Source organism: Felis catus, chromosome B1 (assembly GCF_018350175.1).
Source record: "Felis catus isolate Fca126 chromosome B1, F.catus_Fca126_mat1.0, whole genome shotgun sequence".
Lineage (NCBI taxonomy): Eukaryota > Metazoa > Chordata > Mammalia > Carnivora > Felidae > Felis > Felis catus.
In genome coordinates, this window is record NC_058371.1 from 97,888,456 (window position 1) to 98,176,813 (window position 288,358).

At 34.9% G+C, this 288,358-nt stretch overlaps 1 pseudogene; it reads left to right on the plus strand.

Moving 5' to 3' along the window:
- Nucleotides 1-12,757: 12,757 nt before the first annotated feature.
- On the plus strand, nt 12,758-13,205 carry LOC101084536 (annotated as a pseudogene).
- Nucleotides 13,206-288,358: the final 275,153 nt, after the last annotated feature.

Genomic DNA, 288,358 nt, shown 5'->3' on the forward strand with positions numbered 1-288,358 from the left:
AATTAAAAATTAATAATAACTGATGGTTCATTTGAAGGAGTAACTAAATTTTCATTTGTTAAGTTTATTTTTTTAATTTTTTTAACGTTTATATATTTTTGAGACAGAGAGAGACAGAGCGTGAACAGGGGAGGGTCAGAGAGAGGGAGACACAGAATCTGAAACAGGCTCCACACTCCGAGCTGTCAGCACAGAGCCTGACGCGGGGCTCGAACTCACAGACCATGAGATCATGACCTGAGCCGAAATCGGCCGCTTAACCGACTGAGCCACCCAGGCGCCCCTCATTTGTTAAGTTTAAATAAAAGTAGTTATTTGATCTATAAACAACATCCTAAAAATTCAGTTTTAGAATAACAATTAACATCAGTGGGACAATAGCTAGCCATCATATAATTACTTTGCCAGATTATTCCTGCCCCATCACTATGTGGCAGGGCTTGATTTTCTATTCTTAATCTCCTTAGACTTTCTTCTTTTTTGAATGAACAAGGACTTTTAATATAGTATAGAGAAGTATTTGTCCTTTGCCCTCCCTTCTGAATATCTAAATATGTGTTCCTTAATCCATTGTAATTTTCTACTACGGCCTTCCCAGAATAAACCCTGTTTCAAGTCTGTCTGGACTTGAACTCTGCACAAGAAGAAGAATACAGACCAAAGGGAGAAGATATTTCTGTGTATCAACATGAGGCTTCCATTTATGTATGAATGACAAGCCACTGTATACAGAAAAGGTTGGACCCTCTTCTGACTCTATGTGTAGTTGTGATGCACTCATGTTAAGTTTGCTTATTTTTTTCCCCTCCTGGGTAGGAACTGTACCTGTATATCCTTTCAGAATTTATACCACATAATGTATTTGAGGGTTACCTTTCAGGATTTTGACATTAGTATGATTGTCTGGCATGCCTAAATCAACATACACTGTAGAAACAAGCTAGATACCCTACATCATATCACCAAACTGTCATTGGAATGATTTCTAAGACTAGGAGTAAGTCCAAGATAAACAGGTATGGTAATAGTAATAACCGCTCATAAGGAGAAAAATACCATGGAGATGGATATGCTAAAAGGACTGGAGCCCTTGAAGTGGTAGGATAAGGGAATATGAGCTAAATTTAAAAATGCATGTTTCAGTCAGAGAGTTTGGACTATGCTTCACTATTTGAATTTATGATAAACCCCACAGTAAATATCTAGCTCATTTTATCCTGGGACTAGTCCTATGAAGAAAGGTTTTTCTGTACTGAATAACCTGGAATTTTAACATAAAGTTGGTTTGCTTCAGTTTTTGGAAAGTCTATGAGTAATATTGCAAATTGATGGGACAATCTTTGCCAACATGAAAATCAAATGTACCATAACAAGTTGTGATGATTTAATTGGACAAGATGTCAACCTGTGCTGGTTGTTAACATACTATAGGGAAGGAAAACTTATCCTTTCTTTTCTTTCAGGTTTTTTTTGAAGAACACATAATTAAATTGACATAAGAGATTAACAAGAGAAAATTAAAACTTTAATTTTGTATGTACAAGAGTTCATAGAAATATGAGACTCAAAGAAATGATTGAAGCAGGTAGCTTTTATAGCTTTCAGACAGTTTGTGAAAAAATGGCAAAATAAGTTTGAAGAAGTAACAATGTTTGTTTATACCATCTTCTTGGTCCTGAATTTCCTATCTCTGGTGATAAAGATGCCTTCTACCATCCAGGCACAGGAAGGGTCCCCTTCACATGGGGAATTTATTTCTTGCTTTCAGGGGGCAAAGGAGTGGGTCAGAGTGTCCTTCCTGCACTGACTGTTTCTTAAGTAACTCAAAATAATCAATGTACCAAATTGGCATGTTTTAGGGAAGCCTGCCCTGAACCCTATCAATACCAAGGACTCAAATCTTATTCAAGCACATGGAACCTGTGAGAGAGAAGAAAAAACTTCAAACAGTAAATTAAACACAGAAAACAAGTTTTTAAAGATAATTGTCAGGATCAGAAAGGTAATAGTTGTTGTTGAAAGAGTGTGCTAGATCTAAGATATTTTGTCCAGAGTTGTTTCACTAATTGAAATCAGTTTTGTCTGTGTTTATGCTTCCCGTGGGATGGAATCCAACAAGCCCAGGAAGTCAGTCACAGACTTTGCTCACTAATTAGGGACATAAAGGGGAGGATACAGCACACTAAGGTAAGATAAATTAAAAGAGAAGTGACAGGCAAGGAGAAAAGATTGAGTGGGATGTGGATTTTGAGAATGAGTAGATTGAGTTAATGAAGCCCATGAATCGTTGGATATAATTCTATAGAGTATAATTCTCTATACTCTATAGCCAATAATAAAAGGAGACATATTAAGAAACTCTTAATGACATTTTATCTTGATATTGGATCCATTAACATTTCTACTTATGTTGGTATATAAGAAATTTGAAAAAAAATTAAATGTTGGGGTGCCTGGGAATCTCAGTTGGTGAAACATCTGACTCTTGTTTTTGGCTCAGGTCATGATGTCATGGTTCATGAGATCAAGTCCTGCTTCAGGCTCCACACTGACAGAGCAGAGCTTGTTTGGGATTCTCTCTCTTCTTCTCTCTCTGCCCCTTCCTCCCTCCCTCCCTCTCTCTCTCTCTCTTTCTCTCTCTCTTTTCAAATAAATAAAATTAAAAAAAATAAATGTAGGCTAGATGACTTTATTAGTCAGGATCCTGACAGGAAAGAGAAGGCACATTTAGTCTTATTTAAAGAGGTTTGGGAAGGGCTAAGGAAACCAATAAGGAATGTTGAGGCATCAAGGAAATAGTAACAGTGGAAAGCCATTACTACAACTAAGATTAAAATAATAATACAAAGAAACAGGGTTACTATAGCCTATGAAACTTCAAGCCATTGAAGGGAACCCTTATGGTATCTCTGACCTCTTGTTCTATTATCTTCTGCCAAAACTTTCATTGGCTAAACCCAACTTGAAGTCAGAAAGCAGTGAAACTGGGAAGAAGTATTCTTTGAGTTCACACCTCCTCGTCTTCTTAAGTCACAGAGCAGCAATTCCCCTCCTTGTTAAAAAAAGCAAAAAACAAACAAACAAAAAAAAAACAGGAGTGGAGGTGGAGAATGAATCAGAGGAGAAAATGAAGAACAAGTATTATAGTAAGATAGAACAAAAGAAATCAAGATTGGCAGAAACATTGCTCCAAATTCTAGGATCCTCAAATGTTTCCTATTTCCTAACATTAAGAGTCACAGTGGAGTCTATGGTAAAAGTATTACCAAATACAGCTGGCTAGAAAATAATATTTTTCTCTCCAGGTTTGACCTGTTGGAGAGAAAGAGTGCCTTAGGGCATATATTGGATCTCCACTTTCTTCTAAGGACTAATGGAGACAGTGGTTTGGAAATCTGATGTATTTTGAAATCTTGGTATATTGGTATATTTAGAAAATAGTCTACAGAACTTAGAGGAAAAAAAACACAAAAAATGTCTCATTTTGTTAGCAATTTGCCTTGAGGGACTGGAATTGAAGTTAACAACCAATGGACACTGATTTAATCGGTCATGTCCATATAAAATGAAACCTCCAGAAAAGCACTAAAGGAGTTTCTGAGTTGGTGAACATATCAAGGGTGACATGCTCTGATAAGACATAAAAGTTATGCACTGCTTCCTGTACACACCTTGCCCAACACATCTGGTTGTTCCTGTGTTGTATCCTTTATAATCAATGAGTACGTATAAGTGAAGTGTTCTGAGTTCAGTAAGTCACTCTAGTGAAATATGGAACTTGAAGAGATTGTGGAAACTCCTGGTTTATAGCTAGTTGGTCAGAAGTACAGGTGCCTCTCCCCTTTCCCTTATCACTTTTGACCAGTGCCTGACATAGGGGCAATCTTACAGGATGGATCCTTTAACCTGTGAGGTCTGTGCTCACTCTGGGAATTTATGTCAGAATTGAAATGAATTGTTGGATACCCAGTTGATGTCAGAAAATCACACAATTTGCTGTTAGAAGTGGTGTCAGGAAAAAAAAGAGACATTTGTATATGTATAAATACAATAAATAATAAATAATAAACAATTATTGAGATGTACATTTAAAATCAATGTACTTTATGTATTTAATGTGTGTATATTGTAATTCAGCTAAATTTTTTTAATTTTTTAAAATATTTGTTTATTTTTGAGAGAGAGAGAGACAGAGTATGAGTGGGCAAGGGGCAGAGAGAGAGAGAGAGACATAGAATCCGAATTAGGCTCCACGCTCTGAGCTGTCAGCTCAGAACCCCATGCGGCGCTTGAACTCATGAACCACTAGATCATGACTTGAGCTGAAGTCAGATGCCTAACTGACAAAGCCACCCAGGTGCCCCAAGCTAAACATTTTTTTAGAAGCTTAGAGCCCAGCTGGTGATTACCCTTGTGGTAATCTTTGCAAATTTGTATGAACTTTTAAATTATTCATGGACACCAATAGGGAAACTTTGGATCCATGTCATTCTGCTAGAACTCTTGGAAATATAGCCTTTGTTATCAGAAATCTGAGAAATAAGCCATAGACACCTTTTAAAAGAAAAACTGAATTGTCTCTTGAAAGTAGGCTTTTGATAGGTAAGTTTATTGGTTGTACCTTCCCTGTCGTCATCTCTGGTATTTTTCCTTCTTCACCTCTAAATGTTAAAGTGTTTCAGGGTTTTGATACTGGCCTTTTATTCTCTATTTACACATGTGATTTTAATATGGTTAAGGCTTTACATCAGATCTATATGTTTGTTAATGATTCTCAAATTCATCTTATAGTCTTGACCACTACACTGGGCTACATACTTACATTTTCCTTATTCTGCATCTCTATTTAGATGTCTAATAAATATTTAGTACGTCCAAAACAGAGTCCTGTATGACCTATCGATAGGCCCATTACTCCCTTTCTATATTTTAGCAAATTGTGGTACCACCTGTTGCTCTGGAAAAAAATCCTGGGAGCCATCCTTTTTTTTCCTCTCATTTTATTGTAACCATATAAAATGAAAGTTCTATAACTATCTTCAAAATATGTTGATCTTCAAAGGATGACCACATTGATTATCTTCAAGTCTTCAATGTCTGATGGCACTAGTCCAAGTCATTATCATTTCTCTATTGAATTTCTAAGAAAATGTATGACTTTTCTGCCTCCAATCCTGCCCTCCACAGACAATTTTTCTCAAAGCAATTAAAATAGATTTTTAAAATCATACACTAAATATCACACTACCTTGGTTTGCACACTTCCAATTAGCTTAGCATCTCAGAATAATATGCAGACTGACCAATGAGATATTCATGCCCTTCTCACTACAATTATCTTATGACTTTTCAACTCAATCACTATATTGTAGCTACAATTACCTTTCTACTCATCTTACACATTTGTTCTCACTTCAGGATTTTGTTCTTCCTGTTCTTGTTTATCATGCTTTTTTTTTTCAACATTTATTTATTTTTGGGACAGAGAGAGACAGAGCATGAACAGGGGAGGGGCAGAGAGAGAGGGAGACACAGAATCGGAAACAGGCTCCAGGCTCTGAGCCATCAGCCCAGAGCCCGACGCGGGGCTTGAACTCACAGACCGCGAGATCGTGACCTGGCTGAAGTCGGACGCTTAACCGACTGCGCCACCCAGGCGCCCCATTTGTTTATCATGCTTTATCATCATATCTTAACACTGTTCACATTCCATTTCACCCAGGATTTGCTTAAATGTTCCTTTTTTACTGATCAACCATTGTGATAACTTCTCCCATCATTCTCTATCCTGTGCTGCACTTTTCGTTTTTTTTATAACATATAACATTACTAGATACTTTTTGTTTTGGTATTGTTTTCAATTTTCTGTTTGTATGGGAAGCCTCTAAGCCTGAAAGTGCACGGATCTATCTGATTTTCAACTGGATCCCTAGAAACTAAAAAAAAATGCTTACATGTAGAAGCTCAGTACATATTTGAGGAGGTATTAATGAAGTTCAAGGAGAATGCATAAAATGATAAACCTCCTCACTATATCTCTACAGAAACCAAAGGGAAGACTTACAAGTCTCTTTAGTCACTAAAGTTTTAGTATTAATTACAGTTAAGAATCTAAAATGGTCTCTTGGAAATTCCAGCTTCCCAGATGCGGGCATTTCTAGTGAGCTGGTGTTAGACATGTTGGATAAAATATATACACACATACTGTCTGGAAGAAAGGAGATAATAGGACTGAGAGATTGAAGCTATCTCCAAAGCTGTACCCGTAGCAGCCAAGAATTATATAACCCTGTATTTATCTTTGCTCAACAAGGTACAGTGGAAAAGTATCTGATAGCCCAGAGTATCTGAATCTAATTCTACTATGAGAGAGAGAACAAAAACATTCTTGATGATAGTGAAGATGAAGCTTTCTTCCAAAGCATAAGAGTTTACTACAAGAATGAAAGAAACTAGCTCTAATTCATGAGTTAGAATAAAATATTAAATAGCTAATGACTAAAAATAGGCTCTGAGAGAAATTGCAACTAGGATTTTTAAATCTTAGGCAAGGGAAAAAATACTTGAGCAAAATGGGCTCAATTTTCCTTAATGGGCAGTAATAACCAGAGATGTCAATATAGAATGTGAGAATAGCAGTATAGAATGTGATGTATTAAGAAAATCTGCATGGCCTAACTAAGTGATCCATTGGGAAATGAAGTAGAATAACACATGCTCATAATGCATATGCACTGATGTTTTTTTAGAGTGTTCAATGGGAAGTGGTGGTCTCTTATACCAAATGGTCTGAAGCCAGGCAGCATACTAATAGAGATCATTTCCCTTTGTACATCCAAGACTATTCTATCTGGATTCAGAGAGCTGAAATTATGGCAAATGCATATACAATGATACAATGCACTTCATTGAGTCACCTCTCAGACACATTCCAACCATGTGAAAGGGGATTGAAAGTCTTAGGCTTTGGGAAAGTTTTTTTTTTTTTTTTTAATTTGGCAGCTATGAAAATATCTAGAGTTGTAAAACCCATAACAATCAAAATACCAGAGATTTTAGATACTGTCTGATGAAAAGAAACCTGGATACATGAGTGTTGATTGGTGGAGCAGAACAGGTGAGTCCACAGCTGAGGGATGGCTCAGCCATGATGCAGCAGTCTTGGAGGAAAGTAACATGTCCTGAAGAACACAGGAGCCTTTAAAATGTCAGAACAGTCAGGATGAAGAATGGAAATGATGCCTGACACTGAAGAGACAGGCATTAAGTATTTGGAAAATCTATATGAAGAACAGTTGACATAAATCTCTGCAGTCTGCCTCTCAAACAAAAAATTAAATGAAAAATAAACTAGAGTCTGTTTCTCTTTGTTTTTTGTTTTATTTTTTTAGATTCCACATGTAAGTGATATTATGATATTTGTCTTTGTCTGTTTTATTTCCCCTCATATAACATCCTCCGCATCCATCCATGCTGTTGTGAATGGCAAGATTTCATTGTTTTTATGGATAATATTCCATTGTGTATATATACCACATCTTTCTTATTCATTCATCTATTGACACTTAGATGCATCCATATCTTGGCCACTGTAAATAATGCTGCTATAAATGATAGGCGTACATATAGATTTCTGAGTTAGTGTTGTTGTTTTCTGCAGGTAAATACCCAGAATTGTAATTACTGGATTACATAGTACCTCTAGTTTTAGTTTCTTGAGGAATCTCATACTGTTTTTCATAGTGGCTACACCAGTATACATTCTCACCAACAGTGCATGAGCTTTCCCTTTTCTTCGCTTCCTTGCCAACAGTTATTATTTCTTTTTTTTTTTTTTTTTTACTTTGTGCCTTATTTTAGCCATTCTGACAGATGTAAGGCAATATCTCATTGTGGTTTTGATTTGCATTTCTCTAATTAATGATATTGAACTTCCTTTCATGTGTTTCTTGGCCATCTGTAGGTCTTCTCTGGAAAAAAAAGTCTATTCAAGGCTTTTGCCCATTTTGTAATTGGATTATTTGTGGTTTTTTGGTGCTAAGTTGTAAATATAAAGAACAAATTAGGGGGCACCTGGGTGGCTCAGTTGGTTAAGCATCCGACTTCAGCTCAGGTCATGATCTCACAGTTCATGAGTTTGAGCCCCGTGTTGGTCTCTGTGCTCACAGCTCAGAGCCTGGAGCCTGCTTCAGATTCTGTGTCTCCTTCTCTCTCTGCCCCATCCCCACTCATGATCTGTATCTCTCTGTCTTAAAAATAAATAAAACATTAAAAAAATTAAAAAAAAGAACAAATTGGTAATTGCCAAGGGGAGGAGAGAGTGGAATGGGTGAAATGAGTGAAGGGGATTAAGAAGTACAAACTTCCAGCTATAAAATAAATAAGTCAAGGGGATGAAATGTATACAGCATAGGGGATATATTCAATAATATTGCAATACACTTATGTGGTGAGCATTTTGTAATGTATATAATTGTTGAGTCCCTATATTATACACCCAAAATGAATTTAATATTACATGTCAACTATACTTCACTTAAAAATTTGGGGCACTTGGGTGGCTTAGTTGAGAAAGCATCTGACTTTGGCTCAGGTCATGATCTCAAGGTTTGTGAGTTCGAGCCCAAGGTTGGGCTCTGTGCTGACAACTCAGAGTCTGGAACTTGCTTTGGATTCTGTGTCTCCCTCTCTTTGCCCCTACCCCACCCATGTTCTGTCTCAAAAATAAACACTAAAGAGCATATATATATATTATATATACTATACATATATATATATATAATATATATATATTTTTTATTCCCCTCCAAAAAAGGTGAAGCTAATCTAAGCTAAGTCCAAACAGAAATGCTTCTTAATTTAAATCTAATAAATACTTTGGTGAAATCTAGGTGACTGTTTGATAGTCAAAGTAAAAGTTCAGTATTCTCTTATTTAGGAGTTGGCAAAATTGAGGCAAGATTTTTAACACTCACAGGAGTAATAATGTCCACCAGCAAACAAAGCACACCTATATATACATTTATTTTTATTGCTTTATTATTAAATAAGAATGAACAATCTAGGATAACCATTCATTTTAAGAAATCAGGAACATAAGAGAGAATGATAAAAGATTAATAATAGAAAAACATGACATGGAGGAAGTAAATATTTTAGGGAGAGAAGAGACTAGTAAGATAACAGTAAAAACAACAAAGACAAAAATTCTTACAAATAAAACCTTCCCTAATTAGTCTCATTAATCTGAGAAATTCTTCCTTTAAAAATAACAGAACGCTATAAAAAAAGATCAGAGAATAAGGAAAGTTTCCTGGAAATTAAATGCATGAATGTTTTATTATAAACAAAAATAAGCCACAACAATTAAAAAATAATAATAATTTGATCAAGTGAGTCTACAAAACGTAGGGCAAAAGACAAATGTAGTAAATACAAGAGAAAGTATAAAACATGGATATGATTAATTCAAGAGGTCTGTTGGTTCACAAGCCTCCAGGAATGTCCCTGATGGAATCTTAAATTGGCCTCTCTAGAGGGCAGGAAGAGACCAAAGAAAATGGCAGGCTACTCCAGGTTGGTAGGTGGCAGTTTTAATGAGCAAAGGGAACCTACATATGAGGTGTATCTTGGGCGACAGCAAGACAAATGGATCACTGTAATCACCCACCAAATCTTAAAAGTTAACTTTAAAATCTTATAAAGAAGCCTTAACCAGGTTCAGTCTCCTCTACCATTCAGGTGTTAACACCACATCACTATCTCAAGGCTCTCCCAGACTTCCCCTGGGAGTGGGAAAAGCAAGCAGAAACCACATCCTAACGACAAGAGAGGGAGTGAAGAGCTTCCGAACACCTGGGTCCAGTTCACAGGTCAATTGGTGGTCACGTTTTTTGGAGGACTTTCCCCAGTAAGTCCAACATTAGAATAGCAGGAGTTCCAAAAAAAGAATAAATAAAACAGAGAAGGGTGCACCATTTTACATTCCCACCACCAGTGTGAAAGGGTTCCAAATTCTCCACAATGTCATCTAAAGCAATATGTATATTTTTAAATGTTTATTTAGTTTTGAGAGAGAGCGAGTGAGCATGAGAGGGGAGGGGCAGAGTGAGAGGGAGACAGAGGATCTGAAGCAGGCTCACACTGTCAGTGCAGAGCCTGATGCAGGGCTCAAACTCACACACTGTGAGACCATGACCTGGGTTGAAGTTGGGCGCTCAACTGCCTGAGTCACCAGGTGTCCCTAAAGTTATGTATATGTATATAGTGAAGTGATTACCACATTGTTTGTTTGACATATCTGACTAAATGTTGGATTTTCTTCCTTCCTCTCTTTCTCCCTCTTTCTTTCTTTCTCTCTCTCTTTCTTTCTTTCTTTTTCTCTCTCTTCTCTCTTCTTTCTTTCTTTCTTCTTTCTCTCTCTCTTTCTTTTTCTCTCTCCTTTCTTTCTTTTTCTTTCTTTCTTTCTTTCTTTCTTTCTTTCTTTCTTTCTCTCTCTCTCTCTCTTACTTTCTCTCTCCCTTTCTTTCTTCTTTCTTTCTTTCTTTCTTTCTTTCTTTCTAATCATGAGAGATGGCCAGAGGGCCTGAAAAGGGACTGGTCCAGGTAGGCAGAGTATGGAGTTTTCCAACAAAATAAATAGGGTGCAACTGGAGTCTGCAGAGTGAACTATATGACTTCAGGTGTATGGCAGGGGTGTGTATAAGTGCAGATCCCCCTGGAAAGGAGGAAGAGGATGATCTGGGATATGCTAAGCATGAGGCAGAATAAAACCTGAAGCACTGCAGCTGTCATAGACCATCCCAGAGGAAACTCAATATCACAGGATGTGTGGAGTCTAAATAAATATCAAAGGTTTTCATGGGTCACAATTAAGTTTAAAATAATACCTAAGGTTGTTTAGCCAATAAATTACAGATGAGATGCTGAGTAATACAATCCATGTTAATAAATTAATCACAATGCTGTGCATGTGAAGACTACCCAGCATCATTGACAGATAAAGGAAAATCATGTCCTCTAGAATCTTTAGAGTGATTGGATTTTTTTTTTCACTTCTTCTAGAGTGTTTGGAATTCAAAGTCTGGCTATGAACATAGAATAGCTCTCAATTTTCAGTATATTTTTTGTAACAATTAAAAACAAAATTTTTCAATGTTATTTCGATCCATGTAAGAATCACTTGAGGGCACATGAAAAGATTCAGAACAGACATGTGTTAGTTCTATGATCAGGTAATTTTGTTCATGATCATTTACTCAGTCTGAATACTTCTAGCCACCCTGTTAGTTGTTATCATCATTCATTTGTATAATTCTCATGTATGTAGCATACAATTTCATTCCATTGTAATATATTGTTTAAGTGTTTATAAATGGAAAATATAAGAAACATTAATAGTTGATTGCTAACTAATAAAGACAACAAAAAGTATCTTGCAAATTCATTTCCAGATACTCATTTCAAACCATATTCATTTGACCAAAAATTTTATATAACACATTATGCATCAATTTACATGATGGAAATGGTAAACCTATATTTTCATAATATTGGTTTTTTAATTCCTTCCCCCCAAATCAAAGTGCATTGTCATTTGATATAGCTTCTTTTTAAAAATCTTCTAGAGTAAAATTTTATATAACACATAAATATGTTTTTAGTATTTCAAAGGAACAAATGTAAGTCTGAAATAAAATAATGAGGTAAGACAAAGAAATATAATGCATCCAAACTGGAAAGGAAGAAGTAAAATTAACTGTTTATAGGTAACGTAATCATATTTATAGAGAATTCTAAATACTCAACGGAAAATCTGTTAGAACAAATAAATTCAATAAAGTTGCAGAACATAAACTCATGTATGAAAATCACTTGTGTTTCTATACACAATGAACTATTAAAAAAGGAAAGAAAACAATACTATCTAGAATAACATCAAAAAGAATAGAATACTTAAGAATGAATATAAGCAAGGAGTAAAAGACTTGTATGCTGAAAACTACTTTGATGAAATAAATTAAAGACACAAATAGAAAGATATTCTGTGTTCATGCACTGGAAAGCTTAATATTGCTAAGACAGCCATAATCCCCAAAGCAATCTATAGATTTGATGCTATTCCCATCAATATTCCAATGGGATTTTCACCAGAAGAATTAGATGGCTACAGCAATCTTGGTAGGGGGTCGGGGGGGGGGGCGGAGAAAAAAGAACAAAGATGGTGGAATCACACTTCCTAATTTCAATATATGTTAAAAAGCCACAGTATGGTATCATGGACATAAAGACCAAAAGGAACAGAACTGACAGTTCAGAAATAAACCTATGCACATATGGTCAAGTGATCTTCAACAAGGGCACCAAGAATATACAATGAGGAAAGAAGTCTTCAACAAATGGTGCTGGGAAAATTGGATATCCACATGTAAAAGAATGAAATAGGACCGTTATCTCATACCATAAACAAAAATTGACTCAAAATGGATAATGATTTAAATTTAAGACCTGAAATGTAAATAGAAGAAAACATAGAGGGAAAGGTTTATGACATTGGTCTTGGCAATGATTTCATGGATATATTACCAAAGCTCAAGCAACAAAAGAAAAATAAACAAATGAAAAAGCTTCTGCACAGCAGAGGAAACAACACTGACAAGACAACCTAGAGAATGGAAGAAATATTTTCAAACTATGTACTCAATAAAGAGTTAATATCCAAATTACAAAAAGAGCTTTTCTCAAGAGGCTGCTGAGGATGGCAGAGGGGAAGGTGTTGATCCCTATGGCCAAGGCCATCTCCTGGGTCACCCAGCAGCCATCATGGCCAAACAAGTGCTGCTGGGCCAGGAGGTCATAGTCATGGGCTATGAGGGCATCAACATTTATGGCAATTTCTACAGAAACAAGTTGAAGTACTTGACCTTCCTCCACAAATGGATGAACATCAATCCATTCTGTAGCCCCTACCACTTTAGAATGCCCAGGTGAACATTTGTCAGACAGCGGAGGAACATGCTGCCCCACGAGACCAAGGGAGGCCAGGCTATGTTGCACCACCTCAAGGTATTTGATGGTATCCTGCCATCCTATGACAAGAAAAGATGGTGGGTCCTGCTGCCCTCAAAGTTGTGCGTCCAAAACCTACACCAAACTTTGCTTACCTGGGGCACCTGGCTCATGAGGTTGGCTGGAAGTACCAGTAAATAAGTTGTTTTTTTTTTCAACGTTTATTTATTTTTGGGACAGAGAGAGACAGAGCATGAACGGGGGAGGGGCAGAGAGAGAGGGAGACACAGAATCGGAAGCAGGCTCCAGGCTCTGAGCCATCAGCCCAGAGCCTGGCGCAGGGCTCGAACTCACGGACCGCGAGATTGTGACCTAGCTGAAGTCTGACGCTTAACGACTGCGCCACCCAGGCACCCCTGTAAATAAGTTTTAAAATTTTAGAATAGTTTTAGATTTACAGAATTCCTGCAAAGATAGTAAAGAGAGTTATCCGGTTGTCCCTAAAATTAACATCTCATATTAATATGTTGTATTATTATAATTAATGAACCAATACTGATGCATTATCAATAACTAAAATGCATCCAAACTCTCCACAGTGAAGTGATTACCACAATAAGTTTATATTATACATATATATGTGTATAATATATACATAGTGAAGTGATTATTACAATCAGTATATATTACATATATATGTATATATATATACTTGTATATATATATATGTATGTATGTGTATATATAGATGTGTGTATATATATATATATATATATATATATATATACTTACTATATCGTTATTTTTAAAGTCCAGAGTTCATAATATGAGGGTCAGAGCTTTTCCCAGACTCAACTTTATAAATTCTCAATTGGCTTGTGAGGCCAAATATAGATACTTCTTGTCCAGTTTGATTTCTGTGAAATCATTCAAGTCCTCACTGGTCATCTGATCAAATGGAATTATGTTCTTTCTCTTCTACCGCTCTTTTTGATACTCTCCTGTCCTGGCCTTTCAGGGAGAAAAAACCTCAGCACAACTTTTATCTTCTTTTTTGTTAGCGTCCCCCTGGACAGTATATTTATTCTCTGACACAGGAACTTCCAGAACATTAAACTAAAAGACATACTTTTTTTAAAGAAAAAAGAAAAACAAAGATAGGTCTCTGCCTCTAGATTTCTTTGGCCTTTCTTCAAACTAAAGGAGAAAAAAAAAGGAAGAAGGAATTATGTAGGCTGTATTTTTACTGAAACTACAAAGTCATTGATGATGTTTTTGTCAAATTAAAAGAGATCATTTTTATCTTAACTCTTGAAAATGTTAGAAATAACTTTTATTTCTTTAAATTCCTCTTGGCACATTTCAATATTTGTTTTTTGTTTGGTGTTTTTGTTATTTTTCACAAATAATACATAATTAAAGAATTGGTTTTCAATTAAGTTCTAGTGAAAGCCACCTACAACTCTTAAAAACTGTCAACAAAGAGAGAACTTAAGTTTGACTTTATAATATTAAAAAAATGACTAGTGCATGTTTATGCTGGTGGGAAGTGTAGTATAACAGTCAAGTCAAATATAATTGATGAATATTACAATGAGATCTGGAAAGTGAACTTCTGGTGACTTTGGTCATAGTAATGAACTGTATTTGCCCAGTATTTTTGCTCAGAAACTTCAAGTACTTTGCAGAGAAGATTTCATTCTTTATAATATCCCTTTCATAAGAGGATATTTGAGTGGAGACATGAAGTGAGAATTCAGCTTGCTTAATAAATCAGAAGAGAAGTGAGGAGAGTTACATGTATTCCAAGTGACCCATCATTACAGTACAGCTGTGTCCCTGGCTGTAACATGTGCATGGGAACAGTTTGCCACATGCTTTAGAATTCTTCAAAAGATTGTACCAAACATTAATATTGACAAAGGCCCCAGGCATTGGCAAAAGCTTTCTCCATTTGTTATCCCATATGTGATATTGTTTTTGTCTTAGTATGTTTAAAACTAGAAAATATTGTTTACGTGATTTTTAATGTGTGTGCATGATTTTAAGCAAGTATTTTGTATTCTGGTACTTAGAACAGCCTGTAAATATCCAAATAGATATAAAATGTTTGAAGTTTACAAAAAATAATCCCAAATATTATAGCTACCTTTAAAAAAGAATGAAATTTACAACCTTTAGGATGAAGAGCAGAAACCCCTCCCCTAATGGTTGTTTGCTTGTTAAAGGACCTAGAAATTTTTAGGTGTGACACAAGGAAAGAAACATAAAAAATTGACTTTAAATACAGACTCCTTAAGAAGTACTAAACAACAGCTTATTCATTCATCCATTCAACAGTTTTCAACTCCTACAATGTATAAAATACTGTGAAAATCAGTAATTCAATTTTTGGATCTTATGTGCTCCAAGAAATAGAGCTAGTAAAATATCATTGTTTTTCAACAGTAAGATTAAGAAACATTAAAAATATTTGATACTGGGGCGCCTGGGTGGCTTCGGTCAAGCGGCCGACTTCGGCTCAGGTCATGATCTCACGGTCCGTGAGTTCAAGTCCCGCGTCAGGCTCTGTGCCGACAGCTCAGAACCTGGAGCCTGTTTCAGATTCTGTGTCTCCCTCTCTCTGACCCTCCCCCATTCATGCTCTGTCTCTCTCTGTCTCAAAAATAAATAAACATTAAAAAAATTAAAAAAAAATATTTGATAGGTTGAAGAATGCTGGTTAGGTCTTTGGTAGGATGTCCTTCAGGTGGGATTTGTCTCATGTTTTTCTCATTATTAGACTGGGGTATTGGCTTTGGGGGGAGACTACAGAGGTGTAGTGCCATTTTCAACTCATCATATCAAGAATATACACTTAATATGATTTATCATTGTCTATGTTAACTTTGATCACCTACCTTGAGGTAGTGTTTGTCAAGTTGGCATCATAAAGTTGGTCTTTTTCTCTCCTCTTTTCATAGTCCTTTTTGGAAAAAGCACTTTTAGGAGGGATCAGGAGTTATGCTCCTCCTACTTGAGGCAGAATATCTACATAAATTATTAGGGAATTATGTATAGGAGATTTATTTATTCTCTCTTATTTATTAAATAACTTATTTATATCATTATGGATTAATGACAAGGAAAGTCTGAGAAATTCTGTGTATAGAACCCTAAGGAGACATGACAACTAAATGTAATGTGGTATCCTGGATGTGATCCTGGAAAAGAAAAAGCACATTACAGAAAAACAGTGGAGAGTTTCGGTGGATTTTAATTATTGATAAGGTGTCAGTACTGGTTCATTAATTATAACAAATATACCATATTTATTTATTTATTCATTTATTTTTATTTTTTTAATTTTATTTTTTATTTTTTAAATTTTACATCCAAATTAGTTAGCATATAGTGCAACAATGATTTCAGGAGTAGATTCCTTAGTGCCCCTTACCCATTTAGCCCATCCCCCCTCCCACAACCCCTCCAGTAACCCTCAGTTTGTTCTCTACATTTATGAGTCTCTTCTGTTTTGTCCCCCTCCCTGTTTGTATATTATTTTTATTTCCCTTCCCTTATGCTCATCTGTTTTGTCTCTTAAGGTCCTCAAATGAGTGAAGTCCTATGATTTTTGTCTTTCTCTGAGTGACTAATTTCACTTAGCATAATACCTTTCAGTTCCATCCATGTAGTTGCAAATGGCAAGATTTCATTCTTTTTGATTGCTGAGTAATACTCCATTGTATATATACACCACATCTTCTTTATCCATTCATCCATCGATGGACATTTAGGCTCTCTCCATACTCCAGCTATTGTTGATAGTGCTGCTATAAACATGGGGGTGCAGGTGTCCCTTTGAAACAGCACACCTGTATCCCTTGGATAAATGCCTAGCAGTACAATTGCTGGGTCATCCCTTGGATAAATGCCTAGCAGTACAATTGCTGGGTCATAGGGTAGTTCTATTTTTAGTGTTTTGAAGAACCTCCATACTGTTTCCCAGAGTGGCTGCACCAGTTTGCATTCCCAGCAACAATGCAAAAGAGATCCTCTTTGCACGCATCCTCACCAACATCTGTTGTTGCCTGAGTTGTTAATGTTAGCCATTCTGACAGGTGTAAGGTGGTATCTCATTTTGGTTTTGATTTGTATTTCCCTGATGATGAGTGAAGTTGAGCATTTTTTCATGTGTTGGTTGGCCATCTGGATGTCTTCTTTGGAGAAGTGTCTATTCATGTCTTTTGCCCATTTCTTCACTGTATTATTTGTTTTTTGATAAGTTCTTTATAGATTTTGGATACTAACCCTTTCTCTGATATGTCATTTGCAAATATCTTCTCCCCTTCTGTCAGTTGCCTTTTAGTTTTGCTGATTGTTTCCTTCACTGTGCAGAAGCTTTTTATTTTGATGAGGTCCTAGGAGTTCATTTTTGCTTCAGTTTCCCTTGCCTCTGGAGACATGTTGAGTAAGAAGTTGCTGCAGCCAAGATCAAAGAGGATTTTGCCTGCTTTCTCCTTGAGGATTTTGATGGCTTTCTGTCCTCCATTGAGGTCTTTCATCCATTTTGAGTTTATTTTTGTGTATGGTGTAAGAAAGTGGTCCAGGTTCATTCTTCTGCATGTCACTGTCCAGTTTTCCCAGCACCACTTGCTGAAGAGACTGTCTTTATTCCATTGGATATTCTTTCCTGCTTTGTCAAAGATTAGTTGGCCATAAGTTTTTGGGTCCATTTCTGGGTTCTCTATTCTATTGCATTTATCTGAGTGTCTGTTCTTGTGTCCCTACAGTACTGTCTTGATGATTACAGCTTTGTAGTACAGCTTGAAGTCTGGGATTGTGATGCCTCCTGCTTTGGTTTTCTTTTTCAAGATTGCTTTGGCTATTTGGGGTCTTTTCTGGTTCCACACAAATTTTAGGATTGTTTGTTCTAGCTCTGTGAAGAATGCTGGTGCTATTTTGATAGGGATTGCATTGAAAACATAGATTGCTTTGGGTAGTATTGACATTTTAACAATATTTGTTCTTCCTATCCGGGATCATGAAATCTTTTTCCATTTTTATGTGTCTTCTTCAATTTCTCTCATAAGCTTTCTATAGTTTTCAGTGTATAGATTTTTCACCTCTTTGGTTAGATTTATTCCTTGGTATTTATGTTTTTTTGTGCAACTGTAAATGGGATCGATTCCTTGATTTCTTTCTGTCTCTTCATTGTTGGTGTATAGGAATGCAACTGATTTCTGTGCATTGATTTTATATCTTGCAAATTTGCTGAATTCATGAATCAATTCTCGCAGTTCTTTGGTGGAATCTTTTGGGCTTTCCATATAGAGTATCATGTCATCTGTGAAGACTGAAAGTTTGACCTCCTCCTGGCTGATTTGGATGCCTTTTATTTCTTTGTGCTGTCTGATTTCAGAGGCTAAGACTTCCAATACTATGTTGAATAACAGTGGTGAGAATGGACATCCCTGTCTTGTTCCTGACCTTAGGGGGAAAGCTCTCAGTTTTTCCCCACTGAGGATGATATTAGCGTTGGGTCATTCATATATGGCTTTTATGATCTCAAGGTATGCTCCTTCTAACCCGACTTTCTTGAAGGTTTTTACCAAGAAAGGATGCTGTATTTTGTCAAATGCTTTGTTTGCATCTATTGAGAGAATCATATGGTTCTTGTCCTTTCTTTTATTGATGAGATGAATCATGCTAATTGTTTTGCGGATATTGAATCAGCCCTACATCCCAGGTATAAATCCTGCTTGGTCACAGTGAATAATTTTTTTAATGTATTGTTGGATCCGGTTGGCTAATATCTTTTTGAGGATTTTTGCATCCATCTTCATTAGGGAAATTGGACTATAGTTCTCCTTTTTAGTGGGGTCTCTGTCTGGTTTTGGAATCAAGGTCATGCTGGCTTCAGAGAAAGAGTTTGGAAGTTTTCCTTCCGTTTCTATTTTTCGGAACAGCTTCAAGAGAATAGGTGTTAACTTCCTTAAGTGGCCTTGAACTCTTGTTTTTTGGCAGATGTTTGATTACTAATTCGATTTCCTTACTGGTTATGGGTCTATTCAAATTTTACTCTCTATTTTACTCTCTTTTTCAGTTTTCATAGTATACATGTTTCTAGGAATTTGTCCATTTCTTCCAGATTACCCATTTTATTGGCATATAATTTCTCATATTATTCTATTATTGTTTTTATTTCTGCTGTGTTGTTTGTGATCTCTCCTCTTTCCTGCTTGATTTTATTTATTTGGGTCCTTCCCTTTTTCTTTTTGATCCAACTGGCTAGTGGTTTATCAATTTTTTTAATTCTTTCAAAGAACCAGCTTCTGGTTTCATTGATCTGTTCTACTGTTTTTTTGGTTTCGATAGCATTAATTTCTGCTCTAATCTTTATCATTTCCTGTCTTCTTCTGGTTTTGTGTTTTATTTGCTGTTCATTTTCCAGCTCCTTAAGGAATAAGGTTTTGTTGTGTATCTGAGATCTTTCTTCCTTCTTTAGGAGGCCTGGATTGCTATATACTTTCCTCTTATGACTGCCTTTGCTGCCTCCCAGAGGTTTTGGGTTGTGGTATTATCATTTTCATTATCTTCCATATACTTTTTAATTTCCTCTTTAACTTCTTGGTTAGCCCATTCATTCTTTAGTAGGATGTTCTTAAGTCTCCCACTATTTGTTACCTGTCCAAATTTTTTCTTGTGGTTGATTTCAAGTTTCATAGCATTGTGGTCTGAAAATATGCACAGTATGATCCTGATTTTTTGGTACTTACTAAGGGCTGATTTGTGTCCCAGTATATGCTCTATTCTGAAGAACGTTCCATGTGCACTGGAGAAGAATGTATATTCTGCTGCTTTAGGATGAAATGTTCTGAATATATCTGTTAAGTCCATCCGGTCCAGTGTGTCATTCAAAGCCATTGTTTCCTTGTTGATTTTTTGAATAGATGATCTGTCCATTTCTATGAGTGGGATGTTGAAGTCTCCTGGTATTATGGTTTTACTATTGATGAGTTTCTTTATGTTTGTGATTAATTGATGTATATGTTTGGGTGCTTCCATATTTGGCGCATAAATGTTTACAATTTTTAGGTCTTCTTGGTGGATAGACCCCTTGATCATGATATAATGCCTTCTTCATCTCTTGATACAATCTTTACTTTAAAGTCTAGATTGTCTGATATAAGTATGGCTACTCCGGCTTTCTTTTGTTGACCATTAGCATGATAGATGGTTCTCCATCCCCTTATTTTCAATCTGAAGGTGTCTTTAGGTCTAAAGTGGGTCTCTTGTAAACAATATATAGATAGATCTTGCTTTCTTATCCATTCTGTTACCCTATGTCTTTTGATTGGAGCACTGAGTCTATTGACTTTTAGAGTGAGTACTGAAAGATATGAATTTATGCCATTATGATGCTTGTAGAGTTGGAGTTTCTGGTGGTGTTTTCTGGTCCTTTCTAATCTTTGTTGCTTTTGTATATATATATATATACATATACATATATATATATGTATATGTATATATATATATATATATATGTATATATATTCATCTTTTCTCCCCTCAGAGAGTTCCCCTTAAAATTTCTTGCAAGGCTGGTTTAGTGGTCACAAACTCCTTTAATTTTTGTTTTTCTGGGAAACATTTTATCTCTCCTTCTATTTTGAATGACAACCTCGCTGGATAAAGAATTCTTGGCTGCATATTTTTCTGATTCCGCACACTGAATATATCCTGCCACTCCTTTCTGGCCTGCCAAGTTTCTGTGGATAAGTCTGTTGTAAACCTGATCTGTCTTCCCTTGTAGGTTAGGGACTTTTTTTTTCCCTTGCTGCTTTCATGATTCTTTCCTTGCCTGAGTATTTTGTGAATTTGACTATGATATGCCTTGTTGATTGCCGGTTTTTGTTGAATCTAATGGGGGTCCTCTGTGCTTCCTGGATATTGATGTCTGTGTCTTTCCCCAGGTTAGGAAAGCTTTTCGCTGTGATTTGCTCACATAACCCTTCTACCCTTATTTTTCTCTCTTCCTCTTCTGGGACTCCTATGATTATGATGTTGTTCCTTTATTAATGAGTCACTGATTTCTCTATATCTTAATTCGTGCTCTTTTGCTTTAATCTCCCTCTTTTTTTCTGCTTCATTATTCTCTATGTTTGTCCTCTATATTGCTGATTCTCTGGTCTGCCTCATCCATCCTTATCACCACGTGATCCATCATGATTGCAGCTCAATTATAGCATTTTTAATTTCATTCTGGCTATTTTTTTTACTTCTTTTATCTCTACAGAAAGGGATTCTAATCTATTTTCGACTCCAGCTAGTATTCTTATTATCGTGATTTAAAATTCTGGTTTAAACATCTTGCTTGTATCTGCATTGGTTAAATCCCTGGCTGTCGTTTCTTTGTGCACTCTCTTTTTGGGTGCATTCCTTAATTTTGTCATTTTGAAGGAAGAAAAGGAATGAAGAGGTAGAAAAATTGAAATTAAAAAAATTAAAATTAAAAAAATATTAAAATTAAAAATTAAACACACACACAAAACACACACACACACACACAAATCGAATAGATGATGCTAGATCCCAGGTGTGTTTTGGTGTTGGTGTTGAAAGTGGTATGACAGATTAGAGAAAAAAAGGGTTGGGGAAAGGACATCATTTGAGAATTTGAAAAAAGAATACACTGAAGTAACTAAAATGAGATGATGGAGGTAAAATAGAATTTGGAAAAATATACACAAAAGTAAAGAATATAGTAGAAAACTATTAATGAAAAATATTTTTAATAAAAATTAAAAATAAATATGAATTTTTTCTGTATTTAAGAAAAAGAAAAGAAATGAAAAAGAGAAAAATATAGAAAAAAAGGAAAAGAAAAAAGATATCGTTTGAAAATTTGAAAAAGTGAATACAATGTAGTACACTAAAATAAAATGATGGAAGTAATTGATTTTGAAAAAATTTACATAACACCAAAAAATATAGTAAAAAAATAAATGAAAAAATTTTAAATAAAAATTGAAAGTAAAAATGAAGTTTTTCTCTTTCTGCTTTCAAGAAAAAGAAAAGAAATGGAAAAGAGTAAAAAATAAAAAGAAAGAAAAAAAGAAATTGTTTGAAAATTTGAAAAGGTGAATACACTGAAGTATACTAAAATAAAATGCTGGAAGTAAAATAGAATTTTAAAAAATGTACACAAAAGTAAAAAATATTAAGAAAAATTAAAGAAAATGTTTTTAATAAAAATTTAAAATGAAAATGAATTTTTTGTCTTTCTGTATTCAAGAAAAAGGAAAGAAGTGTAAAAGAGAAAAAGAAAAAATAGAAAGAAAATTGAATAGATGAACACGCTAACAGACTGAAGTAGGACTAAAATTGCTTTGTTTTCCCCTAGAATCAGTTATGTAGCACTTTATAGTCCATAAACTAAGCTGGCGGTGAGGCTTGTGTTGTTGAAGAGTGAAGTTGGCTCAGTTGGGCGGGGTTTGGTGTAACAGCTCTGCTCTCCACTAGATGGCGCTGCTAGCCTACTGGGGTGGATTGTTGAGTTGCTCATAGGTGTGTATGCGCTTGCGCGGGGGCGGTGGAAATGGCGTCAAGCAGCCACCCAGTCTGTTCTCCCAGATCAGCAATCGCGCACGGGTCCTCTGTCATCAGCTGTCATCCACTCCCTGCTTTTTCACTCTCTGTGCCCAGGCCCCAGGGAGTACCTCTCTCCGAGTTTTGTCTCACATGCGGCTGTTTTCCCCGTCCTCTTACTTCTGAAGGACTGCGGCTTTGGCCCGTTCCGCCCTTCTGCAGGAGGGTCTCACTGAGTAATGGCCAAATGAGCAATGGCCAAATGTCGGCTGCACCCAGGAATGCCCGCTGGACCCTGCTGTTGCAGGTGCCCTGAGACTGCGGCCAGGTGCCAGACGCCCCAGAAAAATTTCGCGAGATAGTGTAGCAGCAGCGTTTCAGAGATTATGGAAAATCACAACACACATCCAGCACCAGGCTTCACCTTTAACTAGCTTGCCCCAGCAGCAGCAAATGTAGCTGCCTTCCGGGGTCTGCTGGAACTAGGTGGCTTCAACAGTCTCTACCAAATGTCCTTCCAGCAGTGGAACCGCTTTTCCCCATGTGGCCTGAGGACCTCCCAGACCCCACTCTGTTTCTGGGGATTCACTCTTCCCACCAGAGCACCGCCAGGTATGTAGCTGCGGAGTTGCAGCCTTTGCGCTCCCCTTGTTTACAGTCTTAATGGAATTTAAACCCTCTCCTTTCTCCTTTCTCCCTTTTTAGTTCAGTCCCTGCGGCTGTTTCCAATTTTCCTCTTTCTCTCCAACTGCTTTTGGGGAGGGGTGCTTTTCCCGTATTCTCCCCCCTCCCCAGTATACCTCCTCTCTCACCCACAAAAGCAGTTCCCTACGTTCCACAGCTTCTTGCTCCCCAAATTCACCTCTCTGCGCCACGTACCTGCTGAATTCTGTGTTTCAGGTTGTGCAGATTGTTGTGTTAATCCCCAGTTTTCTAGGTGTATAGGATGGTTTAGTGTTGGTCTGGCTGTATTTCATGGATGTGAGACACACAAAAAACTTCCATGCTATTCTGCCATCTTGGCTCCTCCTCCACAAATATACCATATTAATATGAAATGTTAATATTAGGAACAACTGGATAAATGTCTTTACTCTCTTTCCAGTAATTCTGTGAATACAAAACTATTCTAACATTTAAAAAGCTTATTCAATAGAAAAAAAATCTTCCTCACATAAAATATTAATGCATTCAGGAATTATCAAGTTCTGGGAATCAAAGTCATACAGGTTTAGTGGCCATGTTAATTGCCACAATCTGTCAGTAACTGTTGAATTGTTAATGTGCACATATTCTTTGGTACATCAGACTCATTTCTAGAAATCTATTTAGTAGAAACAAAAGCAAAATGCAAGTGAGCCATTGTAATATTTTTTGGTAGTTGTCATAACAAAATATAAAAAACAAAATAACTTAAAACAGCTTACTTAATTATTCAACAAAGAGGAATGGTTGAAGGAGTTGTGATACTTGTTCAGTAACCACTCTCTACGTGAATTATTCTCTGGAAAATATAACTACAGTATAATGAAATATACTATATGTATATATCCTATTGTACAATAACCAAATAAAGAAGAAGCTATTATATATGTATGGAATCATACATACTCAACTATTAACAATAGTTTCCTTAGAAAAGTATAATTGGAGTGTGTATTATTAACATTTACTTTAGCATCTCATTTTTGTTAGAATTTCTACAACCCTCACTGATTACTTTTGTGAGAAATAGATAGCTTTTCTTTTTAGAAAACAAGGATACATTCATTTGTAGATACATTATTGCTTTCATAGCTGTTATAGTATAATTTGTTAATATGCCCTTAATTAGTCAAACTCAAGTCAATTTCTCATAAGTTCATTAATAGGAAATTATAAAATAATTCTAGAGCCCCTACAGAAATTTAAGAGAATTAGATATCGTTTAGTTAACTTTTTCACTCCTTTAATAGTTCTCTAATATGTGACTCCTGTGTTCCTATTGTTACTACTTGCCAGGGATTGAAAGTTGAATAGAGTATCATCCATACTTTCAAGGCTTATTGTGTAGTTGGGGAGATAGATAACTAATCAGTAGAGCAATGTAGTATATTGTCAACTTTACTCTTAAACGGTTTTATAAGCAATATGCCATTTTAAATGTCACATGATGATTTACTGGAGACATTATCAAATCTTCATGAATAAAACCAGGAGAATAGAAATTGTATTTTGTATACTCAGTCTGTCTCTTTCAAGTGTTAAATGACATGAGCTAATGATTTGAATAACATCCCAAAATAAAAAGTAATTTTTCATTCTTGAGCTTTTTCCCCATGAATTTGTTGATTTTCTCACAAAAACAGATGCATTAGTGATCACTTTAGAGACAGATAATAGATTAATAGGTAGATAGGTAGGTAGCTAGATTAGATAGATAGATAGATAGATAGATAGATAGTCTTGGGTATAGAATTGTTTTATTCCCAGACTTTATATAAAGTTGTCCTTCATTTCTGAGTATTATAAAATTTCTATGCATTTAGGTTTCTCCAATTACAATATTGGAGATCAGACTAGAATATTAATTTATCTTTTTAGAGAAATCCTAGAAACCTGTTCAAACCCATCTACCTTTATTCTCAAAGAGGCTTAAGACAATAGTCATTCAGGATTGTTTTTCACCAGGAGGAAGAGGAGTCAACAGCAATTGAGATTTAGAGACCTACCTGACTAAATCTCAAGGTTATTCCCATATGGCTGCTTTTATGCTTTGGTTTCCTATCATAAGCAGTCTATGGTTTTTCCTTGTTGATGAAAGTTTCATTACCTTATTATGTCATATCTTGCCTTGCACATTGGTGTTTGCCTTCTTTTATTTTTTTAAGTTTACTTTATTTATTTTGAGACAGAGAGAGAATGAGCAGGGGAGTGTCAGAGAGGGAAAAAGAGAATCCCAAGCAGGCTCTTCATTGTCAGCACAGAGCCCAGTGTGGGGCTTGAACCATGAGATCATGACCTGAGCCAAAACCAAGAGTAGGACACTTAACCGACTGAACCACCCAGGCACCCCAATGCCTTCTTATATTTTAATCATTAGTATTCTGCCCAGACTTCTATGCTTCATTGTTGCCTTGGGACTATGTAGCCCAGCGCTACTCTGTTGAGTGTGTAGGCAATGATAAGAACGTACTGGTAGGCAACATAACATAACCTTAAGGCATTTCTTGGACAAACTAGCTAAACCATTTTTGTTTTGTTCTGTTTCCTTTTTTAATCCTATAGCATATGGAATAATTCTGCCTAGGCCTATTTCTAAATTGTAATTTATAAAGCCTGCCATTAAGTTATTCAGAGCAGTCCCTGAATATCTTTGGATATTTTCCATTTTTTGAAAAAAAGTCAATGAATTTTTTAAGAAAGAATAGTGTGTTATGGTTCATAATGCATATTTTTTAATATTTAGTCACAGTAAAAGTGCATACCATTGGAAGAAGAGTAAGATATCCTAAAAAGTAGAAGATCTAGAAAATTGAGGTGTTTTCTTTTTTTATGTTGGCAGACATGAAAGCAGGATTGTCAGGAAAACGAAGCGAAGTTAGAATTTAGGACAACAATGCAATGCTAATTAGTGAGTTTTATATGCATAGATAGAAAGAAATGGGAAAGAGGACAGGATACCCATAATTGTGCTTTGTTTAACTTAGCCATTTGGTTAGCCACAGCTTTTACAACTAGATCTTTTATAGCTATGAAATCTTTATGCAGCTGTCCTTTTCTTTTTCTAACTTTTGTTGCTTTTGTGCACATTTCAAATGTTTTTGATCAAATGTATATACAGCCCAATGTGTTCTCCCTGAAAGCACTATCCTTTGACTAAGGAGAGCTGTAAAGTAGCTTTTACCAAGAATAAAGGTAAGGGAAGAAGGCTGAGAGGTTGATAGGAGGCAGGATGCTGCCTATTTCTTTAACAGTTTAAAAGAGATTTGAAGGGAAATGACATAACCATTGAAAGCCTGTTGGCTGGTCATAGAAAATGCCTCTGCGCAGTGGAAAGATTAGTAAAATACCAAAGATTCATGTGTAGCATTGGTTATAATCGCTATTCCTTTTTTCCCCACTTGGATGAAGTAAAAAGTGAAGTTCCTGCACGAATTCAGTGCCCTTGTCTCCTTCAATGCTGGCAGTGACCTGTACAGATAGGATTTTACATTCACACGTACAGAAGGGCTGATCTCCCCTGTTATCCTAGTGCTTCATGGTTATGATCTAAGACCTTCTACTTCTCCCACAACATAAACCTTTCTTCTTGGAAACAAATAAAAGGGGCTGAGCTAGTGAGGATAGAATATATTACTTCATTCTATTTGAGGTCTTCTGATGACTCAAGATTAACTAGACCACTGAATAATCTCATTTAGCTAAACAAGCATGCAGCTCAAATTGGATCATTCTGTTTTGTTCAGCACAGGAAGAGATAGGAACAAAACACACTGAAATAAAGTGCAAGTAGCTTTAATTGAAACAGTCATTGTGAAAACAATCTCAACAGAATAATCCAACATTTTTAGTTAAATTTGGGACTGGTTTTAAGAAGAAAGGAATTTTATTTGTGAATTTGAACTTTCTACATCATCTCTATGGATGAAATTACATTCATATATGAAACTTTATAAGGTATTCATAATGTTTATATTTGATAATTGCATATTTGTACAACATGGCAAAGAGAAAGAATAATATGGTCAATTAATCTTGGACAAAGTAGGCAAGGATATGCAATGGGAAAAAGTCTCTTCAACAAATGGTGCTGGGAAAACTGGTCAGCTACATGCAAAAGAATGAATCTGAACCATTTTCTTACCCCATACACAAAAATAACCTCAGAATGGATTAAAGACTTAAATGTGAGGCCTGGAACTATGAAAATCCTAGAAGAGATCACAGGCAGAAATGTCTCTGACATTGGCTGTAGCAACACTTTTGTAGATATGGCTCCTGAGGCAAGGGAAATAGAAGCAAAAATAAACTATTGGGACTACATCAAAATAAAAACCTTATGCACACAAAGGAAACAATCAACAAAACTAAAAGGCATTCTTCATAATGGGAGAATATATTTATAAATTAGTTATCCAATAAAAGGTCAGTATCCAAAATATATAAAGAACTTATGCAACTCCACACCCCAAAGCCAGATAATCCAATTTAAAAATGGGCAGAGGACATTAATAGACATTTCTCCAAAGAAGAAATCCAGATGGCCAACACACATATGAAAACATGCTCATCACTCATCATCAGGAAAATGCAAATCAAAACCACAATGAGATGTCACCTCATACCTGTAATAATGGCTAAAATCAAAAACACAAGAAACAACAACAAAAATTGTTGGCGAGGGTGTAGAGAAAAAAGAAAGCCTGTAGCTGTCGGAGGGAATGCAAAGTGGTACAGCCACTGTGGAAAACAGTATGGGGTTCCACAAAGGTTAAAAATAGAACTACCCTGTATGGTCCAGTAATTAAATCACTGGGTATTTACCCCCTCCCCAAAATACAAAAACACTAATTCAAAGGATAAATATATTCCTATGTTTATAGCAGTATTATTTACAATAGCCAAATTTTGGATTCAGCCCATTTCCATTGGTAGATAAATGTCTAAAGAAGATGTTATATATAATGTGTACACACAACTATACAAACACACTGGAATATTATTCAGCCATAAAAAGAGTGAAATATCCCATTCACAGCAACATGAATGTAGCTAGAGTATATTGCTAAGTGAAACAAGTCAGAGAAACTCAAACACCATTTGATTTCATTCATGTGGCATTTAAGAAAACAAACAAGCAAAGGGAAAAAAAGAGAGAAAATCAAGAAGCAGACTCTTAACTATAGAGAGCATACTGATAGTTACCAAAAGGTAGGTGGGTGGGAGATGGGTGAAATAGGTGATGGGGATTAAAAGTGCACTTGTGATGAGCACTGTGTGTGATGTATGGAAGTGTGGAATCACTGTATTTTATACCTGAAACTAATATAACATTGTATGCTAACTATACTAGAATTTTAAAGAAAATAATAAAAGCAGTATAAGAGAGTAGTCATTTTTTTATGTTTACAAAAGGTACATTTTCAGGCTATTTTTTGAAAATATTGATATCTGTCCCAGGAGGAGTTTATGCTAACAACTTGTAGATAAAATCTTTAGCCAGTTGTTCAAGAGCTAGTTTATGGATATAGGATGAAATACAAGAATGTTATAAAAGGAAAAAAGAATTCACATTCTTATTGGAAAAAACACATCCATGGGCCTTTGGAAGAGGAATTAACCCCTGAATGGATATATATATTTAAAGTAAATTTTACATTTTATCATTAAGAAGTATTATAATTCATTGTTTTACTATTCTACCTCTAACTTGAACAATTAATTTCAAAAAAAAGTCTTGTTTTCTATCTACCTGTATTTACCTGTCTCTATAATGTAGCTATTGATCTATCATCTATATCATCTATCTACCCTTCTATCCATCCACCCCTCCCTCATCTACCTACCTACTTACCTGCCAATACATGTATTAATCTACCTCTCATTTATCTATAGACCTGATTAAACAAATACCTATTATTCCATCTATTAATTTATTTTGGACTTGTGATAGAGTGTTTGATTAATCACAGTCCCAAGTTCTTAGGACACTGTCATTAGAAATTTATGCGAGTCCCCTCCTTTGTTTTTCCCCTTCTTTCAGCTCATTTTTTTCTTCCTTTCCTTCTTTCTCTTTTAATGCTCTATTTCCATTCCTCTCCTGCCGTAGTAATCATTCTTATAATTTGATATGAATTATTTATTTGCATATGCTTTTGTTTATGTGCATATATATTTAATTTACATAAATGCTATTATGTTATAAACGCATTCTATTTCTTTTCCATTCAGTACCATGTTTTAAAGATCTATTTATGTCTCTGTATTTGGATCTAGTCTTTTTTCCTAACTGCTGCAGTGTTATGGAGTGTTCATGCAGCACATTTTATTGCCCCAGTCCTCCCAATAATGAACACCTGGATTGCATTCAAGTTACTTGTGTTAAAAACAATACTGGAATAAACATTTATATATATTTTCTCATATTCACGCAAGAATTTCTTTGGGACATATATTCAGGATATGACCTTATCTAGGTCATAGCATATCCCTACATTGAACTTAAAATTGTCACCTTACTCTTAAGAAATGGCTGGGCCGGGGTGCCTGGGTGGCGCAGTCGGTTAAGCATCCGACTTCAGCCAGGTCACGATCTCGCGGTCCGTGAGTTCGAGCCCCGCGTCGGGCTCTGGGCTGATGGCTCAGAGCCTGGAGCCTGTTTCTGATTCTGTGTCTCCCTCTCTCTCTGCCCCTCCCCCGTTCATGTTCTGTCTCTCTCTGTCCCAAAAATAAATAAACGTTGAAAAAAAAAAAAATTTAAAAAAAAAAAAAAAAAAAAAAAAAAGAAATGGCTGGGCCAATTTAAACTCCCACAAGCAGTTAATGAGATTTTTCATATCTCCACTTCCTCAGCAGCACTTGCATTATCTAGTTTTCTAATATTTTCACACTATAATAAGTATAAATTATTATGTCTTTGTTTTAGTGGCCTTCTTTTCAGTCTTCTGTGAAATGCTGGTTTATATCTTTTGCCAATTTCTCTCTTTTTTTTAAATTTTATTTATTTATTTTGAGAGAGAAAGAGAAAGAAAACACAAGCAGGGGAGGGACAGAGAGAGAGAGGGAGAGAGAAAACCCTAAGCAGGATCCATGCTGTCAGTGTGTCCCAACCCGGGGCTTAATCCCATGAATCATGAGATCATGACCTGAGCTGAAATCAAGTCAGTCACTTAACCCTAACTGACTGAGCCACCCAGGTGCCCTGTCCATTTTTTTTTTAATTTTGACTTGCTGTATTTTTATTATGATTTGCAAAAGTTCTTTGTGTATTATAAATATTAGACCTTTGTTGGTTTTAGATATTGCAGATATCTTCTGTTAATACTAAATAATTGGTTTATTAACTTTGTTCATCATATATTTTTGTTGACACAGAGCCTTCGTTAGATGCTGTAGAATTCATGACCTTTTCACCTCTGTTACCTTTTGTTAACTTCTATTAACTTTATTGATTTCTCACCATTATATATTTCACTTTGGAGGAGTGTACCTTTTTTGCATGCAATGGAATAGAAATCCAGTTATGTTTTCTTCATATGGTGGGCCAGTTTTCATACATCATCAATTAGATACCCAGCCATTAGGCCATTGATCCATGTCTTACTCAACACCCATGAATTTTTTTATTCTAGAAAACATGAAAGCTAGTAGACAATGAAGTGACATTTCTTAAGTGGTGAAAGAAAAAAAAATGTATATCATCAACACAGAATTCTATGTCCAGAGAAAACACCTTTTAGAAATGGGTAAGTGTGGAGTAAAGACATTTTCAGACAGATGTTGAGGGAATTTACTGCAAGAGGCAAACTGTGTAAGAAAGATATAAAATTTCTTGCACTATTTGTAAAGCAGTGTAAATATTATTTGCAGGTTGACTTTATTTAAATATATACATATATGCATGTATATATTCAATGGTTATATATATATATATAAATAACATATAATAATACAATATATATAACATATAATAATGCAATAATACAATAAATACAATAAATATATATTATAAAACCCAAGACAACCACTAAATTTTCTTAAAGGAATGATAAGTCCATAGAGGTGATAAAATAGAATAAGTAACAGATGGAACAAGTAGGAAACAACTATCAAAATGATCAATTTTAAGGGCGCCTGGATGGCTCAGTTAAGTGTCCAATTTTGGCTCAGGTCATGATCTCAGTTTGTGAGTTCAAGCCCTGATTTGGGCTCAGTGCTGACAGCTCAGAGCCTGGAGCCTGCTTTGGATTCTATGTCTCCCTCTCTCTGCTCTTCCCATGCTCACTCTTTCTCTCAAAAACAAATAAACACTTAAAAATTTTTTTAAATGATCAATTTTAGCTGAGTATATCAAAATGATATTAAATGTTAATGGCCTAAACATATTAATTAAAGGAAGAGATTGCCAGATTGTATTAAAATAAGAAGATATCAGACTATATGATGTCCATATGAAACTATCTTCAAATATGAAGATATAGGTAGGATAAAAGTTAACAGGATAGCAAAAAATATATATACCATACAAACCCCAGACAAAATAAAACTGGGATACCTACATTAATATCAGATAAAATAGACTTCAAAATAAGGAATATTATCAGGGGTGAATAGGGTCACTGTATAATAATAAAGGAATCAATTTTTCCAAGAGGACATGATAATTGTGATTTACATCTAACAGTAGAACTTCAAAATAATCAAAAGAAAAGATAGAATTGAAATATGGACAGTTCTAATTAGAGACTTTGGCACTCCAACATCATTAGCTGATAGGACAAACATGTAGAAAATTAGTAAGTGTATAGAAGACTTGAAGTACACTACTAATCAATTAATCTAATTAACATTTATAGAACACTGCACACACCCCCAAAAACAGAAAACACATTATTCTCAAATGCATGTTGAATTTTCACCAAGAGAGATTGTATTCTGGTCCATAAAACAAATCTTAAATTTAAAAAAGTGAAGGATACAAAGTATGTTTATAGCAGAAAACTGAATTCAATTAGAATTCAGTAAAAAAAATAAGAGAATTTTCTAATTTTTTGTTCTTGTTTCCTAATTGCATTTCAGAGTTGTTATCATATTCTCTGTTATTTAAGTATAATAATTTTTTTAAGAATTACATTGTGGGTCAGCATATATTCAATTATGCATATATTACATACATTTGAAAGAAACATATACTTTTCATTCATGTGATTGTTAGCTAGGTTGCGTATATTTATCATGCTATTTATTCTGTAAACTTACTGCATTGTTGCCTGCTTATTCTGCCATTTAATAAGTGGCTTATTAAATGTCCATGATTACATATTTACTTATTTCTTCTTTGACACTATTTTGGGGCAATGCATTTATTCCACTCAAGTTCAAAATTAGACTTTTGTTTTAAGGTGAATTCTCACAGGTTTTTTTTTTATTCCTGAAATTAATGCTTCTTCATGCTCTTTTAAAATTGCATTTGATATTTTTTATTATTAAAAATATGAGACTCTTAAATAGAACAAACTGAGGGTTGATGGGGGTGGGAGTTAGGGGGTGAGTTAAATGGCACTAGGGAGGGCACTTTTCAGGATGAGCACTGGGTGTCATATGTAAGAGATAAATCACTGGGTTCTATTCCTGAAGCCAAGACTACAGTGTATGTTAACTAACTTGAGAATAAAAAAAATTCGTCATGCATTTGAGTTACTGGTATTTCTCTATGATAGCTTTGTGAGGAGGGACGCAGCAACTCAAGCTAGTTCTTGTCAGGGACTAGAAGTCAGGTCCATGGGTTTAGTTTTACACATCTCACAAGAACTCATAATTAGTTATAATTATATCTGTGTGTGTGTGTGTGTGTGTATGCACATGTATTAGAAATATGACATTTATTTTATGTGTATAACATACTATCCTGGCTTATGTTATTTTGCATACAACAGTGTGACTATTTAACCTTTATTTGGTGTCCTGCTGAATGTTTTTATAGGAAAACTAATGAAATATAGGACTGAATTTTCAAAGACTATTACTTGAACTTGTGATTGGCTCAATGCCTTTCCATAAGTAGATGTTTCCTTGAATTGTGAAGCAATAATTGGACACTGGAGAGCTATTATTTGTGGGGCCTCTAAGTAAATTTTGTTTTAATGCAAAGCCAAAGTAGAGTGCTGGTAAAGGGTATCTGGAAATATGGCTCAGTGTATGTAGTGGTTTTGTATGGAAAACACATTTCCTTTGCACTAGGGCATAACATCTAAAAATTTGGCAATCTGTATAATCCTTGATACTTCTGGATAATGTCATAATCAGAGATAAAGGAACATAAGTGTATTAACATCTCCAAAGCTGTGCACTATTTCTTCCCCTTTTTAGTTTATTTTTGTGACATTTTATTGTATAAGATTCCATTTCAATTTAAAATCCATGTTTAGGAGGAGTAATTTAGGGAAACTATTACCAATTGTGGACATTTTGAGAAACTTTTTGAAACAAACTAAGTTAGTTACTAACTAACTGGTTTAGAATTGAGAGTTTTATGTGTTGTGACTACTTTCCCCTAGCAAAATAGATTAGAAATACACCAGGATGATATCTGAAGAATGAGGCTGAGGTCAGTTCACTGTAGTGTGTCCATTTCTGGATGCCTGATGGTAAATTTTAGGGATCTGAAGAAGTCTGGTAAAAATTCAAAAATTGAAGGTGATAAGAGAGAAAATTAGTCCCTTAGACGGGTTTCAACAAGAACTTGTCAAGATGAGGTCTGCAGATGGAACACAGGGGAAAAAAATACACAAAACTTACACAAGGTATTTTTTTTATGTAAACATGTATGCATTCAGTGTTTTCTTACTATGATTTCATGTTGATTTTAATTTACAGAGGCATTTAAAAAATTACAGAGGCATTTTATAAGCATAATTTAGACACATGTAATTAACACATAATTAACAATATCAATCGACTTCTTACAAACATCCTTGATTTAAAAGCTGAATTAAGAATTGGAGCGCCTGGGTGGCTCAGTCGGTTAAGCATCTGACTTCGGCTCAGGTAGTGATCTCATGGTTCTTGGGTTTGAGCCCCACATCAGGCCTTGTGCTGACAGCTCAGAGCCTGGAGCCTGCTTCAGATTTTGTGTCTTCTTCTCTCTCTGACTCCTCATCTGCTCATGCTCTGGCTCTCTCTCTCAAAAAAAAAGAAAAAAAAAGCGTTAAAAATCCCCACCACTTTGGGTGTATGCATGTGCATATTTAGCAATTAGTTGAGGCACACATACAAGGAAATAAGATATAGAATTGTTAATCCTTAATCCCTTAATATTAATAGGCTCAACACTTGACAGCTTTATTGGGTATGTGTTTGGTTGTGTGTTCTTTTTCTGAGATGTTGTTTCATGCTCATCTTCCAAATGGCTCTTTTAAAGACCTGAATTGATTCCATTCCTGACTGTACAATGTGTGTTTTCAAACCAACTTTGAATTTTCTTAGTGTTCCATAATTGAGTAGAGATTAATTTATTCATACCAAAAAGATAGTTTTGTTCCTTATCTTTTCCTTACTCTGCTGTATTTCCTTGGCCTCTTGATTTTAGTACATTACAATATTCAATGCTGGGATTAAAGTACTTTTAGCTATGTTCACATGTGTTCTCAGTGCAATACTTCCCTTTTGTTCAGGTCCCTCTACAATAAATTTCATATTTCCAGACACCACATTGAAGTTTGTCTTTGAATCAATGATTGCATTAGAAAATCTGGTTTTGCTGTTGATTCAGCTAGACTAACATTGGTAACAAATTGTTTAGTATAGTCTCCTACCTATTAATAGTGTAGTCTTCTACCTACTAATGTGCCAATCCTGATTATTCTAATTATACTTTTCTACTTGGTTCTATTCCCACGTCTATTTTGATACGACAGTGAATTCCAGAACATTTTGAAAGGATTATAATTTATCTTGTTTTTATGTGTTACATATATATGTGTGTGTGTGTGTGTGTGTGTGTGTGTGTGTGTGTGTGTATATATATTTCCCAGAAACATATTAAAATTTCCCTTGCAAAAAAATAATTGGTAGTTTTTAATGTGCCTTATGTGTTTTACTTGAAAAACTTTACTGCATTGAATTTAGGGCCCATAGGGATTAAAATCCAGGTCCTACATGCCTTAAAGCCTATCTGAGGTTGGAAAAAGCATCTGGATAGTAACAGCACTTTATTTTCTCTTCTCTTTCCTATTTGTCTTACCTCCAGGATGTTCAAGTTAAATGCATGTTGCCGAATTTTTTTATGTTCAGTTTTTATAAAACATTAATTTGTTTTTCTCCTTTAGACTTGTGAGTCAGTAGCAGATAATAACCTAGATCCATTTGTAACCTTATTATTTCCATATAGACCTTTAAAATAAGTGGATGCAATCATTAATTGGGCAAGCTTTGGGGAATTAGTGGAAACTCTCTTTTATTCATTGAGGTTGGCCAGTGAGATATATGTTTTTCACTGATTACCTGGAGCTTTTTTGTTTAAATCCACACTCTCCAAAAGAGGCAGGGGGTTATATATCTTAATAAATGTGACAAATATGGGTATTTCATATCCTAAAACAAGTGGTTTTGTATAAACTTGACCACCAGAGATATCTGACAGAAATGTCTTCAATTTCTGCTACATTTGAAATAAGAAAGGGGCCTTAAAATTATGATAAACTGCCCAGTACCTGGGGCCATGTTATGCGAAGGGTGGTTCTTTAGTAATTAGTGTAAAGCCTCCTTCTCTTTTATATATGTTGGGAGTGAGAGAAAAATTGGTATTTTTTCCCGTATAAGCTTTTAAAATATAATTTTAATCATCATGTTTGAAGAGGGAAGACAGAGACATTTTACTATATTATCTCTTAGTTATAAACATGTAGTTCTGCCCTCCCTCATGTACCTTATGTCTAGTAACACCAACATTCCAATTTAGCAATGTGTGTGTATGAGTGTGTGTGTGATTGAAAGGATACATGTATTTCTTATTTTTTTAAATTTTTGTTAATTATTTACATTAGGTATATAATGTAATTCAGCAATTTCTCAGTGCTCATCAAGATAAGTGTACTTTTAATCCCCTTCATCTATTTCACTCACCATCCCACCTATATCTCCTCTGGCAAACTCCAGTTTGTTCTCTATATTTAAGAGTCTGTTTTTTTGTTTGTCTCTTTTTTGTTTTTCTTTTTTTGATTGTTTTGTTCCTTTGCTCATGTGTTTTGTTTCAAATAATATGGTTTTTGTCTGTATGACACTAGCATTATATCTTTTAGGTCCAACATGTTGTTGCAAATGACCAGATTTCATTCCTTTTTATAGCATATATATATATATATATATATATATATATATATATATATATATATATTGGTTACACACACACACACACACACACACACCATATCTTCTTTATCTTCTTTATTGATGGACATTTGGGTCACTTCCATATCTTGGCTATTGTAAATAATGTGCAATAAACACAGGGTACATATGTGTTTTCAAATTAATGTTTTAATTTTCTGTAGGAAAATACCCAGTAGTGGAATTATAGGATCGTAGGGTAATTCTATTTTTGAGGAACCTCTATACGGTTTTCCATAGTGGTTGTACCAGCTTGCATTCCCACCAACAATGCATAAGAGTTCATTTTTTTTCAACATCTTTGCCAGTACTTTTTATTTCTTGTGTTTTTTATTTTAGCCATTCTGACAGGAGTAAGGTGATATCTCACTTATCACCTGATGATTAGTGACATTGAATCTCTTTTCATGTGTCTGTTGGCAATGTGTGTATCTATATGTCTTCTTTGGAAAAATGTCTATTCATGTCTTCTGCCCATTTTTAAATCAAATTACTATTATTATTTTTGTGTGTGTGTTTATGTGTTTGCTTGATGTTGGTTTTGAGTGTATAAGTTCTTTATGTATTTTGCACACTAATCTTTTATAGGGTATATCATTTGCAAATATCTTCTCGCATTCAGTACATTATTTTTTTTGTATTGTTGATTGTTTCCTTTGCTGTGCAGAAGTTTTTATTTTGATGTAAGTCCCAATAGTTTAATTTTGCTTTTATTTTCCTTGCCAGAGGAGAAAAATCTAGAAAGATTATCTCTATGATGGATGTCAAAGAAATTACTGCTTATGTTTTTATTCTAGGAATTTTATGTTTTCCGGTCTTGCATTTAGGTCTTTAAGGCATTTTGAATTTATTTTTATGTGTGATGTAAGGTATTGGTCCAGTTTCATTCTTTTGCATGTTGCTGTCCAGTTTCCCCACCACCATTTTTTGAAGAGACTATTTCCCGATGTATATTCTTGCCTGCTTTGTCAAAGATTAATTGACCATAAAAGCATGGGTTTGGGGCACCTGGGTGGCTCTGTTGGTTGGGTGACCGACTTCGGCTCAGGTCATGATCTCATGGTTTGTGAATTTGAGCCCCACATCGGGCTCTGTGCTGACAAATTGGAGCCTGGAGCCTCCTTCAGATTCTGTGTCTCCCCCCTCTCTCTGCCCATCCCCTTCTCACACTGTGTTTCTCTGTCTCTCAATAACAAATAAACATTAAAAAAAAAAGCATGGGCTTATTTCTGGAATCTCTATTCCATTCTACTGGTCTATGTATCTATTTTTGGGTCAGTACCATACTATTTTGACTACTACAGGTTTGCAGTATATTTTGAAATCTGAGATTGTGATACCTCCAGCTTTGTTATTCTTTTTCAAGACTGCTTTGGCTATTTGGGTTCTTTTGTGGTTCCATACAAATCTTAGTATTGTTTTTGTTCTAGTTCTGTGCAAACTGCTCTTGGTATTTTGATAGGGATTACGTTAAATCTGTAGATGGCTTTGCGTAGTATAGACGTCTTAACAATATTTGTTCTTCCTCCATGAGAATGGAATATCTTTCCATTTGTATTTAAATTCATTTATCAGTTCTACTAGTTTTTTTGATTCAGTCTTTAGGATTTTTTAGATATAGAATTATGCCACCTGAAAATAGTGAGTTTTACTTCTTTCTTACTAATTTGGATGCCTTTTATTTCCTTTTGTTGTCTAATTGCTGTGGCTAGGACCTCCATTACTCTGTTGAATAAAAGTGGTGAGGGTGGACATCCTATCTTGTCCTGATCTTAGAGGAAAATCTCTCATTTTCCCCATTGAAGATGATGTTAACTGTGGGTTTTCCTATATGGCCTTTATTATGTTGAGGTATATTCCCTGTAACCCTACTTTGTTGAGAATTTTTATCATGAATGGATGTTGTACTTTGTCAGATATTCTTTTTTTTGTATCTATGGACGTGATCACATGGTTTTTAACCTTTCTCTTGTTAATGTGATGTATCACATTGATTGACTTGTGAATAGTGAACCACCGTTGAATACCTGGAATAAATACCATTTGATTGCAATGAATAATTTTCCTAATGTATTATTGGATTCAGATTGATAATATTTCATTGAGGGTTTTTGTATCTATATTCTTTAGAGATATTGGCCTATAGTTTGTTCTCTCTCTCTCTCATAGCATCTTTTTATGGTTTTGGTATCAGGGTAATAATGCTGGCTTTGTAGAATGAATTTGAAAGTTTTCCTTCCCCTTATATTTTTTGGAATTGTTTGAGAATAATAGGTATTAGATCTTCTTTACATTTTTTTAAAGTAGGCTCCATGCATGTGCTTTAAATCAAAACCCTGAGAAGCCATGTGCTCCTGAAATTTTTGTTCATTGGGAGTTTTTTGTTTTGTTTTGTTTTTTTGTTTTTTTGTTTTTTGTTTTTGCTGATTTAATTTCTTTGCTGGTAATTCGTCAAATATTCTATTTATTCCTGATTCAGTCGTGGGAGGTTATATATTTCTAGGAATGTATCCATTTCTTCTAGGTTGTCCAATTTGTTGGTATGTAGTTTTTCATAATATTCCCTTACAATCCTTTGTGTTTCTGTGGTGTTAGTTGTTGTTTCTCTTCCTTCACTTCTGATTTTATATTGTAAGCCATCTCTCTTCTTTTTTTGATGAGTTTGGCTAAAGTTTGATCAATTTTGTTTGTCTTTTCAAAGAACCAGTTCTAGTTTCATTGACCTGTTCTATTGATTTTAGTCTCCATTTCACTTATTTTTGGTCTAATCTTTATTATTTCCTTTCCTCTGCTGGCTTTGGGCTTGATTGTTCTTTTTTTCCAACTCCTTTTATTGTGAGGAGAGATTTTTTATTTGAAATTTTTCTTCTCGAGGTAGGCCTTGATTGCTATAATCTTTCCTCTTAGAATAGCTTTTGCTGTATCCCAAAGATTTTGGACCCATTGGGAAAGATGCATGGAATGATTTCAGTTTTTTTGAAAATGTTAATACTTATTCTGTGGCCTAACAGTTTATCTCTTCTGGAGCATCATCCATGTGCACATGAAAAGAATATGTATTTTGCTGTTTTTCGATGGAATATTCTGAGTATATCTGTTAAATACATTAGGTCCAATGTGCCATTCAAAGCCACTGTTTCCTTGTTGATTTTCTGTCTGGATGATCTGTCCATTGATGTAATAGATGTTAAAGTCTTCTACTAGTATTGTATTACCATCAATTTTTTGTTTGTTTGTTTGTTATTTGTTGCTTTATGTGTTTGGGTATTTCCATGTGAGGAACATAAATGCTTATAATTGTTATGCCTTCTTGTTGGATTATTCTCTTTATCATTATGAAATGTCCTTTTTCCTTTGTTATAGCTCTTATTTTAAAGTCTATTTTTTTTTCTGATATGAATATTGCTACCCTAGTTTGCTTTTCACTTCTATTTGCACAGTAAATATTTTTTTCATTCTTTTACTTTTAATCTGCATGTGTTCTTAGGTCTGATGTGGGTCTCGGGTAGGCAGGGTATTGATAGATCTAGTTTTTTTTTTTAATCTATTCAGTCACCCTGTGTCTTTCATTGGAGATTTTTGGCCAGTTTTCATTCAAAGTAATTATTTATAGGTATGTACTTACTGCCATTTTGTTACTAGTTTTACAGTTGTTTTTGTTGTTCTCCATTCTTTCCTTCCCTTGGTCTCTTCCTGTGCGGTTTAATGGCATTCTTTAGTGGTATGATTGATTGCTTTCTCTTTAGTTTTTGTATGTCTAATACAGGTTTTTGATTTGTTATCAATAGGCTCATATATAACATTTTATGCATTTGGCAGTCCATATGTTTATGGTCACTTAAGCTTGAACCCATTCTCAAAGCACTAAGTTTTTACTACCCCCACCATATTTTATGTTTATAATGTCATACTTTACATCCTTTCATTTTTTGAATCCCTTGACTGATTTTTATAGATGCGTTTGATTCTATTGCTTTTGGGCTTTAACTTCCATACTGGTTTTATACTTCTATTATGATTAATCTACTTCTTCTATTATGTTTGTATTTACCTGTGAATTTTTTTTCCTTTTGCAATTTTCTCACTCCTATTATGACCTTTCCTTTCCTCAAAAAATTCACTTTAACATTTCCTGTAAGGCTAGTTAGTGGTGACAAACTCCTTTAACTTTCGTTTTTCTGGGACACTCTTAATCTCTCCTTCTATTCGGAATGACAGTCTCACTGGACAGAGTCCTCTTGGTTGCAGGTTTTTTTTTTTCTTCCTTTTGGCCCTTTGAATATATCATGCCACTCCCTACTAGCCTGCAAAGTTTCTGCCAAAAAATCAGCTGCTAGCCTTATGGTGTTTCTTTGTATGTAACGATTTTCTTTCCTCTTGCTGCTTTAAAATTATCATTTTATCATTACATTTTTCCATTTGAGTTATTATGTATCTTCGAGTGAACTTCCTTGGGTTGATTTTGTTCAAGGCTCTCTGTGCATCCTGGATCTGGATATTGTTTTTTTTCCCCCAGATAAGGGAAGTTTTAAGCTATTATTTATTCAAATATATTTTCTGCCTCCTTCTTTCTCTTTTTTTCTTCTTTGATTCCTGTAATGCATAATGCATTATGCTTCATGATGTTGCTGAATTCCTTTAACCTATTCTCATTTTTTACTATTCTTGTTTTCTTTTTTTCTTTTCAGCTTGGTTGCTATTATATTGTCTTCCAGTTTGCTGATTCATTCTTCTACATCCTCAAATCTACAATTGATTTCCTCTAGTATGTTTTAATTTCAGTTATGGTTCTTTGTCTCTTATTTATCCTTTTTAAAAACAGTATATTCTTCCCCTCATCGAAGGTCTTACTGAAATTCTTCACTCTTTTATTCAAATCCAATAAGCACCTTCATGACTATTACTTTGGATTCTTTATATGGAATATTGCTTATCTCCATTTCATTTAGCTCTTAAGCTGTAGTTTTGCCAGAAACTTTATTTGGGACATATTCCTTTGACTCCTTATTTTGTCTAACTCACTGTATTTGTTTCTATGTATTAGGAAAGTCAACTATATCTCCTGATCTTGAAAGTAGTGGCCTTATGAAGAACAGGTCCTGTGGTGCCCTGTAGAACAATGTCCTCTGTTCACCAGAACTAGGTGCTTCAGAAGTGTCACCAATGTGGTTTGTGTGTGGCCTACTATTGTGGTTGAGCTACATTTGCCTTCAGTCCAGTCGGACCTGTTCACTCCGGTTCAATCCAATTTGTTGTGGGCACACTGGCAGGATTGGGACCCATCTGGATCCACACTGGACTTGTAGCTAGGCAGTGTCAGTAGTCAGATCAGATGCCTTCCTTTAGTCCATTTGTTCGGGATGTAGTGCCCATCTGCAGTGTACTCTCCCTGCCTTCTCTGAGAGGTTTTCATTGGTGGACAGGCCAGCAGTCAGACTAGAGGCCCTCCCCCAATCCATCTGTTGGGGTTCGGTGACTCTGAACTGCAGGGCTCTCTCCCTGTGCAGTCTCCTGGGTGCTTTTTGTTGGTGGGTGGTGCCAAGCATTCAGATCAGATGCCTGATCCCAGTACATCTCCTGGGGCTGCAAATACATTGATCAACAGGGCACTCTCTCTGTACTGCCGGTTATAAGGTTCAGTTATTGGTGCTGCAGTCAGACTGGTGTATATGGCTATCTTATCCTCTTACTAGGCAGAAATCACTTTGGAGTGGTGCTGGTCCCTGCTGGGGCTGCATGAAGGAGGAAGTATGGCAAGAGCTCCCTTGGAAGGACTCCTTCTGAGTGGGGCAGTTTCAATGGGACGGATCTGCAGGAGAACACATAGGCAGGATATGTGATGTTAGCAAGGTAGGCAGAGAGTGTTTTTGCTGGTTCCTGCAAGTGTCAGAGTGTCTAGGCTGGGGAGATGAGGGAGAGAGAAATGGCACCCATAAGCTCTCTTGTTCTTGGAGAAGTCTCCTAAAGACCCTGTCCCTTCAGCACAAGTTCTGAGATTAATAAATAAATCACCTTCAGGTATATCCCAGATACTGTTCAAACTGCTACTTCTATACTGTATCTCGGTGGGGTTGTTTGTTATACTGTATCTGTAAGGGTGGGAGCTCAGATTCCTTTTGCCCTCTAGCACTTGCAGAGATGAGTCTGCTGATTTTTAAAGTACTTGGTGTTAAGCTCCACTGGTATTCAAAGCCAAATATTATGGAGACACATCTTCCTAGTCCAGGTCCCTGTGCCTGAGTTATGTGGTGTGGGGTCTGTTCCTATCTCTTCTCTGTACTTGTGGTGCCCTTTCCATTTGTGCTTGGTTTTTCCAGGAGTTTGGTCCCCTGCTGCATCTCCTCCTTCTACCCCTTTCCAATGAGGCCTCCTCTCGAGGTTTAACTGTAGAAAGTCTGTTCTATGTGTTTGGGCCATTTTCTGGGTTGACTGCTATCTATGTGTGTCTGTGCAATGAGGTGAGGCTAGGATTCTCCTCTGCTTTCTTCCCAGAAGTCTCTGAAAGGATATGTGTCAAAATATGTACAGTGGCTATTTCAAGACTGTGGACATATGGGTGACAAATAGTTTTGTTTTTATACACATTTTCATTATTCAATCTATTTATAATGTATATGTATTACTTTTGTAATCAGAAAAATAACATAATTTAAAATTAGATTAATACTTGATGGAATAAGAAACATAGGGTAATTAAAAGTAATGTATTTTTTCTTGCTACCTTTTCTTTTTAAAAAAAATTTTATGTTTGTTTTTTATTTTTTGATAGAAAGAGAGAGAGATGGAGACAGAGCACAAGAGTAGGGAGGGAGAGAGAGAAGGAGACATAGAATCTGAAGCAGGCTTGGGGCTCTGAGCTGTCAGCACAGAGCTCGACATGGGGCTCAAACTCACAAAGCACAAGATCATGACTGGAGCCAAAGTTGGATGCTTAACTGACTGGGTCACCCAGGTGCCCCCTTGCTACTTCTATATATGGGCAGAGTGTGAAGGAGCACTGCAGCTTAACATAAACTTCAACTAGAAATTAGATAAATAAATTTGGAAAAATGTAAAACTATGATTAAAATAGGGATGGTAAAATACATTGGAATTGGAAGAGCCCTTGAAGGTCCAATTTTTACCTAAATGACTACTCCCTTTAAAATGCCTCTTCTTGCTATATTGCATTTCTTACATTACCTGCTGGTTTACCTTTGCCACTGCATGTTCTCAAGGAAAGGACAGACCTTTCTCATTTTTATTTTTTAAGTGCCTGATATATGAAATATCCTCAAGAAACATTTTATGAACAAACAATTCAATAAATGAATGCATGAAAGGCTACCTTTTCTAGCTTTGTATGGATTTTTCTATTAAAATACTGTAAATTTCTCTAGTGAATGATAGTACAGCTTGTACAAATTCAGGTCAGTGTTCTGTTTATATTAAATCCTCAATAAATGCCCATCAACTGGACTTCCCAGATGGTTTAACAGAATAGTCTATAGAGTAAGACAAGGCCACCCAGAACCCTTGAATCACAATTACATTGCCTCCCAAGTAGCAGAAAACTAAACTCCATCTATTATACTTGACTTAAGTTGTATACTTATACATTATTCATAGTCTGAAAAATTTTAGAACATGAACTTTTGGTGAATTTCTAGCTTTTGGTGATTCACTAAAAATAATTTATAAGATAGTTTGCTGTCTCTGAAATTATTGTCTCAGAAAATAGTACCAGACTTCAGTAATCAAACCAATATAATATGTGACTAGTAGGCTCTATTAAAAATATGCTTTTATATAAATGCTAATAATTATGTTTTTACATAAATGCATAAATTTCCCACAATAGTAGATAAGGATTAAGGAGGCTAAGTGATTTCCTTACACAATTAATCAGTGGTAGAAACAACACTCCAATACATCTCTATAGTCTTTAAATCAAGCCCCTTCACTAATTTACAGAAAGACTCTTACTACTGTAGTAATTCTGAGAATGCAGGAAAGCAGCAGCCATGTCCCTTCCTTAGCCCTCTCACATTTATTAATGTTTTTATTTATTTTTGAGACAGAGAGAGACAGAGCATGAGCAGGGGAGGGGCAGAGAGAGAGGAAGACACAGAATCTGAAGCAGGCTCCAGGCTCCCAGCTGTCAGCACGGAGCCGGATGTCGTGCTCAAACTCACAAACTGTGAGATCATGACCTGAGCCGAAGTCGGAAGCTCAACCGACTGAGCCACCCAGGCCCCCCAACCCTCCCACATTTCTATATCCATGGATACTGCACTGGATATTATCAATCCTCAGTGATAGGAGGTGAACAAATTTTGTAAAACAAAAAAGTAGAGTCTCAGAAAAACAAACTTAAGAATTTATAAGTATTGTAAATCTCTGTGTGATATCTATACATAGTTGCTCTCATATATATGTATATATGAGTATGATATATATGTATATATATGATATATGGGTTTATCTGTATGTGATATATATGACATGTACACACACATATGTATTAATTAATACACACATATGTATTAATATATGCAAATATTGAAGTCTCACTTCAACTCTGATGGGGCCACAATTCCTACAGCATGTTAGCATTAGTTATCAAAATCAAGTAATTGTATTTTAATTATTTTTGAGAGAGAGAGAGTGAGCATGAGTGGGGAAGGGGAGGAGGAGAAGTAAGTTCTACACTCAGAGTGGAGCCCAACATGGGGCTTGATCTCACAACTGTGAGATCATGATCTGAGCTGAAACCAAGAGTCAGACAGAGCCACCCAGGTGCCTGGAGTAATTGTATTTTAATATCTGAAGGTTTCTCAAAAAGATTACTCTAAGTTTTCATCATACTAATAGAAGAGGAATAGTAATCTGAGAAACAACCAAAGAATTATACATTTCACAAGGGTGGCTTATAGTGTTTTGTGTTTGAATATATCTCATAAGTCACAAGTCATCCATCACTGTGAACGTCTAAAAGGAAAGCACAAAAACTTTGAGTTTTATTTGCCTTGAATTTTTCAGTTTCTGTTTAAATATTAATTGTAAAACTCTAGTTAATTCAAAATAAGCAAAGCCCATTAGGTAATTGTACACTATATTTGTAAAGAATAAGCACAACATGTGAGCTTCAGGATATATGTAAGACCAGATACCATACGAAACGAAATATACATGTCAATATCAAAAATTGCATGCCATAATTAGGGTGCTTTATAAGATCTCTCATAAAAAAGCTGTTAATTTTTTGTCTCTAGCTATCTTATTGAAATAAGTACACATATGAATGTCTGAGTTATTGACATATTGGAAAGGATTCTGAGGCCAAGGACCTAGGCCCTGTGCCATGAAGCCAAAGAGATATTGCCACTTAAGGAATTGGGACTGGCTCAATACTCTTATTAATATCATGCCAGATTCATACAGTTGCCCCCATGTTTCTCAGAATTCAGTCTCCCTTCCCAGACATAAAGGGAAAAAAAACTTAATATAAAGCTATGAAAGAGTAATGCAATACATGTAAAGACATTTTACAAGACTCTAGCCAGATTTAGCCCCAAAAGATTTGGAAAAATTTAAAGTAGCAGGGATGAATTGATCAGGGATCTGGCAATAGTTAAAATGTAAAAATCCAAGATTCTGTATCATTGCAGCTAAGTAAGAAGCTTTCAGGAGGGATTAAAAACTTTTGTAGCTTTTCCAAGATCCTTATTTCCATCCCCAAAACTCAAGAATTGAATTATAAAATCTAAAGAAAATAGTTTTAGAACATTTTACTTCTCTAGAAAGAATTGTCTATTTTTTCTACATGCTTTTAACTATTAACATTGAAATATTAAACGTCAGTGGCAGTTATGCTTCTTTAAAAAAAAGGATCTAATTATTTGATGTTTTAGAGAAGGCAGAAGCCCAGTAATGATTTTCAGAGTGATATTTTTAGAGTGATATTAAGACATTTCTCCTGACTAAAAAGCACAGAAAGGGTGTGATGCTATCCCATCCAATCTAGAATCGATTTTGGATAATGTCTGGAGGGAAAGAACGGAGGAGATACTGGGAAATTAGCATCAACCTATCTCTGAACTTTATAGATCACTGAAACATTGAATTAATGTTGAAGAAAAGACAATTGACTGGTTATAAATGATGTGTCCCTTAGCTTCTTTATATAGATCTCATTAGCATAGCATGTAAGGTTCTCTCTTATCTGACTCCACCCTGTGTTTGCAGCCTTATTCACTGGTATTCCACCTACTTCGGCCACACACAGACACTTTGTTACCTAAATTTCCTACAGATCTTATATTTCCATTTTTCTTGGAATTGTGTTCCATATACATTGACTTGTTTCTAATAGCTCTCTACTTGAAGCTCCTATTTATTTGGAACTTTACCATTCAACACCCATTTCAAATGTCAATGGCTATGCATTTTGTAATAAAATAAGTTCAATGAAACTGTTAGTTAAAAAAAAATCAACAGCGTTTTTTTTCTCATCATTATTACCATGCAGGAATTCCCAGATATTCTAATTCATTGTGGATTTCCAAGACAGTTGATATAATATGAAGCATATTTGCTCACAAAATTTTTTTGAGGAACATTTTAAGTAACCAATATTATAAATGGATCTTGTTTCTTTAAATACATTTTAGGAAAGTTAATATAAGTCACTGTCCTACTCTAGGGTTTTTTTTTTTTTTTTGATCTTCTACTTATTATTTAAGGAGATTAATTTACCAATCAAATTAGGAGAGAATCAAATTCCATTCTTGAAATTGCAGTGTGTGTGTGTGTGTGTGTGTGTGTGTGTGTGTGTGTGTGTGTGTTTAATTTAACTCACTTAAGTTTGTGTATATGTCTGTGTATTGTATGGCTTGACATTCCTAAAATGTCATCTATCATGGAAACTCTAGAAGTGCTGCTGATTCTCAGAAAAAAAATATGCTGAGTCTAGAAAGGGTAACAAAATGGGAGAGAAGACATGGTATAATAAGCTTGAAGGGTCAGATGTCTGAAACTATTTAATTTTCTTCAGTTAAAAATTGATTTAGGTTTGATTAAATTCCACTTGAATAGTTATATTCAGTTTTATTCTTATGTTTTCTCTATGGCAGTGGAGAGATGGGAAATAACATCACTTCATGGAAGAATTTACATTGAATTAAAGTCCAAGGGCTCTACATTATATGAATACTTTATAAAGATTATTTGTCAAGCATAATGTAGCTAATAAGTATATGACTCAAGTCCTCAGATTTTTTCATACGTGCAATGACAGTTCCATGGAACCTATTTTTTCCAATCCCATGCTTTGATGCTAGAATATAAATTTTAGAATGCTTTTGGTCACTGAAAGAAACACCATTTGTTCAATAGTTTTAGAGGTTATGCTCTTCTATTCATGGAAATGAAATCTTCTGAAGGTATAATTATTCCTGTAACTCTGCAAAATATTGTACTTTGCTGCCAATCTGGCAGCAAACATATGCCTAAAAGAATGGCTTCTATGTCTTAGGTAGATGGTGTAATGAATGAGAAATTGTTCAGATTGGCTAGGGTATAGATAGGGGTGTGTGTGTGTGTGTGTGTGTGTGTGTGTGTGTGTGTGTGTGTATTTTCTTCTGAATATTTAGTGATACAATGCAGCTACCTGGTATAGTGAAGAGATGAAACTAGGAAGCTGGACACCTGAGTTCTAAGACTGTCCCTGCTTGTTTGCTCTGTGACTTGGAACAAACCATTTCAATTCTTAACAACCAATTTTTTCACGTGTAGAAGAGAACACTGACTATATACATGACACATTTCACATCCCTTCCAGCACTATAATTCTGTACATATTTGAGAAACATGCTCTGCTCCCTTCCCTAAAACTGATATGACAATACCTATTTCATAAGTCATCTTTGGTAAAACTCTTTAAAATTCTCAAAGGACTGACACCCTATATAATGGGATAAAAGAAATAATATTTATGAAGTATTATTTCTTCTGTTCCAGATTTATCTTCTGAAAGATTACTGAGCAAATAACTCCTTTTATCAGCATACTTTGTGGTTTCTGCAGCTGCACTGCTTACTATACTAGTTCCACGGACTTGTCACAGCAACTGAGCGTCATGATTTTTGACGTGACTGTTTGGAGAAACTTGCCAAGTGACTGTAAGTGAACTCAGCTAGGGAAGGTTTACTAAGCCAACATGTGAAAGGACACTTCAGTGTCTTTCCCAGAGACCACATTTAACTATGATCATAATAAGTTTTTATTTCATTTTTCTTATTATAAAATAAACCCAAACTAATCTAAGCCTCTAGAAAGTGTAGTAAAATTAATTTGAGAATAGGACTTTTACCCCAGGTTGTTCTATGTTACAAAGACTAAAGTTCATAAATTGAATATGTGGGAGGAGGCTCCAGTGGCCATATTTCTCTGTGTGCCTTGGACTTCAAAGGGGGATTTGGACAAGGACCTGGAATGCTTCGGTTCCTTTGCAGTGTCAAGCAGGTAGAGCCTATCAATGGCAATCTAAGGAATAAAAGTTACACGTGAAAATTAGCCCTGTTACCCACTTGTAATGAATTAAAGGCACTGTATACAAATGATCTCTTTATGCTATCACAGTCACAGAGAAATCAAGGAATATGGAAACTTTTCAAACATACTGGTTTCTTCTTTCACTGTTTTCAGGAATGGATGCTATTCCCCTTATGGCTGGTTCGAAATTCCCTCCTTGGATCATGCCATCAAAGAGAGTTGTTGTTTCTGTTGTGTCCCAGTTTTTTTCTAGTGTAGACTCTATCTAGAGAAATATGGTGTATTTTTGTTTTGTTTTGTTTCATATAAAAGCAGGATGGATATGAATCATTCATGAAATTTTTTTTTATTTAAATTTGAATGCTTATGTCAGGTAAGATTCTCCTTCATATCTCCCATCCAATATGCTATACTCATGTTTACTCTAACCCAACTATCCTGATGTCAAGATTCTGACTATTTTTCTTGTTGCTGTTGCCATGCATTCGCACCTGCTGTTCTATCCTCAGCTGTAATGCCTTCTGTTCTGGTAGTTTAATCACAAGATCTCAAGAATCCCTGTTTTCTGACCTCTTGTTTCCTCTTACCAGACAGGAAAATATATGCATGTGTGTATATGATTATTATAGTTCTCATCAAACATTATTTATCACTTATTATTAATAATTATAGTTAATAATCACTGATTTCCTCATCTGTTTTTTCCTAATTCAATTGTGAGCTCCATGAAGGTCAGGATTCTGTCTTGCATGTTGGCATTTTTTGTAGCTCACATAGTCCCCAAGTGTGAGTGAGGTACACGCATACTCAATAATGGAATAAGTTAAATAAATGACACTTGGAATTTTATCCAGGGTACAGATATATATTTGGTAAAAAGATAAAGGAAATTCACTTCTGGTCCTGGGGTTTGCTTTTTCAATTGTTATTAACCTTGGTTTCAGAATTGGGGGAAAAACATATTGAGGTAATGGGATGTCATTAAAAATTGCATTACTCAGAGATTTTGAAGTAGAATTACCCAGGATTATTTTTCCTGTGTACTTAGAATAGTTCCAACATGTTCAGCTGTGAGAAAAAGACCTTAAATGGAATGGAAATACTTATAACACTAGGAGAGATCCGTTTAAATGAGGAAGTTAGTGATTACCTGAACATCACTACAATATTCTGTTACTGGTTTGGATACTTCCATGCAAAAGAATAAAAACACAGGAGGACTGGAAGGTTTCTCATGCACCCTTGCTTTTGGAAAGAATATAGAAACTTGGACATGTGAATGTCAGGATCATGGATGCGGGGGGCGGGCGGGCAATTTCCATTAAAGCTTCTGTGAGTCTCATGTTAACATACACCAAGTGGTTAGTGAGTGAGTAAGAGAAGTCTATAGTTATGGCTCTGGTTAAAAAATACCTGTAACAGCGGTCAGTGAATGTGCTAAATCTATATGAGGTTTCTGCAGGAAAAACAAAATAAAAAAATAAAACCAAATAAAACTTCAGGTTAAGTTTTCTTAAGGAAAACAAATTCAGTGCAATCTGCTTCACATAATCCTCTGCAATGAACAATAAAATGGCTGTGATGTAGATAATTTCTTCCCATATGGAAAAAATATATTTTTGTAGCCCTGTTCTAGTTGAGAGTTTCTGCTCAAGCTGTTTATTTAAAATTTATATGGTGCTTTGGAAGATGTTGGATGATTTCAAGTGAGTAATTATTTTTATTCTTAAATATCTAGTGCTCTACCATGATATATATTCTTTAAATATGACACAAACAAGCACATTTTGTACTGTTTTGATATATTTTCATATATATCTAACTTATACCTGCATGCCATACATTTTTAGTGCTTCTAAAAATATATGGAAACCACATTCTTTTCTACCTGGAGAGAGTGAAAAATAGGTGAGTGAATTGGTAACAATGTCTGGAAGAAATGTGGAGCCTGGAGTGCTACTGATTTAAGATAATCCATACAATAATTAATATGGCACACAGCTTAGAATCAAATGCCTAGAGGCAATACAATTATTTATCTAACAATAATAACTTGTAAGCTTGCCTTTCTAAATGTCGTTGGAACCTTGTTTTAATAAATACAGTTTGCTATTGATATCAGAGGTTAACACAGAGCATATTTTCCATGTTTGGTTTCAAGGTCCAATTTTGTTTCCAGAACTAAGAAATCTTATTTTGGTTATTTAGAGCATCATTTCCTATTCAGCATATTTTCTGACATTTGGCTTCTTGGAAGTCCAGCAATATTTTAAATGCTAGCAGTTATTGAACACTTACTATGTGCTAGCTAGCTACTGCTTTAAGTGCTGTGATACTCCTTAGGGAAATTATGGCTAACACTGTAAAAAGCAACTGCCAAGTCTTGGTGGCAAAGACAATAAAGGTGTATTTATCATTCATGTCACAGTTTAATTGGGTTTCAGGAGGCAGCTTTCCACATTGTGATCAAAGATGCCTGCTCTTTCCAGCTCTGCTTGAAATGGCCAACAAGGAAAGTAAGAGAACAAAGAACATGCCAAGCATTTTATGGCAAGTCCTGGAAGAGGCGTACATCACACTGAATCACACTCCTCTGGCAGGAACACGGTGGTGTTACCCTAACCTAAATGAAAGGGAGGCTGGGAGATACATTCTTCTTCAGAGCCTAGGAAGTTAAGCATATGCTTGGTGAACATCTAGCTAGTCTGTGCCACTTTACTATTTGTTTAATTCTCACAATAAGGCACTATTATTCCCCCATTTCACAGATGAGAAAACTGAGGCACAAAGAATTACATACATATCCTAAGTTTTACACAAATAAATGACATAGCTGAGAATTAAAGCCATAACAATTGTCTCCAGAATTTGAATTTCTAATTATTATGAACATGAAGTTCAAATTAAATGTCATTTAAATCATAAAATACTTTTATTTACTAGACATTGTTATCTATGCTTTTCAAACCCAAGAGGGAAATTATTGTTTCTTTTCATTAAAAGTTTTTTTTAACGGTTATTTATTTTTGAGAGAGAGAGAGAGTCAGAGTGCGAGCAGGGAGGGACAGAAAGAGAGGGAGACACAGAATCCAAAGCAGGCTCCAGGCTTTGAGGTGTCAGCACAGAGTGCAACGTGGGGCTCAAACTCACAAACTGAGAGATCATGACCTGGGCTGAAGTCAGATGCTTAACTGACTGAGCCACCCAGGGGCCCCTGAAATTATTGCTTCTTTAACAGATTATTTTATTGTTACTTACCACTTTTACTGCTACCCCCAATCTCGTGCATCTGATATGTATGTACGTGGGGGTGTGTGAATGTGCATTTTGAAATCTGTTCCTTCTATTTGCTGAGTTTTATCTGAGAGCTATCATTATCAATCACCATCATCACTGAAATGTTTATTAAGCACTATTGTCAGGAGTTGAGATAGATTATTTCAGACTGAAAAAGCCTTGGGAGGTGGTAAACACTAGTATTATTATAGTTTTAGAAATAAACCGAGACTTAGGTTAAGTAATTTGCCCAAGTGACGTGCCTAAGAGGGTAGGGATGTTAATCTCTGGATCTGCAGTCTGTGCTTTATTGCACTGCGATGATCTTCTATAACCATTTATTGTGAAGGAATTGTGAAAAATCTCTTAAATTTTGTCATTTGCGTTGTACATCAAGCTCTCCTGTGTTCTTGCTATCATTATTGTTTTTAACCTCATTTTATGGTCTCTTTTTGGATACTAGGCTGACACACTTGAATTTAAAGTTTGGAAATTTAAGCATAAGAGACTGTTAAAAACTGAGAACAAACTGAGGGTTGATGGGGGGTGGGAGGGAGGAGAGGGTGGGTGATGGGTATTGAGGAGGGCACCTTTTGGGATGAGCACTGGGTGTTGTATGGAAACCAATTTGTCAATAAATTTCATATATAAAAAAAAATAAAGTTTGTAAATTTACTGTAAACAGGAACGTAGTTGAGTAATAAGTATTATATAATCATCACATGATCAAATCCAATTGGCTAACACCCTTACTAACCTGGGAACATCCATTGTCCGTTCTTCACCATTTCTCCTGCACCTTCAACTCTTAATGTTCTAGGTATTGGTTCTATCAGCTTTTAAACATGGTGAGAAGAGCCCATGTTTTAAATGAATACACAAATACACACAAATATACACGGTACTAGAAATTTAGAATATCTAAAATCAGTCAGAGTATAGTCGACTGCCTTAAGGCCCTTGCCCACCTTCAACTAGTTCAGTTCCTGCCTTTAATGGATAGACTCTTGCAATGAATGCCTGTATATGGCTGCTCCCTGGTGCCTTCAAATTTAAAAAATATATTGTCAATAATTGCTACTTGTCATCTTACAGGAAGGTGAGTTTCAGCCAGGTACCCCATCATCATTCTTCTTTCTTTTGTGAAACCCTGTATTCCCCTGGCTTTTGTGGCACCACATTCTTCTTTCCTCCCTGGAAGCTCCTGATTCTTTGTTTCTTGCTCTTGGGTCCTCTTTAGGTCTCACTTTCCCTTTTCTAATTATACTCTCTTCTACTTTTCTACTCTCGTGGTTTTAAATACCAATACTATATCAATGACCTCCAAATTTATATTGCTAAGCCATAATCCCCTTATCACTTCCAGGCCAATATATTCAAGTGACATCATCGACATGTTGAATATTCAATTCTTAGTCTTTTCCCTAAGTTTTCTTTACCTCCAATTTTCTGTGTCTTGAAAATCAGTACTACTAGTGTTCAGGCCAGAAACCTGGGTGTCAATCTTTATATTCTACTAACTGCCACCTCACTTCCAATTATAGAATTTGGTTTTTCTTTATTCACCTCTACTCTCAGACAGTATTTCTTCCATATTATAGCCAGAAATTTTATTTTTTTTAAAATGAAATATTATCATGCCATTATATTGCTTAAATTGCACATCTTTTAAAGTGTTTAGAATACAGTAAGAATAATAAGTAACCTGACAAGCAAGACTCCAAATTATTTGTCCTCTGCTTAACACTAGAACATTTTCACATGCCACTCACTCCCTCTCTGTCCCTATTGTGCCTCAGCTATATTGGGGTTCTTTGTGTCTCAAAATATGCCAAGCTTTCCCAGTATTGGACATTCACACATGCTTTTCTTCTCTTTGAAAGAAACATTCTTATTTTACTCTCCTCCTAACTCCTACAATCCCCCATGTATCAACATAAATGCTTCTTCAGAGACATTTTTGTAGTGAATATAAATCCCAGGCCAAGACAGTGTTGATTTTTTGTTTTAGCAGGCAGCTAAACTTGGCTAAACATAAATTCCAAGTTGTGCTCTCCCGCAGTGGGCAGCAGCTGAAATATATGCTCCCTTCTTTCACCTTAGCTAGGCTGTTTCGAATCTCCAGGGCATGCTTGGTTCAGAGACCAGCCAGAAATGTGGGCTCAGCCTCTGTTGCTCTCTCCTGGGATTTTCCCATTCACCCTGCAGCTTCTGAGGAATCCCAGAAGTCTTTCTTCTGATTCTTCAAGCCAGTAAGAGATCAAGACTTTATCAAAGATTTGGCCTTCACTGTGGTGACTGAAACTTCCCTCAAGGGAAAAGCTATAAACATGGAAAACTTGATGAGTGCTGTTCTCTTCTGCCAATGTGCTTACTAATCACCAGTTTCTGCCCACTTCTCATTTGCCTCCAGGGGTGTGTGTGTGTGTGTGTCTATAAATTTATACTTTGTTCACTATTGATCATTGTTTTCTGTGGGAAGGTTTGTCTGTTAGGAGCTACTCCACCATTAGGAAACACAACTTGTATTCAAACAAACTGATCTAACAGGATACATGTACTGTGGGAGAGAGACATTAAAGAAATACCCAAATATTAGTTGAAATTGTCAAAAGGGATATGAAAGTGAATTACAAGGGTACATGAGACTTTATATTCCAGGGAAACCTTATCTCCTGAGTTAAATTAGAATAGGCTTCCAGAGGGAAAACAGATTAATATTTGAGAGTTATTACAAGTTAACTGCCCAAGTAAGTCAGGGTCAGCTAGAGTGGAAAAAGTATTCCATGCAGAGGGAAGATTGGGATAGAATTCTTAAAGCAAGAATGAATATTAGAAAGAATGTCAATGTGATCAGTTTAGAGAATGAGGCAAGAAGAGCTAGTGATAAAGGTTTGTTCAATTGTTAATTGAAGGGTTTTAAGTAGGGGAATTAGTTTGCCGGTATTGTAGTTCTGCCACAAAAAAACATTTGAATGCATCACTTCTAAATTTTTAATGCAAAAATTTATCATAAGTAGCGTGCTTTGGAAATTGTTTTCAGTTGTTATTATAGAATCAGTATTTTCCTGTCTAATTAATTTGTATAAACATTTTATCAGATACATAGTATGCCAATGAATGTATGCGCTGTAGCCTTTTCCAACTATTTACTAAACTACTACTTGATTCTTTTTTATTAGCCAATTCACATAATGCTACTATAAATATCTTTGTACAAAAGTTTTTCTTACATTTAGAAAGCTACACTGTTAAAGCTGTCTTATCATAGACCTTGAGAATTTAAAGATAAAGTTGCTTATAAAATGACATTAATGGAGAATACATTTAAACAAAGAGCAATTAAGGTAAATTTTTAAACTGAGTTTCTTTCAATAAAGGATCATTTATATAGCTTTATGTCAAATATATTTGCGAATGGCCAAGAGAAGGATAATATTGAAATAAGAAGGATTCCATCATTGGAACTCCATATTTGTTTTTAAGGAAGAATCTTTCAGGATGTCACAAGCTGCTTTTGAGCATTAACATGATGACATTTGTGATTATATTCACACAAATTGCTTGAGCAACTCCAAATACCTTAATTACTTCACAGCTGCAATATTTCCAAATTTATTTGAAGATTTTCCAAGGAAAGTGCACTTTATGTCTGATTAAGAGAACTATCCCAAGTGAAAACCATGGTTTGGCTTTCTTTGTATTAAATCTGTTCGTGAATGAAAACTACAGCTGAAGATGATTAGAAAGAGAATATTAGGAACTTAAAAGAGACAGTAAGTGTTCAAGCAGTCAAGAAACTAATGAAAGCACCAACGTCATGTTCCTTTATCTTCCACTGCATTAAATAAATTAATGTATTTTTTCCCATTCTGTAGTTCAGTATAATACTTTGTCCACTTTCCCACCAGACTGTCACCTTCATCTTTGTAAGCATAAAACTGGTTTAGCAGAGTTTCTGGGCAAATATATGATGTATCCAATTCTTAGAGCTTCCTGTCTGTAGGTAATGCTGCAGTCATTTTGAATTAGTGATAAACGGTCATGAAATTGGAAACAGGTTCCTCCAGCTTTTCACAGAATCTGAAAAAAAAACACAAATACGTGCACCCAGAAAGTGTGAGTCCAACTCAAACATCATAAAATAATACACAGTGCATGCTTAACGGCATGCAGGACCATATGAACATATTAAATGACATTGCCTTATGCCAAAGTCAAGTATGGTTTCAACATTGTAGAAATTTGGAGCAGTCTTAGCTTAAACTTGAACTAATGACATAGCATTACGTTTGCCCTTGTGATAACAGAAAAAAAAATGTTTTACTTTCTCTTCATCTCCTTTAAAAGATGCTTTGCTAATTTGTTAGCTTTGGAGAGAGGGATTTCAAAATGACAACAACAATAATAATAATGTCAAACATTTAAAATGTGTCAGAAAGTTTCCAAATGTTAATCCATTTAATTTTTACCACCATCCTGTAAGGTGGGTAAAATCACATTTATCACCATTTTATAGTAGAGAAAAGCTAAGTCTCTACACCATAACATAACTAACTCATGGTCACAGAGCCAGTAAATAGTGATGACAGATTTTAACATAGCTCATTTGGGAATAAGGTGTTATTGATTCAAAAGTCCCTGAACTGGACATCGTCCCTATATTGAGAATACTTGGCTTTTCCTAATTAGACAAGTCAGTTTCTTCTATAGAAATCAGATCCCACTTCCACCTTTGGAATGGCAAGAATGGGCTTGTGTCAGATCTCCAGGGTTCTTCCTAGGATATGAGGCCCTGTTTCGTTGTTGTTTGTTTTGTTTGCCACAGACCACTCTAAGATGGTCTAGGATGTCCAATCTATAGAAGCACCATCAGTCTGAGAAGATTTCTAAAGAGGGTTGTGGCAGTCTTTACCTAGTGGTGCAGCCCCCATGATCTCTTTATTCAGATATCTCAAAGACTGACACATTGGAAGACCAACAAATTAATACTTAGACTCTGTAACTCTCCTAACATCCAATTTAAAGAGAACCCCTTCTGTGTTATTCTACTTAGTCATTCAAGCAGAAAACAGATCCAGCAGGAGACTTCCCTGGGAATGGATATCAAGACATTCACCTTTAGCATTATGTCTTTCTATTTCTTGTTATTGGCAAAATTGGCAAATAAGACGTAGACATCTAGGGTTTCTTTTTGGGGTAAAGTATGTGAACTTTAAAACTCCAAGACATTAAGCACATATTCAAATTTGAGAGTTAGCTCTTCCATTCACTCTGATTTGACCATTATATAAAATAGTCAATGAAATCCTAGGCAAAGATTTCTATATGTTCATAACAGAGATTGGAAATATGTCAATGATTTGATGTATAAATGGCAATTATCACAATTATTACAGAGTTGGAATAAGCATTTATTAATATATGGTTTCAGGGGTAAAAAGAAATCCCTGAACTGCTTACATTCATCTCTCACCTGCTCACAGAGACCATAAATTATTAAAGTTAATTACAGAGTCATGCCTTTGATTTAAAGCTCCTTGTCTAGGGTTAAAATTCAAATGCACCTGGGAATGACAACACACCAAGATTTATAAATCACAGGGTGATGAGATAACCAGATCTTTTCATGAATATGTGTTTTGATAGGGCAGAAAGCTAAACAGAGATAGGAGCATGAGCACAAGAAAAGAAAGTGGGAAGGGATTAGCTCAGAAGGCTTAGAAAAGGCTTCACAAATTCATGACAGTCTCAGCTTCAAGTGCTTACTCTGAGTGATAAGGTCACTGTTCATAGTGACAGAGACACTGAGGTGAGCCTAACCAGGATAGGAGCCATTCACTGCTGCCAGTCTGGGAAAACATGGCAGAGAGGAGGACAGTTTAGCATCATGTACAACAAACAGCATTGAAAATAGGAAGTGTTGAAATAGACTCTCATACAGGATACAAACCCCCAAATAATCAACTGACTTGAGGAGGAAGGAAGGAATCTGAGAAATCATTTATTCTGTGTATCTCATCAAAAATTGTTAAGAGGCAGACACTTTGTGAGGCTATAAATCCAAGACCGGAACATAAGTTAACAATTCTTTATAAGCAAGGCCCTCATGCTCTCTGTTTTTGAGATTTGTTCAGGCAATGACAGATCTGGGTTAGCATACTAATCACCACCCCAGATGAAATGACCTAATACCAATAAATAGCTTTTTTTTTTCATCATAATAGACCTTGACCTTGAATCTGAAATGGATCACACTCCAAATATTTTAGAGAGTTAATAATATTTTGTTGATGATGATGATTAAAACAAACAAAAAATGTGTCTACCATTTCAGCACAAGGGTTTATTCTGGTATTTTCCAAAGTATAAAACAGTGTCTGTGAAGCCTCTTTATACAGAAACTGTTTTGGTACATATGAATTGTCCAAATAGAGCCAGTTTGTGCTAACTGAAGGAATCATAAATTTGAATTTCCTCACTTGTGGTCTCATAAAAAATCAAAATAATATCACAATAATGTAAGAATCTTAACATTTAATATGTTGTTATGCAACAGAAAGAAATGATACCAAAGAGACATGTGATTGATTGCATATTGTGAAACTAAATTGAGTCATTGACTTGGGGGAAAACTTGAGGAAAGGTAAACAAATTAATCAGTGTGATTCTCATTTTTATGCTCAGGCATAATATAGCAGTACTTAGCAGTACTTACTGAAAGAGGAAATGATGAAAACATGGACTGGCCTGAAGAATATTGGAGAAAAATGTAAAGAAAGCTGACTCCTGGTTTACTGCTACCAGCAGCAGAGGAGTTTCATTCCTATTAGTTCACATAGCATAACAAAAGTGTAGCTTGATTTTATACCCCAAACTCCTGTACTAACATAAATGAATTATGCAACAATTCTACCTTCCAGACTGGCCATGCCTGTCTTCTGCTATGTGACTTTTGGGGAAACTGAGACCAATAGTCTGAAGAGAGGTTTTGTCTAAGAAACACCTCTCTGTTCAGTGAAAAAGCTCATCAAGGGGTGCCTGCCTGCGTGACTCAGTCAGTTAAGCATCTGACTTTGGCTCAGGTCATGATCTCATAGTTCGTGAATTCGAGCCCCACAGTGGGCTCTGTGCTTGTAGCTCAGAGCCTAGAGCCTGCTTTGGATTCTGTGTCTGCCTCTCTCTCTCTCTCTGCCCCGCCCCTGCTTGCACTAAGTCTCTCTCAAAAATAAACAAACATTAAAAAAAAAAAAAAAAAAAAAAGCTCATGAGGACCCTGAAGCATTCTCTTCCACAGGGTTCAGTTAAAATAATTTACTTGAGTTAAATAGATCAATAAACTTTATCATTTTGTTTCATTTTCCTTCAAGAGCTTCAAAACATGTACATTTTAGTTACTGGTATTAAGAGATGAATTTTATTTCTTTGTATAAAACATGTTTGGGTAACATTTTAGCTATAAAAATATGGATAAAAGTGCTGCTTTACAAATTTTCAGTGCTTTAGAAATTGATATCATGGGAAAACGACTCAAGGAATAATGAAAAATATAAGTACATATCATTTTTAAGTTAAACATGTTTGCTAAATATTCTATATGACTAATGAAATTACTTAAGGCCATTTTGAGCGTGATGGTTTACTAATTTCTTTCCAAAGTAGTATCTAATTTGGGGACTTCAGCAAACATGTAGGGAAGGGACATTTTTTATCTCAAAGAGAGTAATAGTGACAACATTTCAAAATGCAGCACTAGTAAATGAGGCTCAGGAGTGCCAAGGGAAAGTTGATAATTTGCAGCATGAGGACCTGAATCTAGGCCATCTAACTTTAAATATTAAATAAAAATACTTCAAACAGAGGCTTGTGTTGGTGAAATATAGGATGAAAAAACATTTTTATATTTAAGATAATATTTAGCATAAATGCATCTAACGGTATAAACATTTTTTGGGAAGAACTAATTAGCTTCATTAAATGATTCATGAATTGGGCAGCATCTCATCTAGCAAGTAGAATGGAGCTCTCAATATAAACATTTTTTTTTCAACGTTTATTTATTTTTGGGACAGAGAGAGACAGAGCATGAACGGCGGAGGGGCAGAGTGAGAGGGAGACACAGAATCGGAAACAGGCTCCAGGCTCTGAGCCATCAGCCCAGAGCCCGACACGGGGCTCGAACTCAAGGACCGCGAGATCGTGACCTGGCTGAAGTCGGACGCTCAACCGACTGCGCCACCCAGGCGCCCCATAAACATTTTTAAAGTACAAATTAAAGTTATAGAGATGTGTGCTTTAATTGTACATAGATACGTGCATGTGGATATAATTATATACACATGTGCATCTATACATTCTATGCACATATGTGTGTATCTGTGTATGATGTGTGTGTGTGTGTGTGTGTGTGTGTGTGTGTGTGTGTGTGTGTAACGGGAAATGAGGGATTTAGGACTTCCAGTCCTTATATTAATATTTTTTAGGAATAGAGCAGATCTAGGAATATACTCTCATCAATTAACAGTTTTCTGAATGCATCTTTAGGATCCATTCATCTTGGCATGGGGACAAATATATCTAAAAGGAAAATTGGCTCGTTAGAAGTACAGAGCCACTTTTCTCAAAAGGACTCATGACACTGTCTTAGAATTTTGCATGTAAAAGAAATCAAAGAAGGAAGCACATGGGGCATACTGCTAGATGCACTAATATTTACTTAACCTTAAAATTGACTTTGGAAAGAACAACTTCCCAGGGAATATGGAACCCTTGAAATAAATGAGGCAACATGTTCAGGAAGAAGCTGTGTGACAGGCTTTCCATAGCTTTGACCTTAAAGGTAAACATAAGGCCAAAGAGCCCCCTGGTGTTCTTGGAACCAAACCTACCCAAATGAACAAATTTGCTAGATTCACATTTAGAGAGGGCAGTGGATATTAAATAGAGACCCTGAAGAGTAAATGATGGAGAAATGATACTTGAACTTTGTTACATGAGTATGTTTCTAAGAAAGAATGTTCTTCCCAGTAGTAAAAATTTCATCCATCTGTGGGAATAAGAACCATAAAGGAAAGAGCTTACGCATGAAAGAGCTTCAATTTATATTTCTACTCATCTCCTAGGTCTGCTTGGGTTTCGAAGACTTGGCAGAAGGTACGGTGTCATCTTGGTGGGCTGAAGCGGAGATTTACACTCTCTGTCTCAGACAGCTTTACAAGTTATATTTGTACAGTCCGGGTTCTTAGCAAGGCTGCTCCTTAGCTTGGCAAGTCAGAGCCTACAGTAAGGCATTCAGTGTACCAGTCAACAACAAGAGAGTGGGTTATAATCATGGAGATGGGGTTCGTTCTGGGCAAATGCTTTCTCTGTTTTCTGCACACTTCAGTAAACTGAACATTTAACTTCCTTTGTTTTGAATTATGTAATCCCTCTGGAGATTCAGCTGAAGGAATTTTAACCCTTTCTACCAAAGCAAATTCTCAGCTGACCTCTGATTTTCTGAGAGGAAAAAAAAAATAGAGATTTCTAAGGTTCTTTGGGAAAGGTTAGTTGTGGACTACTGACGATGGCAAAGTAACACTGTGCCAGTGAATGACACATCATGAGTGATTATGAAAGAGCTAAAAAATAACCTAAGTTATGGTCCAATCAATATGTATCAAAAAAATCATCTGTTTCTAATAATTGCTACATATATTTTTGTAACTCAAATTCTATTTCAAAGAGAGAAACACTGAAGCATATTTGTATTACCACCTTTTTTAGGGCCCACACTAAAAATGTACAGTAGCTCCCTCTTATCTGTGGAGGATATGTTCCAAGACCCCTGTGAATGCCTGAAACTGTAGCTGGTATGGAGCCCTATACAGGCATATCTTGGTTTAGTGTGTTTCACTTTATTGAACTTTGCAGACATTGCATTTTTTACAAATTTAAGGTTTATGGCAGCCCTGAGTCCACTAAGGCTATTGGCACCATTTGCTTAGTTGATGTCTCTGTGTCACATTTTAATTTTTACAATATTTCAAACTTTTTATTATTATATTTGTTGTGGTGATCTCTGATTACTGGTTATGACTGGCTGAAAGCTCAGGTAATGATTAGCATTGTTAAGCTATTTTTTAAATTTCAAAAAAAATAATGTTAATTTATTTTGAGAGAGAGAAAAAAAATATGATCAGGGGAAGAGCAGAGAGAGAAGGAGAGAGGGAATCCTACGCAGGCTCCACACTCAGTTCAGAGCCCAACGTGGGGCTCAATCTCACAATTGTGAGATAATGACCTGAGCCGAAATCAAGATTTGAATGCTTAAATGTCATAAACCACCCATTCACCTCACTGTTTTCTAATTTTTAATTAAGGTATATGCATTGTTTTTGATACATGCTATTGCACACTTAATTGACTACAGGATAATGTAAACATAACTTTTGTATGAACTGAGGTAACAAAAATTTCATTTGACTCACTTTATTGCATTTTTCACTTTATTATGGTGATCTGGAACCAAACTCTAAGTATCTCTGAGGTAAGTATATACCATATGTTTTTCTAAACATACATACCTATGATAAAGTTTAATTTATAAATCAGGCACAGTAAGGGATTGACAACGGCAACGACAATAACAAAAAAGAACAATTATAACAGCATACTTTAATACAAGTTATGTGAATATGGTATCTCAACCTGTCTTATTGCACGGCACTCAGCCATCTTGTGATGATCTGATATGATAAAATGCCTGCGTGATGAGATGACGTGAGGTGAGTGACATAGGAATTGTGACAGTGTTAGGCTGCTATTGGCCTCCTGATGACATGTCAGAAGGAGGATTATCTGTTTCCGATCCCAGTTGACCGTGGGTAATTGAAACCATGGACAGGGAAACCTTGAATAAAGATGACAACTGTATCATTAATGAAAACTATGGGGACTCACATTGTTTGGGAAATTGCACGGACATTTCCACTTCAATGTGAGTGGCATTGATGAAGTGATTATTTGTAAAGTGCTAGAAGTACTACAATATTACAACTAAAATTGCAAAACTCTCAGTACAGGAATTTCTTTTTAATGCTTCCCAAGCAATGTTACTTAAGCTGCAGGACCAGAAACTCCATGTTCTTATCCTAAGTAATTGTGGCCCCTAATTGAGTTATTATATACAGAGAATACCTTACTTAGAGATGGTTTTGGAGAGCCAAATAAATCAATACCACATTGAGGTCTCTTTACTGTTATTGTTTACAACAGAATTTAATGGAGAGAAAGGTTAAGAACTCAACAACTCTGTGACAGTCTTAGTGTTACAAGAGGAACATTGCTTAGTTCGGGCATTGACTGAGGTCAGCAAACAGCCTAGATTGTTCATCTGCTGTCTGTGTCTCTGGGCTGCCTTTCATTTATGCTGTGTTGAATGGAATCCCAGTTGCTTCTTTCTAGGATCATGATGTGTCTCACAGTTAGAAAATGTTAGCCAGATGTGCATGTGAAGCTCTCATGAGTTTTGTCTTTTTTTTTTCCTTATAAGCTCACTAAACTGTCACTTTTGTGTGGTGTAAGTAAGACTGTGTATAATTTACCATATATCAGTTTGCTTCACCATATTTTACCATATTATAGGTAATACGCTGTTCCTTATCTGCATCCTAGTTTAATATCTACATCTAGAAGTAGATTGGACTCTAGATTCTGTGCAATGAGGAATAGTCTATCTTTTCCCATGATTTTATTTGTGGCACCTATTTTAGTGTTTAGCAAATGTAGGCACTCAAAAAATATTTCTTGAATGAAGGAATAAACCAAGATCCACAAGTTCTACAATTTTGTATTTTTATTCCAATGCTAATTTAATAAATATCTTGTCAGATAAAAGTACAATGCCTTTCTTTCGCTGTGACTTTGCTGTGTCCTTCCAGTTAAAGACCTCATAGAGGTCAGATTTCTGTATTTTAATCATGAACTCAACAAGCTGAATAATCTGAGACAAATTATTTACTTATTCTTCATCTCAAAATATGATAATGCTAAAATATATTAAGGCTATTGTGAAGATTAAAAATTCTCACGTATAAACCCTTTTGCACAGTAGCACAGAGTAAATGGCAAATATGAGCTCTTGCTGGTGTTACTTTCACAGTATTAGAATTAGTAACGGAATTAATGTGAGGATTACTGTTATTTTCACGGAATAAATTTTTGCTTCTTATACCAACCTTTTCCAAAGTGTGTTCTGAGGATTCCATGTATTAGGAGTCTGCCAAAATGATTTTCTTTTAATAAATATCCACAAAACAGCCAAAATCAAAACTTTCATAAGAGATACAGCAGTTTTTACAATGAGTTATTTTTAGGAATTTATCCCAGTTTCCTGTTTAGGCAAAGCTACCTGCTATAGCAAGATGAAAGTAATTTTGGTTAGCAGGGCCATGTTTCCATAATGTTGTGGAAGAAACTGATTTTCCTTTTATTATGGAAATTGGAAGTATTATCTGAGCTCATATACTGGCAAAGCCTTTTATTCCTCTGTTATTTTATTTTACTTTTCTATAATCAGTTCACTCTTCTATTTGAGTATAAACATTATCACTAAAAGTCCATTTAAGCAGGGGAACAAGGGGTACTTTATAACTTTCAAAATATACTTTGACGGTATTTCCCCAGCTGTAAAAATAAGAATAAAATTATTTCCTCGGGTGATAGAAATAATTTAGGAGAGAGGAATAAGTGAATCATAGGCTGTTAGAGCTGGAAGCAACCTTGCACATTATCTTGAGCAGTGATGGCAACTGTATGTTGCTATTGCCACAGCTCTCACAAGCCTATGCCCATGACATCCATCCATAGAGAGTCTTGAGACTCTGCTCCTGGGCCCAATACATTTGTTAGACCAGCACCCAGACATCCACAGCCATTGACTGAAGTTGCTACTCCAAATGAAAACTGTTTTTCATCCCAGAGTTCCTGTCGATCTCTTCCTGTTTGCAAAAGGCAATACTGAAAACCTAAGACTCTAATTTGACTTTTTCCATGTCACAAAAATTTTAGAGTCATGTATTATTTATAATTAATTTACTTATTATTAATAGTCTACAGGTTTTCTGGCTCTGAATTCAGTATTCTTTCTATTCCAATACCTGGAAAAAATGATCATGTGTGAATGAAATATTGGATACTAGCAACAGGCAAAAAAAATGTTCTTAATCCACTTTGATTCTTTTAAATTTATTTCCAGGGAACTCAAAGTATTTTACAATAGGCAGATGGGTATATTGGGGTGGGAATGCATTTAGCAGTCGGAGGTGATGGAGTAGCCACAAGTGTGCAAGGAAGCCATTGGTAAATATGGGAAGGGACTATGTACAGTTAATGATTCAAATGGAACACTGACAGGTCTTATTATTTTTGAAATCTACTTGAAAACCTGCCCTGGTATCAGGTTTTACTACCAATCCCACATGTAAGGAAGACTGTAAAAAGTTTCACAAATGTTTGGAAAGCTTTCGTCAAACTTGATCCAAACTTAGTTAAGCATTTCATCAATGTAGCTTTATTTTCATAGTTTTAATACGAAGCTAGTAGTTTTCAATTGTTTTTTTAATGACTTGAAATGTGTGTAAAGCGAGTCAATTCAACTAAATTTTGCCTATGGAATGTTAGAAATGTTAAATTAAAATCTAAATATTTGCACATTTCTGAAACTCTTTGAAATCATATTTCCTCTCTTAGTACCATGTAAACTTACTGCACAGAACAATTCTTTTCCACACACAATTTAAAACACGCCTATAGGTTTTCCTAGCCGGTGGAAAATAAGCCATCACAAATGCTTTGTTCCATCCCCTTGTCAGTCCTAACTTCCTGAATTTAATTCTTCTTCTGAGAGGGGAGTCACTATATCAGTTCACATGTGGTGATCAGGCTGTGGATAGCAAGCAAACCAAGTGCTGAAGTGTAGGAGAAATTTTAAGAAAAAAAGGAAACCAGCTTCTTAGTAGCTAGTGATGTGTATGGTGAAATTCCAGAAATTGCACTTGAGACCACAAAATAGGGGGGGGGCTGGGGTGTTTAAGTGTCTGATATTACTGGAAAAATATAAATATTCCAGGCCTTTGCCGGATTTCAACAAATAATCTATTGGGTCCAGGACATTTTCTAACTTCAAAGGTAAATTCAGGCATCATTTTTTTAGTGAACCCAGACATAAAACATAACTGTAGAATGATGTAATAGTCAAAAATGTGCAGGTTGCCATTTGTAGATGAGGTTGTGAGGATGTGTGTTTAAAATGATTGGATAGTGGTTACAGTCAATGCAAATTCTATCTTTCATTGGATTTCAAAACGTATTATAAGCTTTGCCTGTTTGTATTTCTGAATTTTTTTTTTTTGGTTGTTGCCATAAAACTTGGAACTATTTCTAAAGTTTAGCTCTTCACGCACATTGAAGGTAGTTACCTAGAGATATGCTAGGTAAGTTCTCAAGCAAGACACTTGTCAATTTGTATCTTGGAAACAACAAATAAAAATCTGTGCAATTGCTTCACTGCATAATGTTACTGTTGTAAGGTTTTCTAAGGGTTCTTTTGAGAAAGTCCAGAAACATTGCAAAGCAGATTGTCAGTAGAACAAAATTCCTCATGATTTACTTATGGAAAATACACACTAGATTTAATATATATCATTTCTTATGTTGCCTATGATACTCTCTTAAAAGTCTATATTTTATCAAGATACATATATATGTTTGCACATATATATGGGTACATATGCATGCACATAAATAACATGTATTATATCCCTTTTAATGATGGTTATGAAACTATTTAATAATTTTATAACAGGCAAATTTTGAATTTTATTTTTGTCAATTTAAAATAACTTGGATCAAATCTAGAAAGTTTGAACCTACTGGTAATCTAGTTATCTCCTGTATTATATAATTTCATACTTAATGCTACATAAAGGACTTAATGTTACTCCAGTTCTGGAATTATGCTAAAGGAATTTTAGATGATTGTATTGTTTGTTCTTTTTTTTAAAATTTGCTCAAATTATCATTTTAAGATGTTCCTTTAATATCTTAGTTCCAGAAGGTAGCAGAACTTCTTGGACCACTATTTTAGCATCATGGAATCAGCTATTCTATTTAGTATGGACTAGTCTGAAAGATTGCACTTTATGTTAATAAAACTGGCTGTGAGAAATTCTGAAATCATATTGACTATGAACATCTATATGTTCACTAAGGTTTAAAGTTACATAGAAAGATCTTTGGGGGAAACTACCTTGACCTGAACTCTAATTCCTTGGAAAGCAGGGATCCTGCTTTATTCAACGCTATATCCTTAGCACCTATCACGCCTGACACATGGTGAATGAGTGTTTGGGTTAGATGGATGGATGGATGTAGGGAGGGACAGACCCTGACATCACAGCTACAACTAAGTGCAGACATTATTTTTGGGAAGGTGTACATCTACTGAACTTTTATGAGCTAGGCTTTGTATTCTGTTGAATTGAAATAATCCAAATGCCATAAAGGCATTCTTGAGTAGCAATTATTTCTATCAGGTTTTGATGATAAGACTACCAGACTGTAAAATATGATATGATTTTTTTATGATGACTTACCAAAGAATTAAAGATCAAACAAAAGAGATTATTTTTTTTAAATAAAAGTAGGTTTGATTCTTAATATCATACTCACAATATTTCAGGGAAATTGACCATAAAAACAGAAAAAAAATAAGCTAAAATATCTTAACATCCTTAGCTGGATGTTTTTCCCCAGCTTTGTTGAGATATATGTTGATAAACAGCATGGTCATAAGTTTAAGGTATATAACAGGTTAATTTGATACATTTATATATTGCAAGATATATAGCATTAGCCAATACTTCCATCCTGTCACATAATACCGTTTCTTTTATGTGGCGATAATATTTAAGATCTATTCTCTTAGCAACTTTCAAATATATAATACAATTTTATTAGCTATAGTCACTATGCTCTATACTAGATCCCCAGAACTTGTTAAGCTTATAACTGGAAGTTGTACCCTCTGACCAATATCTCCCCATTTTCCCAACCCCAGCTCCTGATAACCACCAGTCTACTTTCTGTTTCTCTAAGTTTGTTTGATTTTAGCTCTACATATAAGTGATATCATACAGTATTTCTGTTTTTCTGACTAATTTCACTTAGAAAATGTTCTCAAATTTCATCCAAGTTGTTGCAAATGACAGGATTTCCTTATTTCTCATGGCTGAATAATATTTCTATCATCTATGTATCATTTTTAAAAATTTTATATATACCATGTATATATAAAGTAACAATTATATATATATATATAATTGTCATATATATATATATATATATATGTCATATATATATATGTCAAATCTTCTTTATCCATTTATCCACTGATGGACACATATGCTGTTTTCATCTTGGCTCTTGTGAACAATGCTGCAATGAATATAAGTGGTGGTTATGTCTATGAGATCCTGATGTCAATTCCTTGAATATATACCCAGGGTAGGACCCTTGTATCATATGGTAGTTCTACTTTTAATTTTTTGAGGAATTTCCATACTGTTTTCTGTAGTGGTTGTACCAACTTACATTCTTACCAACAGTGCACAAGAGTTCCTTTTTTTCCCCCACACTTGCCAACAATCTCTTGTCTTTTGATGATAGCCATTCTAATGTGTGAAATAATATCCCCTTGTGGTTGTGATTTGATTTCTCTGATGATTAGTGATGTTGAAAACCTTTTAATGTACCTGATGTCCATTTGTGTGTCTTCTTTGGAGAACTGTCTAATCAGTTCCTCTGTCCATTTTAATTGGATTTTTTTCCCTGATAGGTAGTATGAATTCTTTATATATTTTGGATACTAACCCCTTATCAGATATATGATTTGCAAATATTTACTTTCATCCTCTAGGTTTCCTTTCATTTTGTTGATTGTTTCCTTTGTTGTGTTTGTTTTTTAGTTTGATGTAATCCTGCCACTTATTTATTTTTGCTTTTGTTTTTTGTGCTTTTAGTGTTATATCCAGGAAATCCTTGCAAAGACCAATGTTGAAGATATTTCTCTTTACATTTTATTCTAGTTTTATGGTTTCAGGTCTTTAAGTCTTTCAATTATTTCAAGTTAATTTTGTCAGTGGTATAAGATAGGGGTTCAATTTTATTGTTCTGTTTGTGGTTACCCAGTTTTCCCATACCATTTATTGGAGAAACTATCTTTCCCACTGAGTTTTCTTGGCTCCCTTGTCAAATATTAGATGACAATATGAGCAGGATTTATTTCTGGACTCTTAGTTCTGTTGCACTGGTCTTTGTGTCTCTTTTTACTGCCTACTGTACCATAATGTTTTGATTTTTATAGCCTTGTAATATAGTTTGGAATCAGAAAGTGTGATGCCTCTAGCTTTGTTCTTCTTTCTCAGGATTGTTTTGGCTACTTAGGGTCTTTTATAACTCCATACAAATTTTAGAATTCTTTTTTCCATCTCTGTGAAAAATGCCGTTGGAATTTTGATAGGGATTGTATCTAGATGGTTTCAGGTAATATGGGCATTTAACAATATTAATTTTTTGGATCCATGATCATGGTATACCTTTTCATTTGTGTCTTTTTCCATTTCTTTCATGAATGTCTTATAGTTTTTCAGTGTACAGATATTTCAACTCCTTTGTTAAATTTATTTATAAGTATTTTATTGTTTTTGATGTTATTGTGAATGGGATAGTTTTCTTTATTTCTTTTTCAGATGTTTTGTTGTTAGTATATAGAAATGCAATTGTGTTATATATGTTGATTTTGTATCCCGAAATTTACCGACTTTTTTTATTAGTTGTAGCATGTTTTTGGTGTTTTTATTATTATTATTATTATTATTATTATTATTTTCCATATATTATTTTCCATATATTATTTTCCATATATCACTTACAAGCAAGGACAATTTTACTTCTTTTCCTATTTGGGTGCCTTTTATTTTTTTCTTGCCTGTTTGCTCTTGCTGGGACTTTCAATATAATGTTGTGTAGGAATGGTGAGAGCACTCTTCTCTTGTTCCTGATCTTTTGGAATTGAGTAGGATGTTGGCTGTGAGTTTGTCCTATGTGGCCTTTATTGTGTTAAGGTATGTACTTTATATATCCAATTTGTTGAGTATTTTTGTCATGAAAAGATACTGGATTTTCTCAATTTTTAAAAAATTATTGAGATGAACATATGATTTGTATTTGTCATTCCATTAATGTGGTATATCACATTTATTGATTTGTGTATGTTGAGCCATCTTTGCATCCCAGGAACAAATCCCAATTGATGATAGTAAATTATCCTTGTAATGTGCTATTGAATTTGGCTTGCTAATTTTTTACTGAGAATTTTTGTACATATATTTATCAGGGATATTTTTCTGCAATTTTCTTTTCTTGTAGCATCCTTATCTGAGTTTTGGTATTATGGTAATTCTGGCCTCATAAGTGAGTTTGGGAGTATTTGCTCCTCTTCCATTTTGTGGAAGAGTTTGAGAAGTATTGGCATTAATTCTGATTTAGAAGTGTTGTAGCATTCACTAGTGAAATCTTCTGGTCCTTGGCTTTTCTGTGTTGGAAGCGTTTTGATTACTGATTCAATCTCCTTACTTTTTATTGGTCTGTTCAGATTTTCTATTTATTTATGACTCAGTCTTTTTTTTTAACCTTTTTAAATGTTTATTTATTTTTGAAAGAGAGAGACAGAATTCGAACAGGGGAGAGGCAGAGAGAGAGGGAGACACAGAATCTGAAGCAGGCTCCAGGCTCTGAGCTGTCAGCACAGAGCCCAATGCAGGCCATGAACCCATAAAGGGTGAGATCATGACTTGAAGTGATGTCAGACATTTAGCTGACTGAACCACCCAGGTGCCCTTATGATTCAGTCTTGGTGGGTTTTATATTTCTATGAATTTATTCAATTTTCTAAATTATCTAGTTTATTGGCAGATAATTGTTCACAGTAGTTCCTCATGATCCTTCGTATTTCTGTGGTGTCAGTTGTAATGTCTCCTCTTTAATTTCTGATTTTATTTTTTGTTCTTTTTTTCCCTTAGTCTAGTTGTTTGTCAATTTTGTTTATTTTTTTTGTTTATTTCTTTAAAAAAACAGCTCTTTCATTTTTTTTGTTTTTTTAAATTGTATTTCTATTCTCTATGTCATTTCTATTTCTCTCTCTCTGATCTTAATTAAGTCCTTACTTATAATAACTTTGGGCTTATTTTACTTTTCTTTTTCTGTTTCTTGAGTTACAAGGTGAAGTTGTCTATTTGAGATCTTTCTTGTTTCTTAGGCTTTTATCATTATAAACTTTGCTGTTAGAAATGCTTTTACAGCTTCCCAAAGGCTTTGATATATTGTGCTTCCATTTTTATTTGTTTCAAGATATTTTTTTAATTTCCTTTGGTTTCTTCTTTGACCCATTCATTGTTTAGGAGAATGTCATTTAATCTCTAATATTCTTTTTCAATTTTCCAGATTTCATTTTGTTATTGATCTCTAGTTTTCATACCATTGTGATCAGAAAAAAAAAATACTTGGTATGATTTCAGTTTTCTCAAATTTGACAAGACTTATTTTGTGACCTGTCATGTAATCTATCCTGGAGAATGTTCCATGTGAACTTGAGAAGAATGTGTATTCTGCTGCTGTTGAATGGAATGTTCTGTATATGTATTTTAATTCCATTTATTCTAAAGTATGGTTCAAATTCCACATTTCTTTGTTGATTTTCTATCTAAACGATCTATCCATTGTTGAAAGTGGGGCATTGAAGTTGTTGTCTATTTCTCTTGTCATATCTTTTAGTATTTGCTTAACATATTTAAGTGCTCCAATGTTGGATGCATATATATTTATGATTATTACGTCTTCTTGATGAAATGATCACCTTATCATTATATAATGACCACCTTTTACTCACGTTACTTTTTTTGGCTTAAAGTCTATTTGGTCAAATATAAATATAGCTACTTCTGTCTTTTTTAGTGTCTACTTGCATACTTGAAATATTTCATCATCCCTTCACTTTGAGTCTTAAGTGTGTAACTTAAAGCTAAATTGGATCCATTATAGGCAACATACAGTTGGGTCTTATTTTTTTTATTCACCCATTCACTCTCTAACTTTTGATTAAAGAATTCAATCCATTAGCATTTAGAGTAATTATTGGTAGGTAAAGATTTACTAATGTTATCTTAATTGTTTTCTAGCTGTTTTATAGTTCCATTTTCTTTCCTTCCTCTTTTTATGGCTTCCTTTGTAAATTAATTTTTTCTCTAGTGTTATGCTTTGATTCTCTTCCTTTATCTTTCGTGCATCTTGTAGCTTTTTGCTTTATGGTTCTCATGGGGCTTACATAAAACATTATATAAATATATGTATGTCTGTTTTATGTTGATAACAATTTAATGATGATCACATACCAAAACTCTATTCTTTTAATCCACCCCTTTTATATTTCTGATGTCACCATTTTACATCTTTCTATAATATGTATCCATTAACAAATTATTAAAACTATGTCTATTTAAAAAATTTTGTTTTTTAGCCTTTATACTAGAGTGAAGTATTTAACACATAACCATATTAAGATGTTAGGACATTTAGAATCTGGCTTTATGTTTTCCTTACCAGTGTGTTGCATGTTTTCATATGTTTTCATTACTAATTAGTATCTTTTTGTTTCATCTTGAAGAATTCCTTTCAATATTTCTCGAAAGGCAGATTTAGTGGTGATAAATTCCCTCAGCTTTTGTTTATTAGGAAAAGTCTTTATTTCATCTTCAATTGTGAAGGACAACTTTGCTGTGTAAAGTATTCTTGGTTGAGAGTTTCTTTTAACCCTTTGAATATATAATCCCATTCTTTTTTGGGCTACAAAGTCTCTGCAGAGAAATCCACTGATAGCCTTCTAACGGGATTCCCTTGTATGAGAGATGTTTTTTTTTTTTTCTCTTGCTGCTTTTAAAATGATCTCTTTGTCTTTGTTTTTAGACAGTTTATTATTATGTGTATTGGAGAAGATCATTTTGAATGAAATTTTGAGGTGACCTATTAGCTTCATGAACTTGGATATCAAAATCTCACCCCAGGTTTGGGAAGTTCTCAGCCATTATTTATCTTAATAAGCATTCTATCCCTTTCTCTTTCTCTTTGGGACTCCACTGATACATATATTATATTTTTTGATGGTGTACTATAGGCTTTCTTTATTCGTTTTCATTATTTATTTATTTATTTATTTATTTATTTATTTTTTGCTTTTTCTCTTTGATTATATCAGGAGCCAGTTTTAGATACACTCACAGTGATGGAGTTAAGACAGGTAGTAAGGGCCAGGGCCAACTATGGACTCCCTAGCAGTTGCAGAGCCCTTGGCCATCAGTGCGCTCCCTATGGCTGGAATGCAATGGGTTGGATTGGGGGCATGCAGGTGCACTGGTGGTGGATAGGCTAGCTGCAGTTTGGTGCAAAGGTGCTGGCCAATGGTAGAAGGCAGAGTCTGACCTGGCCTGCAGGCAGTTGTGGAGGCCCTTGCTATTAATGTGTTCACCCACAGTTGCACTCTCTACCCCTGTGCCTGTGTGCTGCAGTAAAGGCTGATAACACATGTCAAGCCAATCGCATACAGTTGCATGACTGGTGGGACCAGCTCAAGCATGGGCACAGTGGTCAGTCAGGGTCAGCCAGGGTGGCCCAGGCTGGTGTCTTGCATTTCCACAGGGGCAGAAAGCTGACCTGGCTGCAAGTGTAGCTCTTTGGCTCTGGTGTGGTTGGGGGAGACTCAGGCAGCTAATGTAAGTGATGGCATATATTTGTGAGGGAAAAGGTGGCAAGATTTATAGGGGCTCATAGTGGCAGTGCTGTAAGCATTATGAGTGGAAAAATCTGCTGAATTTGTCTGCAGAACAAGTCTCTGTGAACTGTGATCAAACCCACTGTATGTCTGCTAATAATAGCCTCTGCTTTTTTTCCCTTGTGCTAAGATGCCTCAATATGTCTTAGCTTTGTTGGTCAGTGTAGGGTGAAACCAAAACAGGACATTTGTGCAGTGCCCCATGAGGGTAGAGGAGCTAGCCACTCACCCTGCTCCTCCTTTCCTTTTTCTAACTGGGAAGTTCCTTGTTGGTGCTGAACAGTGTCAGTTTAGGGGATGGGATGATGCGGGCAAAATGAAGTTGTATTCCTTCTCTTCTTGTAGAATTATTCTCAGGTGTTTTAATTTTTAATTTTTTTGTTTTTTATTTGCTTTTTTTTTTACTTTTGTTTTGTTCCACAGTGTTGTTAAGTGTTTTTGTTTGTAGATGTCCCTTGGAGCTGTTTTTTTTCATGGTTATCTGTCACTGATCTTCATGAGGGGATATGGAAGCTGGGTTTTACTACACTGCCTTTTTTTCTGCTCTCCAAAGTAATCCAAGAGATTACGTTTTGGAACAATTTCATAATTGCTTTGAAATTTTATGTCTCTTAAATTTCTTATACCACTCAAGGTTTTAAGTAAAAGCTTTAATAAAAATGATGAAGAAGAAAACAGTTTCATAAGTATGAATCCTTAGGTTTTATTTTGGGAAGACACTTGATTCATGATCTCTGTTAGGGAAATGTGTCCTAGGAAAGGTGGGAGGATACACACTTAGTTGTGTGTACATGATTTAAATACCCCTGACTGCCTATGGAACTTATGATGTATTTTTTAATATTTACTAATGGCATTTATCCTTAAGATTTTAAGTTTATTTGTTTATTTTAAGAGAGACAGAGTGTGAGCAGGGGAGGGGCAGAGAGGGGGAAAATCCCAAGCAGGCTCTGCATTGTCAGAGCACAACTCAACGCAGGGCTCCATCCCACGAACCATGAGATCATGACCTGAGCTGAAATCAAGAGTCATATATTTAACTGACTGAGCCACCCAGGCACCCTCAGGACCCACTATGAGTTAAAACCAGAATATCAGGCATAACTTGACTATTCCCCTCAACCACTTATCTAGACCAACGTATCTTTTACTCTCCATGTGTATCTTGAATCTTTCTGCCTACATCTTATTTATTTTGCTTTTTCTGCTTTTAGCATATCTTTCCTCATCTCTGGTTTGTCTGTACCTCCTTGTCCTTTCCTTTCCAATAATGTTTTTGATCTTATTTTTAATTTGTTATAGTTATTTGCATATATATATTTTCTCTTCTACTGGAATTAAATTTTGGGGAGCAATGATTATGATTTTTTAGAATTTATAAATATTTCTCCATAATTGCAATACAGAGTAGAATACTTTATTAATATTTGATAATTGGAATATAATTAGAGGAGAAGAGAGCAATGCAAAGTCCAATGGCATGTGCTGCAGTGCTATGGAGGCAAATAGGGAAGGCTTAGCATCTGAGGGAAAGAACAAGTCCTAGACAACAAAGAGTCCATCATATCTGAGAGAGACATGACGTCCAAAAAGAGTGGGGTAGGGACATAACAAGCATTCATTACCTACTTCACAATTTTATTTAGACAAAAATAAATAGACATTCAATTACCAATATGCGTTAATGCATTCTATAGTTTTCCCTAGATGATTTAGGTCTATAGTGGCAAATAATGTCAGCCTGTATTTCTGTTTATATTTTGTGAATCCAGTGGCTCTTCAATAAATATTTGTATGGTGGCAATTATGCAAATATATATTTTATGATCAAGACACTTCTCTTTTGTTGATTAGGGCAGATTTGGTGATAAAACCCAGCAGTTATCTCTTCCACTTGAACAAATTAGACTCTAAACTTCCATCCTGCTAAAAGTTTTTCAGCATTTAAAAACTCACTTTAACTTACTGGAATGCATCATACACAACCCACAAACACACACTTTTTTCTTTCTTTTTTTTTTTTTAAATGTTTAATGTTTTCATTTATTTTGAGGCAGAGAGAGACAGCGCATGAGCAGGGGAGGGGCAGAAAGAGAGGGAGACACAGAACCCGAAGCAGGCTCCAGGCTCTGAGCTGTCAGCACAGAGTCTGATGCTAGGCTCGAGCTCATGGACTGTGAGATCATGACCTGAGCCAAAGTCGGACACTTAACTGACTGAGCCACCCAGGAGCCTCTCTTTTTGTTTAATTAAAAATTCTATACATATTCTACCCATATTAAATTCAAGAAATAGGCTAGAGGAAAAGTAAAAGAACAAAAGTGTTTTATTTCATTTATGTATTTGTGTATTTATCTTAAGGTTTACTTATATGGGGGGGGGGGAAATGAGTCAGGGAGGGGCAGAGAGAGATAGAGAAAACCCCAAACAGGCTCCACACTATCATCACAAAGCCTAACGCAGGGCTCACTCTCATGAATGTGACATTATGACCTGAGACAAAATCAAGAGTCAGATGCTTAACTGACTGAGCCACCCAGGTGCCCTGAAAAAAAAAAGTATTTTAAATATTAAAAACTATGAAAAAATTTTAAGACTATTTCCCATCATATCAACAACTTTGGTTTACTGAATCCTAATGCACATGTTCCTTGCTTTGAGATGCATATTCAACTTTCCCACATCATTTGAATGATGATTGAGAGAGAGAGAGATGGAAATTACATGTATATATTGAACATACAGGACTGGAGAGAAAAAGGAATAGTGTCTAGTAAAAAAGGAGTTGGCCAAGTGAGAGTCAGGGAACCTCCACTGACATTATCAAACTGTATAATTGGTGTCATTCTCATCTCCATCTATTCTAGGATTCCTCCGAGGTCCTGATTAGGGTGGAGGTAAACTCTTATGAGCTGCAGTTTTAAAAAATTTAATGTTTCCAATTAATCAGCACCGTTTCCAAACATGAGGTTCTCTTACGACAAACCATAATGATTTAGTCTTTCTACCACTTTCCTGGTTTAAACACTTAGGCAGAAAACAAGCAAAGAATGTATATATACGAGAGCACCTCCACATGTTTTTATGCCAAATCCTTCATGAGGTAGGCACACTGTATTCCAAAAGTTTCCCTGAGTACCAGTCAGCACCATACCTCACTTGGCATTTATCTTTATGTGCATATCAATTATCCCAAATGGTGCTTTTGCTTTATTTTGTTTGTTAGTTTATTAATAAAAAGTTTTATATTTTTATCTCAGATATTGATTTTTAGGCTGGACATTTGGACTCCCCCCCCCACTCTGAAGTTTTTCACACATTTTGCATATATAATCATTAATTTTCTGTCATTTCTCCACCTTCTGTCACTACTGTGGGTGTTTATTCCTTTTCACTTTCTCATCCAACTATTAATAAAGAGATCTGTGACTTATCAACAGAACAGATTCTCACTGTTTCTGCTATTTTGCTTCTTCTTTCTCAAATCTTTTTTTTTAAGGTTAAATGTTATATTATAGAAACATCTTGAGTGGATAGAAGTATCTATGATGTGTAGCCATTCATATCTGCTACTGTAATGTTAACATTGAGAAATTAAGCATGCAAGAGTCAGGAAATTCCAAAGTTAAAATTCCTGTAGTAAGATTAATTTATCTACATTAGAAAAATGTAGAGTCAAAAGTCCTTAATACATATCTTAACAGAGAGTTATTTATACAGTGTATGTACATTTGTATAGTTAAATGTATATTGTATAATCAACATTTTATATACTTCACAATTTCACAATGATTATGCTTTATAAAGAATAGTGGAAATACTGAGACATATTGTATTCACTGGTCTTATACCAGTCTTGTTCTCATATTATTATGTTCCTGATTCTTGTTGCCTTCCAGTGTGGACTTCTCACAATTCGTGTAATCATTACATAAAAGTTCACTTGCACATAGAATTTAACTTAGACTTAGCTTTGGCTAGCTTTATCAAACTATCTTTTCATGATTATCCCAGCAGTGTATCTCAAAGAAGACTTTGCCATAGCTGTTTTTCTGTTAAAAAGGTTTTAAAATTTCAAAAATGGTTAATAATTATTTAAAAGAAGAATACTTTTTTATTTTAATATGTATTTTTTTAATTTTAATATTATTTTAACTTTTTATTTTAATATTTAATATTTACTTGTTTTTGAAAATCATGCAATAAGGCATTTATTGTTACTTTCTTCTTCCTGAATGGTTTACTAATATATAATACAACATATATTAGTATATATGCCTCACATATATACATATATATCCTCCCAAGGCTATGGTCTAGTTAACATTCTTTTTTGTTTTAAGGAAGTTCAAAAACACATCGGATATTCTTCAATCAATTGTTGTTACTGTTTTACTTGGATTCATAAAATAAGACAAATTTTGTTTCTTCTGCAAGGTAAGAAATATTATAACTTCTTTTCTATGTTTTGTCATTTGAGTTTTTAACTTTAAAAAAAATTTTCCCCTCTAAAGAAATACATAAATAAAAATAAATAAATAAAATTTTTGCCCTTTTTACAAGTCTTTATAGTTCAATATGTATATTTTACCCCTCATATCACTACCATGATTTTTTATTGAATTTATTAATTTTGACTCTTTTCTAAATTTACTTATTCTTTTTTTTCTCAAAATTTACATATCCCTTGGTAAACATCAAAAAGTTGTGTCTGTTTATAATCTCACAACCTTTCTCCATTGATCATTATTTGTCTATTGATATAGTATAACATGGTTTTAAATATTTGAAGTAGATCATGATATGAGTTAAGTCTTGCTTCTTCTCATTTTCTCCAACAGTTTTACTCATCTTCAGAATCAAATGTAATATTTTTGCTTATTTACACCCTTTATAAACTTCAGAATTTTTTTTTATAAATTGAAAATTCCATTCAGACTTTAGTTTGAAATATGATAAATGTATAAAGTAACTTGGTGAGAATAAATATTTCTATAGCACTTAATATTCTTGGCTAAGAATACGTCTAATATTTTAAATTTCCCCTTAGAATTTGTAACTTTCTTCACTTGTCATATGTAAGCTTCATAAAATTTGTCTAAATAGAAGTTTACTGCCTGCTATTGGTAATGAAAACTTGTTTTTTCCTCCAATATTTTTATGTGACAATTGCTAGTAAATAGGGATGATATTAGTTTTATTAATAAAATATCCACGTACCTTTTAAATCTATTTAATTCATTTAACTTTTTGTTTGAACTTGTCTTGTTAATCTTTTGTTATAGATGATACTTCTAAAATCATTATTATCAGCATTCCATGGTACTAATATGCTGGGTTTAAAATAAAGCTGTTGCACTGAGGGAATCAACTTCAGGGTTGCTCAATACTTAGTCAAAGTGATCAAATAGCAAAGTGGTCTTAGTATTAGGATGCTATTATTAATATACTTTCCATTATGAATACGTATGGCATGTTATTTTATAGCATAGAGTGGAAACAGGAAAATAATGGAACTCATGATTTTTTTGCATGCCCCTAAACATATTGCACATGTTTGTGGAAATTAGAGTAAACCATTTTCAAGACTGTAGATGGTTTTTGGAATGTATCTAATCTATTTAATATTGTAACATAAGTAACACTTACATATTTGTGGAAAACATGCAGTGTAGACAACTTAGAATTCTAATGAAAGATCTTCTGTTGCTTTCCCTAGAGACTGTATAGAACATATGTGAAGTTTCCTTAAAATTTTCTCTAAAATTTAAACTCTCTTAAAGTTTTTGTTTTGTTTGTTTGTTTGTTTGTTTGTTTGTTTTCCCTGTCAGGGAGGTAATGATTTATACCTATCCTCAGATTACCTAACACAGCCCATTATAATGATCCTTTGTTGTAATTTGTTGTTGTATACTTACACAGTCATTTTAAACACCTGAGCTACTGATTGGTCTATAGGTCTACTTATATTATCTATTTTTTATTCTTGATTATGAGTCACACTGTTTTGCTCCTTGACATGCATATTTTTATTTTTATGTACTAGGCTTATAGAGGATGCATTATAGAGACTCAGAATTTTGTTATTTTTTCCCCCAAATAGTATTTAGTTTTGTTCCAGCACAGAATGATATAACTGGATCACTATGATCTTATGGAGGTTTGGTTTTCAACTATTTTTGGCTAGATGTGTCCTTAATCCTAGATCATGTCCCTTAGCTATGTAGCTCTTTCTCCTGAGGCATATTCTTTCTAGGGTTTCAGTGGAAAATGTGATGTGCTTATTAAGCCACTGTAACTCAGTAGGACTCCAAATTATTTCTCCCCAGTAGCTGGTGATTATTAAATTCTCTATTCAGGTTAGTTAACCTTCCAAATATTACTTTTTGTGAAGTATCCTGGAGGCTTGTCTTGTATATGGGCATTTTAGAAATCACCCAAAGATGTGAATGAAATTTACATAAGGATTTGGTGGCTTGTCCCAGTGTGACTCTCTTCAGCCTCTCAGGCAGTTCAGAATTCTGAAAGGTGAGAAGTCTTTAGTCTTTTCTATGATTGTTCCTCTTTGTGTTAAGAAGTAATGATTTTTGTTTCTTTGGATATCTATGATGTGACTTGGTGTGGTTTTTTTCTTCTTCTTTCTTTTTAAAAAAAATATTTTTTTAGTGGTCATCAGGCATCTTGAATCTGCAAATTTACATCTTTCTCCCAGTTTGGAAAGTTTTCACCCCTTATTTTATATATATGGCATAAATGAGATTAGGCTTGAGCAGAACTGAAAGCCATAAATAAATTATGTGAGCAAGTGTTTTTCCTACCATGTTCCCTGCTATCTCTCCTCCTGCTTCACCGTCTCCTCTCTTTCAATGTATAGCTAGAGCTTCATGGCAGCTATGACTAGTTGGCTGAGAAAGAAAAAAAAATCAGGTATGGTTTAATGATGGTTCTGCATGGTTATGCTGGCTCCACCCTAAATTGGGTAAATTCAGCACCATTCCATCAAGGGTGGCCCTGAAAGAATTAGTTAAAAACAGTTGTCAAAATGGCAGAGCTTTGAGCAATGCATTTGTTGTTTATTTTATCTGGAATGAGAGATAGCCAGAAATACAGATTTCAGTGGTTTATTGGCAGTATATAATGATTTGGCTGGATGGTTACTGACATAGAAAGAACACAATTGGAAAATTTGTGACAAGGTAGTCTTAGGAAGATAACTGTGGGATGGTCTTTTTAAAATGGGTAGAGTTTAAGAGTATTTTATTTCACTTAACAAAATACTCTCCAAAGAACAAACAGCTGAAGAGATTCTTATCGATCAGGTAGTTAAGGTGACCTGTTCAGTGGATATCAGTCTGACTCTTACCTCAGCTACCTTTGTTCTTACTTCATAGTCTTATTAAATAAGCTTATTACTTGAGCTTATTATAGTGGCTCAGGATCATGAATTTTACTAACAAGGCCAAAAAAAACTAGATATAGCTGAGTGTACATGTGCCATCAAGAGAGCCCAACATTGATTCCAATATTTGTAGCAGGTTGATTACATTGGAACATCTCTATGATGAAAGGGACAGTACTTTGTTCTCAATGAAATACATAGTTACTGTGGATATGGACATAGCTTTCCCTCTCACAATACCTCTGCCAAAATTACCAATCATGGACTTACAGACTATCTTGTTTATAATCCTGACAATCCACAGACCACTGTTTATGACCAGGGAATTTAATTCAAAGTAAATGAATTTTAGAATTCATGAGCTCATGTAATTCTCTGTGATGATGTTCCTCATCGTCTGAAACAACCTGCTACAACAGTTTAATTGCCATTTGAAGACACATGTATGACTTCAGGTGAAAAGCTATACATGGTTTGGGATAATGTCTTTAAAAATGCAGTCTATTCTCTGAATGAGCAACCAAACATGACATTGTTTTTTTTTTTTTATTTTTTTTTTTAACGTTCATTTATTTTTGAGACAAAGAGAGACAGAGCATGAATGGGGGAGGGTCAGAGAGAGGGAGACACAGAATCTGAAACAGGCTCCAGGCTCCGAGCTGTCAGCACAGAGCCTGACGCGGGACTTGAACTCAGGGACTGCGAGATCATGACCTGAGCCGTAGTCAGCCGCTTAACGGACTGAGCCACCCAGGCGCCCGACATTGTTTTTTTTAAAAACCGGCCTTCATGGGTTCAGGGATCCTGGTATGGGAAAGGGAGTGTTTCTCTCAAAATTATCCCTAAGATTCTTTAACAAAAATTTGGCTTCCTGGGTTTGTATCTTTGGGCTCTGATAGTTTACAGGTGTTAGTTTTCAAGGGAGGACTGCATTCACAAAGGGGCAAAGCAATAGTTCCACTAAATTAGAAGCTGAAACTGCCACCCAGCTACTTTTGGTTTATCATGTCGCGAACCAATGAACAAAAAAGGATGTTACTTTGTAGAAGAGGTGATCCTAACTATCAAGGTCAAAATGGATTGTTAATACACCCAGTTTCATTTATGGTGAAGGAAAGAGTGAGTTTGGAATGCAAGGGACTTTGGGGGAACCTCCTAGTGAATCCATATTTTTATCATGTGATATTTATCATTGATAAATTTCAATAGAAAAATTAAAACAATTAGATAGGGACAAGACTGTTATTGGTAGACCCTTCATTTAGATAAATGCACCAAGCAGTGAACCATGAGCCCATGATGTGCTTGCTGAGGACAAAGAGAAGAATATTTAAATAGTAGCTATGACCATGTGACCAGTTATAAGGAAAAAAACTTCAACAGTTATGTTTATTATTTGATGTGAATGCATGTGTGTGGGTGTGTGTTACCTGGTTCTTTTCCTTTTTTTCATCTCTCATTCTTTTACTATCTACAGACAATGTATTAAGAGCAGTTAACCTTATAGCTGAATATTTGAGTTGTAGACTATCAAAGAACTAGGTGATTCAGTTAGAAGAATGGCCTGACTCAAAGGTGGATAAAGTGAACCTCTATGTAGTTAGTCTCTCTTACCTAAGTTTTAGCATATTAGTGTTTGTAAGATGGAGAATCACATAAACATAGGTGGAAATATAATTTTGGATATATGATGTTGGTGTTATCTACTTTTCAGATTTACATATATACTTTGTTAAATATCCTACTTGCTGGGTAGAAAAGATGATTATAATTACCAATTGTTGACATCTAAGTCTACTCCAATAACTTTTCCATCAATTCTAGATTAAAACTTCAAAACTTCATTTAAGACCAAAGTGTCCTCTCAAAGATGATTATGAGAATGTTTCAAAACTGGCCTAGCTAGATTGTGTGGTATGAATTTGAACTGGCCAAAAGAGGAACATGTGTGAACATTGGAAAGGTGAAAGTTAAGCAGTGGCCGTTGTTCTCAGAAGGTTACACGGTCAATTAAGTCTCAGACACATAGATTGTCAGTGGGTCCCACTTTGTTTACTCTTTATCATTCAGTTTGTTTTCCCAAACACTGGTCCTGCTAACTGACTCAAAGCCAACCACCAGATGCTGACTGGGGACTCACAAGAGGCAGGAGTTTGCCAGATTGCTCTGTGATCTCTCACTTTGTATCTTCAATCTAGTGCCTGGATATACTTAGCGTTTGGGTTTGCCTGTGAACTCCTGCTTTTCCACCTGTGCTAGTGCTGCAGGCAGATGGATCAGTAATTCTTTGTTTCGTTACACATCAAATTTCAGACTTTCATTTCCCCACTGCTTTCCATATTTGTGTAAGATGCACTTCCTAGAATAAATTTCTACACCAGTAGTCATACCAGTAGTCATAGTCACTCTCCATTTCTTATTAAACCTTAACTAATATATTCATTTAAAAAATTTCTAGTTAATTTTGCTTCATTTATAAAAATAAACCTGGTCTTCTTAAAATTTTATCTTATTCCCTTATAACCTTTATTTTCTTAGTTTATAATTTTGAATGCATATATATATATATATATATATATATATATATATATATATATATAATTGTTTAGAGAGAGAGAGAGCACTCATGTGAGCAGGAGAGGGGCAGAGAGAGAGAGAGAGAGAGAGAGAGAGAGAGAGAATATATCTTAAGCAGGCTCCATGATCAGCACAGAGCCCAATGTGGGTCTCTCTGCAGGTAACAGCTAATTGTATTTGCAGGCAATTTGATATGGGCTCTTTGAGAGGACACTTTGGTCTTAAATGAAGTTTTGAAGTTTTAAGCTAGAATTGATGGAAAGTTATTGGAGTAGACTTAGATGTCAACAATTGATAATTATAATCATGCTTTCTACCCAGTAAGTAGGATATTTAACAAAACTTTGGTAGCAATTATTGAAAAAAATAATTTCATGCATGTACCATGCTGTGTTGAACCCCTCAAACCTGCAAAGGCAAACTTAAGTCAAGCTCAGATCTCATTCTTTTAATCTCCATGGCCTTTATATTGGGTTCTCTTTGCCTACATTTCCCCAATGTACCAGAAGCTATCTCTTTCTAGTGCTTATCTTTCTACAAAGGCAAATCTAATTTTGTCCTGTTACCTTCATGCTCCTACTAGTCAGAGAATAAAGTACACATTTATCTGTATGATTTGTCCCCCACCACTTTAAACTTTAGTTTGCTGTCATACTATCACCTCCATAACACAATGAATTAAAAAGCCCTAAGAAATTACCTGCCCTATTGTGTCTGGCATTTTTTCACCTGCATGTGTATCTACCTGTTTTTTCTGTTTTGGTATTGCTAAATAATCCTATTCAGTTTTTGGGTAACACATCATTGCTTCCAAGAGGCTCTCTTTAATCTCCCTTATTATGATTTAGAAATATCTTCTTGTGACCTTCTAGGATTATGATAAATACTTTAATAAAAATTATAAATATTTGTGTATAAGCCTGTCTTCTTCACTAGTTTTAATCTCTTTGAGGTAAGGAACATAGTTATAGAAACTTCTGTGTCTCCAGTGGCCATCACAGTGTTGCTGCTTGGTATTTGGTAAATGTTCAGTCAGCACGTGGGCTAAATTTTGTAATGAATCATTGGGAGACTCTGAGTATTATTTCATAAAATCCTTATAAATACATCTTTCCTTTTAGTTGTCTAGCATGGCAGTGGTAATTAGAGAAGTGTTAAAATTGGCCTAGATATTTCATGGTGTTAGGAACTGGCATGGGACTGATATTAATCTAGTAAAATTACCTGTATGATAATTAGATACTCTCTTGAGTTTTTCTTAATTCTTTCTTTTTTTTTTCAATAAAATTGAAAATGTGTGTCAGGATATAAGGGAGATATAACTAAAGACCCACATTTTCTAAAATATGATACATTTCAATAATTACTAAAGTTAAGGACAGTAGGAAAGCAGGGATGTTTTTTCCAGAGAAAAAATATTTTACTAATGGTACAAGCATAACAGCTTCTAAAGTTAGAAACGAGCTTGAAACTTATGAATTCGTTATCTTAAAATTGCCTTTAGCTCTGGAATAATATAACTTTGGAAGAGCCATTTTTAGGGTAAATATAGAAGCAGAGTAAGAAATTCAAATAAATATTTTTGTTCGTTTGCACAGCTCAAAATTCTACTTCAGTGGAAGAGATTCTAAAATGACTTCAGCGATTGTTTATCAGCCATTGTAACAACTCAGTGGTTTGGATCTTGATCTTTAAAATTCCAAATTCCAGTAATTTGATAAATTTAGAATCCACATGTTTCTATCAACACTAAAACTTTCTGTTTGAGAACACTCCTCACAATGTATGATATAAATTTCCTTAATATTCATTTGAGTACATATGGATAATACTGTAAATCATGCCTAAAGTTTGTCCAAATGCAGTCATGTAGCTTTTATAATTGAAAAGACCTCCCCAAATCACCATTAAATAAAAGTGCAAAACAATATCTTGGCTTCATCTTTAATTAGAATCAAGCCTTTTTCCCATAGGACAAGCGCCTCATTAAAACACATTTCCAAATGACTTATATGATTTGGTGACAATGTGGATCTCCCAGGTGCTTTTTAGGTTGATGGGGAATCTGCTGATTGGTGCTTGCTTTGAAGACAGTTCAGACCTGATTGATTTCAAAGCCTCAACTGAAATATTGTAAGTAGCTGGCAGGGCAGGCAGGAAAAATGCATTCCCACGCAGATGTGCAACTGATCAATTGTGTGACCTTAGTTCTCCCAAGCTCTATCTGCCTTATTTACTTTATTTGAAAAAACTAAGTATGCGTGAAAATGGTGATGTGGAAAAGATGGCAAGATTATCTCTTAATGTCTAAGAAACCCTTAACACATAATTCTGATATTGTGTGTTTATGAATTTATCCATTCCCAGAATTACATCAAATAAAATACCTGAATTACCATGGGTTTCCATGCCTCTCCTACATTTATACATTCTCTTTTGAAATTCGAGCCTCATACCTTCCACCTCCTTCCCTACCTCATACTTCCAAGAAATATAATACCTAGGAAAGGTTTTGCAATTCTGTCCCACCTTGAATGTAGTTGAAACCTCAGATCATCTGGAACTAAAAATAATAAATAATGTTATAAACTCATATCAATGTGTATTTTTGTTTCCTCAATTTTCTTTTTTTCTTTCTAAGTTGTTTTGTTTCTTTGATTGTTTGGGAGGGAAGGTCACATTCTCTCTTCAGTATTATTGTTAACATTTACTTTGCTATTTTTAAAATTGTTAACATAGCCTGGTTTTATCTCAGGCTATGTCTTGATTTCTTGCTTGAAGAAAACTGGCACTCATCTGGTTTCGAGTTTATACACATTTTCAAAGAAGTATTTCATAAATTCTCTCTTACTGTTCCCTTTTTAAATTTTTTTAATGTTTATTTTTGAGAGAGACAGAGAGCCAGAGAGAGAGAGAGAGAGAGCGCGCGCACAAGTGGGAGAGGGGCAGAGAAAGAGGGAGACAAAGAATTCAAAGCAGTCTCCAGGCTCCTTTCCGAGCTGTCAGCACAGAGCCTGATGCGAGTCTCGAACCCACGAACCATGAGATCATGACCTGAGCCGAAGTCAGAGGTTTAACTGACTGAGCCACCCAGGTGCCACACTGTTCCTTTTAGTTCAGGATTGCTCTCATCTTTCTGTAATACCAACAATAAATAAGCAAAGATATAGAGAATATTTGTAAGAGTCTATCAGGGAAAATATGTATGTACCATCTGGGACTCTGAGACAAATATTAAACAAAAGACAGTTGGCAAATGTATTATTCCTTCCTTTCTTCCATATCCCTCAGTTCTTTTTTAAGAACCCATAATTTTATTTTTATTATCCTGAACTATCCTTAATTACTAGAACATTCCAAGTCTCTCTTTCCAGGAAGTACCTAGAGCTACATGTGTACATTTTTAATCATCCCTACCTAAGTTCAAATACATGCGCTTATATATTATTAATTTAGGATATCTGGACTTTTTTCTACAGAAGTCATACACACACAGAATCTTATAAACTATTTTTTATGCTTCCTGATTACTAAAAAATTTACACTATAATTTGAACACATTTTTCACAATAGCAACAATATCATTCTAACTCTACCCAGCAGGAAGATCACTCAGGTAGGTGAAAGCATGTCAAAATCTTAGCTCTTTGTAGTTCTTTATTTTAGGGTGATGTTTGAACACTAGCATTAATAAAGTAAACATCAAATTAGTCAGAAACTCCTGATAATCAAGAGAGCTGTATGGAGAAGTGAAAAGAACAGGATTTGGCCAGGTTTTAAGGATTTGTATGTAGATCCAATATTCACTAGCTGTATATCCTTGAGAAGATTATCTATCTTTTCTGTGTAGTGCAGTTTACCCATCTTTAAAATGGGATACTAACATTACCTGTGTTTAAGATTTGTTTTGAGAGTAAAATATGCAAATATATATGATTTACTTAAGTCTAACATTTTGCATGTTCTCAGTAAACACTAATTGTTACTATTGTATTTTTTAAAAATCAATGTGATAAAAATAGTTGAAAGCATTTGGAGTATTTGGAAATAATTAGAAATTAATAAATTGGAAAATCTCTAGCAGCTCTTTGGTTGATCATGTGTTTTGAAGGATTTAAAAAATTTAATCTCTTCAAACTGCATTATATACACCAAGTAATATGCAGGGGTTCTTTTTTTGCCTTGGTTCTGTTTCTATGTTTTAAAATTTGTATTGTGTCATCTAATTTACATTTACTCAAGCCATTTAAAAGACTTTCTCACATATATGTATATGTGTACATATGTGTATGTATATATACATATATATATGTATATATACATGTATATATCCTTTCATATATATGTGTATGTGTTTTCAATATAAATCATAAAAGAATAAACATACTGAAAACAATTGCAGTAGTCATACATGGATACTCTTTGTTATTGTAGCAATGTTGTATTGAATAACAAATAATCAAATTCTTTTTTTCTATTCTTTTTTTACTGTCTATTTGTTTTTGAGAGAGACAGACAGACAGGCAGAGTGCGAGCAGGGGAGGGGCAGAGAGAGAGGGAGACACAGAATCTGAAGCAGGCTCCAGGGTCTGAGCTGTCAGCACAGAGCCCCAAGTGGTGCTAGGACTCAAAAACCGCAAGATCATAACCTGAGCTGAAGTCAGATGCTTAACACACTGAGCCACCCATGCACCCCACAAATAATCAAATTCTTATAACCATTTTATGTAAAAATCTCTATATTCAAGTAACTGGTTTTCAAAATGTGTTAAAATCAGGATTTTAATGACAAGATATCTGTGCTCCCATATATTCCCAAACAGAGCTCAGGTCTGGCCACTATAAATTATGTTTCTTCCAAATCTCCTCCTTTCCATTCCTGAAAACTGACCAAAGCGGCGGGGGGGGGGGGGGGGGGGGGGGGGAGATTTTTTTAAATACTCAAGCAACAGACTCCTTAAAACCTTGAGCTATATTTGAACTCAGGGAAATCACTGTTAAGTCCCAATTAATCCAATTGTGATCAGACACATCACAGACTATGCAGTATTTTGCTTCAAAGAATGCTATTCATTATGTCATTTTCTTCCTTCAAACTTCTTGACTCAAGTGAATATTATTATGAATAGATATTCTTCTTTCAATTAACCTCTTCACAAAAGGTTAATAGAAATTTTGTGAATTTAAAAATGTATCTGAAAAATTGCTACTACCAAAGAAGAAATACTGAAATACCGATTACAAAGCATAAAGTAAAATACTAAGTAAAATATGTGAATAGTTTATTTAAAAATACAGTTACCCAATATTTTCTGTGCAAAGAGAGTTTTATTTTCTGATAGGGAGCTAACTAGCTTTTTTTTCACTCATAGAAGAAAAAATGAAAATTTATGTACTAGTGGAAATAAGAGCATAAACTTTCTCTAGATGCAAAGGGACTGTTTCAGTGTTTGAACACTTTTGTATATTTCTATGCAAAATGTCAAGTGACAATGAAAATGTCATGTTTTAAATAAAACCTCTAAGTTGGTGGATATAGCATTTGGATAGTCATTTTGAGACTATATGATGGTAATAAAGTAAATTTCGAAGTTGCTTTATAAATTATAATTGGCTAATTTTGTTTTCGTTCAAAAGAGGAAAGGATAAGTAACTTTTGAATTGTGATTACAAAACCCTAAATAAAGAATTTAATAAAAACTGTACATCAAAGAAGACTTAATGCCGACCTAGGAATCCCTTACTTGTGCTCTGCCATTTCCTGGCAGTGAGACCTTGAACTGAGCACTTACCTTTTCTGTTCTCCCTCTTAATCTAGGATAGTGCTATTATCTCTAAACTTAGCTTCCTTGTTAATGAAGCAAGAACTAAAAACTCCTGTGAAGACACGACAATCAGGTACCTGATTACTTTATTGTTAATGCAGTCAATCAAAGCAGCATCATTTTCACACAGCCTCCACATGAAATAAAAAGATAATAAATAAATGCACACTCCCCCAGGTTTTTTTTTTTTAATTTGCTCACAGGTTTGTTTTTTGTTTGTTTTTGTTTGTTTGTGTTTGTTTTGTGCTTTTTCTGCCATACTTCCAAATGAGTTTGTGGAAACTTCAAAATAAATCCCAACAGTGACCAATGTATCACAATAAAACACATAATCAAAATGTGAATAAATGTGGAAAAATAGATAAAAATAAAAAGGCAGTATGTTGATGGTAATTGTCAATAGATTCACTGTGAATAAGAGTTGAGGGGCACCTGAGTGGCTCAGTCAGTTAAGAGTCTGACTTCAGCTCAGGGCATGATGTTGCAATTTATGAGTTCAAGCCCCACATCAGGTTCTGTGTGGACAGCTTAGAGCCTGGAGCCTGCTTCAGATTCTGCGCCTCCCTCTCTCTGCCCCTCCCCTGCTCATGCTTGGTCTCTGTCTTTCAAAAATAAATAAACATTTAAAAAAAATTTAAGAAAAAGGGGCACCTGGGTGGCTAGTCAGTTGGGGGTCTGACTTTGGCTCAGGTCACGATCGCACAGTTGTGAGTTCGAGCCCCGCGTCAGGTTCTGTGCTGACAGCTCAGAGTCTGGAGCCTGCTTTGGATTGTGTCTCCCTCTCTCTGCCCCTTCCCCGCTCATGCTCTGTCTCTATCTTTCAATAATGAATAAACGTTAAAAAAATTGAAAAAATTAAAAAAAAAAGATTTGAGATATCTGGCAGTCAATGTAAAGTGGGAAATATGATGCTACACTCTCTCATTATAAAGGAGGAAGCACACTGATTTCTCAGGAAAGAAGAAACTTCTTCATATTCCAATAGAAGCTTCCACAGGGATGCTTTAGAGGGAGTGCCAAGAGACACAACTGGACAGTTTCTCCAGTTTTATAACCATTATAGAACTGTGTATCGAATAGCTAAAATCACAGCATTTTCAATGATTTTTTTAAATTTTTTTTCAACGTTTTTATTTATTTTTGAGACAGAGAGAGACAGAGCATGAACAGGGGAGGGGCAGAGAGAGAGGGAGGCACAGAATCTGAAACAGGCTACAGGCTCTGAGTGGTCAGCACAGAGTCCAATGCGGGGCTCGAACTCACGGGCAGTGAGATCATGACCTGAGCCGAAGTCGGACGCTTAACCGACCGAGCCACCCACGCTCCCCTCAATGATTTTTCTAAAGTTTATTGATTTATTTTGAGAGAGAGAGAGCAGGGGAGGGGCAGATAGAAATGGACAGAGAGAATCCCAAGCAGGCTCTGTGTTCCCAGCACAGAGCCTGAAGTAGGGCTCAAACTCAAAAACCCTGAGATCACAACCTGAGCCAAAACCAAGAGTCCGACACTTAACCAACTGAGCCACCCAGGAGCACCTCACTTAAAGTTATATTTTAAGGTAATATTATAGAATAAGTTTTAGTGAAAATGATTCTATATGAAATTCAGGTAATATGGCCTGAGAATATAGCACAATTCCTACTGCCACAAATCATTCCATGAAAAAAAGTAGAGTAGTTAAAGGAATAAAAACAAAGACTATCCCTTTTGTTCTTTCCCTGAATAATTCTGTCAGCCAGATTTCTGATAACTATATAGCAGGGTTTAGTTATGGTAGAGAGCTGGTGTCTGTATTGATGATGTAAGACTATTTCCTAAGCTTGGAAAACCAAGCTTCAACGCCATCTTGGAAAATTGAGAACTATGACTTGATTGTGGCTGGAGTAGAAGATTATTCCATCTTAATTTATAAGAAGACCTTAGAAAAACTGCAACCAAAGTTGTCGTTTTGTTAAAGAAATATATTCTAAATATTCTAGCACTTCAAAAATATTCAACAGAAATTTCCAAAGCTCCCATCATGAAACTTGCAAAGGCTATTTTTTTTCCAAAAAACAAACAAACAAACCAAAACAGGACAACAACAACAACAACAACAAAACAACTCAAAGACTACAGGGAAGATACATTGAATAATTTACTGTAGCTATAGGAAAGCAGTAATTCCGCTGGGAGTATCCTTCATGTTATCTTCTTCCTTTCTTCTCAGCAAAGGGCAATAGTTGACTAATTAGGCCTAGGACTTGATGTAAAATTTTATACACCAGGATCCAATATTATGGAAAAAAAATCACATGAAATTCTAGGGAATATTCTAGAAGGGAAGACAAAAAGGTTATGTTTTTCTTTCAGGAGACATGCCCATCATTTCTACCATGAGAAACCAGTAAGTAAACCTGCAGTAGTTTCTCATCTCACTTAGGTTCTAATACACTTTAGTCAGTGTGAGTCAGTTTTTTTTTTAATCCTGTTTTAAATGTTTACTACTGAACCATGTGAATATATTATACATCAATTTATAATCGACAGTTGAGGAATGGGAGCAAGTGTGGCTAGAGGTTCAAAGAGACAGGAGATGAGGCCCAGTGTCTTGAGTATGGGATTGTCTAACAATGTTGAGTGCCCTTTGAAGAAGGTTCAATTTCTCTAGCCATGTTCAGTACTCAGGTGCCCACCCAGTTCCAGAGCTGGATTTAACTGAGAGCAAGGCTTTGGTTAGGGGTCTCACCAGGGGATGAGCAGAGCTGTGGTGTGAGCAGGGCTCACCAGGTTAGGTCATAGCCCATGGACCTGAGGACAGAGCTGGCAAGAGGGTAGAAGAGGTGTGAAAACATGAGGGTTTGTGAAATCTGGCTGAGTCAAAGGATGGGACTTGAGTAGGGAGTTGGGGGGGGGTACTGCTGGGGTATAATCTCAGGAGGGATGGAGTATGGGGAGGGAGCTCCAGTCACAGAGGAGGACCCTTAGATTTGAGGTCATAGAAGTGTTGCAGTTACTGGTGAGGACACGTGGGGCATGTTATTAAGAGAGCATGGTTGAGTGTAGGTCAAATTTTTAAGCATTGTTTAGACATTATTTGAATCAAAATGAAGAAAAGTTGGATTATAAATTATGAACTTCAGGGTAATTGGAGTTCTGTTGCTATTTACTCTGCTAAATTTTCTTTTTCCCACTGACTGATCAAGTGAAAAGTTCCAAATCCTTCCTATCCTATACTAAGATATTTAGAAAAAAAATATGAGGTATTAAGAACTGAGTGTATGGGTTATAAAGATATGACAATTCAAGTAAAAATATATATCTTACTGATTATAAACTTTTTCAAGTATTGTAGCAAGAATTGGCAAGCTTTTTCTGTAAAGGGATAAAATGCAAATATTTAGGCTTTGTGCTCCATGAAGTCTCTGCCCTACTCACTTATGAAATTATAGTGCAAAAGTAGCCAGGTAACACATTTATAAATGGCTATGGCTGTGTCCCAGTAAAACTTTATTTGCACAAACAGATGGCAGTCTGGAATTAGGCCATGATTTATTGATACCTGAGAAACAGCGTCAGCATATGGCTTCGTTCTTATAGGCTTGCTTTTGGCTTTGCCTTTGGCCTTCTTCATTTTTAAATTCTCACTTGTAGGCCATACCCCTTGTATCTAGAAAGACCTACTGATATCAGATAGTAACTAGCCAACCCAATGAAATCCTTCTTTATGGATTAAATATGACAAAGGCGGGGAAAGACACTGTAGTGGTGAAATACTATTAATTGGACACTAGCCATGTTATGTCTCATCATATGAAATTAACCAGAAACTGGGTATGCTGCTGGTAGTGATTCTTCTTTTTCTTCTTATTTTCCTTCTCCTTCTTTCTTCTTCTGGATATGAACTTTATTGAGATATAATTCACCTACCATATCCATTCCTTTTAAATAAATATATAGTTTCATGGGTTTTAGTCTATTCACAGAGTTATGCAGCCATGAGCTCTTTCAGTTATAGAAAGCCCCTTCCTCCAAGAAAACCATATTGTATTTATCTTCTTTTTACTTTGCAAGTTATACATAGATGATGCTTTAATTTTGCTAGCATTTATTTTTCTTAACCTCCTATCCACAACTGTTCAGAAACTTGGGGGTTAATAAAGGTCTGAGAAAGTTAATGTGAGAACTTACATGATTGCAATTTTTAAATGCATAGACTTAGAATGAACTAATAACAGGTATTTTAAGTCCTAACCATATACTACCGTGTAATCCAATAACTATTTGCAATCTCGTTCCTGATTTTCACTGATTATGACAAATTTTTGAAGCATAGCATTAGAATTGACTGTTCAGACTGAAAGTCAGCCTGACAATTGACTAGTTTTTATGAATTATTTTTCTTCCATGAGTACTTGCATCCTGCATTACAATATTGTATAACCACATGACTTTTATTATCATTTTTATGTTCATTAAGCTTATTAAAAGCCCTGAGGGGAAGTAGATGGGGACAGCTTATTGTATAATGACAATGAAAGGGAGGGGTAGCATCAGAAAATAAGATACCAAACAGCCAGTTGTGTTTTGTTTTTTAAAGAACAAACTCCATTTAACATCTCGCTCTTAATCTAAATGGTTAAATGTTTTTTTTTAATTTTTACTTCCCCCAAATTCAGTGGATTTTCAGAATTTAAAATAACAGAAACAATTTAAATTTTTGTTAAATTTCTGCTTCGGTAAAGCAGATAACTCAGCAATGCATATCAGAGTAGACACTGATCTAATGAAATAAGACCCACCTGGGAAAACCTGAGATGGTCAACTCATACTTTAAAAATATATATTCAAGGAGAGCCTGGGTTGCAAAGTCAGTTAAGCTTCAGACGTTTGACTTTGGCTCAGGTCATGATCTCACAGTTCATGTGATTGAGCGCCGCATTGTGCTCTGTGCTGACAGCCTGGAGACTGCTTGGGATTTTCTCTTCCCCTCCATCTCTACCCCTCTACCTTGCATGCACACACACTCTCTTACTCTCTCTCTGTCTCTCTCAAAATAAATAAACATTCAAAAAAAGTGTGTGTATGTAAACTAGTTAACAGGGAGAGCTCAATTCATAAATAAGTGATGTTCAATTCTGTTTTGATTAGCATCTCAAAGATTAGCTATTATACAGATTAGTTTCCACTACTTAAAATTCTCCCTATAGATAAATTGTTCCTTCAAAATTCACATCAAAATCTAACTGAGGCCTTTGTTTCCTGCCCAAATGAACCTGTACAATGCTTGTTTGAGGAACATCTCTATTATTTGTTTTTAGAAATCATCATCAACATGATCAATGGTCCTCTCGGTGGTTTTACTTGTTTAAAAAATGTATGTTCTACTTTCCAAATTAGAGTATAAGCTTACTTATAATTTAGAACATTTCTTTATGTTTTAGCATCCCCAGTCTACATAAAAAGATCAGTGTATCCTTATTGATGGCTATAACTTAACTGTAAATAAAATTTGGTAACATTTAGAAATATTATTATTTTGTTATTATTATTATTTTGAGAGAGTGAGCAGGGGAGGGGCAGAAGAAAAGGGAGAGAGAGCATCTTAAGCAGGCTCCGTGTGCAGCACAGAGTCCAACTCAAGGTTCAATCTCATGACCCTGAGATCATGACCTGAGCTGAAATCAAGAGTTGGACACTTAACTGACTGAGCCACCCAGGCACCCATAGAAATAGTTTAAAAGACTGTAAATGTTAATTAATATTGAGCTAGAGTCATAACATTGTAATTAATTATTTAAATAGATAATCTTCCCTATGATTTGACTAATTATTTTGAAGTTTTTCCTTCAGTTGCATAAATGGATCATAGATAACATTATATGGGTCCATTGCCTCTATCAACATTTTTAATGTCCACATTTATGTCAAAAATATCTGTTATTTAAAAAATACAGACTTCATGAAAGGTCTACCTTGAATGAAGAAGTTAATAAGAATTTGATAATTCTCACTTACACTTTTTTAATTACTTAATTGAAAGAAGCATGTTGAGTAAATTAAGAACACAAAGATTCCCCTATGAAGAATAAAATGAATCATTTTAATATACGGTAAAGGAGGTCATAGAGAGGACATGACCATAGGTTGGCCTTCAAGTTGGACCCAGAGGCTCCTTACCCACCCCTCTTTCCCATTCTTGGAATATACAATTTACCCACCATTCTCATAGTGGGAATCATTTTTAAAGACACAGCCTTTAGAGAGCAATATGGTATTGAGATCATCTGGATGGCATACATAACTGAACCCAGATAAGACCTCTATATAAACTTTTAAGATTCTGGCAGGCACATATGGAGATCAACTTGTCTGTGGGCACCCTAGACAAGAGTCATTTGTAAGTTCCATTGCTTATCAAACCTGCCACCTACCAATGTGGAGTGATCTTTCTTCAGGTTCTACTTGCCCTCTTTGTACAGGGGACTGCTTCAGGTTTTACCCAGGAGGCTTTCATGGTTTCAAACCAGCTGGAGCTCATCAATTGTGTGAGTCTCTTGCCCTCTTGGGAGCAAAAGCAGGGTGAGATTCTGATTGTGTTTAACTCAGAAGACAGAGGTAGAATTAATTTCACTGATGCCAAGAAACAGAGAAAAGTAAAAGTAAAATCTATTTGATAAACTGAAATTTTAAAATTTCAAATTAGTCCACAAATTAAGTGTTGAGAGAAAATATGTGGACAGGAGCCACAGAACCTGAAATGGATAGCCAAGAGTAGATGGGATCAGAATGGAAGCAATTTGAGTTTAAAATTGTGGAAGGGTTACATATAGTTGAGATAAGTACTATGAGTATTTGGTTTTATTCTAATTCCAAATGGGAATGGGATAGGGAAGAATATCTCCCAAACAAGTTAGTTGAATAAATATGATATCATTATCTATAATAAATTTAGAAATCCAAATGTTATTAATGTTGACATAGATCCAAATTCTTGTATTTTTTTTTGTTGTTTTGTTTTGTGCCAATCTAGAGCAGTTTGCATTTAAGTCTCTGAATTCATTTACATCTTTCTGTTGTGGATTTTAGGTCATGTAACTAATGACCATACATTCAAGATAGTCATTGCACATTGCACATTAATTTTATGACAATTTTATAAAGATTGGTGCACTGGAATGAAAAATTTAAAAGTAACATGTACTGGTGAGGAAGTGTAAATGCTTGTGATTTCAACATAAGGAATTGAGGTAAAGTGACAGCTGAAGATTTTTCATGATAAAATACTGATCTTGGTAAATTAAATGTACATGGTCAGTAAAAAGGATGAAGTGAACCAAAAATACTGTCCTTTGACAAAATTTCTTTTTGGAATCAAGAAAAAAATATATATATATGAAATCAACAAACCATTTGGAGGCTTAGTCTGTGACATGAGGACTCATAGCAACAGGAAGCTATGATAACTTGGCATGTCTTCTTTACCTTTATATTTCTAGTGATTAGAATAGTACCTGACACAGAGTAAGAAATTAATAAATACTTTAAAATTTTTGTATTTTGAATGCATAGCACCAACTAAATGATGATTAAAATTACTTTATGCTTTTTACTCAAGATCGTCACTACCCCAGCTAGTATTTGATAAACAGGAATTAAAATTTCCAAAAAGGACCCTAATCTGGAGGCACCTGGCTGGCTCAGTTGGTACAGTGTGAGACTTTTGATCTCAGAGTTATGAGTTTAAGCCCATCATTGGGCATAGAGCTTACTTAAAAATAAAATCTTAAAAAAATGGACTGTAGTTAATTTATATTTTTCTTTAAGTGACGGAGTGCTGGGAAAGAGGCTAAGAGCCATATTTCCTGATCTCTAGGAGCTTAAAAATAATAAAGAAGTGAGATCTCCTCTTTGGGTGTAACTCCACATTGATTTCTTTGGTAAATAAGATTGAATGTGAGGCGCTGGCTCGTGGTGAGTTCTGATAATCTCAGTGAGTTTTAACTCAGTCCAGAGGTGAGAGAAAGGGAGATATTAATATTCTTGAAGAGAATAATGCTATGAAAATAACATGAATTTTAGATTCTGCTAACGATATACTTCATCCACATTAGAAAATTGGAAATCTAGGGGCGCCTGGGTGGCGCAGTCGGTTGGGCGTCCGACTTCAGCCAGGTCGCGATCTCGCGGTCCGTGAGTTCGAGCCCCGCGTCGGGCTCTGGGCTGATGGCTCGGAGCCTGGAGCCTGCTTCTGATTCTGTGTCTCCCTCTCTCTCTGCCCCTCCCCCATTCATGCTCTGTCTCTCTCTGTCCCAAAAATAAATAAACGTTGAAAAAAAAAAAAAGAAAATTGGAAATCTGAAGTTAATTCTGTAGATCAGATAGTCACTGATGAGGTCCTCCCCTGTGGATGGGAGTGGAAAAAAAGATAAATGCATGAAATAGTGAGCTAAGCAAAGGCAAAGAATAAAGAATCCACTGATGACAATAAAGCTTAAGGCTGGGAACACAGGAGTCAAAGAGTAACTCCTTTTTGAATTTATATCTATGATAATGATAGAGTGAACAGAGGAATCAGCAAAAGGATGTATTTAGAGAGAAAGAGAAGATTGAATTCAGTTGTATACATGCCAAGTTGATGTTAATAGTTGAAAATTCATATAAAATATCTCAAATCAGGAGGAGGTAAATATTTGGGAGTTATCTGGATAAGTACTTACGTGATAAATGCCTCTTTCAAAAGCACATTTAGAATCACTGCAATTAAACCAGTGATTCAGATTACGTTTAGAGTGATAATAAAATATAATCAGCAGTTATCTCCATCGTTGTGTAATTATTCTCTTGCATAGTGTAAGTTGTAGAATTCTAAAAATAGAGTAAATAAAGAGTTAGTCTGGTAAATATTTGGCTTGAAAGATAACTTGCTTTTCTTTATTGTATCTCTCTCTGCTTCAGTTATACTTTCTAGGCAAAGAACATTAGCATTATAATCACCACTTTAAGCTTTAAGTTGAAAATATTTTATTGGTTCACTGAACTTATCATCCATTAGGAATGTCCACATCTGGTCAGATGGAGAGTTCAGTGTTTGCATTCCCCAGTCCACACTGCTGAGTTCAGATACTTTACTGGCTAGTTTACAAAGCTTCACTTTTTTATAGCTACTCAATGTACGGGCTTATATAGCATATACCTCCCTGAAGCAGTTTCTTTCTCATACCATCTGGTAATGAGAGGATCATTTACACTACATAAAACCATGGCATCTGGAAAGGAAAACTAATGTGATAAAATCAGTTGACTACCAGGAATGACCATATTTCTATTTTATTTTTGGGAAATTATTTAATATTAAAATAAGATTAAAAAAATATTAGCAAAAATGTGGATAAGTAACACCAGCATATTTTTAATGGTTTCAACTATATAATTTTTTCTAGGGGAAAAAATCCAGATAATTAAAAAAGCTGTATATTTTAGGGAGATATAAGGCAAGCATTTGGAAGGCAAAGAAACTGAATTTGGGATGAATGTCAATATAATTCTTTAAACTAAATTTGTAGGTTGTGACAAGACCCCTATCCCCACATATGTGGCTGTTTGTCAGATCTATATGAAAGTCAAGCAGCCATTCTAGACATTGGAGACAACTGGAGATCAGCTGGAAAGGTATTTGCAGGTTATGTATTCTTCAGAGGAGTAAGAGATGCTCACATTCACTTTGCTTCCTATTGCTGGGCTTTCTATGTGCCAGGCACATAGGCCTGGCATTGAGGACACAGTTTCAACAACACAGGAATGCTCATTGCCTCCCTTACATTCTAGTGAGAGAGGAACAAAATGATGTAGATGCTGCAACAGAAATAAAACGGAGTGATGAGGTAAGGAATGCATGTTGGATGGTGGGGGGTGTGCCATGGAGGAGATGAGATGACTGCCAAAGACAGGTTGGTCCAAAACAGGCGTCTCTTAGGGAGAGAATGTAGGATGACATCTGAATGAATACTGGGAGATAATCAGGCAAATAGTCTGGGTTTGGGGAAAGAAGACATTGAGCCCTAAGAGAAGGAGTAGAAAGTATCAAGGAAAACAAATTGGGTAAAGGGAGACTGGTGTGAAATCAGACACTGGACAAAGAGAAGGAAAAATTTAATACTAGGACAGAGTGACAGTCTTTGGAGAAAATTTCTGTCGCTCTGACATACCCTGTTTATGTGATATGGAATTTTTATACCTTATTTCATATATATATACATATATATATACATATATATGTATATATATATGTGTGTGTGTGTGTGTGTGTGTGTGTGGAAATTATATAATTAGCACAATTATATAATTAGTATATAAAGTTTAAAAATTCAAAAGTTTCCTGTTACTCCTAAATCATCCCAAGTTAGGTGTTGTCCTATATTCAACAGCTTCTTCAGTTCCCAGTGTCATATGGAACAGTGATTCTCAATGGGCAGCACACCTATGGGAGAGGGAAATATAGAAAATATTGTTGATGGGGCATACCTGGGTGGCTCAGTCGGTTAAGCTTCCAACTCCTGGTTTCAGCTCAGGTCATGATTTTGCAGTTTGTGAGTTCAAGCCCCACATAGGGCTCTGTGATGGCAGTACAGAGCCTAATTGGATTTTTCTCTCTCTCTGCTCCTCCCCAGATTGTGCTTTCTCTCTCTCTCTTTCTCTCTCACTCTCTCTCAAAATAAAAAAAAAAATAATAAACTTTAATAAACAAACAGGGGTGTTTGGGTGGTTCAGTCGGTTGGACATCCGACTTTGGCTCAGGTCATGATCTTACAGTTCGCAGGTTCGAGTCCCCCATCAGGCTCTTTGCTGACAGCTCAGAGCCTGAAGCCTACTTCAGATTCTGTGTCTCCCTCTTTCTCTGCCCTCCCTTGCTCACACTCTGTGTCTTTCTCTCTGAAAAATAAAAAATAAACATTAAAAAAGTAAATAAACAAATAAATAAATAAAAGAAAAATACCAGTGAGATTTTTGGTAATAATGATTGAGGAAATACTTCTTCAGTGAGCAAATGCCAGAGATGTAGTGCATAGAACAGTCCTGCATAACAACAAATTTTCTCATAGACCACACAAATTACAAATATTCTGTGGCCAAAACACATCTCAAATGTAAGTGTCTATACATCTGGAGACAATAATACTGAAAGCAAAAATTACAGGGAATTTCAGAGTCTAGTGCTTTAGGAAAAAGTCAGTATATAGATGATTAATTAGAATAAAGGTATTTTACTGATGCTATTAGGCATTTGAATTCACTAAGGATATCATGTCTAGTTGGTAGTGCATAACTTTGATCCCATAATATATTATTACTAAATAAACTATATAGTGAGATATTCTTAATGATTAGGTAAGAACTTGGTAAATATTTCATATATATTTATTTTTATTAGCTTGTTAATACTTTTATTGACACATGGGATGGATATTTCACTTCTAAATTGTTTTACTTTTACAGTCAGTAACATGGAGATTTGACTTGACATTTTTTTTAATTTTTCCCTTTCTTTTGTCATGTACAAGTAAGATTAGATTATCAATAGTTTAATAAAAATTTATATTTATGCCCACTTAAATTTGTATTTTATTTTCTTTTATTTCATATGCCAACTAACTTGTAGGCTTATCACTTAACTAAAAACACATTCATTATAAATTGGTGAAAACATTTGATTATTTCATTACATACCCTACAGTAGGCATTCCATAGGATTTGTAAAGTCTTATTTTATCTTTGAATTTAATTTCAGGATAGCAAAAGGGAAAATGTGAAAATATTTATTAGTCAAAAGGAGCTTGTATCTGATGGAACTGAAAAATTAGAGAGCAGGAACATGCATTTTGGAAAAGGCACACTTGAAACATATATTTTAGAAGTTGCATTTTGGACTGGGTTTTATGCAGCTGCACTCAAACTACAAATTAATTGGAACTTTAGCCTTTGTTAATAAAAATTCTTTAAAGAGTTCTTGATTCTGGCTGGAAAAAAATTTACCTTAGATAAAACACTCTCAAGATTTTATAAATGATGCTAGGAACTTTAATACCCATATGATAAATTTTATTTTACTTGTGTAAATATTGACAGTAGAAAATACAGAAGTGTTTCTCTTTCTTTATGCTTGTAAATCTTAATTACACATGGAGCTTTAAAATAAATATCTTCAAATTATCCACGTATCTCTAGGTATAGATTAGAGATGAAGTTTTATGATTTATTTGCACAAACTGTTAAATAACGGTTTTCAAAAATAAGCCATTACTAATTTTGATTTCCTTCATGCTTGTGTGTGAGTTATATTTCTGGAATACTGTATGAAAAATTCTGTCTATTCGGGCAGGTATAAGTATAGCCACACAGTAGGAATGAAAATCTAAAAACTACAAGTCATTCAATATAGAATATTTCATAGAGTCATCTCAACAGTATGGGGAATTTGCCAGATAATATTCAGCCTAGAAATTGTATTCCCCTCTGTCCCAAGCATGGTAAATTTGTAAAACCCCTTCTGTGGCAGCATAACACAGAATGAACAGCTTATGTAGATAAAATTTTCACAGTCATCAAGCATTTTGAAGAACACAGTTTTCTTTCTTTTTGCATAAATCTGGAGAGCTCCTACTAAGAATAGCAGCAGCTAAATGTACATATACATACATTTGATAAGCACTGTATTTCTTCTCTGTTATGCAAAATAATATGGGAGTTGGCACAGCATGGCTGCAGAGGAGAGTAAAGAAAGATTGCGCCATCAGAAAATGAACAATGAGAAAATGATGAGTGCTAGAACACAGAACAGGTGTAAACAAATATGTTGAAAATTGCACACTGAGATTGGATTGGCATTGTAATTGGAGGTATAGGATGTATCCATACTTTCTGACATGTGTCCTTAAAAAAGGATTGCATGTAACTTTTATTGCCGAATCAGAGTAAATTAAATTCTTACTACATACATATAATTTTCTAACAATATCATGGTACAGATACTAATTTCTCTAGTTTACATTAAATGAACTTGATAACTTACTCAAGATCACATAACTGAAAGACTAATGCCAGGATTTGAAACTACCTAATCTGGTTCCAAAATCCATAAGCTTAACTACTATAGTATATTGTCTCCAGAAATCCCAATCAAATTTCCATTCCATCCATTTGGGGAGGTTTTGGTTTGTTAAGTTAATGTCTTTATGTGATAGTTTCCTTTTTTTTTAATAAGGATTAAGTGCTAATTGCAGTGATTTTGCTTGATATGTAATGTTCAACAAGAGTTAGCTATCGCTATTTCTATTCATCAAGAATTTTCAGAAATTTCTTGAATATTCTCAAGTGTTTTGGTCATATATTCTCAGAAAGGCATGGCCACAGATACCATCCAGGTTATTCCTGTTTATTCACTTACATGAAAGAATACTAACAATGGTTTCTGTAGTGACTGCACACAATTCTAATGTGGTTCTAACTATGGTTCTTACTATCTGATTAGGATGGTAAACAAGTTTTGATAGCTGAGAATCACTTTGATAATTATATTTATTAATAATCATGAGATCTTAAACTGCTCATTAGTACAAAGATACATGATAAACAAAAATTTATGCTGAAAATACTGTTACATATTGAAATGAATTTATTCTGTTTGGCTAGTCTACCCTCTCCCCCGCCACACAGAGTATTCTCACAGCATAACTGATATCTTCATTACTTATATTTTGCAATGCACTTAATTTATTTCATACTTTCTTTTTGAAATTCACACATATTTGCAATGAGTTTAGTTTAAAGAGATAGACATCAAGTTTAACATTATTTGAATATGGCATTTTGTAAAATATACCATAAAACAACTTGGAGTCTGTTAGACCCATTCCCTGTTTTTTTGGCCTTTACTGAATCACTAAGACTCATATGCTGAAGTACTCTGTTAGTGGAAACAGCATTCTCATTTAAGATTTAAAAGTATTTAAACAGAGTGAACGATGTATATTGAAGAGGCTTTACATCTTTAACTCCTAGTTTTTGTTTGGAAATGTATGTAAATCAAAATGCATGTTACTTTAGGGCAATGGAAGGCTGGATCTCCAAAAGTTGTCAGAAAGAAATAAAACTCGGAATAAGAAAAGCTTAGAATTTAAGAAATTCTCTTACTGTAGGATTAGCCACAAGTCGTCGAACGGGATTTGAGGTGGTAGGTATCTCCAAGGATATCTGAGCGGGTTAGAGAGCATCAGAGTGGAAGTCTGGGCAAGTGTGAAATAATTAATAAGGTGGTTAACAGCACAGTTGTTAGTAATCTCATTGGAGAAAGATCTCAGCTAGATTATACAGGGGAAGGATCCAAGTCTTGAATCCAAGGGAATGCATAGCATCTGGGAAAGGGCTCATACAGAGAAGCTGGATATGATTCAGAGAAGGGATCCAGACCTAGTGGGTGGATGGAGTTTGGGCCTGGGGCCTGAAATGTATTCCTAGGGAACCAGGTGGAGGAGCAATCATAAAACTACAAAAGGAGGTGGAATCCAAAGGGAAGCTTTGTAAAGTTGTGGACTCATTATTGATTCTGGCTCTAGTCTGACCATCAGAAACACAATGAGGTCCAAGTCCCAGCTGCTCTAGAGAACAAGTTTCTTGATGTATTTCCTTACTGGGTCAGTTACAGAGTGGGGCAGAAATTCTTGCCCTTGAGTGGGGATGAAAATGGGTCTCACAGGAATCGATATTCATTAGTGTAATAATTATTGGCAGAATCTTTTATAGTATTGTATGCATTAGAAGTTTAAGTTGGTTTTATATTATAAATTAATGAAATGTATAACAAGATGAACTTAAAAATATGTTGTATCTAAGCTGGGGTTCCTAGAAAATAAAGCTTGAAAAAAAAGAAAAAGAAAGCTTGAGAGATAATTACTGGTCAAACTTCACTTCAATCTTAGAGAAGGAGGAGTGAGGAGAAAATAGTCAGACTTCTTAGTGGAACTCTCTATCCTCTTATCTTAAACCCTTGGAGTCAGATATATTGACTTTCTGAAATTCAGGAGTTTATAAAGATAATAAGGTATAATTATATTTATTGTAGCATCTACAGTGGATTTGGGGGCAGCATTACTTAATCAAACAAAAAGAAAGTATGAATAATTACATTAATGAATATAAAGAATTGGGCCCTCATGAAGAACTGTGTACCTGTACCTAGATTCCAGAAAATCCTCAAGCAAATATTCAGTTAATAGTGTCTGATACAATTCTCAGAGGCAACACAGAGAATGTCCTAAAGATTGTACTACAAACAGGCTTCAAAGGAACATCGGTTATGTTTTAACCTCAGCCCAGCAATTCCAGTTCCTTCTGAAATCACCTCCTATTACTCTTGCCCCCTAGCTCTTTCTCTCCAGCTACTGTGGTCTTCTGACAGGTTACTGTAGACTCTAGATGCATCTAATCATCTAGCATTAACTGTTCCCTCTAGTGTGAAATACTCTTTGTTCACACAACTTTATAGCTGTTTCCTTCAGCAGCCTCCAGTTGTTTGCTTAAATGTCACCTGTTTAATGAAATCTATCTTACCCATTCTACTTAAAAATGTAACCCAGAAGTGGTGGGACTGCTAGATCACAAAGTACTTTTATTTTTAATTTGTTGAGGCATCTCCATACTGTTTTCCATGTAGATTGCAACATTTTATAATCCCAGCAACAGTGCCAAGTGTTCCAGTTTCTCCCTAGCCTCATTAACACATAATTTTCTGGTTTTGTTTGTTTTTTATGATGGCCCTGCTAATGAGTGTGAGATGGTATCTGATTATGGTTTTGATTTGCATTTCACTAATAATCAGTGCTGTTGAACATCTTTTCATATGCTTATTGACCATTTGTAACCTTTTTTTTAGAGAAATGTCTATTCAAGGACTTTATTGTTTTTAACTGAGTAATTGTTTTTTTAAATCTTTGTTGAGTGGTGCAGGTTCTTAATATATTCTGTATTTTAACTCCTTATTAGACATTTGCAAATGTTTTCCCCAATTACGTAGTTTTCCTTTATTGCTGTTGATTGTTTCCTTCATATACACAAATTTTTAAGTTTAATGTAGTCCCAAAAGAATAGAAAGCAGGGTCTCAAAGAGATTTTACACACCTTGTTCAGTGCAGCATTTTTCACAATTGCCATGAGATGGGTAACGCAAATGCCCATCAACACATGAATGGATAAACAAAATGTATATACACGCAATGAAATATTATTCAGCCTTAAAAAATAAAGAAATCTTGTCATACACTGTAATAGTAATGAAACTTTAGCCAATTATGCTATTTTATTTTGTTTTGTCTTTTGTTTCATGTTTTTATTTAAATTCCAGTTAGTTAACATGCAGTGCTATATTAGTTTCAGGTACAGATTTAGTGAATCGTCACTTACATATAACACCCAATGCTCATCACAACAAATACCCTCCCTAATACCCATTACCCATTGAACGCATCTCCCACCCACCACCCCTCCAGCAACCCTCAGTTTGTTGTCTATAGTTAAGATTCTATTTCCTGGTTTTCCTCTCTCTCTCTCTCTCTCTCTCTCTCTCTCTCTCTCTCTCTTTCTCCCTATGTTCATTGTTTTATTAAATTCCACATAGAAGTGAAATTACGTGGTATTTGTTTTTCTCTGATTTATTTTGCTTAGCATAATACTTTTTAGCTACATCTACATTGTTGCAAATGGCAAGATTTCATTCTTTTTTATGGCTGAATGATATTCCATAATCAATTGTGTGTGTGTGTGTGTGTGTGTGTGTGTGTGTGTATACACATATTTCTTCTTTATCCATTCATCCATCAGTCATTGAACATTTGAGTTCTTTATATCCTTTTTACCTTTGGGTAAATACCTAGTAGTGTAATTGCTGGGTCATAGGGTAATTCTGTTTTTAACTTTTTAGGGAAACTCCATACTGTTTTCCAGAGTGGCTGCACCAGTTTGCATTCCCATCAACAGTGTAAGAGAATTCCCCTTGCTCTACATTCTCACCAACACTTTCTGTTTCCTGAGTTGTCAATCTTTAACCATTCTGACAGTTGTGAAGTGATATCTCATTGTAGTTTTGATTCGTATTTCTCTGATAATGAATGATGTTGAGCATCTTTTCATGTGTCTGTGAGCCATCTGTATGTCTTCTTTGGAAAAGCGTCTGTTCATGTCTTCTGCCCATTTTTAACTGGATTATTTGTTTTTTTCGGTGTTGAGTTTCATAAGTTCTTTCTAGATTGTGTATACTAACCCTTTATCAGATGTCATTTGCAAATATATTCTCCCGTTCCGTTGGTTACTTTTTAGTTTGTTTTATTGTTTCCTTCACTGTGTAGAAGCTTTTCATTTTGATGAGGTCCCAGTAGTTAATTTTTGCTTTTGTTTCCCTTGACTCTGGAGATGTGTCTAGTAAGATGCTGCTATTGCTGATGTCAAAGCTGTGTTCTCCTCTAAGATTTTTATGGTTTCCTGCCTAACATAGAGGTCTTTCATCAGTTTTGAATTTGTTTTTGTGTATGGTGTAAGAAAGTGGTCTAGATTCGTTCTTCTCCATGTTGCTGTCCAGTTTTCAACACTATTTGTTAAGGAGACTTTTTTTCCATTGGATATTCTTTTCTACTTTGTTGAAGATTAGTTAACCATATAGTTGTGGGTCCATTGCTGGGTTTTTTATTCTGTTCCATTGATCTTTCTTTTTTTATTCCAGTACCATACTGTCTTGATAACTACAGCTTTGTAATATAGCTTGAAATCTGGAATTGTGATGACTCTGGCTTTGCTTGTCTTTTTCAAGATTACCTTGGTTATTCGGGGTTTGTTGTGGTTCCATACAAATTTTAGGATTGTTTGTTGTAGCTCTTTGAAGAATGCTGGTGGTATTTTGATATGGATTGCATTAAATGTTGTAGATTGTTTTGGGTAGTATAGACATTTTAACAATATTTGTTCTTTCAGTCTATGAGCATGGGGCATTTTTCCATCTCTTTGTGTCATCTTCAATTTCCTTCAAAAGTGTTTTTTAATTTTCAGATCTTTACCTCCCTGGTTAAGTTTATTCCTAGGTATCTTCTGGTGTTTGGCGCAATTGTAAATGGGATCAATTCCTTTATTTCTCTTTCTGCTGCCTTATTATTGGTGTACAAAATAAGCCAGCTACAAAAAAGACAAATAGTGTGTGATTCCACTTATATGAGATAGTAAGAATACTCAAATTAATAGAAATAAAGTAGAATGATGGTTACCAGAGGCTGGAGGGAGAATAAAAGGGGGAGTCATTCAATGGGTATGAAATTTTAATTTTGTAGAATAAAAAAAATCTATTAGAGATCTGTTGCATAACAGTATGAATGAGTATACTTCATACTGATGAACTGAACATTTAAACAAATTAAGATAGTAAATTTTATGTGTTTTTACCACAAAAGATATATGCACTCCTGTGTTTATTTTAACATGATTTACCATGGTCGAGATATGGAAGCAGTTTCCATTAGTAGATGAATGGATAAAGAAGATATTTTTAGTAATTTTACTGCAATTTTGGGTTCCATTATTACAGTAAACAACTGTTCATTAAATATCCATTTGAGACAGATACTGTTGAAGAATCCCTCAGTAAATAAAACAAAAATCCATGTCTGTTTGTATCTTTAATTATATTGGGTGGAGGGAGTGGAAAGCCAGATAATAAAATGTGAGAAAAATTGTATTATATATTAAAGGATAATGCATTCTGTAGAAACAACAAAGAACAGGGTAAAGATACTTTGGATTGCCAAATTTGGAAGGCTCCACTCTGTTAGCATAGAGCTAAACCAAATCCCCATTGAGCCCATAGAGCCTGATGTGAGGCTCAAATTCATGAAGCCGTGGGATCGTGACCTGAGCTGAAACCAAGAGTTGGACACTTAACCAACTGAGCCACCCAGGTGCCCCTCTAACAGCTTTTAGGTGTCCGATCCCTACTCATTAAAGGCTTTGGCTGCCCAGGTTCCCCTTAGCAATATTCTATAATTTCCTCTGAAAAAGATTTTATAGTGGTGGACACCCTATTGGCTTTTCATAGTCTCCCTTGTGCCTACTTAGATTTTGATTTTGATGGTCAAAACAATCTGTATTAATTGTCTTTTTCTTTGTTGACATTTTCCAGGGGTTCATTCTGTGGACTTAGCTTGATGATTTGCAAGTCCCCTAACGGCTGTCACATATTGTGGAGTCCCAATATAACTATTGCAGAACCTTTCCAGGACCCCAGAACCTTTCTGGGAAATATAAATATATAATATTAAATTTTATATATACATAAATATTATATATGTATATGTAAGTAAACTGTGTTTTGATCAGATTGCTGCACACAAGGAAGTAGGACTCAAATCTGAGACTGACTTACCCACAGCCTCAGGGAATGGTAAGAGGAGCAGTGAGCTCAAAGGGATCAGCAGGTGCCTTCCCTGTGCAACTTGCCCCGTAAATCCTCAGCAGTCAGCCTCAGATCTCATTGGTCACTGCTAAAAACGGTTAAAAGAATGATTAAATAAGATGATTTAGATGATACAGAAAAACAACATTTCATGGAGCAGACTTGTGTCCTTTTAGAGAATTGCCAAATGCGGCTGAATACGGAAAGCTTTTATTGATTAAAGAATAAAGAACAAGGAAGAGAAAAATAGAAAATATCTGATTGGCTGAGACCACATTGTCATACTTGTTGCGGGTGAGAAGCCCCAGAGTTAGCTTGGAATTTGGGGATTGTCTGACTGGATATACTGCCTTTCTGGTCTAGCAGAGCATTTATAGGGACATAAAAGTTTAAGTTTCAGTTTGCTGATGTGGCACCCTCAGCAGGAGTGGCTCTATCTTGGGCATAGAAACTTTTTCAAAGACAGGTATTAATTTTTGTATTAATACAGTAATTCAAATATAATTTCTTTATTCCCTTAGACTCACATGTTCATTAAGCATTTAGGGTACAAACTATGGTGACATGCTTTGTGGGATTTACTGTCTTTTTAATTATCAATACACGAACATATTTACAAATGTTCATTAGTAAAATATAGAACTCGCCCACACAATTAGATCACTGGTTTCTTTAGTGTAATTACATCTAAGAGAAGTGGAGTTATTAAGAGTGTGGGAATGTGACTAGAATTTTTTATGGCTTATTTATTGTTGCTATTGAGACCGTAGCTATGAAAAACCCATCTTAATGCTTCCTTATATATTCTTTTATCTGTTTTGTATTTTGAAACCTGATTATTTTTTCCCAAGCTACTGAAGCTTATAATGACTACCTTCTTGATCTTTTATTCAGAAATAGTTAAACTGAGAAAAATTAAAGATAAATCTCTATAAAAAAACAATATGAATGAATGAAGATACTCCTACATATATGATGTTTTCACTTATAAATTTTAGTGCTATTTAATATTATATCATAGATATACAGTAGTCTTGCTTACACCTTTACATGTTTAGGGAAATTATCTAGAGTTGAATACTTGTATTTGTGAGATCATCTTACTATATTCTTCCTTACCTGTTGTACATCTTTATAACACTTCCAGTATTTAAAATTAATAATTATTTCTGATGTTTATCTCTCTTAGATGGTACTGTTAATACTATTACTACTACTAAGAGCTAATAGCTAACATTCTCAGCCCAGCACTCATCTAAAACACTTTATATTTATTGCCATTTAATTGTGTCCATTACCAAATGATATAGATACCATTATGATTCACATGTAAGACAGAAAGGTTAAGTAATGTGAAGTATTACAAAAATTAGTTCACCCATGGTGTGGCCAGGATTATAAAGTCCAAGAGAGTAGGAAATAAAGCCTACATATCCCAAGGGTCTTGTTCAGTGTCTGCTACTTTTATGATGTTCAATTAATATTTGGCAAATGAACAAATGAATTAGTATAAGTTTGAGAAAGACAATTAAGGGGTTTGAACAACATGTTTTCCTGCTTAGCAAAATCTAAGTAATGAGGCAAGATCTGAAAAAGATAATTTGACAAGTTTTCTGATTAGTCTGATTTTTCAATCAAGTCTTAGGTCACGTCCATATGGACACAATAAATGTGCTAGACCATATTAAGTCTTCCTGTTATACTCTCTTCAGATAAATGTAATACTGTCATATAATTGATTTGACTTTAGTGATAAGAGTAAAATTAGATTCACTGGCTATCAAATTTATTCCGAACTTAACTATGAGGATGCCTGTACCCAATTAATAGATAAAATCACTCAGTACACTGAAGTAAATATAGTTCACTTACATTTGAAAGTTGAACATCAAGTTTTGTATAAGCAATTAAAAGAAGTAATATGGGTATTATGAGGTCATATGGAAACATTTGCACTTGAAAGAAACCAGAGATTAAAGAGACAAAACCAAACATATTTTTTGGTAATAAAGTAGAGAAAACTCAATGAAAATGAAAGTTAGAGGGGCACCTGGGTGGCTTAGTTGGTTAAGCCTCCTGCTTCAGCTCAGGTCATGATCTCAATGGTTGGTGTGTTTGAGCCCCCATCAGGTTCTGTGCTGACAGCTCGGAGCCTGGAGCCTGCTTTGGATTCTGTGTCTCCCTCTCTCTCTGTCCCTCCTCTGCGCTCTCTCTCTCTCTCTCTCTCTCTCTCTCAAAAATAAACATTAAAAAAGTTAAAAAAAAAAAAGAAAATGGAGGTTAGAGGTTAGAAAAGGAAATATGGGAGTCTTTCAAACATTTAAAATGCCCACTAAGTTTTGAACTTTTCTGGGAAACTTACAAAACAAATTGAAACCAACTAATTATATATCTCTTATTTTTCTTACATCAAGACAAAACAATATTCTATAATAGGAATATATACTTTTATCTCATTACCTAGCTAAACATTTGGCACTGAATAAGATAAAAACTCTCTATATGAGTATCATATATTTCTAGGTTACCAGGAAAGTTAGGTTGATATCAACATCAAAACTAACAAAGGAGTGAAATACATCAATTTACTTTTATTTCTAATTCTGTAGTAAAGAAACTCATATTAATTCTAAAAAACTTAAGAAAAAAACTAAGGGATAATATACAACTCATAATTATATACTTCACTCATAACAAAAAGAATGCTCAATATTATTAGCCAAAAGAGAAACGAGAGAAGATAAAGATGTGGGAAATGGGTAGCTACAATTTGTTTTTAATTAAACATTCTAAAAATGCATTCTTCTTTTAAAATGTGAAGCAGTGTTACAGAGTAACACTATTTTAAAGTATTTACTCTGGGGTATTGCACATAACATGTGTCATTGTTGATAAAGTTTTATATAAGTAAATAACCAATGTAAATAATCAGATGTGAGATAAGTCACGTAGACTTTGACAGATTTTCTTCATTAACATGTATCAGTGCAGGCTGAGGACTGTATTCATCCTATCCTCAAAAGATCTTCAAAATGGAACACTTTGAAAAGGGGGCTCTTAAATCCAGTCACACAACTTATTCAAATTCCATCATTTCAAATTTGTGAAGATGAAAGACCCATCTCACAGGAAAGATCCCCTTAGGTGAATTAAGTACAGTTTGACAGTCTGCACAAATGCAGAGACATTAGGCTGTGAAGTGGCCACATGTGTATACACATGTTTAGCGTTAAGGCCATAAAGCAAACATTAGCAATCAAGAACATCAAATTGATTTTGGAACGTATGTCTTCCAAGACCCCACAAAATCTGGAGAACAGCTTGGGAAAGATTCACAGGAGTTCTTATACAGCATGCCTCATTCTCAATTGCAAGAGAATGTGCTCATATGCTAAACTTGCTCAGAGACTACCTAAAAATTCATCCCTACCTTTGATAGAACCGAGAAGTGAAAATTACAAAATCTGTTTGTCATCATTGATCTCCATCATACTTCACCAGAAGACAGCAACCAGTAAGCTCCATCAAAACCTACTGGCTCTGCTGACACATTTAGAAATGTTAGTGCATAATTTGCTATTATACATTACTTTATGTGCAGACTCTCATTATCATAGTAGTATAGTACAAGGCATTCGCACATATGCATGCAGCATGTTCCCACCAGGCATAGCTGGTCATCTTTGGTAATGTAGGGACAACAACACTGTTTTGTTTTGTTGTTATGGTTTCAGACAAACCTTTACAAACTTATTGTTTAGGCATAAAATGAGCTCTGCACAATTGTGATTATCCAAATAATTTGTAACAAAATTATCATTTTAGTTGATTAAATAGAACAGTGTTTTTCACTTTTTTCTTTCTTCTTCTTCCTCTTCTTTTTTTTTTTTTGTAATCAATGAAATCTTTTATTCAAATAAATCTTGCACAGATGAAGCAGACAGGAAAAAAAGACTTTGTGATTGAGGTGTGTGGGATGGAGAAGGAGGGGGCTTCACCTTCTTTGATGGTTTTATTTTCACAGCAGCCCCTAAGCATTTTTAATTGCTTTAGGGCTGTGTACAACGTTCTGAAAACTACTGATGTGTCCAGATGGAAGCAAAAGCAGACTTTCTCACTTCCTGAGTTAGACTAAATTTCAAACAGTAAATTAGGTTATTACTGTAAAGACACAATGCTTAATGAAGCTTTCTTGATCACATTTAGGTATAGGAAATTTCTCCCCAAGGATTAACTAACACTCATCTTCTGCATGAGACCTGTTGATGCAGCTGTAGGCATTTTTAAATAAGTAGATACCGAGCTAGCCATTCATTATTAAGTCATGACCATGAGGCAGTACTTACCCTCATTATTAAGTCATGACCATGAGGCAGTGAGAATGGGCTAAATTTCAGATAGAGAACAACTGGTTTATGAATCAAAATCAGGAAGTGATTTCACCAGGAAAGTGACACAGGATATTGTTTATTAACAGAAAAAAGGCTGACAGACAAAAGGCACTTAGCCTTTTGTCACTAAATAAGGGCACCAAGGCTAGCTGCAGACACTGAGAATTTAAATCCTAGTTCTGGAGCACCTGGGTGGCTCAGTTGGTTGTGTCTGACTGTTCATTTTCACTCATGTCATGATCCCAGGGTGGTGGAGTTGAGCCCATGTCAGACTCTGTGTTGAGTGTGGATCCTGCTTGAAATTCTCTTTCTTCCTCTGCACCTCTCCCCAGCTTGCATGCTCTCCCTCTCTCTCAAAAAAAAAAGTAAATAAAAATTAAAAAAAATAAAATAAATCCTAGTTCTGGTCCTTGAATTATCATAGAAGCATGCCATCCTTAGAAGCAAATACATACCCAATCCCAGAATTTTGAAAGAGCAATCCTATCTACCACAGAACCCTCCTATCCCTGGTGTTTGAGTTGCCTTCTCTTTTAGAGCCACAAGGACCAAGATTCACAAAATAAAGGCAATCTTTTCAGCCTCACTTAGCAAATGAAAATAAGTTTATTAAATGCATTCCTAATGGAACAATACACTTATACCATATATATGACCTAGAGCAAAGCTATTTTTCTTCTAAGGTTTAGGGAGCTGCTCTCTTTTTCTGATGGGAACTACATCACTGGGAGAATCAAGGACATTCTGACTTATTACATATTGTCCAGCATACCAGTGCTTTAATTTGGGAGCATCGTTGGATAATGAACACTGGAATTTCTTGCTAAGGAGAATCATATTGCAATGTAGCTCAGTTAGTGCAATGACATGGAAAGTGCCTGCTGGTAAATCTAGCTGATGTAAAACCTAAGCTGTAATTTTAAAAGATTACTTAAGATGTTTTCATTGCAAGAATGCTGGATAAGGAGTTTGTCATTTGTCAGGCTAAAGTGCAATGCCAATGGTAGGCTATAGCTGCTGTTGGTTAATACCTTGGTTAGCAACCAGATCTGGGCAAGAGATGAAGAAAACCAGAAACTACCAAGGTTGAGCATGAGATACTCATCTAATTGGTCCAGTGGTGTCATACTAAAGAAGAAATACTAGAATAGAAGGTGGAGACTGGCATGGATAGTATTGCCTTTCAAAATATTCTAAAGAACTGGAATTCTATTGTCTTTATTTATAGGGAGAGATGTAAGCAGGATGGACCTCATCAATTTTCTATACAGAGTCTCTATCCAATGGTTCTAGGATAGCTATAAGTTAACGTAATGTCAGTAGTCATAGAAAATAATTTTTTGTTTACATTTTTTAATTGTAAATCATCCATATTTGTTATTTAAAATACTCAATTTACTTGCATTTTAATGTGTACATTTTTCTTCCCAACAACATGATAGCTCTGTGGGGATAGAATTGTCAACAAAATACCTATAAATCAGTATCACTATATGCTCAGGACCAAGTACAGTTAGTGCCCTGAAGGTGGTATGTAGCCAAAAATGTTTTGCAACTGCTAACATGTGTAATCCAGATCTAAGGATCCAAAGAAGCTATTGTTAAGGTCAACTATGAGGATGACCATTATATAAATGAGATATATTTATATCTCATTTTGTAAATGAGTAAATAATTTTTTATTTACATTTTCAAAATTCAGCCATGCTATTTCTTTTATTATTTTCTTTAATTTAAATCCAAGTTAGTTAACATACAGTGTAACAATGGTTTTAGGAGTAGAATTTAGTGATTCATCACTTACATATGACACCCAGTGCTAATCCCAAAAGTGCCCTCTTCAATGCCCATCACCCATTTAGCCCTCCTCCCCTCCATCAACCCTCAGTTCTGTGTATTTAAGAGTCTCTTATGGTTTGCCTCCCTCTCTGTTTTTCTTATTTTTCTTTTCCTACCCCTATGCTCATCTGTTTTATTTCTTAAATTCTACATATGAGTGAAACCATATGATATTTGTCTTTTTCTGACTGACTTATTAGCATAATACATTCTAGTTCCATCCAGGTTTTGCAAATGGCAAGATTTCATTCTTTTTGATTGCCAAGTAATATTACATTGCATACACATACCACATCTTCTTTATTTATCTGTTGATGGACCTCTGGGCTCTCTCCATAATTTGGCTATTGTTGATAGTGCTGCTGTAAAATTGGGATGCATGTGCCCCTTTGAATCAGTATTTTTGTATCCTTTGCACAAATTACCTACTAGTGTAATTTCTGGGTCATAGGGTAGCTCTAATTTCAATTTTTGAAGAACCTCCATATTGTTTTCCAGAGTGACTGCATAGGTTTGCATTCCTGCCAACAGTGCAAAAGGGTTAACCTTTCTCTACATCCTCAGCAACATCTGTTATTTCCTGAGTTCATTTTGACCATTCTGACAGGTGTGGGTAGTATCTCATTGTAGTTTTGATTTGTATTTCCTTGATGATGAGTGATGTTGAGCATCTTTTCATGCGTCTGTGAGCCATCTGGATGTCTTCTTTGGAGAAGTGTCTATTCATATCTTCTGACCATTTTTTCATTGGATTATTTGTTTTTTGGATGTTGAGTTTGATAAATTCTTTATAGATTTTTGATAGCCAAAGTAATATTGAAAAAGAAAACCAAAGCTGGAGGCATCACAATTCCAGACTCCAAGCTATATTATAAAGCTATAATAATCAAGACAGTATGGTACTAGCATAAAAACAGACACATAGATAAATGGAACAGAATTGAAATATCAGAAATAAACCTACAAATGTATGGCCAACTCATCTTTGACAAAGCAGGAAAGAATATCCAGTGGAAAAAAGATAGTCTCTTCAACAAATGGTGTTGGGAAAACTGGACAGCAATATGCAGAAGAACAAAACTGGACCACTTTCTTACACTGTGCACAAAAATAAATTCAAAATGGAAGAAAGACCTCCATGTGAGACAGGAAACAATCAAAATCCTATAGAAGAAAACATAACCTCTTTGACCTCAGCCACAGCAACTTCTTACTAGACATGTCTCTGGAGACAAGGGAAACAAAAGCAAAAATGAACTATTGGGACTTGATCAAAATAAAGTTTGATTTAATATAAAAATATTTTATTAATTGATAAAAATTTTAAGATATCACATAACAATTAGCCAAAAGGTAGAATGTATTAATAAAAATTCATTTAGTTTAAAAGAGAATCTTTTCTCTTGACATTTTACCTCACTACTTGGATAAACATAATTAGTTATTGCACAGACAAAAGATGAGAGCCATTCCCTGATCTGTGTCAAAGAGTCCTAAGACTCTGTCCTAAGGATCTGTGTCCACTTTTATGTTACATCATGTCTACCATTCTGTGATGCTTGGAGTGTGTCTATTTTTGAGGAAGTGTTCATGGAAGAAGAGAGAAGATATTGGTAAATCCCAGGGGGGCTTACTTCCACAAAAAGAGTCTTGTCTTTCAGATATTAGCAGTGGAACATTACTAAAGAGACTGAAGCCTTTTTGAGCACTGTTCTTTTTCTTCTGATGTCCAGTTTTGTTTTGCTAGCCAATCTGGCCTGACTCACACATGATCAACATGGGTCAGTGCTTCTCAGAAGAGAAAGCCAAAGACTTCCTTGGTGGTCTCTAGCAGATCTGTGGTGTTTGGTATGCTGACCTGTAGCATGATCTATAATCCCAGCTGTATCTGCTAAGTAAAGTTTAAGTAAACCATCTCCCCAGGTAATGAACCTTATTCTTCACTATGAACTCTGAATCCTGCTCTCCTGATTAATTTTAGTAAATACTCTTACTTGATTCTGACAAAGATTGTTGTTATTTCCAGTTTCATCTTTTCCTCCAATATTCTATTATAGTTATTTAGCTAATACCTTAAGTCTTTGAACAGAATGCTACACTCACAGACCTTCTTTTGGGGTGCTACCTTTTACATTCTGACAGGGCAGGATAACATTAGAATCTGGGTCTTTAGGTTCTAGCTGTTTACTAATGAACATAACAGAAATGGGAATTTCCCAGCTTTACGCTTCTTAATTAATGTCTGCTGATAGAATCAGACTCTAATCAGCTTACCTTAAATAGCAATGTGTAAATATATGTCAAAAGTAAAATATAAAAACAAAAACAAAAATAGATGCTCTGACTTTAGCAATGCCTGTATGCATTGATCCTTTCCCTACTTTTAATTCATCAGCACTATCTATTCTTAACTTCCCTCTTTAACCAGCATAGTTTACAAGGAATTTCAGCAATAACACACTCTTGTTTGTCTGTTATTTTTATGTTTTATCTCCCCACACAAAACTAATCTTTCATGATCCCAACCATACATTTTCTCTGGGCTTGCAACAGAGCACATGGGGAGAGGCACACCAGCAAAGAGAAGTTCTGTTACAAATTGACGACCACTCACTCAATATACTGCTCATAATTTTTGCCAAGTTTCTTAAGTTCAATCAATGCACTGAGCCTCTGAAAAGTTATGTCAACACTCTAACCACCCTTGCTCTCCTCCCTCCAGTTGTTTGATGACCATTTCTAATTAATAAAATTATAGCCAGATGCTGAGAACTCCTCATTTCTCAGTATTGAACAGAAACACAGCCTTGCTACTCCAGAGGTGCTCTGCTTACTGGCACCATCAGCATCACCTGGAATGTGTTAGAAATGTAGACCTACTGAATTGAAATCTGCATTTAACAAGTTCCCTAGCTGTTTTTGTGTGTAATAAAATTAGGAAAGAATTGAAATCAAGAAGACACAGATCATTTCTTTCTCTCCTTTGAACAGCAGTTTCTTTGCCTGTATAAAGCGATTTCTTTTCTTTATGCTAACTTTTCAGAAATTTACACTGAGATTGTTCCTTCTCTTCCCAGTGTATTTGGTTTCTCTCTTGCAACTACAATTCCCTGCACTCACTTTTTAAGTCTCTGATTTCCCCGCTAAATGCTTGCACTTATCCAGTTAAAGTAAAATAAACACCAGTTACTGCCCTAGTTTTTTCTTGCCTTCAGAGCGAAACTTCTCAAATGAGATGTTCATAATTTGTGTGTCCATATCTTCATCTAACACTTTCTTTTCAACCCACTGCAAAGTGGCCTCTGGGCCATCACCCCACTAAGTACTGTTCTCAGTAATTCATGTTTCATTCATCTCCTTACTCTCTAAGCAACATTTGACACTATGGGAAGCCCAATGATGAATGAAGAACAAAATAAATATTGACATTTCAGGACCCTTACCTTTCTACTTTCTTCTCCCAAGTATCAGCTTTCAAGTCATTTCACCTTATGCCTCTGATTTCCAAGCAAAATAAGCAGATATTAAGGCACATGCAAAAACTGCTTTAGTTCTCAAAACTGCTCTATATCTAGCACCTAGAATAATGCTAGGCATTCAAATTTTATCAAAGAATGAATAGGTGATATAGATTACATGTCCTTCCCCCAATCTTCCACTAAAAATTTTATTTTACTTCATATAGTAATTACACATTACTGAAATAAAACATCCAGCCTTTTTTTTTTTCCTTCCCTCCCCCTGCCCTGGGATAGACTTGTGCTTATATCAAAAGATGTTCTTTTATGGTGAATAAACAGAATGGAGATAAGGAGCTTTTCGACCCTTTTATCCTTGGGATTTTATCCTTTATTCAATTCTGAAGTCTCTTCTGGCTTATGAGTAAGAAATTGGGCTTTTACCACTTCCATTATTTGAATATCTATTAGAAGTGGATATATGAATTAATGGAAAGGAAGGGAGAAATTTCTAAGCCTTTGCTTTATTATAGAGTTCAGAAGTTTGAAAACTTAACCCAATTTTATTCTCAAAGATGAATAGGGGTCTTCTAGATCAATTTAAGCTGTGCCTGTATAATTCCCTCATTTCTGCCAGTGTGTACTGAAATGTCTATTCAATTTATTATTATTCTGCTGGTTATTGAAGAAAGACACCTGGGAAAAAGTAATATATGCTCATTACAATGATGTTTTGTTAGGATTCAATCAATACCGTATAGGAAAAATAAAAAGATGCCCATGATGAACACAATTTTTGGAAATGTTTATATATCCTCATGCTTGTACACTCCTGTTTTAGGAAATTCATCATTAAATTATTATATAATCTTTATTTTCAAGGATCCTTATTTTATCTTACAAATCTAACATTTTGAGAAATAAGTCTGAGGAAGCACTGCTAAAAGGGAGAACCAAAGTAACCATTAAAAATAGCTATATAAAGTTAAGGCTTCAGTTACCTTAATAATAATTGGAGCTCCCAATTGTTGAGCTCCCACACACTCAAGCATTATGTATAACAATTTTTAATACTGTGTATACTTCTTTTATAGATAAGGACACAAAAGTTCAGACAGATTAAATAATATCCTGCCTAAGATCTCATATTTAGTCATTACTGAAAGAGCCACAAACCAGGGAATTCTAAAGTTTATGTTCCTTCTACCTTGTTTTCATTTCTTCTCTTCCATTGTCAAGTTAGCTATTAGAGTACAAACACCATCTGCCTGATGGGAATTTTTGCACTGTTTCACCCAGTATTGAGCTTTGGATAGGAACATATGCTTAAATTGATATAATCCCTGTATACTCATTCTCTTGGCTTTCCTAAAGATATAGCAATAACATGATGGCTTGATTGAGTGTCCTGACAGATGTACCTTCCAAGAGTGTAAGATAAACCCTACAATTTTCTCAAGATTCAAAGTTATTTTCTACTTACTCTGGTCAAAATTCATCCCTGTACAGAGAGAAAATTTCCATATAAGTCCTTAACCAGCATCATGGTAAGCCTTTCCAACTTCTATTGTTTCCTCTGTCCTCTGTAACCTCTACCACTGGTAAAACAATCCCCTACTCACTCCTACAGCATTTTTGAAATGAATTGGCTTAGGAGTTGCTGAATATAAATGAATCCTTATTTTAAAAAGCTACTGAAGATGCCTTCTAATAGTTTAAGCTGTGTGACAATGGATTTGTCTCAACAAGGTTATTTTATATACCATTAGAGGAAATTAAATCCTACTGGTATTCTTTTTTATAAAAACTAATAATATAAAAAGTCTCTCAGAAATGCTCTGAAGTTTATTATTAATAAACTATAAATTATCAACATTTAGGTATGTTTTTAAATGTCACCCCTAGATAACAATTTTTGAGCCCTTCACACCCTGGCTCAATCACTTAGTAGGTTGGACTTGGACTTCCAAGATTCCATTTCTTGAACAACTAAGATGCCATTAGTCATTCCTATAGCTTAAGGTTATTCTAGAAATAAGTGAAATAATGTTTATAATGTGCATTGCATAAAGCCTGGTACATAATATGTGCATATTAAATATTAGGATTTGGTGTTTCATCTTTTCTCCCCAGCATAAGGGCTAAAAATAGATAAGTAGCTTATTTTCAGCATTAAAAAATGCTGATTTGTTTTAGGTTACTGCTTTTTGTCTTTGAGAGTAATCTTATATTTTGTTACTGTTGTTGTTTTAATCTTTTATTGGAGGGTAGAATCCTCCATCACTCTTCCCATAATCTTTTCCATCACTCTTCCCATAATCTTTTCTGGAGTTTTTTTCCTACCTTCATAGTACTACCACTACTTCCAGCACTATAGGATCCAAGTAGCAGTCTTAGTTCCAGCAGGAGATGGAAACTTCACTGGAAGTCTTTTTTTTTTTTTTTTTTTAACATTTATTCATTTTTGAGAGACGGAGACAGAACACAAGTGGGGGAGGGCAGAGAGAGAGAGAGGGAGACACAGAATCTGAAGCAGGCTCCAGGCTCTGAGCTGTCAGCACAGAGCCTGACACGGGGCTTGAACCCACAAGCCAAGAGATCATGACCTGAGCCAAAGATGGACCCAGGCGTCCCTTCACTAGAAGTCTGTTTAAGTCCTATATCTGTTATGCTTTATGATATACTATACTTTTTAACCTAAGCTGAAAATCTCCATAGTTAGAAATTATAGCTTCTTTTTTATATTATTAAGGACATTCTGAAATCAATAACCTGAACTTTCAGAACTCCAACTAATGAATAGGGGATATGTTTTGAAAGTTGAAATCCTGCTTTGCCTCTAGGCACCATATTATTAGTGTTTATGATGTTTGTGCCTTAAGTTAGAGATATTAATGATGCTATTAGAGATATTAATTTTTTGTGTAGTAGCTATGGGCTGCTAACACCTTAGGATTTCTCTTTAGAAGTTTGGTCTAATGCAAAAATCATAAAATTTGTCTACAAAAAAGTGTGGACAGACATTTAAGTTGGAGCAAGAATTTTATTTTTAAAATAAGAAATCAACTTTCATCTATTCATTTTATTCCTCTATTATCCCTGAATATCTACAGTATTTATAGACAGCAATGTCATACAAGGAACAGCTCTATGCTCTGGGAGAATTAGAGAGCTATACTAAATGTACTGAATTCTACCTTAGCTCAAGCAAATCTTGAAATTCAGTATCTGTATACCAGATGGTTCCGCATCCCTAAAAGCACTTGTTTCTTAGTGATATAGCTTAGAAATAAACTCTATTTAATTTTGTATATAATCAATGGTACATGTGCTTAGCTATATTATGACATGTAGCCCAGCAGATAGCATACCTTTAGCTAGCTTTTGGCTGCATCTGCTAAATTCCCCCAACTAGTGCAATCAAGGAGAATTACCATACCATTTGCTTGTGTTTATGCCATATGAGAAAGCTTTGGACATAAGCTGTGCAATTCATTCTGATTGCTACCAAGTAATTCTTTGCAGACCGGTAAATCAAAACTGTGGCTGATTTTCAGCAGTATGATTGTCATGTTTTAGAAATTTGGCTAATTAAAACTTTATGAGTGGACAATTAAAAGGAAAGGTCTTGTATTTAAGAATTAAGTTAAAACAGTGGCTAGACAAGAATACAGATTTTTACCGTAGTGTGTGTGTGTGTGTGTGTGTGTGTGTGTGTGTGTGTGTGTGTGTGTGTGTATACTTAAAACAAGGTTTTCTTTTTATTTGGGAGAGGGGATAGGTTGGTAAGGTACTTAAGTAATAATTGTATTTGACCTTTAAAATCCATAAAGTCTCATTTGGCCTTGCATCCTATAACCAAATCTGCTTTGTTCTTTTAGTTATGTTATGCTATGGTATGCCACACTTTCCTGGGCTGATTCTTTAAGTTTAAATAAAATGAACAGGGAAATAGTAGGCAGAAGAGTTTCCATAGGATATTTGTAGCTATAAACTTTTACAAAGAGTTTAGGGGGAAAGTTTTTTGTTTTTGTTTTGTTTTTGTTTTTAAATGTTCTGTAACTAAAAGGGCATATAACAAACAGTTTAAAAAAGAAGAGAAAGGTCAGAAACTTGGGGAGATTTTTTGGTTCTAATAAGGCTTGTGCTTTAAAATCAAGACAACCTAAAACATTTGCTTGGTGGTTAACTAATGATAAGGCTAGTATTATTGCCTGCATATTTATTTGAGGATGCTGGTTTGCATTTGGTTTTGATTCTCATTTACAAAGGAGTTCCAAACATCACAAGGAAGATTTATAAAATAAACAGAGCAACAAGGCAATATTTGTATTATGCTTTACACTGTGTTCACTATTCCCTTAATTGTGATTTTTGGAAACACAGAGTGGAGCAGTCTAACTCCCAAGCGGTGAGGAGCTTCTGCATGAACCTCCTACATAACATTTATTTAATATACCTATTTGATGAGGTCTGCAAATATGTGCTCTGTCCTGGGATGATAACATCTTAATATGTCAGACATTTAAGCATTAAAGTAAAAGCACTTAAGAGTAGATGTTGAAGTACAAAAAGCAAAGGAGAGTGTATTACTTATGTATTTGTAGTCTTACCTTTGATGCCTGGGCCTTCTGGGCCCTGAAGAAACTACCCCCCCCCCCCCCCCAGGGCTAGCTGATTCCTAGAGATAATAAAGGACTGGACTATGAGTATACCATTTATATGCAAAGTAACCATTTGGAGTCCCCACCCCACACTCCTTTAAGGCTCCTAGAGTCTGGGCCAATATTACCTTGTAATCATCACAGGATCAGGTCCTAGGTAACTAAAGACAGCTCCTATGCCCCAGAGCCTGCTGAGACTATTAAAACCACCCAATCTTAAACCTTTTACCTTGCCTATCTCCTTCCTTCCTTCTAAAACCACAACACATTTTCCTCTGCCTCCCTCTGCCTCCTAACAATCTTGGTGCTTCTCCAGGGAAGAAGGGAAGAGAAGACAGGGTTATTAATACATTAAAGTGATAATTTTTATTTTTCTTTTAAATCTTCTTAAAGCCTCATTTGACCTCACTTTTCTACTTGGCAAACTTCAATGTCTCTGTCTTCTTGGGAACTATGAGTAACAATGATCTGATCTCACCAAACCAGAATAATAATCAAACCTATATTTTAAAATGAAGGAATACCTTGGAGACTGACAACTAGGAAAAAAAGGACACGATACTGAAAGTAACTCAGAAGTTTTTAGTCTCTGAAATTCTACATTTTAGGATGTAAGATGAAAACAATTATTATAATATATGCTTTGCAACAAGTAAAATCCATTGAGGTTGGGAATTCATGAGAAAAAAACCAAAAAACAACAACCTTATTTCTGCCAATCCCATATGTCTGATGAAAATAACATTACACTTGGAGACCACAGTCAGTCCTGCGCCTCGCCCCAGAACAAAAGCATGGACATAGATAGATGACCCATGATGCGCCTTAAGGCAGAGACCAGAGGGTAGAACAAGAGAGGTACATTCTGATGCTGATAAATGTATTGTGAAGAGTATAAAGTACTAAACAAACCAGAGATATTTATATATTTGCTAGTATTCTAAGTCTTTAAGTTAGATAGCAACTATCCCTTATAGTATCTCTTATTGTTCCTATCTCTCTCCCCCCTTTCTCTGCATATATATCTTTATATATCTATATCTACATCTATCTAAATTGTTTAGTAGCAAGGGAATAGAAAAATGAAAAGTGAATATTGTTTAATGTGACTGGGAAAATATGTAGCAAGTTATGGGCAAAGGACAGTTTGTTCCATGGGCAAAGAGTTGGTAACACTGAGACAATAGCCTTTACTGTGTTGCCAACGTCATCGGCAGTGTGCTTGTGATGGAGGACTACTAACTGTCGTGGTCCCTCAAATTAAAGCCCTTTGACCTAATCCTATCACTTTCTATTCCTTATTCTTTTCTTACGTTCTTATTTTCACAAAGGTGAATGGACACATCAGAAAAATGGGGTTGGCTGCAGCAAGCAACAAAGCACATCCCATACATCTTACTGATCTCCTCAGCTTGTGTAGAAAGAGCTGTTACTAGGCTGCATGATAAGGAATTTTGAGGTGGAATTGGAAGTGAGCAAGAGAGGAGAAAAATTATAGAATATGATATCTCATCAAAGCCAAAATGTGCAAATAAGAGCCATTAATGACTATACCTAAGTGATTACTCTGCAAAACTGAAAATATCAAACATGACTAAATTTATCTTTGTTATATATCTAAATTAATTTACAAACATATCCAACAAATATCAAATTGGACATCATGAAATCATGCAACATCATGACATGCCTTTTACCCTAATGTTCACACAAATAGAAACTACTTACCTAGTTAGCAGTCATTCCTCTTCTCCTCTCCCCACCCTAGCACCTGCGAACCACTTTCTGTTGATATGGATGGGTCTATTCTGGGTATTTCATATAAAGAGAATCATACAATATGAGCCTTTGTGTCTGCATTATTTAGCTTAGCTTAATGTTTTTAGGATTCATCCTTGTTGTAGCATGTATCTTTTGTTGTCCCTTTTTATTACTGAATATATTCTATTATATGGATATATTTCATTTTAATTATCCATTCCTGAAGGATGGGCCTTTGGTTTTTCTGCCTTTTTTGACTGTTACAAATAATGCTGCTATGAACATTCACGTACACATTTTGTGCAGACAAATGTTTTCATTTCACTTTGGTATATACCTAAAAGTGGGATTGTTGAGTTGTATGGTAATTTCATGTTTAACTTTTTAGGAACTATCAAGCTATTTTCCAAAGCAGATCCATCGTTTTATATTCCCATCAAGAGTTTCAAATTTCTCTATACTCTCATCTATGCTTGTAATTATCTTTTTTTTTTTTGACAGTTATGTATCTTTCTAATTTATAAAGTATATGGAGTGGTATCCCAGGTGATTTTGATGTGCATTTCCCTAATAACTAATGCTGTTGAACATTTTTTCATGTGCTTATTGACTACTTGTACACCTTCTTTGGAGAAACATCTATTCAATTCCTTGGTCCATTTGTTAATTGTATTATCTTTTTACTGTTGAGTTATAAGTTATTTTAATATGCTAGTACTATTCTGTCAGATATGTGCTTGGCAAATACTTTTATTCATCCAATGAGTTGTCTTTCACTTTTTTGATAATGTCTTTTGAAGCATTTAAAAAAAAAAACTTGATGAATTCCAATTTATATTTTCATGGGTTTATGCTTTGGTATCATATCTAACAAACCATTCCTTAGCCTAAGGACATGAAAATTTACACAAATGTACTCTTTCAAGAATTTTAGAGTTGTAGATCTTAAATTTACACCATTTTCAGTTAATTTTTTTATGTAGTATGGGGTTGGGTTCAAGTTCATGTGCATGTGGATATCCTGTTATACAAGCAACCTTTGTTAAAAATACTATTCTTTCTTCATTGAATTGTCTTGGCACCATTATTAAAAACCAGTTGACCATAGATACAAGGGTTTATTTCGGACTCTGAACTCTGTTCCACTGAACTATGTGTCTGTACTTATATTAGTGCCACAATGTATTTTCAAAAATTTTGTTAATACCCTTCTCTTCTACTTAACTTCATCGAAGTATAACTAATAAATAACATTGTAAGATGTTTATTTTTTTCAATATATGAAATTTATTGTCAAATTGGTTTCCATACAACACCCAGTGCTCATCCCAAAAGGTGCCCTCCTCAATACCCATCACCCACCCTCCCCTCCCTCCCACCCCCCATCTACCCTCAGTTTGTTCTCAGTTTTTAAGAGTCTCTTATGCTTTGGCTCTCTCCCACTCTAACCTCTTTTTTTTTTTCTTCCTCTCCACCATGAGTTTCTGTTAAGTTTCTCAGGATCCGCATAAGAGTTAAAACATATGGTGTCTGTCTTTCTCTGTATGGCTTATTTCACTTAGCATAACACTCTCCAGTTCCATCCATGTTGCTACAAAGGGCCATATTTCATTCTTTCTCATTGCCACGTAGTCCTCCATTGTATATAAACCACAATTTCTTTATCCATTCATCAGTTGATGGACATTTAGCCTCTTTCCATAATTTGGCTATTGTTGAGAGTGCTGCTATAAACATTGGGGTACAAGTGCCCCTATACATCAGTACTCCTGTATCCCTTGGGTAAATTCCTAGCAGTGCTATTGCTGGGTCATAGGGTAGGTCTATTTTTAATTTTCTGAGGAACCTCCACATTGTTTTCCAGAGTGGCTGCACCAATTTGCATTCCCACCAACAGTGCAAGAGGGTTCCCGTTTCTCCACATCCTCTCCAGCATCTATAGTCTCTTGATTTGTTCATTTTGGCCACTCTGACTGACATGAGGTGATATCTGAGTGTGGTTTTGATTTGTATTTCCCTGATGAGGAGTGATGTTGAGCATCTTTTCATGTGCCTGTGGCCATCTGGATGTCTTCTTTAGAGAAGTGTCTATTCATGTTTTCTGCCCATTTCTTCACTGGGTTATTTGTTTTTCGGGTGTGGAGTTTGATGAGCTCTTTATAGATTTTGGATACTAGCCCTTTGTCCGATATGTCATTTGCAAATATCTTTTCCCATTCCGTTGGTTGCCTTTTAGTTTTGTTGGTTGTTTCCTTTGCAGTGCAGAAGCTTTTTATCTTCATAAGGTCCCAGTAATTCATTTTTGCTTTTAATTCTCTTGCCTTTGGGGATGTGTCGAGTAAGAGATTGCTATGGCTGAGGTCAGAGATGTCTTTTCCTGCTTTCTCCTCTAGGGTTTTGATGATTTCCTGTCTCACACTCAGGTCCTTTATCCATTTTGAGTTTATTTTTGTGAATGGTGTGAGAAAGTGGTCTAGTTTCAACCTTCTGCATTTTGCCGTCCAGTTCTCCCAGTACCATTTGTTAAAGAGACTGTCTTTTTTCCATTGGATATTCTTTCCTGCTTTGTCAAAGATGAGTTGGCCATACGTTTGTGGGTCTAGTTCTGGGGTTTCTATTCTATTCCATTGGTCTATGTGTCTGTTTTTGTGCCAATACCATGCTGTCTGGTGATGACAGCTTTGTAGTAGAGGCTGAAGTCTGGGATTGTGATGCCTCCTGCTTTGGTCTTCTTCTTCAAAATCACTTTGGCTATTTGGGGCCTTTTGTGGTTCCATATGAATTTTAGGATTGCTTGTTCTAGCTTCGAGAAGAATGCTGGAGCAATTTTGATTGGGATTGCATTGAATGTGTAGATAGCTTTGGGTAGTATTGACATTTTGACAATATTTATTCTTCCAATCCATGAGCATGGAATGTCTTTCCATTTCTTTATATCTTCTTCAATTACCTTCATAAGCTTTCTATAGTTTTCAGCATACAGATCTTTTACATCTTTGGTTAGGTTTATTCCCAGGCATTTTATGCTTCTTGGTGCAATTGTGAATGGGATCAGTTTCTTTATTTGTCTTTCTGTTGCTTCATTATTAGTGTATAAGAATGCAACTGATTTCTGTACATTGATTTTGTATCCTGAAACTTTGCTGAATTCCTGTATCAGTTCTAGCAGACTTTTGGTGGAGTCTATCGGATTTTCCATGTATAGTATCATGTCATCTGCAAAAAGTGAAAGCTTGACTTCATCTTTGCCAATTTTGATGCCTTTGGTTTCCTTTTGTTGTCTGATTGCTGATGCTAGCACTTCCAACACTATGTTAAACAACAGCAGTGAGAGTGGGCATCCCTGTTGTGTTCCTGATCTCAGGGAAAAAGCTCTCAGTTTTTCCCCATTAGCTGTGGGCTTTTCATAAATGGCTTTTATGATGTTTAAGTATGTTCCTTCTATCCCGACTTTCTCAAGGGTTTTTATTAAGAAAGCGTGCTGAATTTTGTCAAAGGCCTTTTCTGCATCGATTGACAGGATCATATAGTTCTTATCTTTTCTTTTATTAATGTGATGTATCACGTTGATTGATTTGCGAATGTTGAACCAGCCCTGCATCCCAGGAATGAATCCCACTTGATCATGGTGAATAATTCTTTTTGTATGCCATTGAATTCGATTTGCTAGTATCTTATTGAGAATTTTTGCATCCATATTCATCAGGGATATTGGCCAGTAGTTCTCTTTTTTTACTGGGTCTCTGGTTTAGGAATCAAAGTAATACTGGCTTCATAGAATGAGTCTGGAAGTTTTCCTTCCCTTTCTATTTCTTGGAATAGCTTGAGAAGGATAGGTATTATCTCTGCTTTAAACGTCTGGTAGAACTCCCCTGGGAAGCCATCTGGTCCTGGACTCTTATTTGTTGGGAGATTTTTGATAACCGATTCAATTTCTTCGCTGGTTATGGGTCTGTTCAAGCTTTCTATTTCCTCCTGATTGAGTTTTGGAAGAGTGTGGGTGTTCAGGAATTTGTCCATTTCTTCCAGGTTGTCCAATTTGTTGGCATATAATTTTTCATAGTATTCCCTGATAATTGTTTGTATCTCTGAGGGATTGGTTGTAATAATTCCATTTTCATTCATGATTTTATCTATTTGGGTCATCTCCCTTTTCTTTTTAAGAGGCCTGGCTAGAGGTTTATCAATTTTGTTTATTTTTTCAAAAAACCAACTCTTGGTTTCGTTGATCTGCTCTACAGTTTTTTTAGATTCTATATTGTTTATTTCTGCTCTGATCTTTATTATTTCTCTCCTTCTGCTGGGTTTAGGCTGTCTTTGCTGTTCTGCCTCTATTTCCTTTAGGTGTGCTGTTAGATTTTGTATTTGGGATTTTTCTTGTTTCTTGAGATAGGCCTGGATTGCAATGTATTTTCCTCTCAGGACTGCCTTCACTGCATCCCAAAGCGTTTGGATTGTTGTATTTTCATTTTTGTTTGTTTCCATATATTTTTTAATTTCTTCTCTAATTGCCTGGTTGACCCACTCATTCGTTAGTAGGGTGTTGTTTAACCGCCATGCTTTTGGAGGTTTTCCAGACTTGTTCCTGTGATTGATTTCAAGCTTCATAGCATTGTGGTCTGAAAGTATGCATGGTATAATTTCAATTCTTGTAAACTTATGAAGGGCTGTTTTGTGACCCAGTATATGATCTATCTTGGAGAATGTTCCATGTGCACTCGAGAAGAAAGTATATTCTGTTGCTTTGGGATGCAGAGTTCTAAATATATCTGTCAAGTCCATCTGATCCAATGTATCATTCAGGGCCCTTGTTTCTTTATTGACCATGTGTCTAGGTGATCTATCCATTGTTGTAAGTGGAGTGTTAAAGTCCCCTGCAATTACCACATTCTTATCAATAAGGTTGCTTATGTTTATGAGTAATTGTTTTATATATTTGGGGGCTTCCGTATTCGGTGCATAGACATTTATAATTGTTAGCTCTTCCTGATGGATAGACCCTGTAATTATTATAAAATGCCCTTCTTAATCTCTTGTTACAGCCTTTAATTTAAAGTCTAGTTTGTCTGATATAAGTATGGCTACTCCAGCTTTCTTTTGGCTTCCAGTAGCATGATAAATAGTTCTCCATCCCCTCACTCTCAATCTGAAGGTGTCCTCAGGTCTAAAATGAGTCTCTTGTAGGTAGCAAATAGATGGGTCTTGTTTTTTTATCCATTCTGATACCCTATGTCTTTTGTCTGGTGCATTTAGTCCATTTACATTCAGTGTTATTATAGAAAGATATGGGTTTAGAGTCATTGTGATGTCTGTGTGTTTTATGCTTGTAGCGATGTCTCTGGTACTTTGTCTCACAGGATCCCCCTTAGGATCTCTTGTAGGGCTGGTTTAGTGGTGACAAATTCCTTCAGTTTTTGTTTTTTTTGGGAAGACCTTTATCTCTCCTTCTATTCTAAATGACAGACTTGTTAGATAAAGGATTCTCGGCTGCATATTTTTTCTGTTCATCACATTGAAGATTTCCTGCCAATCCTTTCTGGCCTGCCAAGTTTCACAAGAGAGATCAGTCGTGAGTCTTATAGGTCTCCATTTATATGTTAGGGCACGTTTATCCCTTGCTGCTTTCAGAATTTTCTCTTTATCCTTGTATTTTGCCAGTTTCACTATGATATGTCGTGCAGAAGATCGATTCAAGTTACATCTGAAGGGAGTTCTCTGTGCCTCTTGGATTTCAATGCCTTTTTCCTTCCCCAGTTCAGGGAAGTTCTCAGCTATTATTTCTTCAAGTACCCCTTCAGCACCTTTCCCTCTCTCTTCTTCCTCTGGGATACCAATTATGCGTATATTATTTCTTTTTAGTGCATCACTTAGTTCTCTAATTTTCCCCTCATACTCTTGGATTTTTTTATCTCTCTTTTTCTCAATTTCCTCTTTTTCCATAATTTTATCTTCTAATTCTCCTATTCTCTCCTCTGCCTCTTCAATCCAAGCCGTGGTCATTTCCATTTTATTTTGCATCTTGTTTAAAGCGTTTTTCAGCTCCTCCTGACTATTCCTTAGTCACTTGATATCTGTAGCAATAGATTCTCTGCTGTCCTCTATACTGTTTTCAAGCCCAGCGATTAATTTTATGACTATTATTCTAAATTCACTTTCTGTTATATTATTTAAATCCTTTTTGATCAGTTCATTAGCTGTTGTTATTTCCTGGAGATTCTTTTGAGGGGAATTCTTCCATTTGGTCATTTTGGATAGTCTCTGGAGTGGTACGGACCTGCAGGGCACTTCTCCTGTGCTGTGGTGTATAAGTGGAGTTGGTGGGCGGGGCCGCAGTCAGACCTGATTTCTGCCCCCAGCCCACCGCTGGGGCCACAGTCAGACCGGTGTGTGCCTTCTCTTCCCCTCTCCTAGGGGCAGGATTCACTGTGGGGTGGGGTGGCCCGTCTGGGCTACTTGCACACTGCCAGGCTTGTGGTGCTGGGGATCTGGCGTATTAGCCGGGGTGGGTAGGCAAGGTGCACGGGGGCAGGAGGGGCAGGCTTAGCTCGCTTCTCCTTAGGTGATCCACTTCAGGAGGGGCCCTGTGGCAGCAGGAGGGAGTCAGTCCCGCTGCCGGAGTGGTGGCTCTGCAGAAGCACAGCGTTGGGTGTTTGCAGGGAGTGAGCAAGTTCCCTGGCAGGAACTGGTTCCCTTTGGGATTTTGGCTGGGGGATGGGCGAGGGAGATGGCACTGGCGAGTGCCTTTATTCCCCACCAAACTGAGCTCTGTCGTTCAGGGGCTCAGCAACTCTCCCTCCCTTTGTCTTCCAGCCTTCCCGCTTTCTGAGATGAGCTGTTAACTTATGACCTCCCAGATGCTAAGTCCCGCTTGCTGTCGGAACACACTCTGTCTGGCCTCTCCGCTTTTGCAAGCCAGACTTGGGGTCTCTGCTTGGCCGGTGTGCCCCTCCGCCCCGGCTCCCTCCCGCCAGTCCGTGGAGCACGCACAGCCTCTCCGCCCTTCCTACCCTCTTCCGTGGGCCTCTCGTCTGCGCTTGGCTCTGGAGACTCCGTTCTACTAGTCTTCTGGTGGTTTTCTGGGTTATTTAGGCAGGTGTAGGTGGAATCTAAGTGATCAGCAGGACGCACGGTGAGCCCAGAGTCCTCCCAAGCCGCCATCTTCCCCTATTCAGTTGTAAGGTGTTTGAAGTATACAGCATGATGATTTCGTTTACAATTATATTGTGAAAGGATTTCCCTGTCAGGTTAATTAACACTTGTGTCACCTCACATACTTTTGTTTTTGTGAGAACATAACAGTGTCTTAATTATTATAGGTTTGTCATAAATTTTGAAATTGAGAAGTATGGATCCTCCAACTTTGTCCTTTTTTTCGTTTGTTATTCTGGACTCATAATTTCAGAATCAGCTAGTGAATTCTACAAAGAAACCAGCTAGAATTTTGGTAGGGATTGGTTTGTATCTTTAGATCAATGTGGGATATAGCATCTAAGCAAAATTAAGTTTTCTAGTTCATGAACATGAGATATTATTCCATTAGTTTGGTCTCCCTTACTTTCTTCCAACAACATTTTATACTTTTGTTAAATTTATTGCTAAGTATTGTATTATTTTCAATACTATTGTAAATGAAATTTTCTTTTCTTTCTATTTTTTTTAATGTTTATTTTTGAGGGTGGGGGGAGTGGAGAGCAAGCATGAGTGGGGAAGGGGCACTGAGAGAGGGAGACAGAGATTCCAAAGCAGACTCTGTGATGTCGGTGCAAAGCCTGATATGGGTCTCAAACCCAGGAACTGTGAGATCATGACCTGAACCAAAGTTGGAGGTTCAACCAGCTGAGCCACCCAGGTGCCTCTGGAATTGTTTTCTTAATTTCACTTTCATTGATCATTGCTGGTGTATAGAGTACAATTGTTTTGTATATTGATCTTGTGCCCTCCATCTTTGTTGAACTCCTATATTAGCTCTAACATATATATATGTGTGTGTGTGTGTAATTCTTAGAATTTTTTTATACATAGTATATCTTATATTTATGCATATCTTGATAAACTTAAAATTCAATAGCTGCATTAGTCTGGCTTCTTAAGAGAAAAAAAAAAGCAATAGAATTAGAGATTTATTTGTATGAAATGACGCATTCAGCTGTGGCAGCTGGCAAATCTGAAACCTGTAGGACAGTCCAACAAACTAGAAACTAAGATGAATTTTACGAAGTTTTGGGGTGGAATTTCTTCTCTGGAAAATCTATGTTTTTTCTTCAGGCCTTCATTTTATTGAATGAATCCCATCCACATTTGCAAGGGTAACACCTTTTACATAATATCACTTGACTGTAGATGTTAACCATTTCTACAAAATTCCTTCACAGCAACACCTGGATGAATGTATGATTAAATTACTTGATACTGTACTCAAGTTGATGCATAAGACTAATCATCACAGCCAAAATGCCAGAGCAGCATAGAAGTTCTCAGTTTGTCTCGTCCTGAAAAGCAGCTAGATCAGCACCAAACCATTCTGCACACCTAGGAAATTGATCTGAGGATCAACACAACAATCTGTATAACCTGAGCAACAGAACTCTGCAGGTACGGTACAGAGAGGAGAACTGGGGAAGAAAAAGCCACAGAGGATAGGGAGCTGTTTTTGTGGATCAAGGACAGAGAAAAGGAAAGGGGGAGAATGCAGGACACCAGGATCATGCAGTAAAAGCACTTCCCCTGAAAATAGCTGGAAAGAGGAGAAACACTCACAAGGGACTGAACAAGAAATCTCTTCCCCAAAACCATTAAGAGGAAAAAGGAGAGGGTTTTTTTTTTTTTAATTTTTTTTTCAACGTTTATTTATTTTTGGGACAGAGAGAGACAGAGCATGAACGGGGGAGGGGCAGAGAGAAAGGGAGACACAGAATCGGAAACAGGCTCCAGGCTCTGAGCCATCAGCCCAGAGCCCGACGCGGGCCTCGAACTCCCGGACCGCGAGATCGTGACCTGGCTGAAGTCGGACGCTCAACCGACTGCGCCACCCAGGTGCCCCAAGGAGAGGGTTTTAATACCATTAGGATTCTATAGTGGAGCACAGAGTTGGAAATTCCAGTGCTCAATACCTGGTAGTGCCGTGGTGAGGAACAAATCCCCAGGAGCTGGCAGCAAGGTCTGAGGGGTCCATAGGCCACACAGGGAGATGTGGTTCCTCTGCTTGGATGGCATTTGGTAGAGGCCATATGGCCTCCCCACCCAGGCAAACGTTCCAGAGGACTCCAGAGAGCAGCCACTCCAGAGAGCAGCCAGAGAGAGCCAGAGTATTGGGAAAAAGGCAACAGAGTGTGGTGAAACCTGGCATGGGCTGTTTGTTGTGATATGCCATAATCGCTGAACCGCTGACACTGTGCGACCACATGAATGTATTCTGGGGCAAGCTGGCACCCGGCCACAATCTCTGAACCTTGGCTGCAGTGGATCGCATGAACGTTTTCTGGGGCAAGCCAGCATATGGCTATTGCTCAGTGAGACCCTCTCTCAGAGGATCTGAGTGGGTTCAAGCCCACAGGATTCTCTGAAGTGAAGGGTTTGGAAACAAACCCCATCTGAGATAAAACTTGGGAGGGTGGTGCCCCCTGACAAGCTGATGGTTTGGATATGGACAGGGTAGGAGCAGGGAGTGGACAGAAGCCTGAAACAAAGGAGAAGTGTTTGATTCCTGGTACATGAGAGTGCAAAGTTCCTGTGCCAGAGACTAAGAAGCTGGGTAAAGCCATTTCTACTGCTCCTGCACATGCTCATACACACATGTGTATGTGTGCCACATCCATCTACCCCAGTAAGATAAGCAGCACCACCTATTGGAGAGTGGAGCCATTACACCAAGCCTCACCCAACTGTGCCTTCCAAGTACATCCCCCTTGAAGACCAGAACAAGTCACTCTGCCTGCTTAGTGTACAGACTCTAGAGTGTCTCATAGTTTCAGTTCTAGGGGAAACTGGATGCAATTTCATTCGTGTTTCATTCTGTTTGCTGGTTCATCTATTTTTTTTTTTTTTGCTTTTGTCTTTGTTTAAATTGTTTTTTTTTTCAACCTTCTTTTCATTTTCATGGGTAGAGAAAGAAAAAAAATTATTTTCTGTTTTTAAATTTTTTTTAATCTTTATTTTTGAGAAGAGAGAGAGACAGAGTGTGAGTGGGAAAGGAATAGAGAGAGAGGGAGACACAAAATCTGAAACAGGCTCAGAGCTCTGAGCTCCAGGCTCCAAGATGTCAGCACAGAACCCAACCTGGGGCTCAAACTCACAAACTGCAAGGTCATGACCTGAGCCAAAGTCGGATGCTCAACCAACTGAGCCACCCAGGTGTCCACCTGTTATTTTTTATTAAAAATTTTTAAAAATTATTTTCACTGTGTTTTTTGTAAACCTTTTTATTCTATTTCACTTTCTTCATTTCATTTTATTCTATTGCATTATATAATTAAAAAAAAATTTAAACACTTTCTTATTTTCACCCCCGCTTTTTTCTTTTCTTCCCCCTTTTCTTTATTCTATCAAGCTTCTTTCAACAACCAGACCAAAACACACCTAGGATCTAGCTTCCTTTATTTGACTTTTTGTGTTTTTTAAAACATTTAATTATTTTATTTTATAATTCTTTTTGTTCCTCCATAATGACAAAATGAAGGAATTCACCTCAAAAGATAGAACAGGAAGAAATGACAGCCAGTGGCTTAATCAACACAGATACAAGCAAGATGTCTGAACTGGAATTTAGAACCACGATAATAAGAATACTAGGTGGGGTTGAAAAAAGCATAGAATCCTTTTCTGCAGAGATAAAAGAAGTAAAACCTAGTCAGGATAAAATTGAAAATGCTATAACCAAGATACAATCTCGAATGGCTGCCATGGTGGCAAGGATGGATGAAGCAGAGCAGAGAATCAGCAATATAGAAGACAAAATTATGGAGAATAATGAAGCAGAAAAAAAAACATGATACCAGAATTAGAGAACTCAGTGACTTATTAAAAAAAAAAAATAACATCTGAATTATAGGAGTCCCAGAAGATGAAGAGAGAGAAAGAGGGGTAGATGTTTTATGTGAGCAAATTGTAGCAGAAAACTTTCCTAATCTGGAGAAAGACACTTACATTAAAATCTGAGAAGCACAGAGAATTCCCAATAGATTCAACAAAAACAGACCATCAACAAGGCATATCATAGTCAAATTCACAAAATATACAGACAAGGAAAGATTTCTGAAAGCAACAAAGGAAAAAAAAGTTCTTAACCTATAAGGGAAGACAGATCAGATTTGCAGCTGACCTATCCACAGAAACTTGGCTGGTGAGAAATTAGTGGCAGGATATATTCAACAGGTTGAATTGGAAAAATATGCAGCCAAGAATTCTTTATCCAGCAAAGCTGTCATTCAAACTAAAAGCAGAGATAAAGATTTTCCCAGACAAACAAAAACTAAAGAAGTTCATGACCCCTACACCAGCCCTGCAGGAAATTTTAAGGGGGACTTTCTGAGGGGAGAAAATTGAAGTAAAACCAAAAGGACCAAAAGCAACAAAGACTAGAAAGGACCAGAGAACATCACCAGAAACAGAACTCTCCAAGCAACACAATGGCATTAAATTAATATCTCATAGAACTCACTCTAAATGTCAATGGACTAAATGCTCCAATCAAAAGACATAGTGTATCAGAATGGACAATAAAACAAGACCCATCTGTATGTTTACAAGAGATCCATTTTAAACCTAAAGACAAGTTCAGATTAAAAGTAAGGGAATGGAGAACCATCTATCATACTAATGGTCGCCAAAAGAAAACTGGAGTAGCCACACTTACATCAGAAAAACTAGATTTTAAAATAAAGACTCTAACAAGAGATGAAGAAGGACATTATATCATAATTAAGATATAATTAAGATATAATTAAGAAGACATAACAATTGTAAACATTTATGCTCCAAATGTGAAAGCATGCAAATATATAAATCAATTAATCACAAATATAAATTCACTGATAATAATACCATAATAGTAGGGTACTTCAACACCCCACTATGTGGAAAACCCAAAGATTCCACCAAAAAAACTGCTAGAACTGATCCATGAATTCAGCTAAATTTCAGGATATAAAATTGATGCACAGAAATTGGTTACATTTATATACACAAATAATGAAGCAACAGAAAGAGAAATCAAGGCATTGATCCCATTTACATTGCACCAAAAACCATAAAATACCTAGGAATGAACCTAACCAAAGAGATGAGCAATCTATCCACTGAAAACTATGGACAGCTTATGAAAGAAATTGAAGAAGACAAACACACACACACACACACACACACACACACACACACACACAAATGGAAAAGCTTTCCATGTTCATGGATCGGAAGAACAAATATTGTTAAAATGTCAATATTACCCAAAGCAATCTACATATTCAACACAATCCCTATCAAAATAACACCAACATTCTTCACAGAGCTAGAACAAACTATCCTAAAATTTGTATGAAACCAAAAAGATCCCAAATAGCCAAGCAATCTTGAAAAAGAAAACCAAAACTGGAGGCATCACAATTCCAGACTTAAAGCTGTATTACAAAGCTGTAATCATCAAGACTGGCACATCAAGTGTGGTACTGGCACAAAAACAGACACATAGATCAATGGAACAGAATAGAGAACCCAAAAATGGGCCCACAAACATATGGCCCAATTAATTTTTGACAAAGCAGGAAAGAATATCCAGTGGAATAAAGACAGTCTCTTCAGTAAATGGTGTTGGGAAAACTGGATAGTGTCATGCAGAAGAATGAGCCTGGACCGATTTCTTATACTATACAGAAAAATAAAATCAAAATGGATGAAAGACCTAAATGTAAAACAAGAAGCCATCAAAATCCTGTAAGAGAAAGCAGCCAGAAACATCTTTGACCTTGGCCACACAAACTTCTTACTTGACATGTCTCCAGAGGCAGGGGACATAAAAGCAAAAATCAACTATTGGGACCTTATCAAGGTAAAAACCTTCTGCACAGCAAAGGAAATAATCAACAAAACTAAAAGGCAACCGATGGAATGGGAAAAGATATTTGCAAATGACATATCAGTTAAAGGGTGCATATCCAAAATCTTTAAGAACTTATCAAATTCAACACCCCAAAAACAAATAATCCAGTGAAGAAATGGGCAAAAGACATGATTAGACAATTTTCCGAAGAAGACATCCAGATGGCTAACAGACACATGAAAAAATAGTCAACATCACTCATCCTCAGGGAAATACAAATCAAAACCACAATGAGATACCACCTTACAACCTGTCAGAATGGCTAAAATTAACAACTCCGGCAACAACAGATGTTGGCAAGATGCAGAGAAAGATGAACCCTTTTGCACTATTGGTGGGAATGCAAACTGGTGCAGAGACTCTGGAACTGTATGGAGGTTCTTCAAAAATTAACAATAGAACTACTCTATGACCCAGCAATTGCACTACCAGGTATTTATCCAAAGGATACAGGAGTGCTGTTTCAAAGGGGCACATGCACCCCGATGTTTATAGCAGCACTATCGATAATAGCCAATGTATGGAAAAGCCCAATGTCCATCAACTGGTGAATGGATAAAGAAGTAGTGTGTATATATATATATATATATATATATATATATATATATATATACACACACACACACACACACACACACACACACACACACAATGCAGTATGACTTGGCAATCAAAAAGAGTGAAATCTTTCCATTTGCAACAAAATGGATGGAACTAGAGTGTACTATGCTAAGCAAAATTAGAGAAAGAGAAATGTCATATGACTTCACTCATATGTGGAATACATATGTGGAATATGTGGATACAAAACAGATGAATATAAGGGAAGGGAAGCAAAAATAATATAAATACAGAGATGGGGACAAACCATAATAGACTTAAATACAGAAAACAAACAGGGCTGCTGGAGGGGTTGTGGGAGAGGAGATGGGCTATTTGGGCAAGGGGCATTAAGGAAACACTTGTTGGGATGAGCACTGGGTGTTATATGTAGGTGATAGATCACTGGATTCTACTCTTGAATTGTTATTGCACTATTTGTCAACTAACTTGGATGTAAGTTAACAAAAAATTAATAAATATAAAAAATGCACAAAAGAGACTAATCATCACGATAACCAAAATATTGCTTTGTGTTGTGTGTTTTAATCCATAGTAAATCCTGAATTTGTAGTGAAATTTAAAAGACATCAGGGCTAGATTTGAAAGAAGTAAAAATTCTCTGATATTTTAAGAAAAGTCATGGGTTTAAATATTATCTTTCCCTTCATAATACAGATTGATTAGACACATAATCTTGAAAGTTGTAGTTTGGGCACTGATTATTTTCCTGTTATGTGAACACTATGCAAAGAATTTTACTTATCTCTCATGACAAGGGAGGGAGCCTACCCAGTGTTTTGTACCTTACCCTGGTTCTTTCTATATGAGATTCCTTTGAATTTTTTTTTCTAGATTAAGTACAACCCTATGTGTATTGAAGGAAGCACAGTGGGGTGGGCCATTCATTCACAGAGAGGCAGTGGGGAGACCTTCATTCTAAACCTCCTTTAGTTTGTCCTTTCAGAGCTACTCCTGCTGACTTCTCTTTGCTGTGCTGGGAATAGCTGGGTGGTCATTAAATAGTAGGTGAAATGTGAGTGGGTGAAGAAAGCAATCCATTCTGATCTCCATAACTGGCCATTACTTCACCCCCTGCTGGGTCAGCATCTCCAGGAGGGATAAGATGGACAGTTATAAAAAAAGAAACAGCCAGAGAATAGCTATAAAATGTTTATAGAACACCTATAAAATGACCCCTGAGGCACAGTGAAAAGGCTGCTTTACAGTTAAAGCATAGATTCCAGACTACTGGCTGACCCCCTGCTCTGCAAGAGGCCACCTTCACACTCACTAAACCAATTCAACCCAAACACTTGCTTCCACCTTTCTTTTTGCCCTCATATATAAGGAGGCTATAAATTAGGGAGAAAATGTACATCACATTTGACTTTGGATTCTTTAGCTTACTTAAGATGTTGGGCCAGATCTGTGAATATACGTACTTACATTCATATGGCTGGTCCAGATGGAATATTGGGATCTGGTTGGGCTGAAATGCTATGAGTCATTATCAGGTTATTATGGGTGGACTGCATTTTCTTGATCCTGACAACCTGGTGTTGATGGTTTATGTGGTTAACAGCCAGACACTCCTTCCTCACCAACTTACAAAACATTAAAAAATGTTGTCCTCTGAGAGGTATTCAGTCAACTAAGAAATTACTGAAAATATGAGTGAAAAGCTTATGATTTTTAAAGCTCTAAGCCAGGTAAATGTATAAATTCTTTCTATTGCTCAATATATTTTATTGAGATGTTAGTATGTAACAAAAGAATAATTATGGAATATCATTTAAACTATAGTGTGATGAGGTCAGATGAATCATTCCTACCTCAAAGTAAATTGTCTCCTTCAATAACTAGAAGGTTCTTATCTGTTTGGTTTCTCACTCTTGAATAATACTGGACATTTTCTTGCTTTTGTGACTTGGATTCATCATTTTTATTCTCCCAGTAGGCATGTGATAAAATTAAATGGATTTTGGATTTTTAATTATACTCCAGTTTCACTTTTATTTTTTTTTTAGTTTTTAAAAAAATGTCTATTTATTTTTGAGAGAGAGAGTTAGCCAGCAGGGGAAGGGCAGAGAGAGGGAGACAGAAGCCCAAGTAGGCTCCGTGATGTTAGTGCAGAGCCCGACATGGGGCTTGAACTCATGAAACTCTGAGATCATGACCCGAGCCAAAACCAAGGCTTGGACACTTAACCTACTGAGCCACCCAGGGACCCCTGATTCTCTTTTAATATTGTGCTTTGATGAGTACAGATTGATAGTCTACAAGAGATAAGAATAACAACCTCAGCAAATATACTACATCTTAATGTCCCAAAGTGGCCTTAACGTAATTTGTATCTGTTGTCAAAAAGATGGAAGAAAAATAATATGCAGCAATAGGATTTCTTTAAAATTATTTAAAAAGCCAAAATAATAATCTCTCAAGTTGTATATTTTTTTTTCTAAAATATTATGTCATCAATTTTTGACACATGAGCCATTGTTTTGTCAGTATTCAAATGTTTTCTGTTGGTTCTATATCATTGCCCTTCATCATTTCAGATTTGGTGGGAAAGCATTTTGGGAGATTTTTGTATCAAAATTTAGAATTCTTTATTAACATTATTAAAATCACAGTAACACTAAACCTCTGAAATATCATGTTAGGTTATAGTTCCTTGCAGGTCTTTCTTATTGTTTATTGTTTAATAGAATCTCATAACAAAGTTAGACTAAAAAACACATATTCTATATTATGAAATAAAATTTCTATATAATTCTGTTATTTAAATCATCAAGTCCCATCTCCAACAACGTTTACAGAGTTTCTTTAAATGAAATGTTTTTGACCATAAAAAGGATATATTATATCCTTTGCATTATAGAAAATGCAAACAATATAAAAACCATAAGGAAGAAGGTTAGATAACCATTATTCTAGGAACCTCTGTACTTTATACATATTTTTAGGCAATATTATTTTTCCAGAGATGCTGCTTTGGAAAACCTCCCCCCACTTTGGTAATCTCTGCACTACATGTGAGGCTCAAACTCATGACCCTGAGAGTCACATGCTCTTCTGACTAAGACAGCCAGGCACCCCACAAATCTTTTTCTTTTTTAAACTGAACTTTATATTTGTGCTTATTTCCATAAAGACATATTAGTATCCATCATAATTATCATGCCTACATTATGTTCTAGTGTATGGATATATTATAATTTACTTAACCAATTATTTTTTTTAGTAAAAAAATTTTTTTTAATGTTTATTTATTTTTGAGACAGAGAGAGACAGAGCATGAACAGGGGAGGGACAGAGAGAGAGGGAGACACAGAATCTGAAATGGGCTCCAGGCTCTGAGGTGTCAGCACAGAGCCCGACGCGGGGCCGAACTCACGGATCGTGAGATCATGACCTGAGCCGAAGTCGGACACTTAACCGACTGAGCCACCCAGGCGCCCCATACTTAACCAATTATTAACTGATATTTACAACCCTTCACTCTTTTAAGTAGTACTGTAATGAACAGCTATGCACAGCCATTCTTGCAAATTTATGCAATTATCTACAATGGCATACGTTTCTAATACAGGAAATGTTGAGGCAAAAAGTGTTCACATTTTAAATTTAGATAACAAATATATATTACAGAAGAAGATTTCAAACAGGTTATGTTTGCTTATACTCCTATTGATGATTTGAAGACCTCTCCTATTATCTCATTACCTGGCTAACCATGAAGCTGGCAAACATTTCATGGTTTTTTTTTTTTTTATTTTATAAACAAAAGAAATACATATAGCTATTTCCTTGGATTCTCTTTGTTTTAAAGAGGATATTTTTTGTGTAGTTCATTTGTATGTATTTTCTGTAATGTATTTGCCTACTTTCTAATTAAAATATTTTCCACTTTTTCCATGTGATTATTTTTTACCAATTAATTATTTTAGCCTTTCTTGATTTTTTTAATTTTTAAATTCATATTTTTATTAAATGATAAATCTATCAATCTTATCTATGCATTTCTTGGGGCTCATCTATAATTTACGGCTTTCCAGAGCTAGCTTCTGGCAGAAACAAAATTGTTTTTAGATATTTTACACATAGAAAGACAAAGATTGGTTCAGACATTAAAGTGTAGATTTTTCTGTGATTTCATAATTTAGAGAAAGTATATGGATAATATATTTCCTTTTTTTTTCTTACATGACAATATATTTATGTTCTCTTCAGTGGAAAAAAATAGTTGAATAGTCTCTGAATTCTTGTTTTACATCATTTCCTTTAATCAAAACTCTATTAACATTGACTCACTTTCTCTGGTATCTCCATATTGTTAAAAGGGCTGTGATCATCCTTATTTTCTATTCTTTGTAGATGATCCAGTTAAATTTCCAGTATACTTACAGCATTCTTTCTTTAAACCTCTTGATCCATAACTGCATGAGGATATGTCTCTTAATTGATTGCCTTTCATTAATTTTTCCTGACCCAATGTAAGATATAGAGATCCTTCCTTTTAGGAAAAAAAATTGTATTTATTGTATCTCTGAATATATATGTTTTGATATATGCCAATCAAAATTCTGGATCTTGTTTATTGCCTGTATTTTATATCTACAGGGTTAGGGTTCTCAAGAAAAGCAAAACCTGGAAAGATATCTGTGTATCTATCAATCATTTATGTATTTATGTATTTATGTATCTATCTACTTAGTATCAAGGAGAAAGATTGATTTCAAGGAATTGGCTTTCAGGATTGTGGAGTTTGGCAAGTCACAAACCCACAGGGCATACTGGCATGTTAAAAACTCTCTGATAGGAATGATGCTACAGTCTTGAGGCAGATTTTTTTTTTTTTTTAAGGGAAACTTCAGTTTGCCCCTAAGGCCTTCAACTGGTTAAATGAGGCCCATCACCTCATAGAAGAGGATAATCTCCTTTACTTAAAGTCAACTAATTGCAGATGTTAACCACACTTACAAAATACCTTCGCAGCAACAGCTAGATTAGTGTTTAATGAAACAACTGAGTATTATAGTATTACCAAGTTGACACACAAAACTAACCATTGCACCTACTGTGATCTTTCATCTTTATTCTTTCTGTTTCTGTAGCAATTTGTGTTCTTTCTTAAGCCTGAATTTTGTCACTGATCAGATTTTCTTATTAGATTTTGAATATGTGATTGAATTTTTTCCTTTAGTTTATTTATATTGCTCTAACAGCTTCCTTTAATCTTATTTTGGTGTCTCATTAACTTATTTGACACTTAAAAACATTTTGTCAGACAAATTTTATTTTTTTTCTCTGGAAAACATTATTTTTCACGAAAAGGGGATCTAAAATGTATCCTTTATCCTGTTTCTTTCTAGCTTCTTACTGAAGAATTTTTTTTTTATTTGTATTAGTTTTTCTTCTTGTCACTTTAAATTAGAACAGTTCTGTTCAAACCTGTTATAAAATACAAAATAATGGGGCTAGAATCTCCTTAATTATTAAACCATTTAATATAAATTTTGATTGAATGGTATTCTTTAACTTGAATTGGAAACTTTTCTCTAGTTTTTCAATTAGCTGTCTGAGGGATTTAAGGTTGAGGCTTGGAATTAGATGTGAAAGCATTTTGAGAAAGTTCCTTCCATGTGTGTTGTCTCCAAAACTGAAAATCTCTACACTAGGGATGAGCTCAGTTAAAGCTTTGGGGATTTTCTAGAAACTACCTTTTTAGGATTTGGCTTATTTTGCCACTTAGAAAGGAGTGAGGTACTGTGACAGAATACATGTTGATAAAACTTACACTGTTCATGGCTAAGTCTGTTTGGTGAAAGGCATAAAACTATTTCTGAATAGGTTAATTGCACCATCAAAATTAAGGATATTTCTAAACTATGAATTTGTTTCTTGTCCCCAGAACTTCATCCTGGACATTATTTTCCTAGAAGCTGATTGCAGATCAGGAAGATGTCCCTTAAAATCCTATGGCCTGTCTTTGACACTTAACATGATGTCTATAACATACTGATAACAAAGGCCTTTAAGAACTTAATCTTCAGTTCTCCAAACACCTGCTATGTCTCCAACTACACACCTGTCTTCTAAGAATTCTTAGAAAAATCTACATAAGGAGTTCTGCTTAAATTTAATACAAAATTAATACAAATTTAATACAATTTAATACAAATTTAATACAAATTTAATACAAAGATCTCCAATCGTAAAACTGTCTGTGAACTCTAGGTTACTTTTCCAGTTTGGTACATCTTATGTTGTTATGGCTACTTCTCAGACGTGGTGCTAGATGGGTGTGGCCACCCTCATATCTCCGTTCTTCAAATAATGTTGCTTTTTTCATTTTAGTTCTTTTAGTTGATCTGGTCTATTTCAAGATATTCTCTGTAAATATACCCTATGCTGACTGAAAATTTTTATTTTTTTCTAAAATCATTTCACTTTTAAAATAAACTCTTAGTTGGATAGGTGATGTAAAGTTAATTTGGAAGTGTTTAAGGTGGACAGAAAATTTATAAACCTCATTTTCCTAAGGTGGTTATGAAGTTCCATACATAAGATAATTAACTTTAGAAAAATGTGTTCTTCTTGTTTTGTTTATTTATTTTTGAGAGATGGAGTAAAGGCACAGAGAAAGGGAGACAGAGAATCCCAAGCAGGCTCCACATTGTCAGCACAAAGCCCAACATGGGGCTCAAGCTCATGCACCTAGAGATGATGACCTGAGCTGAAATCAAGAGATACATGCTTAACCAACTGAGCTACCCAGGTGCCCCTATAAAATCTTCTTTTTTATAAAATGTTTATGTATTTATTTTGAGAGAGAGAGAGAGCACAAGCAGGGGAGAGGGGCAGAGAGAGGCAAAGGGAATCCCAAGCAGGTTCTATGCTCAGCATGGAGTCCAATGTAGGACTGGATCCCATGAACCATGAGATCATGACCTCAACTGAAATCAAGTTGGACACTTAACTAACTGAGCCGACCAGGTACCCCTAGAAGAACTTATTATTTTTTTTTTTGAATTTTTAAATGTCTCATTTATTTTTGAGAGAGAGACATAGAAGATGAACAGGGGAGGGAGCAGAGAGAGAGAGGAGACACAGAATCTGAAGAAGCAGGCTCCAGGCTCTGAGCTGTCAGCACAGAGACCGACAAGGGGCTCAAGTCATGATCTGTGAAGTCATGACCCAAGCCAAAGTCGGACGCTTAACTGGCTGAGCCACCCAGGCACCCTGAAAAACTTAATTAACATTTCACTGAAGTTTACAAAGATTTTTGGAAACATGTACATTTCAGCTGATCCTCTAAAAAGGCAATTTAGAAATTAATGAAACTAGCAGTTATTATTTATTACTGATATTTCTGTGTACATAACTCCATTTATGTCTAATTATGACAAATATTTTTTGTGTATAATTACTTTAAACTTCAACTTGAAAATTAGGATGGTCATACTCCTTGTAAATTGAGAAAAGTGGATTATCAAAAATGAGTAAGTAGACTGACCCAAACTTTCTGTCCAGATGAAGTAGAAAAAGTGAGCAGGAGTAAATTGAAATTATAACTTATCAAAATTCATGGGATTCAATGAAAATAGTACTTAGAGGAAAATTTAAATACATATATAAGAAAATAAGAAAGATCTAAAATCAGTAACCAAAGCTTTCCTTAGGATTTTGAGTCAGAAAAGCAATAGAAGCCTAAAGCAAGCATAAGAAAGGAGGTAAGAAAAATTAAAGCACAAACCTTTGAAACTTAAAATAGAAAAGAAACATAGACAATCAACAAAAACCAAAGTAGTTCTTTGGGAAGATCAATGCAATTGACAAATTTTAGCCAAATACAAAGACAGTACTTGAGACTAAAAGGTACTAGTTTCTTTAATTTGTAAGGATTTTCTGCGAATCAGTAAAAATACAAACATTATAATAAAAAATGGGCCAAAGTATGACTAGTTTAGCCCACAGAAGAAAAAAAATAAACAAATGGTCAGTAAATATATACAAGATGAAGGATCTCAAACCTAATTAAAGTTAAGGAGATCAAAATGATTAAGGATTCCTTCACCACAGGAAGAAATACTGAGACAGGTGATCATATTTAGGACTTGTAAGGGTTAGGGAAGACAGTTGCCCCTTCTACAGTTTTATTGATAGTACATATTCATTGAGTAATTTTAGAGGGCATTTTGGCTAAAGTGTTTCATAGGGATAAGGGGACACAGAAAAATGTTTTACTCTTTCTATAAATATTCCAAACAGATAAATAAAAAAAGTATTTATGAAAGAATTCCTATTTTCAATTTGTCTGAATGTGAATGCATTTATACTCTGATATGATATTCTACTTATAGAAATTTATAAAGTTGTATAAATGCACAAATATATACATATATATGTATATATTTATTATTTCAGTGTTAATTAAGCTTGGCAGTAATCTTTTTTTTTGTAAATTTTTATTTATTTTGAGGGAGAGAGGGAGAGAGGGAGGGGGAGAGGGAGAGGGAGAGGGAGAGGGAGAGAGAGAGAGAGAGAGAGAGAGAGAGAGAGAGAGAGAGTTGGAGAGGGGCAGAGAGAGAGAAAGAGAGAAAGAATCCCAAGTAGACTTTATGTGGTCAACACAGAGCCTGACTAGAGGCATGATCACACGAACTGTGAGATCATGATCTGAGCTGAAATCAAGAGTTAGATGCTTAACTGGCTGAGCCACCCAGGTGTCCCAAACATGGCAGTAATCTTAATGTTCATGAAAATTGCTAAATAAGCCTTAAAATAATCACATAAAAATACTATGCAACATTTAAAATTTGAAGTAGAACCTTACACCCAACAGGATGGCTACTATCCAAAAAACAGAAAGTAACAGGTTATGGTGAGGATGTGGGAAAATTGGAACCCTTGTCTACTATTGGTGGAATATAAAATAATGGATTTACTATGAAGAAAAATATGGCAGGTCCTCAAAAAATTAAAAATATAATTACCATATGATCCAGCAATTCCACTTCTGAGTATATACCCAAACAAACTGAGAGAAGATTCTCAAAGAGATATTTGCCCACCCATGTTCTTAGTAGCATTATTGACAATAGCCAAAATGTCAAATGAATAACCAAATGTGGTATAATAATACAATGAGATATTATTCATCCTTAAAAAGAAAGGGAATTCTCACACATGATATAACATGGAAGGATATCAAGAACCTTATGCTAAGTGAAATAAACCAGTCACAAAAGGAAAAATACTGTATGAGTCTACTTACATGAGCTATCTAAAGTAGTCAAATTCATAGAAACAGAAAGTAGATTGTTGGAGATTGTTGCCCAACAATGTGAATATACTTAATAATAAACTGTACATTAAAATGGTTAAGATGGTATATTTTATTTGTGGGTTTTACCATAGTTTTAAAAAATGAAATAGATTTATTTACATTTATATGGAAAATGATTTAGAATATGGTTAAATAAATACTAAATTATAAATAATAATTTAAAACAAAAAATATAAATTAAAAATATAAATAAAATTATAATATAATTTAATATTTAGTAAATGTGATGTTAGATTACTTAAATGGGATCTTAGAACACACCATGATTTAATTTGTGCTAATGTGTGTGTTTGTGTATTTGTGTGTGTGTGTGTGTGTGTGTGTGACTACCATTCAAGCAATTATGGAAATGAAAAGATTAGCTTTTGATTGAGAGAGCTTGTATTTTGTTTCACAATTTATTTTAAAAGTTGGAGTAGCATGTATTAAATTTCAAACAAAATAAAATAGAAAACTAAAAGTAATAAAATAATATATGGTTGACAGTGTTTAATGAATTATGGCCAATATCCTGTCATAGATATTATGTATGACAGAGAAAAATTAATGACAAATATTTAAGTATCTTGTTTTAAAATTAATGTATGCCACTATAAATATTTTGTGTAGATTAATTTTAATTTATTAAGTAATAAAGCTACAAATATACTAAGATATTTTTTAGGCTTCTGACACCATATGGAAAAGGAATATTTTTTGGACGCTTTTGCTTTCATTCTAATCTAGCTTCCTCCAGGATCTGTTGGAAGATTTCCAGCCATAATTCTTAAAATAAATGCCTATAATTTTTATTGACAGCAGCTATCTTCAAAATGTCAACTCTACTAATATGTGTGCAAGATATTCTAACAGGTGCAATAATGACAGCTTACGGCCAGAATGAAATACCAAAAAAAAAAAAAAAAAAGAGAGAGAGAGATCCCTACTTTGAGAATATTTATTTATAAAATTCTTGTTATTTTACCGGTTCAGATGAAAGTCAAGAAAAATTACTTGTATGGGTAGGTGTGAAAGAGATAGAAGAAAATGACTTTCTCTATCTATATGAAAAAGATAAATAAAAAGCAGTCACAAATAACTTCCTACTGAAGTATCTAAGAAGAAAGATGTGTTTTACTTATTAAAGTAAAAGTTAAACAGCACAGGCAAAGCAGAGAATCTGGCCAAAGAAGGTTGTCTTGCTGCAGGGAGTTTCATGCAAATAGTATTCATGTTGGTGCATTCACACTCAGCTATGATTATCTCCCAGGTTTATGGGTGCAAAGGTGTAATATGGCCTATACATTGTGAGTAGGCTTGTACCACTAATGCAGTCAGTTACATTAACAAAGTGAATTTGTCAACATTCATTCAGAGGCAAGTGACAGAAAAGCTATATGCTCAGTATGTGTTGTCTGGGCCATTCTCAGTTGCTCATCTGGTGTGTAGGCTAAACAAGCAAATGACAGCAACAACATAATCTGCCTTGTATGAAACTGTCTTTCATTGTCCACTGGAGTATCCCCTAGAGAAAAATCCTCGTACCATAGATACAAAACTGGCAGGTACACCTTAATGTGAATACAGTTGTTTGAATTTAAGTAACACTGAAATGTGAATGTGTGATAAGTTTAGCTACATATTTATAAAATATTGGTGAATCACATTTTGCCTGGAGATTCCCAAATCTTTTGAGACTAGCTCCATTGAAGATGTAACCTAAGTTCTTGGTTAATGTCCTTGGGACCAGATTTCACATCCTCTAATTTACTTTCTTCCTGAAAAGAACCAGAGGAGTTCATGCCCTCTTTCCACAGTAGCAGAAGACACGTCTTGTTTTAGGCCATTATTGATGCATCTACTGGGACCTACTGGCAAATGGCTGCTTCTCTCCTGACAGTAAATGGTGAAGGTTGATTCAGAGATACATGAGGACCCACATGTTGTTGTGACTTAATTTGTTCTTGTTTTCTTTCTTCTCCACTGTTGACAGGATTCAAATAGAATACAAACTCCTGTCTTTGGTTAGGATTCAACTATTGTCTTCCTCACTTAGTCCTGAAAAGCCCTGAGTCAGCTCTAAATCTGGCATGGGTATTCATTACACACTGTGACTCTGGCTATTAAATACCAACCCATATTGGAAAAATAAGTTGTTCTAGTTATAACCTTAAAGTTAGACTAATAAACTTAGTAAAACTTACAATCTAGCAAATAAAAAATTGTGACAAACAAAAATACATACACATACATACATGCATATATATCTCCTATAACTGAGAGATAAAATGATAAATGTGAACTTATATGATGTCATAAAAATGACAAATCAATATCTCCCTTGAATATAGAAGCACAGATTCTTAATAAAATTTTAGGATTTTATAATAACCAATTTGTTTATCTCAGGAATGCATAGCTAGTTTTCCATTCAAAACATTTCAGTGTAAATGCATAAATAACAAAAAGTTACCTGTTCGACACATGCAGGCAACAGCGTTTGACAGCATAAAACATACACTGTTGATAAACATTCTCAACAAATTGGAAATAGAAGTAATGTCCTCAATGTGATAAAGTCAATCTATGTAAACCAAGAGCAACATTATTATAAGGATGAAATATTGAGGGGCTTCCATTGAAAAATATCTGTTTTTGTTATGCTATTAAATGTACTCAAAGTTGCATACAAGTAAATAAAACAAGGAATAAAGACTTAAAGATTATAAAGAAAAGTTAGCACCATCCTTAGAGAGCACATGCTTTGTTACATAAGAATATTCTTTTTTTTATTAACTTGTTTTATTTTGGTATTTTTTTAATTTACATCCCAATTAGTTAGCATATAGTGCAACAATGATTTCAGGAGTAGATTCCTTAGTGCCCCTTGCTCATTTAGCCCATCCCCCCTCCCACAACCCCTCCAGTAACCCTCAGTTTGTTCTCCACATTTGTGAGTCTCTTCTGTTTCATCCCTTTCCCTGTTTTTATATCATTTTTGTTTCCCTTCCCTTATGTTCATCTGTTTTGTCTCAAAATCCTCATATGAGTGAAGTCCTATGATTTTTGTCTTTCTCTGACTAATTTCACTTAGTGTAATACCCTCCAGTTCCATCCATGTAGTTGCTGATGGCAAGATTTCATTCTTCTTGATTGCCGTGTAATACTCCATTGTATGTGTGTGTATATATATATATATATATATATATATATATATATATATACCACATATACCACATCTTCTATATATATATATATATATATATATATATATATATATATATATATACCACATCTTCTTTATCCATTCATCAATCGATGGACATTTGGGCTCTTTCCATACTTTGGCTATTGTTGATAGTGTTGCTATAAAATGGGAGTGGAGGTGTCCCTTTGAAATAGCACACCTATATCCCTTGGATAAATGCCTAGTAGTGCAATTGCTGGGTCGTAGGGTAGTTCTATTTTTAGTTTTTTGAGGAACCTCCATACTGTTTTCCAGAGTCGCTGCACCAGCTTGCATTTCCAGCAACAATGCAAAAGATGCCATGAACAATGCCACATCCTCGCCAACATCTGTTGTTGCCTGAGTTGTTAACGTTAGCCATTCTGACAGGTGTAAGGTGGTATCTCATTGTGGTTTTGATTTGTATTTCCCTGATGAGTGATGTTAAGCATTTTTTCATGTGTCAGTTGGCCATCTGGATGTCTGCTTTGGAGAAGTGTCTATGCATGCCTTTTGCCCAATTCTTCACTGTATTACTTATTTTTTGGGTGTTGAGTTTGATAAGTTCTTTGTAGATTTTGGACACTAATATGTCCAAACATATTTCCACTGATATGTCCAAACATATCAGACATTTCTCTGATATGTCATTTGCAAATATCTTCTCCCCTTCTGTCAGTTGCCTTTTAGTTTTGCTGATTGTTTCCTATGCTGTGAAGAAGATTTTTATTTTATGAGGTCCCAGTAGTTCATTTTTGCTTTAGTTTCCCTTGCCTCCAGAGATGTATTGAGTAAGAAGTTGCTGTGGCCAAGATCAAAGAGGTTTTTGCCTGCTTTCTCCTTGAGGATTTTGATGGCTTCCTGTTTTACATTGAGGTCTTTCATCCATTTTGAGTTTATTTTTGTGTATGCTATAAGAAAGTGGTCCAGGTTCATTCTTCTGCACGTTGCTGTCCAGTTTTCCCAGCACCACTTGCTGAAGAAACTCTTTATTCCATTGGATATTCTTTCCTGCTTTGTCAAAGATTAGTTGGCCATATATTTGTGAGTCCATTTGTGGGTTCTCTATTCTGTTCCATTGAGTTGAGTGTCTGTTCTTGTGCCACTACCATACCGTCTTGATGCTCACAGCTTTGTAATACAGCTTGAAGTCTGGGATTGTAATGCCTCCTGCTTTGGTTTTCTTTTTCAAGATTGCTTTGGCTATTTGGGGTCTTTTCTGGTTCCATACAAATTTTAGGATTGTTTCTTCTGGCTCTGTGAAGAATGCTGGTGTTATTTTGATAGGTATTGCATTGAAAACATAGATTGCTTTGGGTAGTATGGACATTTTAACAATATTTGTTCTTCCTATCCAGGAGCATGGAATCTCTTTCCATTTTTTTTGTGTCTTCTTCAATTTCTTTCATAAGCTTTCTATAGTTTTCAGTGTATAGATTTTTCATCTCTTTGGTTAGATTTATTCCTAGGTATTTTATGATTTTTTGTGAAAGTGTAAATGGGATCGGTTCCTTGATTTCTCTTTCTGTAGCTTCATTGTTGGTGTATAGGAATGCAACCGATTTCTCTGCATTGATTTTATATCCTGCAACTTTGCTGAAATCGTGAATCAATTATAGCAGTTTTTGGTGGAATATTTTGGGTTTTCCATACAGAGTATCATGTCATCTGTGAAGACTGAAAGTTTGACCTCCTCGTGGCCAATTTGGATGCCTTTTAAGTCTTTGTGTTTTCTGATTGCAGAGGCTAAGACTTACAATACTATGTTGAATAACAGTAGTGAGAATGGACATCCCTGTCTTGTTCCTGACCCTAGGGGGAAAGCTCTCAGGTCTTCCCCATTGAGGATGATATTAGCATTGAGTCATTTATATATGGCTTTTATGATCTCAAGATATGCTCCTTGTATCCCTACTTTCTTGAGGGTTTTAATCAAGAAAGGATACTGTATTTTGTCAAATGCTTTCTCTGCATCTATTGAGAGGGTCATATGGTTCTTGTCCTTTCTTTTATTAACTTGATGAATCACGTTAATTGTTTTGTGGGTATTGAACCAGCCCTGCATCCCAGGTATAAATCCCACTTGGTCGTGGTGTATGATTTTTTTAATGTATTGTTGGATCCGGTTGGCTAATATCTTGTTGAGGATTTTTGCATTCATGTTCATCAGGGAATTTGGTCTATAGTTATCCTTTTTAGTGGGGTCTCCGTCTGGTTTTGGAATCAAGGTCATGCTGGCTTCAGAGAAAGAGTTTGGAAGTTTTCCTTCCGTTTCTATTTTTTGGAACAGCTTCAAGAGAATAGGTGTTTACTCTTCCTTAAATGTTTGGTAGAATTCTCCTGGAATGCCATCTGGCCCTGGACTCTTGTTTTTTGGCAGGTTTTTGATTACTAATTCAATTTCCTTACTGGTTTTGGGTCTGTTCAAATTTTCTATTTCTTCCTGTTTCAGTTTTGATAGTGTATATGTTTCTAGGAATTTGTCCATTTCTTCCAGATTGCCCATTTTATTGCATATAATTTCTTATAATATTCTCTTATTATTGTTTTGATTTCTGCTGTGTTGGTGGGGATCTCTCCTCTTTCATTCTTGATTTTATTTATTTGGGTCCTTTCCTTTTCTTTTTGATCAAACTGGCTAGTGGTTTATCAATTTTGTTAATTCTTTCAAAGAACCACCTTCAGGTTTCATTGATCTGTTCTACTGGTTTTGTTTGGTTTGGTTTGGTTTGGTTTAGTTTGGTTTGGTTTTGATAGCATTAATTTCTGCTCTAATCTTTATTATTTCCTGTCTTCTGCTGGTTTGGGGTTTTATTTGCTGTTCTTTTGTCAGCTCCTTAAGGCGTAAGGTTAGGTTGTGTATCTGAGATCCTTCTTCCTTCTTTAGGAAGGCCTGGATTGCTATATACTTTCCTCTTATGACTGCTTTTGCTGCATCCCAGAGGTTTTGGGTTGTGGTTTTAACATTTTCATTGACTTCCACGTACCTTTTAATTTCCTCTTTAACTGCTTGGTTAGCCCATTCATTCTTTAGTAGGATGTTCTTCAGTCTCCAAGTATTTGTTACCTGTCCAAATTTTTTCTCGTGGTTGATTTCGAGTTTCATAGAGTTGTGGTCTGAAAATATGTGCAGTATGATCTTGATCTTTTTGTACTTACTTAGGGCTGATTTGTGTACCAGTATATGGTCTATTCTGGAGAACATTCCATGTGCACTGGAGAAGAATGTATGTTCTGCTTCTTTAGGATGAAATGTTCTGAATGTATTGTTAAGTCCATCTGGTCTAGTGTGTCATTCAAAGCCATTGTTTCCTTGTTGAATTTTTGATTAGATGATCTGTCCATTGCTGTGGGTGGGGTGTTGAAGTCTCCTACTATTATGGTATTACTATCGATGAGTTTCTTTATGTTTGTGATCAACTAATGTATATATTTATGTGCTTCCACATTTGGCACAAAAATGTTTACAATTGTTAGGTCTTCTTGGTGGATAGACCCCTTAATTATGATATAATGCTCTTCTTCATCTCTTGATACAGTCTTTTGTTTAAAGTCTAGATTGTATTATATAAGTATGGCTATTCCGGCTCTCTTTTGTTGACCATTAGCATGATAGGTGGTTCTCCATCCCTTTATTTTCAATCTGAAGGTGTCTTTAGGTCTAAAGTGCATTTCTTGTAAACAGCATATAGATGGATCTTGTTTTCTTATCCATTGTGTTACCCTATGTGTTTTGATTGGAGCATTGAGTCTATTGACTTTTAGAGTGAGTACTGAAAGATATGAATATATGCCATTATGATGCTTGTAGAGTTGGAGTTTCTGGTGGTGTTCTCTGGTCCTTTCTAATCTTTGTTGATTTTGGTGTGTGTGTATATATATATATATTTTGATTTTATATTATATATATTTTTTATATTTTGATTTATATTTTATGTTTATATTTATATTTTAATTATAATTCTGATTTTGAATGACAGCTTTGCTGGATAAAGAATTCTTGGCTGCATATTTTTCTGATTCCACACACTGAATATATCCTGCCACTCCTTTCTGGCCTGCCAAATTTCTGTGGATAGTCTGCTGCAAACCTGATCTGTCTTCCTTGTAGGTTAGGGACTTTTTTTTCCCTTGCTGCTTTCATGATTGTCTCCTTGCCTGAGTGTGTTGTAAATTTCACTATGATACACTTTGTTGATGGTCGGTTTTTGTTGAATCTAATGGGGGTCCTCTGTGCTTCCTGAATTTTGATGTCTGTGTTTTTCCCCAGGTTAGGAATGTTTTATGCTATGATTTGCTCACATAACCCTCCTACCCCTATTTCTCTCTCTTCCTCTTCTGGGACCTCTATGATTCTGATGTTCCTTTTTAATGAGCCACTGATTTCTCTTATTCTTAAATCATGCTCTTTTGCTTTAATCTCCCTCTTTTTCTTTGCTTCATTATTCTCTATAAGTTTGTCCTCTATATAGCTGATTCTCTGTTCTGCCTCGTCCATCCTTGCCACTGCAGCATCCATCCATGATTGCAGTTCAGTTGTAGCATTTTTAATTTCATTCTATTTTTTACTTCTTTTATCTCTGCAGAAAGGGATTCTTCTATTTTTGACTCCAGCTAGTATTCTTATTATCGTGATTCTAAATTCTGTTTCAGACATCTTGCTTGTATCTCTGTTGGTTAAATCCCTGACTGCCGTTTCCTTGTGCTCTTTATTTTGGGGTGAATTCCTTCGTTTTGTCATTTTGAAGGGAGAAAAGGAATTAATGAGGTAGAAAAATTAAACTTAAACAAAGTAAAAAAAAAGTATATTAAATTAAAAAATTAAAAACACACATGCAAAAAAAAAGATCTAATAAATGATGCTAGATCCTAGGTGTGTTTTGGTCTTGGTGTCGAAAGTGGTTTGACAGATAGAGAAAAAAACGGGAGGGTGCGAAGGAAATTATTTGAGAATTTGAAAAAATGAATACACTGGATAGAGTAAAATGAGATGATGGGAGTAAAATAGAGTTTGAAAACATTTACACAAAAGTAAAGAATATAGTAGGAAAAAATTAAACAATATTTTTAATAAAAATTAAAAATAAAAATGGAATTTTTTCTCTTTCTATATTCAAGAAAAGGAAAAGAAACAAGAAAGAGCAAAAAGAGAAAAACAGAAATTGTTTGGAAATTTGAAAAGTGAATACACTATAGTAGACTAAAATAAAATGATGGAAGTAAATAGGATTTGAAAAAATTTGCATAATAGCAAAAAATATAGTAATAAATTAAAGAAAAATATTTTTAATAGAAATTGAAAGTTAAAATGAAGTTTTTCACTTTCTGCATTCAGGAAAAAGGAACTTAAAAGAGAAAAAAGAAAAAGAAAAAAGAAAACAAGGAAATCATTTGAATATTTGAAAAGGTGAACCACTGAAGTAGACTAAAATAGAATGATGGAAGTAAGATAGAATCTGAAAAAAATTACACAATAGTAAAAAATATAGTTAAAAAATTGAAAATATTTTTAGTAAAAATTGAAAATAAAAATGAATGTTTTTCTCTTTCTATATTCAGTAAAAAGTATAGTGTAAAGGAGAAAAAAAGAAAAAAAGAAAAAAAAGAAAGAAAATTGTTTAGATGGTCCTACTCACAAATTGAAATAGGACTGCAATTTCTTCATTTTCCCCTAGAAGTCAGACTATGTACCATTTTATAGTCCACACGAGTAGGCGATGAGACTTGTGTTCTTGAAGAGAGAGGTTGGCCCAATGGGCGGGTTCAGTGTAACAGCTCTGTTCTCCACTAGATGGTGCTGCTACCTTACCAGGGTGGATTGTTGCAGGGCTCCTAGGTGCGTATGCGCATGCACGGGAGCGCTGAAAATGGCGTCACCCACCTATCCAGTCTCTAGTATGGGAACGTTTCTCTGTGATCAGCAGAGAGCAATTGCACACCCGTCCTCTGTCTTCAGCTTTCGTGCACTCCCCGTTTTTACACTGTCCATGACCAAGTCCCAGGCAGTACCTCTCTCCTGAGTTTTGTCTTGCATGTGGTTCTTTTCCCTGGCCCCTTACTTCTGAGGGTCTGTGGCTTTGACCTGTTCTGCCCCTTTGCAGGAGGGTCTCACCATGCCATGGCCAAATGCTGGCTGCACCTAGGAATGCCTGCTGGACCCTGCTTCTGCCGGTGCCCCAAGACTGTGGCCAGGTGCCAGCCTGCCTCAGAAAAAGTTCGTGAGATAGTGTAGCAGCAACGTTTCAGGGATTGTGGAAAATCATAACACACATCTGGCATCAGTCTTCATAGTCAATGACCTTGTTCCAGCACCGGGGAATGTGGCCGTTTTCTGGGGTCTGCTGGGACCAGGTGGCTTCAACAGTCTCTACCAAATGTCCTTCCAGTAATGGAACCACTTTTCCCCATGTAGCCTGAGAACCTCCCAGACTCCACTCTGTTTCTGGGGACTCACCCTTCCCACCAGAGCACCACCAGGCATGGAGCTGCAGAGTTGCAGGCTTTGTGCTCCCCTGTTTACAGTCTTAATGGAATTTAAACCCTCTCCTTTCTCCTTTATCCCTTTTTAGTTCAGTCTCTACTGCTGTTTCCAATTTTCCCCTTTCTCTCCAGCTGCTTTTGGGGAGGGGTGCTTTTCCCGTATTCCCACCCTCACCCCAGTCTCCGTCTCTGTCTGCCTGCAGAGTCAGCTCCCTGCCCATCGCCGGCTTCTCTCTTCCCAAGTTCACCTCTCCACGCCATGTACCTGCTGAATTCTGTGGTTCAGGTTGTGCAGATTGTTGTGTTAATCCTCCAATCAGTTTTATAGGTGTGTAGGATGGTTTAGTGTTCGTGTGGCTGTATTTCATGGATGGGAGACACACAAAAAACTTCCATGCCATTCCGCCATCTTGGTTCCTCCCCCTTACATAAGACTATTCTAAGTAATCCCCTTTCTCCTGCTTCCTACTCTCCCCAGTACTGGAATAAATAAATTGGTAAACTCATAGGATAAAAGGTAAATAAATATTACCTTTATTCATATAGTATAGAAAATGACACATGGAAATAGAAATGGTTTAATTACTATTTTAAAATCTATCTATCTATCTATCTATCTATCTATGAAATATTAGGTAAGGTTTAGGAAATATGTCTAAGACCTGTGCTCTTGAAAATAAAAAGAGAATTCGTAAGAGAAATTAAAGATGACTTATAATACTAATTACATACACTCAAGATTCTATATTATTAATATTAACTTAATTGTCTCTCAAATGATATAGAGCTTCAAAGTCTCCAGTCAAAATTCCAACAGGTTTTCAATAGAAAATATCAAGCTTAAATAACATGTCAATTCATGGTATTAACAATAGTGCAAATAATAAGAACAATGTTGAAAGAATTACACTACATGAATTCCAGAGTTACTGCAAAGCTACAACAATAACGAGAGTGCTTTCAGCATAAGAGTAGACAATTAGATCAACAAAATAGCGAGTTCATGAATGTGCCCTTATGTAGCCAGTTTTTAGCCTAGGCACCAAGTCAATTCTATGGAGAAAGAAAGTGTTTTTTGTTTTTTGTGTTTTTTTTTTTTTGAATATAGTTGACACACAATGTTACATCAGTTTCAGGTGTACAACATAGTGATTTGACAAATTTATACACTATGATATGTTTACCCCAAGTGTAGCTACCATCTGTCACAATACACTGCTACCATAATATCATTGACTGTATTCCTTATGTTGTGTCTGTTCTTTCCTATGACTTATTCACTCTGTAACTGGAAGCCTGTATCTCCGTCTCCCCTTTACACATTTTGCCCATTCCCCTCCTCCCCACCTCTGGCAACCATCAGTTCTCTGTATTTACAGGTCTGATTCTAATTTTTGTTTATTCTTTTGTTTGGGGGGATTTGGGTTTTTTGGGTTTTGGTGAGGTTTTTTGTTTTTTGTTTTTTTTTTTAGATTAACATGGTAATTGTTTTTCTTAGTATGACTTATTTCACTTAGCATAATCCACCCCAGATTTATACATGTTGTCTCAAATGACACAATCTCATCCATTTTATGACTATTATATTATATATATTATATATATGTGTGTGTCACATCTTCCTTATCCATCTGTCCATTGATGGTTGCTTTTATATCTTAGCTATTGTAAACAAGGCTGCAGTAAGCGTAGAGGTACATATAGCTTTTCAAATTAATCTTTTCATTTTCTTTGGTTAAATACCAAACAGTGGAATTATTGGATCATATGGTATTTCTGTTTTTAATTTAAAATATCCATATTACCCAAAGCAATCTAAGGATTTAATATAATTCCTAACAAATACCAATAGCATTTTTCACAAAACTAGAATAATACTAAAATTTCTGTAGAACAAAAGACCCCAAATAGCCAAAACAATCTTAAGAGAGAATAACAAAAGCTGGAGGTAGTACAATTTCAGATTTCAAGATACCCTACAAAGCTATAGTAATGAAAGTAGTATGGTGCTGGCACAAAAATAGACACATAGATCAATAGAACAAAATAAAGACACCAGAAATAAACCCATGATGATATGGCCAAATAAACTATGACAAAGGAGACAGCTATATCCAAGGGGAAAAGCTAGTCTCTTCAATAAGTGGTACTAGAAAAATTGGACAGCTACATGTAAAAGAATGAAACTTTTAGCACTGCACACAAAAATAAGATCAAAATGGATAAAAGACTAAATATGAGAGCTAAAACTACATAAATCCTAGAAGATAACACAGGCAGTAATTTTTCTGACATAGGCTGTAGCAGCACTTTTCTAAATATGTCTCCTAAGGCAAGGGCAACAAAAGCAAGAATAAATTATTGGGACTACATCAAAATGAAGCCCTTTCACACAGCAGAGGAAACCATCAACAAAACAAAAAGGCAGCCTACTGAATGGGGGAAGATATTTGCAAGTGATATATCCATTAGAAGTTAATATCCAATATATGTAAAGAAAGGCTTTTTTAACATATGGAACTTGGAAAACTGGAAAAATGAATGGGAAAAAATAATACTCTTCTCCTACTTTATACCATACACAACACTAATTTGAAAAGAATCATTTATATTAAGCTCAATAATAGTGTATAATACTAAAAATGTATGTTGATAGAAATCAGAATTGTATTTGCCAGTGGGTAATGGACATTAAAAATGGGGAAAATAAATTTTCTGGTGTGAAGGAATTGTTCTGTGTCTCAAGCAGTAGTTTGGTTACTTTAGTATATATATTTGTTAAAATTCATTGAAATGCACATTTCATATTTCTGTTTTTCACTGTAGGTAAATTTTATCTCAAAAAAATCTTAATTACAAAGAAGTTGCTAATTCTGCACACTTTTACTTCATGACACCCACACAGAAATCTTAATATATCTAAAATAAATGAAAAACATTTTGCAATTGAAGTTTGCTTTGGCTTAGTAAAAATACAACACTCCTTTGAAATTAGCCAAAAAAGAAGAAAATGGGCTTAGAAAAAAAAGACTCTTTAAGAATTGAAGAATTGGGAGAAAAAGAAAATATTTAAAATAAAAATACTATCATGTGTCTGGAATACAGCTATGCCTATATGTTGCTAAACAGCCAAATGAAAAATGAAAAATTCAATCTTGGTGGATGTTTTCTTTTAGATCAACAAATATTCTGATGTCTTCAACTCTAAGGATAGAAGTTTTTGTATAAAGTTGAGTTTTGTTGGAAGAAACCTAAGAGAAAGTTAAAAAAAGTAAAAAGAGGTGCTAGAGATCAAGTTACAATTAAATATTGATGAAAGTTGACTTTGGGAAAATGCTGTGTATTCCTGATATAGAAGAATCCAAAATAAATTTGTGAAGATTCAAATTGAAATGGATCAAGTTTGTGGCTAGAGCTCTGTCACTTATTATTCGCAGTTTATGTTTTCTTAAAGTATATAGGATTGTATTTTCAAAAAGCATTTTTATGTAAAAATAACTGATGATAAAAGATTGAAAATATGTTACCAGGTAGCTATCAGAAAATTTTCATATCAATTTTCTTACCTTTGTAAGAAGGCCTATCTCCATCTTCCCACCGCATGGAAACTGTGAGGCTCAACAGCCCGAATGTTTGTGAATGAAGTTCAAAAATTGTAAAACATCGTGCTCACTATATGTGTCATTTTAAATATTATCATTACATGGTTTTGGCTGATAAATGTTAGTAGTGTCATATAAATCTGCTTTAGGAGAATGTTTGTATTTTACCTATTATTTTCCTTGTTTCACATATCTTTTTATTTTGCTTATAGTGTTTTTTTACAAGTCTTCTAGATTCAGATAGAGACTTAGCATGTTGCTCCTAGCCTTTGGTTATTCTAATCTTTAATATTTATTTTCAGACATAAACCAGAGCATTTCATTTTTTTAGAGAATTCTGTGCACATTCAGAATCCTTTTGATGTTCAGGATAAATATAGATGGATCAAACAGCCTTTCTTTGTAGACCACAGTTAATGTTATCTTTTGTTAGGGTTTTAAAAGAGTGGACACTAAGCATAGAGGCAGATTAACACTGTATTTATGAGGATAGGCTCATAGGCCAGTCTGCTGGAGTTCAGATTCATACTCTGCCACTGTACTAGCAATGTGACTTTGCAGAAAGAACCTGAGCTCTCTTTCAGTCAGTTTTCTCATCTTTGAATTATCTTTAATTTTATATATTTCATAATGTAGTTTTCAAATTAAATGTGTTGGCACATTTAAAAGACTTTAAAAAAGGGTAAAATGTAAAGAATATCAGTTATTTTTATTAAAAATAAGCATCTTTATCAGGCTTCTTAAAATTATATAGGCAGGTGAGATGAGGTAGATCCATACTGGGAAGCTGATTTTCAAAACAAAAACACCTTTAGATTGTTGTAGTAGAGTAGGATCAATGAGTTCCATGTGCTACTTAAAGAAAAAGCAACTAAGTGGTGCTTGGGTGGCTCAGTTGGTTAAGCCTTCAACTTTGGCTCAGGTCCTGATCTCGTAGTACATGAGTTCAAGCCCCACGTTGGGCTCTGTGCTGATAGCTCAGAGCCTGAAGCCTGCTTTGGATGCTGTGTCTCTCTCTCTCTCTCTCTGCCCCTTCCCTGATCACATTCTGTCTTTCTCTCTCAAAAATAAATAGATGTTATTTTTTTTAATAAGTAAATTAAGCAACTGAGTCTTGGTTGCACATTTTTGGTACAAAGCCTTCTTGGGGATTATTAGAAGCAATCTGGCATAAAAAGCTGATATTTTTCTCTTTAGTGGTTTGGCCTTACTTCTCTGTGGAATTAAATAAACCTGTAAACCATCCTGAATGTTCAATGAAATAGTGAAATAGAAATCAAAGTGTTAGTTTTTGTGTTTTGATATTTCATAGCTATGAGTCAATTGATCTCTTCTTTTATAAAAGCCATTTTCAAAGATAACCTTCGAGAAATGAAACAGCATATTGAAATATTCAATTCCCATCTTCATATTCTTAAAAACTTAAAAAAAGTGGCAGAAAATTCCATTTTATACCTTCAAATGCCCGGTAGGCTTTTCATCTTTTTGTTAAAGATAGGTAGATGTTGGTTCTAAGGCTACATATGTTTGGAAGACGAAATTGATCATAGAGATGGATTCTGGCTTTTGAGATGCTCAATGTATGTTAAATGTAGTATTTTGGGTGTGTTTGTTTGTTTGTTTTGTTTTTCCTTTTGTTTCACTTTATTGACAGATGACAGATTTTGGTTATGAAGGGTGTGTGTGTGTGTGTGTGTGTGTGTGTGTGTGTGTATGTGTAATGGATGTGATAATCTGAACTGAATAATAGACATGGAAATGGTGTGATTCACTTGAATGCACTGAGAAATTACTTTGGCAAGCAGAATATCGTCTTCCATGATGACACTTTGGGTTCTACTTGCACTTATTTCTTTCTTATCTTAAGTGTGTGTTTGAGATATCTTGGGTATGTTCTTGGGCACAACGGACACAATCAATCACCTTTTTACTTTCTAGAACATGAGACTTTAATTATTTTATGATGTTGCTATGTACTGTTCCTCCCTTTCATGTTACTCCAAAATATAATTCTTCCAAATAAATCTCCTTAGTGATATGTCCCATACTGATGAGTACATGTACACAGAAATTATCACTAAGCAGGGCAATTAAATACATTTGAGTAAAACATCACTTGGTATTGCTTTAACGGTCGAGCAATTGTGATCCCCCTGTGTGGTCTACAGTGCATAGGTATAACTGTAAGAGCAGCTGTGAAAACAGTCTGCCTTCCTTATGTTTAGATACCTATCTGGGATCATGGAATAACAGAGGAAGTAAAAACTGCAGAATGTAATAAAGGTAGAAAATATACATTAGATATGTTTCTTCTTAAGCCCAATAAGAAAACCTAGATTTTTACCCTTCTTGATATTTTTCCCAAAAATATATTTAAAATATAACCTTTTTGAGAATCCATATACATAATACATCATGTTTCAAAACCAAATGTACTCTTTTATGGTCTAATACACAAGTGATACAATGCTGTAACTTCAGAAAGTGAGGAGATAATTCCACTTTATGAGAACATTATGGGGAACTTTTCTAGATTTGGACCGTAACAGAAAGCACTGTGGAGGCCGTGGCATTTTATTTTAATCAAATGCTCTCTCTTTATTGATTCGCCTCACTCTTTTGGCTAAATTAATATATTTGATTTATATTTGAAATATGACAATTAGTCAAGTTCACTCAGCAACCTGTGCAGATAGACTTTAGGAGGGATAGGAAAGAAAATCAAATTAACATGTTTACCTATAACAAAAGTTTCATTTCTTTTCATTTGGCTTAAAGAATTGAGAAGATGGCTACTTCTGATTTATCAGTTTGTATTTAGGATATGTATTGGTTGGCAGGGCTGTTTTCTTTTTGTACAAAAACTCTATATTTGCTGAACACAAATTAACATTCTTCAGAAATATTTTCAAGGACCATATTTGAAGAAATGCTACTCTACATCCTCTTCAGAATATTTAATTTGCTAAAACATTTACATATAAACTTACTAAAGACATAAAAGATAAAAATAACTTTAAAGCAAATGTCTGTTTTATGAGTCTAGATCTAAATTAATTCAGATACTTTTGCTTAATAGAAAAAAATTATCAAAAATATGTGGCTTAGGGCTTTGAGCTTTCCTGAACTAATGAGTATTATCTTGATAATTCATATATCAATCTATAACTTATATGTTTTACCTAGAAAATTAGATACAATTTTGGAAATTATAAGAACACTATCATTCACTGAAAAAATACTTGTAAAATAGAGTTATGTTCTTGGGGACTCTACATTAAACTACTAGGAAGTTTTTAGGCAGATTCTTGGGTTCTGGCATAAGCTGCTCACTAAGTTATGTGAATTAAACCTTGACTAGCTCATGCAGAAGAAAGAAGGGAGAGAAGTCCAGTGTATAATTCCTGGAAGGCAGCTTTGTCAGCAAGATGCACTAAAACACAAATAGCAACAACAAAAACTCTTTAGTTGGGGAAATAGTTTAGAAGAAAAACCAAGTGTCCATAGGCACAGAAGCATAACAAGATCACAAATATGTGATACATAGATTAGACATAATGGCCTCCACATCATGAGAATTAGATAAAATGAATTCTGAGAGTTTTGAATATCTTCTGCATCATTTAGATTAGTTTGAACTTTTTCTCTAGCAAAAAATATGCTGGTAACTGAAAATACTGGGTTTGCTTCTTGCTTCCACCATGGGAATCTAAACTTAGATCAATCTTATTAAATTCTCTGATGAATATATCTAATTTACTTGATTGTATTAGACATTATGTATACATTTATTTCCCATCTACCTGCATACTCTTTAACAAATTCTTTAGGGTTTACAAAGAGACTCTATCCACTTCCATCAAACTATTTAGGGTCAAGTTATTATGAAAACCATAGTTTAAGAATTTAGAAATTATAAGTAAGTGGATTAACTTTAACCTTCATCACTTAGGATAAACTGTTTTCAACTTCTTTTTATTTATTCTTGGAAGAATTTTTAATAACATTAAAAAAAATTTTTTTAATGTTTTATTTACTTTTGAGACAGGGAGAGGCAGAGCATGAACAGGGGAGGGTCAGAGAGAGGGAGACACAGAATCTGAAACAGGTTCCAGGCTCTGAGCTGTCAGCACAGAGCCCGACGTGGGGCTCGAACTCACGGACCGCGAGATCATGACCTGAGCAATGTCGGACGCTTAACCGACTGAGCCACCCAGGCGCCCCTTTAAAAACATTTTTAACATTTATTTATTATTTTTGAGAGACAGAGAGTGTAAGCAGGAGAGGGGCAGAGAGACACAGACAAGTCTCAGTTGTTTGTTTATTTATTTAAAAAAATTAACATTTATTTATTTAACGTTTAGACACAGAATCCGAAGCAGTCTCTAGGCTCTCAGGTGTCAACACAGTGACTGATGGGGAATTCGAACCCACAAACTGTGAGATCATGACCTGAGCCGAAGTCGGACGTTTAACTGACTGAGCCACCCAGGCACCCCTATTCTGGGAAGCATTTTACTCGTTTTATAAGATAATGTTATATAATTAATATAGTTACTATAACTGACATATTATAATTAATATAGTTATAACTATAATTGAGTTAATGATATTATTTTAATAAGTAATGTAGAGTTATATATAGTACAGAATTATGTACAGTGAAGGAGGTAAACCTTTCTTTCTAAATTTCTCAAGTAGGGGTGAAAGTTCCCGTGATTATATTGCCCATGTGAAATTAGTGGTGTGGACTGGGTGGGCACATGGGAATGGATGTGCTGCAGTCAACAGTTGCTAGGTAGAAATGAGGGTTTGCTTTTGCCACATGCTTTGATTTTTAAGGAGGCTAGAAATACAACTTTTTAAAGGAAATACTCTGATTTTTTTATATTAGAAGAATCTAAATATTTGAAAACACTGAGTCCAACAAAACTCGAGTGGCATCATCTCGTTTCTTGCTTCTATTAAAAAAAATTATCATCAATAACAATCAAACTGTGAGAGTGTAGCTGGAGGTTTGAATTCTCTAATGTAAACCTGGAAAACAATCTCTAAATAAGCAGACTTTTGAACAGTGAACTTCACTTCCTGCAAGGAGCTTTCCTAGGTCTCAATTCCCTCCCCCACCCCCCCCCCACCCCAAGCAGGATTTAATATGGTCTTTCTCAAATTGCCCATAGCATTTTTATGTTTCTAGTAGAGGTATGTAATAATACTATTTTAAAATAAAAAAAAATAGGATACGAGGTATAAAACCTACAAATATAGTGATGGGGTAACTAACACAAAAGTATGGCATATATTCTATTTTAGAAAAATCTTGGAACTATGACTTTCATGATAGAATATATATATATCACAATTTTATTATATTAGAAAATTATATAGCTGTACACATACTGTATTGTAACATTTTAGGGGAAAAAGGAGTACAATTTCCACATTGTCTGTGGCCAGACTTTGAATGTTGAGTATGTGTAGAATCAAATTAAATGTATCACTAAGGTTTTATTCTGATTTTCCATATCTTATCTGCTCAGGAGTAGTGATTCTTGGCACTTATATGTTGAGAAAACTATCAATGCTTGTTTATTCTTTGGCTCCTTAAAATATATAAAGGTAGTATTATTAAAGCAGGGTTGATACATAACATGCACAAAAGTAACATGGAAAGAATGAGGCATAGTAAAGGGTATTGCATTCAGATTTAGGAAGTGGTTGCCTAGTGAATGAAAATCAGTGAAGGATTACTTTTATGTTTCTTCATATGTGGAGAATCTATTCCAACCCAAACCTGAACTACAGAGACCTTTGGATCCAAATCTGATTGAGTAAGGTGTTCCTATGAGCTTTTCCAAGGGTTGCTGTTGCTGTTACCAAATATCCTCAAGTTTCCCGTCACTATTCAAAGAAACTGTTCTTTTGTTTCAGTCCTAAATTCCAACAGCGCACATTTTTAGAAATGATTTTGTCATGACTAGGACTTTTTTATTTGCTGTAGAGCTGTAGATACATTTACACATATAGACACACACACAAACACATGCACACATACACACATGTGTGCACTAATGCTTTGAACAAGAATTTTTTAAAAAGAATAACACATTGAATTTGTCAAAGATTTCAAAATGAGGATAATTATGGAAAATACCAAATATACAAACATGTTTCATTGAATTTGCCAAATTCTTAAATCCTATTTTCTTTCTACAGATTTAAATTAAAAAATAATATATCAGAAATCTTAGAAATAATTATAAAAATATACTTCCTACATTATGATTCTAAACCATTGTCTATACTTACAAACAAATTTCTTATGACCTTAAAATTGTCATCAGTGTATTTCCTCAAACAACAATGTAACGCACATCCATATCCACAAATACATCTTATATATGCAAAAATAAAAAATAGCACTTAAAATTCAAACCTGCTTAGATATTTTTTCACTATACATGGTTTCACATAGATCTTTGAATTGTTATGACGGTGATAAACTGTGAACACCTGGCATACTATCAGTGATAATGACAGAAGCCTACATAAATTTGATATATGTTCCTTCTAAATAGGAAAAGTAATTAGACTTTATGGAAGCCATAATCCAAAGGATATATACTTGGTCTTTTTAGAGTCCTTAGAATGGTTTTACTCCTGAAATAAAAGTCTGACTCAGATTTAACTAATAGAATAACTTCTATATATGTTTTAATATTGTGATGCTCCCAAAATATTCACTTTTTAAAATCAAAGTTTCTGAAAGAAAAACAGTAAAGATATCAAAAAACACTGAAAAATAAAGACACACTTCAGATGAGTAATAACCATTCAAGTTAACTTTTAATTAAATGAATTATTTCTATATCCATAGAAGATTTTGACTTCCAATAATGCCATTCTAATAAAACATTGATAATTATCTATTTCCGTCTCTGTAAAATAATATTCAAAATTATTTCAACATCTCTCTGTGATAGTCTAAAATATTGTCATTTATTTGAGTTAATATTTATTCCAGTTCAGAATATCTTGAAGAGTGGAGTTTTCCTGACTGGCTGGAAAAAAAAATACTCTTTTCCATTAGGTGTTTAGACAATGCTATTGATTAGAGCCTTTCTCATTAATATTGCTTCTGGGAACCTGCTAGATATGTAAAAACCCTGAACACATTCATAGATTCATAACACATTGGTGTTGGAAGGTATTTATATATACCTAACTTGTCTAGGTTTAAACTGCACTGAAGAGAAACTGAGGATAGTCAGAAATGTGATAATCATCATCAGGGTCAAATTGCTTCCCTTACTTTCCAAGTGGACTTCTCCCATAGAGGATCTTTAAAGTCATTTAGGTGGTTACCCAAGCAACAACTAACAACGGTCACACTCTTGATCAATTCACTATGGTAGAATTAGTTCTAAAGTGATCACCTGTATACTTAAATTAATCAAATTGAATTTCACGCTAACTGAAATTGAGAATCAAATCTAGACAGACTTCATGAAATGAGTTTTAATTTTAATTTATAAAATTCTATATTAGCTGAGCAAATGGAAGAAAATCAGTAGCTGTCATTTAATCTATTAAAGTGAGTGGAGCCATATTTTTATTGTTGTCATGATTATATAGATAAACATTTAGGAAAATATATTTCAACATGGTTTCAGAAGACAGTCCTAACATTAGGTATTTATAATTTTTTTAATGTTTATTTATTTTTGAGACAGAGAGAGACAGAGCATGAGGAGGGAAGGGGCAGAGAGAGAGGGAGACACAGAATGTGAAGCAGGCTCCAGGCTCTGAGCTGTCAGCACAGAGCCTGACGCGGGGCTCGAACTCACGAACTGTGAGATCATGACCTGAGCTGAAGTCAGACTCTTAACTGACTGAGCCACCCAGGCGCCCCAACATTAAGTATTTATAAACACATCAGTCAAATCTGCAAAACTGGTTAGCAAATACCAACTCTGTTAGCAAATGTTTCTCAAGTCAGTGCAATATTATTGGTCTGAAAAGCCACACAGAGTATTATTAAAGACTTACAGGGGCATTTCCTCCAACCAGTGTTCAAATGTATGTTAAAACATAGCAGTAGAAAAAGGTGAGAATAACGAAACCCTGTTAAATATTGTGTTTTTCATGTTTGTGCACTGGTAACATAATGACAGCTGAACTACAAATGTCTTCATTTTTGGTAATACTCTTGGTTGAGACCAAGCATGGAAATTTTCATCCTAAAAGGGCTATCTTTGCCAAAGCTATGACAGGTATGAATAGTCTTAATCAGACATGTCCTCCTTTCTTAAATTCTGGTACTGTATCAAATTTGTTTTAAAAATTCAGCATGGAAAACTAGCTTTGTCTTGAGTTTATTTCTGTAATCAAAAACAATGCCAAAAAAAAACAGTGATAACATTTTTTCACACTCAAACACATTTGGTTTGGACTAAATATAAGCATAGGCTTTCAATCATAGATGCTAAAAATCATTTATTTATATATGAAATATATAAGCAGTAGATAGATACATCAGTAGTATGTAGCAAGGCAGACCAAAAGAAAGGCAGAAAAGGAGGAAGGAAGGAAAGATATAGAAAAATAAAATTATGTAGAACTTAATGAAAAATTATACAAAATATACACAAATTGTTCTTTATAATATAGAAAGTATTTCTACTGCTGAATTTGCATATTAAAACTATAAAACAAAACACAAAATTTAAAGACTGTGATTTTTAACACATTATTTTAACACAGCATGCACTGAAATATAGTGAAACAAGCAATAAATGGAAATGCATGCAGCCTGAAAGGATTATGTATTTAAGGAAATCTTGGAGCTATGGCTTTCATAATAGAATATATATCACAATTTTATCACATTAGAAAAATATGTGTTATATACTGGAATATATACATACATGTATGGGAATACATATGTTATTCACTACAAAAGATCTTTGATTTAAAATTTATGGTCAGACTGTAATTGCTGGGTATGAAGAGTGGGTTAGTCAATGATCATGTGAATATGATTAATGATATGTGAAACATCAGTCTCTACTACTGTCTTGTTTATCCTCTACTCTCTCATCCACTTGTGCATATCTGGCAATTCTTCAAGGTTATCTCTTTCCCACATCTATTAGAATAAGTATATTCAAAATAACTCATAGGTTAACATGTTGAGTACATTCTTATGTGTACTATAATATTTTAATCATAAAATGATATCTAGACAAATAATGCAGAATAAGATCATTAACAATAATAATATCTAAAACAACAGCAGAATCAAAAGGCCTAATATTTTTAATGTTTATTTACTTATTTTGGGAGAGAGTGAGAGTGTGCATGTGTACACAGTGGAGAGGGGCAGAGAGAGAGAGAGAGAGAGAGAGAGAGAGAGAGAGAATCTCAAGCAGGGGATCCATGTGGAGTCCAGTGTGGGGCTTGATCTCAAGAACCGTAAGATCACGACCTAAGCCAAAATCAAGAGTCAGACACTTAACTGACTTAACCACGCAGGAATTCCAAAAGTCCTAATTTTTATGTCTGTATATGACCTTCTGTACATTTTCAAGTTTCTGTGTCTTCATTTATAAAGCTAGGAATAAAACTATCTGTACAACTACCACACTTATTGCTGTAAAAATAAAAGGAGTTAATATACAAGAAATAGTGAAGTAGTGTGCCCTGTAGAATTCAGAACAGCATATAAATGTCAGATATTGTAGTTCATGATGTAGTTGAGAAGCACCTGGGCAGAATAAAGGCAATCTTAAACTGGTATTTTTCAGAGGCAGATGGCTACAAACTTGGGCAGAGAGGAATTGAGGGCAACAGGAAGATAATAAGCAGGAGTAGAAAAAAAGCTTTCTGTGTTCTGTTCCTGCAGAATTGCCCTGGGGCAATTATCACCTGTCTCTTAGGCATAGAAATCAGTGATCATTATCAGGCTTCCAGGCCAATGTCCACATGCTGCTAGACCATTGTTACCATGATTATAGCAGAAAATTATGCCCTGCTGGGGGAGTTGGTGAAAATAGGCAATATAAGTCATATGTAAGTGTTTCCTTTTCTACTCTAGTTTAGAATGTGCTGTTGTTTCTCCTGAGGTTTTGAAGTAGACCCCTGAGCAGTAGGGTTGTCTGGTGGATAGTGGCAGCAAAGATGGGTAATTCAGGGTCTAAGGGATATAAAGGCTCTCTGCCTATGTTGCATTGCCTCTGGGTTGTTTAAAGTCACTGTGCCCAGATAGATTAGGGCCTTTCTTCTCTACTGCATGACTCTTACTAAAGCAAGTACCTGACATCCCTGAAAAAGATGAGTTTATAGTGAAAATATTTTTCACCATATAACTGCTATAAATAAAGGACAAGAAAAAGAATATCCTTTGAAGTAGTATTATTGAAATAGTCTACTCATGCATTTCAACTAATGGTAAACTATTTCAAGTTGAAATTATTGGAAAGATTTGTAATTAATATATCACCATGTGTATGGTAGATTCCAAATGGATCAGATATGTATGTATGTATTATGAAAGATAATACAATAAAATGGTGTTCAACATGAAATGGTGTTCAGACCCATTGGCAATGAGAGGAATGTAAATTTAAATAAAGGCTTTCACTTTATACTGTTTGTCAAAAATTAGAAAGTTGGCTAATACCAATATTGGTGAGGATGTGGGATAATAGAAACTCACATATGGCCAATGAGAGTATATTCTGTCTTGAGTAATTCTGGACAAAACCATAGCACTAATATCTCAAATTATGGATATACTCCATGCCTAGCCCAGATATCCCATCCCATAAGTGAAATTTTCACAGATGTTTATAAAGTGGTCAAGGTTGCATACTGAAGAAATGCTTGTGAGGATGAAGAGTTAGTGGGAAGTTTGAGTGTTCATAATCGGAAAATGAGTACGTAAGATGTACCAAATTCAAATTGTGAAATACTATGTATACAGCAGTTAAGAGCAGAACATCAGATGTACACATGGCTGGATCTGAAAAACAGAGTACTGAATAGAAAAATAAAGGAGAGATAATTATTATACTGCCACCAATGTAAATTAAGGTATATATTCAAGAGCAATGCAAGTTTGTCAAGAATGTGTACAAGCAAAACCAATCACATTTATGATGCAAGAGAAAGAAAAAAAAGAACCTAAACAAGATAACAAGAAATAAATCAGTATTTGTTGTTGCTAAGAGTAAGATATTGTTTAGGCTTGGAATAGATATGTGATATGATCTTGTCCAAAATTCTCCATTTTCTGTTTAAGATTTTTTTTTCACATGACTATAAGTGACTTATATGGGAGTGAAGCAGGAACTCATACCCAGATTTACTGGCACTTAATCTCATATAGTCTCTTGATCATACAGCTAGCTCCTTCTTCCCTCCCATTTTCTGTAAGGAAATTCCTACCTTGTTTCTATACATATACCATGCCTTTAAAATTTTAGATTTATTTTGCTTGAAAAAAGCTTTGCTAAATGAGAATAGGATCTTCCTATGCACCTAACAAAAGTGAAATGTTTAGAAGTTTGACTTATCTAGCTATTCATATTTTGCTTCTGTTTTCTTAAAGTGCATTCCAATCTGAGCTTATATTGAGCAGTTTATCTTAGGAAGTCGAGACAAAATTTTGTGAGTAAAGATTTCTTAAGATTTCAATTTTATGTATGAGTGCATGTATATGTGTGTACACAAATATTAGTTTAGCTAAAATACCATAATTTTACCCAATAAAACTAGGAAATTGAAAAGTGCAGAAAAAATAAGCTCAAATAAAAATCAATATTATATGCTATTAATAGTAAATATGTCAATACATAATATAAAATATAGGCATGACATATCTATTGGAAGAGGTGTACTAGATGGCAAAAACCTAAAGTAATAAAAATGTTGAAATTGTAGAGAAATTAACGTTCAAAATGTGCAAACTGTTTCCAATATAGATTATGATTCAGACCATTTCAGAGCATGTCTTTGTAAGAAGGTGAAAGTTCAGGAAGGAATTTAATATGAAACTGATTGTGGTTAGAAAGCCAGGAGCTGACCTTATTTTTCTTAAAAAAACGAAAGCAAAGGGACCTCAAATTTTACATCTTATCCAAAACCCAACACCTAAAGCAACATTGTGACCTCTTTAAACTTGCCTGGGGACATAAACTCAGAACTTATTTGCAAAATGGCTTTGTAATTGCAATTTTAATATCACTTTCTAAGCAGATTTACTCTCCTTGGGTGTCCAAAGAGTGCCACAGACACTTTTAGGCTATAAGTTTCCTGCTTCTGGGGTCCCAGAACAAAGTGGGAGGGCTTCAGACCACAGAAAGTAAACTCAATTTTCTCCTCATTTTGAAAAAGCAGAATTGCACATTTTAGCGAATAGGAGATGTTTCTGGATTCCTTGATGTTGAGAAGAACTTTATCCCTAGTCTGTCTCATTACCCTAAGTTAGGTCCCATAGAAAACTCCATTAACACTTCTATATTACCTCTGTCTACACATTAATATACAAATAGCAGTCCAAAAGTCCAAAATCCCCCATAGCTGAGTCTAGGGCAAGGTTCCAGAGTTTTGGCAACTACAAATTCTAATGAGTTCTTGAGTCTGCTATTGGGCAAGCAGTATTTCATTTTATTTTTTAATTTAAAAACTTACTATTGTAGAACTATTTAGAGCACACAAACTCACTTAACCTTTGTAAACTCTCATCTGAGACAGAGCAGTCTTCTTCTTCTTCTTCTTTTTTTCTTTTTCTTTTTCTCTTTTTCTTTTTTTTTTTCTAGCTTTTCAGTGGGGAAACAAACCAAAACCAAAACCAAAAACAACAAAAACAAAAAAACCCCACTATTTTTCTTCATCTCAGTCCATTTCCTGGTATTGGCTGTATCCAAAAAAGACAGAGTGGAGCCACCACAGAAAAGGCTTTTGTACTGTAATTCCAACCCAGGCACAAACCAAAGCCTACTGGAAACCTCATGGGAAAAAGCATTCTGTGAGGTTTCCATTCTCAAGAACCTTAGTCCATCATTTGAGTCAGCAGGTGATTCAAGACCTTCCATCACTGATTATAGTTTCATTATTATTTTTAAAAGAGGTCCATCCTTACATCCTTGAACATACTGTTATGACAAATTTGTTTCCCAAAAGATATTGCTCCAAATTTAACCATTTCTGAAAGCACAGGATTCTCTTTAATTTTCTTAAGTGTCCTACAACCACAAAATCTCTAAAAACACCATAATCTATTATGTAACCTATTGTTACATCTCAAAGTTTGGTGAAGCCTTTGTAATAATGGGGGAAAATGTTGAATTCACATTTTAGTTTTATATACTTTTTTTTTAGTATATGGAAGCAGAGAATTATAGACCTTGTGGAAGCTCAGGATAAAGATAGAAAGACTGCCAGGTTGTGTGGTTAAAGCAGGCAGACTGAATGCTCACTCGTGATACAGGGATCCTGCCATGGGCAAATTTACTGCCCAACCCTTTTGTGTTCTCCAAAGCCCTTGATTTGACCTGTACTCTTCCTTTGCCGTGTCTGTCTTTCACCCTCTGATATTCTTTCCCTTTAACACGTCTACAGAGCCAGGCAGCATTTCCCAATTTTTATTCTTACTTGGTATCTCTGCACACACAAAAAAATACAATCACCTTTTCATGTTTTAAAGATTTTTAAATTTTCTATAATCAGGTAGGACTAAGTAAAATAATGATATTTGAAGCAGTTCCATTATGTGACTTAAGTAAAACCATGGGCTAATATTGTTCATACTTTGTCAGTTGTACCATGCCAGTCCCATTATCTTTCTTCCTTTCTTGACCCAACCTGGGGATTCAATCTAAGCAAAACATTTCTAGATGTAGCCTAGCCCAGTTAAATGCCAGACCAACCTCCTCTAACCCAAATATGTTTGTTTGTTTGTTTGTTTGTTTGTTTGTTTTTTCTGGATTTTCATCTGCATATTCTCTATTGGTTCATTTCTATCAGCATTTTGAAATGACTAATTACCTTTCATTCTTCAGAAACTCTTTCTAATTGTATCTTTCCTGTTACCACCACATTTAACTCATATACTTCTCTGCTTAAGCTACTTGCTTTTGCTTTCTTACTTATTAAAACACCAGTGAAGTCCAACATTACTGAATCCGATGTGGAACTTTTCATTCTCTGTTTACTCTAAACTTTCACAAGTATTTGAAAAGTTCTCTGCCCCTCTCTTTGTGAAGACTCTGTTTTATTGCCTCATATGACACCATTTTTCTTATTTTTTCTTCTATATTTTTAATTTGTTTTCATTTTCCTCTTTCATTTTTCTCCCTTTTTCCATCCTTTAAAATTTTTGGATATTTGCAGGTCTTTACTCTTTACACACCGTAATTCAAAACAAACATATCAATTCCCATGTCTTAAAAATGTAATCTACTTCTGAAAACTTTCCAGTTATTATCCACCCCCCTCTGATTTTTTCCTGATTTTTTCCTCCACTCTTATGTCTAAATGGTAACTTGACATACCAATTTTGATGACTAACAGACATTTCAAAATTCAGATGCCCCAATGGCACTCTTGATCTTCCCCTTCTGACCTAGTATTCCTCTAGACTTCCCCATTTCAGTAATTGACATCTATGTTGTGAACCAGGAGCCTGGAAATGTCACTTCCTATTGCCTATCTTCTACTCCATTATTCATTTCCAACTATTGTTGAATTATTTTCCAGAACATGTATCAAATCCTCTCATTGTTTTCCATTTTTGCTGCTTTCCCCCCAGTTCACATCATTGTCCTCTCTCCTCTGAGCTATTGTGCGAGCCTCAAAATGTCCTTGTCATGACTGTCCTTGCCTCTATCTAATGAACTCCTTACCCACCAACTAGAATGATCTTGGTTAAAGGCATAGAAGGTCATGTTAGCCCTAGCTTAAAATTATTCAACTACTTCTTATTGAGTTTGAATTAAAATCCCAAATACCTCCCACTAACTAATTATTTGTGCATGATCCAGCCATTATTTAATCCTCAGTGCTCATTTGTAGTCTCTGTCTATGCTTTCCCTGCATCAACCTGATGGTTTTTTTTCAGTCCTTACATAATTCAAGTGTTTTTATTCCTGAGAACCTTAGTACCTTCTGCATCGGATAATCACCCTGACTCTTCACCTTTAAACCCTATTGTTACGTAGTCCATGACTCAAGATTTTCCTGACTCCATAGTTTAATCTAGATGGTTTTGGCTATTACCTATTGTTATGTAGTCCCTATTGTTACGTAGTCCATGACTCAAGATTTTCCTGACTCCGTAGTTTAATCTAGATGGCTTTGGCTATTACTTTTTATATTACCCAGTTGTTACTATCAGAGGAAGTAACAGAGCTAGCATTAAAATGGTTTCTTTTCTTGGATTCTTTATTGCCTGTCTTACACACTCGGTTATATGCTTTATTAGGCCAGCGACCATGCCTGTATTTTTCAATGGTATTCTCTGTAAAACACCTATGTGTTTCAGAATTATTGTCCAATTTTATTTTGGTCTGTGATAGATTTTACTGCCACTTTAGCCTACTTCAATACTTTCCTAGCCTTACTAATTAAAAATTAAGCACATCCCCCCTCTCTTCCTGCTATTCTCGTCCCTCTTATCCTTGAAATATGATGCTCAGTCTTGGTAATGCTTTTGGTGGCTGCAACTCCAAAATTTCTGTTGCATGGGCGTAGCTTTTGTGTATGTCTAATTTTAACCAGATCCTTTTGTTTTAGACAGTAATGGCCAAAACAAGCGGCAAAGATTCATGCAGCATTCCTAGTCACTGATACCATCTGGAGAGTCCTAAGGGAAAAGAAAATGAGAACCAGAGAGTTGGCATGTGCTGGAAGTTGCCTCCTGACACAGAGGCAGATGCCAGCATCTGTCCAGAGGTCAAGTGACCACATAGTCATCATGTCATGGGATGCATTTTCTTCTTTATGAGCATACCCTTCCCAAAAAGAAGAATAAAATAAAACAAAAACAACCACCAAGAAAACAAACCTGAAAATCTCAATTAGCAAGTAGGAGAGAGATGATTGGATTTCAAGAATTAAATGCCATATTGACAGTACTGTAGGTAACTCTTCTTGAGTGGGGATAATGAAGTAGGGCTATTTCTGGTCCAGAGTTTAGTCTCCTATGTAGGACCCATGTTGCTTCTGTAGAGATGGAGTGTCTAGTGTCTTCTTATTAACCTACATGAATTTTTTTTTGGCTTATTCACTTATTCTAAGTACAATTCTAGTTCTGAGATTTTATCATAGAACACAATGGGTTCCTTAGTATGTCCCAAAGTTGATATATTTTTGATGAACTTGATATATTTTTAATAAAGAACAAAGTATCTGTCTGGTGCTCTAATATTATCTAAACAGAACCTCTGTGTCTTCCTGTGTTATCCAAGATGCCTTTTGTTAGACACTGTGGTAGATGATAAGTGAGGTGTTTGTAGCTATTTTAGTGAGAACAGATCACTTCTGCTAGTATAAGGCATGTATTTCTAACTATTAGAATGCAAACTATCATATTTCCATGACACAGAATTATAAAAACAACATACACACAGTGGCAGTAACTTGGGAAAATTCAATCACTTCATTAACAATATAATATAGATTACATAAATATTATAATAATTTGCTATGTGCAGTTTTTGAAGTGATTATAAAAAGCACCAAAAATCCAAACTCATAAATATCATTAATATTTCTAGGGATGCCTGGGTGTCTCAATCGGTTAAGCGTCAGACTCTTTTTTTTTTAATTTTTTTTTTCAACATTTATTTATTTTTGGGACAGAGAGAGACAGAGCGTGAACAGGGGAGGGGCAGAGAGAGGGGGAGACACAGAATCGGAAACAGGCTCCAGGCTCTGAGCGATCAGCCCAGAGCCCGACGCGGGGCTCGAACCCACGGACCATGAGATCGTGACCTGGCTGAAGTCGGACGCTTAACCGACTGCGCCACCCAGGCACCCCAAGCGTGAGACTCTTATAGCAGCTCAGGTCATGATCTCATGGTCATGAGATGGAGCCCTGCGTCGGTCTCCTCCCTGAAAGTGGAGCTGCTTGGGTCTCTCTGCTTTCTCCCTGCTTGCACGTGTGCTCCATTTCTCTAAGTAAATACATAAACATTTAAAAAAATATTTCTATCAACAGCTCGAGCTATGCTCCTTTTACTTTTTTAAAACTAATGTCTATGTCGAATGTGGGCTCGAACTCAAGACCCCTGAGATCAAGAATTGCATACTGAGCCAGCCAGGCACCCCTCAACCTATCCTTTAAATAAAAGTATGATACTGTTTTAATGCAAACGAGAAACCAAATACATCTATGCACTATAAGTACATATGGTCCCTTCCTCACTTTCTTCAAGACCTTCTGTAATTTAGTTATCATTGATAATTTCCTTATAAATCATATTCAAATTACTGCATACATAGTCTGGTACACTCTATGCCCATTGCATTGTTTCCCTTTGCATATCACATAACACCACACTGTTTGACATAGTTATATGTTTTTGTTGTCTGTTTCTCTACTATTAGGATGTGAGCTTTGTGAGGATGGGGCATTTATTTTGTTCTGTATTATATCCCTTAATGTAAAACAGTGGCTGAGATTTGAATAGATATTTCACTAAAGAAGGTAAATGAATGGGCAATAAGCACATGAACAGATGCTCAACATTTGGGAATTGCATTTCAAAATTAATCATTAGGGAAATGCCTTTCAAAATCACAAAGTACCACTTCACGCTAAGTAGCATGGCTATAATCATGATGACGTAAAAAGCAAAAAGCGTTGGTGGGGATGCAGTAAAATTGGAATTCTCATACATTTCTGGTGGGAATGTAAAATGGTACATTGATTTTGGAAAACTGTTTGACAGTTTCTTTAAAAAGTAAAATTTACCATATGACCCAGCAATTTCATTCCTAGGTATATACGTAAGTGAAATGAAACCATATGTCCACATAAGGACATGTATATTAATGTTCATAGCATCATCATTCATAAGAGCCTGATATTGGAACCAACCCAAATGTCAATCAGGTAGTAAAAATATAAACAAAATGGGCTATGTCCATAAAGTGGAATACGACTTAGCAATAGAAAAGAGTGCATTACCAGTACATATTACCACATTGATGAGCCTGGTAAAACTGCTAAGTTAAAGAAGCCAAGTGTAAAAGATCCCACATGTACAATTTCACTTATATAAAATGTTCAAAAAAGACATACTGAGTTGAAAAGAAGTTGCCTAGGTCTGGGGTGGACTGCAGATGGGCAGAAGAGATGTTTCAGGGGATGAAAACATTAAAAAACTGGACTGTGATGATTTTTGCCCAACTCTGTAAATTCATTAGAAATAATTTCATTTTACACTTAAAACAGGTGAATTTTAGGGAATGTGAATTAGACTTCAATAAAGCTGCTTTAAAAAGGGACTGATACAAGGGAAAGACCTCAATATTTGTCTAATCAAAGACTAATTAGATTCTAAATCAATAACATTATAACCTTAGAAGCAAGAACATATGAGATTATTTGACTGATGAAATGTGTGTGACTACATGTATGAATGTATACAAACAAAAATGAACTCACTTTATATACACACTGTATGTAATATAGGTGTGCATGTATGTATATGTGCGTGCGTGTGTGTGTTGTATGTATATATATAATATATATTACATATATTACCTATACATATATGTAATATATATTACATATACATATACTATATATATATATATATATATATATATATATATATATACACACACACATACATATATATACATACATATGCATTTCCACAATCTCAGGAAACATCTTACAATGTAAGAAGCATTAGAACCTAAAATATACACATGATGTTTTAGATGTGGTTGTAAATTAGGAAGAAACAAATAAAAGTCCCATTACCATAGTGGATTCTAGAAAGAAGAGTTTTGCCTATGCACTGTCCTCAAGTACAGTCATTATGGTTTAAAGGATCAAGATTTAATGAGGAAGGCCTTCTGTAGTCTTAGTGAAGTAGATGGACCAGAAGGCTGCTCAGATTTGATGGTCTGCTGAAGATACAAGCACAAGAGGCTTCTGCAGAACCTCACTACTCTATATCATAGTGTCTGGTGCTCTCTTCGTCTTAAAGGTAGCCAGGAACACTCAAAGTAATGATTTCTAATAACATTGGAAACCAACATCTGGGTATAGAATTTGGAAGCTCTTCATGCAGCAGAAAGGCAAAACAATAGCAAACTGAAATTATGATAGATGCTTTCTATAAAGTGGACATCTATGCAAAAAGTTCAGTATGAATTTTAAAATAGTCTCTCAGTTTTAAAAGTTATTTTCAATAATGGAAACTTGCGTTGTGAATTAAGTTTTGGCATGAAATTCTTTTTCTTTTCTTGTCTTTTCTTTTTCTTTCTTTTTTCTCTTTCTTTCTTTCTTTCTTTCTTTCTTTCTTTCTTTCTTTCTTTCTTTCTTTCTTTCTTTCTTCTTTCTTTCTTTCTTTTTCTTTCGTCATTACATCCCTTCATTGAAAAGGTTAAGTTTGGTTTTTCCATTTCAGAAATTGTTCCAGGTCTCATCATTTCCTCTATGAGAGGAAACAATTGGACTCGGTGGCCTTGATTCAGCTTATAAATATTAGCCATTGCTTTTTCTCTGAGTACCTCACTGTCAGTTAACAGTCCCTGCTTTGAACAGATTTATGAAACCAAAAAGCAGGGTTGTGAAGAGAAACAGTGCTCTGAAAACAAATGTCAGGTTCCTGTCCTTGGCTGCCTCTCTCGTGTGAGACCATAGCAACTGAAATAATTTTTCATTTTCTACTGTAATATATAATTAAAAATAAAACATTACTCAGAGAAAAGTAAGTGAACATAAATTCATTTAATTTATTTTTAGAAAGAGGTAGAATGGTTGACATAGAGGAAACCACTTTCATGTTATCTGGACATTTAGGCTTTGGTAGTGGACTGATTTCCCTAGTTACACCCGCTGAAACGAAACCTGGAGTATTTGCCATGTGTGGGCAGAACTATGTCAGTAGTAATGAACTGGTCAAGGATATTAAAATATCATTCTTTTCTCAAGCTGATCCAAAGACTATCTGCCAAAATTTATTAATTGGATATTTGTTCCCCAAAGTATTTACGTATCTGCCAAAAGTGCTTTTGAAATTTTTGGCACGAGTTACTCTGCATAAAAAGAAATATGAGCTGTAAAATAATAAAATAAACTTGAAAATAGCAGCTAAGTGTGTTTGATTTCTTTATGAACAGCCAATACCTCTATTATTTAAAGTAATTCGAATCCTTTAAAAATGATATGTATGGAGTACAGAGGATAAAACAACCACAGGAAACCTATCATAACAATATCCCTTATGTTCAAGATTTGCTATACGAAGGGTCCATTTGTTATTCATCGGAGAGAGTTTATAGATGTATGAAATGGAGTTCATTATTAGGTGATTTTATTCTTCAGAAATCACATGGCATGAAAGAAAAGCATCAGAGAAATGTGCTAATATACACGGATAAATGAACTCTTCAGAGATGAGTATAAAAAGAACATGTATTACAGTATTTCTTAAAATTACAGAGTACTTAGAGAAAATTCTTATAGAAACATCTGTAAGGAAAATAGTTTTGGCTAGTATTCAAAATGGTAATAGTTCTGAGTATATATCTACCTGTACTTCTCCCACCTGATTGTTATTCATTCCTGTATAATAAAAACTTACAATATAATATAAGGTTTTCCTTATTCCAGACTTATCTGAGTTATTTTTCACCTACTGAATTTAAAACTTGGGAGCAAGTTGACTTAAATTTTCAAACTACTCAATGCAGCATGACTTCTTGCTCTTCACTCTTCTTCAGTGAGGAGGGCCTATCTTGAGTTCAAGTTTTTGTAATCCCTGATGGCTAGACGTTGAAATGCCAAAGATGATTTGATTTCATAAGTTGAGAAAGAACTTCAGCTCATACAATGATTACTAAATTTCAGTTTGAGGACAGGTGTTAATCTATGATGATTCTTTTTATCCACTGTATGACAAATATGGAAAATAATAATATAGTGATTTTTAAGGTAAATTTTCAAGACTAACTTTTAGTGTATATACACACACACATACATGGGTGGACACACACATCAATGTGACAATGGTTAAAAATCTCCCTTTTTAAAATTTTATTTATTCATGCCCAGTGTGGAGCCTGACATGGGGCTCAGTCTCACAACTGTGAGAACATGACCTGACCCGAAAACAAGAGTTGGACACTTAACTGACTGAATTACCCAGGTAGCCCTAAAAGAACTCCTTTTTAATGAAATAATGGTATCTGTTAAGTATTTACTTAATTCAACTGATTAAATGATTGATTGAATAATTTTAACGTACATCCTGATCTGACAAAATTAAAAGCAGTCTGAAGATAGAAATTCCTTGAGTGATCCGCGAAATCTCAAATTTAAAAATCAAAGTATTAGATTAACCTTAAGCACAATTGAAAAATTGAAGTTTGTACACTCCCTGTGGTACACCATATTTACAACCGTTCAGGTACATGCTACTCTCATACTGTCTACATGACTTTTACTCCAACCTTTGATTTCAAATACGGTGGATTTCAAAGGGAGCACATTTTAATTAAGCGTGCTGTAGTATAAATTTTATTCACTTTTTTTTCTCTCAGGTTTCCTGTAAGTAAAAATTAAAAGTAAAGTTAAGATATTTTGCATCCATTAAAAGACTTCTGGGCACAAACTGGTGTGTATGTGTGTGTGTGTGTGTGTGTGTGTGTGTGTGTGTGTGTGTGTTTAATGTAATGTACTTATTTTGAGAGAGAAAGAGAGCACAGTGGGGGCAGGGGCAGAGAGAGAATACCAAGCAGGTTCTGCACTGTCAGTGGGGAGCACGAGATGGGGCTCCATCTAATGCACCCTGAGATCATGACCTGAACAGAAATCAAGAGTCAGACACTTTGACTGAGCCACCCACATGGCCCATTAATGTGTTTCTTGTAAGCAGTGTATCAATGATTATCACTGTCTAAAACCCCTGGGCATGTTCCTATACAGGATGGTGATCTCTCCCAAGAGGAATCAGTGGAAGGAAAATTGTGGCACGGGCTATTCTTCCATCTGATATCTAATCCCTTGATTCACTTTAAACTATTCTCCCTTCTAATATTTAACCTCTTTATTTATCAAAATAATTTGCATTTGGCTCTATAGCTTCATCAAATATTAACCAAAGGTTTCATTTAATTAAAATAAATAATTGTATAGTAAAATAATTTCTTTTTTATGTGCTTTATGAAAGTTCCCATAGCTCTACATTCTTAGCTTTGCTTCTTTATCTTCAACTCTGAATCACCCCTAAATAATTTTCTACCATTTTAACTATCCCCACCTTTTGGGTCATCTTTCACCCTACTCACATGGATGGAGATCTCTGGAGGATTCCTACTCTTCTCAGTAATGTATTTTACCAATCTTGGGTGGTTCAGTCTGGAATAACAGTCATCTACAGCCTGTACAATCCCAAACCTCTCACACCAACTATTTCCTGCATACATTTTATTTTGTAATGTGTAGGATTTGCCTACACAGCAGAAAATGAAGCAAACAAGAATCCACAACCAAAATTCTATTTTGAAAAAAATTATAAAAATAATTGAGTGCAGAAGTTCTTAATATGAATTTTATGAGAATAATTTTATTAGGAACAGCATAATCTAAGTGTTTGGAAGACAAACATTGTCATGTGTCTTAATTTCTGAAATTTCAGTTATGATGACACATCAAATGGTTTGCAGCTATTACAGAGCCATTATATTTTATAATTTCCACATCTTGACTATGAGAAAATAGTATTTGTCTTTACCCAGGACCAAGTAAATTTTTTTAGAAAAATATTGTCCTTTCACTAAAATATGGTAGCAGAAGTTAGGTAAGGTAATGGTTTATGATTCTTGGCTGTAAGCAATCTTCAGGGTTGAGGAGGGAAGTGTTCTTTTTTTAGTAAGAGTTAAAATAAAATTTCTTTGTAGAATGATACCCTGACAGCACAGAAATATCCTTGTTAAGAAATCTCTTATTTTCCTCAACCTTCCAGAGGAATTTGAAGGGAAAAAAAAGAAGAAAAGAAGGTTTTGACTCACAGCTTTTGATAGGAAGGGAGGCACAACACTTTTGATTAACTCTCTTTTCTACTCATTGATGGGCCTTGCAATCTCTAGAAGATATTGTATCAAACTGTCTTTGAAATGGTTATGAAATACTCACATTGCCAATAAATAGTTGGGGAATATGGAAAGTATAGGGAAAGAGAGACTTCTTTGTGGCCTTGTCCACAAAGGACAGCATAGTGTGCTCCTTATACCCATGTTTCCCAAAAAATGTGACTTTTGACATTTTGCCCAGGATTTACCTGCAAAATGAAGCAGACAAGAATGAATAACTAAAAGTTTATTTTAAAAAAATTTTGAAGAGGTGCAGAAGTTCTGAATCTGAGGTTTATGGAATTCAGACTGTGTATGGGATTTCCTGATTAATGAGTTCCTTAAATTTTCCTTTGTAGAAGGTCTATATATTTTATTAGATTCTCAAGTGCAATTTAGGACTCTCAAAGTGCTAATATGCATTGATGAGATGTATCATAATTTACTGATACAAAATTAAGTGGGTTATTATGAGATGAGCATTTTACTTTGTTCTGTGTAGCATATTCTTTCACTGGTAACTGCCCTATTTGGGGATTCAGAAATGCAGAGCCTAAGAAGGTGACGTGAGTAATAGAGTATTGTCTGAAAGGTAATCAGAGAAGTAGGTGAGGGAATTGAGGGAGTGAGACAGGAGGAAGGACGAAAAGCCAGATGAAAGGTCTGTTGTCAATGTCACTTTATAGGTAACATGCAAGTTCTTGACTCTGGGGGAACTTACTGAGAAATATACAAAATGTTTTTCTTCATTGTCCATAGTAAGAATAGACTGGAGCACTTATCTACTGGGTTACATCATCCCTCAAAAATTGAAAATCATCCTCAGAGGTATTAGGTCCGTCTGTCACACTGCCTTTTGGGGTTCCAGCCACTGGAAGGATGAGTGTGCTTTACTTTTGGAGAAAGCCCCAATGCAGAAAAGCAGGCAACCACAGAGCATACTGGAGAAGAGGTGCTGTTGACACATTCAGAATTGCCTGCTGTCCCTATAGCTGAAGCACATGGTGATGCAAAGAGTGTGTGACATGGGAACAAAGAGCATCATCTCAATAATCAAATGGATGCATCTGACCATTAAATAAATATATTAATAAATATCTCATAAAACATAAAAATACTAGAGTTACATATTAGAAACATCTATCATGTGCATATGTGCACTTCAAATTAAATTTCTCCTTTCGTAAAATTTCTCTTTAAAATTGGAACCACTTATCATGTGACTGACCATGTGCTTTTATTCCCAGTTAGTCTTTTTTTTTTTTTTTAGTTTTATTTGTTTATTAGAGATAGAGCACAAGTGGGGCAGGGGCAGAGAGGAGACACAGAATCAGAAGCAGGCTCCAGGCTCTGAGCTGTCAGCACAGAGCCCAACACGGGGCTTAAACTCACAAACTGAGATCATGACCTGAGCTGAAGTCAGACACTTAACTGACTGAGCCACTCAGGCACCCCTATTCGTAGTTAGTCTTATGCCAACAAGCGTTATTTACTAAGATTGTGGGCAATAATGCTAAAAGGTATAGGGAAATATCCTTAAATTAACAATGGAATGAAAAGTTAGAATAGCATATTTTCAATTTGCCTTACTGGCAAATTTATATATATATATAATTTATACCTATATTCTATAATCTATATTTGTATCTATATATATATCCATCCATCCATCCAGAGAGAGAGAAAATACATATATTCTACAAAGACAGGTAGAATTTATTCTAATTCAATTTGTTTATTCATTCATCCCAAATAGAGTGATGTCAGAAAAACAAAGCAGTCTTGCTGATTCTAGGCAGGCTCCTGGTGTAATATTGGTGAATTAAAACAATATAACTTTGGTGACTGTATCTGTGATGAATAGGGGAGAATATAATTCTGTAGAAATATGTGGCAACTGTCCACATAACACAGAGAGGCATAAGCACACTGTCCTTTAGGCCTCTCCTCTGGCAGATGAAATGTGGTGTATGCAGCATAGGAAACATGGGTTTCAGTATCTGCACCTACTCTAACAGGAAGAAAGTCAAGTTTTGTTTACCATCTTGTCTGTATGTAACGCCAATGCAGCTGCAAGTCTTGAATTTGTTTATTCTGAAGTTTGGGAGGAAGAGAGTGTCTAGACAAAAGAATGGTTTGTTAGCTTCTTTCCGTTGTCAGTCAAAAGCAGCATGTTCTTTGTGTCGTGGTGCTGCCATCAGGTATATATTCTTCAGATTATACTGACATTGTTAAGTTGTAGATACACCTAGTTCACTCAATGGAAAAAATAGACATTCTGTCCTGCAACAAGAAAGCAAAGAACAAGAACAGTTACAGCTTTAAACATGTAAGGATAAGGAGCAAATTCTTTTTTTCTGTTCCTTTCTCTTACTGGCACTGACACAAATGTGTAGATAAGTCCAAGAAAAATACAGAACATCCAAATATTATGAACATAAGTCATGCTAGTCTCCAAATCCCTACGAGATACATCATACATAACAGTTGGCTCACATGTCCTTGAGATGAAAACTAAAATGTTGAACAGCTTTGCATATGCTATGAAAACGGTTATCCAAAGATATTGACTATTATTAAAAAAAATAATTTGGGTGTTTTGTTAGTTTAGAATAAAGTTGGAAGTTTTCCTGTACCTTACTTCCCAGCTTTTTGATAGCTCAGGGTTTTTGTTTTTATTTTTTAGTAGATTTTGGATTATAGTTTTTTACTGCAGAATAGTGTTTTCCAGAATCACATTGTGAAAACAAAACTGCTTTATAAATTCTGGACAATAATTTTCTTCAAAAATAAATTTGTTCGGGGTGCCTGTTTGGCTGTCAGTTAAGCATCTGAATCAGCTCAGGTCATGATCTCATGGTTCTGTGCTGACAGCTCAGAGCCTGGAGCCTCCTTCAGATTCTGCCTCTGCCCCTCCCCCACTTGTGCGCGCGCTCTCTCTCTCTCTCTCTCTCTCTCTCTCTCTCAAAAATAAATAAACATTAAAAAAACTAAAAAAAACAAAACAAAACAAAACTTTGTTCTATGTAACATGTACCATAGCAAATTATGAGGATTATCTGTTTTCACATTTTATCCATTAATAAGTTTCTCCATATGATAGTGAATAGAGGCAATATAATTTTTTATTCACTCTTCTTGTCGTAGCTATGAACTGATTTTCTCAACTGTTAGGAAAATGGTCATCAAAATCATCTGAAGAAAAACCTACCTGTGACTGTTTAAATGTATGATAAGAAATTCATGTCCAAGAATCACTTTGGAAAAAGGGTGTGACCAAGGTGCTAGGATCCACAGGAATTAATGTATAATAAACTGGGAAATATGCAATTCCTCTCTATATTAATATGACTGAAAAAAATGAAAAAGGGATGGGTGGTTTGAGTGTGGCCCCAAGGGAAACTGCACCAGAGATGGTGAGACAGACTGCTATAAAATCACTGTACTTAGAAATCTTTTTGTGTACCCTCACCAAAATACACACTGAATTTATTAACTTCCCTCCATCTTGGCCTGTCTTTCAAGTTCAAAGTCCTCTGGTCACTTCTATGAACTATTTGCAATTGTCTCGCAGCTTTTATTGATACGACCCTGTAGTCCAAGCAGTGAATGTGTGCTTTTAAAAATTAGGTTGCTTATGTGCTGAAAGAGCTGAAGTCAATAGGGTACAAGTGAAAAACAAAACAAAACGAAACAGTTCTTCCCTTTTCCAAACATATGGACACATAGACACCATCCCCCCTCCACCACACACATGGCACATGCCAAGATACCTTGTTCTTAAAATTCTTCTTCCAGCTAGATCTGTCCTATATCTTGAATCAATAAATTAGGTTTCATATTGTTTGGTCACATTTAGATGAGAGAATGTCAGTTTTAGTCACAAGAATTATTTTTTTATATGTTTTTTTTTTTTTTTTTGAGAGACAGAGGGAGAGAGAGAGAGCGCGAGAGCGAGCAGGGGAGGGACAGAGGGAGAGGGAGACAGAATCCAAAGCAGGCTTCAGGCTCTGAGCTGTCAGCACAAAACCCGAAGCGGGGCTCCAACCCACAAACCGAACCGTGAGATCACAACCTGAGCCAAAGTCAGAAGCTGAACCTAGGGAGCCACCCAGGTGCCCCTAATCGCAAGTTTTTGAGTGTGGTTATCAAAATGGCCAGCAAAACTCAAAACAGTATTTTTAAAAAAGCCTCTTTTTTGGGGCACCTGGGTGGATCAATCAGTTAAGTGTTGGACTTCAGCTCAGGTCATGATCTCGAGGTTCAGGAGTTCAAGCCCTCAAGCCCTCCCTCCAGCTCCATGCTGGCAGCTCAGAGGTTGGGGCCTGCTTTGGATTTTGTGTCTCCCTCTCTCTCTCTCTCTCTGCTCCTCCCCTGCTCATGCTCTGTCTGTCTCTTTCTCTAAAAAATAATAAACATTAAAAATAAGTAAATAAATAAGCATCTTTTTTTCTCTCTTACCCTGGGTTGGCTACACGCTACAAGCAGCTGCATGGTACCGGAAGGCATCTTCTCTGTTTTGCCTTCGGTGGCTCTTCGTCCTCTCCTCTCCCCATCCCCAACCAGACTGATTGAGATCTGAAGCAATAAGCAGGAAAAGCCTCACTTTACTGACAACATGTGACCTGTTCTAGGTGCTCTTATGGCTAGATGTAGATTTACTCTTTAGTAGAGTACTTTCTAAGTTCCTCAGAAATGTCCTTACTGAGAAAGTCTAATTACCATCCCTCTGATTCCTCCTTCCATTTGTTCCCTGAGCATAAAAAGGTTAAGATCTGGGTAGACAGTGACTTCAGGCCACACAGACTGTACCTTCCTTTTGGGGTCTCATTACCCTTCCAGTTTAATAAATTTAAATACAACAGTGGATTGGCTTGTTTTCCCAAGAAACATACATACTTTTCTCCCGCCGTCTGTGGAAGGACAGCGTAATTTTCATCAACTTGGAAGTATTAGTCAATTAGCAACTATAACCACAACTTACAGCAGAGTGTCACAGAATCCAAAGAAACTCTCTCCCTCTCTCCCTCTATTCCAATCTTTTCAACATGAATCCATTTGGTCTCCTAGATGTGTGTTGGCTTTGAGAGGTAAAAAGAGTTCTCTATCATTTTTTTCCCCCAAGTCCCAAATAAGTGGAATAGCACCTAACTTTGTGAGAAGGAGATATTGGCACATATTATGTCATTCTTGGCACAAGGCTTCATTCAAACTATATGGCATTTTACTGTTCTGGTAGACAGAAATCATCTGCTTGTCTGTATAAAATTCGATCAAGAAAAATCATTTAAGATTCGGTTTGCCTATGCATGAAAAATGCTCATGATATCAGTAGCCTAAATAAGAGAACATTTTATTTTTATCTTAGATAATCATAGAAAGGTAAGGGGGGATCCACACTGAATTGTGACTCTACTCTCACAAGGCCCTCAGGATACTCTTTTGCTCTATCTTATTATAACATGGATCTGACTTCCAAATCTCAGATCATTTCATGGTCAAAGATGGCTTCTTCAGCTCTAGTCATCACATCTGCATTCCAGCCGGCAGGAAAGAAAAAGAAACTTAGAAAAAAAAAGGAACTGGAGTCACAAAACATCTGGTTTTTAAAGGAAGGCTACTTGGACTACCAGTTGATGCATCTGCTTATATTCCATTGGTGCAAACTTATTTCATGACTGTATTTAGCTGCCAGAGAGACTTAACTGTATTCCCTTAAGGGGCTCCTGGGTGGCTCAGTCACTTAAGCATCTGACTCTGGGTTTTGGCTCAGGTCATGAACTTGCAGTTTGTGAGATTGAGCCCCACCTAGGGCTTTGCACTGACAGGGAGGAGCCTGCTTGGGATTCTGTCTTTTCCTCTCTCTCTACTACTCCCCTGCAAAAAATAAAATAAAATAAAATAAAATAAAATAAAATAAAATAAAATAAAATAAAATAAAATAAAATAATAAAATAAAATAAAAGTATCCCTTTAGCCTTTGTATGGTTATGTATTCTTTCACTGTGAAGTGTAAAGTACATAGATAGGTGGTAGTTAGATGTCTCATCCCACCTTCCTATAGTTTATAGAATGAAGTCTAAATTCCATAGTGAGGACTACAGCTGGGTCTGCCTACCTTTTCAGATTCATGAGATTCTTTACCTTCTCACTGCACTTCAGCCATGGAGGAATGAATACTTTGTGTTTCTTGGGCACTCCAGGCTCCTCTCTAGCTCTCACTTTGGTATTTGTGCTTCTTTCAACCCAGAGCTTTCTTTTCTCAGAATTTCTCTTTGATAACTCCATTCCCTACATCCTTAATAATGTTCTCTGCAACCAGTTTATCTGTCAGGAGGTAGTTCTCTCTCTATCCCCATCATTCCATTTGAATATGTTTTATTGTATGCAAAGAAGGTATGTCAGTGCCTGAAATTATGTATTTGTTTCCTTATTTCTTTTTTTGAAGTTTTATTTACTTGTTTTGAGAGAGAGGGAGACCAGAGGAGGGGCAGAGAGGGAGGGAGAGAGAGAATCCCAATCAGGCTCTGCCCTGACAGCGGAGGGCCTGACTCCAGTCTCTATCTCAGGAATCCTGAGATCAGGACCTGAGCTTAGATTGAGAGGATTAAGAGTTGGATGCTTAACCAATGGAGCCACGCAGGTGGCCCTGTTTGCCTATTTCTTATCTGTCTTCGTACATTAGCACTATAACTGCAGAGGGCGCTGTCTTCTTACCATTTAATCTTCAGTCCCTACAATACTGCAAGCCTGTCTAGGTACTTGATACTTATTGAATAAATGGATGCATACACAAATATTTTTAATGTTTTGTTTCAAATATAAAGCAGTTGCAAATGTAGGTGCTTGAGTCTGAATACTTTATAAAAAGTTTTTCATGGTGGTGGCTGTGATTGTTGCTTTTATGCACCCATCCCCTCAAAGAAAGCCTTTGCTTGCCAGGTTATTTAACTAAGGTGATCCTAACATTTATTGGAATTTTTCTTGAAAATAATACAGTTTTCAAGGAATAAAAGCTACTACAGTTTACTTTCTTTAAGAAAAGTGGGCTATATCACTCTGGGAGCATTCAGTAATTCTAATTTCCTGCCTTTTTTTTTTTTTTAGCAGTATATGAACCATAGAATTAATATTCCCATTTAGATAAACCACAGAGAATAAAAATGTCCTAATTTTTGTCCCTATTCAATTAAACTGTAATATTTCAAACATAGGTTTAGTTTTATCCTTTACTACCCAATAGGTAAAAATAGTTCTCTATAGATACTTAATGGTTACTTAATGTCTTACTATTCTTAAAAAGCACAATTTGATTTCCCTGAAAACTACTAACGTCACTGAGATTGCCTGGATATATTTGTTAAACAATCCTAAGGGTATTGTTTTCCTTCTGTTCCAGTACTCTTTCACACAGTCTTAGAACAAATACTGGTTAGGATCTTTCATTGCCAGACTTGGGCAAGAACAATGCATTTTTCCATTGCATATCATTCTCCAACTTTTCTTTCCTTAAAATAATCACATAAAATTAATGCAAGACAGCTTTATATATGTAGCTACTGACTCTTGGAGGTTTTTAAACACCTGAATTGTATTTGCACACTGGTTTGCTAAGCAAGATTTCTCCAACTTTTCCTTTTAATATGTTTATATAAGGGACAGCATTAAGTTATATTTTCTAAAATTAGATATTTGGTATTTTAATGCATGTTTTATAGACTTTATATACTGAGAAAATGTCTCTAAATAATTTGAGTCATCAGATCATCTCAGTGTGTGTCCAGTTTTATATGTATCTAAAATTAATGTACATGTAGTAGACATATTGCCCCACTGATTCTAAGCACTAACATATGAGGTCTACTTTGCTTTGCTTAATTCACACATTCCAACATTTATTTTTTTCTTTTTCTATCCAAATGGCTTACAGAAGACTTTCTGGACAGGAATTATGCTTTTATTTTTCTGGACCTTTGGTAATTATCTCCTGTGTATTCTCATTATCCTTGCTTTTTTGACGTTGTGTTTCTGCCATTTAAAACTGATCTGTACATGAAGAGTTTCTTTCTCTGTCTTGTAGGATGTATCCTCTTCCTCTGTATCACCTTAGTCTTTTTTTTTTAATTTTTTAACGTTTATTTATTTTTGAGAGAGAGAGAGAGAGAGCGAGAGCAAGTGAGGGAGGGCCAGAGAGAGAGAGGGAGACACAGAATCCGAAGCAGGCTCCAGGCTCTGAGCTGTCAGCACAGAGCCCGACACTGGGCTTGAACTCATGAACCGTGAGATCATGACCTGAGCTGAAGTCCAACACTTAACCTGTAACTGACTGAGGCTTGCACAGACGGTCATGACACTGAGGCTTTTGTTTCCAGGAAGTAGCTTCACTAATGCTGGCACAGGCTCAGTGGGTTTGTACCCCAAAACGGAGCCCTGAGAGCAGTGATATGTATTCCTTTATACAATTTTTAGTTCTTTGTCTCCCATACATGGTAACATACAGACATATGGTCTGATTTGGTGGTCTTATGTTATAGAGTCATTAGGGATGTCACGTGTGCACATACAGCCAGGTTGCCTTCCCTTGTCTTGGTGTTTTTCACCACATTCCTTAGGAAGGAGACTCTACCACATTCCCCCCTTTCATGTCAGATGCCCCCTATTTTGGGTCAAAGAGCATCATCTTGGTTTAGAGGTTTATATTTCCATAATATAATCACGTGCATGGCCATTTTCCTTTTGACCATTGCCTTAATGAGGCTGGAGACCGACTATATAACCAGGGGAGCTAGGCAAGGTAGGATTAAGCAAGCTCCCAAAATCAAGAGGATAATTCCTATGAGGGCTTTGAGTCCCCCAAGAGTTGAAAACCATCCTCTGAATAACTTCCCAGGGTTCCAACTTTTCCAGGTGTGGACTGGGACATGAGGCAACTTTTGTCGTTTGATCTGTGATCTTTTCAATAGCTTTTCCTTTATCATCTACCTGTAGGCAGCAGTTGCTCAGGTTAAACTTTTCACAAACTCCTCCCTCAGAAGCAAGCAATTACTCTAAGATAGATAGTATTGCATATTTTGGTTTTCTGCTTGGCTACTAAGTTCAGAGCTCTGGGAGTTTCATTGGTTATAATTTCTACAGCTTCTTGCAGTCTGATTATGTGGTTTAGCATGTAAATGGGAGTGTGGTAGCCCCAGGACCCATCCTCTGCCCAGGTGGTAGGGCCATAATACTCGATTATATGCTCAGGAGGCCATTCATCATCTTTCCAATTGCCAATTTGTAGGGCACATCTTTTCCTTTGGGTATTTCTGTCCCCGTACACTTGGACTCCCAAATGTTCCCCTCTGTCAAGTGGGAGCAGGAAGAAGGATGGACAAATAGTTCCCAGCACACATGACCCTGACCAGCCTGACGGAAATACTGCATAGGCTGTCCTTCCACATATCCAGTATAGTCCACCTGGGGCCTGCCATTCAATGCCTGTGTTGACATTGTCCCAGGCCTCTCAGAGATGAGAGAAGTTAGATAAGGGGTGGGGATATGGCTCAAGGTGATCTGGGGACCCCCACCATTGGATTTCCTGGGTGGTTGAGTTATAAAACCTTTGGCCTAGGCACCTTAAGTTTCCAACAGGGATGGTGAACTTTTTTCCTCATTGGGCAAGGCAGTTTTTCCCAATAATTGAGGTTTTGAGGAGTCAAACCCCAGTAGTTGAACTTGGGTATTCTTTTCCATTACAAGGTTTGTGGGAATTAATTCTCTAGCTTCCCATGGCATTGATCCTCCATGTTGGTTCCCCCACATACATAACAAGTATGTGTGTGTGTGTGTGTGTGTGTGTGTGCGCGCGCATGTGTGTGTGGCCATTTTCCTATTTTGGGTTTCCTGGATTAAAGATAGTAAAACTAATGGGGTTACGGGCTCCTAATTTATAGCTGGAGGTTGCATCCCCCTTTTAGAGGAGTGCCACCTTATCTTTTCCTTTCCAAGTGGTCCAGGAGATACAGCTTCAATAGGGGTGGTAAGCCCAGTGGTTACTGTAACATATGGACTGGGGCGAGCCCTGTTCATACATATACTTGTCATTAAGCCTGTATTCTCATTCCCATGATAGACTCCTGCAATTTATAACCCAAAAAGGGTTTTTGTTAATAGCTGCACACACATTAAAAAGTACCTATACTGGCAGGTGGGAATTAGTAACCTGGGTTTGGCTGATTAATTTCCCCTCTTCCTAGGAGTGTCAGACCTCCAACCATTCGTCAGCTGGGGAGTACTGAGGGTCAAAACAGAATAATGACTCTCCTGTTGGCAGATAGAATAGGTGGTTTTATTGTGTCTGCAGGTCCCCAGGACTTTTGCCTGGCATGAGAAGTGGGTATGGTATAGTAAGGTCCAAGTGACTCCCTGACCTGACCTGGTTATGCGAATACATGGGTTGTATGATGTTGAGGAATCTAGGTCTACAGAAGGGGTGCAGATTAGAAGCAGCCAATTACAACGAAGCATCCTATTCACAAAAGGAAGGTGAGTGCTTAACAGAAAGCTCTCACCACACTACCAGCCGGCCTGGGAAGCCTCTGCCAATCCTATGGTGAAAAGTAGAGCAAGAATTACAATAACAGTGAGAAACAAGAGGTGACTGTGAATCACAGTAAGGGAAGAGATATAGAAAATAAGGACAGTCTATTTGTTTCACCAGACCGTGGATTCCTCAAGCTTCTGCCGTGCATAGCTTAGTCAGTTTCCAGAGTAGCCGCGCATAGATTAGTCAGTTTCCAGAGTACCTAAAGCAGGGCTGCAGTCTCCCAGAACCTCTGGAGTTGCAGATTGCTTCTTCTGTATGGTCAGCTTGCATGGCGTTGTGGATCAGGAATGCACTCCCAGTTTTGAGATGCCGGCTTCACTCTGCTCTAGTGAATCCAGGGACCCACCTCGGCTTTACTGTAGTAGGGGTGGACAAAATAGGAGTAAATGGGCCCCTTCAGAGGGGTTTTAGGGGTTGGATGTTCCATTCCTTCACCAATACAACATCTCCTGGTTTAAATGGGTGAGGGTCTGTGGTCAGACTTACAGGCAATCGCTCCCTAACCCAGCGGTATAAGGTGGTTAGGATAGAGCTGAGGGCCCACATCTGTTGCCTTAGGGTTCAATTGCCTATCTCATTTAGATCCCCCATTATGACCTTAATAATGGGGGTAAGGCACACATAAAAGATTTCATAAGGGGAGAATCCCATCTGCCTAGTGGGACTACACCTGATTCTTAACAAGGCTATTGGCAACACCTGGTCCCAGTATAGGTGGGTTCCCTGACATAGTTTACTTAACTGCAGCTTCAGGGTTCAGTTCATTCGTTCCACCTTCACGAGGCTCTGGGGTCTGTATGCCATTGGTAACTTCCAGGTGATCTTTAACCTGTTTGTCACCAACTGTGCCATCTCAGCCACAAAGGCTGACCCATTATCTGATCCCATAGTGATAGGGATCCCAGATTGAGGAATGATTTATTTTGGAAGTCAGGGCCACCTCATGTGCCTTTGCCTCACAGAGGTGTGAGTAGGGAACGCTGCTGCCCAGCCTGAGAAAGTGCACACAAAGACCAACAGATATTTCCAATCTCTGACCCCGGGGGAGCTCATTTTCAAATGGGTCTCTCCTGACACTCTGCACCCAAGGGGCGGCCTTGGGTCCTGGATGTGGATTATTCCAGGCACAGGTTTTACATTGCTCGCATACTGCTTGAGCTATGCTGGAGACTTGAGGGATGTAGAAATGTTGGCTTAATGTAGGTTTGAAAGCTGTATGGCCAATATGGGTTTCTTGATGTAACTGCTTGACAAAAGCTGGACACAGGGCCTTAGGGATTGCTATTCATCTGTCTTCAAATTTCCACCATCCACCTTGGAGGTAGCTTCCATTTCCAGTCTTACAGCAGGTAGTCTCATGTTGTGAGTAATTAGGGTCCCATTTTGCCAGTGGACTAGGGAACGTTGCGGCAGTTAAAGCTGCTGATTCTGCTGATCCTTTGTAGGCTGCAAGCTTTGCCTCTCGGTCTGCCTTACGGTTTCCCCGTGCAGCCGTGGTGTCTCCCCTTTGATGTCCCTGATAATACACGGCTGCCACTCTTTTAGGAGCCTATACAGCATCTAAGAGTTCAAGGATTTCCTTACCATACTTTATGTCTTTTCTTCCTGAGTTAGACCCTTCTCTTTACATAAAGCCACATGTACAAGGAAGGTGGTGAAGGCATACTTTGAGTTTGTGTATATATATTAACACATATCCCTTCCACCAGTTGGAGAGCTCAGGTTAGTGCTATGAGCTCTCTGCCTTTTGTGCCAAAGTTCCCTTTGGCAGGGGTTTGGCTTCAATGACAGAATTCAGGGTCACCATGGAGTACTCTGCATGGTGTTCTTCCTCTTTTACAAAACTACTACTGTCAGTGAAATACTCAGTGTCAGGGTCCTTGAGGGGCTGGTTCCTTACATCTGGTTGGCTGGAGAACACCTCATCCATGACTTTAATGCAGTCATGGTCTGGCTGGCCCCGCCCAACAGAGGTTGTGGGGTTTAGGGTTGATGCTACTTCTAGGTGAATGTGTGGGTTTTCACATAGCATTCCCTGATATCCGACCATCTTGGTGTTGGTTAGCCAGTATTTGTCTCTTGTATTCTATTAATGTCAATACTGAATGTGGAACTGTGTCTGTTAATTCTTGTCCCATAGTTAACTTGTCAGCCTCAGACACTAAGAGGGCTGTGGCTGCAAGTTCCCCTTAGGCAGGGTGGCCAGCTTTGGGAAACAGAGTCAAGGTGCTTGGAGAGATATGCCACCGGGAGATGCCATGACCCCAACAACTGGGTTAGGACTCCCACCACAATGCCAGTGCACTAGTGGACATACAGAAGAAAGGCTTGGTCATGTCTGGGAGCCCCAAACCTGGAGCATTAGTGAGGGCTCACTTTATTTCCTCAAAGGCCTTCTGCTGTACCAATATGCACACCAGGGGCTCCTGCTGTCCCCACTTTGTAGCTTCATAGAGGAGTTTCATCAGAACTGAAAAGTTAGCTATCCCAATTCTACAGAAACCTGTGGCCCCGAGAAACTCCTGAACCTGATGTTGGGTCGACGGGACTGGGATATAACAAACAGCCTGTTTTCTCTCTGGGCTGAGTTGGTGCTGCCTCTGGGACAGGTCAAAGCCTCACGGAGGCCCCATGAGGCCGTGATGCTGGTTGGTACTGGCCCTGTACCACATGACCTCATTCTGCTTGGGGCCTTGCTCTGAGAATTATATGGCTGCTGGGGGCACTCCTTTTTCCAGTGGCCCTCCTGATGACAGTAAGCACACTGGTTCCATCCAGTGTAAGCACATTTGGTCCAGTAAGCACATTTGGTCCAGGGTAAGACCCTTTTCCCCACCATTCCCCTTTTTGTCCCTGGCCCCATCCCTGCAGGGCACCTTTCCAGGAGCATTCTGACCACTTCACCAGGGCAGCAACTAACAAGTCTGCCTTTTTCTGCATCTACTGGCATTCTTTCCCCCGTGTCTCCTGGTCACAGTTGACAAACACCTGAGTTGCTACTTTCAGCAACTGACTGGCATTCATGCTGGCAAAACCCTCTGGATTTTGCAGCTTGCCCTGGATGTCCCCTTGGGTCTGACCTATGAAAGCCTCATTGACCATCCGCTACTTAATGGGCACCTCTGGATCAAAAGGGGTGTAGAACAAAATGCCTCACATAGTCTCACAGAGAATTGGTTTGGGCTCTCTTCGAGGCTCTGGAGCACTTCTGACATTTTACTCATATTTATGTCCCTTTCCCCCTCTTCCTTCATGCCATTTAGAAGGGCTTCTTGATACCAATCAGTCCTTGTGAGCCCTCCATCGACACTTGAGTCATTTGGGTACCATTTGGGGTCCTCCCCAGGAAAGTAAACCTGAGCATAAGCCTGGGTGTCTAGCCTCCCAGCAGGGGCAATCTTCTATAACCATTTTAGGGCTACCTGGGTAATTCAGTGATGCTCTTCTGTGTCAAAGAGGGTCAGGAGGAATTGGCAGCTGTCCCTCCAGGTAGGTTTATGGGTTTGAATTATGGACTGCATTAGTTAAATAACAGCCTTGGGCTTCTCCATACAGGAGGGCATATGGTGCTTCTAATTTAGGAGGTCCTTAGTGGTAAATGATTGGTACACCAAAACATGCCAGCCTTCTTGGATCTGGCCTTCCGGATCATAATAGACGGGTCCCCTAGTTTCTCTCAGTGGCATCTGTAGGGCTCCCTGGGGTGGCTGCAGGGAGGGACTACCTCTGCTGGCCTGATCATTCTAGTTGCCTTCCAAGAGGAGCGGTCTGGGCAAGCTGGTCACATCTGGAGAGACCGGTGGTTCTAGAGGTGGTCAGGTCTCAGGACTAAGGTCAGCGTTGGTGGGGTTTCTGCAGCCAGGAGCAGCTGGAGGCACTTGGCAGTGAAAAGTACAGTTGGGCATATGGTGTTGGAGTTTCTTCAGGTTCTCCCAACAGTATGGGTTTATCAGTTTGGGGCTAGCATTTGGAAGAAGCCATAACACCAGCCATCGTAACTTCACAGTTCTCTTCAATACAGACTTTTAGCCAAGGAGGCCAGGATAGGACCAGGTCTTGCCAACACTCAATGCAAGGAAATTAGTCAGGGTGGCCTGGATCCCCCACAACGACCCTGAACACTTGGCCAACTAGTTTCTTGTCAAGTGAGCCCTTGGAGGGCCAGCCTACCCCGAATAATTGCCAATCAATTTCACAGAATGTCCAGAGTTTTCCTGGAGTTAATTTTACACCATATCCTCCTGAATACCCCTTTTTGAAATTCCTCAACATACACTCTAGGGGAGTTGGTTTACTCTGCCTTCCACCCATTTCCTCCCATTAATGGACAACTTTCATGTGCAAAAGAGGAAAAGGGGGAAGGGAGGGGCTAATTTGGAGAGGATGTACCCTCACTCCATCCTTTTCCAGCCTCTCTCCTCTCGGAAATATTTCAGGCACCTCTTAGCATTGGCAGATTCAATATAATTTCCTGCAGACTCCCAAGGAAGTCTAATGCTGCCTTAAGCCATATGAGGTCACCACAGAACTGCAAATTGGGACCTGGCACTGGCTTCAGCCCTTGGTCAGGTCGAAAGCTTTCTGCCGTCTCATTCACACACAGTCACACAGCGACACCAACCTGCCACCAAGTGCCTAGTGCCTTAGAGTTGTGGTTTCATTCCTTATTCCTTATGGAACTACTAGGGCAACTCTAGGAGGTGATCAGGCTCCCCTTCTGCCTCTTAGGGGTAGGTCTACCAAAACGAACCTGAGTTCTTATCAGTTGGACAGGCATCACTCCCTGAGTCATTTCCTGGGCCTCACTGGATTCCTTTGTGCATCCAGGGCCCTTGCCCCCCATGGTCCATAAGGGGCTAGGCTCTTATGGACCAGTGGTCCACTGGCACCAGGCAAGGCCACCTCTCTCGGTGCCCCAGGTTCATACCCCTGTGACAAGGGAGGTGAAAGACCATCTCTGGCCCCCTGTTGAGCCCCCATGTAATGTAACAGGACCGAGGTTTGCACAGAATCATGACACCGAGGTTCTATTGTCCAGGAAGCAACTTTATTCATATGGCATAGGCTCAGTGGGTTTGTACCCCAAAACTGAGCCCCTACCGCAGTGGGGAGGAGCTTTTATATAGTTTTACTGCTTTGTCTCCCATATGTGGTGGTAACATACAGACATCTGGTCTGATTGGGTGGTCTTATGTTACAGAGCTGCGAGGGATGTCACATGTGCTCACAGAGACAGGTTGCCTTCTCTTGTCTTGCGGTTTTTCACCACATTCCTTAGGGAGGGGACTATACCACAAACCCACTGAGCCCCTCAGGTGTCCCCTACCTTAGTCTTTTTACGTACCACTTTACTTTTAACTTTTTTTTTTTACCTTAGGTTGTGCATTTGTGAGTGTAAATATATATGCGTATAAATAATTAGTTGGTCATTATCTTAAGAGGTCGATCTCTTTATACTTACATGTCTTGATAACCCTATTAGATTGCAGATATTTAATATGCAGAGTCCTCATTTTACTTGCTTTTTATTTGGCAAAATGTCAAATAACTTTTTCTGCCTGCAACAAAAATTTGGTAACACCTATCTGAATATATATGAAACCTGTTTTCCATGAAGTTCTTCAGTGTCTGAAAAAGTATGGGCAATATATCAGACATATTGCAGTTTCCATTCCAGACCACTGTAAAAAAACCAAGTCAGACAAATCTTTTGGTTTCCCAGAACATATAAAAGTTACATTCACACTATCTTGTACTCTAAAAAACCAGTGTACATACCTTAATTTAAAAATACCTTATTGCTAAAAAATGATAACCATCATTTGAGCTTTCAGTGAGTCATAATCACTGATCACACATACAATAATAATAATAATAATGAATGTAATATATAGTACTGAAATATATAATATATAATATAATGAAGTGCAATATAATATATAATAATATACAAATATAATAATAATTTAAACGTTTGAAATATTGCTAGAATTGCTAAAATGTGACACAGACGTGAAGTGAGAAAATGCTGTTGGAGAAATGGTGCTGATAGAGTTGCTTGAGACAGGATTGTCACAAAACTTCTATTTGTTGTAAAAAACAAACAAACACAGTATCTGTGAAGAATAATAAAACACAATAAAACAAGGTCTGTGTGTAAAGACCATCCTAGTCAAGTCAATTTCTCCCTATCTTTCCACTCTCTTTCTATCATATTACACTGGTCTATATTCTTCAAATTAGGTCTCTGTACATACATTTTGAAATTTAATATAATGTGAATATATGTGAATAAAGTAAATAATAAAATACTTTATACTTTCAAGGATAGCATTTATTGCCTGTTTTATAACTGAAAATACCAAGAAGTTCACTCGAGTGACAGAAATAAAAGGTAGTGAGTATGGGACCTCCCAATTGTAGAAAATAGGGAAACTAGTATAGGTCTAGAAACTCTTCTTTTAGGAAGAATATGATGATATCCAAAGGGTTGTAAGCTAAAGAAAACAACCAATATTAGGAGTCTCACTAGTTATATGAAGAATGTTCCAACACCAGCAGAGAGAGGGCATTCAGAAAAGTGCAATATTTCAAAATTCATAGGTAGGGAGATTATCTGTATCAGAAAATTTTGTCAGCAGGTAACAGGAATCTTCAGAGTGGATTACCAGATGCTTAGAGCCATGACATTAATCAGGGAACCCAGACCTTCACTCATTTATAATGAATGAAATAAACAAACAAACAAAAACCTGTTCCTATCGCTAAGGCAAAAGTTAAGAATTGAGGTTGTAGGAACAAGTTAAACATTAATTTCTTAGACTAGGTTATCAGGTTAATAGTGGAAAAGTAGCACAAATCTAGTTACAGAGATCTCAGAATTAGTCTGGAATACCAACAGATCATCTGCCTAGGATTAAAATAGATTCTATTGTCCCAACAAATCCGTTAAGAAGCTAAAACTGAGTGAGAAAAAGGCAGTAGAGAACTAGCAAAGGCTATATAATTACAAATATATTTATTAAAATATTTTGTACATAATTGAATCATGAAATAATATATTTCATAAATACATAACAAAACAAATTAGTATACTATGTATACAATCTTAAAACATTGTCCTCTTTATTGATTTTTCCCATATCTGAGTAGCACTGATTTACTTTAAACTGAATACATTTAAAAATTTAAAGTTATAAATAAAAAAAATTATAACAGTAAGTGAAAAATCTGTAAGACGTATATGATCAATTAAAAGTAGCTGTGGAGTAGTTCTATTTTTAACTTTTCGAGGAACCTCCATACTGTTTTCCACAGTGACTGTACCAGTTTGCATTCCTATCAGCAGTGCAACTCTCCTATGATCTAGCAATTGCACTACTAGATATTTACTCAAAGAATACAAAAATGATGATTCAAAGGAATACACACACCCCAATGTTTATAGCAGCACTATATACAATAGCCAACATAGGGAAGCAGCCCAAATGTCCATTGACTGATGAATGGATAAAGAAGAGGGGTATGTGTGCATGTGTGCATGCATGTGTGTATGTATACATATATAATAGAATATTACTCAGACATAAAAAGGAATTAAAATTTCCTATCATGCTAAGCAAATTAAGTCAAAGAAAGACAGATACCATACAATTTCACTCATATGTGGAATTTAAGAAAAAAATGAACAAAAGGAAATAAAAACAGAGGGAAAACCAAAGGAACAGACTCTGAACTACAAAGAACAAACTAAAGGTTTCTGGAGGGGAGGTAGGCAAGGGGATGGGTTAAATGGGTGATGGGGATTAAGGAGGGCACTTGTCATGTGTACTGGGCATTGTATGGAAGTATTGAATCACTGTATTGTATACTTAAAACTAATATTACACTGTTAACTAGCTGGAATTTAAATAAAAATTTAAGAAACTAAACAAAGTAGCTGTGGAAATAAAAATAAGATAAAAATACAATATTATTAAATTTTAACTAGATTAATTTTCTTGTCAACATTGTAACTTTTGGCGTCTGTTCTTTTAAAAGAATGTCATAACTTGTGGCCTGCTGTTCTCTTAAAAGAGGAGATTAGCACATGCTTAGAGGGACACTAATGAATTTCACCATTACATAATCAGAAAGATTACAAGTAAATAATTTCATAGCTCTGTGGTTCAAAGTTATTTCAGTACCATGATTCTGTATCCCTTAAGATCTTCTCCAGAATCACCAGAACCCACTTTTGGCAGGATATCAATGGAGCAAAGATGCCTCAGTGCATGCAAACTTTAATCACTCTGGGTTCAAGGAAAAATAAATAACAGACAAAGAAAGAAATCCTAACCACACATTTTATACTCAACATGTTTTTCAAATATTAGCCAGATTCTTTCCAATAATTGATATTTAGGGTTATTGTCCTAAACTATAGCATAAAAACTCACATGTTAGCAAATATATTTAAATACTTGCATTTTTCAAGTTTTGGTAATAAAATTATATTTATAAAAATTTTTCCACCAAATCTCTTTCCTTCTCTCCCTTTCATTCTCAAGCATGCATTCATTCCTTTTAAAATAATCATACATATTTTTAAAAATCTTAATTACTTACATACATATATATTTGAAATAAAATTTTAAAATTTAAAGTAATATATATTATGCCACAAATATTATTAATACCTTGTTTTCTAAATATAAATCTGGTGCCTATACATGACTTTGCAAAATGTACACAATGAGAAGTTTGAAAGGTGAATAATAACTTCATATTTTGGAGATATAAGGATTCTGACATGAAAATATGTGAGGAAATAGATATACTCTTTCAAGATATAAAGTTTAGAAATCGCTTTCGTTAGTCCCTCACTTTCTGTTAAATTTAACGTGGAGATTTTTTTCAACTTTGGTCAGGAGACACAGCTTTCACCATTTATCAAAGGTTTTTATTTGGAGATATAAATAAATTATTTCCAATTGGAATGAGGCTCATTTCTTCTATGGTAGGCACCTGTCTATGGTAACAAGACTAAGCCCACCACTTCATTATTCACATGCCACATGGCAGATGGCAGATGACAATGACCTTTAGTCATTGTGTCCAGAGAGAGATTAAAGTTAGCTCATAAATTGCCAATCTGCTGAGCCATCTGGACTTTCACGGTAGATTTTCTTTAAGTCATTCACAAGGTTTAGGAAAATAATTTATTGACCACCTATGTTCTATATATTAAGGACTGTCTCACAATGATTACCTGTGAACATTTGGGATGAGCAGTATTCTATAAATGTTCCATGTGAAATATGTACAGTGTATCTTGTATATATGTATTTTTAGAATATTTAAATTCCTTTAACATTAGATGTTTGATATCTCATATGTTTTCTGCTATGGGAGTGAGGTAGGATAAAGTATAAATATGCTTACTATGAACTCAGATAGTGAAGAACTTTTACTTAGAACCATCCATTAATTTCCCTGAAATAATTTTTGCCACAGTGATAAGTAGTTGGTTTATATTTTTATAACATTTATGTACTTTATCATTATTATTGTTTTAAAGTAGAACTGGAGGAATTTACAACAAATTTAAGATCTGGTGCTTAACTTTGTAACATAACAAAAGATTTCAATAAATTGTCAATCTGACCTTGATCTCAAGCAGATAATTTCCAACTTTCCATATTCTAAATACATAGGGGTTCTGGAAAGAGTAGATTGCCCATACAGTAGTGGTAATTATGAAAGCTTGGAGCATTTTATGGTTGTGAACACCCAAAACTGATGTTCGTATTTGTGGAATTTAGAGCTTATTTCAATTAACCACTTTTCAATGAAGACTCACTTATATGTCAATTGTTCTTAAATTCAATATGACACTTTGGGACATATACTACTATAATCCTTGTTAATTTCTAAAATTAATATATCAAGCAATTATTTTCAGAAGGGACAAGTAAAAGTAATTATTATAGGAAGGGGTAGCCAGCACTTTAACCAAGCCAACTATTTCCTTGGCAAACAAATGATACGAATTATTTGTTTTTTTAAATGCACAATTACTATTATTATTATTATTATTATTAATTTATATTATTATTTTATTATTATTTTATAGACTAGGCATCATAGACAGGAACAATCACATTTTTTTCCTCCCCCCTCCCTTTTTTTTATGCTCCTCTTTTTTCTCCCAATTCCATGACTGCTAAATTCGTGATGGTGTCTGATTTTAGGGAGCTTGCCAAATGAGAGAAGTATATGCATGCTACTTGATTTCTGTATTTCCTGGCATTCATTCTGGAGACCACTATTCACTATGATTATATTGGCAGTCCAAGAAGATTCTATCCATCTGTCTCTTGGCTGCAGGGTAAATGCTGCATTTGTTGTTGTTAAAGAGGAAGCACAATGGGCGACACTTAAGTGTGCAAAATCTAGGATAGAGGGTTAAGTGAAACTATAAAATGATATTTGGCAAGAAAATGTGAATGTTTGGAAATGCTTTAAGACTCTTTTCTAATAGTAGATCCCCCCTTCGCTTTGTATGTAAGGCAGTCGGGTAGCCAGTACTTCAGTCAGGTGACTGCTGAAGTACTCGTTCACTCGTACACTTCGCTCGTTTCACTTGTGTACATACCCCCTTCACTGCCACTTACTATTTTCCTTTAAGTTGACTTGTTTGAGAGCTGAAAATTGTAATGCATTCTTTATGCGTAAAAAGAAGCCTACTGATATAGCTAAAAGTAAATAAAATAAAAATGAAAAAAATAGAAATCTTTTATAGATATTGTTGCCTACCAAAGCTCTAGCATGAGGTCTTCTATTTCTTTACCAGAAGGAGAACTACCAAGTATTAGGTATCCAAGTCAGGGTTTTTCCAAACTGTGCCTCCTTTCTTGACTAACACAGAAGAATAGAAAAAGAAATAAAAAGCAAATCGTTTTCAGGTTCTCTGAGTCAATATTATTAGAGTAGGTGTCTACGTACCACCTAAAATCATTTCTCCATAACACATTTTGGTAACCCTGGAGTAGGTGTTATTCTTTACAGCTAGAACTATCTAAATTTTAATCCAATTTTTGTCATTTCCAAAATGACAGTTAGGGACTCACAATTACCTGACCCCACCTCCCTACTCTTTTTTCTTATTTTATAAACATTGGGACATTATTTACTTCAGAAGGAAGCAGTGAACACAGTGAGAATTGTGTAAAAATTTATCCTGTATCAACAATGTACAATTTCTGCAACAATTGGTAGTTATCATAATTTTTGAAGGGAGAATGTCAAATGAAAATATGAAACTACTAGTTAAGGCATGCTAATGCCCAAGAGGTCTGTTGGTATTCTTGACTTTTATAAAGTTAATTATGACATGCTTTTGGTTCTTTGACATATTCTTTTTCTTTAAGTTTGCTTACTTATTTTGAGAGAGAGAGACATGGGAGGGGCAGAGAGAGAGGTAGAGAGAGAGAATCCCAAGCGGGTTCCACACTGTCAGCACAGAGCCTGATGTAGTGAGATCATGACCCGAGCCAAAAACGAGAGTCAGATGCTTGATGGACTGAGCCACTCAGGTGTCCTGACATATTCTTTTTTCTACTTGGATTTTTTTCATTTCTTCTTGGATTACTTTAGATCAAAGTAAAATATTTTATAAATTGACATCAGTTTTCAATAAAACAAAAAATTAACACATTTTTAATAAAGTTGTCTTTTCCAAAGATAACCTGCCATCCCACATGCTCTTCTTACAATATGAGGTTGACCATCAGAACTTGGTGGGTTTTGTGACCATTTCCACCACTACAGTGCAGAGGGAATGATGAGAGATGAATTCTGAGTGCAAATCATAAAAGGACATACATCTACCACATTGTTCACCATCATACTTGCACTGGAGTTCTGAGTTACTATGTGAGGATTCTGATGGCCCTGCAGGGTTGCAATGTGAAAAAGTCCAAATGAGCCTCCACAGAGAGGCTGCATGGGGAAGCTCTGAATGAGAGCTCAGGAAGAGAAAGATGTGCTTGGGAAGTCCCTGTTCCTCCACATCCCCTTCTACTGTCCCAGATCCAGCTTCCATCTGACAGCTACCATGTGAGAGACCCTGAGCCAGTGATTCCAGCCAAGCCCTTCCCACAGAAGCCTTGGGAGAAAGTAAAATAATTATTATTGTGCTAAGTCTCTGAATTTCGAACTCATTTGTTGTATAACAATAACTAACCAGAACAACACCCAACATGATACTACCATTCTTGATGTTTTTGTGCATACTGCCATATCTTACAAGTGTTTTTCCTTTCTTCCCTCTTTTCCAAATGGCAGTAGGCTACTGTTCTGTCTGGAAAACATTATTTTCCTAAATGTTACCTTCTGGTAATCCCAGGACCTGTTCAATTGTTCTACTTCTTTTTTCTTGCGATGTTATTTTTTTTATATGTTTTATTTTTCCTTCAATGATAAGAAACTAGAATGCATGAGTCAATTTTAAGTAGGTAATTTATACTACTTAAAAATTATTATCTATTTTTTAAGTTGGGTCGGTTATTTATGGATTAAAGTTTCTCACTAAGAAAAAAAATCAGAAAATAATGTTAAAAGAAGACCATAAAGACAATGCATACCATCTTGAATAAAGACTTTTCCAATCTCTAATTAGATGATATTTGGATTATTCTAGTTTCAGAAGCCCAAAGAAGACAAAAGTGGTAATAATTAATTACATATTTTAAAAGAAATATTGTTCTAAGAAGAATAATGAGTTGGGTAAATAATGTTTGGTATTTATGAATAGTTAAGAAACTACCCCTGTAATATGACAGAATGACCCATAGTTAAAGAAATAAAAAGAATGGCTCAGAATTTTTTTTTTTTTTTGGTCATTATCTTGAGGGGAAAAAAGAGGTTGCATTATTTTTGGCACAGTATCTAGATCTATAACAAAAGTTCAACATTTCTTGAGGTGTAGTTTTTCTAGTCAACCTCTCTCTAAATTACTATCAAAGTTCTCTCTTTTTTTATAATCAGTAGAAACCTTATCACACAGTTACCTGGTCCAATTTTTGCTATGATATCTTTCAACCATTATATCAATGTAAGAAGCAATTTTGCTGAGAAGAAGTTTTATGTGCTTCTATTTAATACTGATAACAACAACAAAATACCCCCACAGCATAGCATTTTGGTTTTTTTGTTTGTTTTATTTTGTTTTGAATGATAGACTCTAAATTGTCAACAAAGACTGAAGAATCATTGTATGAGAATAATTGCCAAACCCAATATGAATCCATTTTGATATCTTCTGTCAAGGGAGTATACATTCTACTTTCATTGTTTTTGTCTGTTATTGTCCTGGCTCTACAGATGATGTTTATAATAGGTTATCGCCCTAATTACGCTTAGCATCAGATCCTTCTGATCTTGTGTGTTATACTTTGCTTTACTACTTCAGCAACATATGTAGCTTACTCCTTGCCCCACAGAGCTGTGAAAGGTTTGCCCTTTAATAACCAACTTTACAATGGGCCCCCCCCTTCTCTTGTTAAAAATCTCTTTTTGCATGCAAGTTATTAGCTTGTATGTTTATTTTTTTCAAGAATGATATATTTTGGGGACACTTGTGTGGCTCAGTTGGTTAAGCGTTGACTCGGTTTTGGCTCAGGTCATGATCTCATGGTCTGTGAGTTTGAGCCCCATATCTTGCTCTGTGCTGAAAGCACAGAGCCTGCTTGGGATTTCTCTCTCTCTCTCTCTCTCTCTCTCTCTCTCTCTGCCCCTTCCTGGCTTGCTCTCTGTCTCTCTCAAAAAATAAATAAATAAACATTAAAAATTTTTTTAAAAAGAATGATGTATTTTTCTTTTCTCCCTTTTTTTTCTTTTTAAGATTTTGTTTAAATTCTAGGTAGCTTGTATGTTTCTGTGGCACACACATACACTTACATACACATATATGTATACAAGATAGGGAGATAAAAAGGGATACAGGGAGAGAAAGAGTAGATTATTTTCTTTGTTTCCAATCAATTATAATATCTCTATCCATCAGGACATCGAGATCAAGATGTAAATGTTTTCTATTTTTTATTAAAATTTTTTTTAATGTTTATTTTTGAGACAGAGACAGACAGAGCATGAATGGGGGAGAGTCAGAGAGAGAGGGAGACACAGAATCTGAAGCAGGCTCCAGGCTCTGAGCTGTCAGCACAGAGCCCGACACGGGGCTTGAACTCACAGTACATGAGATCATGACCTGAGCGGAAGTCGGAAGCGCAATTGACTGAGCCACCCATGCGCCCCAAGATGTAAATATTTTCTAAATGTTATTCAGATAATTACAGTAACATTCTATGTGAAGCTGAGTAAAGACTGTAATGACAGATCTATTCACATAAAAGGAAATATTTAATAACGTCATGTGAATGTTAATTTAAAAGTTGTCTTTTCTTATTAGGGTGACATATACTAGATGTATCGCTTTTCTGAGCTGTGGGATTGAGCATGGCCCACACATGCTTAATGGTACTGATGTTTGTCATTCTTGTATTGTGTTCCACTGTGATTTGCTTATATTTGAAACAGAAAAGAAAAGCCGTTTCCACTTCTAACAAGAAGATGATTATAATACTCGCTATATATTTCCTTTTTCCCCCTTCCTTGAAACACCATATATATATATATATATATATATATATATATATATATATATATATATATATATCCTGGTTGCTCAGCGAGATCTACAGAAAGAAATACCTTCCAACAGAAGTTACTAGAATCAAAATACTATATACTGTCTGGTCAGACTCTGAGGGTTCACTTTAAGAATTTAAATTTCCTCAGCAAATTTATTATTTATTTTTATTTATTTTCCCTCCACTATTTGCTTTTATTTACTTCTCTTCCAAATTATCTCAAATTCTCAGAGAAGCTATTTATAAGAATGCCATATAATGACATTGCCATGAAACTTAAAAAAAAATGAGTTTTCAGACGAGATCGGGTGCGTTCAGGGTGGTATGGCCATAGGCAAAACAGATGAACATAAGGGAAGGGAAACAAAAATAATATAAAAACAGGGAGGGGGACAAAACAGAAGAGACTCATAAATATGGAGAACAAACTCAGGGTTACTGGAGGGGTTGTGGGAGAGGGGATGGGCTAAATGGGTAAGGGGCACTAAGGAATTTACTCCTGAAATCATTATTGCAGTATATGCTAACTAATTTGGATGTAAATGTTAAAAAATAAAAAATAAAATTAAAAAAAACGTAAAAAAACGAGTTTTCTGGGGCGCCTGGGTGGCGCAGTCGGTTAAGCGTCCGACTTCAGCCAGGTCACGATCTCGCGGTCTGTGAGTTCGAGCCCCGCGTCGGGCTCTGGGCTGATGGCTCGGAGCCTGGAGCCTGTTTCCGATTCTGTGTCTCCCTCTCTCTCTGCCCCTCCCCCGTTCATACTCTGTCTCTCTCTGTCCCCCCAAAAAATAAATAAACGTTGAAAAAAAAATTAAAAAACGAGTTTTCTTAAATTTCCTCAAATTAGTCCTTCTGAGTTAAAAGTTTTGAAAATTCGGTTTGACTCTGCCTCATGGTATACACATGTTCTCCAAAGTTCTAGAACTTTTATTGTTTAAGTGTCCAAAATGACGTATTAAAGTAACCTTTTGTTGAGGACAGATTTAAAATAATCATTACAGTTCTTTATAATGCTCACAAAAGAGAGAATTTTAATTGCTGAGCATAATACTCAGTAAGTGCTAATAAAATGCTCTGCACAAAACACAAAGGTTTGTTTCACTAGAAAATATTTTGAAATAATTTGCCTTTTACATTTTGCCATGATGGGATGGGGCATTGCCTGCTCTCAGGATTCAAATAAAACACATAATTTCAAGTTAACCTAAATTTGAGCCATATAAACATTTAATTAAGAATGAATGAAATATTGTGCTTGAACAAAATATAAATAAAAAGCATCTGTTGGGCAATTTCTGAAAGGCAAGCCGTATTACATTCTGTTATAGGCATTTTTAAAAGAAATGTATAACATAATTTAAAATGGCAGACATTTTTCCTTATAAATACTGCCAACTAGTTTTATAGATAGTGTTATTCTAGAATGCTTCCTACATCCTGCCAAAGTACATACCAAATAATCTTTTTTTTTCCCCTTAGACTGGCTCTGCCCATCCTACAGAATTTGACTTGTAAGGAAGTTGGATTACATAAGATGATATCACCTGCACTGAGTGAGCACCACATTGATCAATTTCACTTCCCACAACTATGAGCTTTTACTCATATATTCTAATTCATTTTTGGCCATTTACTCAAAAAGGTACCTTTTTTCCCTTTTAAATAGTATCCTTAAAAATGAGGAAAATGCAGCTGTACATAAATAGAGAATATTTTTTGGTAAATCACTCTAAAATTTATGGACAATTTCTTTAAAGCTTCCTAACAATATAATTAAAAAAAAAAACTTTTTATTTGGCTAGTTCACACTGGAAACTTTTCTTGTTCTTTTCTGTGTGAAATTTGGGAACAGCTCTTTGAAGTTCATTTTTGTTTCTTAAACTCACCTTTATTGAAGTACCATTTACATACCTTAAAACTTATCATTTAAATGTATGATTCAAAGAGTTTTGACAAAGGCATGTAACTATGTTACTACCACCAGAATCAAGATAATTAATCATTCCGTGATAGTTCTACTATATCCCCTATAGTCAGTCCACTCCCCTAAACCCAGCACATGGCACCACTGATCTGATTTCTAATTATAGCCTTGCCTTTCCCAGAATACCATATGAATGAAATTATACAGTATGTAATCCTTGGTGTCTGGCTTCTTTCTCTGATCATCATGTGTTTGAGATTCATCAAGACTGTTGCACGTATTCACAGTCCATTCCTTTTAATTGCTGAGTAGTATCTCACTGTGATAAACTACAGTTTGTTTATTCATAGGCTGGTTGATTGTTAATAGTTTTGAGCTAATTTAAATAATGTTGCTTTGAACATTGGCATACACATGGCGTGTGTTGGTCAGAATTCTCCAGAGAAACAGAACCAATTATACATATCTATATATCAATATATCTATATCTATATAGATATATATACCTATATCTATATCATCTATCTATACACACATCTAATCTATATCTATATCTGTTTATATCATCTATATCTATAACTTGGTGGCTCATGTTCAAGCATTTAGTCTAACAAGGCCTAGTAGCAAGCCAAAAGCTATTTCTCAAGAGAAGAATAGTTATCAGCAGAGGATGGCAGACGTTTGCTCCATAATCCCAGGGGCATGCACTCTAATTCACCTACAGGGGCCTTGCAAAGGCTCCAAACAGCATTCCTATTTGTCACTGATACTTCAAGCACCCTTGGATCTGCTGGATCACATTGTCCTGGCATCAGAACAGCTTGTATAGCAGCGTGGACCTATTGTAGAACCTTCTCTTGTTCTGGGCCCCACTCAAAACTGGCAGCTTTTTGGGTTACTCAGTAAATGGGCCTGACTGATACATCCAGATGAGGAGTATGTTTGACCCCCAGACTCAAAGAAGCCTGCTAGGTGTTGTGCCACTTTTTTATTTTATTTTATTTTATTTTATTTTATTTTATTTTATTTTATTTATTTTTTTTTATTTTATTATTTCATCTTATGTATGTAGTAGAGCCTGTATGAAAAAACTTATCATTTACCTTCAAAGGTGTATCTCGACATGTCCCATGCTACTGGACTGCTAGAAGTTTCATTGAGGTAGAAGTCCCCTGAGGTTTTGTCAACTTTATTCTCCACTCTCTGACACACAAATGTCTTACCAGTAAGTCTGGAGTAGCTGCTACTTCTTGCTCCCTAGTTTCAATCAGCATAATGCCTTCAGTTTAATGGGCCAGTATGATATCTTATGGAAGTGAAAGGCAATTAAGATTTCTGCAAACTAAATTATGACTAATTTCCCTGATTAATCACAGTGAAGGTATATTGCTGGCCAGATCAATAGCTACACACTAGGAACCGGAGGATGTGTTAATTTGCTCAAGCAATAAAATTACACCCTGGTATAGCAGTTACCATTGGTGTCACCATGGTTATTCTCTAAGATCCATCTATCGTCTACAAAGCCATATAGGTGAGTTTAATGGAAATGTTGTGGAAATCACTACCTCTGTATCTTTCAAGTCCTTGGTGGTGACGTCAATCTCTGTAATCCCTCCTGAAGTTAGGTATTTCTTTTGGTTTACTATTTTCCTAGGTAGAGGGAATTAAAATGGCTTTTTGGCCTTTCCCACCATTATAGCTCTCACTCAGAGCCTGGGGAACTAACATGGGGATTCTTCCAGCTGACTATAATCTATTCAAGTTATGCATTCCAGGACTGGGAAAATAATTACAGGATGGGTTCAGGGACTCACTGGGCCCACTGTGAGCAGGACCTTAGCTAAAACTCCATGAATCACTTGGCCACTATAAGACCCTGCTCTGACTGGTGGACCACAGTGACATTTTCGGTTTCCTGGAACCAGTGGCAGTTCAGAACCAGTGTCCACTAGTCCCCTAAAATTATGATTGTCTTCTCTCTAATGCAGTTACCCTGGTAAAGGAATATAGGCTCCTTTATGGAAGGCTGGGAGAGAGATCAACCATATAACTTTTTAGCACTATATCAGGGTCCTTTCTCAAAACACAGATTCTCCTTCATTCAAGAGGTTTTGGGTCAGTGAGCTGGCTCAAATCTGGTAATTGATGAAATGGCCATGATTCTCTGTCATTATGATTTAGGTTAAACTTTTATTTACTTGACCTAGAACTTTTCTGCTTGTACGAATCAAGGAAGAATTTAATAGACTTCCTACCTATTTTGCTCCTAGGAACACCATGATCAACCAACCAATCCCATAAATGTTTTTATTTTAAATTATTAATTTATTTAATAAATTATTAAATCAATTTATTTAAAACAATTAAAATGTTTTATAAAATTTTTATTGATGCTATGACTGCTCTTTATAAAAGAAACCATTCCCATCTTCTCTGAGGTGGTTCAGTGCCTGCCGCTTTCCTTGCCACACCAGGATCCAACTACTCCCATTGCATTTAGGGTTTCCCAGTTCAGTAACTGCAATTCTCACTATAAGGTCAGGACTATAGGGAAGAGCAACCAGAGAACTCTTCAAAGATTCCGTCTTAGTCTTTTTATTCTATTTGGACCATCAATTGGTTGAATGAATGTGACCCACAATAGAGAGGGCAATCTGCTGATTCTTCTGATGCAAAAGTTAATCTCATCCAAGAGTACCTGGGTGGCCCAGTCAGTTAAGCAGCCTACTCTTGATTCTGCTACAGGTCATGATCTCACTGTTCTTGGTGAGATGGAACCCATCTAGGACTCTGCGTTGTTAGTGCAGGGGGCCTGCTTGGGATTCTCTCCCCCTCTACCTGCCCCTCCCCTGCTCACGAGTATGTGCACTCTTTTTCTCTCTCTCTCTCAAAAATAAACGTTTTTTAAAAAGTTAATCTCATCCAAAAACACCCTCACAGACACACATGGAATGATGTTTGACCAAATATTTGTCCCAATTAAGTTGACATTTTAGGTAACTATTAGGAAATGTTTCATATCTCTTGTGTAAAACTTAGGAGTGCAGTTGCTTGATCCTATAATAAGTGCATGTTTATATTTCTAAAAGACTACAAAACCGTTTTCCAAAGTGTCTGTACCATGAGACATTTCAAACTGCAATGTACAAGGGTTTGATCTGCTCAGATCCTCACCAACACTTGGTATTATCAATATATGTAATGTAAAAGATTCTTCTTGAATTTTGTGGTGCAATCTATTTGATGACACTTAAAAGTAACTTAATTGAGGGGCTTCTGGGTGGCTCAGTCAGTTAAGTGTCTGACTTCAGCTCAGGTCATGATCTCATGGTTCATGTGTTCGAGCCCCGCATCGGGCTCTGTGCTGACAGCTTAGAGCCTGGAGCCTGCTTCAGATTCTGTGTCTGCCTCTCTCTCTGCCCCTCCCCTGCTCATTCTCTGTCTCATTCTCTCTGAAAAGTAAACATTAAAATTTTTTTAAAGTAGCTTTATTGCAGTATAATTGATATATAATAAACACATATTTAAAGTGTACAATTTGATAAGATTTGACATTATGTGTTACAGCCATAAAAACACTACCACAAACATAAGAATATGTATCCTCCTCAGAAGTTCTCCCTGTTCTTTCCTTGACCCACATACACTGTATATATAATTTTTTGTCTGCATTTTTGCATGTAGCATAAGAACTGTTGTTGCATGTATCAATAGTCCATTCTCTTTCATTATAAAATAGTATTTAATTACATGGTAAACCACAACTGGTGTGTTTACTCACCTATTTATGAATATTTAGATTGTATCCACTTGTGAAGTATTGGAAATAAATTTGCTATAAGCTTTCATGTACAAATTTCTGTATAGACACATACTTCCTTTTCTTTTGAGTAAATACCTGGGTATTGAATGGCTGTATCCCATAGGCTGCATATTTAACATTTTAAGAAATTGTTAAGTCATTTCTCAAAATGGTGGCATTTAAAATTACTGTCAGAAGTATATATGTATTCTGGTTGCTCCACATATTTGTTCTTGTAAATAATGGGGCTATTTTGTCTGATTGCTTTTAAGATTTTCTCTTTATCATAGTTTATAAGCATTTTGATTATGATGTGACAGTGTAGTTTCTCTTCCTCCTCTTCCTCTTCCCCTTTTCTTCCTCCTCCTCCTCCTCCTCCTCCTCCTCCTCCTCCTCCTCCTCCTCTTCCTCCTCCTCTTCTTCTTCTTCTCCTTCTCCTCCTCCTCCTCCTCCTCCTCCTCCTCCTCCCTCCTCCCTCCTCCTTCCTCCTCTTCCTCCTCCTCCCCTTCCTCCTCTTGCTTCTCCTCTTTCCTCCTCCTCCTTCCTCCACCTCCTCCTCCTTCTTCTTCTATCTCCTTCTTCTTTCTCCTTCTTCTTCCTCTTCCCCTTCCCCTCCTCCTCTTCCTTTTTCTTCCATCTATTCCAGTTATTTTTGTTTTATCATCTTGCACAGAGAGAACATAACTAATCCAGATTCCCCAGATTCTTTCCCCAAATTTCTGTCACAGCCAAGTCCCTTTGGTAAATCCCAAACAGTCTTCTTCTTGTTTTGTTTCTGTCTCTCCCCTCAGGACAGATTTGCAACTATTCTCAAAGAACCAAAAGGGGAGGCTTTGTCATTTCTCATAGAAGAAGGAATTCTCATATGTAGACTCCAAAAGACCTATCCTCATTCAGAGAGGCCCAGAGGAGGTCCTTACTCTGTCAGCCTCTCCAGATTCAGAGTGTGTATAGCCTTTTCCTGTGGCCCACTAGGTACAGTGCCTCCAAAATTCTAGAATTTGTTCATAAAAATATGCATCATTATCACCTGAAGATTTTTTAAATGTAGACCTCCAGACCTAATTCCTAAAGATTCTGTTTGGTTACCTGGGGTTGAGGGAGGGGCAGGAGAGGAGCACTCCATTAGGAATTCCATGGGCTTCTCTTTGTTTTTTAACCTTTTGACCTCCTTCACCCATTTCTCTCATACCCCATCCCCTGCCTCTTACAACCAATCTATTATTCTCTGAATCTGTATCTATGAGCTGTTTCTTTTTTTCTCCATTTTTTTCTCTCTTCCTTTCCCTTTCCTCTCTTTCTTTCTTTCTTTCTTTCTTTCTTTCTTTCTTTCTTTCTTTCTTTCTTATTCCACATACGAGAGAGATCATAAGGTATTTGTCTTTCTGTCTGCCTTAATATAATGTCTCAAGGTCCATCCATGTTGTTGCAAATAGCAAGATTTTATTTATTTTTATGACTGAATAATATTCCAATTTGGTGTGTGTGTGTGTGTGTGAGAGAGAGAGAGAGAGAGAGTGAATTTTCCTTATTTATTCATCCATTGGACACATAGGTTCCGTATCTTGGCTATTGTAAATAATGTTATAGTGAACATGCAGGTGCATATCTCTTTTTGAGTTAGAATTTTCATTTTCTTCAGATAAATGACTAAAAGTGGAATTGCTGGATTATGTGGTAGTTCTATTTTTAATTTTTTTTGAGGAAACTCTGTACTGTTTTCCATAGTGGCTGCACCCATTTACATTACCACCAACAGTGAACAAAGATCCCTTTTTTCTAAATGCTCACCAACACTAGTTATTTCTTTTCTTCTTGATAAATGTCCGTTCTAACAGATGTGAGATGATAGCTGTTGTGGGTTGATGTACATTTTCCTGTATTAGTGATGTTGAGATCTTTTCATGTACCTGTTGGCCATTTGTATGTCTTCTTTGGAAAAATATCTATTCAGATCTCCTGCCCATTTTTTAATTTTTTAAAAAGTTTATTTATTTTTGAGAGAGAGAGAGAGAGAGAGAGAGAGAGAGAGAGAGAGAGAGAGAAAGGGGTGAGGAAGGGAGGGAGAGGGAGAATGAGCAGGGGAGGGGCAAAGAGAGAGTAAAACACAGAATCCAAAGCAGGCTCTGGGTTCTGAGCTGTCAGCTCAGAGCCCAACGCAGGGCTCGACCTCAGGAACCATGAGATCATGACCTGAGCTGAAGTTGGATGCTTAACCAGGCACCCTCCTGTCCATTTTTAATTGGATTGTTTATTACTAGAATTATTAGTATTAGTAGTTGGTATTGAGTTGTATGAGTTCTTTACATATTTTGGATAGTAGCCCCTTGACCAATAGATGGTTTGCAAATATTTTCTCTCATTTAATACATTGCCTTTTCATTTTGTTGATGGTTGCCTTTGCTGTGAAGAACCTTTTTATTTGATATAGTTCCACTTATATATTTTCCACTCCTATGGTAGGGGGTTTATCACCTATGTTTTCTTCCAGGACTTCTATGGTTTCAGGTCCTATGTTCAAGTCTTTAATCCATCTGAGTTGTTGCTGGGTTGGTGTTGGTGTTGCTATTTTAATTGGAGTTTATTGAAATATTTGGATCTATGTGATTATAATTTTCATTTTATTTGAAGATTTTTGGTTTTGGTCATTCACTTAATTAAGCATATTTTCTATGTTCTTCCTTCTCCTTTTAGAGATTCCAAATAAGTTTTAGAATGTTCAATATTGTCCACTGCTATCTGGGATTACATTTTTTGGTCTGTTATCTATATTTCTTTTTTTATATTTTAAAGTTTTCTCTTCATTTTGCTGAAATATGTTCTGTAGTTTAATGTATGCATTTATTCCATTAATTCTTTGTATTCCAGAAATTATGCTTTTTATTTTGGAATTTTGACTTAGGTCTTAGTTTGTACAATTTTTTTCTCATCATATTCATATTTTCATCTACCTCATTAATATATGTAGTGTATATGGTAGCTGTTTTAACATCCCTGTATGCTAATTTCATCAACTATACTCTTTTTACATTTTTCTATGTTGTATTTTCTTGCTTCCTTCATTTCTAGTCATTTTTTGCCAAGCTCCATGCATTGTGATTTTAAATAGTTTATTTCTGAAATTTGTTGTATCCCTTTAAATGTTCTTTAGATTATTCTGATATGCATTTAAGTTACTTGGAATCAATTTGGTTGTTTTAAGACTTGTCTTACAACTTCTTTAGGGCTGGTTTAAATTAATTATTAACGTAAGACTATTTGGCTTAACTACTACAGTAATACTCTTTTGAAGACTCTACCCAATGTATCATGTATTAAAATGTCATTCCACTCTGACTTGTGGATACACAAACAACTCCCGTAATTAAGAGAACCTCAAGATTGTTTCACCTGAATTTTCTGGCAAGATTCTAAATAATATAATTTTGGAAAAACTAACGATATTGATTTTTAGAAACACTAAAACACTATTTTAGTTTATTAACTAATTTTACTATTACTTAAATATAATCAATACCTTATGTATAAACTTGGGAATTTTCAGAGTATAATTTAAATTTACATTAGAAATTGTTATTCACAATATCACACATAGTAGTGTCCCTTGTATGCGTGAAGGGTATGTGGCTCTATGTGTAGTGAATGATGTGGGAAGCTATAAAACAAAGTAAACAATGTGTTTATTTCTGGAAAAGAGAACTAGAAGTTAGGGAATGGAGGATGAATGGGATTTCCAACTTCATGTAAAAAAAAGTTTACATAAAAATTTTTTTAATGTATATAGTGTTATTTGATTATTTGATCCAAGAATGGAGTCATTTATTGCTTGAAAAATAAAAAGTAGCATTTGATACATGATTAAATACTATATGTATTTGCCTTTACATTTTAAAGTAAAATAAAAATTAAATTAAATAAAACAATAAACCCAGTTATTTCTGCAAGGCTCAATTGCTGGAAATCCCTACTGGGTACCTGCTCTTACCCTAGGATCTAAGTATAACCATTATGAAATAGCAATAATAATAGCAGCACAGGAAACCTTTCCTCCAAAGAAAATTTAATTATCATTTATAATGTCAATACACTTATTGAAAACATCTGTGAATGTCCATGTCAAGGATTTATGCTTTCTTTTCATTTTGTAACCAAACATTCCAATGAACTTTAAAATTGAATGTGGATAATTCCATATCTGCCCACAGCTGAGAAAAAAAAAATTTGAAAGAGTAAACATGGCACATTTATTTTTAGGAACAATTAGATTTGTGCTATTATGAGTGAACATTGAAGATATATAGTTTTGCATTTGTAAGAGTTCTTATAATATAATTTTCTAAATGATTTTCTTGTAAACGAGACACTCCTAGGATCATTTCCTAGGATATTATAAATTCTTAAGATTTAAATTTATGTTTGTGTAAAAAGAGCTGAAAATTTCAGAAATGAAACTTGCCTCCTCTAAATACACTTAACAATTATCCATTATTCTTTGTCATTTTATTTCTAGTGTATCAGATAATTTTATGGGAAAAATATAAATTCTGGAAAAGGGAAATATTAGACAAGAAATAATAATTTAAATCAAATTATACAATTTTACTGAATCTTCTTCAATGATTAATATCTCAATTAAGCTTCACATTCTAATTCTGGTAACTATATTTTCATATTTTCACATTTGTCATTTTTCAGTAGTTTTGATTATTATCATTTATAGAGTGGAATCTAATATTGTTGAATCAGATCAAGCTTTCCTCAATAGCAAGAGAGAACATTATAACTTTACAGGCTTATTAGAAAATATTTCTTTGAATTATCAATTATCTAAATCTTATTAAAAAACTGAAAGATATGATACTTTCAGGAAATCACTTGAAGGATGTGCACTTTCCTACATCTTTATTGTATATTCTGCACTTATATTAAACTAAGCATCATAAAAGTGAATAATATTACCAAGTTATCTTAACTCTGTGATTCTCAAGCTCACCAGAACAAGTCTCCTCCAGGTTGTCTCCAGAACAACCTCACTTTTTACATCAAATAATTTGTAACAAACACTTTACTGAAAATAAATTAGTAGATAGTGTAACTTTATTCTCACATAAAACTTCAAAAAAGAAACCCTATATAAATCTGTATGCTAATGTAAAGGATAAATAAAAAGTGATTCATAATAAATTAATACTTTTCAGTGTGAAAATGTGTAGGCATGATTAGACTTGGAGGGATAATGAAAACTCGCACTTGCACCTTCTCACTGAACCAGGAACCAGGACACATGGGACAGGTACAGAAACACACTGATGCAAATTTGAGGTTGGCTATTCAGATACTTTTGACATGGGGATGTGATTTTCCCAAAATGGCAAAGTAATTCTCAGTACATTTTCAAATCAAACAAATAAAAATTTCAGTTGATTTATAGTAGTTACCTTCTATACAGAGTAAATTGTGAAAAATACATTTTTATGTAACATAGAGTTAGCATCTAAGCTCAAATATTTATAAATACATTTCCCATCTAGGTGAATATCCAACATTTGCAACACAAATAGCTTTCTAGATGACTCTTTATAGTGCAGGACTGTTGTATATATTCAAGCATGTCTGCCATCCCCAGATTCTTTCTGTAAAACACAGGTAAACATCTCCCTAACCTTTGCAAATTTAAAAATGCCCCAGTGAGAATGACTCCCATGTCAATAACTAAGTTATCTCTTGATATCTTTATGAATATATTACATATATATATATATATATATATATTTTTTTACTGTGCTGAAAGTTGATGTTGTTACTATGTGTTTTATATTGAAGACCTCTAAAATGTAGTGATGTTCAGTGCATTCTTCCAGCTGCTATATGGTTGCTGCTGTTCACTTAATGATCTTCCATGTGAAGCCCCATATAAGAAACCGTATTTTGTATTGGTTGCCAAGAAACTCAGAATTGAATATAAACTTGAACTATAACACTTATGTGAGGGCCTTCATCTACAACTCTAAAAATAAACCTGACTTTATTTCAGGACTAGTATTTTGCTTTTTGTTCTGAAATTTTTGTTTCTTTCTAGTGTCTCATTATTAAATGTATGTGTTTTGTAACTGACTAGATTCTTCTTTAAAACAAGGTTAGAGACAGTGAAGTACTGAGACAGAAAATATGGCACATACAACATGTATCAAGTTCCTAGTGTCATGGGTTTTACCTATATTGAATTACCTATAATATGGCAGCATTCTACAGAGATTTTTGAATCTGGAAAAAATATTGAGTAACAATACTTGGAATTAAGATTATACAACTAATGAACAATTTATACAATTTATAATAAAATTTGATGAAAAGGGATTGATATAAAGTATATTTTGTTTGCTACATAAATATTATTATATGTATGTCATACTTCATTTGACTATTTGTCTCAACAATAAAGAAATGTGACATGTAAATATTCAAAATCATGCTTTCTTTGAATGATAGAAGACTAAAGTGAGGAGAATGTACATGATATTGAAACATATAAAGCATGAATAACTTTCACTGGCTTATTCTGTCAATTTTTGGGAAAACCATTTTCTTATAAGCAGAAAAAAATCAAGTAGGTAGGAATATTGGCCAGTTTAGCAGTTGACATAATAGCAATTGGCATAAACAAGAACTTTAAATAAACAGCACAGTTTTACATGTGATAGATTAAGGGAAGATATCTTTTGGATTTGACAGGATATAAATATTGCATAATAATGTACACAGAAATAGAAGATGCATTTCCATGACAAGATCTTCCTATGAACTTATGTAAAATGACCACTGTGAAAATTATAAGCATTGTATTTTGTCAGAGCTAGCTGGATGTCTTAGAAACCTCAAGAACACTATGATGTATGACTTACATGGTAGGCACTTGATATTAAAATATAACAATGGCTGGAATATCAAAATAGAATTTAGTTTTCCCTATGAATACACTGAATGCTTCTTTTTATCATAGACAGAATTCTTTACTTAAGTGATAAAATATCTGATCATGACAACAACTAATAAGATAAAACCAGATTTGAAGATTACACATAGAAATCTTTTTATTATATTTATGTAAATATAAAACATCTTGGAAAATATACAAAGAACTCTTATCATATTAGATTAAATTATTTATGCTATTTTTCCTGGTCTTCATCACTCTCTACTTCATTGTAGAGCATTTGTGTGCATGCGCATGTGCGTGCATGTGCACACACTCACACAGCACCAGACTGAATGTCCACAGTTGAAGTAGAAAAAAAAAAGACTCTCTAACTTATTGCTATAAAGTTAGCTTAAGTAAATTACTTTATTCTTAATTTTATTATCAATAAAAAATAGAATGATGCTGGTTATTTACATTTGATAATATCTTTTTAGGGTGTAAAAAGTATAGTGTAAAAAGTATAGTAGACAAGAGCATGGTCTCTGGGATCAGGTTGCATGGGTTCGACCCAAGTCCCTCAATTTGACAGCTTGGTGACCTTGCTACTGTTGATAGGAATAGTAAAGTATCCATCTCATATATTGTTACAAGGAGTTAAAGAAAATTAAAATGTTTTAGAAAAATGTTTGATTTAAAGTATGGCATAAAATTAAACTTAATAGTTTATTGTCTATGTGATTTAGTTTTTGACGTAATAAAAGGCAAAAGAGACTCTCACCTCTTTTAAAACCACACTATACCCCCAGAATATTTATATAATGGACAATAAACATGCAAAATAATCATTGTACTTTGGTTGAATTCAAGTCTTTGATTCTCATTTACATACTGCATGAACATTGTTGATTATATATTGGTGGTTTTCCCTTTTTTCTTTCTTTTTCTCCTCTCTCTCTCTCATGCACACATGTGCGTGCGTGCACACACACACACACACACACAAAATGAAAAATCATGATTTAAACATAATAATACTTGCTATATTTTGGACTATGTCAAATGTTTATTTTCCTGGAAGAAAAAGGCAAACAAGTATCTATAGTTTAGTATTTGAAGATATTATATATTTTCCCAGGTGTATTTCACTGATATTTGCAAAATAAGCAACTGGAAATAATTAAACGGCAGAGAACATTTAAATTCAAGCATCAAGAGTGCTTGATGTACCACATCATAAAATATGTTGTCCCTTATGACAATGCTTCATTTTACAGCTCTCTGCCCTCCAAACCCAGAGCGGACAATACAGCAGTTCATAAAGAGAGGGTAATTTAATCATCCATTAAGAATTCCTAAGTTCATTTATTCAATCAATATTGCACACTATAAGGCCAGCACTCATCTTTATGAGGTAATGCACTTTCCAATAAAGAATAAAGAAGGAAGGAAGGGCTTTTAAGAGCCATGCCCAAGTCTTAGATGAAAGACCAGCATCTATGAGATGGCTGTGAGATTTATATGTAGAAAATTTTTAAAAATTGCTATTGACTTAACTTGTTAGGACTAGTGAAAATCCTTTCATCAATTTATTAATTCAGCAGATATTTATTTTTTATATCTGATACTGTACTAAAAAAATTATATTAAGTAACTAGGAATTTAATAGTAAATAAAAGTTTATATTACCACAGAAGGACAGACAAGTATCCAAAATAAGTTAATAACATAATTTTTCATAAATTGTAAGTACTGTGGGGAAAATATAAAAGGAAATGTCAATAAGGGAGGTCAAGATCAATAGGAGTAAATTTTAAATTTATTTACTTTTTATTTTATTTAAGTTTATTTACTTATTTTGAGGGGCAGAGAGAGAGGGAGAATCTCAAGCAGGCTTCTTGCTGTTAGCACAGATCCCAATGCGGGGCTCCATCCCATGAACCATGAGATCATGTCCTGAGCTGAACTCGAGTTGGAGGCTTAACCAACTGTACCTAAGGTACACCCTTGGTCACCAAGGTGCCCCCCAAAACTGTACTTTTTTAAACAAGAAAAACATAGTGGAGTCTATGGTATCTTGGGCAAGGGACAGTTCTTTGACTTCACACTAAAAGCCTAATTTATAAAAGGAAAATTTGATATATTTTGGGCTTTATCAAATATAGAATGAAAAAATGAACTTTTTCTGGGAGCTCTGGGAGAAAATGTTTGTAAATCACATATCTGACAAAGGACTATTATCTAGAATATATAAAACAGCTCTCAAATCTCAAATACATTAAAACAACCAAGCATTCCAATTAGAAAATGGACAAAACATGAAGAAACTTTTCACCACAGAGGATAACAGATTGGAAATAAGCATATGTAAAAATGTTCAACATCATTAGTTATCAGAAAAATTCAAATTAAAACCACCATGAGGTATCACTACTTTACTGTATAAACTTAACAAGAATGGCTACATTTAAAAAATAGTGACAACTCCAGGGGCATCTAAGTGGCTCGTCTGGTTAAGCCTCTGACTCTTGGTTTTGGCTCAGGTCATGATTCCACAGCTTGTGAGTTTAAGCCCTGCACTGGTTGGGATTCTCTCTCTTCCTCTCTCTCTGCTCCTCCCCTGCTTGCTCTCTCTCTCTCCCTCTCTCCCTCTAAATAAATAAATAAACTTAAAAAATAAAGTAAAATCATTACAACTCCAAATTCCAGTGAGGATGCAGAGAAAATATATTACTCATATATTGCTGTGAAAATATAAAATATTGCAATCATTCTGGGAAACTATTTGACAGATTCTTTAAAAAATCTAAACATGCAACCATCATATGACCCAATATTTGAATTCTGAGGCATTCATACCTAAGAAATGAAAACATACTCATTCAAAATTAATACATGAATGTTTATAGTAGATATATTTATAATATCCCTAAACTGGAAATAGCCTAATGTCCTTTAATGGATTGAAGGTTCCTGTTTTACAAAAATGAAATTTAATTTTAAAGAAATCTGGAAAAAATAATGGGCAAAACTAGCCAAGATAACCTTGTAAGAGAAGAATATTGAGGAGATACTTATATCATCAAATATTAAAATATATAAATAAAAAAAGGTAAGTTTTAAAAAATAAAATATATAAATATAATTGACAGATGATGTGCTATCAACATAAATATTTAAAAGTATACCAATAAATCAGAACAAAATGCCCAGAAAATAAAAATTTGGTGTGTGAGTTATACATGTGTGTATAATTTTGCATATTTTATAATATGATACACATATTTATAAATGATGAAGACTTAATAATACCCAAAAAAGAAATTAAAGGAGCCAAGATTAACCAGCCTCAAAAATATCCATAGTAATGAAAGTTATATCAATGAATATTTTCTTTATAATTTGGTTGAAATTTAAAATACAATTAGACTTCATGATGATATAAAATAAAAGTATTTCATGCATTGCTATAAGAAATTTAATTTTATTACATTTTTAAAAGTCCTACCAAATACCAATTTATTGATTTCTAGTATCTTACTTTAAGAAAATAATTGAAAAAGAGGTCAAATTATTTTTCATAATATGATGACTATAATACAAAAGTTTATCTGATAAAATGTTATTTATAATATTGAATAACTGGAAAAGAATAGTTAAGTAAAATACTGAATATATGGTTTGTAGGAATTAAAATTATATTTTTAAATAATATAATGATAGCGTAATATATTCCATGTAATATCGTCATCTTACATGAAAAAGTTAAAAATAGTTGTCCCATATATAGTTGTGCCTTTTTATTTAAATATAATATATATAGTATATAAATATATGTATTATATATATATATATGTATGTATATATATATATATATATATATACACACACACACATATACTTACATAGATTAAAAACTAGAAGATAGTTTACAAACATATTAATGAAATTTATGTCTAAAAGTAACAATGATTTTTTCCCCAAATGTCGTGCTATGGAATTCTAATCTCATTAAAGAAAACGGGAAATGAAGAAGCACTCCTGATCATTACCAATTGTAGGGGCTGAATTAGGTAAAGGAGTCTATTGATCAAAAAGAATGGACCTCTAGAGATGCTATTGACTTGGACAATTCCTTCAATAATCTGGTCTAGCAGGCTTAATTTCTCCACATTCCCTCTTGTCCACTCGCATTAGATCATTCTAAAGAGGTTAAATAACAGACATCCCAACCTAGATGCCAAAAAGGATTTGGTGATGGGTTAGATCTGCCAAGCAATGGCTGCTATTCATCAGTGAAATTAAATGTCCATATGAATGTGCACAGAGAAGGAAATTTTAGTGTGTACTATAACCGTGTGTGGCAATCTGTTGCCATATAACACTCACTTCCCTGATATTTACTGTCAGACATCATTCACAGATATTTCACAGACAGATGGTTTCTTTCACTGGCTCAGGAGCCACTTCAAAGTGTTTTGATTCCTGACCAAGCCATATATCATACTTCTTGAGGAAGATTTTGTTCCCAGATGCAGACTTGAAAATAAAATCAAGAATAATCAGAAAGCTACACAACCCTTTCAGCTTAGCTATAGTCAAAGAGCAAACAGCAAAGGCTTCATCACCAAAGCAACATACTGGAAATTAACTAATATTTAACATTTGCTCAAAAACAAAATTTACATCATGGGAGATGCTCTTAATAAGACAACTAACAGAAAATGTGACAAGAAAATACACAGATTTATGTTTGTCTTTAACATCACTTTCAAACTAAAATCAAAGGTGTTGAATATACTGTTCGTCCTCTTAGTTTACATTCATCCAATGCATGCATCGCTAAATTCCTTAAGCATGAACATCTTTTTCCCTGCTTGATCAGAATTTAAGAGTTTTAAGATATATTAACTTTTTTTTATAATCAGAGTTTAGAATTGGGAACAATTTTTCAAGACAAAACCGTTTTCACTAATTAAAAAGTTTAAGTTCATAAAAATTTTGAAACAATAAAACTCAATATAAGATAAATGTTAATGGAAATCATTATAACAATAAACACAAAGCAATTATTTTGAATTTTCAGTTCTTGTAGCATGATCTGTATCACCTCCTTCAACATTGTTGTTCATTCAGACTTGATCGTTATCTATTACATATAGTATAGAGACTAACTCTCACATCTGGATCTAGGGAGGCTGGCTTTGAAATTCATGTCTATTTTGTGCATGTCGTGGTAAATTTTAGATACTAAGGACATCAGAAAGGCAATTTTCACTTTTTGTGACTATAATAGAAACTCAAATAATATTTCAACAATTCAATAAAAGATCAGAGCTAATGGGAACAAAAGTCAAATTATGGTTCCTTAGAAAAATATCACATCCTATTAAATTTCATCATGCTAAAAAGTAAATAAAATATTGGCCCAAAGTCATTATTCATTAAAAAAATAAAATTTTAAGTAATTTTATTTATCTAATTTTTCCAAGTAAAATATGAGGTGATACCAATGGAAGGACCAAATTTCTTTAATGGAATAGCCTTCATTAATCCTATTTCGTTTGCTTGGTATATCCTTTCCTTATCTACCACCAAGACTTGAATTAAAAATCTTTTAGCCATTGTTTAATTCTTATGAACACCTTTCTAACCCATAACTAATAGGCTCTAACACCACAGTTTATAAGAATTGTAAAGAAAAATCATGCAAACATAGGAAAGAACTGGTTTCTCACTCCTGACTGGTAATAAATCTGAGTCTCTAGGCATTTATCATTCCAGTGTAGTGCCACACCATTATTTTTTCTTTTATGTTCTCCTCCTATTTTTAGTGAATAGAAATAGCTATCTATTTCTCTCAGATCATCAAGTAAGAACTTCCTCAGTCTCCTCTGTCACCCACAAAGTGAGTGATTCTTTCACTTCTCTCTTTCCTCCGACAATTGTCTGAGATGTATTCTAAAAATGATGGTCTGGATTCCTTACACCCTTCTCCATTACTTGTCTCATTAGGTGTAGTCACAGTTATTTGGAAAAAAATAAAAATTTAAAGGCTATGGAATACTATAAATATCACAATATTTGTAAAAATAATAGAATAATTAACTGTCAGAAGTCTATGATACTTTTTAAACAATCAAGTTTCAGCCTCTTTGATTGCCTCTTCATATGACAATAATCTTAAACAAATTCTATAATAAGAATAAAAAAATAGCTAAGAATTTCTTTTAAAATTATTATCATTGGCATTTTGAAAAGTTTCTACTTTACAATTTGTTGTTGGTAACGTCAAATAAAATGTTATGATCTAAATGTGGGAAAACTTTTTATTAAATATATTTTAAATTTAAGTGGCTAAAATTTAGGATGTATGTGATACAATCTCTTCTCCTGATTTTTATATGAAGATTATGGGTGAATTGGCACAGTGAAAGGGAAATACATTCTTTGCAGTCATTATTATTACATAATGGATTACAAGAATATAAGCATACACTGAAATAACTGTGAACCATGAAAATATATCCCACTTAACCAAACTAAATGTATTTCCAGCTGAACTTCCTTTTACCAGATCCCCAAAAATGTCTATGGCCACTACCTTAGATGAAAGGATGTGTGTCTGAAGGAGGTCTGAGTGGAAAAAGACAGTGGTCTTTACATTTGCGGTAAAATATCTTCTGCACATTTTACAAAAACATGACCATACAAATAGATTTCTAGAATCCCCTCTCAGGGCTTTGAAATGGAGTTATGTGAGAAGCACTTTAGTTGGAGCTTAGTTAACTTCGTTGGATACTTCATCGTAAGTATCCTTATTAATATTCTTACTATATTTTCACATATATTTCCACATTTTTCTCAGTTATTCCCCTTGTCTTCCCATACTCTTACCCCTGATTTCTCCACAATCCTGTGGATAGGGAAAGCATACAACCTGGTCATATATCTGTAGCATCTGACAAAGTATCAAGCACAGAGATGATAATTGAAACATGAGGAAAAGAGGTTTATAATTCATATGGTTAAAAATAATGATATAAATATATTTTTAAATTAAAAATATGTATATTAAATAACTAAAATAAATTGGAAATACATTTGAGAACCTATTGAAGAAGGCCAGGTGAGAAATAATGGTGGCTTGGACAATGCAGGGAAATTGGGGAGTAGAGGATGCTTTAAGATCTATCTTTTCCAGGTGGAGTTGGCAGAACTTGTTGATGGATTGAAATTACTGAAGAGAGGGTGAGCTGTAGGAGAGCACTGAGTGTTTAGCTTGACCAACTATATTGTGTAGAACTAAAATGAGAAAGACTGGATGAACATCAAGTTCCAGTTGGAAGCTCAAGTCTTTACATTTTGACCTATTAAGTTTTAGATGCTTATGAGATATTCAAGATTAGATGCCAAGTAGGAAATTCAAAGTGGTTTACAGTGAAAAGACCTAAGACTCTCATGATATTAGAGAGTAGAGGCAATGGCTTTGCCAAGCAGTCTTTAATAATCTAATGTGGTTACAGGAGTTTTAGATAAGTGGAAGTAAGTGGTCAGTAGTAGAGAATGAAAACTGGATAAGGCAATGATGGAAAGGAGGAGTGGGAGGGAACTACATGACTTAGTAGTGATTGTCTGAGTTAGTGGGAAGCATCAATGTGCTTGATGACAATCTATAATCTTAAGGAACTACTAAGGCCAAAGATCCACCAGGCACAAATCTGAGAAACTCAAATTTATTGACTCTGTTCAATGAAGGAGGACACTCCATGGGACCCATGGAATAGCACTGAACAAAAGGAAGGAGGAAAGTATCTTTCCTACTGTTTGGATTCCTTCTGAGTGATTCTGGGGAGGAGTTAAGGAGAACATAGGTCAGTTGTTTCTGTGACAGGATCGGAAGAAGGGGGATAAAGTAAAGATGGCTGCTGCCATGATGTGAGGGTTTAACAATTTGGTATCCCCAGTGAGAGATGGTATAACAAAATGGGTCCTTGGGACACTTGGGTGGCTCAGTTGGTTAAGCATCCAACTCTTGGTTTGGGCTCAGATCATGATTTCACGATTCATGGGATCCTGCCCTGCTTCAGGCTCCGTGCTGACAATGTGGAGCCTGTTTAGGATTCTCTCTCTCCCTCTCTTTTGCCCCTCTCCCCCTCCAAATAAATAAATAAACCTCAAAAAATAAAAAAAAAAATGGGTCTTGGAGCATCACTGTTAATAAAATAGTTACTCACAGGCAGTTGTTTTGCCATTTTTTAAAGTTTATTTATTTATTCTGAGAAAGAGAGAAAGAGAGAGGCAGAGAGAGAATCTGTAGTAGGCTCTGTACTGTCAGTACACAGCCCAATGTGGGGCTTGACTCATGAACCATGAGATTGTGCTCTGAGCCAAAGCCAGATGCTTAACCAACTGAACCACCCAGGTGCCTCTGTTTTGCCATGTTATAGCCGCTGCATAATCTTAGGAGAAAAAAATGTCTCCTACTAACTTTGAAACTGGTATTATAAGTGTCTGCTCTTCCAGTGTAGTTAATACTGAGGTTACTTTTTAAATTCTCAGTCTCAGCTGATTTTCGGTTTTTCAGTCCCAGTTAGGTTTTACCTCTTTTAGTAGTGGATTCAGCGGCTATATTAATAGATATGGCTGCTTTAGGAATGAAACCATCAAAGTGGTCCAGAGGCAGACTTTGGAAGATACAGTGGTGAGGAGAACATAAAGGCAAGTGTCTGAAAGGTATTTTTATTTCTTAAACAAGAGGACTTTATGATCATGATGCTATTCATTTTTCTGTACTCTATATTCTTTGAACCAGAAATTCTTTTATCATACACAGATGTACACAATGTTTTATGCAAAGATGTTCATCACTACATTGTTTATGTTACCCAGATGGCAGTTAAATTCACTCTGAGATTCAAAAAAGATTAACTCTCCCTCTTTTAGGGGCCCATATATTTCAATATAATTGGTTTGCATCAACCAATTTTTTGTTTTCCATTGTTTTTTTTTTCCTTAATTTCCCCGTGGATCTTAGTTCCTTTCTACAATGGAGTTTCAATTTCATGTGCATATAATGTCCCAAATCTTTCCCCTCCTTTCTGCTTCAAAATAAAACATCTGATTTTTCTTTATTTCTCTCTCTCTTAAAATACAGTTGACCCTTCAACAATGCAGGGGTTAGGGACATCAACTCATGCCATTAAAAATACACATATAACTTTTGACTCACCTGAAATTCACCTACTAATAACCTCCTGTTGACTAGAATCCTTATCAATAACATAAAGTCAATTAACACATATTTTGTGTGTTGAATATATTATGTACTATATTCTTCCAATAAAGTAAACTAGAGAAAAGATGTTATTGAGAAAATCATAAGCAAGAGAAAATACATGTAGAGTACTGTACTGTATTTATTGATATTGTAAATTTATGTCATCTGTTTATAAGATAAATTGTCAGTACCTTATGTCAATGTTGTCTTATATAATAGAAAACATGGTAGATGTTACCAGTATTACTCACACTAGACATCCAAAATGAAAAGATAACGTGAAAAAGAAATTCATGTTTATTTACAGGTGTAACAGTTCCTGCATTGATAATGAAGAAGCAGCAATATGATTGCTTTATGGTAGCCTAGTGTAACTAATAGGATTGCTTCATGGAAGCCTAGGCTATACACGAACAAATAACTCATAAAATTTTATGGTATAGAGTATTATGATAATATTAATAATACAGTATTAGAAACATTGTTGCATATTTTAAAAAACTGTTTACCTGTGGTGACAGGCTGATACACAATTTTTCCATTTATGAGAGGGAGAGGCATATTGTATGGTAATGTAATTCTTTGAAAGCAAAGTTATAAAACAGTAGGAAAATTAACATGTTATTAATTTTATGGTAAATATTGCTGACCTTGTGCCTACATAAGGGTAGACTATCCCCTTCCACACAAAACTTGCACATAATGCTGTACGTGATGAGTACTTAGCCAATGATGATGATCATGATGGCACAGTTCTGGTTGTACAGTTATTACATTTTCACATGAAAGCACACACATGCCCAACAGATAAATTTATTAACTTATGCTGTGATGTAGGTCGTGATGATTATTTACTATTCATCAAGTGGAAGTGAATCATCATAAAGATCTTCATCCTCCTCATCTTCATATTGAGTAGGTGGAGGAGGAGGGGGAAGAGGAGGGGTTGGTCTTGCTGTCTTACGCGTGGCAGAGGAAGAAGGTGTGGAGGTGGGGAAGGTGAGGCAGGAGAGGCAGGTACACCCACTGTAACTATGGAAATGCATCATGATTTCTTTCTGAGTTTTCCGCTTTGTCATTCATCCAAAAATGTGTCTATACAGTACCAACCCTTTTCTCACCATTTGTTTTGGTATCAGTGCCAAATCATAGATGGGTCCATGTCATAAAGGAAGTCTTGAATAATTGGAACCTTTCTGCCAGAGTGTTTAATGTCAATTTGTTTTCTGCCAGTGTTTCTTCTACATCTTCCTCATCGTCCACCACTGGTTCAGAGAAGTGCTTATCTTCATCAGACTGTCTTCAGTTAATTCCTCTGGTGTGGTGTCTCTTAGCTCTTGAATTCTCCATGGTTCATATATTGAAACCCTTCACCCTCCAACTTTTTTTTCGTTTTTCTTTTCTTTTTTTTGCCATATCTACACTCTTTCAAGCCTCAGTTGGCTCTGATGTAAATCCTGTGAAGTCATGCACAACATCTGGACACAGTTTTCTCCAGCAAGAATTTATTGTCTGGGGCTTGATGGCTTTCACAGTTTTTATTTTTTAATTTATTTTTTATAAGAACAATCTCATCTTCAATGCCAGATTTTCATGATGTTCTATTAGGGTTCTCTTCCATAACTTAGGCAATCCTTTTCATGGGTGTCATCTGTAGTGAAATTTAAAGGTCATTGTGACCCCTGATATAGAGGATGAATCAGAAATGTTGTGTTTCATGGGAAGTAGACCACTTTGACTTCTTTAATGTTTAACTCATGGGGTGGCCAAGGGCATTGTATAATATCAAAACAACTTTGAAATGCAGTCCCTTACTAACAAGGTACTTGCTGACTTCAGCTACAAAGCATCAATAGAACCAATCCAGAGAAAATGTTGACATCGCCCAGGTTCTTGTACCAGCAAAGACTGGCAAGTGTTGCTTATCTTCTCCCTTCAAATTTTGGGGTTTAGCAGCCTTCTAACTAAGGGAAGTCCTGATCATAAGCCAGACTGCATTTGCACAAAACAGTAGAGTTAGCCTGTTCCTTCAGGCCTTAATTCCTGTTGATTGCTTCTCTTCCTAACAATTATCCTGTGTGACATTTTTCTCCAAAATAGAACACTTTTATCTACATTAAAAACCTGTTCAGGCATATATCCTTTCTCCTCAGTGATTTTTAGAATGGTGTTTTGGAACTTCCCTGCCGCCTATTGGTGGGAAGAAATTGCTTTTTCTGTTATCTTGACATTTTATAAGCCACACCTCTTTCTAAAACTATCAAACCATCCTTTGCTGGAATTAAATTCTCTAATTTTAGATCCTCCACCTTCCCTTTGCTTTAAGTTGTCTTATAATCATTCCAGTTTTTCTCAAATTATATTGGAGTCTATAGGTATATCTTTCTTATAGTAATCCTGAACCCACACAAAAACTACAGTTTCAAGATAAGATATGAGGGTATTTTGCAAAAATACAAGGTTTTCCCACCTGCTAGAGTAACTATGGCAATGGTTTCATGAATTTCTTTTTTTTTTTATTTTAACAATTATCCTTACACTGGATTCATTTATCTTAAAATGGCAAGAAACCACAGCTGCAAACCTTAATCTATGGTACACACTACACCATTCTTTTTCTTATAATGTTACGACGTTTCTCTGCTTCTTGGGAGCACGTCCAACATCACTAGTGGCACATCATATGGGTCCCCGGTATTACTCAACATTTATTGAATTGTACTAAACATGATGGAAATATGCAAGAATCACAAGATATCCCTTTTTACTGTGATACACAACTTACTGGAGAGATGAATTGCTCACGTGGAGCAGATTAGTGTCACGTGTTGTTTTAAGCTGGCACTTGTAACACTTGAGCTCAATGCAGTAGTAACTGGGGGTGGCTATGAAATTATTCCCGTAGTACAGTGTGTACTACAGTTAATTTTATGCATTTATGATTTATAAGCATTTTACATTTGTTTACATTTCTCTCAACTGTAAATGGTAACATCTACAGTCTGTGTTTGCATGTTTACGTTTTGATAAATTTTAAATTTTATAATAGATTTGTGTGTATTTTATTGTAGTAAATGATAAAATAGACTGGAGCCTACATATATATGTTATGAATTCATGGCATACCTTTTTCTTATTTTTTTGATATTTCTAGGCTATGTTGTATTCAAGCTTTTTCTAGTTGTTGCAGATTTGCAAAGAATGTATTAATAGATTTATTGAAGAAACATCTGTGTATAAGTGGACCCAGGTAGTTGAAATCTGTGTTGTTCAAGGGTCAACTATACCTTTATTTATGAATAGTAAGCTTCCTTAGGGTTTTGAGATGCTGTAGCCATTATCTAATTTAAATTACTGAGAAGACTTTCTTGTTCCTAAAACCTTTTTGTCTCTCAATATCATCAGTTATTCTCTGATTTATATGTAGACACTTAGACACTCTTATTTATCTCTGTACTAGAGTTGATAACCTGGATTGCAAGCATCCTCAGAGTGTTTGCAGGTAAAATGCTAGGGAAAGGTAGAACAATTTTGGGTAAAACAATTTTACCTCTATTTTCTCTAACGTCCAAACTAGTAGCAGTACCTGTGACAATAGCAATCTTTTTGGCTTCCTTTAACATATTAAAATTTTCACAAAAACCTGAAATACGGTTTACCCTGCAACTTCTTTGAAAATATGGTTCTAATTGGACCCATAGTCATATACATTTATTTAAAGCATAAAGTATAAGCCTATCTATTTCAACATAATTGGTTTTTCTTAAAATCTTGTACATTTTATTATATTAATGTAAAAACAATATTATGAGATCTATGTGTGATAACTATGTGATTCTTTGGTTGAAGCACTGGGCGAGTCATATACCTACAGGTAGCAATTGGGGTTTCCTCAACAGAGAGTGGACTTTCTTCATTCCAATCATTAGGGGAAGAAATAGATCCTACAGAAGAAAATATAAATTGTGGGGGCGCCTGGGTGGCTCATTCGGTTAAGCGTCCGACTTCAGCTCAGGTCACGATCTCGCGGTCCGTGAGTTCGAGCCCCGCGTGGGGCTCTGGGCTGATGGCTCAGAGCCTGGAGCCTGCTTCCGATTCTGTGTCTCCCTCTCTCTGCCCCTCCCCCGTTCATACTCTGTCTCTCTCTGTCTCAAAAATAAATAAACATTAAAAAAAAAAGAAAATATAAATTGTGGAGATAAGATAACATCTTTCTCTCACTGCGTTCTATGAATAATTGAGTCTAGATTGTGAGAAATGTGGATATCAGAAAAATCCTGCAATGGGAAATAATCTGGCCCCACTTTAGGAAGAAAAGCCTGCTTGTGTCCCAGGTTGAGATTCAAATATTTAAGGATTCTTAAGTTAGACCTCAGCCAAGACGTTTTTGGAGGGATACTATCCATCAGTCTCCATAAATTACATACTCTGTTGTATATCTCTCTAGTGATCTGCATTTCCTGAATGCATGACTGAGAGGCTACCAGAAGCCAACATTTCTTCTCTCTCTAAAATTTAGATAATTAAAAGAAGACCTTTAAAGATTCATTGTTTTTATGATATAACATGTAATCCAAAAGAATCAAAATGTAATATTAAGAAAATAATCTAGAGTTATCAGATATTAACTATTAAAGTTTAGTATGAACTATGAAATCATGTTAAATATAACTAAATATATAATTCATTTTAGCAAGAGCAAAGCTTTTCTCCCAAGAGAGACTAGACCAGTTATCTACTCCTATTCCCCAAGATGTGTTCAAGTTTATAAAATAATTTCAAAATTATTTATTTTTATTATTATTTATTTACCTAGTGTTAACATTGAGGAAATTATTTACCCTATCTAATCCTCAGTTTATCCATATGTAAAATTTGGAAAATGTGATGGTTAATTTCAGGTGTCAACATGACAGGACTAAGTGAAGCCCATAATAGCCAGTAAAATCTTAAATGTTTGCGTGTGTCTGTGAGGGTGTTTCCAGAAGATATTAGCCTTTGAATCAGTAGACCAAGTACAGATCTCCTTCACCAATGCAAGATACAAGTGAGCATCATCCAATCTGCCGAGAGGCTGAATAGAACAAACAAGCAGAGGAAGGGCTAATTTGTTCTCTCTGCTTGAGCTGAGACATCCATTGTCTTCTGCCCTTGAACTTTCGCACTCCTAGTTCTTAGGCTTTCAGACTCAGACCAGGACTTATAACATCTATCCTCCTCTTTCCCATTCTCAGGCCTTTGAACCTGGACTGAATTACACAACAGGCTTTCCTGATCCTCAAGTTTATGGAAGGCAGATCATGGGACTTCTGCTTCTCCATAACCACGTGAGTCCATTTTTGTAACAAATCTCTTATGTGTATGTATCTCTGTAAATACTCTATTGGTTCTGTTTCTCTAGAGAACCCTGAATGATGAGGAAAATAACAAGACTTAATTTATAGAGTTCTGGTGATGATAGATGAGTTAATAGAGGTAAAGAACACAAAACAGTGCATGGCATATATATGATAAACGCTCAACATTTTGGTTGCTCTTATAATTGTTGTTATCATGGTTATCACTGAGCCTTTTGAAAGCCTCTAGTATATACACAAGAGTCCCGTATTTTGGCTTTCCTCTTCTGGCACATTTGTGATCTTACGAGGCACAAAGAACATGTGATTTCTGGCACCCACACTTAAATATAATTATGCATTCCATACTAGATTTAGCTACATAATGAACCAAATTTCAACAAAAATACCCTGTGTTTCTTGTTAAATACTGTTGAATTCCTGACATATAACACAATGCATAGGAGAGAAATAGTTATGAAACATTTCAGCTTATTCTCAGTTTATTGCCTGCAGTCACAAGGTCTTTAGTAGATGTTCAAATTTTCATTTTCCTTACTGGTATCCTGAATCCCTAAACTGAAACCAAACTGTCCCATTCTGTATTAAAGCTAGCTGTTGATGTAAATTGTAAGTGTGTAAGCCTCTCACTGATAATCCAAACTTTGTGAGGAGGTGTTTAGCTCCTCACCAATCAAGGTAGAAAATTCCTATCGAGGACTCTGCCACAGTGTGGTTCTTTTTAGGATTTTGGACTTTGTAAGCAAAAGGAAGCTTGGAATGCTCAATTTACCAGGACTTTTAAAACCTTTCTTTTGTGACCCAGAATAAAACTGGAATTTCATGAGCCTTCTTCACTATAAGTTCAAATTCTGAGATTCCCTTAGGTTTGTTTATTATAAATAATAATTCCATTTATTGAATGTCTAATAAATGCCAGGTATAAAGTGAAGTGCTTTACATAAATTCAACTTAAATATTAAAATTCAAAACCAAAAGAGTCTTAAAATGTATGCACTTTCACTACTTTATACAGCTAAAATGTGTCACTGTTGGACTCAGAATGAGGTTTTTCTGACTACAAAAGTATATACTCGACGCATCTGAATATTACATTGCTGTACATAAAAATGCCAAAAAGTAGCTAAAGACTAGCAGGCTCTAACCTATGTGGTGTGAATACAGAAATGAGTTGGAAGTCATCTGACCCATGTAGGAGCTGAAATCCATAGGCCTATTCAGAAGAGTCTATACACTCAAAAACTATAGACCCCCAAGCCATCATACCAGAAAAATGTGATATCTCTTGGGTTCTTTGAGGAAGGGATATATATATATATATATATATATATATATATATATATAATCAGAAAGGGTAATCAAATGACAGCAAACATCCAACAAATTTGTTGAAAGGAAATTGAACTATTTAATATGTACGGGCCCTTTACATACATGTTCAAGATCTATATAGAGACTTATAATACTTGCTTTTTGGTATTGTCACTACTTATTTCATAACGCATCATTTTTTTAAGAGTCAGTACCCTTCCCTTAAATGTCTTTTATTCTTTCTCTACTTTTTTTTTCTATTTCCTCTGAATGATTGGAACTCAGTTCTTTGCATCTATTGCCATGTCCTGAAATTATAATTCTTAGTTCTTTCAACCTGCCACTTCCAATAACCACAGGGGGAAAATAGTGCTATGCAAGCCAGTTGGCTCTATTCAGTATCATAAGGAAAAACTACATCTGCTTTTTGGATTAAACTATGCTTATAAAACCATGCTTATTTAGTTGACAGGGAGAAAAAAGTATAAATTACATGTTTTAGTTATTCTTGTTTTAGTAGACTTCAGAGCTTTAATTTACCCTAGGTTTACCCTTGAAAAAATACTGAGAATTTCAATTTGTTGGTTCTTTGCCAGCTGTTTTCTTTTAGACTGGCAGCGTGATGTGCCCCAGAGTTACGATCACTTATGCCAATGCCTATTAGACATTGAATACTGTCTGCCCCACGCACTTGTTCTTCTGACATAAAATTAGTTGCAGTAAACAGCAAAACCATAAGTTAACTCAGAAAGTATTTTTTAATTACTTGTTCTGTACATTGTTCAGTGCTGGTGCTGAGGCAAAGTGTGATGAAATTTACCATGTGGCCTATGGCCTTAAGGAGCTTCCAGTTTCATAGTATAAGGAAAATGGGGCGACAAAGCACGTAACATTTTTGCACAATAGTTATGAAATAAATTCAGAGGGATCTATGATTCAAAAGACATGAAAGCTATTATTTTGAAATGAATTGAGTCTTAGAAAAAATTGTGTGTGGTTGAAGTTCATGGTCAGATAAGATTTCATAGAGAAGGCGGAAAACGAGTAGAAAATAGGTGCAAAGGAAACTCCTCTTATAAAAATGGTAATGGAAGTTGTTTTTTAATTAAAAAATAATTCACTGCTATGAAGACATAAAGTATATAACAATGAGAAAATGATTTCATTACTTCTAATTGCTTGAATAATAAGAAATTACTTAATTATTTAGCAAGTAATTAAAATTTTACAAAAAAAAAGATATTTCCTTCAATAGGAAAGATGACTGAATTGCTACCTTAGTATAGAATCCCAGTAAAAACTTGTGTTTACATGATTCATATTTAAAGTTACATCTCAGAAAATTTATATAGATTTTACTCAGAGTGCTACATATCTCAAAGTTCAGAAGGTATAAATCCTAATGATTTTTCCATTTTCATTTTCTTCAAATTGTGAGTGTGAGAATAATTTGGAGGGATAAAGAATAGTATATGCTGAAACAGACTCATCTCTAAGCCAATATTGGTCTTACATATGTAATAGAAGATACTTCAAAGGTCCCACAAATTTTCAGTGCCCAAATGCAGTACTTACAACTGGTATTTAGACATGGCTTCCAACAACTTTTTGTATGTCAATGTCATTTGATATTTCATTATATCAAAAAAGATAGTAAAGCCAGGAGGATAAAAGTGAAGGAAAATATTGCAATTTATTTACTTACTTACTTACTTATATTTTATTTACTTATATTTATTTATTTATGTTATTATTACTTAATTTTTTATACTTTTTTTAAAAATGTGGACTGTCACTTGTGAGCGAATAGCCATTCATATTCACTAAAGGATTTGTCATCTTATAAAACTGAAGTAAATCTAAATATACTTTAACCTTGGAAACACTAATGTTGGATATAAAAGAATTTTCAGACTTTGGTTACAGAGTGCTTAGTTTTCTTTTTTGTTGTTGCTATTTGTTTTAATTTAAAGTTAAATATTGATTTTTTAAAAGACACCAATTAAGTTCTGAGCTTTTCGAATTAATTATTGAGATAGTTAGTTTGGCATGATATAGTTACAGCCTTGGCATGGAAAAATTTTTTTAAATTATAATATCCTTACTAAAAAGTAAAAATTTAAGATGGAACTCTGTCATAGAACATTTTTCAGTTCTAAGACTACTGGGATAATATTCTCATGTTTGTTCTATTAACCCTTAATAGCAGTATCTCAAATGAGTTAAATTTTTGAAATTACTTTGCTAAAAATAGTTACAAAATTGAAATGATTTATCCTGAAACAACTGCCAACAAATAGCAAGTTAAAGTTTTCATCAACAGATGGTCTTGAAAATCTAAATTTTTTACCATCTGTAAATGCTATGATGCATTTTTTAAAACCTCAGTTTTCTAGGTTATTAAGAAAAGCATTATTTCTTTATAGACATTTACAAAGGGGAAGTTTTCTGCATTAGTAATTTGTGATTTTGTCCTGGAAATTAAGACAAATATATTTGTTAAGCAACCTAATTTGTTAAAGAAACAATGATTTGAGCTGAGGGAAAAGAGTTCTAAATAAAATCTTATTTTTAAATGTAGCACTATGTAGATATACTGTTATCTGTGTTTTTGAATATGTTTTGAATATTATATGTGTCAGAACTCATAGCATTATAACATTATCAAAATGACCCTTTAAAATGATTTTGTGTTTCGTGTTAAAGGAACAAAATGCTCATATTTTACATAGTGAATATATATTATGGAAGTAAATTGTAGATTATTTTATCTCTTGGTTCATCGTTTTAAATACATTATTGGAAAGAGTTTTATGGCTGGAAACTTTACTACAATGTATATGAATTTAAAAGTGAAACACCGGGTCTTGGACTTTTAAATTAGAATCCCCAATCCAGTCATGTGCTGATATGGTTATTCAATAACACTGAAAACATCAAGATGAGTCTGTTTTTCCCTATCCACAAAGACCCCAAGTCCCACAAGAGAGACAGTGAAACAAACAGATAATATAAAATATTGTAGGTAATAAGACAGATGAGCACTTTCCGATGATAAGAGATTAAAACATGCCAATTAGATGATTAATTTTATTAAAGGGGTCAGAAAAAGGAAGTCATCAAAATACTATGAAGTTTAATGGAAAAAGACCTCAAAATTCTAAATAAAGTTAACAGTAAGTTTCCCAACTCAAACGTAAAAAAGAATCCTATTTCCTCATTGTTCTGGCTGCATGAGTCATACTTCTTTCAACTCAGCGCCACATTTACAAAGGACAGTGACAAGCTATCTATGAAGGAGAACAACACAGTAATGAGAATAGAAACCACTTTAGATGAGGAATGTTTGGGAAACTGAATAAACAAACGAGATACAACACTTTTTTCGGGTATTTGAATAAGGGTTATTGCAAGGGGAAGGTGTTTCCATAAAAGGAAAAAATAGATAAAAATTAATGGAGGACAGATTTTAGTTCAGTACTAAGAAGAAAAATATTACAAAACCTTTAGCCATTTACACCACATATTGAACATTACGTGTAGACAAATTAAACCCATCATGTTTGGAAGTATTCAAGCAGGTGTCCAATAGAAGTAGCAGTACCATGTGGTAGCATTAGAACTGGTAGTAGTAGCAGCAGCAACAGCAGCAGTAGTAGTTAAAGATGTTTTAGCAACAGCAATACTATTAATATGTAAAGTAATAGAAGGCAATTCTTTGAAAGCTTGTTATGTACCTCACTATTTACATCCATTTTTCTTGTTAGATATTATTTATGACTCAAAAAAGGGAAAGAAAACACAAAAATATTAAGCAATGGCCAAAGCTTCATAACTGATAAGTGCTATGTGGGTTCAAAAGGTGAATTCAAATCCAGCACTTTGTTCTTAGCCTATAACTTATAAGACATTTTCATCAAGGTAGCCCTAATGGTAACGGAGCTTCAAATTTCCTTAAAAAAAGGAACTATCTGGGAATGAAACTTGCTACAGCCCAATGTAAAACAAACTATCTTTGAATTTATGTGTTTTATTTTAAAATTTGTGAAATCTCATATTGGCATTTATTTTAATATTAAAACTTTAAAATATTTGCCATGAAAAAAAATTATTCCCCACTTCTTCTATTTTTTTTAAATGTTTTAAAGTTTCTTTATTTCTGAGAGAGAGAGAGAGAGAGCACGCACGAGCAGGGGAGGGACAGAGAGAGAGAGAGAGAGAGAGAGAGAGAGAATCCACAGGTGGCTCTGCACTGACAGCAGAGAGCCTAATGCAGGGCTTGAACTCCTAAACCGTGAGATCACCACCTGAGCTGAAGTCAGATGGTTAATTGATTGAGTCACCCAGGTGCCCCTCTAGTTCTCCTATTAATGAACATAGTAGATTCATCATATCAGGATTAGGTTTCACATTAGAGACAGCATATTCTGCATATCCAGTGTAACTACACTCTGTAGACCCTCTAAGAGAGAAATTACTATTTTGAATGGTCAAAGGTAAGGACCTTTATACTCCATATTGTATAAGCAGGGAGGGTTATCAGCCATGACATGATGGGTCAGCTACCATACTAGTGTCCTCTTGCATTTCTATGGCCCATGTTTTAAGCCCATACAAGGGACTGAATCCTCATTGAGAGTCAACCTCCTTTATCTGCCATTTTCTTCCATGGGTCAGAGGTATAATCTGCTTCTCTGTCTGTGTCTTTCTTCAGATCTGAACATTTCAGATTAAGAGAAATGAAAATAGCAGGTCTTATTTTAAAACATATTAATGAGGCAGGATTGTCTCTTCATTGTGACTATTTTTTATTTTGTATGTTGCTTGCTTATTAAAGAACACTTAGAAAAGCATTTCTAATCCCTGCCTTAATGTTATTATATTATTTTCTCTAAATTGTTTGTATATGCTGTGCCAAGAGATAAAAAATTTTAAAAGTTTATTTTCTCAAAATATTGACTGTTATTAATACTCTAAGAAGATACTTATGTTTATTTTACTGTTTTTGATTGACCTCTGTGATGCAAGGTAGTATGTTTCAAGAATATAGAACATTGTAGAGAAGATTTCTAGTAAATGTACATAGTTGTGAGATAAAAGCTAAGGCTTTTTAAAAAAAATGTTTAAATATTTATTTATTTTTGAGACAATACGAGAAACAGAGTGCAAGCAGCAGAGGGGCTGACAGAGGTAGACACAGAATCTGAAGCAGGCTCCAGGCTCTGAGCTGTCAGCCCAGAGCCTGACTCGGGGCTCAAACTCATGAACCATGAGATTTTGACCTGAGCCCAAGTCGAACGCTTAACCAACTGAGCCACTCAGGCACTGCAAAACTAAGACTTTTAGGTTTTAAGATTTTTGACTTTGGGTTATGAATGTCTTGTACATATTAATTATTCTTGAAATCTATTTACTAGACAAGCATATGGCTACAGATGATACGCTTTTAAGATCTGTTATACAGGCTGAATCACTTTTCTGCTCTAAGCAATCATTCACTCCATGATGCACACACATCATTATATACATATAAGGATGGGGAATACTCTAGGTAAATATCCTATAAAGATATACTGAATTTGAATTCATTTCATGTAATTTTGTTTTATTCTCAACATAATTGCAACCCAAGAATATATGCAAATGTAACATGAGAAATTTTGTTGTGTGTCAGGCTTTGAGCTTTAATCATGCTACCATTTTATATTCTCATGTAAATATTGACATGTCTGATTTAGAAGTTATAAAATGTTTTAAAGACCTATACTGGTAAGAATAAAAATAAAAAGGGCTATCAGGACTCATGCTTCAGGACATTAGCTGCTTTCCAGATGGTTTGGAGAAAAATTTATCCTCTGGTATAGTATTAAGTACATTAGCCAGGTTTTATGCCTTTGTCTTTAACACTTGGCAATGACAGTTTTAAAATAAAATACTCTAATAACCCTCAGTGTGTTGTGCTTTGCCAATTCTCACATACAATTTTCAGTTATAATTCACATTTCTATAGCTTTCACAAAGTATATGAAATTATTGCTATCTTATAACATATTGAATCATATTTCCTTTTCCAATATCATTTTAACAGATAATTATGATTATTTATAAAATTTACATGCAAAAACAATTAAGTTTACCCCTTTCATTTTAAGGACTCATGTATTCTGTTAAGTGCACAAATGCAACATTTTCAAGTTGTGTATTTCACAGTATTGCTTTGACTTCAATGACCACATTGTATTTGGAATTTAATTAGTAAACCAGGAAGTTAACATCTTAAAAAGTTAAAAATTGACTACAGAGATAGGATTCTCTCTTCCCAAACTTTGGCATGCATCACAATCACCTGAAAGTTCTTAAAAATGGAACACCTGAGTCCTTCCCAGATCCTTGGAGTCATTAATATTTACTAAAAGATCAGGCTTTTAACTATCCATGTTTTTACAAATAACTGTGATATGAATTTGCACAATACTCCAACAACATAAATAGTACTTTTGTATTATTAAATTTTGTATTGTAAATTATTGAGTTTTTTTTAATTAAAAGTTCATCATGGTTGATAGGGCACCTGGGTGGATATTGATTTCAGTCCAGGTCATGATCTCAGGGTTCATGGATTCGAGCTCCCTGCTATCAGTGCAGAGCCTGCTTGGAATTCTCTCTCTCCCTCTATCTCTGCCCCCCCATACCATCTCTCTCTCTCTCTCAAAATAAATAAACTAAAAAAAATAGTTCATCATGGTTGAGATTGTATTGCATCTTTTGATAAATTTAAAGAGAGGTAACATTTTAATGGTACTGTCTAATAGATGAATATGGTATATTTTGCCATATAGTTGTCTTCCTTATTTTCTCTTAGCAGTGTTTTGTCATTTAGCAGAGTAGATTTTTTCCCTATATCTTATAATTCTTTTTTTTTCTTTTAAAGTTTAGTTAACAGACAGTGAAATATTGGTTTCAGGAGTAGAATTAAGTTAACATACAACACCCAGTTGTGTGGTCATCACAACTAGTACCCTCCTTAACACCTCCTTAACATCCCATCTCCCGCTCTCCTCCCTCCATCAACCCTCAGTTTGTTCTTTATTGTTAAGAGTCTTTTGCGGTTTGTTTACCTCTATATCTTCCTCCCACTTCCAATATGTTCATATGTTTGTTTCTTAAATTCCACATATGAGTGAAATAATTTGGTAATTGTCTTTCTCTGATTGACTTATTTCGCTTAGCATAATACATTCTAGCTCCAACCATGTCATGTCATTGCAAATGTAAGATTTCATTCTTTTTGATGGCTGGGTAACATTCCTATATATATATATATATATATATATATATATATATATATATATATAATATATACACACACACACATACCATTACATTATTCCATTACATAATTATAATTATACCATTGTAATATTCCATTATATATATATACATATATATATGTGTGTATATATATATATATATATATACACATATATATATATATGTTGGTGGACATATGGGCTCTCCATAGTTTGAGTGTTGTTGATAGTGCTGCTATAAACATTGGTGTGCATGTACCCCTTCAAATCTTTATTTTTGTATCTTTGGGGTAAATACCTAATAGTGTAGTTGCTGAATCATAGGGTAATTCTATTTTTAGTTTTTTGAGGAACCTCCATGCTGTTCTCCAGAGTGGCCACACCAGTTTGCATTCCCACCAACAGTACAAGAGTGTTCCCTTTTCCTCACCAACACCTGCTGTTTCTTGTGTTGTTAATTTTAGCCATTTTGACAGGTGTGAGGTGGTATCTCATTGTGGTTTTAATTTGTATTTCCCTGATGATGTGTGATATTGAGCGTCCTTTCATCCATATAATTCTTAAGCATATTATATTTTAAGTTATCTTAAATGTGTTATTTTTATTTTTAAAATTAATTCCTGATAGTACATAGAAATACAATTGGTTTAGTTGACTCCAGAGTAAATCGTGGTAATGCCTACTAAGTAATATTTAAGAGAATTTTCCTACCTGTACTCTTCACAATATCTTCAAATATATAAAATAACAATCTACTTTAAAGTGACGAAAACATGATATTCACTTACTGAAAATAAATCAACTAAACACACACACAAAACTACACACAATATCTGAAATTTATAAAACACATAGAGAAAAAAGTTAGTCCTTGAAAACTATATATTGTATGATACTATTTTCACACAATTTATAAGCCAATGAGTATATTTTTATGATGAAACTACTTAAAAATTCATGGAAATAAATTCCAATTTGATTTCATTTTTACCACTGAGGGGATCAAGAGGAATGGGATAGATAAGAAAAAACATTGGGTTGGTGATATTCTAGTTCTTAAAATGCAGGTATTTCATGGGGGTTTAATTTATTATGCTTTGTGATTACATATTACAAATGTTACATTAAAATTAAGGGGTAGCACATAGTTAAATAAGTAAAGAAATAAATCTGTTTCAAAACTGTATCATTTATTCAATAATTTAATAGAATTTATTGATATTATTATTGATACAATCCCTGGGCATTATGTAGATTGCTTCAATTTCACTACACTCATTTTTCTGGGGGGGGGGGTCACATACATGTGTGTGTATTTAGTTCTATGCAGTATTTTCACATATGTAAATTTATGTGATCCCCCCACCACAATCATGATAAAACATAGTTTCACCACAAGGGTAGATCCCTTGTACCCTCCTTTATAGCCACAGCAACTTTCCTCTATATTCCCTCCAAAACCTGACAACCACTGAACGGTTCTCCTTTTGTATAATTTTGTCGTTTCAAGAATTTTACATAAATGGAATAAAACACTTTGTGACCTTGGGATTAGCTTTTTCCTCATTACAATCCACTGAGATCCACCCAACTTGTTGCATGTGTTAGTAGCTTGTTACTTTTTATTATTGAGTAATATTCTCTTGCTGAGTACTACAACTGTGGGTATGGCAGAGTTTGTCCAACCATTAGCCAGTTGGAAGACAGTTGGATTGTTTCCAGTTTGGGGTTATTATGGAAAACAAGTTTCTATGAACATTTCTATACAACGTTTTTTGTGAATGTAAATTTTCATTTTTCTGAGATAATGGTCCAGATTGCAATTGATGGGCTATGTGTAAGTGCCACTTGAGTTTTGTAAGAAATTGCCAGCAGATGTATTGTTTTACATTCCCACCAGCAGTGTATGAGATATCCATACATTTTCTGCATCCTCACTAGCATTTGGGTTTCCACTATTTTTTATTTTAGCCATTATGATAGCTGCATAGTAATATCTCCTTGTGGTTTTAATTTGTATTTCTCTAATGGCTAAACATGCTGAAAATCTTTTCATGTGCTTATATGCCATCTGTATATACTCTTCAGTGGAATATCTGCTCATTATTTTTATCCATTTCCAAATTGGTGCTTTTTTTTTTAAGTTGATCTTGACTTCTTTATATATTCCAGATACAAGCCCTTTGTTGGCTATGTGGTTTATAGTTTCTCCCAGACTATAGTTTATCTTTTCATCTTCTTCAGTGGATTCTTATAGAGTAAAAGTTTTCAAATTTGTTGAGGTGCAATTTATCAGTATTTATATTTGTGGGACATCTTTTGGTGTCACATCTAAGAACACTGTCTATCTCTAGATCCCACAGTTTTCTCCAAAGCCTTTTTTTTTAAGTTTTTATAGTTTTACATTTCATATTGTCTGTGATCCAAATTAAGTTAATGTTTTTGTAGAGTGGGAAACTTAGGTTGATGGTTGACATTTTGGTGTTTTTGGTTTTGTGTTTGCTTTGTTTTGTTTTGCCTATGTATTTCCAGTAGCTCTAGCTCTAGCACCATTTGTTAAATATACTCTATGTAGGGGTGCCTGGATGGCCCAGCTGGTTGAGTGTCCGACTCTTGATCTCAGCTCAGGTCTTGATCTAAGGGTGGTGAGTTTGAACCCACACTGGGCTCCACACTAGGTGTGAAGCCTACTTAACAACAACAACAACAACAACAACAACAACAACAACAAACCACCACCAAACTGTATTTCCTCCATTAAATTGTTTTTGCACCTTTGTAAAAAAATAGGAATATTAGTATGGTCTATTTGGGTATTCTCTGTTCTGTTCCAATGATCTATGTGTCTTTTATTGCATCAATACCACTGATTACTGTAGCTACATATTAGGACTTAATATTACACAGAGTAATTCCTCCCTCTTCTTCTTTTTCAAGATTGTTTTAGGTGTTTTAGGACCTGTGGATTTCTATATAAATTTTAGAATAAACTTTTTTATGTCTGTAAAAAATCCTTCCTTGTTTTATTTAGTAGGAATTGTGTTAATTCTATGTATCAATTTGAGAACTGGCATTTCCACTATGTTCTGTCTTCCAATATGTGAGCATATGATTTTCAATTTACTGGGTCTTTTAAAATTTATTTTATGACCATTTAGTATTTTTTTAGAATTTTTGTTTTGAGTATAGTTGATACACAACATTACATTAGTTTCAGGTATACAAGATAGTAATTTGACAAGTTTATACCTTATGCTATATTCACCACAAGTACAGCTATACTATCATTTCCCATATGTTCCTATTACAATATCATTGACTATATTCCTTATGCTGTGCCTTTTATTCTTGTGATTTGTCCATTTTATAACTGGGAAGCCTGTATCATTTAGTAATTTTATGTTTTTTTATTATTTTTTTTTCATTTAGTAATTTTAAATGCACAAATCATGCTCACATTTTGTTAGACTTATATTACAGTGTTCTATTTTCTTTGGAGCAATTATAAATGGCATTTTGTTTTTATTTTTCTTATTTTTCACTTTTTTTCACTTTTTTTCTATAGTTGACACACAATGTTACATTAGTTTCAGGGGTACAACTTAGTGATTTGACAAGTTTATACATTAAGCTATGTCCCTGATATATTGCTACCATCTGTCCCATTACATCATTAAAACATCATTGATTGTATTCCTTATGCTCTGCTTTTTACTCCTATGACCTTCTCATTCCATCCTGGAGGTCTATATCCCCCTCTTCTTTTCACCCATTTTGCCTAATTCCCCATCCCCATACCTTCTGGCAACCATCAGTTCTCTGTATTTATAATTTTGATTCTGCTTTTTGTTTGTTTATTCCGTTTTTTTTAAGATTCCATTTATGAGTGGAACCATATGGTATTTGGTTTTAAAGTCTGACTTATTTCACCTAGCATAATATCCTCTAGGTCCATCCATGTTTACTCAAGTGGCATTTTTAATGACTGTATAGTATCCCATAGTGTGTGTGTGTGTGTGTGTGTGTGTGTGTGTGTGTGCGCACGCATACACACACACACACATATACATACCACTTTTATTTATCCATTTGTCTATTGGTGGACACTTAAGTTGTTTCCATGCCTTGATAATTGTAAATAATGCTTCAATAAACATAGGGGTGCATATATATTTATGAGTTAGTTTTCCCTGGATAAATACTTAAAAGTATAATGATTGGATGATATGGTATTTCTATTTTTATTTTTTGAAGAACCCCCATGCTGTTTTCCACAGTGGCTATACCAATTTAAATTCCCACCAACAGTGCATGAGGGTTCCTTTTTCTCCACATCAATGCCAACATTTGTTTTCTTTTCTTCTTGATTTAAACCATTCTAACAGGTATAAGGTGATATCTCACTGTGGTATTGATTTACATTTCCTTGATGATTAGTGATGTTGGACATTTTGTCATGTATCTATTTGCCATCCGTTTGTCTTCTTTGGGAAACTGTGTATTCAGGTACTCTATCCATTTTTTAATTGGATTATTTTGGTGCTGGGTTGTATGAATTCTGTATATATTTTGGATGCTAACCCCTTTATCAGACATGTCATTTGCTTATTTCTTTTCCCATCCTGTAGGTTGATTGTTTCCTTTGCTGTGCAGAAACTTTTTGTTTTGAGGTGGTCCCAGTGGTTTTTTATTTTTATTTTTTTATTTTTTTTGCTTTTGTTTCCCTTGTCTCAAGAGATATATCTAGAAGGAATTTGCTACAGCCAATGTCAAAGAGGTTACTGCCTGTGCACTCCTCTAGAATTTTTATGGTTTCAAGTCATACATTTAGGTCTTTAACCTATTTTGAGTTTACTTTGTGTTTGGTGTAGGAAAGTAGTCCAGTTTCATTATTTTGCATGTTGCTGTCCAGTTTTCACAATGCCATTGTTAACTAGATAATCTTTTTTACCCATTAAATATTCTTTCCTGCTTTGTCAAAGATGAATTTACCATATAGTTGTGGGTTCTTTTCTGGGTTTTCTATTATGTTCTACTGATCTATACATCTGTTTTTGTGCCAGTACCATACTGTTTTGATCACTACAGCTTTGTGATATAGCTTGAAATCTGGAATTGTAATGTTTCCAGCTTTGCTTTTCTTTTTCAAGATTGATTTTGTTATTCTGGGTCTTTTGTGGTTCCATACAAATTTTAGGATTGTTCATTTTAGCTCGGTGGTATTTTGATAGGGATAGCATTAATGTATAGATTGCTTTGGGTAGTATAGATATTTTAACAATATTTCTTCTTCCAATTCATGAACATGAAATGCTGTTTCAATTAAGGTTGCTTTGCATTATATCTTGAAATATATAATTGTGTTATGTCTAGCTTCATTCTTCTTTCTCAGGATTGCTTTAGCAGTTTGAGCTCTTCTGTGGTTCCATACAAATTTTAATATTGCTTTTTCTAGCTTGTAAAAAATGATGTTGGTTTTTTTTATAGAGATTTCATTGAATAAAATAAGGTCATTACATAATGATAAAGGTATCAATCCAACATAAAAATATAGTATTTGTAAATATCTATGCACCTAACATTGGACCAGCAAAATATGTAAAGCAACTATTTATGGTCATAACAAGAGAAATTGATGGTAATACAATAATAGTAGGGGACTTTAATATTCCACTTCTATCAATTTGATAGATCATCCAGACAGAAAATCAATAAGGAAGCAATGTCTTTGAAAAACACATTGGACCAGATGGACATAACATATATACAGAACATTCTATCCAAAACCATCAGAATACACATTCTTTTTCAAGTGCATATTGGGCATTCTCCATAATAGATCACATATTAAACCATAAAACAAGCCATAATACATTTAATTGGTCTTTTCTGACCACAATGGTATGAAACTAGAAATAAATCACAAGGAAACCACTGGGAAAAAACACAAACACTTGGAGAATAAACTACCAGTGGGTCCATGAAACAATCAAATGAGAAATTTAAAAAATATATATGGAGATAAACAAAAATGAAAAACACAACTGTCCAAAATCTCTAGGCTACACTGAAAGAAGTTCTAAGAAGGAAGTATATAACAATACAGGGCTATCTCAAGAAATGAAAAAAACTCATATACGCAGTCTAACTTTATGACTAAAAGAACTAGAAAAGAGCAAAGTCAAGGTGGCAGAAGAAAGGAAATAATAAAGATCAGAGCAGATATAAATGATGTAAGGTCTAAAAAAAATAGAAAAAATATATGAAACAAAGAGCTAGTTCTTTGAAAGGGTAAACAAAATTGATAGACCCTTAGCCAGAGCAGGAAAAAAAGAGAAAGTACTCAAATAGGTAAAATCAGAAATGAAAGAGGAAAAATAACAACTGACACCACAGAAATACAAAGGATTATAAGACAATACTATAATTATATGGTAACAAACTGGACAACCTAGAAGAAATGGGTAAATTATTTGAAGCTTACAAACTTCCAAAACTGAACCAAGAATAAATAGAAAATCTGAAGAGACCAATTACAGTAACAAAATCAAGTCATAATAAAAAAAAAAAAAAAAACTACGAAAATACAGGGGCACCCGGGTGGCTTAGTTGATTAAGCATGTGAGTCTTGATTTCAGCTTAGGTCATGATCTTATGGTTTGTGGGATTGAGCCCCACATCAGGTTCAGCAATGACAGTGCAGAGCCAGCCTTGGATTTTCTTTTTCCCTCTCTCTGCCACTCCCGTGTGCTCCCTCTCTCTCTCTTCACCAGTCAAAATAAATAAATAAATAATTTAAAAACTACCAAAATATAAAAATCCAGGACCAGATAGATTCACAAGTGAATTCTACCAGACATTTAAAGAAGGGCTAATACCTATTCTCCTCAAACTATTCCCAAAAATAGAAAAGGAAGGAAAGCTTCCAAATATATTCTATGAGGCCATAGATGTCAAAATCCTCATATGATGAGGATAAAATAAAACAAACCCCCCAAAACAAAAACATATGAGATGGACATGGATGTCAAAATCCTCAATCAAATATTAGCAAAAATTATACAAAACATTAAAAATACCATTCACCATGATCAAGTGGAATTTATTCCTAGGATACAAGGATGGTTCAATATTCACAAATAAATCAACATCATACATATCAACAATAGATGAAGGACAAGCACTTGATAACCTACAATATCCACTCATGATAAAAACTCTCAGCAAATAGGTTAGAGGGAACATATCTCAAGATAATAAAGGCCATATATGAAAAACCTACAGATAACATCATCCTCAATGGGGAATACCACTTGTATTCAACATAGTACTAGAAGTCCTAGCCACAACAATCAGACAAGAAAAAGAAATGAGGCATTCATAATGCTAAAGAAGTTAAACTGTCACTATTTGCAGATGTGATACTATACATAGAAAATCCTAAAAATCCCACCAAAAACCTACTAGAAGTAATAAACAATTTAGAAAAGTGGCAGGATACAAAAGTAATACTCAGAAATTGGCAGTATCACAGAAAGAGAAATTAAAGAACAAAATGAAAAACAAAATATAACCAACCCCCCCAAAACAAAAACACATCATTTAAAATTACACCATATATAATAAAATGTGTAGGAAAAACTTAACCAAAGAGGTGAAAGACCTGCACTCTAAATGGTATTGTGTTTTTAATTTTAGATTTTACATGCTTGTTGTTAGTATATAGACATATAATTGATTTTTGTGATCTTATATCTTGCTATCTTGCCAAATTCATTTATCCTAGGAGTTTGTTTATTGTAGCTTCCTTGAGATTTTCTATGTAGACCATCATGCCATCTGCAAAAATAAAGTTTTATTTCTTCCTTTCCAATTTGCCTGTCTTTTTACTTATTTTCCTTAAAATATTACAATGTCAAGAAATGCAGTACTTTGTTGAATAGTTTTGTGAGAACAGACATTTTGCCTTGTTTCTGATCTTAGGAAACGTCTTTCACCATTAAATAAGATGTTAGCCGTAGCTAGTTTGTTTGTTTGTTTAGATTTCTGTTATCATTTTCTAATGATATTTATAATTTAATGAGAAATTTTATGAGCAAATATTGGCTTTTTAAAAATGCTTTTACTGGGGTGCCTGGGTGGCGCAGTCGGGTAAGCGTCCGACTTCAGCCAGGTCACGATCTCGCGGTCCGTGAGTTCGAGCCCCGCGTCGGGCTCTGGGCTGATGGCTCAGAGCCTGGAGCCTGTTTCCGATTCTGTGTCTCCCTCTCTCTCTGCCCCTCCCCCGTTCATGCTCTGTCTCTCTCTGTCCAAAAATAAATAAACGTTGAAAAAAAATGCTTTTACTGTGTCAGTTAATATGATCATAAAATTTTTGTTTGTAACTTATTAATATAGTGGATTATTGATTCATCTTTGAATGTTGAACCGAACATGCATCCCTGGAAAAAGTCTCACTGGGACATGAGACATAATTCTTCTTGTATATTACTGGATTCAATTTGTATATTACCTTGAGGACTTTTGCATCTAAGCTGAAGGAAGATTTTGTTCTATACTATTTTTTGTCAGGTTTTTTGTTTTGGTATTAGGGTAAGACTGGCCTTATAAAATGAATTTAATGTATTCTTTCCTCTATTTTCTGCAATATATTTTGTAAGAGTGATATTAATTTTTCTTTGAATATTTGGTGACATTCTTCATCAAAACCTTAAAGGTGTGGTGATATATTTGGGGGATCTTGATTATAATTTCTTTAACTTTATAGGGCTATTCAGATTGTTCATTTCATCTTAGTTGAATTTAGTAGTCTTCTTTTTATTGTTATTAATCTTACTAGAGATTCGTCAGTTTTACTTATTTTTTAACAAATCAGCTCTTTGTTTCAATGATTTTTTTCCTATTTTCTGTTTTCAAGTTCTTTGATTTCTGTTTTACCTTTATTATTCCCTCCTTTCTGGTTGATTTGGGTTTATTTTGCTCTTGTATTTCCTGGGTTCTTGAGGGACAGACTTAGATTTTCAACGTGAGATCTTTCTTCTTTTCCAGTGCAAATAATTAGTGCTATACATTTGCTTCTTAGGACTATTTTGCTATCTTCAGCAAACGTTGATATTTTATTTTCATTTTTACCTACTTCTATGTTTCTATGTATTTTTAACTTTTTTTTTTTTTAGGTGTCCTCTCTGTCTTATGGATTTGCTAGGAGTATATTGCTTAATTGTCACATATACAGAGATTTTCCTGTTATCTTTCTATTATCGATTTTGGTTTAATTTTGGTATGTTAGAGAACACACTCTGTGTGATTTCACTTATTTTAAACTTGTTGAGTTTTGTGGGTTTTTTTTTTCTTTTTTTCTTTTTTTGGCCTGGGATATGGCCTATCATGGTGAATATTCCAGGGGTGCTATAAAAACAAGTGCAATATGCTGTTGTTGGGTATTTGTCTATATTAATTAGTTCATTTTAGTTTACTATGTTTTGAGTTTTTCTATACCTTTGCTGATTTTCTATCTAGTAGGGGAATTTAGACCACTCTGCCTAGAATGGGTGTTAAGATCACCAGCTATAATCACATTTATTTATTTTTCCTTTCTGCTGTACAAATTTTTGCTTTATATATCCTAATACTCTGTTGTTTGGCGAATAGAGATTCATTATATCTTTTAGGTAGATTAATCTGAATATTATTATGTAATATTCCTCTTCATTTCTAAGAATTATCTTTGTTCTGAAGTTTATCTAGAATAACATAGTCATTCCTGCTTTTATTTTAAAAAATTAGATTTGCATGATATTTCTTTCCCATTATTTTTATTTACATTTTACCATTGTCATTGACTTTGCAGTAAACTTCTGGTAAATAGCATATAGTTAGCTCAATTTTTTAAAATCCATTCTGCCAATCCTGCCTTTCAACTTGTGTATTTACACCAATTTACATTTAAGGTAATTACTGATATTTTATGGCTCTAATATTTCCTTTCATTATTTGTTTCTCAGTGTCTTATCCCTTTGTTTATCTTTTCTTGTTTTCCTGGGAGTACTTGAAAAAAATTTTTTTTATATTTTATATGGATTTATTTATAGAGTCCTACTGGGGCCAACTGTCACTGGGGGGAATGAAGGGTTTCAGGGTGACAGTTCACCCTGCTTCATACCATTTACCTCAGGCAGTTTCATTACTGATGGGTATATGTCAAAATTCAGGTTTCTGTGCTCCCAGTTGAATCCTGTTGTCAACAGCGTAAGGAGAAAGTAGAGTGTTGCCCAGCCTCAGTTCACAATGCCTCATTTAGTTTCATTAATGCAGAGTAGGGTGGAGTCTCCACTGACACTTGGAGCAGAGGTGGAGCAATGAAACATAATGATGACTAGGCCCACCTCAAACTGCATTGCCATGCTCTTTGCTGCATGGTTGAAGTAGAGACTTACCTTGCCATTAGACCCTGATGGCATTGCCCTGTTGGAAAAACTAGAGCACGACGTGCTTCCACTAGAGGGAGAATGGAAGATGAGTTTTCCCTGTTCCCTGACCTTTGAAATCATGGTGTGGTATGGGTGTGTGTGTGGGGGGGGCAGCTGGGTTCCCATTTCTGTTTGGCTGGGGTAGGGTATTACCAGACCACCCTTTTTCCAGACCTTTGTCCAGACATCAAGGCCTTCCCTAAAGCTTTTATCTGTGCCTGTTGGCAGTTTCAGGTTGGAGCTTTCTGAAGCATATTATCAGAGCTACATGGAAGGCAATAAGGAAATCCAAGGAACTCACTTCTGTGTTGTTTCTTAAGTCCTGAAGTCTCTAGGCAGTTTACTTTCTTCTTTTCACCTTTTAGAATCTTCCTGTGTTTGTTTCAATCCAGGGTTTGTGTTAAACTTCTTATGACTGTGTTATAATGAGAATATTTTGGTTGTTATAGTGAGATCCTGAGAGAATGCATTTTGGCGAGAACTAAAAATTAAAATTGGATTTTTGTTCATTTTTATTTGGTACTTTATTCATAATTAAATAATTAAAAGTAGAAAACACAAGAAAGAAGCATACTTTTGAGGTCCTTTGCAGCTTTTTTTCAATATATCAAATAATTTATTATGTAGTTTGATTTCATCATGTTCATTTAATTTATGGTTTTGGGAAAAAACTCAGTATATACTGAAACTAGATGTTGTAATATAATGACATAATTTCATATGTTTAATCATCCTACACAAAATGTGCCATACATAGTCTTCTTTGTCTCCATGTCTATTATTTTTAATTATTCATATAAATAGGTATTGAGTGCCTAGGTGTGAAAAAATATATTTAAACAATTTCTTACAATAGTCACAAAAAAGATTAAGGATATAAAATATTTTCATGAAATGAGGATGGATACTACTTTAGATCAACAGTGGACATTATACTTGAATTCTGGAATGGGACAGTTTTTTGAAAAGCAAGAGATACTATTGTTTAATAACCACATGAATGAGAGATAGAACCATAAAAGAATTAGCACAAATCTATTACAAATATTTGCCAACAAATATATAAAACAGAATTAGTAACATTCATCAAACCAATACATAATTTATTTGATGAAATTAATATAATAAACTGAAGTAATAGAGATAATAATAGGAACAGAACAAGTTGTTTCCAATAAGTAAATATATGTATTGCAATTCTGGCAGTCATTTCCAGTTCATTTAGAAAAATCAATAAGGTAAAGGGGCGATACTTTGGAAAAATAAAGTTGTAGATGTTAATAATATATATGAACCAGTGTATGATAAAGCTATAGTGAATATTAAGTAGTACTGATTAAAGATTGTGAAAATCGGGGCGGCTGGGTGGCTCAGTCCGTTATGCATCTAACTAGCTCAGGTCATGATCTTGCAGTTTATGAGTTTGAGTCCCCTATCGGGCTCTGTGCTGACAGCTCAGAGCCGGGAGCCTGCTTCAGATTCTGTGTCTCCCTCTCTCTTTGCCCCTCCCTGCTCATGCTCCGTCTCTCTTTCAAAATAAATAAACATTAAAACAATTTTATAAAAAGATTGTGAAAATCAATGGATTACACAATATTTTTATGAAGACTGATATATAAAAAGCAGACTTTTACAAATGAACAAGAGATGGAAAGATCACATGATTAAAGGCAGTGGTGTAATTTGTTCACTTAAAATAAAAATAATCCTAAAAAGAATTCCCAAAAAGGAGATAAGACAATGTGAAGCAAATCAAATATATGTAAGATATGGTATTCTTTGTTAAACTTGTATTTCCTACTTGTGATGGAGTTTTAACTGCAAGAAGAATTTGATATTTTTTATTTAACCTGAGAAAAACAATAGAAGCTTTATGCAAATAAACGACAACTGACAGCCACATGGCATTCATTTAATAAATATTATATAGGGTCCTCTGCACACCAAGCTATATTCTAGGTCCTGGGGAGCAGCTAAGGAATTATCCAACATCCCTATACTTGAGTTATTTATGTTCCAGAAAAATTTGACCAATCATTGGTAAGTAAACAAAGAAAAAAAATGAATAGGGATAATTGGCATGAATATAATGCAGAAAACAGGATAGGGATTAAATTAAGTAGATGGATGGTCAAGGAAGGCTTTTAGGCAGTTCCATGTGAAATGTAACCTTCATGACTCAGAGGAGAGGTTCAAATTCTGATAAAAAGTAAAATAGGCACCCTAAAATACAGCTGCTGCACAGATTTAATGGAGTGTCACTGTGTTAATGAACTATCATGCTACCTGATTCTCTCAATTTTAATGTAAATTAGAAAATGGGTTTTTGTAGGAAAATCGAAGATATTAAAATGTTGACAGCTGAGGTATATTTGGAATCAACATTGCCTACCTACTCAACTCAGCGCACACACAACACATTCTTAAGTTAAATCTCTTGGGTCACTGGTGTACAACCTTGCTGATAGATCATCCTTATGTATTTTCAACTATATAAAAAATTCATTTGCTTCATTAAAGAAATGAGAATTTTTTAAACCCCATAAGTCCAGTAAATATTTACTCTCTTAATCCACCAGTTTGTCATCTCTATTCTAGATCATTAAAATTTTCTTCTCCCATTATTACAGAGTCCATATTGCTTCATTGAAGAAGTGGGAATTCTAAAAGTCCAGAGGTCCAGTGACTATTTACTGCCTGGTGATTTATAACACTTTGCTCTATAGATTTTATAGGCTCACTTGTTATGTTACATGATAAATATGCTTTGTCTGAGCTGCAGTTCTGGGATAAGCATCAGGTTGGGAGCCCCCAAAACAATTAAATCACCTCTCATATTTTTTAATGACTACAGGGAGCTCATTACGTCTGATTTTACTGAGGCAGTGCAAATAGATATGAGCTTCAGATATAATTTTCATCTTTCCTAATTATATTTTAGAGTTTCAAAAATGGAAATAGTTACTCATAATTTTAGGCATTGTTTTTATAATATTATTATATTCCAACATCTGAATTAATTTTTTAATCTGTTTCATTGATTTAGCAGTGGCAATAAAGGGAAAAGACTGAATAGTAGTTAGAATAAACACTAAAGCTTTTCTAAGACTTACAAGCATACATAATATAGTTTTACTACTGTGAAAATTTTAAAGCAAAACAATTATATGTTCTAATTAAACAAGGTATAATGATTAATTTCAAAAGGTGAAAATTTCAAAATATTTTACAGACCTTAATCTATGCCCATGATTCCCACTTGCATTTGATATTATAGTATACATATTGGTATATTATGATAAATTTCATCTGCAGGACTTTACTATTTACTCACTAAATTTATTTTGTCACACTGACCATATGTTTTCTGAGAGAAGAATTCTGCCATTATGATTCCACATGGTGTAGACTTTCTAGAGCTAAGGGGTTCGTTCTTTTGGTAGTAACAGATGTATTTAGGGAAGCTCAGGGACTTGATAAGGGGCATACGTGTCGTTCCAGATTAATAATTCTATCAGTAATTTTTTATAAATTTTGTTTACATTTTTCTTCTCTTCCTGACTCAGCAATCTCCCCTAATATAACAATTCACAAACAATAAGAGAACAAATAAATCATACAGCACTAGAACCTCAGCAATTTTGTGTCAATTTTTTTTTTTCTGAGTCAAATCCATGCCCTATGTAAATTTTTAGAAACAAATGTTATCCTTATGGAAAGCTGAAAGACACTGGAAAACTCATCTTTAAGAATGTTAATTAACTATATAAAAAACCCATTGAATTTTCTAGTACTTCTATAATATTGATAACATTAATATTAGTAATAATGTTTTAAATCAGTGTGCATATTTTTAAACATTCTCTTCTCTCGCTATTTTTGCAACTAATATAAAATAAATAGCTGCTATTCTACTAAATTTAATAATTTTATAAACTAGTTAAAATATTTGTTTTGGCTGTATTTGAGTAATATTTTTGGATAATGACATTCTAAAAATAAGTTTTGTGAATATAATACATATTGAATATAATTTTATAAGCTCAGAATGTGTACCTTGACAGTATATCACCAAAAACTATTAATTAACAAATAAATTATAAAGATTCAAGTTTATTGATTTTTGTTTTGACAATAAATGGATTTTTTAATTACTCATAAAATGAGATTTTCATTTTTATGTAATGGTATAGAGGCATGTATATAAAAAAAACAAAGATTGGAGTAGTGTTAGTCTGATTCCTCTTTGTTCAAGTAGGCAGACCATACATAATTATTAATTGAAATTTTGTAATGAAGGATCTTATCCATACTGTGATTCATTTGAGCTTTTACAATTAATCATAATTAAAGATCCTTGTTCAAATTCATTATAAAAAGTTAAAAAGCAAAACTTTATTTACAATATAAGAACAATCACCTGTGGCTTATGCAATACATTCGTATTACTATTTAAATGACTTATATCATAAATTAATGATAAAAATACCAGGTATGTGTATATAGCTTATAGCACAGAGTTTATTCTAATACACAAAACTTTTGGAAGTAAATAAATCAAATGTGACATTTGGCACAATGTAATGAAAAGTTTTCAATTTAATATTTTTATCTTAAATAAGAAGATTGGAAAATTAATGGCCCCATTTCTAACTCAGTCTCAGTTTTGTTTTAATTCTTTCCATCATTCTATGTAATTTTCTTTGGGGCAATAGAGTTGGAAGTAACTATATCCCATTCTTCTTATAAAAGGACAACTCTGTTCTAGAATACCATATTAGAAATTGAGCACTAATAAATAAGACTACTCAAACTAGTAAAAGCAGTTTATGGAGATTCTTTCTCAAATTCCTCCTGAACAAGGTGGATATAAAACATGTGCACATGCCAATAGGCACAGTAAACATGCAAAAAAATTCCCAATAAATGGAATAATTTTTACATTAAGTAGGACCTAAAAAGAATGAAATACTTTCCCAAAAGCAGTTTAGCCACTAAATTAAAGAGGGCGATAGATGATTGGATAATATGAGACTCACAAATGAGAATTAGATTCATATAATATTTTCAAAACTTGTCCTTCTTAAACTAAAATGATAATGAGCATATAGGAGGAAAACAATTTAAAAATCATGATTTTCATACAGAAGTCCCAGGTCAGTGTTTACTTAAATCATACTAGAAAGTTCGGCAGTGTTTGTATATGTGGGTGTGAGTGTATTTTCTGTGTATGTTTGTGTCTGTGGATATGTTTATTATTAGACGACTAAAACTTCTGTAAAAACAGTTATTAATTTTATTATCAACTAAAGAGCCCATTTGAAGTGTAAAGTTTTGTAATTGAGTTAATAACTTCTTCTATTGACAAAGCAACTCTACAAGAGCTGGTTATTTCCCAGCTATTATAACAACCCAGAAAGAGCCATTGTTCAATGGGTTTATGGCCTTTGAGCATAGATAATTGATCATAAATCTTTAGGCAGCCCAGCTGGTTTTCCATATGACTTCATAGAAACACCATATGGTCTCTAGCACTCACAGGGATCCACTGCACTCACAGGTTAAAGATTAAAAATCTGTCACGGTATTAAGAAGCAAGCTGCTCTCAAACTAGTGCAAAATAAATGATAGTCTCAGATAAAGTGAAGAACACTTTTTCCAAATAAACTGATGGCTATTTCTGCAGATGTAATACCTTTTTGATAATATCCATGTCATTTAGGGTCTTGAAAACTCAAAGGGATTGTATTATAAGGTCCCTATGCCCTGGAGAAAAGCACTGTGTTGAAGCTTTGTTCAGTCCTAACAGTACCGGAGACGTTGTTTGGGGCTTACTACCTCCGTTCTCTGCTTTCTACTGCATACTGTCATCATTTTCTTAGATTTTTGTCCAGATGGTTGAAAATAATAGGTTCCCAGATAGCTCCTCCTGTCTCATACTTCAAAGTTTCTCTAATATAAGGAGACCTATCTTCTTTACTTAGCTTTTGCACAAATAATCCTATGACAGGATGGATTATGTGTCCATTGTTATACCTGTAGCAAAAAAAAATAAAAGTTCCCAATATACAATGATAGTTAAAATGGAGAATAGTCAGTTCTCTAAAATACGTGAGTTTGTGTTCCTGACAATGAATTAGTTGCTAGAAAAATCATGGTAATAATGATGATGAATATGATGATCCATTTATCTAATCACTTACTAATGTTAGCTGGGATTTGGGGACAATGCCAGAAAATGGGATAATAAAATATGATTATATTTAATATGCAGTATAAACATTACCATCTACATACCAGGGCAATGTGGGGCCATGCCCTGAGAAGAGTCATTAGAGCCAATGAGTCGTGACTAACCACTACTCAAACTAGTAGGGAGTTTGAGGGCCCACAGGGTTGAGGGCCCAACTGTTGAGGGCCCACAGGGTCCCTTGCCCACATGGCCCAGAGCCATGTTTCCAGTTTCTTCATGGGCCTTTTCTTTGAGTCTGTCCTGCTTGGGGGAAGTTACTGTTGTGTACAGGCTTCTAGGCCTAAGGAAGACCAAGGGGAGGCTTTTGAGAGAAGTTGTTTGGATGGAGCCAAAAAAGTGAGAGTGGGAATTTTCACACTTGGGAGCATTAACTTCCTCCAGAAATAAGAAAAGGGCAAGGATTGGAAGACAATGGGACAAGGCTGTGGACTGAAGACATAGAGCTGGGGTCTGGCTCCTCCTTGACCAACACGTTCAAACACAGTCATCTTAGGAGTGTGGGTACTTTATATTCATCCTGGTCTTTCAGGTTCTTATGAAGGCACATTTTTCATAATAGAATAATGAACTAAGTTTGTTTTGTGGTTTAAGATCTTCAATAATTCATTTATAAATATACATTTTTGCTCAAAGTTTAGGGTCTAAATGGAACCTATTCTTAATATGGATAAACTGCTAATATATACTCTTGTCTTCTACATTTTATCAAAGTGATTACTTACTTGAGAAACTGATTAATATTTCAAATTATCTAGATTTCAAGTGACTACTATTATAGCTTCTCAAAATACAGGAGTTTAAAATGGAAAATTTACAATTTGTATCATAAGTTTAAAGTATTCAAGTGCTAGCCTTTGACAGAATGTTTTTTTAGACTTTAACAAAAATTTTAGCAGACAGGATCATAAAGTAATCTTTATTAACATTTTTGTGGTAATTTACATTCCTCATTTGTAAAATGAGGAGAGATCTATGTATGATGTGTCTATGTATCTGTCTGTCTATCTTGATTGTTCTGGGGACTCTAAAACATCAGGCACATTGCAAACAATTTGTGAATATTCTTGTTTTAATAAGCATCTCATTTTTCCATTTATCAAGATTGTATCAGTATTGATACAGTTTATTTATTGAATAAATATAAGTACATACTGAATGGTGCTAAGATGATAACTAATTGCATATTTCAAATCATAGATTAGTAAGGCAAGAGTATAACATATGAAGGTAAAATTATTATGCAGGATAAAATTTAAAAATGTTATGTAACGCAAAAAAAAGAAGATTATAATAAAAGGATTTGATATTGATTAAAAGACAACACTATCAGTTTGATACTTCTAAAGTGGATCTCTATATAAGCCAGTTGTCTTAATTCATTATAAAGTCAGTATTGTTTTTTTTTTTTTCAATGTTTTACTTATTTTGAGACAGAGAGAGACAGAGCATGAGCAGAGGAGGGGCAGAGAGAGAGAGGTAGACACAGAATCCAAAGCAGGCTCCAGGCTCTGAGCTGTCAGCACATAGTTCGTCGTGGGGCTCGAACCCACAAACCACGAGGTCATGACCTGAGGTGAAGTTGGACGCTTACCGACTGAGCCACCCAGGCACCCCATAAAGTCCGTAATAAATGAAGAAACTACATATACCACTCACTCAAACTTAACTGTTTTAATTTTCATATTATTTTAAAGTTTGGTGAATATTATAATAGTCTTAAAGTTCGTAAAGAAAGGAGACACACCTATCAAAGAAAATCTTGCTTTCTATCGAGTATGACTTCTAATTGTTAGCTTTGTTAGAGAAGACTATTGTTAGACATGTTTTCTATGATAAAAATTAGGAAAGAAACACAACTATAAAAGTAGCCTAGTTGCACAATATTTTTAAAATTTGTGATCTTTACTTTTTCTAAGATTATAAAACTATTGAGTTACTTACAGAGTTAACTTTAAGCAAAGTTTATCATACAATTTAATATTCTATGAATTTAAATGTTTGGTAAAAATTTTTCATGTAACATTAAAATACAAAAATACAAATAGCTACTGAATGCTATGCAAGTACGTCTATCATGGGAAATATTAATTTCCCCAAAATACAATTTTTCATTTGAATAAAAACCATTCCCCAAATGTTTACCATTAAATTATCTTCAGAAATCTGAAGTGCCTGGGTGGCTCTGTCAATTGAGTGTCAGATGCTTGATTTCAGCTCAGTTCATGATCCCAAGATCTTTGGATTGAGCTCTGTGTTGGGCTCCATGCTGAGCATGGAGCCTGCTTGGGATTATCTCTCTCTCCCTTTGCCACTCTCCCCTGCTTGTGCTCTCTCTCTCTGTCTCTAAAATAAAAAAAAATTAAATAAATCATCTTCAGAACTCAAAAAAAACCCCTCCAAGATAATACAGCAAAATAGAAACTAAAATATATAACAAAAATATAAACATTGTTTACAAAAGCATTCCAAAATTGTGTTCCTAAAGCAAGTGAAAGAGTCACAGTCATTTTACAAACATTCTTCAAAATAATTCAATAAAGAAAATATGTTTTTTCTATATTTATTTTCTCATTGAATTTTACTTTATTTTTAAATGTTTATTTCTCATTGAATTTTAAATAAGTTAAATATAAACCATTCATTGTACTCAAAATTATAGAATTTTAGATGCATGGCTTTGCTCAAAGACACAGGTCTATAGGTTAGAAATAATACATAAATTATATAAGAAGGTTGAATAAGATTAAGTATGAGTCAAATACATGCATTTCATCTTACTTATCCATGTGAATTTGTAGTGTAACTTAATGACCCGATGATTATAGAAGTAATTGTATAACTTGTATATTCAAAGGTAAAGAAATTATACCACTAAAAATATGAATTTGAATTCTTTTGTTCTGATGAATGGATAAAGATGTGATATATATAAATGGAATATTACTCAGCCATAAAGGAGAATGAAATCTTGCCATTTGCAATGACATAGATAAAGCTAGAGGGATTCATTAGAGGGTATAATTGTAAGTGAAATAAATCACTCAATGAAAGACAAATATCATATGATTTCACTCATATGTGGAATTTAAGAAACAAATGAACAAAGGGGTGGGGGGTAAGAGAGGCAAACCAAGAAACATACTCTTCAGTATAGAGGACAAACTGATGGTTACCAAAGGACAGGTGGGTGGAGGAATGGGTTCAATGGGTGATGGGGTATTAAGGAGTATACTTATTGTGATGAGCACCAGGTGTTGTACAAAGGTGTTGAATCACTATACTGTACACAAGAAACTAATATTACACTATATGTTACCTAACTGAAATTTAAGAAAAAACTTATACAAATGAATTCTATTGTAATAAGAGACCAAATCAATGTTGGGAATAATTTTATAAGTGAACATTTTAAAACCTTTAATAATCCCTTCTTGTTCTAAGTCAGCAACGTATGAAATGTTCCTAGAAAGCTACATAAATGGAAGGTAGAGACAATTTGAAAATCATCTAATACAAACCTGGCACTGAAGCCAGAGGATTTAGACCAAAAATACAAGTTCAATAAGCATTCTCTATGCTTTGGACTTGGACCCAAAAGAGAGAAGGAGCAGAAGATTACAGCTTCCAACTTTATATGGAGTAAATGCTTAGCTGTAACAAAGTGGTACTATAACTGCCTCACCAAGGAACTGATAAAGTTGTAGGGTGAAGAGAGATGCAAAGATGATAAAACTGAAGGAAACTTTCAAATTATAAACTATCTAGTAAGGCAAGTGTGTGATTATGCGTCATGTGGGCAACACCAGACAATCCTGAATCATGCACTAAAAGAACTCTCTCTTCTGCTGATTCCATCACTTGCCACTCCCACCATCTGCCAATACTTTGCTATGTTTGTGATCACCATTTTTGGTTAGTGCCTTCCTTATGCACTCTGTCTATATATTCACTAGACATACTTGGTGGGTGACTCAGTTACTACAAAATCAACATGTTAATAATTGACTGTATCAGCCCCTTTTTTTCTCTCCAATGCACTTTACATTGTGAATATCACCATTATTGACTGAAGGGCTCAAATACAAAACCTAGAAACCATTCTTTTATTTGTCCCTACACACTGCCTACATTCAATCATATTATCACTATTCCACCTACAATACACAGTTCTGATGCAATTAGTTCCTCAATATCCTCATCTTTAAATAGGCCATTATCATCCCTAATCTGAGTAACTATAGTTTTCTCTTCTTACATCTTCCCACTTATAACTCCATGTTCTGTCTTGCAGCTATGAGGATATTTCTAAATTAGAATGCAGTGTAAAACCTTAATGAGGTTTATGTGGTCCTACATATCCTATCTTCTGCTATCACTTGTCCTTTTCTACTTCATACGCATGATTAGCAGTACTGAATTCTTTTTTTTTGCATATTATTGGTAAACCAAACATCTCTTGCTTTAATGCCTTTGCATATTCTCATTTTTATTTTTGCTCCTTCTCTCTTTCCCTAGGTAATTGTTTCTCATGACTTTTGTTTCAGTTCAAAGTTATTACTTCAGAAAAATTTCCAAAACACCTCAAAATAAGCTTAGGAGCTCCTGTTGTTCAGACCCGTTGCCTCTTATAGTTGTCCAACATGCTTTAGTATAATTTAACAGCTTTGTCCCTGAAAAATGGAAAGTTGTAAGAGAATACTGGCTGTGTATTTCCTGACAATCACCATATTTCCAGCACATGGTACTATTTGTGATGTATTAATTGTACAAAAATTATTTATGAGAATGCCATCACTGTGTCTCTGACAGATATGTGTATAAGTTCAATTTAAAAGCACTATTTATTTCACCTCAATGTTTCTTTCTACTACTATTCTTCTTCTTCCCGACATCTAGTTTCTACAGTTTTTTAAACCAAATATCCCAAGAGCACTAAAAATTCAGTGTCATCAGTTGAACTTATTAATATTGAGGAAGAGCAATAAAGAAAAACAAATGCATATACTTAAGAGGAACATAATGATGATAGAGAATATTGTTCCTTCAACATATGTTGCCCCTCACACACCATTCTGAATATGTCAAAGGATAAGACTTTATAAAAAATTAACTGAAGGGTGAGTACACTTAAACCTTTATTTTGCTATTGATACTTGAAAACAAGGGGGGGGCTCTAGATATATTTCATCTCATGATTCAATTTGTTAGTATTTCTATAAAAATCAATCTATAAGGAGACTAATCTGACATTAACTAAGTTGTACAAATGCTACACAAATGGGTTGATTTATCTTCTCTACATCCATATAGTACCTCAAATTCCAGTTCTATTTTTTTAAATTTTTTGAAACAGTGTCATTTAATATTAAATAAGCATAAAATTACTACTATAAAAGTTTATATAAAAAGCCAACAATTACCATACTTATTTCCCTTACAGATTTAGTAATACAACATATCTGAATTAGGCCAATACTTATTTCTTCTTTACCAGAAAAATGGGATTATTGCTTGATAAGCATGAATCTGTAAAACTACTAGAATAAGAAATGCATGTTTCAAGGCAAAAACAAACAAAATCTGCTAAGTGCCTTTGAAAATCTAGACAAGTACTGAATTGTGCCAAGAATGAGGCTATATATGCTTTATCACCTTTTTTAATGATACTTACAAATTTCAGTCTTCTGTGGAATGTTTAGAAATAAAGACCTTAAGAAAAAAATAAATTGGAAAGGAAGAAGCAAAATTGTCTCTGTTAGTAGATGATATAATCTTGTATATGGAAAATCCTAAAGACTCCACCAAAGAACTCTGAACTAATGAAGAATTTGATAAAGTTGCAGGATACAAAATCAACATTAAAAATTCAGTTGCATTTTGTACATGAATAAGAAATATCTGAAAAAGAAATAAAAAAAAAAACCAATATCATTCACAATAGCATCAAAAACAATGAAATGCGGGGGCACCTATGTGTCTCAGTTGGTGAAGCATCTGACTTTGGCTCAGGTCATGATCTCAGAGCTCATGATTTTGAGCCTCGCATTGAGCTCTGTGATGACAGCCCAGAGCCTTGAACCTGCTTTGAATTCCATGTCTTCATCTCTCTCCACCCCTCCTCCGCTTGTGCTCTATCTCTCGGTCTCAAAAAAACAAACAAACAAAAACAAACAAACAAAAAAAACAGAAAAAAACACACACAAAAAAAAACAAAAAAAAAAGCAACTAAAGGAAAAAGGACAATGAAATGCTTACAAATAAATTTAAGCAAGGAGGTGAAATATCTGTACAGTGAAAATTATGACTTTTTTCTAAAATAAATTGATGAAGACACAAATAAATAAGATACCTCATGTTCATGGATTGAAAGAATTAATATTGTTAAAATGTCCATACTACCCAAAGCTATCTCCAGATTCAGTGCAATTCCTATCAAAATTGCAATGGGATTTTTCACAGGAATAGAAAAAATCTTGAGGTTTGTATTGAACCACAATTGCCAAAGTAATCTGGAGAAAGATTATAACTGGAGGCATCACAGTTACTTATTTCAAACTATATTACGAAGCTATAGTAGTCAAAATTGTATCGTAATAGCATAAAAATAGACACATGGACCAATGTAACAGAATCAAAAGACTAGATATAAACCTTTGTATGTATAGTTAACTAATATTTGACAAGGAGCAAAGAATGAGGATAGGACAGTCTCTTCACCCAGTGTGGAATCCTGGGCTTTCTCCACAGTTAATATATATAATTTTAATAAAACATCAAAGGCATAGGCTTTTCTCATCCTACAGAATAATTGGGCCAAGACAGTGTTTGGGATATTTAGTTGCTTTTTTCCCCTACTAAAGACAAGAACTAAAAGTAGTATTATCCAGGGTTTCTAAAGGATATTTATTAACTATTCTGAAAAGAAAGTAACCCTTTGTAGTAAGAGAAATAGATAACTAACCAGGAAGCAGAGTAACAGAGTTATTGACTATATTTTAGTGCAACTTAATGTACACTCTTCACTCATGATAGTTACTAACTGTATGATTTTGACAAGCCTGTTTAAAGATATAGTTTAGGAGACAGAAAACTAACAAGTCATATGGGAAGAGTTGTGTGGTTCAAATTTAGCTATGTATAACACAGGGTAAAGTATACATTAATTGTCATCACTTAAAAATATAGGAGATTTAAAAATTTCAATATCCAAAACAGAGCACAATTCAACAACTCATGTGATGTGAGTACCAGTCCACAATTCAGTAACTTCTTGCAGTTTCACTAGTGACTTTGAGGAAGTGTGAACACCAGCAAAATCAATCATTGTATCATCAGTAGGCAGTAATAGAACTGAAGGAAAGGCTGTTTATACATAAACCCACACATAGCCACACACCCATACACATAACATCAATAAGCCTATCTCTCCTAGTCAACTCTGCCATTGGCCATTTTCAGTTAAAGTGATCTTAAGCTAGAGGTCTCCCTAAGTCCCTTAATCAAGTCACTCTGGACTGATAAAATATTTAACTCTTTCCTCATTTCGGTGTTGAGCCATGATTCTACTTATCAGGCTGGATTATTCTGCTCATGTATCTATATTAGTAACTTTAATTTTAATAATGATGCACAGAAATATACCCTTATATGAAATATATATGCATAATAGCAGGACTAATCTTGACACAAAGCTTAGGAATTGTTCCAAAGTCTCTAATGAAAGCTTCAGTTTGCTCACCTAATTATATATAGGTTTTTTTTTTTAATGAGATGAAAGAGATAAGAATAAGAACAAAGTACAGTGCTTGATAGGAAAGACAATAGATGTCCACACTCACTTTTAAATCCTACAAAATGAAAATTTTCTTAACACTAAAGAATAGATTAAAATAGATTAAGTTTTCAGGAATTGTAATGTACAGTTTTAAGTGCTTAAAAGTGTATCTATGACAATTATATGAAACTAATTCTCCTTTAATATTTTAAGCCATTTGGAAGCCACAGAGGGATTTATGGGTATGTGTGCATTGGTTAGGGAGGAGAGTTGGCAAATGATAGAAAGATTAAATGAGATTTTTGTAAAATGGACCCTGTTAAATTACTTCTTACATCAATTATAGCTAAATAAATTGTAGTTAAATAACATGTAAGGTAATAATTCAAGTCAGCCAGTCTTCTTCCATTATATTTATTTAGTTCTGTGTTTGAAAGGCATCACATGAAGAGATATATAGTTTTGCATTATTAAAAACATGGGTCCATTTTCTTGAGGACATTCTGACAAATGCATGTTAACATTCTTAAAGTGCTAGGTGTCCTTTAACTCAAAAATATAATTTTAAGGATTTATTTTGGTTACACATGCACACACACACACACACACACACACCATTACTCCAGCATGATAAAAAAAATAGAAATTAAACATTTTAAAAAGAGTTTAGGGGGCGCCTGGGTGGCGCAGTCGGTTAAGCGTCCGACTTCAGCCAGGTCACGATCTCGCGGTCTGTGAGTTCGAGCCCCGCGTCGGGCTCTGGGCTGATGGCTCAGAGCCTGGAGCGTGTTTCTGATTCTGTGTCTCCCTCTCTCTCTGCCCTTCCCCCGTTCATGCTCTGTCTCTCTCTGTCCCAAAAATACATAAACGTTGAAAAAAAAATTAAAAAAAGAGTTTAGTTGTATAGATTAAACAATTTTCATATAATATTGTCATTAAAGGAGATTTATGGCTAAAGGAAAACGTTCACAGTGCAATGTTAAAAAAAGTAGGTTATTCTTGAGTGTGTGTGTGCGTGTTTGTGTGTGTGTGTGTGTGTAGAGAGAGAGAAAGAAAAAGAGAGAGAAAGAGAGAAAGGGAGAGGGAGATAAAGACTTCTCTCTGTGACTAAAATTATTTTTATTCCTCTTAATGTTTATTATTTGTATTTTTAAAATGTTTGATTGTTTATTACATTTTCCTAAGCTATTTAAAAATATATTGTTCTGACTATATTGTTATAAATTTAATATAAACTGCAGTAATGCTACTATAAAATTAATTATAAAGACTTGCATGAAATGCTTATGCAGTATAATACATTCCATATACAGTATGTATGTTAAGTGATGACCACAGACTGAATTTACAATTACATACTCCAGTGGTGAATAAACAGCTGTCTTGTAAATTGAGTACATGCCTGAATGATTGCTTTCACATATTACTAGACAGCATTGTATAGATAAATTATATTTAAAATGTATATAAGCATCTTGTTATTTGGTTGCCCTCTTAATCTTATTTCTGATATTGTTATAGGTATCAGGTGGTTCTTGAAAATATTTTCCATTCTTCACATCTCATAGTTTATATTTTATACCAATTAGGAATTAGTAATATCTTGGTAACAGCTACTAATTTTCAAAAATATTGAAGAGCTATGATAATATTAACTGTTCAGAATGAATAGTTACTTACTACTTTCAGTAACTGGAAAGGTGGTGCCTTAACACCCTAAGCAGTTAAAAAAAATGTAGTCTGAATTTGACCTTGGTAGTGATTAATCATTACTGATTTCTAAGCAGCAACTTAATTCTGTTCAGATTTGCATTTTTTGGATATTTCTTTTCTGGACTATACATTGAAAGGGAGCAACACTGGAAGCAGGGAGAGTAGGATTAGAAGGCAATTATAACAATGCACACATTAAATGATGAAAGTCTAAAATGGGACAATGACATTAGAAATAGAGAAGAGGTTTTTATTTTTATTTCTCTGATGATGAGTGATGTTAAGCATCTTTTCATGTATCTGTTAGCCATCTGAATGTCTTCTTTGGAGAAGTGTTCATTCATGTAGTCTGCCATTTCTTGTAAATGTCTTTTCCCATTCTGTAGACTGACTTTTAGTTTTCTTTATCGTTTCCTGTCAGAATGGCTAAAATTAGCAACACTAGAAACAGGTGTTGGTGAGGATGTAGAGAAAGAACACTCTTGCACTGTTGGTGGGAATGCAAACTGGTGCAGCCACTCTGGAGGGCAGTATGGAGGGTCCTCAAAAAGTAAAAATAGAATTACCCTATGATCCAGCAATTGCACTGTTAGGTGTTTACCCAAAGGATACAAAATACAGATTCAAAGGGGTACGTGCACCCAATTTTTATAGTAGCACTAACAACAATAGCCAAACTATGGAGAGAGACCAAATGTCCATCAACTGGATGCATAAGTTGAATGGATAAAGAAGATGTGATCTCTAAATACAATGGAACATCACTCAGCCATCAAAAAGAATGAAATATTGCCATTTGCAGTGATGTGGATGGAGCTACGGGGTATTATGCTAAGCGAAATAAGTCAATCAGAGAAACATAAATACCATATGGTTTCACTCATATGTGCAATTTGAGAAACAAAACAGATGAACACATGGGAAGTGGAGGGGAAAAGAGAAGAGAGAGAAACAAACCACAAGAGACTCTTAATGATAGAGAACAAACTATGGGTTGACAGAGGAAGGTGGGTGGGAGATGGGCTAGATGAGTGGTGGGTACTAAGGAGGGCACTTGTGATGAGCACTGGGTGTTGTATGTAAGTTATGAATCACTGAATTCTACTCCTGAAACCAATATTGCACTGTATGTTAGCTAACTAAAATTTAAATTAAAAAATGGGAAAAATTAATAGAGAAGATGGATTGAGTTGAAAGATGTCTCCAATTCCTTTGCCTTTATGAAGTTTGTAGTGTTTAGACATGTATCTAGAATATAGGAAATAGTAATATTTCAATTTTTGTATCACCATGTTCTTGTAACAACATATATTTAGAAACTATTTATATATGGTAACAACCAACATCCCAACAGGAAATAGAGGAAACTCATTCAAATTGTATAATTTGAAGGAAGATTAATAAAGGCATACTTACAGAGCTGAGTGGAAAGTGGAACATGGATATGAAGGAGGAATATATGATATCCTGCACAGCATATCATCTTTTATTATGTACAAAAGATGCAGCTTTAAAGTAGTTATGGATGAGTTATGTACCTCAGATATCCATAAAATGCCAATTGATTTTTTAATAACTTAATGTTTACTTTCAAACTAGCTTTTTGGAAAATTTTCCAGTGTGGGTTATAGTTTTATAAGTATTATTTAAAATGCATAGAGAAATTGTGGACAAAAACAGTGTGTTTGTACTTAGCTGAAGTATTTAAAAAAGTAAGCTTTCAAGGGGTGCCTGGGTGGCTCAGTTGGTTAAGTGTCTTTGTCCTGTGCATTGTAGGATGTTAGGCAACGTCTGTGTCTTTGATTTAATAGATACTAATAGCACCTCTGTCCCCAGTCCTAACAACAAATAATGTCTCCAGACACTGCTAAAATTGCCATTGGGGAAAAATCACCTCCACATGAATACCAAAACTTTATACTTCGAAAAACCAGGTTATTATATGTAAGCATCCTCAGAAATGTACATTGTAAGACATATATTGGTATTCAGATGAATATCCTTCACTTCTGTAAAAAACAGATGTACTAAAAAAAATACCTATATTTGTTTTTATTTGAATATAGTTGACACACAATGTTCCATTAGTTTCAGATGTACAACTTAGTGATTTGACAAGTTTTTACATTATGCTGTGCTCACCACAAGTGTAACTACCATCTGTCTTGTTATGCTTGTTACATCACTATTACAGTATCACTGACAGTACTATTATGCTGTGCCTTTTTTTAAAGTTTATTTATTTTAAGAGGAAGAGAGAGCAGGGGAAGGGCAGAGAGAGGGAGAGAGAGAATCCCAAACAGTCTCCACACTATCACTGTTAGTGAGAAGCCCGATGCACGTCTTGAACCCACAATGAGATCATGACCTGAGCTGAAATCAAGAGTTGGACACTTAACCAACTGAGCCACCCAGACACCCCTATGCTGTGCATTTTATCCCCGTGACTTATTCATTCCATAACTGGAGGCCCGTATCTTCCTCTCCCCTTCATCCGTTATTGGATATGGCTGGATGAGGAAGTAAAAATCTGCTATACCCAAAAGAAATTCTAAAACCAAAAAATAAAATGGACAAAATCATTTCAGAGCTTTGAGTATTCACAAATCATGTACAATAACTTGAGAAGCATTTTATTTTTTAAGAACCTGTTAAATTATACATAAGAACAGAAGAAATATTGCCATTTTTTGCCCAGGACTGCTCCAATACCAACACCCTCCCAGATAAGTCAGTATGCAGTTTTTGCCAGAGACAAACAAATGGTAAGGATCAGCATCAATGTAGCTGCAAATCCCATGTTCCTAGCAGCTTTATTTACAATAGCCCAAATAGGAAAACAACCTAAGTGTCCATCAATGGATGAATGGCTCAAGAAGTTGTGAGATTATATGTGTGTATATATATATATATATATATATATATACACATATATACGTATATATGTGTATATATATATATATATATATATATACACATATATACGTATATATGTGTATATATATATATATATATATATATAGACACACACACATACACACACACATACACACACACTGGGATATTATTCAGCCATAAAAAAAAAAAAACAAACGAGGAAATTCTGCCATTTGCAATAACATGGGTGGACCTTGAGGGTATATGCTAAATGAAATGAGTTAGAGGAAGATAAATAATGTATGATCTCACTTATATGTGGAATCTAAAATAAATGAAAAATACAGCCATACTCATGGGAAAAGACATCAGATATTTATGGTTACCAGAGGCAGGAGTTGGAGAGAGAGGGAATTGGAAGAAGATGGTCAAGAGATACAAATGTCCAGTTACAACCTAAATAACTACTAGGAATGTGACTACATCATGTCTGTAGTTAACACTGCTGCATGATATACATGAATGTTAAGAGAATAAATCCTAAGAGTTTTCATCATAAGGACAGTTCTTTTCTCTTTTTGCTTTCCCTTTTTATTGTATCAGTATGAGATGATAGATGCTAACTAAATTTATCATGGTAATAATTTCACAATAAATGTAAGTCAAACTATTATGCAGTACATCTTAAAGTATATACAGTGATATAGATAAATTATATTTCAATAAAACTGGAAGGAAGAAAACATGAAAACAAATAATGATTGGATTGTGTTTGTATCCATAGGTATTTTCTTGTTCTGAAAATTCAAAAAACTGCTTTGGAATTACCACATGTAGACTAAACTAATTGTTAAACTATTTTATATAAAAATAATTTTTTACCTAGGCATATTGACCTGCCAAAACTAATAAAGTTTCCAGTCCTGTGCCAAAAAAAAAAATAGCTGCAGAGAGAATTTGGACAAATGTGCAAATGTGCACCAAGCCCACATGCAGTGGCATTGTTAGTGGAAATGACCTAGCACTGTGAGAGCTAGAAAGACAAACAGCTCTATTAGCCAGAGGTTACTTTGGTGGTGGTGGCAAATGGCTGAATCTGTGTGCATGTCTAATGGACACTGAGAGGGCCTAGCCAATCCTGAATATGTGCACATGTGCATGTGAGACACAAATGGATCCAGTGTAAAATGCAAACCAGAGAAGATTTGTGAAAAGATTTAACTTTGCACTCTCCTACCCGTAAATTAGCAGAGATATGAAATTAGCCGAAAAATTAGCAGAGAATGAAAGATTTACTGGCTGAAGGAGACTGAGGAAAATGTGTTAAAGATTGGCTATTAAGCTAAATAGAGAAGTGACTCCTAAGAACCCAAGGAAAAAGAAAATCTTGAAAGCAGAAAGAGAGTCAACTCGGTACGTTTGACTGTGCGTCAATACACGTAATGATTGGCTTCTCATCTGCAACAAAGAGGACAAAGTCAGAGGTCTGAATTTCTTTAAGCTGCTGAAGGAAATAAACTCTCAATCAAGAATTCAATATCCAGAAAAACTGTTCTTCAAAAGTTAAGGTAAAATAAAGATCTTCCACGATAAACAGATAAGAAGATTATTTGTTGCCAGCCGACTTACAAGAAATGCTAAAGGAGGGGCGGCGCCTGGGTGGCTCAGTTGGTTAAACACCTGACTCTTGATCTTGGCTCAGGTCATGATCTCAAGATGCCTGAGATAGAAACTCTCAGTGGACTGAGCGCTTCTAGTGCAGAGCCTGCTTGGGATTCTCTCCCTCTTGTGCTCTCTCTCTCAAAATAAATAAACATTTAAAAGAAAAGAAATATTAAAAGAATCATTTGGGTTGTTAGGAAATATCAACAAATGACAGCATGAATCTTTTAAAAAACAATAGAGAACATTAGGAATGGTAAATATATGGGTAAATATAAAATTACTATAAATAATTTTCAATTTTGCTCTTATTTCTTTAAGATTAAAACACAATTATTGTAACATCCTATACTTGAGTTTATAATGTGCGTGGATACAATGTAAGTGATGAGCACAATAAAGGGAGGAGGGAATAGAGCCATGTTGGAGTAAAGTGTTTATATTTATCAGAGTTAAATTAGTATTAATCTGAAGTAGACTGTGAAAAGTTAAGATAAATATTATAATCCCTAGAGCAATCTTATAAGAAAGTTACTTAAAATATAGCAATCATCAGAGGTACAATAAAATATTAATTTAGCAAAAAAGAGAGCAGTAAATGAGGAAGAGAAGACCAAGACACGAGAGACATAGACATCAAACCACAAAGTAGTAAATGTAAATCCAGCTAATAGTCAACCAAAACTCGGGGTAAAAGTGAGTGATCTAAACATCCCATACAAAAGTCAGATTGTCAGACTGAATAAAATGTCAACAACATCCTATATATTGTCTATAAGAGACACAATTTAGATTCAAAAAACACAAATGGGATGAAAGGGCAAGGGTGGAAAAAATACATACCATGCAAACAGTATTAGTAAAAAAGCTAGAGTTTCCCAGTCAGTGATACTATAGATCTCTCTAGTAATAGAAAACAAGAAAAACATCAGTATTTGAAGGCATAAAGGATAGAAGCAAAGTTCTTACTTTTTAGTGACTTTCTTAACAAGCATTTTTTATAATTATTCTAAGGGTTGCTTAATCTTTTTCTTAAGTGTGGTAAAAAATGCATAATGTTACATTGCCTTTTTAACATTTCTTTTTAAAAATTTTTAATGTTTATTCATTTTTGAGAGACAGAGAGAGACAGAGCACAAGTTGGGGAGGAGGAGAGAGAAAGGGAGACACAGAATCCGAAGCAGGCTCCAGGCTCTGAGCTGCCAGCACAGAGTCTGAGGAGGGGCTTGAACTTATCAACTATGAGATCATGACCTGAGCCAAAGTCTGTTGCCCAACTGACTGAGCCAAGCCTTTTTAACATTTCTAATTATACATTTCATTAGTATTAGGTATGTTAATATTGCACAATCTCTGGAACTTTATCTTGTAAAACTAAAGCTGTATACCTATTGAACAACTCCTCAGTGTCTCCTCCCCCCAGCCTCTGGTTACCACCATTATACTTCCTATTTCTGTGAATTTAACTACTACAGATATTTCATGTAAATACAATTATGTAATTTTTTTTCTTTTGTGACTGGCTTATTTAACTTAGCATAATGTCCTTGAGGTTCATCCATGCTATAGCATGTGACAGGATTTCCTTTCTTTATAAAGTTTCCATGGTATGGAAATACCACATTTTATTTATCTATTCATCTATCCGTGGACATTTGGGATGTTTTCATATCTTGGCTACTGTAGTAGTGCTGCTATGAACGTGAGTACACAAATATCTCTTCAAGATCCTGCTTCCAGTTTTTTTGTATATATACCCAGAAGTGGTATTCCTGTGTTGTATAGTAACTTATTATTATTTTTTTTGAGAAACTTCCATATTGTTTTTCAAAGGGACCACATTAGGACCAATAGTGTTCAGCAGTTCTGATTTCTCCACATCCTTACCAACACTTGTTATTTTCTTTTTTTAGATTTATTATTATTATTTTAGTAGTAGCCATACTAATGGGCATAGGGTGATATCTCATTGTGGTTTTGAACTGCACTTCTCTCATTATTAGTGATGGTAAACATCTTTCCATACGCTTGTTGGTCATTTGTGTATCACGTTTAGAGAAATATCTACTCAATTCTTTGACAATTTTTAACCTGGGTCATGTGTTTTTTTGTTTTTAAGTAGCTATTTTAATTTTATCTAGGTATGTGTAAGTGGTAGAACATAGTGGATGTATTTTGAAGATATATATTAGTTATATATTAGTTATAAACACCTAAATCTCTTTCCAATTCTATGAAGCTCATAATATTGAGTATTTTTTTTAATTCATCAGGTATCCATGAAAGAACATCAAAGCTAATGGTTATTTAGATCAGTTTTTATTCCTTGAAGTATTAACATCTTACATATCACACAAGCAAACCTTAGTTGTAATACTTTTTCAAATAAAAAAATTATGAAATAATACAGTAGTGATTCTCATATAATTAACATAAATTTATGGTCATTTTTCTCTGATATCTCTGGTTTAAAATTCTTAGAAATCTATCTAAAAAGCCACAAGAATTAAGACACAATAGTATATATAGGTGCATAATACCCCAAAATGCAATAAGTAATCCGAAGTTGTTCATCACCTATATTATTTAAGCAATGTGTTGATTTTGATTACAATGAATATACATAGCATGGAAAGTCATAAGTATCCCTCTAACTAATAGGGCTAATCTTAGGAATCGGTACCAGGGAATAGCAGAAAGCACGACAAACTTCTCTTGGAATCTAGCCATGAGTTTTTGATAACACTGTATTGTCCTTATCATTAATCCAGGCTTGCATGAGAACCTGTGTAAAATCCTGCCAACATTTCCTATCAGCTCTGGGAATATATTTTTCCGTTTCCTTTTCCCTTTCCTTTTTATTTTCCTTTTCCTTTTCCTTTTTTAGTTTATAGAACTATCACACTGAGAGTAACTCTTTTTTTTAGAGTAAGTCTGAAAGCACACTTTCAGAATGCATATATTTTCATCACATCAATTTATGTTCAGAAAGGGATATGTTTTATCAGGTAGATTCTTTCTTATTTCTGCCAAAGGATGAATTTCTGTTCCCAGCTATAATATAAAAATAATTAAACCCATATGTTTTATGGTACTGTATACTCACTTATAAAAAATGACAGAAATATACATGAATTCAAAATCTGTCTATTTTTGTAACATCAAAGATACAATACATTGATTCCTCAGGATAAATGTTTCACAATTGAATGGAAATTAGTATCACATTAAAATTATTTTAAATTTATATTCCTATAATTATTCATTATTTATCATAGCAAACACTCATATAATGCTTATTACATTTCAAGCCAGTTTTTAAAATGCTTTACATTTTTAAATTATTCAACCCACTTTGAAGTAAGAAATATCAATACTCCATAATGGTTGAGAAACATTAATTTATTATGAAAACATCCATTAATATGAACATGTAAAGATTATGAGACTACTTAATGTTCTAAATAATACTGATGGCATTGAAAATTTTTGAGTTTGTATGATAAATTGTTTTCATATCACAAAATGTATTCATTCAGAATTTTAAAAGCTGTTTGTTCACAATTTCCAAAAGCCAACATGTGTGTTCAGTCAATCCCCGAGGAAGATATGCAGTGATGCACAAAACAACAATGGCTGTACTTTTCTCAAACAGAAGTTAAACTATATGCTTAATTCCCATCTTGGTGTAGAATCTGATGCAGAAGTATTGACTTCACAAATCTGGTTCAATTGAAATTCAATTTATGTCTCACTTTTAATCATAGAAATGAAACATACCTGAATACCATGGCTATAAAGTATGCAATTTAGTTTTTTAATGCCTACATTTTAATGCCTAAAGTAGGAAGCTAGTATCTTAATGATATCATGGCTTATAATCTTTAGTGGGACCACAGAATATTGAAAGGAATGCAGTATATTATGATTTGCAAAAAAGGTATTTTTATAACCTCCAACTTTACTTAAGTATCAGTGAAAAGAATATGCTGGTAATCCATGAATGATGGAACAGGGACATATTTTGAATCACATTTTAGGTGCCTCAAAGCAGCTCTTAGAGAATATGGCTGGGTCCTATGGAAGGAAGTTAAATACCCTATTTAAAGAAAACTAGAAGATTTGGGGGGAGCAGGTGAATTAAGAAAATTAATCAATTTGAGAGGACTTTCCTTTCCAAAAATCAGTGCAAGGTAAAATTAGGCACAAGAGAGGCCTATGTTGTATTTTATTGTTCAGGTTGATTTTGCCACAACAGTGCAATAGACTTAAAAAGAGTTTTATCCTAAAAGAATGCTGTTCCGGGAAGAATCATAAACTTTTCCTGTGGAGCTGCCACTGTTTGGTTTGGGTGGAGAATAATTTTACCAGACTTCCATTGTGACGTATCCAGATTTTCCATGCAGTGTGCCAGATTCTGAGAAGGCAAAGCAAGCTGCACACATGATTCTAAGCCATACCAGAGGGAAGGCATTTAGAATATTAGCTTAAAGTGACTCAGGTCAGCAACTGATTATTTATCACACAGGATACATTGGTCTGGAATTGTATGTGACTTGGGGAACCTCAATTTCATTATAACAGACTCAGTCTGAGCTCTATCTGCCTGAGAAAAGTTTGAGTACCATAGTGTTGGAAGAGTGGTGAAGATGATGAAAACTTTCTTTTATCTGCCGGACTCTTGGAGTTACCAAATTCTATACCATGACTCGTATCCAAGAAATCAAGAGGTGTTTAGGATTGGAATATTTATATTTCCTTAATTTAGCTGAAAATAGTAGGATACCAAAGAATTGCCTTAAAATATGTGAAGGTCTGTTATGTACATGAGTGATGGTACTAATTCCCTTTACTGTCTGGAGCCAGTTAGAAGTAGAGACTAAGGATCCACAGGTGAAACATATGAGAAAATAGACTCAATTGCAATAAAACCTTTTGTAACTCCTCATTTTTATTTAAAGAATCTCATTGTTTTTTGTTTTTTGTTTTTAAGGGAGGCAATTGTACTGCTAAATTTTAGGAAGTTTTTCTTTACCTATAGTCCATTAGAACTCTAATTGTTTTTGTTATATTAACTCTAAAGCCCCTTTACAACAACATTGTTGGAGAAAGGGAAAATCCACTGGATGGCAATGCAGTTCTTGCGATAAAGGCTTTACAACATGTTTTTTACCTTTCATGCTATAAGAGTGACTTTTTTAACAATCAAAGTATTCCTATCTGACTTGGACTTTGCCCTCTTGACCTTAATCATTTCTGACTTATATTAAGCCAGAGTTAGCATACACCTATATTGAATTCAGCCTAGAGTGACCTTATCTGTGGCATACTAACCAAGGTATTCCTCTTACACTAGACTGTCATCATGCCACTGACAATATTTTGTGCCATAAGTACAAGTGGGAGAGCACATAGATAGCTATGAAATACATTCTAAATTTTCTACATGAGGATTTATATCAAGAAAAATATATTTAAGCCCCCTAAACACTGGTAGGTCATTTTTGACTATGTAGTACTAGCTCAAATGTTATAGGAAAATATTTATTGAAATTATTTTTTGCCCCATAATTATTTGTATCTTTTATATATTTATATATTTTACTTAATTATTATTGCTTAATAATAAAAATCATTTATTTCCTTTTATTTAGTTATCTATGATATATGATTATTTAAGATGAAGTAATTTAATATCAACAGTGCATTATTATAAGAATGAATTAAAAATGAATAGAAGTGTATTCAAGGTATTGATTCAGTAAAGCAAGTATTGCTATTATAATCCAGTGTTACTTATTTTTGAATTCATATTAGTCATCTATAAATTTATAACAAAAATACCTATAAACAGTGAAATCATAAACTTACTCCCTGCCAGTTGAAAATCTAAGATTCTTAATTAAAAAAAAACATTTTTTTTAATTTTGGAAAAATCATAAAATATAAACATTTTGTAAAAGTTGTCCAAAATACTTCAGTCAGCATATTGGCATAGCACAAATTATATCTTTATTGTACCGTATTGTAGTGTGTGTGTGTGTGTGTGTGTGTGTGTGTGTGTGTATACAGTAGTCTACGTATGTTTAATGAAATTCCTGAAAGAAATTTGATTATAATAATGATGCTGTAAGCAGCATGTCTTCAAGTTATGGAGGTAACACAGGATCATTGGCTATTTTCACTTAGAAATTTTGCTTAAAGTTGAGGTTGCCAGGTTATTTATATTTATTAAGGACTTTTAGGAACAGCATTAACCTTATATGAGCATTTGTACTCTGACCCCAATGCCATCAAATTAACTGCTCTATATTTTCAATGCTTAGTTAACATTTCTATAGTTAGCCAGTGATAGAGTCAGGATTGAAACCCAGGCAGCCTAGCTCCAGAGGCCACCCTATTAACCATAACACAGAACTACTTCTCTAACTACACAAAGGTGAACAGACCCGGAGAAATATTCTGATAATATCCCATGATCCTGAGCAGGTAAATAAAATCAGGGAAAATGGGCAGAGGGGACTTCTGAAAAATAAAAATAAAATAAAATAAAATAAAAATAGAGGGATAAATAATGAATGGATGAATAAAATGTTTTTAAATTTAATTGTGGTATTTTGTTAGTGAATTAAACCAAGTTACTCTATATTATAATTTAAAAGCTCAAGATATTCATTAACACCTTGATGATATGTTCCACTTTTAAAATAACCTCCAAATATTCCAAAATATACATTTTGACCTGAGAGTCAAAAGTGGAAACAATGATTTACTCATGATAGGTACTCTATCACAGTATTGTGATATCACAGTATTGATATTTCCTTTGAGATACGAAAAAGCCCATTTTTTTTTCCATTTGGATTTGTCCATAGTCAAAAAAAAATAAATGTAAAGTTAAATTCCCTTTATTAGGTATATACTACTTGCACCAAAACAATTTTAAAATTGATTCATAATTCATCTCATAAGTCATCTTTAACATAGTGATATTAGTTGAGGAACACATAAGCACTAAGTATATGTCAAGCATCCTACCTACCTTTGTGAGTCATATTTAGAGAGATCACTTATAAATTTCATATCTTAAAATATAAACCAAATGACTCATATATGGCGTTTCATATTTTATTCATTCATTATAAAATATTTTCCAACTCTAATATATGTTTTTTTAAGTTTATTTATTTATTTTGAAAGAGAGAGAGAGCACAAGCAGGGAAAGAGCAGAGAGAGAGAGAGAGAAAGAGAGAGAGAGAGAGAGAGAGAGAGAGAGAGAGAGAGAGAGAGAATCCCAAGCAGACTCCACACTGTCAGCACAGAACTTGACAGGGGCTTGAACTCACACTCATGAACTGTGAGATCATGACCTGAGCTGGAACCAAGAGTCAGACACTCAACTGACTGAGCCATGCAGGTGCGCCATCAACTCTAATATATGTTAAACACTGTAAACATTTAGCAGTGCATAGGTTCTACAGACTGTAAGGACACAGATAATGCAATTAAATATAAATTTAATTAATTGTCAGAAAGAAGTATTAAGTTCTTACAAAGTGTAGGCTGGAGAACCAAATGGAATCCAGGTAGAAAGCTTGCCATAGAAAGAGAAAGACCTGAAGGACAACTTACATATGGTGGTGGCAATGGAATTCTGCAAGAGTAAGCATTCCATCCAGATGAAACACATGTGAAAATGCCCTGCAGACTGATGGAGTTTTGAATACTTGAGGACCTGAACAATTCTAGATACCAAGTTAAAAAATGACAGGGAGTAAATTTGGAAGGGCAGGCAGGAACAAATCATTTTGAGAATTTGACACATATTTGGAAATATAAGCATTTTGTGTAAGAATCACTGCAGGATTTTAAGCTGCTGAAATGCCATGACAAGCATGTATCTTTGATATCGTTTTAATAAAATATAGCAAATAAAATGAGATAACAGTCTATTTGGGAGATTAATTAGAAATTTATTAGTGAAAAATGATAGTGACCTAAACTTGACAGAATGGATAGAAATGATTTCATAACTGAGATATTTATAAAATATATAAGAAGTATTTAGGCCTAGTGATGGATTAAATATGGAGAGTGATTAAAAAAGAAGGATGTGGGATACAATGAAGTATTTAGGCTTAGTGTGAATACTGAAAAGCATGCTAGTAAACAGCTTATCGTAATAAATGGCACGTAAGAGGCACCCAAAGTTAGTTAACTCTCCTTTGTTTCTTCTATTTCCTTTCTACATTTTACCTGACACATGCTTTATTCCCCCAAGATGAGGGTCAATTAATGATTAAAAAATATAATGAATATACAGTGCAGTATTATAAACTATAGGCATAATGCTGTACGGTATTCATCTAAGACGTATTCACCTTGTATAAATGAAACTTTATACTCTTTAATAACTCCTTGATTTCCTAATGGGGTACATCTTATGTTAAGTATTATTATAACACACATACACAAATAATAATAATAGTAATAATAATAATAAGAAGAAGAAGAATAGACAGGAGAAAGCTTTTATTTTTCAACGTTTATTTATTTTTGGGACAGAGAGAGACAGAGCATGAATGGGGGAGGGGCAGAGAGAGAGGGAGACACAGAATCGGAAACAGGCTCCAGGCTCTGAGCCATCAGCCCAGAGCCTGCCGCGGGGCTCGAACTCCCGGACTGTGAGATCGTGACTTGGCTGAAGTCGGACGCTTAACCGACTGCGCCACCCAGGCGCCCCAGGAGAAAGCTTTTAAAGGGGATGAATATGTTTATGGCATAGGTTGTTGTGATGGTTTCTCAGGTTTATACTTATCTTCAAACTCATTGAGTTATATACATTAAATATGTACAGCTTTTTATGTGAGCTTTACCTGCGTAAATGGTTAATAAGGAAATGTAATGAGAAAGAAACAAAAAAGACACTAAGAAAAAGCAGTCAAAGAAGAATCATTTAGATATAGAGAGAGGCTAAAGAGAAATGCACTTTATGACAACCACATAACAGACCGTTAAAAAAGGAGAAGATGAACATGATAATCATTTCTGTAATCTTTTCCACTATTTATAACCTGTGCTTTCTATTTGTTCTTTGAATTTTGTCATTTGGGGTTTCAACATCTCTAGCCTTTTTTTTTCATTTACAGGAGACCAGAGAATCCATAGACCTAATAAATATTAATTATTTTATGGTACAAATATGAATTTTATATGTGTAAGTGTAAAGGGATAGGCTACTTAGCTGATAGGTGAACAAAAGTAATTGCCCACCTATGTTGATATATAAATAAGGTACATATATAGTAAAAACTTGTACAAAATCATGTACTTTACTTGGATACATAATTCATAAAAGGCTTGTTTTAAATACTGAGAATTGTTTCAATGACTCAGATAATATATGGTAGAAATTAAAAATATGAACCATTCACAGACTTATCTTTTCATCATATTTTATCAAATTTTATAGGAAAAGTTACAGATTAGGGTGATATTAGTAAATTTGGAGATTATATAAACTATGAGAAAATGTGAATATTGAGGGTCTAATACACTGATACTGTTTCTGCGAAAATATTACCTTTCACAACTTGAATTCAGATTTGACATTCTTCTGAAAATACATAAGACTTTGAGTTCCCCAAGTTTCTTTCTGAAAACTTTAGGATAAAGCAAAATACAGCTGGAAGAAATTTCTTAGAATACTTCAGTGTATGTTAAGGCAAATATATATTTCATAGGATATATATTAAGATAATTTAAGTATAATTATTTTTCAATGAAATGTTAAAAAAGTTCTGGCTGTCTATTGGACTTAGATCACAGTAGTCATGATTGGAAAAATACCTGTTAGATTATCATGTTCATCCTTCTGCTTGGGGAGGATATGCCTCAACCCTTGGAGAAAGGAGTTAGCACTTTATATTTGCCAATAAGTATAATACCTTATAGGGTGCATAAGAGAAACCTTGTTAGAGCCAAGTCAATATAGGGTTTGACTTCTATCCAAAAAATAAATAAATAAATGTGCTTCTGTCATTCCAAGTACACAGATCCTGGCAATCACATTCTTTTCTAGTTGGACCATTTGCAAAATATTATCAAGAAAACTATCCAGTAAGGATATATTGCTGTGCTATTTAAGGAAAGAAAAGTAGAAGAAAATATCTTGACGTCAAAAGAGTTAGGATGAATGCATTCCTGAAGTAATATTTGGAGTATTAGAAATGTCAAACCACAAATGACAGATATTTCTGAAAAAGATGAAATATCTATTCCATTTACTAGTAGAAAAATTAGCAATACAACTCATGCATATGGGAACACAATAAGCCCCACGTGATGAAGATGAACAGTAGGGAATGGAAGACTTTAAGGCAAAGTTATGAATAATATCAGAAGAGGCTGTTTAATGTTTGAAGCCCTTTCCAAGCACTAGGATCTATTATCCCACAGCTTATCACCACTTGATTTTGGAAAACAAGGTCTATTAACTCTTTAAGATAGCTGCACTTTTACAACTCTGTTCATACGTTCTCAGTCTCCTGTAGGTTCTCTATTTTTCATCTCATTCCTTAAACGGAATGGGATGTTACTATGTAGAAACATGTCTACACACCATTGTGTTTCACTTGGTACTCAAAATGTTTTTGCTTTTTTAAAACAATAATTAGTTGTTAATATTTAAAAATCATATTAACATACAGAGTTTGAGATTTCTTCAGTACATTTTATAATAAGAAAAATTGGTTGACATTAACAGTACTCCCTTGAAAACATTTGTTCTGGAGCCCACTGAAGTCTCCATCACTTTCTTTGAAACTTGACTCTGAGTCACAACATCACTGGCTGCTTCTCAGTTTATGCCACTATTATTATTATTATTATTATTATTATTATTTACACTGATTATTTTATTAATTTGTACCACCTGGCCCCAGAAAACATTGAGTTTAAAATTTCATCTCCACGGTTGGACTCTTTCAAGATTCTATGTAAGAATCT